Source organism: Phocoena sinus, chromosome 10 (genome assembly GCF_008692025.1).
Source record: "Phocoena sinus isolate mPhoSin1 chromosome 10, mPhoSin1.pri, whole genome shotgun sequence".
Classification (NCBI taxonomy): Eukaryota; Metazoa; Chordata; class Mammalia; order Artiodactyla; family Phocoenidae; genus Phocoena; species Phocoena sinus.
The window spans coordinates 10,067,273-10,322,078 of record NC_045772.1 but is presented as its reverse complement, the minus strand read 5'-3'; the positions used below and the strand labels follow the sequence as shown (position 1 = coordinate 10,322,078).

Sequence of the window (254,806 nt, the reverse complement as noted above, 5' to 3'; positions counted from 1 at the left end):
ATGACCCACCTCTCTGGTCTGCCACACCCATACCCTCTCCTTCCCAGCTTCTGGAAGATGTCCTTCCCCTTCTGTGTGGGGCCACTGCTCCTCAGAGGCCTTCACTAGGATGGGTGCTGGGATGATGGTGGGCAGGGGAGCAGGGCTTCTGGGTTCAAGGCGTGACATTAAATCAGGACTGGAGCTCCCCTTTCTCTGCCCTAGGTTCTGATGGGTCCTGTTCTCTTCACTCTGCTTACTCAATCAATCATGCTGGTTCCTCCCTTTCTCGGGGTTGGCGGGTGGGGGGAACAGATGACAGGGAGAGGGTGTATACTGACACCAACAGGGATAGAAGGGAAAACGGGCTTCCTGAATATTCCAGCCTTGACCTCCCTTCTGCTGCCAGCTCCCCTTCCACGAAGAGGAGGAGCTTGCCTGACCTCTGCAAGAGGCAGTGACCCTGGGTGTGGGTGCCCCCTGGACAGGGTGGGAGTGATGAGCGGGAGGGGTGTTTGCTGCTCTGGAGAAGGGTTAATTTGGGGGAGCAGTGGACTTCGCACCCCCTTCCACCCTCCTCCAAGCCTGTGGAATCCTTTAATCAAGTTGGGTGCTGAAATTTCAGCTCTGAAATGCCGCCTTTGTGCTGGCATCCAGGCGGCCGCCCCAGAGTGCGGGGGTCACTTTCTTGGCCCCGTTTCTCTAAATGGTCTCTTTGTTCCTGCTGGGCCGCTCAGTATCAGATGTGATTAAAGGGAGATGGGGCTTGGGTGGAGGAGGAGAGAAGTGGCTGGGAGAGGGAGGGGGTTAACCCTTCGGGGATAGGGTGTAGAGGAGTTGGAGAAAGGGGTGTTTTTCCTCCCATTTCCCCCTTCCCATTCTGCTGCTCTTTCATGGAGTCAGCCCCTTCCTGCTCAGCTGGCCAGGCCACGGCATAGTCTCCTCAGCCCTCTCCCGATACACCTGCCCCTTCTCTGTTTACATGTGGAGCCACTACTGAGGCCTGAGCTCATCCAGAAGTTCAGGTCTAAGGCATGAGCACAAGCTAGGTCTCCCGACTTCTGTCGGGTTATTTGTTCTTTTGGGCCATTTCCCCTTCTCCCGTATCCCCAGTGACTTTCCAGTGAGCCTCACGAGGTCCTGGAGGTGGTGATTTCATCTTCTTGATGTAGCCCCTCCCACCTGCCCTGCCAGCTCCGTGTCCACAATCCCACTGAGCACAGGAGAAGACTGGAAATACTGAACAGACCAGAAATGGACTAATGTCCTGCTTGTCAGTAGAGGGAAAGGGTGTGTTGTCAGAATTACGAGCACATAAGGTTGGTACTGATTGATCCCTAACAAAATTCTAGAATAGGCTATTGCATATTTGAAAACACTTGGATAATAAAAGGATCCTGGAGCTAGCATAGGGTTTCTAAGAATATCACCAAGTGAACCAAATTTTCTGTTTTCAATGGTTACTGGTCTGGTAGGTTGGAAGAATGCCACAGATACAGTGAACCTTGATTTTAACAAGGCATCAGGCAGTCGTTCTGTGCAGCTATGATGGAGAAGCGTGTACTTCAAGGTGATAAAATTAGATTCAGAATTGATTGGACAGTCTTTTCCCTAAGAGTATAGTTAACAGAATGGATGGAGAGGTTTTTAGTGGTGTACACAGGGCATGTCCCTCTTCATCCCAACCTTTTTTCATTAGTGACCTGAATGAGGATATTCAAGTTTCAGACATAAAGCTCAGGAAAACTGTAAGTTGGGTTCGGAATTCTGAAGGATTTAATATAGGTGGGGAAACGGTCAGATGCAACAAGATGAAATCTGTTAAAGATCAATATAAAACCCTGCATTTATCTACAACATCAACAAAACACTAGAAAACCACTTGTATACAGGTGGTCTGACTTGGCCGCAGGTTTTAGCTACAAGAGCAGGGGTTTGTAGTTACCACTCCGCTTCCTGGGAGCCAGCGGTTTTGGCGAAGTGGCCTGAAGCGCTTGCGTGACATAGCTTCCAGATGGCAGTCTGGCCACTCGGGAGGACTGGGCTAGTTCTTGGTGCCCCCTACCCCGCCCAAGGTCCTGACTAGGAGGTGAGGGGCTGGAGCCCACAGACAGAAGAAATAGATACAAGATCTGGGGATGCTGGCCTGGAGCCGTGAAAGCATCATCGCTTTAGATTACAAGCGGAAGTAGGGCAGGTGGAAGAGATGGTTAAGGGCGCAAGCTTTGGAGTCAGCTGGCTTCAAAATCTGCACCAGCACTTCTCAGCACCCACCTCGCAAAGTGTCAGGTCCCCATCTGGGAAATGGGGATAACGATTGGACCCACTCCCTCATAGGCCTGAAGGATATAAAGCACTTGGCCAGGGAGCGCCCAGTACATGGTAGCTATTACTGTTACTATGAGCTGAGTGTAAGGAAGGACTTCCAGCCATTGGAGGTGTCTATCAATGGAGCACGGGGAAGAGGGGAAGAGATTTCCCTGTCCCTGTGGTGGAGGAGCTCCTGGCGCCAGAGTGCAGGTTGGAATTCCGTTGAGGAAAGAGCTTTTGGGGAGGAAACCCTGAAGGATTAGATGGCACGTCTGCCATCCTGGTTTACACTTAGACACAGGCAGCTGCTACGAGGACTCGGCTAGATCCTGGTGTTGGACAAGTTGTGTGTGTGCGTGCGTGCGTGCGTGTGCGTGCGTGTGTGTGTGCGTGCGCGCGCCTGTGTGTGTTATTGGGGGAGGTGGCAAGTGGAGGGTACAGTGAGAGAAGGCCCATCCACCCATCCTAAAGGACCAGGCCTGCTGACTGCAGACAGCAAGACATGAGGCCTGATCTACCTTTCAAATACTTGTTCCTTGAATTCTTTGCAAGGCCCCCTCTCTGCTGGGCGAGAAAGGGCTGCTTGGAAGGCGCTCTCGCTGAGTTCCAGCTGGGTCAGCAAGTGGCCCACCTGCAGTGTGGGCACAGCTGGGCTGGGGGCAGAGCTCCCATCTGAGGCCTCAGTTCTGAGCACACACTGACCCCACTGTGATGCCAGTTGTCCTAAGCTGCTGCACTGGGAGAGAGGAGACCTTTGGATTGTCTGTTCTTTGCATTCTACCCCTAGCTACTTTCAGAAAGTGTTTGAAAAAGCACAGGTACAGGGATAAGAGACCAAGAGACAGGCCAGGTCAGGCCCACCAAGCAGGTAACCGGAACCTTTAATTTTATTATGTAGAATGCTTAATGCAGAGTTAATAGGGGCTAGAGTACCTAGCAGAGGGGAAGGGGGAGAGGGAGCTACTGAGATAAATAAGAGGGGGGCAGTAATGAGTTACATGTGGATTGGGGGGCTGCAGAACAGGAAAATAGGGGCAGAACAGAGCTACATACTTTATTCAAATACCACTGGGAGGCAAAGGGCAAAAGGCCAGGGCAGAATGTACATGTCAGGAGCTTAGTGTCTTCAGCCTGCTGCCAGCAACCTGGGTGCTGGGCCCTGGGTCTCCCCCTGGAGCTGAGGGTTTGGGCCTGAGCAGCCTTTAACTCCGGAAAGCCCAAGGAGTTGGGGCTGACAGAGCAGGGGCCACAGAGCCTGGTGAGGGGAGAGGGAGTTGGCGGGGAGCCGGGAGGAAGGCTCTGTGAATTGTCTCCGAATCCTGGGGTCCCTGCCTCCTCATCTCCTGGGATGTACCTCAAGAGCTGGGAGCTTGTAGTGGAGCAGGACCTGGGTCCTCTCTCTCCGTTAGACAAAGAATGAGGTTACTGGCATGAAATTGGATCTGGGGGCCTCTGTGCCAATCCCTTCCTGTGTTCAGGAGGGGAGGGGGCACTGAAGGGTTGAGGAGACCTCCCTCTGAGCTCCCCCCCCACCCCCTCTCCCTCGAGGCTATTCAGAACTGTCCTCAGCCCCTGAGGGGCGGACGGAGCCTGCTGCAGGCACTGACGCAGGTCTCTGGCTGGCCTTGCTCTTAGGCACATGGCGCAGGTGACACGGGTTATGTCAGTCCCCTTATTGCCCACGAAAGAGGAAACATGGGCACAGGAGTGGCAAGGCCTCCAATTCCCATCTGACCCTGGATGCTTCCCCTCCTCCCAGAGGAGGGTGAGCGGGGCCTGCTCAGATCCTGGGATCGAGGGTCATTCCTGGGGGGAAGGTGCAGCCCCTCGTTTTTCAGTCTGGGGCAACAAGCAACCTCCTTCTCCTCTGCCCAGCCGAGTAGCCCAGGGCTGTGCCTGGGCTGGAGTCTGGATAGGACGGGGTGGGGTCATCAAAGGCAGTGGGCCAGACAGAAGGCCTTCCCTCAGCTGTCAGCCTCTGCAGCTGCCTCCACAGCCGCCACCGGGCCTGAGATGGGCGAGGAACAGGGCGCGAGGGCTGGGGGAAGGGGCAGGGCGAGGGTGGTGGTGACGGGGCCTTCTTTAAGGCCGGGACAGCGTCGTATATACTGGCTGCTCCCAGTGTGTGGGGCTGTGGGACTGGGGCCCTGAGGGGCTGGGGTCAGAGATGGCCGTGTAGAGGGGCCGCTGTGAGGGCCCCATGTAGGAGAAGGCCGAGTAGAGGCCAGAGGTCTGACCTGAATGGCCATAATAGGGTCCTGAGGGCTGATGGTCAGAGTAGTCAAACTGGGGGCGGGAGATGGAGGGGAAGGCAGAGCCATAGTGGGGCAGACTGAGGGAGGTGTAGGCGATCTGCGAGGTGGACGGCTGGTCAGTGTAGTGCGGGGGCCCCTGGGGCCCCGCGGTCTCCGTCTTCACCTGGGCTTTGGCATCCACACCAGGTGGCGAGACCGTGGGCAGAGCCACACCTGGAGGCTTGGAGATCCAGGCAGAGTGTCCACTGGCCACAGCCAGGGCGCTGCCCAGCCCGTAGCCAGCTGCCGAGTAGCTGCCCACGTGGCCCGGGTGCCCGTTGGGCGGCAGGTACTGGTCCAACTCAGCCACATCAAAGGTCTCCATGTTGGACATTACCTCGTGGCTGATCTCACCGATGTCCACGTTGCCGAAGTCGATGTGAGGCTTCCCGCCCTCCCCCATGGAGCGCCCATCCCGCTTGGGGTCTGCCTTGCCCGACTGCAGCTCTGTCTTTGGGGTGGTCGGAGGGGTGGGCGGGCCATGGCTCTGGCCTGCGGGGGAGGGAGACAGAGAGAAAGGAAGCAGGAACCGAGGTCAGAGGCTGCTGGATTCTGATGGTTCACTTTCAGACAAGATGCCTCCAGGGGCTGAGGACTGATCACTGCACGACCCTGCAAGTTTTACATGCTTGGGCAGCCCGAGGTGGCATGTAATGATCTTGGGTTGATCTCCAGTTATTTATGAAGTTCCCCAATCTTAGGAATGAGTCCTGTCTCCTACCAAAATAGGACTCCCACGTCACCCACCTCCTGGAGAGGCCTGCTTCATTTTGCAAAGCCCTTCCCATTGGAAAGTTCTTCCTCACACCAGCTGAAGTCGGCTTCCCTCCCTGCTCCCATTGTTCCTTAACTGTTGAGCCCGATGGGGTCTGGCCTGTGGGTCTGGGCTCGCCTGTTCTCTCTTAAGCACACAGCCTCTGCTGGCCGCTCCCTCTGCTGACCTCTGCCGCCCTCATCGCTTTTGCTGGCTCGCCTGGGCCTCCTCCAGCCCTGGGCCCTGAACAGCGATGTGCCACCTCCAACCCCCTCCTTCCTCCCAAGGCCACCTCAAGTGCCCCTTATTCAAGGAAACCTTCCCTGTGATCCAGTGCCCCCGACCATGCTCTCAGCTCCCATCACACACCGCGCTGTCCCATTGTTCCTCCAGCTTTCTCCCTGCCTGTTCAGGAGAGCAATGAGATAAGTGACCTGCTCTACCCCGTTCCTTTGTCTGTCCATTTGCTCATTCACACATTCATTCAGCAAACACTTAGGGGGCACTGCTAAGTGCCAGGCACTGTGCCAGGCGTAGGGGATACAAATGTAAATCAAATGGGTCCTTGTCTGCACAAGCTCCTAGTCTTGGGGGAGATCCAGGGACCCACACATGGCTAGAGGGCAGCATCCGAAGTGCTGTGATGAGGGGATGTGTGAAGGGCTCAGGGGATCAGCGCAGGAAGCTGCTCACCCTGCCCTGGGGACGTGGGGAAGGTCTCACTGAGGAGGAGTAGCTGAGCTGTTGAAGGGGAAGAGGAAGCCCAGGCCCACAGTAATATAGTGAACTGGTTGTTCTGTACAAGGTCCAGGGTCTTCCGGTGTGTCCCTGAATCTCCGAAGGAGTGTGAGGGCGGAATGGCTGGATTGAGGATCCCATCGGAGAGAGAACATGTTCATGGTCTCGGAAACCAGACGCTCCTTGAGGGCAGGCCTGTGCCTTCATCAGACCAGAGGCAATGCTGAGTCCTGTGCTGGCCAGAGTGTCTAGACTTTGAGTTTGAATCGCGGCTCTGTCACTTACTGTGTGACCCTGGGCAGACCCCCTATCTTCTCATCAGTTTCCTTATTAGTAAAACAAAGGTGATACCAAGCAGCTCAGACATGGCCTCCTTCTGGAAGCTTTCCTTGACCAGAGTCTGGTGGGTAGCTGGGTATCTTTGGAGACCGACTGGGTGGACAGGTCGATGCCTCCTCCCTAGAGGTCATGCCCCCTCATGGGCTTTGTGTGCATTCGTTTCACCCTGTGCTAATTCAGTTGTTTTCATCCCTCTAGAGTGGGCTCCTGAGGCCAGGGACCGTGGCTTCTCGTTTGTATGCCTGGTGTCTGCTTCCAGGTCTGGCACAAAGGGGTACTCGGAGCGTGTCTTCTGAAGGCAGAGCTCTGCTCACTGAGACTTACCAACGTGCCTGACCCCAAGCACGGTGTTCTGTATGCTACGGACACAAGTGAGGCAGCTGTGGTGCCGGCAGAGGCCCCGGAGCCAGACCACCTGGGCTTAGACCTCAGCTGTATGGCAAGTTACCCTCAGTTTTCTGTAGAGTTTTCTCTCTGTAAAACGAGAGTAATTTGCCAGAGCTGAGGTCTCACCTCAGGCAGTGTGACTGCCTCATCACAGTTTAGAGTGATTGGATGTGTGCCTGGCACACGGTAGGTACTCAGTTAATGGTAGCTGTTATTATCATTCATGAGAAGGAAACAGGATAGATACCCTGTGTCTGGCTCATCCGTGGCGTGTGCTCAATGTCACATGCCGTGTCTCCCCCACCAGACTGGGAGGCGGGAAAGAGGCAGTGATCTCCCCTTCATCTGCTCTCCCATTTCTCAAAATCGTCCTGTCCCACTTTTCTTTGGTGTAACTCCCCCACTGGCCTCCATGGCCTCCTTAACTGGTCTCTTCACCCCAAAGCAGTGCCCCTTCTATCAGTCCTGGTCAGAGCCCTCTTGCCCAGCCGCCTTGCCTGACACCTGAGTCCTCACCGAGCTCCCTCTGGGCCCCTGCACCCTAGCTGGGCAACCACCCAGCCCGGCCAGCCCTTCCCAGAGCCTCGGGTCTCAAGCCAGCCAGCCTTTGCCTCTCCCCACCGCCCAGCCTCCCCCAACCCAAGCTCCCAGCTCCGTGCTCACCCGAGGGGTGCTCAGGGTTTCCATCTGACATCGGGGAGCCCTCGCCCGGGTGCCGGTGGTCCAGGTGGGCGCTCTTGTAGTGGGCCTGGATGGCAGCAGCACTGCCCTGCTCGGCCTCCCCGCCTGGGCACTCTGACTCTCCCTGGGCCGCCTTCCCGTTCTTCCGCCTCCGCGGCTGGTACTTGTAATCTGGGTGATCCTTCTTGTGCTGCATCCGGAGCCGCTCGGCCTCCTCAATGAAGGGGCGCTTGTCACTCTCATTCAGCAGCCTGGGGTGGGGTGTTTGGGGGAGGCAGCAGAGGGGGGAGACATCATGAGTGTCTGCCCTGGAAGAAATGAGGCCCCGGGACGGGGAGCCCAGCGGGCAGGGGGCTGTGCCATTTGATTTATGGACTGGAGGATGTGAGCCCAAGGCACCACAGCCTCAGAGGGCAGTGATCTCTGCCCCAAATCTCTCGGGGGCTGGAGTCTGAGAGAGGAATCAGCCTGCTGCTCCTGGCAGCCCCTGAGCATGGAGTTAGAATAGAGCTTACAAGAGGCATAGAGCTTCCTTCAGTTCAAGGAAGAGAAAATGTTTCCCATCATCAAAGCTGTCTGCAAGTGGAGCTGGCTGCCTCGTTAGGGGGTGAGCTCCCTGGGACTGGAGGTGTGCAAACAGAAGCAGCATGGTGAGGGGGAAGAGCCCAGTGTCTGCTACTTACTAGCTGTGTGACCGTGGGCAAGTCACTTCTCTGAGCCTTAGTTTCTTCACCTATAAAACGGGGATGATAATACCTACTTCACCAGGTGTGGGATTGGCCAAGATAATGGCTGTGAAGTGCTGTGCACCAGACCTGGGGATGGGGGACTGGCACCTTGAGTAACAGGTGCAATTCTAATGCTGCTTGTGGGGTGGGTGGACAGGAGGACCTGGCGTGGAACCCCTCAACTCTAGAATCTGGATTTTTGTGAATCCCAGTGTGGTGGGGCCTAGGGGGCAGGATGTGAGTGTCCCTTACTATGTAGGAGCCACTGCCTCCTGGGGGGAGATCAGATCTCCTTGTCCAGGGGGGGTGACAGAGGGTAAAGGAAGTTAGACTCTCTTCTGAGACCCTGGACAGGGGCAGACAGACCTCGTCCCCAGTCCAAGCCCAGCCAATGGAAGGTAGCCCCTGAAGACAGTACCCCTGCCCACTTCAAGCAGGGGTACTCCAGCCTCAGGCCAGGGCTGGGGCAGGGGGAGTTCAGGGCTTGGCTGCTCAGGGTGAGGAGGGCAGGATGGGGTACCTCAAAGAGGGGCTCAGGGGAAAGAACACACACTCAGACTCCGAGACATAAGGCACTCTGTGGGAGCAGCTCTGTCCTTTGGCCCAAAGGGCCTCTCTCTCCAGCTGCCCACCCCCCCGCCACAGTGGGCGCCCTCTTCACCCAGTCAGCAGAAGGCTGAGCCCTCCCTGCCCAGGATGGGAGGGGGTGGTCACACCAGGCACCTCCTAGCGGGCAGTGGCATTCCTCTGCGGCTTAGCCTCCCCTGGCTGCCCTCCCCCTCGGCCACCCGGCCCAGCCCTAGTGCAACTCTCACTTTCCAAGGGTCCCTCTAGCTGAGTGATGGGATGGAGACCCCAGACCAAGGCCTCAGGGGTGAGGGAGTGGGATGCAGCCTTTTTCACCCCAGCTGTGCTCACCCCGCAACCCCAGCCAGCCTAGGGGAGTAGGTGGGGCAGGCCCAATGGTGTGTGTGTGGTGAGGGGAGAAGCTGCGTGTGAGGGCGCCTCAGCCAGCTGTGGCCCCGGCACAGAGGCTCCCAGGATGTCTGGGGACACTGCACTCCCTCTTCCACCCCAAACCTTCCCTGTGCCCTCTGTCCAGCTGGCAACCGGATGTGAATCAGCAAGAAAATGGCAGGGGGCACGGAGCCAGGGCACAGGCCAGAAGAGAGGGAAGATTCCAACACTGCATCCCATTGGCACCTCCCATGCTAGTTCCCAGCAGTACCCTGACCTCGATAGAAATCTAGCCCGGGGGCGGGGTGGGGGGATGGCCAGCTTTAGCCCAATGCTAACCTCACCCCCAAACCACCCAGCCGCACCCAGACCTTCAATCTCGGCTCTTTTCAGGCTCTCTCCTGACCCCAAACCCGCCCTGCCCCACCACGTAAACCCAATCCCAAACTTAATCTTGACTCCAGCGCCAGCCCTCAGTCACCACAGCTCTAACTACAAACCTCATACTCATCTGTACTTCACTTCATCTCTGGGTCTCCAAGGTCTGGAATAGGGATGGGGAGGGGGTAGGCTGGTTCCCCACCCAAACTGGAACCCCATCTGGGGGGCTTCCACGGTGGGGCACTGGCTGCCACTTCACCTGCTCCTGTCAGGGAAGGGACCTGGGAGTCGGGAGAGGCTCCAGCCTGCTGTAATTATTCTCTCCAGGCGGGCCAACCTGTATACCCCCAGCACCACGTGAACAACATCTAACAGTCCTTTCCCAGGCGGGCACCGAAGGTGAGCGTGACTGTCGGCGCTCCCCCAGCCATTTAGGAGCCAGGACCTGGACGCTGGTGTGTCTGACCCCAACCCCCTTCCAGCACCCCACACAGTCTGTATGCATGTCTTTCTCTTCTCAGGTGTAGGGCCCCTGATTTCCAGTTCTGCCCAGATAACCATACCCCTTCCTGACAGCCTGGGAGTCATGAGCCTGGGCCGGGGGTGGGGGGGAAATCCAGGAGGAGCCCCTGGAGAGACTGGCCAGCCCAGTGCATATACAGATGTTTCCTGGGGCCCCCACCCAGGCTCTAGGTAGCCCGCCCCCTGTTGGCGTAGCCTTTGATCCTTGCCATTGTCTGGGGTTGGGTCCTGAGTAAGCAGTGCCTGCTTTCCTGATTGCCCCACCCCAGGTTGGCCCCTGGGGGGCACCCTGGGCCCCTGTGCGCACAGCTTGAGTGGCGGCCAGGAACAAGTCCTTCTGAGGTAGCCCATGCCTGGGCTAAGGGAACGGGGACAGACAGGGACGATGGAGGGTCCAATTTTAAATCCTTGGCAATGGCGTGGGGGAGAAGCAGGGTGTCCATCCTTGCTTTGATGCCCTCACTGTGGTCTGCTCGTGGTCCCAGGGCCTGTTTTGTCTGCCTGTCTCCCTCCTGGTTGTCCGTCTCTCACTTGCTGTTCTCTGTCCCATGGCACCAAGGGTACTGGCCTGGCTGAGCCCTGCCACAGTGTGGATGGACCTTGGGCAGAGGAGCTAGCTTTGACCTCTGCTCCTGGGCAGGGTTAGACCCTCTGAGTCCATGCAGCAGGTTGGCCACTGAGCCCAGCGCCTGCTGGGGTGAGCAGAGCGCTGAGAGCGGGACGGGAAGGAGCACCAAGGCCTTTAGCAGACACATGGCCAAGGACGGGGCCAGGGGGCTGGATGGGAATTCCTCTAGGTCTCTTGGGGGCCCTCCCGCGCCTTCCACCACCTTAAGCCTTTGGCCTTCTAGGCCAGTCTGCACTGTGCTGGGGCCGGCAGGGGGAGGGCAGCGGCAGGAGGGTGGCAGGCCCCTCTGACAAAGCCCAAACTTTCTGTAGCTCAGAGGCTCCTCGCTCCTGCTCTTCTCTGCCCTCACCCTCCCCACCTCCTGACCGTGTCTTAGAGTGGAGGCGTGACCCACTTCTGTCACCAAGGATGGTGTGTGGGAAGACCACTGGACGAAGAGCCAGGAGACCTCGGTTCTGGCCCTGGCTCTGCCCCAAGCTGTTACGTGGCCTTGGTGGTCCCTTTGCCTCTCTGGGCCTATCTCTTGGGCAGTCCAGTGGGGAATCAGGTAACCTCTGCAGATACACATCTTCTGGAGCCCTTGCTCTCGATCTGAGCTGCCCAGGACTCCTTGGGGGGCGGGGTTGCCCCGGTCAACAACATATTCCCAAGGGGCCAGCCTAAGCCCCAGACCTGAGGTGAGGCCGCCTTCCTCCTCGAGGGCTGTTTTTCCCAGAGGTTTGGGCTGCTTCCAGAGAACCTGGGACTCTGAGGGACCCTGGGTAGGCAAGGGACCAACGTTTCCTCCTGGCCAGGGCTCTCAGGTCTAGGGCTGGAGGGGTAGGAGGTTACTGCTGGGTGGGGCCCTGGAAAAGAAGATGGCGCCTGGACTGGGAGAGGGAGGGAGGGGAAGAGACGGGCCTGGCAGCTCTGGGGCCGGGTGGGAGGGGGAGGCTTCTTTCCATGTGTCCCCTTCCCTGGGGGAAGAAGAAGCCCCCGGCCTGAAGGAAGGGTGGCCAGAAGGGCACAGAGAAGGCAGCTGAGGCAGGACAAGATCCTGCAGTGGCCGAGTTGTCCTCAGCAGTTCTCCATCCCTCACCCTTTCAAAGACCAGGATCTGAATTCCTTGTCTGCACCCCCCCACCCCACCCCATCTCACTCCCCCAGCCCTCCACCTGGCTGCCTCAGTTTCCCTGCCTCTCCAGCCCGGCCTTCAGTTCCTTCCCAAGCGTTTCCCCCGAATCCCCCTGACCGGCGGCAATGGCACCCTTGAGTGGCTTGCCTGTGGAAGGGGTTAGTGGAGCCCTGTGGTGTGGAGCCCTCCACCAGCCTTCCCTCCCTTCCGCCTTCACTCTCGCCCCAAGAAACCCAAGCCCGAGCGCCTGCCACCGACAGAATTCCAACCGCGAGGGGGCGCCTTCCAGCCCGCTGCCCCGGCTGGGGAGCCGGGCCTAGGCCGCTGGAGATCCGAGCGAGCGCAACCACAAAGGGGTACTGGGGGAAGGGCGGGTCCGATGCACCCAGCTGGCCTTCCAGTCCCCCCATCAAGGCGGTGGCTGCCCCAGGAGAAAGGCTCAGGCAGTGCCCGTCTAGCCCGAATCCACCCGCAGGTAGGGGGCCCGCGGGAGCTCCCCGGAGGCGGGTCGGGGTCGCTCACCTCCAGAGCTTGCCCAGCGTCTTGCTGAGCTCGGCGTTGTGCAGGTGCGGGTACTGGTCCGCCAGCTTCCTGCGCGCTGCCTGCGCCCACACCATGAAGGCGTTCATGGGCCGCTTGACGTGCGGTTTGCTCTTGCTGGCGCCGTTGACGCGCACGGGCATGGGCACCAGCGTCCAGTCGTAGCCGCTGAGCACCTGGCTGACGGCCTCGCGGATGCACACGGGGAACTTGTCATCGTCCGCCTCGCCGTCCTGCTGCTCCTTCTTGACCTTGCCCAGCTCGCCGGGCCCCGGGCTGGCTCGCAGGCCCGATCCGCCGCCTCCACCGCCGCCGTCGGGCCCCAGAGAGGGCGCGCTCCCCGGGGACAGGCAGCGCGGCTCCTCGGAGCCCACGGGGCTCAGCTCCACCTCGGACAGGTCCTGCTCCTCCGCCATGTCGCCCCCGGCCGCCGCCGCCTCGGCCGCCTCCCCGGGGCCCGCCGCCGGGGTCCTCGCAAAGAGTCCAACGCCCACCTGGACGGGAAGGCGGGTGCGATGGGAGGAGTGCGCGCAGCCCCGACGGCGTCGCGGCGCGGGACGCGATGCAGGCACGGCCCCGAGGTGGCGTCTGCCCGGCTCCCCCTAAACCCACCACAGACCCTGGGCCCCGCGCACATGCTAGACCCTGGCTCGGCCTCCTAGCTCCCGCCTCCGTGTCTTCCCGCCACCTGGTCCCAACCGTCTCTTGGTGTGGGTGGGTTTGGGTTTTTTTTTTTTAAAACCTCCTCTTGGGTGGAGGTTTGTTGATGGAAAGGAAGAAAAACGGACTCTTTATTCTGCTCTAATCCTGGCTCCTGGAATTTCCCACCTTTTCTCTCACCTTTCCTTCTTCCCTTCCGCCTGCCCCGACGGTGCCTGGAGGAGCTGGGTGGGGGGCAGATGCGGGTGTCAGCCTCTCGCCACCCCACGCCCCACCGCAGGGTCCCAGGCCTGGGCCCCGGAAGGGAGGAGCGGGCTGCGCACTCACCTCGGACCTCTCCTCCAGTCTGGGGCTCGTCCTTAGGAAGTGGAAAACCGTGTCCCAAGGTGTGCGGTCCAGCTCGGGGCTGGGTGGGGGACGCTGGTGGGCTGGGAGGGAGGGGCTGGGGGCCCTGAGCTTCAGGCCACGGCCTTGTCAGGACGGAGCCTGAATCCTCACCACCAACCACCCTGGCCGGACAGCCTGAGACTGACTGAGCGCTGAGCTGCTGCCGAGGGCTGGGGAAGGAAGGAGGGGGAGAGGGGGAGGGGGAGGGGAGGGAGGGAAGGGCAGAAGGTGGAGCCTCCAGCGCTTTCCTTCATCCCCAACACTCAGGGCTCCTCCGCCAGGCCCCCCCCACCCATGCCCGCTCCCTGCGCTGCTGCCCCAGGCCCATCCTGGGAGGTGTAGGAGTGGGGTGGTCAGGCCAGGAAAGCCAATGGATGCAGGTGGGCAGGGTCACAACCTGTAGCTTGAAGGAAAATTGGGCTCCACTGGGACCCCCCACCTCTGCCTCAGGTGGAGGGATGGGCAGTTGGCAGAGGATTGGGGAGGAATGAGGAGAAGGCAGGTGAAGCCTCTGTCACATGTGGGGCGCTGGCCTGTGTCGCTTCACTTAAGACCTCTCGTTGAGTGCCAGCCTGTCTCACCCCACCTCCTGCCCGCACCCGGGCTGCCCTCTCTTTCTCACCTTAAACAGAAAGAGAGGAAGATTGCAGGTCCATACCTGGTGAGGCGGGGAGAAGCTGCGCACCCCTGCCCAGTGCCGATGCCCCAGCTTGACCCCTGGTCCCCTCTCACCGGACACCCAGCACCGCAAGGGCTGGGCTGGCTCAAGGTAGAGGGACAGGACTTACGTGCAGGAGGCTGGGTGTGAGCTGGGCTGGGGTCCCTCTCCAAGTAGGTCTGAAAGGCTTCTGGGGCCCCACTTCCTGGCACCCAACTCCCTCCACCCTGGTAGGGTGAGTCTCAATCCTGGTTATCATGATTTCCGCCCCCCCCCCCCCGAGAAAGAGTGGGGAGTTGCCCTGCCTCTCTCTTCCTCCTCTCTGCTCACTGCTCCCCTCAGCCCCCTCCCCAGCAGGGTGACCCCTCCATTTTTCTGTCCTGCTCATCATCTAAGGCTTCCCCAGGCCTCTCCTCCACAGATCGCAGCCCCTCTCTCTTCTCAAAAGGTGGGTGTTGAGGCAGAGGTGAGGGTGTGTGTGGAGGACAGATGGAGCCTGGGCCGCACTGGCGACCATGGATGGCTCTGAGCTCCTCAGCAGCTGGGCGAGGCCCCAGGCCCACCCCAAGGGAGTCCTGTCTGGAGTGGGGCTGGGAAGGGGGCCTAGGCAAGGCCTCATGCTTGGGAAAGGCCAAGGGGGTGGAGGGGTGGGTAGTGGGACACAATGAGGTAGTCACACGAGGCGAAGGCATGTTGGGGGTGGGAGGAGCGGACACTGGAACACACACACACACACACGCTCGCACACACACAACCAGCCAGACAATCGGGCCAGTGTGTCTGGGCCCTCCGAGCCCAGTGAATTAGGAGTTTGATAAGGGTTTTCTCTTTCTGTCGCTCGCCGGCCTTGGACAATCTCCCCCCAGTTTTCCTCGACGCCACCCCCGGCGCTGCCAACCCTCCTCCCCCCCCCCGTCCCCCCCCCCCCCCCCCCCCCCCGCCTCCCTTCTCTTCCCTGTGCCCAGACTCTTGTTCGGGGCCTTGAAACAGTGAGCTGTCTTTGTTCGAAATACAGGTGAACGGCAATCATGTGATTAACACACACACACATAAAAAGCTTTTTAACAGCGCCCGCCTGGCCTCAGAACCGCCCAGAGAGGAGCCGCCCTGGATGGACAGAGGGACAGAGGGACAAGCCTCCAGCCGGTCGTGTCTGGCTACCCTCAGCAGTCTCCGACACTCGCTGCTGCCCGCCCGCTGCCCGCCTGCGTGGCATCTCTCGATCCCGGTGGGTCCCCGCTCATCCTTCCACCCCTCGGTTCCTCCTCTCGAGGAGGTGTGGTGCCTGTGGCGTCTGTGACTTGGCCTGAGACCCCCTGGGGCAGGGAGGGGTGGCTGTGGAGGGTAGGAAGCCAGGTGTGGGGTCCCACAGCTCCCCTTTCGACTCCCCGCCTCCTCCCCTACCCTCCTTGGCCCAGCTGTGCCAGGATGGGGGTGGGGGTGGCAGTGGGTGCTCTGGGTCTGCAGAAAAGCCACACTGGACAGAAGGGGCCCCTCTCTTCCCTTCCCTCTGTCTCTCTCTCTCTCTGTCCCTCTCTTCCTGTTTCCACAGTGCTATGTGGGCTCTCTGCTGAGAGGTGCTGGATGAGGCAGGTGGGCCTGCAGGGGGGCAGGCTGTGCGTGGGTGGGGTACCCCGTGCTGTGAACACACTGCCCACCATGCGGGCAACTCTGATCCCCTCCATCTGTTGCAGGCCCCTGGGGCCCAGCTTTCTCCAGCAGGGGAGGGTGAAGGATCCATATGCATCACCAGGGATGCATCACTCCCTGCTCTCCAGGGAGTTTGGAGAGGGGGAGGGCTCCTAGATGAGGACACCGGTGCCTCTGCCCTTAACAGAACAAGCTTCTGGCCGGCGCCCGCTTCTGCTCCCTTCCCTGCTCGGGGTGGGAGGGGTCCTCTTCCCCCTCATTCCTGACCCTTCCCCAAGGATGCTGGTGACCCCCTTGCCACACCCCGAATCCCACCTGCCCATTCCGGGTGAGGTGTGATGCCTGGTGCACCGTCTGGCCTGTGCTCTCTCCCCAGCAGGGAGGGCCCAACGTGAGAGTATGATGGCGAGGTTCAGGCTTCCTTCCCTGGGCAGAGGCCTTTCAGGAGCAGCAGGGCTTTCCTGCGATCCAACCTGGGCTCTGTGAAGCTGGTCCCAGATTTACTCCTCAGATGGGCCCCTGAGAGGAGGAGAGCAAATGAAATTCTGTCAGTCAAACGTAAAGCCCAAAGCCCGCTGATGCCCCTGCCTGGCGGAGCTGCTTCGGTTCGCTGTGACCCTTAACCCCTTAGCTCCCCGAGTCCCCCTCTTGGGGCACTGGTCCTGCTTTGTGGAAGGCCCACCCTTGGCTTCCCGTCCGGGTTCCCAGTGGCTCATCTGTCCCCTGGGGTGATGACCATCTTGCCTGGCCTGCCTCTCAGAACACCCCGAGGTGAGATGGCGAAATCTCCTGTTCAGCCGAGCCAGGGCTGAGCAGGGAAGGCACTTTCCCACCTCTAGGCACTGTGGGGGTGAGACCTGCGTGGGCCAGGCTGTCCTCTCACTCGTTCCTCAGGCCTGGGCCCAGCTCCCCGTTTCTGACCCGCTCCCAGCAATCGCCTTGAGTACCGCTTCTAAGTCTCGCTCCACGTTAGGGTCACTGTGGAGTCTTAAAGAAACATTGAAGCCTGGATCCCCTGCAGACTGGCTAATTCTGAATTTCTGGGCATGGGGTCCAGACATGTTTCCTTTTTGAAGCTCTCTGGGAGGCCTTGCTTTCCCTCACTGGGGTCTCTGGAACCCCAAGGCGGCGGTGACCCTCTGCAGGACCCAAAATCTCCAGGGAGAGGGGAGAGTGCTGGGCTCCGGACCCCGGAGCTGGAGACCAGAACTGCAGTGACCCTGGGGTGTGCAGGGAATTGTGGGGTGTGGCATGGGAGGGGCTGTGCATTGGAAAGGGGGAGGGCTGAGGGGCACAGGTCAGGGTCAAGGGTACAATACTGACTGAGACAAAAGCTTAGTCTGGGTGACTGTACGGTCGGGGGGTCGTGGGCGCTCCCCCACCTCTGGACAGGTGTGTTCTTCTGGGTTCGGGTGCAGTGGGAGGAGCATTGGTCTTGGAGTCAGGAAATCCTGCCACTAGTATCCATATGGCCTTGGGTGGATTATGCTGTTAACCTCTCAGGACTTGGTTTTTGCATGTATAAAATGTTGATGATTTTATATATCACCGTATCCCAAGTGGATGGGAGAATTAAATAAGAATACACAGGGAATTCCCTGGTGGTCCAGTGGTTAGGACTCGGCCCTTTCACTGCTGGGGCCTGGCTTTGATCCCTGTTTGGGGAACTAAGATCCCACCCCATGCAGGGAGGCGAAATTAAAAAAAAAAGAAAAGAACACACACACATACACATTTGGTGTGGAGTAAGTGCTCCACAGTTAGTTAGAAAAAGTAGTTTGGGGACTGAGAGGTGGGGAATGCTGACGTCAGTTCAAGTGCACAGGTGTTCACAGAGCAGCCACTGTGGGTTAGCCTCAGGAGTTTGTAATCTGCCTGTTGAATCCCAGCATCAGACCAGGGCGGTGTGTGATAACCTCCTCACGGGTAGGCCTCTCCTGCTGTGCCCCTCAACAGCGAAGGCCCGCACTTCCACAGCCCCTCTGTGGGCCGGCCCAGCTCCGGGCCCCTCTGTCCCTGGAGTCTCAACAACTCTCTCAGTAGGTGCTGTCATTATTCTCCTTCTAGGAAGGAAACTGAGGCACAGAGACGTTCAGTGATGAGCCCGGGCTCACCCAGCTAATGATGGGAGGGCGCGGCCTGGTGCCCGCAGTTTCCCTCGTAGCCCAGCCTCTGATCATATGCTGCTCTACTACTGCCTCTGGACCCCAGGCACGGCCCCCCACCGCCCCCCAGGCCTCTGCACTTGCTCTGCGTTTCCCCTCCCCGTCGTCACTGCTTGCAGCCCAGCTCAGAGGCCCTCTCTTCAGGGACGCACTCCTGGACACGCCCTGGTTGGAATTCTTTTCCTGTATTGCTTTCCCGTGGAGGAGAGGATGATGGCTTCATAGCTGCCTCACCTCCTCACTGCGCAGCCAGCTGGGCATCCAGACCCGTCTCCCCTTCCTCCTGGGAGCTCCCCGAGGGCAGGGCCACGCCTTCCTCTTGGTCTTGGCCTCTCGAGGCCCCAGCACAACCTCAGGGAGTCTTCCCTGAGTGGAGTTGCCATCAGAGTTCCAAGGGGAGAAAGATCAGGAAGGCTGGGGTGGGCAGGAGTGGCTTCCTGGAGGTGGAGGGCCTGAGTGCTGGTGGCAGCGGGGGGGGGGGGGGGGGGGGGGAGAAGCGGGGAGGACAGCATTCCAGGCCTGTCCCGACAAGCGCTCTCTCCCGTCCCTGTTTCTGGTCCAAGCTGAGGGTTGAGGACCTGCGCCAGGAAGGCAGCTCCTGGGGCCTGCGTCTTCCTTCCCTCCCAACCGCACCCACTCCGGGAACAAGGAAGCCAGGGCCAGTGCCCAGCGCTGCCTCAGGGCAGTTGGCCTCTGCCCTCTTCTTAGAAGCCCTGAGCGGAGACTGCCCGCTCCTGTCATCTGAACCCAGCTGCCGGAAAGCCCTTCCTGGTGTCTTCCCAGACCTCTCACGCTGCAGTGAACTTTTGTGAATGTACCCTCTGTGCAGGGCACTGAGCCAGGAGCTGGGGTAGGGAGGTGCTGGAGGCCAGACCTCGCTTTGAGGAGCTCAGACTTTGATGAGAGAGACCTGCGTGGAAACCCAGAACCCTGGCACAGCCAAGGTCCTCCGTGGCCAAACGGGGGTGAGGGAGGTCAAGTCCCAGCCGGGCTGTGGGGGGTCCTGTGTTGCCTCCGTCGCCTTCTTCCCTCTCTAGGCCTCAGTTTCCCAATCTATAAAATGAGAGGCAGGCTAGGTTATCTCCGAGGGCATTTCCAGATTCAATAGCCTGTGAATTTTATTTCAAAACAAGAGGCCAACGCCTGACCCAGTGTTTCCAAGGTGCTGCCTCAGGGCCCTCGGTGTTCCTTAGACATTGATCAGCATCTCTTGAAGAGACAGTTTTGTGGTCTAGTAAGTTTGGGAAATACTGCTTTCCACTTTTTCTTTTTAAAGATGAAGGCCTTTGAGGGTGTTAAAAGTTCTAAGTGCTGCGGATAAGAAATGGATCTTTGTTTGTTTGTTTAATTTATTTATTTTTGGCTGCGTCGGGTCTTCGTTGCTGCATGCGGGTTTTCTCTAGTTGTGGCGAGCGGGGGCTACTCTTCGTGGCGGTGCGCGGGCTTCTCATCGTGGTGGCTTCTCTTGTGGCCCACGGACTCAGTTGCTCCACGGCATGTGGGATCTTCCCAGACCAGGGCTCGAACCCGTGTCCCCTGCATCGGCAGGCGGATCCTTAACCACTGTGCCACCAGCGAAGCCCCAAGAAATGGATCTTTGTTTAAAATACCCCAGCTCCTCTTCCTCCTTATCCTTCTCCTAACGCCTTTCCTCTGACTCTGGTCCTTTTCTCTCCTCCTTCCTTTCTCCTAAGAGTCAAGAAGAAGGTGGGGTGCTCCCGTGAGGAGCCTGGGTGTCCCGTTGGGCATGGTCCTCAATTCCTCACTCCCCTCAGTGCCAGCACAGAGCTCCACCACCCCCACGCCCCCTTTACCCCCGCCCTTGACCGAAACTGCAGCCACGTCTCCTCTCCCCACCACCCTGTGTGGCCCGAACCCCGCAGGCCAAGCCCTGCCCACAGGACGCCTTGCCCGTTGGTCGAGGCACGGAGCCTCCCCTGTGTCCTGACTCCGTCACCTTTCCAGCAGGACATTGTGCCTGCGGGGCTGTGGGTCTGTGAGCTGTCTTTCTCACCTTCCTCCACGGTGCCTGGCGCACAGAAGGTGCAGATGAACGAATGACCTGCAGGTCGATGAACAGGCAGCGAGGTGCGGTGCCCCTCGAGTCAGGCAGCTCAGGCTTTGAATCCTGGCAGCCCCGCTCCCTAGCTGTGTGTCCTTGGCAAATGCCTTAATGCCTCTGAATCTCAGTTTCCTTCCAAGTCAGGGTGGGGATTAAAGCAGATCATGTGTGTAAACACTTAGGACAGTGCCTGGCACGTTATGGGGCTCAGTAAATGGCAGCTCGGGGATCTGCCTCAAAGGGTGGCTGTCGGTTGACCTTGGGTTTGATAGAAGTCACTGCTTCTGGTCCCGTCCAAGCGCCGTTATTAGATGTTCTCCCATCGGCAGGTTCGTCATCCCACTGAACAAAAGCAGAGAGGGGAGTGATTGGCTGAGGTCACGTGACTGTTTGGTCTTGGAACCTGACCTCTCTGCCAGGACTTTTTGCCCCAGGTTTCCTGAAGACCCACCCTCTGCCGTCTGTGAGGTAATAAAGAGAGGCGAGCGCTCAGCTTGTGTTCAGGGAGCTTGCGGACGAGCCGGGAGTTGGTTCGCTCGTTCGGACTTTCCCACACACCTATTAGGCAGACTTGAGTGAGGATGAAGAGACTGGAGACGGTGGAGGGAAGAAAGGATGGGTGAGGAGGGCTGAGGGTGGCCTTCATCAGATGGGACTCCTGGTGTTGTCCCTGGAGGGGGCTGCTGTTCTGAGCAACAACTGGGTAGCTTGTGGGGAGGGGCTTATCCAGCTTTGCCAGCTTAGGAGGTGACTGGAAAAACCCGAGTCTTCCCATTCTGGATTCCCTGTCCTTTCTGTCCTCCAGGGCATTGCCCAGGACCAGGCTGTGGATGCCAGATGCCAGGGGACTGGGCTGGGTGTACATGAAACCAAGGATGCCCATTTGAGGTTGGTGCCGTGAGTGCGTCCCTGCTCTCGCAAGGTTACCTCCGTTCCCTGAAAGTGAAAATGGGTGATCCAGTGGGATTTCCGTGTTTGTGTGAGCTTGGAGGACAGCCTCCCCACAGTGAGATGACTTTATCCTTTGTCGATGTCACTTTATAATGAAGAAGGGAGCTGAGTGATGATAAGCCTGAGACCCAGAGCCAGAGAGACCAGGGTTCAAATCCAGTCCTTGCCCCACTAACCAGCAGTGGGCTCGCGCCAGTCCTGTAATCGCGCCAGTCCCGCCTCAATTTGCTCATCTGTAAAATGAGGATAACACTGCCTGCCTCACGGGAATGCAAAGGTGAAAGTAACGAGGAAGGGCAGGTGCTTTAGCACAGTGCCTGGGACAAAAGGCAGGCCTTCTGGTCATTGCCTTCTCTACTCATCTCAGCTGCTGCCTGATGCCCAGCATTTTCCAGGTCGTGTCAGGTAAAATAATGCCGTGGATATAATGCACCCAGGAAAATCTCTTCCTTTTCTAGGGGCGAGAGTTGTACTTACTGCAATAAGAGCACAGGACTCGGCACAGCCCTGGGGGTGCTCTGATTCAAGCAGAAAGTGTAATATATCCTTGAGGCTGCCGGGCACGGGGATTTTGTATCCAGGTGGCAGGTTGAGAAGTCAGAGTTTGAAGATCTCCTGTTTGGGGCTACAACCCTGAGCGGAAGTCTCCGTGCCTCAGCTTTGGCAGGTGCAGCGGGAGGAGCTGCTTCCGACTCTGCCAAGGTCTCCGCTCTTGCTGTGTGACGTTGGGCAAGTCATCCACCCTCTCTGGGGCCTCTCATTCCTTCATCTGTACAATGCAGGAGTTGGCCTCTGAGATATCTGGGGGTGCTTTCAGATTTACTGTCAGGGGTTTCGGGGTTCTATAGGAAAGCGCTCGTATCTGGTTTTGTCTCCCTGAGGCAGCTGCTAAGGTCTGGGCATGTGAACATGTAACAGGTGCTCAGTGAGTGCTAGTTGAATCTCATAGGGAGAGAACTCACTGACAGCCCCGCCCCACGTCTCCTCTCCCCAGAGAGCCTGTCCACTGGCCTGCGTCCCGGCATCCTGTTAGCCGTTTGCGGGCAGGACCCTCAGTTCGCTCTCCACGGTCAGCTATTCACCCATTTGTTCTAATGCACCTAGATGCCACAGACACACATGCGTGTAGGGGAATAACACCTCAGATTGCAGATGGATCGAATAAATGTTTCCTTCTCATGGCTCCTAGGGTCAAAATCCCAAATCTTTAGCCTGGTCTGGCATGACCTGGCCCCACTCTCAACCGCAGACTCCAGCCAGAGTGGCCACCCTCCACCCCCCTAAACTCAGGCCTCTGAGCCCCCATGGATGCTCTCCCTCCGCTGAATGCGCTTCCACCATCACCTCGTTGGCTTCTCCTTTGGGCTCAGCCTAAAGGTCTGCAGAGCCACCTCCCCAGTCCTCCAGCGTCAGTTATCCTTTCTGACAGCCCCCTGGTGAGTCAAAACCCATCATCTCTTCACTCTGTGTCCTCACCCCCACCCCCACCAGTGTAGACAATGAGACTGGGCAGAGCTTCACGGGCCATCGAGGCCAGCCCCTCACTGCTCAGATGGGGAAACTGAGGCCCAGTAGGGCGAGAGCACGGCACTCACTGCAACTTATGTTCATATATTTATTGTGAGCTTAGTTCTTCTTCTTCTTCTTCTTTTTTTTGGTCTGTGCCATGGCTTATGGGATTTCAGTTCCCTGGCCAGGGATCAAACCTGGACCCTCGGCAGTGAGAGCGCACAGTCCTAACCACTGGACCTCCAGGGAATTCCCGAGATGATTTATTCATTGTCTCTCTTCCCACAAGGATGTCAGCTTCATGAACCCCTGGTGATCAGCTGAGCGCCTGGCACACCAGAGGTGCCCAGTAAATGAATGAATGAATGAGTGAACAAACATAGCCTCATGGGGAGGCTGGGTGGGGGGAGGACTGGAGAGGTGATGAGAGGGGAGAGGCTGCGGGTCAGAGGAGGAGACTTGCCCAGGGTCTCTCATGTGATGGAGGCAAGTGTCTTGATTCCCAGGCCAGTGTTCTTCCTCCTTCTGGAACGCGGGGCGCCTGGAGGGCCAGGCTGGGTTTCGTGGGACATCTAAAGCCCCCGAGGACGTAGGGAAGGGGAGGAGGGGATGGGGCATCTGAGCCAGTTTCCCAGCCTGCTCCACCCCTTCCCCCAGCAGGCAGGAAGGACAGGGCAAGTCTGTCAGCTTCAGACACCATCGCTCCGGGGGACCCAGCCCTGAGCCCAAGGAGGCTGAGGGAAAGAGCAGAGGGTGTGTGTGTGTGGGGGGGGGCTGGGGGGCAGGAAGCACGCGGGTCTTCTCCCCCTCCCTCCTGCCCCACCCTCCACCCCCATCTCTGGCTAGAGCTGGCAGCCCCAGGCCTTGGCACTAGGGGGACGGGGGCAGGGAAATGGGGGATAGAAATCCAATTCTGGCCCAATGCCTTCCTCTCGCCTATTTGATTTCTGGGTCTGAGGATGGCGACTGCCCTGGCTACCCCTGGAGAGTTGGATCCAGAGCCTTGAGGCTAGAGGGACAGAGGGAAAGGGAGAGGGCACTGCCCGCTTCAGCCCTTCCTGTGTGCCTGGCACTGTGCGGACCACCCTGTGACCCCGGGCTGGGACCGGGGAGGCCCCGCTGTGAGGCCCGGCTCTGCAGGGAGCTGTGCTGTGACCTTGGGGTGGGGCACAGCCCCTCTCTGGCCACCAGCATCCTCCTCATCTGTCAGTGTGGTCCAAACCTGGCGTCGCTGCAAGCTCACTGGAGAGGCTGTAAATACTGATTCCTAGGTCTTCTTCCAAGTCGTAGATTGGGGTGGGATTTCCTTTTGAAAGTTCCGCTGTGATTATGCTGCAGCTGGTGGGGGAACTGCTGGAAGAGATGGTCTCTAAGGCCCCCATCCTCAGCCTCAAATCTCTAGCCTCTCGGGCAGGCCGCGCCTCTGGACTTCCGTGGTGCCCTCCTGCCTGCTGTGTCCTGAGAGGCTCAGCTCAGGCCCTCCAAAGCGAATGGCCGAGTCCTCCTGTGTGGCGCTGGAGCACGGTAGGTGTGCAGGCTGCAGGGGCCCGTGGGGGCTGTGTGGACCTGCTGGAAACGCAGAGGAGCCTGGGAGGGGCCTGAGCAGCGCAGCCAGGGCTGCCCCCACTGCGTCCGCCCCTCCTCTTCCTCCTGACCTTCGCTTTCTCCCTTTTCCTCTTCTGTCACCGCCTCTCGTCCACGGCCTGGTTTTTCTCTCTGCTTTGACTTCCTTCTCTCCCGCCATCACTTCCACTTTTCTTCTTTATGTCCGCAGCCCGCCCTCTCTGGGAAGCTCCGTCATTTTGAACCTGCTGTTGGTGGTTCTGTCTTGGCATCCTTCCCTTTCCGGCCCTCTCTGCGCCTGGCTGGAGTTGTCTCTGTCCTCATGCTCTCTATCCAGCCTCGGTCTGCTCTCAGAATCTCATCTTTCTGTCTGTCTCTACCTCTCTGTTTCTCTCTATATCTCTGGCTCACCCCCCTACCGTCCCTCACCTGCCCTATCGCGCTGTCTACCGGGAAGCCTGGGGAGGCTGCCAGGGAGTGGAGGGCCCTGGGAAAATGAGAAAGGTGGGGAGAGGCGACTTAGAGAGACCGAGATTTGTGGAATGAACGCGGCAGAGCAGCTCTTGGGGCCGAGGGTGCTGGGCTTCCTGCCCCGACCTTCAGGGTCCTCCCCGCCTGGCTCCAGCCCACCTCTCCAGCTTGTTTCACCCCAGGCCACCTTGCCCGGTCCACTGCCATGCCCTGGTCCCCCTGTTGCTCCCTCGGGCCTGTGCCGGCACCTTGTCTCCCTCTTTCTATTTCCAGCATCACCGCCGCTGCCTCTGAGGCCTTCCCTCCGCCCCACCCCTACCCCCTGCCCCGTGCTCCCACAGCACTGAGTCTGGGTTGGGGACAGGCAGGAGATGAGGCCAGAGGATGAGTTCAAGCCTCCCTGGGACGGTCCTCGTTGAGTCAGACCCAAGGATCTGTACCTTATTCTGGGGCAAGAGGCAAAGGTTGCAGATATTGGTGGCAGAGCAGGTCTTTGGGTTCCCTTTGTGCGCGAGTTTTCCCGCGCCCAGAGAGCCAAGATGATTTGCTCAAGGTCGCACAGCAGGCCTGCAGGACTTGGACAGCAGCAGGGGAGGGTGGAACGTGGAAACGGAGGGGGTATGGGGAAGGAGACAGTGTCTCAGTCCAGAAGCCAGGGACCTGGGGACAGGGCTGTGCTACAGACTTGCGGAGGGACGGGGGCCGTGCTCTCGCCCTTCTGGGCCTCAGTTTCCCCATCTGAGCAGTGAGGGGCTGGCCTCGATGGCCCGTGAAGCTCTGCCCAGTCTCACTGTGTAAACTGGTAGGGGTGGGGGTGAGGACAGGGAGTGAAGAGATGGTGGGTTTTGACTCACCAGGCCAGTTCCTCCCTGTCCTCCAGGCTCAGAGGATCAAAAGAGGCCACGGGCACCTCTTGTCTCTCCTCAGTGACCTGCTCGGACAGGTGGTGTCGGGCCTCTGGTCCTGTTAACCCCCTCGGGGCCAGGGCGGGGCCAGGGCAGGGCCGAGGGTCCAAGCCTCCCAGCTGCCCCTTGAAGGAGCGTCTCAGGGGGCCAGAGACATCAGGCTGGCCCGGGGGGAGGCTGTAGATCCTGGGCCTCCCACACTTTGGGGGAGAGGCCTTCTGGCCACCAGGGTCTGGCAAGAGCCTCAGGTGAGGGGCTGGGGTCAGGCTACCCCGGGAAGGTTAGGGTGGCCCTGCTCTCCCATCGTGGGGACTTCATTCCAGGAGCTTGGGCTGGAGGGGCCCCTGTTTCTCCTAGATGCCCTCTCTGCACCTCATCCCCTGCTGGCCCCATGGCCCCGGGTGTGGGGACATGCAGAGGAGCGGCCAAGAGAAGGGTTAAGTCAGGAACTCTTGGGATGGCTTTGGCCACGGCTATTCCTCCGGGAGAGGAGAACAAGGGGCCCATTCTCTGTGTGGGAATTAATAGCAAAGAGTCATCTGGGGTGTCATTCAAGCCCTGATCGGCTCCCAGAGGAATGCAAGAGAGAGAGAGAGAGTAAAAGAGTTGGGGTGGGGGTGGGGGGAGGGGCCTGAGGCAGAGATGTCAGAGGAAGGGCATCAGGGTCCGCTGGGAACAGGAGCCCGCCCTGGCGGGTGGGTCCATGGCCCTAAGATGGGAGTCTGGCTTTTCGTCACACATGTGCCCCTGCCCCACTCGGGATGGAGACCCCCTCCCGTCATTCCCTCACCAAGGGTCTCCTCCTTCTGTCTTCCCTCTTTCCCAGAATGGCTGCGCCCTCCATCCCCACGTGACTGTCTTCCCTGAGGCCTGGAACTCTGCCTGGGCTATGGGCCTGTCAGGGCGGGCCATCGGGTTTGCTCTCCTGGGCGCCCCCCGTCTGAGTCCGTGTTTGCCTAAGGGTCCCTGGTGTTCCCTCTGGAAACATGGACTGCCAGCCTGGGCTCCTGATGTGTACCCTCTGTCCCAGGGTCCAGTGTCCTGGCTCCAGGTCCAGCTCAGACACATTCCTGTCTGGTGACAGCAGGCACCTTCAGCTGTGTGCTTGTGGTAGGCACTGGGACACTGCAGCCACCACGAGGCCTCAGCCTCCCCTCTCTGTGTCAGCCTCGGCTGTAGCCCGTGGGTGAGGTCCTGCAGGCCTCCGAGGCATCTTGAATGTCACGGCCTAAGGAAGGGCCTTGGAGAAGCTCCAGGTCAAACTCCTGTTTTTGCAGACCTGCAGGCTGAGGCCCAGGAAGACACTGCCTGCCCCCGGGTCATTTGTCTCTCAGCCCAGTGCCCTGACTCCACCCCACTGAGGGCGTCCCAGGCCACTGGGCAGAGGTTGGGGGCTTTAGGGCGATGGGAGCAGGGCTCCTGCTTCCTGCCTGTGTGACAGGAGTGGAGCTCGTTAGTTTCTTGAGCCCGCGGGGGGTGGGGGGTTCTCTTCTGTAAATGAGGTCATGTAACACTCAACTGGCAGCTTTGTTGTGAGGTAAGAGAAGGTAACAGGTGTACAGTGCCTGACACAGACATAGGCTGCTGAGCGCTGCTGCGATTTGTATTGTGATTATCGTTATTATTGGAGGTCTGGGCAGCGTCCACTGCCCTTGGACTGAAAGGCACACCTGCGCACCATTTGCCTGAATCCACTCCAGGCAGGCTGTGTCCTCTTGGGCGAATCGTAGGAATCCCATGGTCGCTGCTCCTGGGCTGTGGTTTTCGTGGGGGTGAGATTCCCAGCCCCCAAACCTCCTGGTGCCAGCATCATTTTCACACCTGGTGACTCATCCTGCTGGTCCTTCTAGAACTTGGTGCCTCTCCCCTGATAGCCTGGTGCAGGGAAAGAGTGTGCAGCCATTCTGGGAGCTCTGGAAAGCTCTAGGCCTCCATTTTCTCCGCTGTAACAGGGCCAGCCTCCTCACCATGGTAGACTCTGGGCATGTTGAAGCTGAAGGGATTTAGAGGTTGTCCAGTCGGATCCCCTTATGGTAGAGATGGGGAACGGAGGTCCAGAAAAAAGAGGGGCTTTTCTGAGGTATTGAGAGATGAGAAGAGCTTGCAAGCCCCTCTGCACTTGGCTGGAGTCTAGACTCCTGGGTCCTGGTCCAAACTCTGCCTCGAGCAGCCAAGTGGGCCTGGAAAATTCCATACCCCCAGCTGGGATGGAGAGAGGGTCAACTGAAAGAAAGGAGAGGGAGCCTTTGGCAAACTGTAAAGTGCTTGTTATCTGGGGGGTTAGCAGGAGGACCACTTTGGGACCCCGCTGGCCTAGAGGCCCTGGGAGGAGGACAGCAGTTGGCCAGGCCTGTCCCCGTGCTCTTCTACAAACCCTGTTTAGGGGTCTAGGTCCAGAGACTGCTGGACTGAGGCCCCTCCCAGAGGGACAGACTCAACTTGGGTGAGAGGTGGGGGCAGCCCAGGAGTTCCCTGCCCAGCCTGGGAGGTGGGCCCCGTGTTGGAAGGTGACATTCCCCGACATCCTCAAAGTGAAGAGCAGGCTGATGAGGTCCCACGGTCTCACTGCTCTGGGCTCAGTCCCTGCCCTTGAGGAGCTCACAGCCTGGTGACCTTGGCACTCGTTATGTTAGCTCTAGTTCTCAGCCTAGCGCTTGGGACGTGGTACTAGGGAAACGTTTATGGGATTGAATGGGGTGATGGTTGAGACAACCCCGCTGCTGGCAAGATGAAGTGTACAGATGGAGGCAAGGTCCGTGTCTTGCCTGGAAGCAGAGCAATGGACGTGGAGTAAGTGAGGAGTGATGGCTGGGCCCTGCGGCCGGTGAGGGCGGGGTGGCGACGGAGGGCAGGGTGGTGACGGAGGTCGAGGACAGGGAGTCAGGCAGTCCTGAGTTTATGTCCTCACTCTGTGACCTCCTACTTGCAAGCTAGTTCCCTGCTCTGAGGCTCAGTTTCTTTATCTGTCAAATAGGGATAATAGGATCTATTTCAAGGTGTTGTCCTGAGACTCAGCAAAGGTAAAACATGCATGTTCTCAAGTGCTTGCACGCTGGGCACTCACACAGTGTGACGTGAACAGAGGTCTTTGGAGAGAACGGATATAAATTACAGAAACATTTTATAGAGACACAGTTGACAGATACAGAAATAAATACAAGTTGCATTGTCTTAGATTCATAGAGACGAAAGATAGATTTTTAGGGGAATTCACGAATTTACTCATTCTGTGGACAGTGCCTGAGTGCCTGCTCCATGCTGCCTGTCTGCTGGCCACCAGGGATACAGAGGGGAATCAGGCACTGCCCCTTGATCTTGAGGTTCATGGTCCTGAGGAGGAGATGGTAGATAAACACCTAATTCATTGTACCCAGTAGTGGTCAGCCTTGGGGGGGTGACAATACCAGGGGGTATCTTCTTAACTTTTGGCAGGGAAGGCTTTTTATTGACCCCCCAAAAGTTTGAGAACTAAGGAAAAAATCACTAGCTTCAAAATATGTGAAGAAAATGGCAAAATAGAAATTAATCAAAATTTCAAATGAAGAATCACAAAAGTCCTTTAAAACTTGTTTAAAGCTAAATGATTGTATTTGTTGGCTTGGCCAAAAAGTTCATTTGGGCCTTTCCGTAACTAACATACAGAAAAATCGGAATGAACTTTTTGGCCAACCCAATAGTATGTGATGTGAATACATTTTAATGTATTTGGTATGATGTAGGATCAGTTTGGTACCCTCTTATGAGATGATTCTACACACCAGGGACTGAGGGTGCTTAGCAAAGGGAGCTGTGCCTGTGGCAATCAAGGAAGGCTTCTCAGTGGAGGTGATATTTGGGGGCAAACCTTAGAGAGAAGGGGTTGAACAGAGGGAAAAGCAGCCTGATGGCAATTGAAGTAGAAGCAGCCTGGTGGCGACTGAAGCAAAGGCACAGAGAAAGGGAAGCACAGGGAGAATTTGGGAGAAGAGCAAGGTGTTTTGGACTTGGGGTATGGAGAACAGGGGAGGGTCCAGAGTGACACTAGAAAGGTTGGCAGGGGACTTTATCTTGAGGACAGTGGGGAGTCATGGAGAAATTTTAAGAAGGAGAGGGGGTGGTGACACAGTCAGACTTGTTCACTCTCAGAGCATCATGGAAGATGCATGCTGCGGGGGAGGAGAGGGAGGTGCTGGAAGAGACTGGAGGCAGGGAGGCCAGTTGAGAGGCTGAGGTGTTAATCCCAGTGAAAGATGATGAGGACCTGTGCTGGAACAGGGCCAAGATGGAGAGAGAAGGGGAGGAGAGATTTAAGAACTAATCAGGCAGTGGCTGGAGTGAAAGATGCTGCTGGAAACAGGTGGTAATACCAACACCTGCTATTCCCCGAGTGCTCTCTGTGGGCCTGGCGCTTTCGTGATGTATCTCCTGGCTGAATCCTCATAACAGGAGACAGGCTTCACTTAACAGAAATCTGCATCGTGTGATCCTTCAACTAACCGTAGTCCTAGGTGCCCTGCGTTTAAAAAAATGTTGGGGAATTCCCTGGCGGTCCACTGGTTGGGACTCTGTGCTTTCATTGCTGAGGAAGAGGGTTCAATCCCTGGTTGGGGAACTAAGATGCCGCAAGCTGCATGGATGGCCAAAAAAAAAAGTCAAAAAAACATGTAACTGAGATATAGACAAATTAGAAAATATAGAGAGACAAAAAGAAGAAAGTAAAACTCGCTCTTAATCCCATTGTTCAGAGAGTGGTAGCAGTTTGATGTAAATGTTTCCACACTTTTATCCCTGTGTGTGTGCGGCTATGTGTACATCTGAATGTGTCTGTGTGAGCAGTTCAACGCACAGTAGATGAGCTTGTCTCTAGGTGGAGGACATAGTAGATGTTTGGGGTTTATCTGTGTACATGTGTGTATCTGAGAGTTTGGATTTACATCAGCTTCACGGGCAGCAAGCTGTTCTGGTCCTTATTTATTTTTTAAAATAAATTTATTTATTTATTTTTGGCCGTGTTGGTTCTTTGCCGCTGCGCGGGCTTTCTCTAGTTGCCGCGAGCGGGGGCTACTCTTCGTTGGGGCACGCGGCTTCTCATTGCGGTGGCTTCTCGTTGTGGAGCGTGGGCTCTCGGTGCACGGGCTTCAGTAGTTGTGGCACATGGGCGCACGCTCAGTAGTTGTGGTGCAAGGGCTTAGCTGCTCCGCGGCATGTGGGATCTTCCCGGATCGAACCCGTGTCCCCTGCGTTGGCAGGCGGATTCTTAGCCGCTACGTCACTAGGGAAATCCCATGGGTTCTTACTTATTTTTGCTCACTGGATCTGTCAGGGGCTGAGAGAAGCTGGCTGAAGTCCCCTATTCTTAGCATGCTTCAGTTTCTCCTTGAATCTTCTCCAGTTTTCACTTTATCGATGTTGACGCTATGTTATTTGGTGCATAAATATTTATATTTTTATATCCTTATTATGTTCAGCTTTAGCTTTATAAATTTCACTTTCTCATCATTGTTAATGCTTTTTAACCTAAATTTAACCTCATCAGATCATAAGGTTGGGTCATCGGTGTTTTCTTGGTATGCCCTCACCATCAGCAAACAAATACACACTGTAGATATGTAAACGTTTGAACTCCAGAGGCCAACAGAACTGAGTTAGAATCCTGATTCTGAGATTCACTGGGTGTGTGGCTGGGGGTGAGTCCCTTAATATTTTGAATCTTCATTTTCAACGAAAGAGACTAATAACCACTTCACAGCGTTATTGTGACTAGAGGAGAAAAGTCTTGCATTAAAAATAAAAGGTTGTTGGGACTTCCCTCGTGGTCCAGTAGTAAAGAATCCACCTTCCAACGCGGGGGACGCGGGTTCGATCCTTGGTCGGGGAACTAAGATCCCACATGCCGCGGGGCACCGAAGTCCACGCACCACAACTCCTGAGCTCTCGAGCCTCAACTAGAGAGAGAAAACCCACACGCCACAACTAGAAAGAAGCCCGCGTGTCACAACTAGAGGGAAACCCCGAGCACCGCAACGAAGGGACCGCGTGCTGCAACTAAGACCCGATGCAGCGAAAAAAATAAGGAAAAATAAATAAATAAAAAAAGAAAAGATTGTTACGAGTGGGCACCCGCTGTCTGCAGGGCCTTGTGCTGTGGGGAATTCGAGGATTTCTGAGTAGCCGCTCACAGTGTTCCTGGGGTGAGAGCACTTTCCTATTGCAGAACTGAAAACAGTGCCAGGTGGGGCACCCGATTTCTGCGCAAGTGGCTGGGAGAAGGGCTGCTGGAGCTTGGAGGATGGAGACAAGAAACCCAAAAGTCTTTGGGGAAGGCTCGAAAAATCTGGAAGGAACTTGGATTTTACTAGTAACAAGAGCTCCATTTTTCTGTGAATAAAACCAAGAGGTCCAGTGAGGGTCAGGGAAGAGCCTGAGGTCACCAGTGGTGAGCTGAGCTTGGGAACTTGAACCTGACCCCTGACCTGAGGTCCAGCACACAGTGCCGGGCACCCTGGGAGCCTGCGGGGAGCAGTAAGACAGCAGTGACTGTGTCTTTGGCCGGCCCCCACCCCTTCCGCACTGGGTCTTCTGACAGCACCTGCCCCAGACTGCAGGGTAGGGGCACCTCCTGAGAAGGCGGCAGGCGGAGGGAAGCAGGTAGACCTATGCTCGGGGACATAGCAGACCCTGAGGGGTGGCAGGGTGGCTGCCGGGCAGGAGGGGGCACCCAGCTGCAGGGACCGGGGTCTTAACCTGTGAGGATGAGCCAGAAAAAAGAAGGCCCTGGGCTCAGAGGAGGTGGGGAGAGGGGCAGGAGCCGTGGTAGCTTCCTCCTTCTTGGTGGAGAAGCCGAAGCATCTCGGAGGCGGGGGGTCAAGCTGGGCTCAAACTGTGGAGCAGCCGCCGTGCCTCCAAGCCCCGCTTCCACAACTACTAGACGAGGGTGGCAGCGATGCCTCCCGGGGGTTCTGGTGGGGGGCAAACGACAGAGCTGGGGCCATGGGGCCTCTGGTTCTCGAGAAGGTGGGCCTGGGGCACTCTGCTCCTTACAGGTGCCGTGCACACGCAGCAGGCCCCGTAAATACTTGCCGAATAATGAATGGTGAACACATGAATGCCCGAGTGAGGGAGAGAGGGAACTAAAACTAGTTGTAGCCGAGGCTGATTTCTGTCCTGAGAACATTGTGAATTACAGTATTGTCTGCTCCCTGCGACCCGCTGGCAGGATCAGGCCCCACTCAGAGTGTGGTCTGCGTGTTACCACATTCCCCCTTGTCTCTCTCTCTCTAACTCCCTGCCGCCCCCCACCCCCCCGCTTTTGTTTTGGCCAGGCCACGCAGCATGTGGGATCTCAGATTCCCAATCAGGGATTGAACCTGTACCCTGTGCAGTGGAAGTGCGGAGTCTTAATCACTGCACCACCAGGGAGGTCCCCCCTGCCCCCTTTTTAATGAAGCCATTTGTATTTTATGGACCAAGGCAGAGAGAACACCAAGAGGAAACCAGGAAGGTTCTCGTTGTTGTTGTTATAAGATCTGGTTCAACCTCTGGAATTGGGGTAGGGGCGGGGCCTGGATTCCAGCGGTTGGGAGGAGTCGGGGTGTAGCTGTCAGGTGTGACCAGAAGCTGAGACCTGGCGACCCAGTCCCTGGGGAGGAGATGGCAGAGCACACTGGTTAAGAACAAGGCTCTGGAGTAACCCTGGGCACGCGCAACCTCCCTGTGCGTCAGTTTCCCCATCTGTAAAGTGGGGAGAATTACAGTACCCCTTCTGGAGCTCACTGTGATCTATGAAAAGCACTTAGAACACTTGGAATACAATACACATCCCTTTAACAAACATTTATGGAACACCTACTAGGGGCCCTCAGGCTACATCAGTTAACAATCACAAAAATACAAACTCCAGTTGAGGGAAACAAACAAAACCCCAAATAAGTTAATCGTATATGATGTAATAAGGGGGGAGGTCAAGCAGGGAAAGCAGTGTCAGGAGTGGAGGGAAGGGTGGCTCACAGCTTTAATCGGGGTGATTAAGGTAGGCCTCACTGAGTAAAGACCTGAGGTTTTTGGGGTAATTGGGCATAGGGGTGTCTGGAAAGAACATTCCAGATGGAGGGAGCAGTCAGGACACAGGCCCTAAGGTGGGAGTGTGTCTGGGGTGTTGGAGGGACAAGAGCAGTGAGTGAGGGCGCCTGAGAACTGCCTGAGGGGCCGGGCAGGAGCCGGGAGACCAGTGAGGAAGCAGATGAGGTAATTCAGAGGATAGGTGGTGGCAGCAATGACCAGGGTGGCGCCAGCGTGGCTGTGAGTGGTAGGCAGATTCCTGGCTGTGTTTGTTTCTCCTTTTTAAAAATTACTATTTTGCGGGCTCCCCTGGTGGTGCAGTGGTTAAGAATCCGCCTGCCAATGCAGGGGACACGGGTTCGAGCCGTAGTCCGGGAAGATCCCACATGCTGCGGAGCAACTAAGCCCGTGCACCACAACTACTGAGCCCACGTGCCACAACTGCTGAAGCCCGCGCGCCTAGAGCCCATGCTCCGCAACAAGAGAAGTCACCGCAATGAGAAGCCCGCCCACCGCAATGAAGAGTAGCCCCCGCTCTCTGCAACTAGAGAAAGCCTGTGCGCAGCAACGAAGACCCAACGCAGCCAAAAATGAATACATAAATAAAATAAGTTTATAAAAAATTTTTTTTGAGGTCTAGTTGACATACAATAAACTGCACATATTTAAAATGTGCACTTTGATGAGTTTTGACACATCTGCACACACGTGTGAAACATCACCACAGTCAAGAAAATAACATATCCATCACCTCCTAAACTTTCTTCCTGCCCTTGGTCATCCCTCCCTCCACCCCCACCCCCTCCCCAGGCAACCATGATCTGCTTCATTTGCTGTAGATTTATTCACATTTTCTAGAGTTATATCTAAATGGAATTATACAGTGTGTACTCTTTTTTTTTGGCTTGGCTTCTTTCACTCAGCATAATTGTTTTGAGTTTATCCATGTCATTGTGTGTATCAACAGTTTATCCTTTTTATTACTGAAGAATATGCCATTGTATGGATAGACCACAATTTGTTTATCCGTTCACCTGTTGATGGACATTTGGGTTGTTTCCAAATTTTGTCTACTACAAATAAAGCTGCTGTGAACTTCCATGTGAAGTCGGTGTGTACATATGATTTCATTTCTAGAAGGTAAATACCTAGGAGTGGAATGTCTGGGTTGTATGCAAGGTGTATATTTAACTTTTTAAGAAACTATCAGGGCTTCCCTGGTGGCGCAGCGGTTGAGAATCTGCCTGCCGATGCAGGGGACACGGGTTCGAGCCCTGGTCTGGGAAGATCCCACATGCCGCGGAGCAAGTAGGCCCGTGAGCCACAACTACTGAGCCTGCGCGTCTGGAGCCTGTGTTCTGCAACAAGAGAGGCTGTGATAGTGAGAGGCCCGCGCGCCGCGATGAAGAGTGGCCCCCGCTTGCCGCAACTGGAGAAAGCCCTCGCACAGAAACGAAGACCCAACACAGCCAAAAATAAATAAATAAAGAATTCTTAAAAAAAAAAAAGAAACTATCAAGCTGTTTTCCAAGGTAGTTGTACCATTTTACATTCCCACCAGCAGTGTATGAGAGTTTGACTTCCTCCACAGACTTGGTATGCTCAGCCTTTTTAATTTTAGGCCATCTAATAAATGTGTAGTGATTTTAATTTGCGTTTCCCTAATGACGAATCACCCTGAGCATCTTTTCATGTACTTATTTGCCATCTGTATATCTTGTTTGGTGACGTGTCCCTTCAAATCTTTTGCCCATTTTTAAAATGAGGTTGTTTATTTACTTATTATTGTGTTTTGAGCGTTCTTCATTATTCTGATCAGAGTTTTTTGTTAGGTGTACAACTTGCAAATATTTTTCTCCCAGTTTTTGGCTTGTCTTTTCATTATTTTAATGGTGCCTTTAGAAGAGCAAAATTTTTAAATTTTGAAGAAGTCCAATTTATAAATTTTTTCTTTTACGGGTTGTGCATTTAATGTTGTATCTAGGAAATCTTTGCCTGACCAGGGTCCCCAGGATTTTCTCCTATATTTTCTTCTAGAAGTTTTATAGTGATCTGTTTGGAGGTGATGAGATGTTGTTTTTTATGTTTTTTGTTTTTTGCACATTGTGTGAGATAAGTGTCAAGATTTTTGTTTTTGTTTTTTTTGTTTTGCCTTTTGTTTTTTGGGGTTTTTTTGCAAGTGGCTATTCAATTGTTTGAGTACTATTTGTGGAAAAGACTCTCCTTTCCTTGATGACTTGTCTTTTGCACTTTTGTTGAAAATCAGTTGACCATATGTGTGGGCCTATTATTGAGCTCTCTGTTTTTTTCCATTCATCTATATGTCTTTCTTTATGCTAATACCACACTCTTGATTATTGTAGCCTTATAATAAGTCCTGAGATCAGGCAGTATAATTCCTCTGATTTTGTTCTTTTTCAAATTGTTTCCACTATTCTAGATCCTTTGCATTTCCATATAAATTTTAGAATCAGCTTGTTAATTTCTCCAAAATAGCTTGCTGGGATTTTTATTAGGATTCAATTAATCTGATAGAGCAATTTGGGGGGACAATTGATAACAATCTTGAGTCTTTTAATCCATGAACATGTTATATCTCTCTATTTATGTCTTCTTTAATTTCTTTTTTTTTAAAATAAATTTATTTATTTATTTTTATTGTTGGCTGCATTGGGTCATCGTTGCTGCATGCAGGCTTTCTCTAGCTGCGGCGAGCAGGGGCTACTCTCCGATGCGGTGCGTGGGCTTCTCATTGCAGTGGCTTCTCATTGCAGTGACTTCTCTTGTTGTGGAGCATGGGCTCTAGGCGCGGGGTCTTCAGTAGCTGTGGCACGCGGGCTCAGTAGTTGTGGCTCGTGGGCTCTAGAGTGCAGGCTCAGTAGCTGTGGCTCATGGGCTTTGTTGCTTCGCAGCACGTGGGATCTTCCTGGTCCAGGGATCGAACCCGTGTCCCCTGCACTGGCAGGCGGATTCTTAACCACTGCGCCACCAGGGAAGTCCTTCTTTAATTTCTGTCAACAGTGTCTTACAGGTTTCACCTTTTGTCCAGTTTATCCCTAAGTATTTTTATGCTATATTAAGTGATAAGGTTAAAACATTTTTTAGTTTGAAATAATTTTAGACTTATAGAAGAGTTGTAAAGACAGTACAAAGAGTCCTTGTATATCCTTCATCCAGCTTCCTCTAATGCCCTTTTTTGTTCCAGGATCCAAGCCAGGATCCTACATTGCATTTAGTTGTCATGTCTCCTTAGTCTCCTCCCATCTGTGACAGTTCCTCAGGAGTCTTTCCTTGTGTTTCATGACCTCAACATTTTTGAAAAGTGCTGGTCAGGCATTTTGTAGAATGTCCCTCAATTTGGGTTTTTCTGATATTTTCTCATTATTAATCTGAGGGTATGAATTTTGGGGAAAACCACTGCATAGGGGATGTCTCCTTCTCATCACATCATATTAAGGGCTACATGACATGGATAGGCCTTATTAATGGTGATGTCAACTTTGACCATTTGGTTAAGGTTGTGGTTGCCAGGTTCCTCCACTGTAAAGATACTATTTTTCCTATTCGTACTCTATCTGTTAGAAGTGAGTCACTAAGTCCAGCTCACAGACAAGGAGAGGGAAATTGAGCTCCTCTTCCAGCACCACAGGGTTTATTCTAGGCTTCCCCATTGCTTATTTGTAATTTCTTTCTCTAACAGTGAGAAATACGGCTCTCATTATCTGTAGCATACTTACCTATTTGTTCAAACTTAGTGTACATATAAAATTGCCTCAGAATTGCCAACCCAGGCCTTGTGAAAAACTAATTTATCAACGTATAGTATTTGTATACAGTTCCTTTTGTTTCTTGCTTTACAGTATCTAGGAAAAATACCATTGTACAAAGTTACTTAGGTCAGGTCTTTTCTTCTCTAGCCTCTTAAGTCTTATTATATCATACATTTTTTTTAATGGAGTACTCATTTTCTTTCTAGAAACTTTTAAAATTATTTATTTAGCCTGTGCTGGGTATTAGTTGTGGCATGTGGGATCTTCGTTGCGGCATTTGGGCTTCTTAGTTGTGGCACGCGGACTCTTAGTTGCGGCACGCATGCGGGATCTAGTTCCCTGACCAGGGATCGAACCCAGGCCCCCTGCATTGGGAGTGTGGAGTCTTACCCATTGGACCACCAGGGAAGTCCCATGCATTTGTAATATGAATTTATCCCTAAGTATTTCACATTTTATGGTTTTATTTTAAATGATATGTAAAAAATTTTAATTTCTGCTTTCCCAGTATATAAAAATATAATTGTTCTTTTGTATATTGATGTTGTATTTTGCAACCTTGTTAAACCCACTCATTTTTTTATAGTAGTTTTTTTTTGTAGATTATTTAGGATTTTCTCTATAGATGATTATGTTGCTTGTGAATAAAGGTAGTAATCCTTCTTCCTTTCCACTCTGTATGGCTTTTATTTCATTTTCTTGCTTTATTGCACTGGCTAGCACTTCTAGTACAATGTAGAACAGAAGTGAGATTGGGCATTCTGGATATATTTTGAAGATAAAGCTAAGGTGATTTCCTAAAGGATTGATATTTAGTGATTATTATGAACACTGGCTTTCTTCTGCTGGAGGAATAGTCAGTGCCCACAGAAGGAGCCTGAGGCCCCAGCAGGAGTAGTAGGGATGGTTTGTGGGGGGGCAGGAATGGTCAGGGCGTTGTCAGGAGGTCCCTGCTTAGCAGAGGTGAGAGGTGGGTGAACAGGAGACTTTCTTATGCATCTTACTTCTTCCAGTTTGGGCTTAAATGTGAAGGGACTAAGAGGGTTCCATGTGATTTTTTTTTTTTTTTTTGAGGGAAGACGGGCTGAAGTTCATTGTGGGATTAGCTCCCAAATAGGTCGTTTAGTACTCCTCCGTCCCATAATCCCAGATTCCTAATTTGAGTGTCCATCCCAAAGCAGTTAAGTAGGCAGGATTCCTGGATTTGGAGTATGGAAACTTGGGTTGGAATCCTGGCTCTGTAAATGCCAGCTGTGGTCCAAGGGGAGTCCCAGCCTAAGTTGCCCCATCTATGGGACCATGTTATGAGGCTCAGGGTGGCTGTGAGCACCACAACCATCACCACCACCAACAGTAATAAAAATGGTCACAGCTATTGAAACTTACTGCTTTGCGCCAGGCTGTTTCCTAAGTACCTTATTTGGATTAGTTCATCTTCCCAAGTACGCTGCGAGATGGGTATCTTACTTATCCCCAAGTTGCTAACGAAAAAGCTGTGGTAAAGTGGTGGAGGAGGGTGTCTGATTCCCGAGCCCCGCTGGGAACTGCCTGTCGTGCTGGTGCTGCCTCCTCAGCTCAAGCATCACCTCCTCCTGGAACTCTCCCTTGACTGTCCTCCTTACTACCTGCCATGCACCAGCAGTCTCAGGCCCACTTCCCTGGGCTCCTACACACTCATCACCTGTGCTTCCCCAAATTAGGGACTATGTCTGGCTTATCCTCACATCTCAGCACCCACTAAGACATCAGAGAATGAATCTTTTGCCCTGAATGCACTACTCAGGCAGGAGCCCAGGTCGCCATCTTGTAGACCCACTTGTGGCTCTGGTCACAGCCTTGGGGGGTCACTAAGAAGAAGGCCTCCACCAATGAGGCCGTGACTCCAGACGAAGCCCCTGGCCTGAAGGCATCTTGGAGTCTGCTCCTCCTCCCTTTGCGCCAGCCAACTCCAGGATGCTCCAGGAAGTACTGTGCATGACACCCGCCCCCACTCACCACCTCCCAGAGAAGGGACCATTGTGTCCGAAGGGTTAACGAGGGATGGGAGGAAGGGGCCCTTTAGCCATGATGCCCTCTGACCTTTCATAAATCAGAGGGGCTAGGGGACGAGGGGGCTGCTTGGCAGGACTTGGTGGGGTGGGGGCTTAGAAGCAGCTGCGCGCGACGTTGACATTGTTCCCACCATTCTAAGTGCAACAAATCCCTCTATTGTGTTCCTGGTTTATCTGGTTCCTCTTGTTTATTAGCAGGGCTCCTTTGGCAGTGGTTCCAGCCCTGGGCGGGTGGAAAGAGTGCTGGCACGCACCGTGGGGGGAGGGGGCCGGGAGGGGGCCCTCGTCAATGCCCGCATTGTTCCCGCGCTTTTTGTTTCTACTGTAATGACATGTTGGAAGAGAGAGAGGAGGGAAAAAAAGACGTGAGTTGGGGAGGGAAGAGGAGGGCAGATGAGAAAGAGGGAGCAAGGGCCCTGGTGTGGATTGATGTCTGGGCTTGGGCGGATGTGCCGGCAGCTGGGCGGCCGGTGGATGGAGCCAGGCCGGGGTGCCTGGGGGGCGGTGGCGCAAGGGGCCATGCAGCCCCCCATGCCAGCCTCTGCCGCCTGGCACCAGGTCCCCCCACCATCCTCCAATCCTCCTGGGGCAGCTGTGGGGCCATGTGAGTGGGAGAGGTGCCAGGGTCTGGGGTCCACATCCTGATGTGCCCCTGCCTCGCTGTGCCACCCAAGGCAGGCCACTGAGCCTCTCTGGGTCTTGGTGTCCAAGGTCTACAAAATGAGGATGATGGGGGAGAAAGACTGCTCTGGCATTTTGAAAATGGTGGCACGTCCTCCCAGTCCTGGGTGTGTACTTCTGAGCCTGCGGCGGAGTGGGGACTCACACTGGGGCAGAGAGCCTGGCACTGCCCAAGAGTGACAGTGCCTGATGCCAGCTTGGCAAGGTGGGCCTCATCTCCCATCTACGCCTGGTCCAGACAATGTAGAGGGCTGGTGAGAGGAGCCTGAGCAGGGGAGGGTAGAGCTCTGGTTCCACCTGGTTGGGCTGGGTCTCTCCCTCCTCAGATGGTAGGACTCTGGGCCTTCCAGGTGTGGCCACCTGGGCTGTATCTAGGGGCCTGCTGGGTTGGGAGGAAGAGTTCAGAGCATCTGAATGAGGCATGAAGCCTCCTTGACATCTCGGGGCTGGAGGGGCTCTCCGCTTCCCGCAGGCCTCTCCATAGCACCGGCCAACAAGTCGCCCACCTCTGCTGGCACACCTCCCGCGACATGGAGCTCAGGCCTCTGCACGTGGCTCGCTCTGTCCTTGCCCAGCCCAGAATTTGGGGAAGTTCTTTCTGAAACGTGTCTCCCTATAGCTTCTGCCTTATGGTTCCAGTTCTATTCATTGGAACCGCAGGGAACAAGTTAAGCCTCCCTGAGAATCGATTTCCTTGCCTGTAAAATGAGAAGGATCGTCCCTGCCCTCCTGCCACGTGGCAAAGGCTGTCATGTGGCTCTTGTGGAAAGTTCTCCAGATTTTCCTGGGCTTCATCTAGGGTTTCCTGTCCTTGGGAAAGGAAGGTGGGGCCGTTGCTTCTGTGAATAAAGGCAGAGTTTTCTGAGAGGACTAGCTCAGGGTGAGGCCCCAGGCTTTGGTCAGGATCCGGGCTAGGCTGTAGTCAGGATTAGTACTCGGTTTGGGGCCAGGGTCAGGGCTCGGGCTGCAGCTGGGGCGAGTTCATTCTGGGAGAGGGTAAGGGCTCCGTCTGGGGTCAAGGTCAGGATTCAAGCTTGACCCAGGATAAGGGTTCATTCTGGGGTCAAGACCAGGATCATTATGGTTTGGAACAGGGCTCAGTTTATAGATAGTGTCTGAGATAGTTTATCCTGGAGCTAGAGTAACGACTCAGTCTGGGGTCGGGGCTCAGGCTGTGAAGAGGGGAAGTGTTCGTTTTTGGTGCCAGGATGAGGATCCAATCTGTGGCCAAGAAGGCTTTACTAGCGTCCATTTGGGGTTTAGAGTCAGGCCTCTGGTTGTGGTCAGGGTCAGGGTCAGGGTCAGGCCTCAGGCGCAGGCTGGGATCGAGGCTCAGACTATCACCCTGGTTTGATGGACAATCTCTAACTGGAGTCAAGGTTCCGTCTGTGGCTATGGGTCAGGACTCAGTCGGAGGCTGTGTTTTTTACTATTAGGTGACATTGTTTGGGGCTGAACTCTTGAATATGCTTTTTTTTTTTTTTTTTTGCATCTCGCTTTCTAATGGCTCAGCTCACCAAGGCTTTTCATGGCAGACGCCAGTCTCCAGAAGCCATCACCAGAGCTGGCAGCACCAGGGTGTGCCAGGAGAGCACACAGCACAAGGGTTGCCAGTGAGGCAACATCTCTCCATGCGGCCCATGGGAGAAGACCAGAGTGCGATTTATATATGTGAGCAGGGGAGGCTGGGGGTCAGATACAGGTCAGGGTCAAGATGGCCTGGGCAGGTGAAATCCTCTCCAGACTCTCCAGAGGTGTGAGAACCAGGCCACTGCCCTCAGGATTTCCAACAGATTCTTGGGGGTGGTTTGGGGTTGGGAAACATGGCTGATGTGGAGAAGAGTGGCCAGGGTGGGACGGGGTGGAAGAGGGTGGAACAGGAGAGAAAGAGCAATTTCAGGGGCATCTGGCCCTTCTTTCTGTGCAGACGTGCCTTGCATGGTGAATCGTGAATGTGTGTGTAGACATGTGTGCAGGTATGTGGGCTGGGAGTGTGTTGATGGGGAAATACTTGTGCCTGTGGGCTTGTGTGTATGGATGTGCCTATGTCTGGGAGTGTGATGGTAACAGCATGCATGTGTTTGGGGGGGCTCGTGTATGGCTGTGGGTGGTGTCATCATGGGGGTAGGGTGACACTGTCCTCCACCCTCTACATTCCCTCCATCCCCAAGCTGCTGGTGCCCCTTCTTCAGCCCTCAGCCTCTGCATCCCCCGAGGGTCCTGGCCATCCCACATGACTGGCATCTGAGCCCTTGACAACCCATCAGCTGAGAGCCCATGACCCACTGTCTGGTAGCAGGAAGCACTCCAGGAGCAGTCCTCTCTGGAACAGTCCATGACCTTGCCAAGAACATCCTCAGGAGGCGATGGGGGAGTGAGACTCTCAGGTTATGGGTCCTGGTTATGACCCTGTGGACCACACACCTCCCAGATCACCCAAGCACAACCTAAATTCACAGGAACCTGTCAAGGGAAATAGACCAGCCCAAGGCAAACAGAGGGAGTCCTATGGGAGGACAAGGGTGGGCACAGAGTGGGGGCACCAGCTGAGGCCAGGCCACCGTCAGGGAGGAAGGTGGCATCCCTTCATCACGTGGGTGTGGCAGCTCACTGCAGCGGGATCTTCAGTGCCTTTTGAGAAGGTCAGGCGGGATCTGAAGGTCTGCTGCTTGTCCCCCCCTCCATTGCCACTGTTTTCTTGGTTCTTTTTTGCCATCACCGTCCAGTAGCTGAATAGGTGGAAGATGGCCCCTGGACGTTTCTATGCCCTCGTCCTCTTGTGTTCTCCGTCTCCTTTTTCTTAGCCCCCCTTCCCCCAGATCTCTGGGGTTTCTTTCTCATCCAAAGGTCAGCTGCACATTCACTTACCTCAGGGTCATTATAGGGTGTCATTGTCTGAAGGGACTTGAGTGCCACATCCACAAGTGCGGGCCCCGAGTAAGAGGGCTGCTCTGTGTATGTCACTCCTGCCCCTTCACTCAACCACTCACTGAGGCCTATCGTGTACCAGGCCCCCGGCCAAGCATCCAGGGCACAGAGGAGGATCCTCGGGGAGCCCACTGCCACCTTGGGGGACAACAGCCAGCAAGGGAGGGCTGGGCTAGGGGACTGCCCAGCTGGGGAAAGGCGTCCTTGAACCTTATTCAGGTGTGCAGATAAGGAGGAAAGGCCAGGCAGGGTGTGTGTGTTGTCGGGGAGTGGCCCAGAGCTTGCTGATAAAGAGGGAGCTTGGCCTCGGGGCTGCTTTGCCGAGCTCCTCCTCATGGTTCGTGGGGAGGAACTCCAGAAGAAATAGTATAGTTCAAGGGTTAGACCCAGGCGATGCTTTCTAGCCTTGTAACCTTGGAGAAGCTAATGAACCTTTTTTTCTTTTCTTTTTTTAAAAGATTTATTTATTACTTATTTTATTTATTTTTGGCTGTGTCGGGTCTTAGCTGTGGCACGTGGGATCTTTCGTTGCAGCGTGCGGGCTTCTCTCTAGTTGTGGCGTTCGGGTTTTCTCTCTCAAGTTGTGGCGCGCGGGCTCTGTAGTTTGCAGCACGTGGGCTCTAGCTGAGAGAGCGCGGGCTTAGTTGCCCTGCAACATGTGAGATCTTAGTTCTCTGACTAGGGATCGAACCCTTGTCACCTGCCTTGTAAGGCAGATTCTTTACCACTGGACCACCGGAGAAGTCCCGCTAATGAAACTTTCTGAGCCTCAGTTTCATTATCTATAAAAGGGCATAATGGCATCTGTCTCCTGTGAGAAGTGTGAAAATGACAGTCTCACCTCTTCCATCCTTTAAATGGGGCCACAGACTTCACTACTCTAACGGTCCAAGCAGCTGTCTCTGACTTTTTTTTTTCTCCACGCCGCACCGCACGGCATGCAGGATCTGAGTTCCCAGAGCAGGGATGGAACATGTGCCCCCTGCAGTGGAAGTGCAGAGACTTAACCACTGGACCGCCAGGGAAGTCCCTGTCTCAGACTTTTTTGATTGTGTGTCCTTCTCAGTAAAAATGTGGGGGGCACAATGTCCCAAATGTGTACAAATAGTCCTCACTATCAGAATCTGTCTGGCTCCTGAGTTTGAATGGCAAGAATCCAATGCCAAGTTTGATTACTGAGGCCATTATTGAAATACGTTTGGTTCCTGAGTTTGGGGTATGAAAGATATCACAGAATCCATTAGAACAGAATCTATTCAGTTCCTAAGTCAGATCTCAAGGTGCACCTGTTTGTTTATTTATTTACAGATTATATACGTGTACTCTATATTAAACATATGCAAAGTAGAAGTTTCCAAAAAATGAGTCAAAAATTTTTTTAAATTAATTAATTTATTTTTGGCTGCATTGGGTCTTCGTTGCTGCATGCAGGCTGTCTCTAGTTGCGGTGAGCGGGGGCTACTCTTGGTTGTAGTGTGAGGGCTTCTCACTGCGATGGCTTCTCTTGTTGCGCAGAACGGGCTGTAGGTGCGCGGGCTTCAGTAGTTGTGGCTCGTGGGCTCTAGAGCGCAGGCTCAGTAGTTGTGACACACGGGCTTAGTTGCTCCGCGGCATGTGGGATCTTCCCGGACCAGGGCTCGAACCTGTGTCCCCTTCATTGGCAGGTGGATTCTTAACCACTGCGCCACCAGGGAAGCCCAAGAGAGTCAAAATTTAAATGGAAAGAAATGCTAATATTTTCTTTCTGCACCCCACTGGGTCATTTTGTGTTTCCCCTGGGGTGTCTTACCCTTCTTGGAAGATTTCTAGGCTGAAATGAGGGGTTTTGAGGGGTAAGGACGCATCCAGAGTGGTTATCCCAGAGGGTCTGAGGGAACCTAGTCATAGGAGCCGTTGGTTACCAACACACTTCACTGTGCCTCTGTACCACCCCCACCCTGTGCTGGGCCTGAGGTGTCAAGGAGGAGACACAACATCTGCCTGAAGGGGGTCGGTGATGTCTGTTCATCTTTTTCTATTGCTCTTAACAGGTTACACAGAAAGGAAACTGTTTCTCTTTTTTAAAACTTTATTTATTTTTTAATTGAAGTATAGTTGATTTACAGTGTTGTGTTAGTTTCAGATGTACAGCACAGTGATTCCGTTATATATATACACACACACACACATAAATACTTTTTCAGATTCTTTTCGCGTACAGGTTATTACAAAATATTGAATACAGTTCCCTGTGCTATACAGCAGGTTCTTGTTGTTTATTTTACATATAGCAGTGTGTATATGTTAACCCCAAACTCCTAATTTATCCCTCCCTCCCACCTTTCCCTTTCGGTAACCATAAATTTGTTTTCTGTGTCTGTGAGTCTGTTTCTGTTTTGTAAATAAGTTCATTTGTATCATTTTTTTTAGATTCCACATGTAAGTGATATCATACGATATTTGTCTTTCTCTGTCTGACTTACTTCACTTAGTATGATAACCTCTAGGTCCATCCATTGTCTCTCTATATATATACCACATCTTCTTTATCCATTCATCTGTCAGTGGGCATTTAGGTTGCTTCCATGTCTTGGCTATTGTAAATAGTGCTGCAATGAACACTGGGGTGCATGCGTCTTTTCAAATTATGGTTTTCTCTGGATATATGCCCAAGAGTGGGATTGCAAGATCATATGGTAACTCTATTTTTAGTTTTTTCAGGCACCTCCATACCGTCCTCCATAGTGGCTGCGCCAATTTACATTCCCACCAACAGCGTAGGAGGGCTCCCTTTAAGAAAATGGTTTCTTAAACTCTAAAAAGAACTTCCTTGAAAAACTGTCTGTGCCTGGTGCCTTTTTTTTCCCCCAGTGGTAAACTACACATGACATAAAGTTTACCATGTTAACGATTCTTAACTGTACAATTCGATGCCATTAAGTACATTTACAACGTTGCACAACCGTCACCACCATCCACCTCCAGTACTTTTTCATCTTCCAAACAGAAACTCTACCCATTAGACAGTAACTTCCCATTCTCCCCCCACCCCACAGCCCTTGATAACTACTGTTCTGTTTTCTATCTCTATGAGTTTAACTACTCTACGTATCTTATAGGAGTGGAAGCTAACACTATTTTTCCTTTTGCATCTGACTTCTTTCACTTAGCATCACGTCTTCAAGGTTCACCACGTTGTAGCATGTGTCAGAATTTCCTTCCTTTTTAAGACTGAATGATATTCCGTTGTATGTATAGGCCACATTTTGTTTATCCATTCATCTGTCAGTGGACACTTGGGTTGTTTTCATCTTTTGGCTATTGTCGATAATGATGCTATGAACACAGGGGTACAAAGACCTGTTCGAATCCCTGCTTTCAATTCCTGGTGCCTTTGACAGAGAGGATTCTTTGACAAGTTTTCCCGTGGTTCTGGGTCCAGTGATCACAGTTCTGTAAATTACAGCATGCCGTGGGGCTGGTCACAGTTGTATGTGGGAGCACAAGACGTTATGAGGGCGCAGGAAGGCAGACGAAGGGACAAGTGGGGGGTACGGGCACTTGGTGGCTGACTCAGGATTCCCCAGGCCGACGGTGTGGGGAGGGCGAAGCTCGGAGGGTGGCTGGAAGGTGGTGCATCTACGCAGGGCACGTGAATCCACCTGGCTGAAGAGTGGGGAGAGCGGGGCAGGGACCAGGCCATGGAGGGTGTAGTCGACCCTTCGAAGAACCCAGGTTTCTCCTGGACGGAAGAGAAAGCTAGGAAGATTCTTGGATAAGCTTGGGAGGGGGACCTAGGTAAGACTGTTCCACCCCAAGGTCAGGCTCAGCTGCATGTGCCTCCCTGAACCAGGGGAGGCCGGGTGGAGGGGAGGCCTCTGCCCCACAGTAGGTTTCTCCCTTCTTGGTGTCTCCCGGCCTCTTGCCCACCCAAGGGGCCTGGTCTCCTTTCTGGTCTCTCCACCCGCCCTGAGAACACATTCTCCGGCTGCTTGACCTCTTCACGCATTTGACATTTCAGTCTTACCTCAGTCCCCTTCCCCAACAAGCATCCTGGATGTGATTCTGTCTCTGCAGACACGTGTGCACGCACACTCACTGTGCCCTTGCACACAGCACCACGCACACACGTGTGTGCACACACGACACCCCTCACTCCTACACGCACACGTGCACACACACACACTCACACATATGCGTGCACACGTGACCGCAACACTCACACACACACAGTCTCCCCTCCCCCACTTCCTCCCATCTCTCTCGTTTCCAGACTTCTGGGGAGGTGAGGGGGCAGCTACCATTTACTGAGAAACCACGGGGTGTCGGTCACTGGGTTTGGCTCTTCCCATGTCTCCTCACGACGGTCTTCCTGGGTTGTTACCATCCCCGCGTCGTACAGGTGCACGAACACCTGGGGAGCTGACGGTCCCCCAGGAGCTGCCGGATCCGAACTCTGCAGACCCCCGCGGCACTTTTCACGGCCAGCTCAGGGCTTTTCCCTGTCATAGACTCACCTCGTCAAGTTGACCCCAGGGTCAGAGCCATGTTCTCTCCTCTTGTGTCTCCTACATGGGCTGGAACTCTGAAGATGCTCAATAAATTCTCTTAGGACTTCTCTGGTGGCGCAGTGGTTAAGAATCCGCCTTGCCACTGCAGGGGACGCGGGTTCGAGCCGTGGTCCGGGAAGATCCCACATGCCGCAGAGCAACGAAGGCCGTGCACCACAACTACTGAAGCCTGCGCTCTAGAGCCCGCACGCCACAACTACTGAAGCCTGCGCGCCTAGAGCCCATGCTCCGCAACAAGAGAAGCCACTGCAGCGAGAAGCCCACGCACTGCAACTAAGAGTAGCCCCCGCTCGCCGCAACTAGAGAAAGCCCACATGAAGCAACGAAGACCCAACGTGGCCAAAAACAAACAAACAAACAAATTCTCTTAAATCAATGATTCTGAATTCTGACATCAAGGGGTGGTCTCAGGAGCCTCAGTTGTGTCCTTGTGCTGTCCCCACTGTCTGGAATGTCCCCCCATCCCGCTCTCAGACTCCCTTTCAGGGCCCGGCCCTGGGGCCATCATCGGGAGACGCCCCTCCATATCCTTGTCCTCCATGTTTGCGGCGTTCAGTTTGGGCCTCACCTCCCCACGGGACTCTTTCATGCTAGTGGTTTGTTTATTCATCTGTCTCCCCCATGGGACAAGGAGCTCCCTGGGGACAGAGCTGTCTCTGATTCACCTTTGGGAGCCCAGGTGCTCCTGTGGGCCACACAGAGCAGGCTCCTCGGGAACATGCCTCAAGCGGGAGAACAATGCAGGGTCCCGAACCTTCTCCGAACATGCATTTGGTTCAGGTCCAGACGAAGGGGGGCTCTCCTGCCTGCTCTTGGGAAGGCTTTGGTGGAGGCCTCCCTACAGGTGCCACTGCCTGAATCCCCCATCGCCCCAGGCATGCTGCCTTCAGATGCACCAGGTTGGGGAGGAGGCGGGCGTGGTGGGTGCCCTCGGCCATCCTCCTGGGCACTGAAGCCCCGAGTGGGCAGCTTACGAACAGAGCCGCCCAGTTTCTTCCTCTCTCCTTCACGCCTAGGGCAGCCGGCTTGGTTCACCTTGGGGACCTGGGTCCCCTTCCCTGGGTCCCTTTCCCTTCCAGCATGGACAAGGCAGTGGGTACAGATGCAAGAGTCCAAGGGACTTGGGATCAGCCCTTTCTCTGCCACCAGCCACCTCTCTGGGCCTCAGTTTCCCTCTCTGTACCACTGGAGGGGGGTTCCCTGACCCTCGGGCCCTCCCCAGCTGTGCCCTTCTTCGACTGTGAGATTCTGAGAGCAGAGGCGGGAAGGAGCAATGGCCCCTCTCTCCCCACCACCTCTCCCTGTCCCTCAGGGTCACCCCAAAGACGCCCCCTCCCCCGGCTCCCTGGAACTTCCCTGCAGCTGCAGGCCTGGTGAGACAATTGGGTGTTTTAGAGAAATACATTTTTGGGCTAATTTGCCATGCATAAGTGTTTCTCTTACCCTTTAAAGGCGGAGAACAAAGAGGCCTTTCTGCACCCGGACAGGCTGCTGGGGAGGGGACCGCAGCTGTACCGGGCCGAGACCCTCCTCCCTCCCTCATCACTGCGAGCGCCCCGCCATGCCGCCCACCGCCCCCCAGGAGAGACAGCCTGGACTTTCCCAGCCTCCCCCAGCCCCCTGCCCCCACTGCCTCTGAGGCCTCTCTGGCCCTGCCCCTCCCCCGCCCCCACCCTCCCACCAGCTGCCCCAGGCCAGAGGGAAAGTGTGCGCGGGTGGGAGGATAGATGGGGAGGGGGCACGCGGGGAGAGAGCAGCTTTCCACGTGGCTTGCTGGGGTGGTGATGGCCTGGCGGGGTGTGTGTCAGAGTTCCTGCGGCTTATGCCCTATGGTTACAGGGTGCGAGATGGTGTCCGTCATCGGGTGAATCGCCAGCGTGTAGGGGGACACGGCAGTCACTGCCTTTGTTCAGTCGTTCATTCGTTGGTTCATTCATTCAGCTAATCACTATTGAGTCCCCCCCACGGGCAGGTCTCGGGTGCGCCTGTCCCAGAGGGATAGAGAGGCCCCGACGATCACAATGAAGTGCACTAACTTCACATGCTGCCTGGAGGAGGTGACACCTGTGGGAGGGGGCTTCGTGATCGAAGGTGCAGAGGCATGAAAATAGGTGTGTCGTCCTGCATGGGGACGGGGCCCTTGTGCACAAGGGGGTCAGGAGCAGCCTCCTGTGCCGGGGTGATGGTCCTAGAGCCGGGGGATTCTGCAGCACGCCCTCCCTCACCAGAGCTCACCACCGGCACCTTTGCTTAGGCTGTTCCTCCGCCTGGAACCCCTTCCTCTCACTCCCCTCTGTTCTGAGGCCACACCTCTCCTCCTGGCCCCTGACCCTCCGCCATCAGGGCCGGCCCCTCAGCTGTCCTGGTCTGTCTCCCCGGCACACCCAGAGACAGCCTGAGAGCTGCCCTTTCCCTGTCCGCACCCTCCCCCATCTTCAGAAGCTCACGGAGGGCATGGCCTCGGGTGTCTTCCCAGCACCCAGCACAGGGGCCGTGCTCAGGAATGGAGCAAGGAGGGCTGGGCGGCCCTCTTCTGTACTTCTATCAGCAGCGCTGTTTCCTGAGCACTTACTGCGCACCAGACACCAGATGCAGGCACATCTGTCAATTCACTCAGCTGTGACAACTACATAAGGTAGGCGCTGTGACCTGCCACTGCTCTACAGATGGGGAAACTGAGATACGGAGAGGTTAGGATTTTGCTAAAGGTCGTCCTACTCCCAAGACAGGAGGCATCAGAGTCTGGGCTGTAGACCCTTACATCAGCATCGCCCAAGGGCCACCGCTCCCTGGAGCCTTCTGGGATGGACTGGCCCACACTGGGTTCTCCTTCCCACATCCTGTGGTTTGCTCTGTTCGCTTCATCCCTGGGCCCTGACTCTGCCCCGTGTGCCTGTGAGAGACTGTGAGACGCTGCGTTGAGCTGCAGGGTGTCGCCCCACGAGAGCCGTGAGGGGCTTGGTGACTTAGACAAAGAGGCAGGGCCAGGGTGGGAGGCTTGGCTGCACAACGCTGCCTTAGGGGCAGGGATAGCCTTTGGTCCTTGGATTTCAGAACCAACAAGGGATTCAGAGCCCCTTCTAACAATCCCATCCGGTTCCCTCATGCTCAACGTGCCCAATGGCACAAGTGACACCTCTCTGTGCTCCAAACGCCGGCTCAGGTTGACTGCTCTGTCGCTTCAGGATGCTCTGAGTGTGTGCGCACGCGCACTCTCGGGAGGTGAGGAGAGGGCAGAGAGCGAGAGGGACACTGGCTCCACAGCCACCTGAGTCCTCTGTGCGGGCTGGGGAGGAAGGGGCTGGCATCTACCCCGCCCCACCAACACATGCACTCCCGGATGCACGCACCCTATGGAGGTCGGAGCAAAACAGGCAGAGAGCGGGACGTGGCTGTGGACCCCCGGGGGCTCCAGGGGAGGCCTGGTTGTGAGGGGCAGGCGGCTCCGGGCCTGTCTGAACAGGGGCGCTGAAACTAGCCACAGGCCTCGCAAGTCCTGGCAGCTCCATCACGGCCCGCTGACTGGCGCTCATGGATGCTGACTGCATGCCTGGCCTGTGGGCAGGGCCCGGGGTGGGTGCGCAAGGCCCCTGCCCTTTCGGAGAAACCCCTGGTCCGCAGGAAAAGAGCACCCGGGAGGATGGAGTCCAGGGGCCTGAGCCCGAGCCGTGTGTCGGCTGCAGGGTGTTTGCGGGGAGAGGCGAAGGCGGCAGAGGAAGGGGTGTCACCCACTGGGGAACTAGGGAAGGAAACTAGAAGGTGAGAGGCTGATGGGCGGGAGGGGGATATATTCACAGACCCTTAGAACGTGAGAGGTGGGTCCTTGGAGATTACCTCGTTCATACAGGGGGGAAACTGAGGCCCAGGGAGAAGAGGGACTGGCCCAAGACAGCGACGGACCCAATTCAACAAGCAGTTCCTAAGCCTGTGGGGCACCAGGCTGAGAGCTCAGCCTTAAATAAGGGCCTGTCATGCCTCAGTTGGCCGTGGTTCGGTGGAACGTTGGACACACGGACAGATAAGCACTGCCCAGAGCCATGAGCGTGACCATCAAAGAACGTACAAGGCAGATGGGTGAGGGGGTGATGGAAGACTATGATCTGGGCAAGACCTCTTGGCAGAGGTAACATACGAGTTGGGCTTTGAAGGATGAAGAGGAGTTCAAAAGGCTGAACAGGGAATGAAGGGATTCGTTTCCAGGTAACCTGGGTGGTTTAAGTTGATTCTTGCTTTTGCCACCCCTGAGGGCAGCAACCAGTCTGTCCTCCATTAACACCCCATTCCACTGGAGACCACAAGCAGGCTGGGGGTGGCAGGAGGGTATTGGTGTGTTTCTGCCCTGAGGCAGGGGAATGGATTCAGCGTTTCCCAGAGCCCCAGGCTCTGACAGAGTAAGGAGGACTTCAAGAGGCAGAGATGAGGGAAGGGCATTCCAGAAGAAGGGAACAACATAAGCAAATGCCTCTTCAGCGAGGATCATCTGTTTCTCTGTAGCCGGAGCACAGGGGCCAGGAAGGGAGCCGTCCAAGATGCAACATGAAAGATCGGCTGATGCTGGGACTGGACTGCCCTGTGGCAGGAAGGAGATCCCACGAGATTTAGCACAAGAGCGACTCCCCCAAGAGCCCAAGACTGGGCTGAGAGGACCCAGAAGCCTCCAGGGAAGCCAGGAGGTGGGACTCCTGGACGGTGGTGTGCTGGTAAGTGCTTAACAACCAGCTCGGTCAGGGAGGGGGTGGCCATAGAGGGATGAATTGCCAGTGTTCACACTGTGAAAACTCCCACCGGGGCCAACTTCAAGCTTCCAAGGTGACATCAACAGGCTTGGAAAATTCCAGAAGGTTTAGCAATTGGCTCTCACGAGCGGGTAGGGGCCGACACCAGCACACTACTGTATCGTGAGCTTTAAGCTGTAGCTCCGGCGCTCAGCCCTGCTTCTCTCCTGGTTCACTCCCGAGGTGACCATCAATGGGAGCCCAAGGATGGAGAGGTACAGAAAGGGACCACTCCGTGGCTTGTCCGCCACAGTCTGAGACCCCAGGCCCTGTGGGTCTGAGCCTTAGCTCATCTGCTCACATGCTGGGTGACTCAGGCCAACCCCTCCCTCCTCTGTGCTGACTCGCTTTTGCAGGATCACTCCTGGGATGAGAAGATGGCACAGTGGGGAAGAGGGGATGGGGCAGGATTGGGCTGTGAAGGCCATGGGAGCAGGGGCAACGGTTCCCTGGGGATGAGGGACAGGCCCACCCCCAACCCCTCTAGCCCCAGCTCATTTGCCCGACAAATCCATCAGATCACCGGCAGGGGGCGGCACAGGTGAGCTCCTGTGAAGTGAGGGGCTTGGGAAGCGGGGTGGGGAGCAGGGTCGGAGGCCCTGGGCGAGAGGTATGTAGGTGGGCTTACAGAATAACACCTCAAACCCTGACAATGGAAGGGTGGGCTTCCGGGCCTTGATACATGTTGGTGCCTCTGCCTGATGCCGCCCCGTCCCTTTCTGTCACTTGGAAAACCACTCACCCATCAGGCCTCAGCTCCAGAACACCTCTACCAAGAAGCAGAGCTTAAGAGCACGAGTCTGGGCATCATCAGACCTGTGAGGCCCTGGACCATCTGCTTAGTTTTCTCAACCTCACCTGTAAAATGGGGACAACGAGGCTAGTAGCTTGTAGGATGGTTGCAAGGGTTACATGAGATGCACACGGCACAGGGGCCCCACTTCTGATAACCGTGATATTATTATTCCTTGTTACTCCCCCTTCCCCCATGCCCTCTGCATCCCCACATTGCCTCGTGGATACCCCTTCGATCAGGTTGCAATTATGGCCATGTCTGTCTCTTCCGGGGGACACCGGACCCCTGAAGGTGGGGACTGGGTCTGATTTGCCTCCGGGACTAATCCTGGCCAGGTCCCCGGCCTCGGCCGTGACATCGACCCATGCAGTGTCCCGGCCAAGTGGCTGCTCCTCCCGGAGCCTCCGTTTCCTCACCTGTGACCTGGATGATCTCTGAGGCTGCTTCCAGCCCCAAATGCTGTGAGTCTATGTCCCAAGCCCAAGTCACCACCCTGCCCCCAAACCAGCCCCCACCCCGCTTCCCCGCCCCATCAATGGCTCCACTGTTCTCCAGCGACCCCGGCGTGAAACTTCAGAGTCATTTTCGACTCATCCGCCCCTTCATCCCCCCGCAGCTAATCATCAGCCACGACAGTTTTTCCTTCAAAACGCTGCTCACATCCGTTGTCCCTCCCTGGTAGTCTAGTCCCCTCCGTCTGAAGTCTGGATGATTTCGTCCGCTTTCTAACTGGCCAGTGTCCCCTCACCTTCCATCACACCCAGCAGAGCTCTGGAAATGCCACAAGTGCGCTCCTAGGAACGCACCCCTGTGAGCCAGCATGGGATTAGCTGCCCTGACTGTCAGCGAGGGCCCGGGGGAGGCTGGGGTCTCGGTCTTGGGGGTAGAGGGAGCCCCGTGTGGAGTCTGGGGGTGCACATAGTAAACGCCGACCCTTCCCCGTCATGTCCCGAGTGGGTCACCTCCCGAGACAGCCCTCCTGGCGTGCACACGCATGTCCACGCACACGTCTCAGTCACACCTGTTGACTCTGCTCTTTGTTACGCGTGGTGCCGAGCGTGGGCAGGGGCTCCGGGATGGTTAAGACACGGGCTTCGCAGAGGAGGGACCGTTCAGCGGGGTCTTGGAGGACGAGGCGTAGTTCGGCTGAGCAACGATGTTTCCGGTGGGGCAGGCAGCCGCTCCATGGTGTGGGTAGAGGGGCTGGGAGGCATTCGGTGTGGCCAGTGCTGAGAGGGACCGGGTGGGCCAGGGACGGGCTCCCCGCTGCCCAGGGGTGAGCAACGGCAGGGACCCCTTATCGCCATCTGTAATTCATGTCCCCTGAGCGGAGCTGACTCCCCCAGACACGGAGGCAACTCCTCTGTAAAAAATTCAAAGTGACAGTCTGTGGGCCTGACACTTTGCAGTTTACACAATGCTGTCCTTCCCTAGGCCCTTGTCTTTCTTTCCTGTGAGGTGGGACTGGACAGGGCTTGTTGCTTGCATTTTACAGATGAGGAAGCTGAGGCCCACAGAGGGGTAGGAGCTTGTCCAGGGTGACCAGCTGGTCTTGGGCAGAGTCAGGCCTGGAAGCTCCCTGGTCCTGGATCCCAGAGTCTAGAGGTCACCGGCAAGGGAGGGGGCTCAAGCCTGGTGCCCCAGGTCCTCCTGGGGAGGGGCAGCCTCTGTGGGACTAGATGGGCCGATAGGTCCAGCTGCTGGGAGCCCTGGACCGAGGATCGTGCCCACTGGGTCTCGCCGGGGCAAACCATGCTGGTCTGGCTCAGCCTCTGCCACGGAGCCCCCTTCTGGGGTGCGCTGGGGGCAGGGGTCTGGCCCGAGGAAGCGGGAGGGACTGGGTGGCGGATTTGTGTTTCCACTTGATTTCCTCAGTTGTTTTCCAAGACCGGTGGCAGGATCCCCAGGGGCGGGGTGGAGGCGGGGAGGCCACCGGAAGGCACCACGGCCCTGCTGCCCGCCCCCCACATGACTCCCCCGACTGACGACAGTGCGTGGAAGCGCCTCGAGGCTTCCGTCCTGGCGAGGGTGTGACATGGGCCAGGGCACTGGGCCCGCGCTTGGTGACTTCCCGCGTGACCCGCAGTGTCTCCAGTGCTCTTTCCACTGGGCCCAAACTTTAGACTGTGAGTGCCTGCGACAGCCACCCGACCCCGCTTGCAGCACCACCCCATAGCTGGGCACCCAGGACCCCAGTTCTCCCAGTTCCCCTCCGACCTCTCCAGCTGCCCCTCTCAGCTCCATGGCCAGTTCCCCCTCCTCCAGCTGCCTTGCCACAGGCCATCGGTCCCCGACTGCCCCAGCCAGGCCACCCTGGGCTCACGTCCCCACTGGTTGTCTTTCCTGCCTTCCGGGGCTGCCCTCGCTCCGCTCCGGTCCCTGGCCTCAGGCCTGGCCTCTCCCCTTTCACTTCCCGCTGCGTCCTGGGCCTATTTGCACCTTCTCAGACTGGTGGCGAGGAGTGGGGTCAGCTGCTCCTGGCCTCAGGATCCGCTCCGCCACCTCCTGGCTGAGTGGCAACAGTTGAATTGCAGCCCTTCTCTGTGCTTCAGTGCTGGATCTAAGGAGATAGAGGTGCTTGGCACAGGGCGGGGTGAGGGAGGTAACGCAAGAGTTCAAAGGAGCCAGGCTTCTCCCAGCGTTAGAATCCCAGCTCTGACACCAGCTGTGCACCCCTCAACAATGATGATGACAGCTCCCTGAGCCTCAGTTTCCTCCTCTGTAAAATGGGTATAATAATAGTTCCTTCCCATTGGGACGGAATGAACTACTCCCACAGGCGGGATTCTCGACCTGGCTAGGGAAGGCTTCCTAGAGGGAGTTGTGCCATACAGCTCTGAACAGTGGGTCAGAATCAGCCAGAGACAAGGGGGGTGGGTGCTCCACAGGGAGGGCAGGGCTTGAGCAGAGGCTGGAGATGGAAACCGGGAGCTTTAAGCCCGAGGCTGGAAGGGGTGGAGGTGAGACTCGGAACTCTGGCCTAGGATGGGCTGGGGCTACCCAGGATCCCACTCCAGCCTCCCCACCCCACCTTGCCAGCCAGGGCACAGCCCTCACCTTTCCTGCTCTCCCAGCTGGTTCCCTGCTCCATGCCTTTATTATGCTGGTCCTTCCATAAGCCCTCCGGTGCCTCCTGGCCTATGCAAACCCTACCCATCCCCCATGATACTTACAACTACAACTTGCTTCCTCCAGGAAGCCTCTGGGCCCCCTGCCATGGCCATGCCCCTCTCCCTCCCCCACTCCCTCTCTCTCCTGCTCCTGTTTTCTCTCACTCCTCTGCAGCCCTGCCTGTTGCACAAATCCACCGTGTTGACCATCCTGTAAGTGGTGCACAGGTCTGGAACCCAGCAGGACCCCGTGACCATTAACCACCATCAACAGTGCCTCCCTGCCAGCTTTACACCCACCCGTGCGTGCACAGCTCTCACCTCATCTGATCCTCACCACCACCCTCTGCGGCCAGAAAGGATGAGGTCCATTTGACAAATGAGGATGCAGAGGCTTGAGAGGCCTGGGCTGCCTACAGCAAGTCAGTGGGGGCAGACAGGATCACAGGGGTCTCTCTCTCACCTGTCCCACGGTGTCTACCACGGCTGGGGTGCTTTCTGTTCAGTTGGAACCCCCAAATCTGTCCTGTTTTGTCCCTCTGGGCCTCACAGCCTCCCTCTCCTACCCGCTGGCCCCTCTGTTGTCTGAAGCCCCCTCGCACTGTCACTACTTTCTGTGGCAACTGCCCCGCCCCCCTCACAGCTCCAGCCCCACCACACAGCTCCAGCCCCCGCTCATGGCTGCGGCTCTGGCACTTGACAGGGCTGAGCTGGGCCACAGTGGCATCGAACACGCAGAGGTGCAGGGCAGGGCCTAGCATTAGGGGTCGGGAGGCACTGCCCCTTCAGCTGGCGACCACGTGCCATCTCTCACCTCTTAGAGCCTATTTCCACCCCCTGAGGATTGATCTGTACCCACACGTGGGTACAGATGTGGTGTTAAAGATGAGGAATCTGAGGCTCTGGGAGGCCAGGGACCTGCCCGAGGTGGAAGGCAGGGTGCTGAGCTCCTGCTTTTCTGGGCTGTTTGCTGATGTCACAACACAGTGGGGCTGGGGGGAGGGGGCTCCCGAGAGCCCTTTGTGAAGCTCGAAAAACTGCCCGAAGAAGAGGCTTTGTTCTTCGACCAGGGGTCTACAGGCAAGGATCGCGCTCCAGCGGGTCCCCTTCGGACGCCTGGGACCCCACCATCTGTGAGATGCCCCCCACCCCGGAGCGGGGGGAAGCCTTGCTCTCTTTAGGGCCCTGCCTGGCCCAAGGACCATGTGACCCGTTCTTAGCACCTAGAAAGTGCTGGGCCAACACTTACTCAGAGAATGGTTGCACCTGTGATGGGAGGGTGGGAAGCCGGGGAGGAGGAGTGCGAGAGGGGAGCACGCAGGGTTAGGGGCTGTGGCAAAAGTCCTGCTGGGTCTCCAGCTCTCGCCCTTGACCTCTGCCGTCTATCTCGCACACGGCAGCCAGAGAGTCCTTGTTGAAATGGAACTCAGACGACAAGAGCCCTGCTCCAAGCTCCTGTGGGCCCTTCACACCTGGGCCCCTCCAGCCTTCCCGGTGATCTGACCCCCCGGCTCACTCTGCTCCAGCCACTCTGGTCTCCTAGCTCTTCTGAGACTCACCAGCACAGTCCCTCTCAGGGCCTTTGCATGCGCTCTACCAACTGACTGGAATATTCTCTGCCCAGATGTTCCTCCTCTCTCCATTCAGATCTTTGTCGAATGGCACACCCTTGCAGGGGCCTTCCCTGACCACCATTTCTAATGTAACCCCTCCTGTCACTCTCTCCCTTTGCCCTGCTTTGTCATCGTCGAGCTTGTAGCCACCTGCCATTAGCCTGTTTACTTGTTCCTCAGCTGCCCCCTGAGGGCAGGGCGGTCTGTTTGGTCCACTGCTGAGCCCCAGAGCCGGGTCAGCGCTGGGCACAGGGCTCCACGTGTATTTGTGGAGGAAGGAAGGAAGGAAGGATCTCTTTCTCCTGCTTATTCATGGGGTGCCTCCCACACGTGGCCCAGTGTCAGGTGCTTTTAGAACGACGGGCATCAGCAGAAGGGACCACTGCTCACCTCCGCCAGGCTGGCCGCGAGGTACACGTGACGAGCCCAGAGCACAGTGGCTTCTTCCGGTACCCTGTGCCTCATAACAGATGCGGTCTCTAGAGGCCTGAGAACCCAGGCTCGTGGGTCGAGGTGGGAAGGGGAGAAAGCTGGATGGGGCTGAAAGAGATTTAATTAAAGTTTGGAAAAAACTTACAGCAAAACTCTGCAAAGACGGAAGGGACTTCCTCAGGAGGAAATACACCGCCTGTCAGCAGAGGGAGGCTGGTGGAGGCTGGGCAGCCCTGGAGCCGGGACCAGCCCTAGGACCTGCGGCCGTGCTGCCAGGACTCGGAGTGGAGGGGTGCCCTCGGGGTGGCCCTGAGGCTGGAAGCAGGCAGGGGTCACACGTCTGGCCAGGCCCAGGCAGCGGAAGCCACGGCTCCAGTCCCCCGTCTAAAAGTAGCTCGGCCCTGGGCCAAGCGGCCATCTTGGGGCTCTGGGCCCTCCGACCGCAGACCAGGCCTGGGAGACAGGAAATTGCGGGCTCTGGGCCGGAAAGGCCCCCCAGTGGGCCCTCGCTCCCTCCCGCCTCCCAAAGTGGCCTCGGGCTCCTGCGCCCCGCGCCCATGGGGTTAACTCTCTCCCTGTCTCTCTCTGCTCCAAGTTGTTTTCCAAGCGAGGCAGAGAATGGTTCTCTTGTTACCAACATGGCTTCTGGGCATTGGGTAATGTGCGCCTCTTCTCCCGGCTGTTCCACAAAGGGACCTTTTGTTCCCCTCCCTGCCCCTCTCTCTGGCTCTTCCCCGGCCCCCCACACACCCACCCGCTCCGACTCCCTCCTGCCCGCGCCTCCCGCCCTGCACGGCACCCCCGGGCCGCCAGGAGTGACCGTGGCCTGGCCGTGGCGCCCTCCGTCCCCTGGCGCCCCGCGAGCGGGCGCAGGGCCTGGTGGCCGAGGCGACCGCCTTGCGGGCGGCCAGGTGGCTTCTGGGAGGCCACGGGGGGCAGAGTACGGGGTGCCTGGGGCACCATGTGAGTTCTTGTGGTGCACCTCCTGTCCCAGGGAGGGGACCCTCCGCCCCCCACCCCAGGCCTCTTCCCTGCCTCAAGACAAGCTGCCCCTCCCATCCACCATCCCACTCCAACAGCACAGCAGCCTCGGGGTGGGAGTGACGACCCATCTTCCCCCCAAGGTGGAGGCTGAGGCTCGGAGCGGGAGTGTCCTAACCAGGTGCTGAAGTGGGACCCAGCCGCGTGCCCCTCCCCGCAAAACCTCGCTGAGAGAGAGCCCTCAGGATGCACCCCGTCCCACGGGAAACACCGGGATGGGGCTGAGGCTCCAGCGAAAACCTAAAACCAAGTTTTCTGGAATTTTTTTGAAGATGAAACAGAATGTGTCCAAGATGGGAGTGTCAGGAAGCCAGTCGGTACTGAAGTACCTGCTCTCAGGGAAGACGGTCTCTGTCTGCTGTCCCCTCCCTTTCCTCTCCTGACGGCCCTGCAAGGCAGGTGGGGATGGGCTGACGACGCATTTTTTCAGATGAGGAAACTGAGGCACAGAGAGGCTGCCCAGCCAGGACTTGGGGCTCACCCAGGTGACTCCTGCCCTGGTCATCTCTCTCCAACACTGCCGCCCACCCACCCCTTGAGAGGTCTGGGGCCTTGGGGAGGGGACTTAGGCAGATCCCAGCAACGCTGGTTCCCTTGTCTGGAATCGCAGGAGCCAGAGGCCCGAGGAGGTTGTGCTCAGATTCTCCAAATATTCACCAATTCCTCCATCTCATGCTGTCCCTGAATTTACAGTACTGTGAAACAGTCACTGTGACGTGAAGCAGAGCGAAGTGACCGCTCGGGGAGCACCCGCACGGTGCTAGCGGTGTGCAGTCACCTGTAACCTCCGTGCTGGGCTGGGGCCTTCGGTCCATGGCAAGAAGAGGTAAAATCGGTTGACATGATGATGGATGGGATGGGGCGGGGGAGCAAGGGGGCCAGAGGGAGAAGGAAGCCCCTAGTCCTGCCCTCAAGGAGCCACAGTCCAGGAGGAGTGACATATCAGTAAAGAGCCAGCATGTTGCAAGACAGGCAGCCTGGGAGCTCATCACCAGGCTGGGAGGTGGGGGAAGGAGGGCTTCCTGGAGGAGGTGACTGTGCATGGAGCCTCAAAAGATGAGTGAAGGTTCACCAGGCAAAGAAATTGAGAGAGAAGGTGGGGACGGAGCTGGTGTCGGGGGTGAGGCTGGGAAGACAGCGAGCGGTATGTGTTGGTGTGGGGAGGCCCCACTAGGCCCGTGTGCTGGAGCAGAGTGGGAGCAGGGAAGGTGGGAGAGCTGGGCAGAGGGAAAGAGCCGTGTGGGATGCAGAGGGCAGGGAAGAAGGGCTCCTGAAGACTGCACTGGATCCTGAGGGCAGTGGGGTGGTCACTGAAGGATTTTAAAGGGGTCGGATTTGTGTTCTAGAAAGATCTTATGGGCTGGATCTATGCCAGTCTGGTTTATGACTGTTTTCCCAGCACCCAGATCAGTAACGGGCACACAGTAGGGGCTCAATAAATGTTTTCAATCAATACATGAAAGACAACAGTGTACCCTGAGGCTGTGGTTGACTCCAGCACTGGGACCTTGGGCCCTCAGTTTCCTTACTTGTAGAACGAGGGTAACAACACCTGACTCCTGGGAGGTGAAAGGAAGTAGCACGTGCAAGGCCTCCCTCGGTGTCCTGCACGTGGTCAGCCCACCACGACCCGAGCAGCATGTGCTGTGGGCAAGACACAGGCAGGGACCCGGGTCAGGAGCAGTGGAGTCACCCAGCTGAGAGAATAATATTAACAATAGTGTTTATTAAGGGCTTAAGTTCTGGGACTCCCTTGGCGGTCCAGTGGTTAAGATTCTGCGCTTCCATTGCAGGGGGCGTGGGTTCGATCCCTGGTCGATGAACTAAGATCCTACGTGCTGTGTGGTGTGGCCAAAAAAAAAAAAGAAAAAAAAAAAAGGGCTTAAGTTCTTCACACATTTTATTCATATAATCTTCAAGACAAGTGAATGGAGAAGGCAGTATTTTATAGGTCATCCCAATTTTATCGTCCAGGAAACTGAGGATCAGACAGGTGAGGTGACTGGCCCGAGGCCCTGAGGCCAGTGAGTGGTGGACAGAACTGCACTGGACACCAGAGCCCAGCTTGTGACCACTAAGCTGGTGATGGAGACAGGTCAGGGCAGCCGCCAGGGCAGGGAGAGGTGGGGGGACAGAGTCAGACTGATGGACCAGATGGTGGGGGCAGGCCTGGGAGAGGGAGGTATCAAGGATGCCCCTAGGTTCTGGCCTGGATGACCAGGTGGAAGGTCATTCCATTTCCTGAGTGAGGGACACAGCAGGATAGGCAGGCTTGGGGAGGAAGGACATGCTGAGTCTGAGGGACTGTTAGGGTGTCTGGGTGGGGATGCCCGGGAGGTCTGGAGTCTAGGCGGGGTGGTCTGGATGAGGGTGAAATGAGCTCATAGGGCAAGTGGAAGGCATGTGGGTGGGTGGAGGAGCCCCAGCCCTGGAGGTGATGTCGACAGCAGATGTTACACAACGTTGACTCTGGGCCAGACATGATCCTAAGCCCTGGTATTATTTAAATTCTCCCAACAAATCCTGTGAGGGAACACCATTACCATCCCCATTTTATAGATGGGGAAACTGAGGCAAGAGACATTCCGTTTGGAATGTCAGAATAGGTACATCTGTAGAGACAGAGAGTAGAGTGGTGGTTCCGTAGGGCTGGGGAGTTAAGGGAGTTAAGGGATGATGTCTAAAGGGCACAGGGTTTATTTTGGGGGGTGATGAAAATGTCCTAAAATGATTGTGGTGATGGCTGTACAACTCTATAAATATACTAAAAAAACATTGAATTGTGTACTTCAGATGCGTGAATTACATGTCAATAAAGCCAGGGGAGAGAGAGAGGCGCCCAGCCAGTAGAGGGAAGCAGGGCTTGGAGGGGCAGGGGAGCCTCAGGAGTGGGAAGGAGGGCGGTTTGGGTGAGAAGCTGGGGGAGGATGCTGTCTGCAGCATCAGCTGCTCCCGACTGGTCCAGGGTGTGAAACCTGGATGTTCCTTGGGGTTTGTCAGTCCAGGTTCCCTGGTGACCTGGTCCACACTGGTTGGGGACCCGGCCCTGTGGGTGGACGGGCCCTTCTGGCAGTGGAGGTCGCAAGAGGAGTGCGTCATCCTTTGGGACCTGGACATCCTTGCCCTGGATGGAGATTTCTCCACCTCAGGAAGCAGTAAACCCCCAACCAGCGATTTTTGGAGGCTTGCTGCACCTGACTTTGGGTGGAGGCTGGGGAGGAATGAGGGTAGGAAAATGCTTCAGTTGCTCTTCCTGAAAGAGCGAGACCCCCAGTCAACAGCTCACCCAGAAGTTTTGCACCTCAGCTTCTCCCACAAGAGGGCCCCGGAGTCTGCTGGGAGTCCAGGAGGACGGGAGGGTGTGAAGGGAAGGCTGGGGTATGGCGGTCCCCCTTCCTCCCAGCACTGATGCTGGTCACCGCCAGGAGCACATCCCGGCCTCCCGACTGAGAATGGCTGCGACCGACCCATGGTCCCAGCCAAGGATGGGGATGCGTGGAGAGGCTCGAGGGGCCCCCTGGGCGTGAGCCAGGCGTGGGGCATGTGAAGAGCAGGAGATGAGGCAGCTCTGGGCAGCTCCCCAGGCCTTCTGTGGCCACAGCCGCCATGCCCCTTCTGTTCAGGGCTCATTCAGCACCCCTGCACCCCCGCCCCATGCCTCAGGACTTGTCTCCGTGATGCAGGAGGCTGGCAGGGAGACTGGGCTAGGCCTGCGCTCAGGACCTCCATGGGGCCAGGATCCCGTGAGGGGGGCGGAGCATGCGTAATTCTCTCAGGAGGCTGAGGCTCAGAGGGTCTTGCTGGAGTCCCTACACCCCCATCAGGCACTTCTCCCTGGGGAGCCCCTCACGGCCCCACTCAGAGCCCATTTCTTCTCCTTTATTTCTATTTTTATTTTTTGTGGTACGCGGGCCTCTCACTGCTGTGGCCTCTCCCGTTGAGGAGCACAGGCTCCCGACGCGCAGGCTCAGCGGCCATGGCTCACGGGCCCAGCCGCTCCACGGCATGTGGGATCTTCCCGGACCGGGGCACGAACCCGCGTCCCCTGCATCGGCAGGCGGACTCTTAACCACTGCGCCACCAGGGAAGCCCCTCTACTTTTTGATGCAGTTGTGGTGCTTCGATTTCCTAGATCAGAGCAGAAAAGAAGAAGATCATTAGAAAGGTGCATGGAGCGGGGGAGGGAGGGTCCAGAAAGAGGGAAATAGTTGCTAAAACTCAAAACATTTGCCGAGAGGGTCTGTCTTATATTTAATTATTCTTATCATAAAACAAACGCAAACCACAGTTGCTGACTTGGCTTTAACAACATTTGTAGCGCACTCTAAGGGAGGACCCAGAGCCACTGTATAACCACAGGCCACCTGTGGGCACTGCCAGGCGGCTGGTCACAGGACCCATGGATGCTGTCCTGGCTGTCACTGCTGAATGCCTTGATACAAGTGGAGGCTGCATTTGTAGGACATTTTGTTAAAGCAAGCTAGGTATAAATAAAGACTTATGCCCACAGATGTCTACTGCAACTCACAGAATAGTGGAAAACTGGCCACTGCCTCAGTGTTCAGCACTGGGGGCTTGGGGCTTGGTGAAACGAATCACAGCACCTTCCTATGACAGAATGTGATGAAGTCACTAAAAATGATGCTTATGAAAGATTGTAATAACATAGGAAACGCTTTTGGTATAAAACCAGGATACAAAATGGTATTTGCATATATATTACATCAATAAAAAGAGAAAAGGAAAAACTAACTGCTGTGAGCTCGACTTCATTTCACAACATATAAGGAAAAAACAGACAGAAAACACAAAAACGCTCACCTTATTTATTTCTGGGTGGTGGGATTTAGAGTGATTTTTAAATTTTTAGTACTTTGTCTTTTATTGTATTTCCAAATTTCTACAGTAAACACTTTCAAGTTATTTGAAATAAAGGCAAAGAGTGTATCCTGTATTTAAGAAAGAGTCTCATTTCTCTGGAAAATCTTTTTATGTGGATGTGAAAGATCTTGGACTGTATTTAATACTCTGTATTTTTCAGCTTGAAGTAAGGAGCTTGAATCAGTTTAGGAATGCATTTGACTACAAGTAACAGAGAGCGGGTTGGTTTTTCCCCATAACAGGAGGTCCCTGTTAAGCCAGGCAAGGCTGATGTGTTCAGCAATGCCGCTGTGGAAGCAGATCTCCTGTTTTCCACGCAGGAACCATCTCTTTCAAGCTTCTGTCCCCCATGCCATTTCTCAATATTCTGGAACTAAGAACAGCTTATGCACACGCTGCCCCACCCCAGCCCAGTGACATTAGGGTGTTAGAGAACCTCAGGTGGACCAGGCAGCCCAGGTCAGGGTATGCCTGTGGGAGGCTGCTCCTGAGGAAGTGACCTGTCCAAGGTCACGCTGCTGCTCAGTGAGCTGAATGGCCAAAGGATGGATGGTCACATGGAGTCCGGATTAGAACATGGCTCTCCCCCAAACTGCCAAGTCGAACCATTTGACGTGGCACATGAGGACCTAGAAAACCAGGCCCTGCGGACCTACTTACTCAGCACTGAACTGCTGTGGCTCACAGACACCTCACCGGTTTTACTCTGAGCCTTTGCTTATACTGTTCCTTCTGCCTGGAATGCCTTTCCCTGCTGCCCCCACCCTCTTTGGTCTAACTTCTACTCACCCTTTGAAAATCAGCCCCAGCATCATTTCCTCCTGGAAGGCTTCCTGACCACCTGGCTGGGCTAGTGGCACTTTCCTGGCACTCATAGTACACTGTGCTTGCTGCTTCTACCACACTTGGTTATACTTTTCTGTTCACGTGCTGACTCCCCTCCCCACCAGCCTCTAGCCCCTTGAGGGAGGACTGTGTCTGATTCATCTCAGCATCGGCCTGGCCCCAGTCTGGGCACATTTGAGCAGGAAGTCATAGGACTGGCTCTCCCTCTGCTCCTGCAGGAGCCTTGACAAGTCATAGCCCTGTTTCCCTGCCCCAAATGTGGGGGAGTTGGGCTTCACCGGGTCCCTTCTGAGACCCAGTCATCCTTAAGAAGGCAGGGCTGTTGGTGGTGCCCGAGATCCAGTGGGGCAAGGGGCCCTCCGTCAGGATGGACGTCCCCTGTGGCCACCTGCCCTGCTTAATGGTAGGGATGGGTTGGGGTGGAGGGCTGCATTCTGGGCCTCAGCAGACCAGACTCCACCAAAGAGGCTGGCCCTGTGTCCCCGCATCAGGGAGGGCGGCCCCCAGCACTTATCAAAGGCCAGCAGGGCCCCCTCCCTTGGAGGATGACTGGGAGGGGGAGGGGATCTCCCTGGGGCTGCTAAGGCTGGGCCACTGCCACTGACAAGCCGGCCATCCGTCAGCCTACAGCACAATGCGGCCATTAACCCCTGCCCCCTGCCCCTTTTTAGCCACTTCCTCTGGAGGGCTTTCCCCCTCCCCACGGAGAAGGGAGGGGAGGATTTCTGTTAAGCCTCCCTCTTCAATGAGGGGCCCAGGAGCTATGGTCCCTTGGCTGGTTTGGGGAGTCGCAGCTCTGTGTCCCTCCCAAAGCTCAAGGTCCCAGGTTTCCAGCTCCACCTTCTGCAGCCACCTTGGGGGTCAGGTGGTGCCTCCCCCCTCTGCCACCCACGGGAGTACCCTCGAGCCAAAGTAGTGTATATGAGGAGGGACAGAGAGGGACCCTGAGAGAGAGACAGGGATAGGGATGGAGAGTTTCTGCGAGACACACTTTAGACTCAGGGATGGCTCCTTTCCATTTACACAGAACATTCAAAGGGCCATTACAGACAAGTCCCGCTTGTGAAATTCAATGCGAGAACCCTAAGTAAGATATTAGCAAAACAAATCTGCAATGAATAAAAGGGATATATACCTCATAACAGAATTTTGTTTATCCTAGAAAGGGAACCGTGACTTTACATTCGAAAGTCTATAATGCCATTCATCACGTTAATAAATTAAGGGAGAAAACTCACATGATCATCTAGGCACTGGCAATAAATCTCAACATCTACTTCTGATAAAAATGTTTTAGCAAACTTGGGATCGAAAGGAATTCCTTCAACTGATAAAGATTACCTACAGAAACCAGCACAAACATAGTTCTTAAAGGGCCAACAGATACATTCCTTAAATCAGGGACAAGTTTGCCCTCATCCATGCATCTATTCAACATTGTACCTGAGGCTCTATCTGGGGCAGTAAGACATGAAAAAAAATAAACAATAACAACAAAGTATAAGGATTGGAAAAGAAAAAGTAAAACTGGCATTATTTGCAGGTGATACGATTGACTACATAGAGAATCCAAAATGATCTACAGGCAAATTATTAGAACTACGAAGGAAATGTCACAGAGCTAGAGATAGGATCTTCCTACATCAAACCAATAGCAAAAACCCAATTGCAGGGACTTCCCTGGCGGTCCAGTGGGTAAGACTCCGCGCTCCCAATGCAGGGGGCCGAGTTCAAACCCAGGTCGGGGAACTAGATCCCACACGCCACAACTAAACATGTCGCAGCAAAGATCCCACGTGCCACAACTAAGACCTGGCACAGCCAAAATAAATACATTAATTAATTTTTAATTAATTAATTTTTTAAAAATTGCAGCTACAACATGTGGATGGATGAACCCTGAAAACACGACGCTACGTGAAAGAAGCCAGACACAAAAGGCCACATATTATGATTCCATTGCTATGAAACACCTAGAATAGGCACATCCATAGCAACGGAAAGTAGCTTAATAGTTGCCAGGGGCAGGGGAGAGGGGGGAGATGGGGAGTGACCGCTAACGGATATGTTTCTTTTTTGGGGTGATGAAAACATTCTGAAATTAGATAGAGGTGGCGGTTGTACAACCTTGTGAATATGAACTGAATTGTACATTTGGTGAATTTTCTAGTGTGTAAATCATATCAATAAAAAGTAATTGCATTTATAAACAACAGAGCAAACAAAATATGATTTTAAAAAGTCCTCCACTTACGATAATAACGGAAATTAAATATAAGAAAATATTTACAGAGAAAAGCATAAAATATTACTGACGTATAGCCACGCTGGAAAATAGTTTGGTAGTTTCTTAAAAAAGAAAATATCTTCTAACCATATGACCCACTTCTGGGCATTTATTATAGAGAAACAAAAGCTCATATCCACAATGACATATGTACATGATTGTACACGGCAGCTTTATTGGTAATAGTTAAAAATTGGAAGCAAACTAAATGCCTTTCAGTGAGTGAATGATTAAACAAACTGGTACCTCCAGACCACAGAATACTACTTGGCAATGAAAAAGAATTAACAATCAACACATGTGAGGATCTGGACGGAGCTCAAGGGAATTACGCTGAGTGAAAGGAACTATCTCGAAAGGTTGCATGCTGTGGGGTGACGTTCTCAAAACAACACTGTAGAGATGGAGCACAGATTAGCGACTGGAGGAGTTTGGGGGGGAAGGGGGGGATGGGTGTTGCTATAAATGAGTAGCACGAGGGGTCTTGTGGGACAGAGTTCTGTATCTTGATTTTGGTGGTGATTATATGAATTCACGCAGTTGATGAAATTGCATACGGACCTACACACACACACACACACACACACACACACACACACACACACAGAGGAATGCATGGAAAATTAGCGAAATCTGAACAAGGTCTGTGGATGGTACCAATGTCAATTTCCTGGTTTGGGTAAAGTGCCATGGTTATGTAAGATGTCACCATTGGGGGAAACTGTACTATTTTTGCAACTTCCTGTCAATCTATAATTCTTTGAAAACAAAAAGTAAGACAAAAAAATTACTGGCAGACATTAATGAAGACCTCAAAGATTGGCTGGAAAAAAAATAAATGCTGGGATGGGAGTGGGCAGGATTATGGCTGAAGATACAGTGGCTGAGAGGTTTAATTGGTAAGGCTTGGTGCTGGGTAAAAAGAGCTCCGTTATTCTTTTTTTGGTCTAATCTTGTGCATTTGAAATTTTCCTTAATAAGAAGTAAAATAAAGAAACTAAAAGAAACGCAGAGAGACAGCCACTAACTTGCATAAGGAGATTCAATATCTTAAGGATACCAGCTCTTCCCAAATTAATGTCTAGATTCAGTTCAGTCCTGATCAAACAGCAACAGGGTTTTGGTAGTGCTTGTCAAGCTGATTCTAAAAGCAGTAAGAAAGGGCAGAGCACTAAGAATAGCTGAGAGGGGCTTCCCTGGTGGCGCAGTGGTTGAGAGTCCACCTGCCGATGCAAAGGATGCGGGTTCGTGCCCCGGTCCGGGAAGATCCCACATGCCGCGGAGCGGCTGCGCCCGTGAGCCATGGCCGCTGAGCCTGCGCGTCCGGAGCCTGCGCTCCGCAACGGGAGAGGCCACAACAGTGAGAGGCCCGTGTACTGCAAAAAAAAAAAAAAAAAAAAAAAAAAAAAAAAAAAGAATAGCTGAGATACTCCTGAAGAATGAGGTAGGGGCACTTGCCGACTAGCCAGGCTTATTATAAAGCTCTAGTAATTTGGCCAGTGTGGTATTTATTGGAGGAAGATGGACAGCTAGACCGATGGGACAGAACAGAGAGCCTGACACAGACCTGACACGTATGGATCCTGAGGGCGGGGTGGGGGGCAGGTCAGAGGGGAAAGAAGGAGAAGACACAGTCACAGCTGTGTCACATGCCATCCCCACACCTTCCTGTGGGGCTGGCTTTGCTCTTAGCATCCCAAGATGCCATTTCACACTTGGTGGAACTCAAAGAGGGCCAGGGATGCCCAAGGTCTTCTGGCTCTGGTCCCAGTCTCTTTCCAAAGTGGGGTCCTACCAGACCTCCCAGCCCCGTGTCTGAATCATGGGCCCCCGTGCTGAACTTGATGATTCATATAATCTCTGGGGGGGTTCCTGGAACTACGTAGGTATTAACTTCCCACTTGAGACTGAGAATCCCTGACCTAGAGAAAGAGAAAGAGAGAGAATGACGGAGAGAGGGAGAGACAGAGAAGGGGAGAGGGGGAAGAGAAAGAGTGAGAGAGCAAAAGTCCGTCCCTCAGCAGCCAGCACGGCTGCGCTGGCAGGGGCGGGGACAATCAGGCACTGTCCGCCTCCCTCTGCCCCCCGGGCTCCCACTGGCTTTCATCACTGACCTAACCCGGGGGGCAGAGCACTAGGCGGGGGCGAGAGGGGAAGGTCAGGGGTCAGCCCATTACATGCCAAGCAGAACTAGGAATAGAGCTGCTTTGGGGGTGGCTGGGGAAACTCGGGGCCCCACGGGAGCCCACATCCCACCTCTGGCCAGAGGCAGCCGATTGGAGGAGGCAGGTCGAGAAGAAAGGTGAGAGCTGCCCATGGAGTGAGGGCCGTGGCTCCCTCAAAGCTAGGAACGGGCCTCTGGAAGGATACAATCTAACCCCCTGCCCACCCACTGCCGCCCTAGTGGGAGAGGTTTCCTTGTCCCTAGGGGGATCAGGTCCCCACCAGCCCAGGGCTCCCTTCTGCCTCCCCAGCCCAGCTTCCCAGTCGGGCCACCCCTGCAGTCTGATTCCCCACCTCGCTTCAGACTCCAGGAGGGGGAGGCGATGCCCCCGCCTCCACGACAGGCGTCTCTGGCTCCCTCAAGCTGCCGCTAGTGGCCTGTGCACTCCAGCCAACGCACAGATCTGACTGTTCTATCCCTCCTCTGCTAGTCTCCTGTGGCACCTCAGTGCCAGGCTGATAGGGTCTGGGGTTCTGATTCTGAAATTGGAGACCTCCTCTACCTCTGACCACTGCCTGGTCTCTGGGATCCTAGTGACGCAGTTTTTCATTCATTCATTCATCCATCAGGTATGCATTGAATGTACTACTTGCCAGGCGCCATGCTAAGTGTTGGCGATAGAGGTGTGACTGAAACAGGCCAGGCTCCTGCCCTCAGGGAGCTTGCAATTTGGAGAGAAAGACAAGAAGCCAGTTAACAAGCAAGCAAATGCATAACCCAAACTGTGCTCCACGTCAGGTGGGAGATGAATGGATGTTCTGAAAGAGACTAGCCAAGGGCTGTGTTTTAGCTGGTGCTCATCGAGGGCTTCCTGGAGAAAGCGACAAGGGAACGCGGAAGTAGAGATGAGGATGAAGTGAGGGAGTAGCATACCCGGGGGAAGAATGTTCCAGGCAGAGGAAGCTACAAGAGTAAAGGCCCTCAGGTGGAAACATTCCAGCATGTTCCACGAACAGCAAGCCGCCAGAGGCCCTGAACAGAATGTGAACAGGGAGAAGCAGCCAGGCCCAGATTTCTAGCTAAGGACCTGAACTTTATTCTGCCTGTGATGGAAAGACATTAGTGGGGTTTGGGCAGAGGGTGTCATGGTCTGACTTAAATTTAAAATCAGCACTCAGGCTCTTAAGATACCCATTTTACCCATGGAGACTAAGGCTCAGAGAGGTCAAGGGACATTTCCGGGGTCACACAGCTGCCATGGAGCCAGTGCTCTGTCCAGCCCATCCACCAGCTCCCACAAGTCCAGTTACACCCTTTCCCATTGGGCTCCCCTTTTATTTTGGGGTCTTGCCCAGTGCTCTGAAGTGGGGAATGTTACCTGGGTCAATGCCTGCCACTCCCACTCATGTGACATCTGGCAGGGCAGGACCTTGCTTTTCTTGCCCCCTGATGTGGAAATGGCCAATACGTGTTAGCTTCTAGTATTACTGCTATTATCTTTTTGCTTTAAAAACCCATGCTCTGGGCTTCCCTGGTGGCGCAGTGGTTAAGAATCCGCCTGCCAATGCAGGGCACAGGGTTCAAGCCCTGGTCTGGGAAGTTCCCACATGCCGTGGAGCAGCGAAGCCCGTGTGCCACAACTACTGAGCCTGTGCTCTAGAGCCCTCGAGCCACAACTACAGAAGCCCGCGTGCCTAGAGCCCGTGCTCCGCAACGAAGAGTTGTCCCCGCTTGCCGCAACTAGAGAAAGCACGCATGCAGCAAGAAAGACCCAACGCAGCCAAAAATAAATAAATGAAATAAATAAAGAAATTAAAAAAATAAAAAAACAACCCATGCTCTAAATCTCTATGCTGATGTTGAATTGAACTGAATTCCACCCACCTGTCAAGTAACCCCTGGTTACTTGACCTTTACAAGGGCCCATGAGGCCAGGGGTGAGTCAGTAAGGAGTCAGGCCTTGTTCTGGGGCCATGGCAGCACTGAGGGGTGCGCACATCAGGCACAGCTCAGCACCCATTGCCCACAGACTCCAAAGACTCCCCAGCCAGCCCTGAGATAGGCGGGGCAGTGATAGTGACAGGAATGGTGGGGGGGTGGGGGGGGGACTCCGGTGCCCCAGGAAGTTTTTCTCCCAATGGCCACTGGGTGGCAGCACTTCCCCAGGAATATGGGATTGTGGGCGGGGTGGGGGGGGCAAGCTTTTCCTGATTGAATCTGAGGCTCAGAACCCAAAGGTTAGAATCTTGGAGGAGACCTAGGCCCAGAGAGGACTTGCCTGGGGTCACACAGCTTTCAGTGGCCGGGCCAGGCCAGGGGTCACCCTCCTGCCTGGATGGACTCTGGAGCAGCAGGAGGGGGAGGGGTAGTTCTCCCTGTGCTCTGGCCAGGACTTGGTAGCCTGATCATGTCTGTCACTGGCCCCACTGTCTGTCTCCCCTGCCACACTGTGATTCTCTGAAGACAGGGGACTGTGCCTTGTACCCACTGTCGCCTGCACCAGCTATGTCCTCTGCCTGGGTCACCCTGCCCCTCTTCTTGACCCGGATCCCACCAGCACCTCCTTCAAGACTCAGCTAAGATGTCAGTTCCTCCAGGAACCCTTCCCTGGCCTTTGTCCTGGGCAGAAGCCCCTCCTATGGGCCCACAAAACATCCTGGGCTCCTCCTAGGTGGTGAGGCCCCCAGGGCAGGGATCGTTGGTGTAGCTGAACAGGCCCACCCTGAGGATGCACAGATGCTGTACATTCTGAGCCTGTGACACAGTGGTCCTCAGACTGCAGGAGACATTGAAGCCACCCACGGAGCTTTGTGAAAATGCAGCCTCCAAGATTCCCCCTTTCCCCGGAGACTCTGATCCAATAGGTCTGAGACAGAGCCCAGGAGCCTACACGTGAGCTACTTCCCAGGCGGATCTGAAGCAGGGGCCCGAGCGTCCTAAGGTCCTCGAAGTGTGCCATCAGCCCTGCCCTCTGAAGTAGTTGGGCAAAATGATTATAATGAGGAATGACAATAAAAACCTCTGATGTCATCAAAAAGTCTACAAATAACAAATGCTGGAGAGGGTGTGGAGTAAAGGGAACTCTCCTGCACTTTTGGTGGGAATGTAAGTTGGTGCAGCCACTATGGAGAACAGTATGGAGGTTCCTCAGAAAACTAAAAATAGAATTACCATATGATCCAGCAATCCCACTCCTGGGCATATATCCAGACAAAACTATAATCCAAAAAGATACATGTACCCCTATGTTCATAGCAGTACTACTTCTGCCTGCGAGAGGTGGATTAGAGCTGGGCCTGGGAGATGGGGAGAACAAGGAAGAAAAGAGGAGGCTGGGCATCTTGCCCTCACCTGGGGAGAGGGACTGGAGTGGGCTGGGTGGGGGGTGGTCAGGAGGCTTGAGGGACATCTGTGTCATGTGAATTGTTTACAAAGCACTCATACCTGTTTCTCCTTTTTATCTTGATCTTTGGGAGAGTCATTTTCCCCAGTCTACAGATATCTGAAGCTCAGAGTCAGGTAGTGACTTGCCCAAGATCCCCTAGCTACAAGATGGCAGCATCTGGGCTTGATCTAGGGCTACTGTGAGGTGGAAGAACCACAGTCCATGTTAAATTATCTGGGTTTGGAGACTGCTGATTTTTTAGAGTCGAAATTCTGGCCTGCAAACAGGGCTTGGAGGTCCCAGCCCTAGCTCTGCCGCTGACCACGTGGGAGACAAGGGGAAGTGCCCCTCTGAGTCTCAGTTTCCTTACCTGCACAATGTGGCTGACAATACTTGTTCTTCTCTCACGGGGTCGAGGTGAACTTTGAAATCCTGTGAAAGTGATCCGAACAGTGGAGCAGTCGGTACATGGGAAAGTCGTCGCTGTTGTGGCGTTCTGCACAACTGCTGAAACTCAGATAGTTCCCTGAGGATGGGGTGGGGTGCAGCTCCCATCAGGCCATGGGATATGTGGATAATCATCCGTCTGCATTTCTCCTTCCTCTGCTGCCCCTGGGAGGAAGCTGGACAGGCCTGGGCCCATGCTGCCTGGATGAGGCAGATGCCAGCGCTGGGTCTCTGGGAGTACCAACCCGCTCCGGGGAACTTACTTTACACAATACCAGTGGCAGCAGAGGTTGTTGGGGAGATGAGATTTGGACCCTTCGGCTGGGAAGCACTGATGGCGTTCCCTGAGCCTCAAGTACACAGGGGCTGTTACTCTCAAGGGGACCCCAGGGGAGCTGCTCAAGACTAAGGAAGGAGCGGGGGTGTGAGGAGTCTTTCACTAAATATCACGGAAAGCCTCAGCCTCAGTGCTCTTAGTTTGCATTTGGAGAAAGGAGGCTCGTAAAGGAAAGGGAAGGGAATCCAATCTGTCAATAGCAGAGCCGCTGACCACAGGTGTGCAGGTGTTAAGACGGGCACTGAACTAGGTGGCAGGAGTCTCAGGGTCGAGATCTGGATCTTATATTAACTGTGAGTGGCTCTGGACTCTCTTCCCCTCTCTGGCGCTTAGTTTCCTGGCCTGCAAAACTCCTATTAGGCTGGCATCTCGAAGTATCCTTCCAGCTCGGACACTGTCATTCTAGTAGAGGAGTGACGGCACCCTAGGACGGGGTGCTGAAAATGTGAAAGGGAAAGTGTCGGGGTTTGTAGTCCACTGAACTTCTCTGGAGGTCTCCCCGCCTAAGGATGCTTCCGTTGCCACGGCAACCAGCCAGGCAGCTTCGTCTCCCGGCGTCCCGCTGAGGAAGCTGGGAAGAACCCTGACCTTACCAAGATGGCGGCGGCCACAGGGCAAGGGGCGGGGTTGAGCGCCGTCGGCCTGTCCGGACGTTTCCTCTCTTTCCGCTTTTTCATGCTAAAGGGGACCTTCCGTCAATACTTGTTCTCCTTCCTCGTTCTGGGAACCCCGGGAGGCAGGGAGGGAAGGGTTGCCTGTAGGGACCCAGGCAAATACCCAGTGCGGGAAGACGGGACTTCCGCGTTCCCCCGGAAGTGACGCGACAGTCGCGGCCGCCGACAGGTGGAACGGCAGGTGGGTTCAGGTGCCAGCCTGGCCCGGACCCGGCTGTGGTACTGACGCTTCCGGTGAGCGACAGAGGCCAGCTCCCAAGGGCCTGGAGACCCGTGGGGCGGGCTCTGGAATCTGAGGCCCCGCCCTGGCCTGGAGTCCCCCCGGTACCTAGTAAGAATCACCTACCCACCCCCCACCCCGGGGACTACCCCAATCGTCCGGAGGGGAGTGGGAGGGCCCGGCTCTCCCAGATCGCCGGGGTTGGGGTTGGGGTTGGCATTTAGGCACTGGTTCCCTAAGCTCTAAGCTCTTTTCTTTCCCGGATCCAGTTCCCCATTCCCCTGCGGAGCTGGGCAGTTAGCCAGCCCACTGAAACTCTCGGAACCATGTTTGCAGACTTGGATTATGACGTCGAGGAGGATAAACTGTGAGTATGTTGTTACCCCAAGTCCCACTAGTGCAGGAGCCCCAGGTCTCTCAGGTGCCTGGACTTACCAGTTCCACAGACCCTGGCTTGTCAGCAGATTAGATCTCGTACTGTAGCAGAAATGAATCCTGCCCTTCCAGGAGCTCACCATCTGTAGGGGGCTGTGGACACATTGATGGATAAATACAGTTCAGGGCCATAAGGGTGCTAATGGAGAGTGACCTGGCTACGAGGAGAACCGAGGAGGCCAAGCAGTGCCTTTTCTAGGGTGTTCAGGGAAGGCTTCCTAGAGGAGGTGACAGTTGAGCCACATTTTGAAGGATGAACAGGAATATCATAAACATACTTTCCTCCCCAGCGTAGATGATCAGTGGGGCAGAGTTTCAAAAATTAAGTTAGTTTCCTTAATAGAATATATACTCCCGCAGAGCAAGGAGTGGGTCCAATGCCTTTCTGTGTCCTCAGCACTTAGTATGGTGCTCAGCATCAATAGGTTGTTAGCAAATGTTTATCAAGTGAATAAGAGAATAAATGAGAATATTTACCACAAAGCATAAATAAGTGCTAATGTATAGTGAAAACTGAGAGGTAATTGAGTACAGCAATTGACAGATGGGTGATGGATAGCTTAACAGGAGAAGGCTTCCTGGAGGAGGTGGCTGTTATGTTCCATATGTGCCTGAGAAGGTGACAAGGATAGAGTCTGACTCAAATCTTAGAGAGAGAATGAAGGAAAGGGAAGGGGGACCTATTTTTACGGAGTGCCTGCTCTGAGCTGGGGTGGTGTTAAGTGCCTTCCATGTACTTTCTTCCAAGAACTTTGATAAAGTGGCCATTTTTTATCCATACCATTTTATGGATGAGGAAACTGAGATGCAGAGTGGGTGACTTACTTACCCAAGTCCCACAGCTGATAAATGGCTGAATTGGGATTTGATCCCCCATCAGCATGGCTCTAAGAGCTCTGTGACGTTCCAGCACAAAATGCTATCTTTTTGGCCAAGTGAGAAAGAGAAAAGGCTGTGCAGCACTTGGAGGCTCTTGGGGGTTTTAGAAGGCCTGTCTGTCCCCATCCCCTCCAGTCATCCTTTCTCCAGGGGACTCAGCTGCACATGCTTCTCTCTCCAGCGGAATCCCTACTGTACCTGGGAAGGTGACCTTGCAGAAGGATGCTCAGAACCTGATTGGGATCAGCATTGGAGGAGGAGCCCAGTACTGTCCCTGCCTGTATATTGTCCAGGTATTGAGTACTTTGGAGGTGGAAGGGAGGTGCTGGAGGGGGCGAGCCACCTCCCTACTTGGGCGTGACAAAGGTTCATTTCTCCCCTCTGCACAGCCGACTCCTCGTTCTCTTCAGAGGGGCTTCCCCGAACACCCACTGTCAGTAGGTCCGCCCTTGTTTTCCTCTATCATTTCAGTCTGTTCTTTTCCTTCTCAGCACTTATCACCATCTGTACTCATGGATTTGCTCATTAGTTCTGTATCTAACTTCTTTTCCAGACTCTTTGCACTATGAGGTCAGGATCCCAGTTTGCTTTTTCACTGCAGTCAGCACCTTGTACAATGCCTGGCAAATAGCGGACCTTCAATAAAAATGTCATCGGTGAATCAATAAAATCATCAGCCTTTGGTACTAACACAAGTGAAGCATAATGGAAAGACTAAGACTATGAAATAACAATGGCCTGAGTCCAAGTGCAAGCTTCCCTGCTTATTAACTAGTTACTTAAGCTCCCTGGGCCTCAGTTTCCTCACCTGGAAAATGGGGATATAAAATGTGTAGATCTGGGCATCTTTGGGTTGTTGTGAAGATTAAACAAAATGACATCACGCAACGTCCGGCCCTTAAGCAGCACTCCCTCGATAGCAGCTGCGATTATTTTTACGACAGTTCACTCTCCCAGATGCTCTGCCAGCGATACTGAACAATTCTGTGGTCCTTATAAGAAGGGCTGCCCTGGTGATGTTCTGTCAGCTGTGACGCAGGAATGGGGACAGGCCTCGTTTATTATGTGGCTGGTCAGAGTCAGTGATCTTTCTGTAGCCTTGGAAGGAAGCTTGCCCCCCTCAGACATAAACTTGACCTGGATTCCAGCTATGTTTTAACCTTCTCAGCTATGTAGCCATTGGTGGCAGATGGGAAACTGCAGTTTCTCTGAGGATCTTGCGAAAGAGTCACTTCTAAGGCCTAGAAGATGGAGATTCCCTGCATCTGGTCTTGCCTGCTTAGGGTGTGGCCTCTACAAGCGCTTTGCCCTCCTCTGGCCCAGGAGGTGTTAGGGAGGCCTCCCCCAGGCCTGGCCTCCTTGCCATCTCCCCCTCACCACCTGTGGGGGGCCAGGTTTGTTCTTTTTTTTTTTTTTTAAATTATTTATTTATTTTGGCTGCACTGGATCTTAGTTGCGGCATGCGGAACCTAGTACCCCCGACCAGGGATTGAACCCAGGCCCCCTGCCTTGGGAGCACGGAGTCTTACCCACTGGACCACCAGGGAAGTCCCAGGTTTGTTCTTAATATGAACTGTGATTATAAAATAATAGAATTGATTTTTCTCAAAAGTCAATTTTATTTTTAATCAAAGGCTGTCTGACTTGCTTTGAACAAGTCAAGAGTACTAAAAGGCTAGTGTCAAATAAGCAATCCCCTCTGCTCGAGCCTTCTCACCGCCCTTCCCCCACCCCAATCCCAGAAGCAACACCGCTTCCCACCCTTTTAGCTGTTGATTCAGGTATGAGGTCCCATTTTCCTCAGTAAGATGCTTAGCCTGTTAGTTTTTGTTCTATGTCAGCTTCTCTCAGTCTAGGAGCTAAAAATTTAGCTTTCTTCCAAGACCTATCTATCTATCTTCCCAACATAGATATCGTGTCAATTTTGGTTAAATCAGTATCAGTACAACAGATATTATCTTCGGGAAATATTTTCTGAGGGCCTGGCCAGGCTCTTTCGTAGCCACTAGAGATAAGAAAGCAAGAAAACAGAGACCCCGCCCTCAGAGAGCTCGGAGCATAGTAACTGCTGTTTTTTTGTCTTTCTTTTTAAATGGTATCGTGTTTGCATATGACCTCTGCACGTCCTCCCGTATAGTTTATTATTATTTTTAAAATTTATTTATTTACTTATTTATTTTTGGCTCTGTTCGGTCTTCGCTGCTGCACACGGGCTTTCTCTAGTTGCGGCGAGCGGGGGCTACTCTTCCTTGTGGTGCACGGGCCTCTCACTGCGGTGGTTTCTCTTGTTGCGGAGCACGGGCTCTAGGCGCGCCAGCTTCAGCAGTTGTGGCACGTGGGCTCAGTAGTTGTGGCACACGGGCTTAGTTGCTCTGAAGCATGTGGGATCTTCCCAGACCAGGGCTCGAACCCGTGTGCCCTGCATTGGCAGGGGGATTCTTAACCGCTGCGCCACGAGGGAAGCCCTCGTGTGGTTTTATAGGTGAGCAGACCCAGGCTCCTGGCCCAGGTCCCTAGCCGGCTAAGTGGTAGAGGCCAAGTTAGAAAGCAGATCTGACAGGCTCCAAAGCATCCATGTGCTCTCCTGCTGTACCAGATGGCACTGCCTGAAGACTCTAGAAATGCTGGTCCCTGCCCGCCCCCCCGCCCCCCCCCACCTTAATCCCTGCAGCTGCTTTGGGGGGCCCAGAGGCTTCATTGCAGATTGTCTGCCAAAACCCACAACGGTCTGGGAAATGTCCGCTGCTGAAGCTCCAGCAGGATGTGGGCAGGGAGGCCAGTGGCCGGCGCTGGGGTGGTGGCGTTCCGTGTCCTCCGTGTTCCCTAGAGAAGGGGTCATGGAGGGTTGTGTCGGTGGGGAGGGAGCCTGGAGTTGAGTCTGTCCCCCTACTTTCTGCCTTGCCTTCCACCCACCTATGGATGTTTCCAGAGGTCTGTTTCCTGGCCTGCCGGCAGTTTCCAGCAAAGACTAGTTCTCTTTCATCAACCCCCTCTGCAGGCCCTTGGATCCCCGCTGTTCCATCTTCCAGAAATGGCTGTATATCTTTTATTGTCGTGATCTCCTTTACCATTCTTTTTCAAATAATTATGATGTTTTTATTGTGATTCTGGAAGGTAGCAGAAAGAAACGTTTGTCTTAATTATTTCATTTTTTTCTTATAATATTAACGTATATGAAACATCATGAAATATTCTTTCTACGTGCTTTGCATAGAAAACTTGGAAACTAAAGATAAGGTACAGGGGAGACAGCTAATAATTTTGGCGTCTCTCCTGGCGGTTTTTGCCTGGTGTGACTTTTGTATTCTTGGGTCCGTCTCCGCATACACTTGTGTAGCCTGCTCGCCCCTCGCCCCGAGCGTCCCCCATACATCTGTCCTTTAACAGACACATTCAGCCAGTGAGTGCAGACCCTGTGTTAGGGGTCATCTTGGGAGAAGGGGCTCACATGCGTGGCGGGGCCCTTGCTCCTTGGAGACAGAGATGAAGTGCAGGGACTGATAAGTGGTGCCTTGGGGCTCTGAGTCAGCTCAGTGCAGTGTTGTTGGAAAAAAATCTCAAGAAATGGCTTGGGAGGAGCAAACACTCCTGTGGTCGTGTAAGGTTTTGTGTATTTGATACCAGAAGAGGAAAGTCTCATCAGTCGCATTTACCTCCAGTTCCCCCTTCCCCTCCCCCAAGAATGTGGGTCACTCGTTTCTGGCTGTTAGGGTGCTGTCTCCCCTTGCCCTTCTCCAGCACCACTTAAGGGATAGAGGGCAGAGACCAGGACGGAGCTGGGTGCTGGTTGGGGTGGAGGGAATGACTGTCCCCCACCAGGTTTCTTCCCAGTTTTCCTTTTCTCCCCCACCCTCCCCCCCTTATGCACCCACAGGTGTTTGACAACACCCCAGCCGCGCTGGACGGCACCGTGGCAGCTGGCGATGAGATCACCGGGGTCAATGGCAGGTCAATCAAAGGAAAAACTAAGGTGGAGGTGGCCAAGATGATTCAGGAGGTGAAGGTAAGGGCTGCTACGGGACCTCCAGCCTGCCAGAGGGCCTGGAAGGGGGGACTGGCCCTTTCACAGCTCCCTCCTCGGTGCATCAGGGTCTGGGTCACATCCCGGCTCCGTGTTCATTCAGTAGATACTATTTATGATCCAGGACTTGTGCTGGGCCTTGGTGAGAGAGTGGGCACCAGGACTGAAAGGTCCCCGTCCTCGAGCTCCAAGGGGAGCTGTCAGACAGAACCACTCCTCAGGGCGGGCCAGTGCGTCCCCAGTCAGGGCTGGAGCCGAAGCTGGAAGTCTGAGGTGAAGCTACCTGGGTCAGTAGACATCCAGTAAATGTCCACTGGGCCATGCTGGGCCCAGGAAGTTGTAAGAGGGAAAGAGGGACCCCTCCGTACTACCCCCGTCCCTGTAAGAACTTTCAGTCCCCTGGGCCCTGGGGCAGCTCCTGGTCCAGCAGATGGTCTCCTGTTCTGCACTCTGCCTGTTCCCGGCTTCCCCCTCCCTGCCCCCGCTGCTCCAGGCCAAGGCCTTTCCCGCAGGGCCCCTCCCTCCCTGAATGGCAGGGAGCATTCTGGCCAGTCCTGGAAGCATGCAGCCCTTTTGCCATTTCCTAGGGATTTTTGCTGCTAGTAGCTCTTGGGAAACCAAGACAGTGAAGGAGGTGCAAGGCCACAGGATGACCTAAGAGTCTGAGAGTCGAGCGTCCCAGCTGTGTGATGAGCTCCCTCACCCCGTCCATCCAAACCTCTCCTCACCTCCCATCCGTCCTCCGTGTCCTCTGTACCGTGTTTCATCCTGGCACAGAAGTGGGGTGCATGTGCCCCCTCTGGATCCCCTCCCTCATCCCCCCATCCCTACTCAGCAGAACCCTCCTCGTCCTCCCAGGCCTGTGTCGCGCCAGCCCCTCACGTTGCCCACGAGAACAGGTGCTTTCGGTGTGTGAGCACAGCCTTGCCATTGCGCAGGGACTCCCCAGCTCCCACGTCTGGGTGCCACGCAGAGATACGGCCCCTACTTTACTGGTGCCCAGAGTGGGGGGGAGGATTTGCTCGTGGTCGCACAGCTGGACCAGAGCCCAGGTCTGACTGCCGCCGCGGCGCTCCTTCCTTTCCCCACAGCTGCTCTCCACGCGCCGTGCTGCAGCCCGAGAGCCTTTTGCATCTACCCCGATTCACTGCTTGGGGTCCTTAGGAGGCAATCTTGAAATCCTGTTTTGCATTTGAATGGATTCTGTCCCAAGTTCAGAGGTCTTAGGATTTGGAGAACGAGAGAGAGTGACCTGGGTGGCCTCACGTGGTCAGGGGAGGCTTCTCGGGAGGAGCGCCACCTCTCTTCCAGTCACTAGACTGCAATTCATGTAATTTCCCGGAATTGCACTGGCCTCCCTTGCTGGCCTCAGGCCCTTGGGGGCTGGGGCTGCCCCTGCACCTGCTTCCTCCATCCCAGCACCAGGCACAGAGAGTGTGCTGGGACAGTTTGTGGAGCGAGTGGAGGGAGGATGGGGATGGTTTAGAGCGCGGGAGAAGATCCTCTGTGTGTCAGGACAAATGATGTCGCAGAGCTTTGGAGTGTGGCCGTGGCATGGGGGTGGCGGGGGCACAGGACATCAGAGATCGCCAGGCTGCGAGCTCAGTGTCAACAGGGACCTGGTCTGCCCCTGTCCCTGCTGATTCTCCAGGGCCTGGCGGGTGGTGAGAGAAGGAGGGACCTTTTTCCAGGGCTCAGGATTTTTTCATGACCACAAACTCCAGTGAAAACAGGCCTCTCCCGGGAAGGGGCTTGGGGTCCGGGGGACTCCGTCACCACTCTGCTCGTCCTGCTTTTCCAGGGGGAGGTGACTCTCCACTACAACAAGCTACAGGCGGACCCCAAGCAGGGCATGTCCCTGGACATCGGTAAGCCGAGCTGCGGCGGTGGCGTCCAGGGGCCCCATAAGGCCCCGTGCTGCCTCCTTACGGCCATGCATCAGTACTCACATGGATGTGGTCTCTGACTCTTCTGACCGAGCCGATCCAAAGGGCCTGGGAGGACCCAGGGGTGCTCCCCCTGCAGCTGGTCCCAGGAACCTGTCCCTGGTTTCTCCCTGCCCTGTGTTTTACCCACCTTCCCCCAGCCACCTCCTCTAGGACCTTGCTGCCCTAGGGTTGTCCTTTGTAGTGCAGCCCTCCAGCTCACCAGGCCCAGTCCCTCACCCTTCTGAAAGGGAGGGCAGCCCAGCCCTGGCCTGGTACCTCATGCCCACCTGCATACCCCTCCTCAGCCCTGGCCCCTTCTACACACCTGCTCCCAGAAAGGCTCAGGGTCTGAACTGGACCTCAGCTTTGGGACAGAAGCCAGCCCTTCTGCCCATAGCATGCCGTGGGACATGTCGCCTCCTGCTAGGGGGTCTGGGCCTTGGTTCTGTGGAAGCTGCAAGGCTCAAGAGCTGGACAGAAGCTTCAGGGTCCTCTGGGCCAGACACTTCATTCCAGATCAAGGCCCGAGATCCAGAGAGATGCTGTGTCCCCTGGGTGAAGGCACACCCAGATCTCCTGGCTCCGGGATCCAGCACCCTTTTCCTACACCCTTGGGCCACAGCCTCCTCCTGGTTTTTAAGGAAAGAGGCTAAGGGCCGATCAAGTCTGTCCTGGAGGTTCTTCCTCTAAAACCCTCTGGTCCCATCCTAGTCCCCTTCCAGGGACCGAGTATGTGACCACATGTGCAGCAACCGAGTCTGGAGCCTGATGCCAGTTGTCACTGATGGTGCCTCTGCTCCCGGAAGTGGAGGAGAGACGGAGGAGAGGTTCTCCGCGGTCGGCCTGTCAGCTGGTATCAAGCCTGGGCAGCTCTGGGCTCTCAGTGGTAGCCAGTAGCCACTTTGAGTGCCAGGCCCTTGGTTAAGCGCTTTACATATTTACCCTTCCAGGCTCCCAGCGCCTCCCTCAGGTAGAGAGTGAACAGGGCGGGGGCCCAGAACCCCTCACTGGGACCCTCCCTACTTCACAGTCACCCACACGCCAAACCCCGGTTCAGCCCCTTCTGCCCCTAGTGTCGCTCTGAGTCGCGATGGGGCGGGGATGGCCTGGGGGCCCAGACTCTACCTCACTGAGTCCCTTTCTCACCTGGTCCCAGTGTTGAAGAAGGTGAAGCATCGGCTGGTTGAGAACATGAGTTCGGGGACCGCAGATGCTCTGGGCCTGAGCCGGGCCATCCTGTGCAATGGTAAGTCCCCTCCTTCCACCCCCTGACCGTCGGTCCCGGGGACTCAGGCCCAGGCCTCAGGGGCAGGGGCACCATGGCTGCCCACCAGGCTGCATCCTTGGAGGCCTCTCCCGCTCCCAGAGCATTCACAGTAGTCAGCGTAGGCATCTTACAGCCAGTGTCTTCCATTCCCCAGCAAGGATTCACAGGCCCAGGTCACAGATGAGACAAATTCATGGTGGGGAGGTGCCTCCCTCCAGCTCCCCAAGCTGGTGCCTTCGGCACTGCCCCCAGCTGCTCTCACGCAGCCAAGGCCTCCCCCCCACCGCCCCACGCCAGCCCATTTCCACCCTGTGCCCTCTTGTCACCCCAGCATGCACTGCGCTGCTCCCACACTGCCCGCTCTGCCCCGCCTCTCTCCAGGAGGTGGCGCTGCTGCCCGCATCCCAGGGCTGGAGGTGGCTGCCCGCCTAGGGCTGGGGGAAAACCGCGTACACGCACATTCATGCCCACGCATGTGCGCGCGCGCACACACACACACACACACACACACACACACACACGCTCTCTCCCCAGGGGGCCAGTGAAGCACTCGGTCCTGCTCCTGCTGTCACCAGCCTGAGTTTATAAATAGCAGCAGCTCTGCTGTGTACGTGTGGGGACAGATATAAATACCTACGTACATTGTAGGCTCAGCTGGGCACACTGGGCTTTATTGGCTGGGATGCAGGGGAGGGGGGGTCTGAGCTTGTTCCAAATGGGGTACAAAAGTGGCGGCTGCTATTTCCAGTTTCTTGGTGTCTATAAATCCCTGTTACTGTAGTTACCATGCGTTGGGATGAAATTAGAACTGGTTGTTGTGTTTTTCCCCCCAGACCTTGCAATTTCCCCAGCCTTAAATAGGGTTTCTAAAATTGAAGCTGTCATGATGTCCCATGACCTAGCTAAAAACAACAGCATGGCGCTTACGTGGCTCCTTCCCTGCCAGGCTGGCCAGGGGCCAAGGCTCTGGGGAGCCAGGGCCTAGAGGCCAGCCCAGTGGCCGAAGCCTCCTGAAGACCTCCGAGGCGCTCCCTTCCAGCCCCCAGAGCCCGGGCCTTCCTCCCTGACAGCCCAACACACAGCCGCCTTCTCTGCCCAGAGAAAGGCCCAGGCCCGGCTTCTGCTACTCCCCTTCTCTCCTGCCACTCTGAAAACCCTGGCCCAGGTCAGCACAGGAGCCTGGGGGGCAGAGGGCACCCCAGCCTGCATAGCCCTCGCTGTGTGCCTTTAGGCAAGTTGCTTTACCTCTCTGTCCCTCGATTTTCTCTATAAGATGAGCAAAGTAGTCTCTGCCTCCAAGGCTCATGTGGAAGAAGGACTGAGCTGCGGGGAGGGCACTCAGTAAGGCCAGGCCCCGTCTAGGAGGTGCCGGGCAAGGAAGCCACCGACGTGGGCCCTGCCCTGCATTTGCTGCTAGTGCCCCCGGTGGGGAGTTGGGGGTGGACCTCAGCCCTGTGGGAGTGGAGGACGTTGCCACTCGCTGCTGGTGGGAGTCCCACCCACCCCGATCTGGAATGCGGCCCCCTCCCTGGCAATCCACTTGCTCTCGTTTTGAGCCCTTGAGGTGAGGCAACTGCCCCTGCCCCTCAGCTTACAGCCCTTACTGTCCCTGCCCGTCGTGGCCTGGCCACTGTCGCTGCTGGACTATAAGCCTTGAGGGCACAACTCAGATTTCATTCACCACAGTCATTCCTGGGCCTAACGGGGTCCGGCGCACAGCGGGTGCTCAGTAAACTACCTGTGAAGCCAGCGAAGATGATCACCAGGGCCCGCTCCCGTGCAAGGTCCTCCTCAAAGCCCTCGCTGAGTTTCTCTCCCCTCCCCGATTGCTCTCGCCTCTGAGCCGGCCGGTGGTGGGGGGGCTGCCTTGGAGCCTACCTTAGAGTTGTTGTCGAGGCGGCCCGTCTCTGCTGCTTGTCTCTGACTGCCTTGCTCCTCGGCCATCAGCAGGGAGTTGTTACGAGTCCCAGGGCCTTGACTGCCAGCCATGGGCCTGCCTCCTGCCGGCCGTGGGGAGCCACCCGCGGGCTTGGCCTTGGGAACGGCCCAACTGGTTTTCACTCCTGATTTCCGGAAGTACCGGCATCCTCTTCACCTTTCTGCCCCTTCGCTGTGTCCCAGCCTGCTGGGGTGGCGCTTATCTCAGGAGCATCCTGAGGGCTGCCCTGCCTACCTCCACTTGTCTGGGTGTGCCAGGCTCTCTGCAAAACACCAGTGAGCCCAGCTGACCCTGAGGTGCCAAGTCCCCTCCCTGGGACCACGTCCTGTGCTGCTCCTCTGGGGGCGACCTTGCCCCTCCCAAGCCTGGCTCAGGTGACCTGTGGGTCTCTCCCCTGACCCTGTGGCTCTCTGATCCCCACAGATGGGCTTGTCAAGAGGCTTGAGGAGCTGGAGCGGACCGCCGAGCTGTATAAAGGTGGGCAGGCGCACCCTCTGGCTGGCAGCCCCATGGTGGGTGGGGTATCCCAGTCTGGAAAGTGCCTGGCACTGGCTCTGCCCTGGGGTGGAGCTCTGGAGCCCTGCTCTAAAGATGATGGCAGTGGGGGCAGAGTGCGAGCCTATGCAATTCTAGGACCGTGGCCATTAAATATACTTAAGGAAAAAAAATCTTAAGACATACTTCTTTTTTTTAAAATAAATTTATTTTTGGCTTTGTGGGGTCTTCGTTGCTGCTCGCAGGCTTTCTCTAGTTGCAGCGAGCGGGGGCTACTCTTTGTTGCGGTGCGCGGGCTTGTCACCGTGGCTTCTCTTGTTGTGGAGCACAGGCTTTAGGCTTGCGGGCTTCAGTAGTTGTAGCACACGGGCTCAGTAGTTGTGGCTCGCGGGCTCTAGAGCACAGGCTCAGTAGTTGTGGCACACGGGCTCAGTTGCTCGGTGGCTTGTGGGATCTTCCCAGACCAGGGCTTGAACCCGTGTACCCTGCATTGGCAGGCAGATTCTTAACCACTGCGCCACCAGGGAAGCCCAAGACATACTTTTTCTGATTGTAAAAATAATACATGCCCATAAAAATCAAATAATGGCACATGTAAACCTAGCGAGAAGAGTCTGAAACCCAGGAATAGTGAGGGCCTCGGGGTGGGGTGGGCGTTTGGAGGCCGTGTCCTCGGCCATTGTGGTCCCCACCATGTGCCCCCAGCCCCCTCGGTTGGGTCTCTCCCACAGGGATGACAGAACACACCAAGAACCTCCTACGGGCCTTTTATGAGCTGTCGCAGACGCACCGGGGTAAGGATGCCCCACACCTGCTGCGTGACCCTGGAAAAACCCTTGTTACCCTCTGGGCTCAGCGCCTCCCCTACATCCATACAGGGAGGGTGCGGCCAAGCTCCTCCCTGGGGCCCTTCTCGTGCCCACGCTCAGGCAGACACCGCAGCATCTGACCTCGGGCCAGGTTTGGGCTGGGCACTGTCTAGATGCTGGGGTGTAGCAATAATGGGGCCAGCGGGGAGCAGTAGACCAGCTAGTCTTTTTTTTTTTTGGCCGCACCACACGGCTTGTGGGATCTTAGTTCCCCGGCCAGGGATTGAACCTGGGCCCCCTGCAGTGGAAGCGCAGAGTCCCAGCCACTGGACCGCTAGGGAAGTCCCCTAGACCAGCTTGTCTTCTGTGGGGCACAGTTACTCCTCCGGGCCCTGTCCCGTCTATCTGTACTGCCGCTTACTATGTGCGAGGCCCTTCCTTATTCGTGATCTCGTTTCCTACAAGTTTGTTATTAGTTGGGCAGGGCAGCTACAGTTAACCCCGTTTTGCAGTTGGGAAAACAAAGCCCAGATAGAAAAAGTGGTCACGCAGCTCCTTAGGGGCAGAGTTGACCTAAGGCCCAGATTCCCAGACTAGTACTCTGCCCCCAGACAACTTCACCTCCTTCAACCTTGACCTAGCCTTCTCCATGGTCTGGTCGCTGTGGGGAATGAGGGCCAGCTCCCTTGGATGTAGACCCGGCTTCCTCAAGGTGTAGACTCAGGTGTCTACACCAGAGTCTACATTCCCTGGGGATGTAGGTCCAACTCTCTTAGGGGTATAGATTCACCTTTCTTGAGGTGTAGACCCATCTCCCTTGGGACATAGACCTCGGGCAGACCTCGGCCTCCAGCCTGCCACACCCCCCGCCTTGCTTCTCCCCAACAAATCCCTGGCTTCTCCGTTAAGGGGTCAAGTAGGGGCAGCCTTCAGGACAAACTTGTCACGCAGCCTTTGGGGACGTGTTCTCCGTGATTGGGGTGCGGGAGCCCCAGCCAGCTGCGAGCGAGGCTTTCGTGAAGTTCGCCGACGCCCACCGCAGCATTGAGAAGTTTGGCATCCGGCTGCTGAAGACCATCAAGCCGGTAGGTCCCGTGGAGCGTGTGTGTGTCAGCACGTGATGGGGGAGGGGGCGGTGTGGCGAGCGGAAGGGGTCCTGGTCTGGACTTGGAGCACCGGGGGGCCGGCTCTGGCTTGGTGTCCTACACAGCTGACCATGCGTGAGGCACTCCTCCTCCGCGGCCTCAGCATCGACCTCCAGGCTCTTTTCTGGCCCTGGCTCCTCCGGAGTTACAGCTTGCCCGTGACCTGGTCTGTCTTCTCGTCCTTGAAACGGACAAGGCTGTCCAGGAGCCTTTGGCTCTGACATCTGAGTCCACTAGAAGCATTGACACATCAGTGCCATTCCTTGCCACCCTGGCCAGCCTGACCCCTCTGCCCATGGGGGCTTAAGCGTCCGCCCCATCCTCCCCTTCCAGATGCTGACGGACCTGAACACGTACCTCAACAAAGCCATCCCAGACACTCGCCTCACCATCAAGAAGTACCTGGACGTGAAGTTTGAGTACCTGGTAAGTGGTCTCCAGCTTCTGCTGGGGTGTGGGCCTGGCCTGCTGGGGTCAGAGCCCACCTGAAGATTTGCCTCTCCTCGGTCAGCTACACGGTGGTTAGCAGGGCAGGGCCAGAGTCTCGGTCACATCTGATTGAGGAGGTGGGACCAGGGGCCTAGGAGGTGCTGGGGAATCAGGCAGCAGCCTAGGCCCTGCTTCAGCTGTCCAGAGGGGCCCCTGGGAGCCTGGGGTGGGTAGAGCCCTCACTCTGGAGCACTCTGACCCCATGGGAATCCTTTTGGTCACTTTTAACAATGGATTAGACTAGGTCAGTGGTTATAAAGTGGGTACCAAGGGATGTTAATGAGTTTTATGTTCAAATAATAATTCTGTGGTGAAAGGAGATGAGGAGAAATACTCCATCAAAGAGGCGAAGGTCCTTTGCTTGAGGACTTGTCAGAGCTTTTGGTAGACCCATACGTACCATGGGTCTTCAGGGGCCTTCCCAAGCTCTTTGGACCATGGAGCCTTTTTTCCCAGAGCATCTCTTGGGACTTGAGTGTGGTAAATGCTGGGCTGTCTCTCAGGCCCTTTCCACCCTCCTAGATGAGTGCCCTGGCTGTCCTGAGCCTCCTGAGCGAAGGCCGGTCTGACTGAGGGGCCAGCCTCTGCCTGACACGTCTCAGCTCATCCCAGCTGGGGGTGCACAGGGCCCACGAGGCCTGGCACACCAGCTCCTCTGGGTGGCTGAGGGGTACAGCGTGGCATGGGAGGAAGGGGACGTCAGGGTGGGCACCCAGGTGGTGCAGCCCCTCCGACAACCTGGCTTCACCTGTCCCACAGTCGTACTGCTTGAAGGTGAAGGAGATGGATGACGAGGAATACAGCTGCATTGTGAGTGCCACGGGGTGAGGGAGCGTGGCTGTGGTATTGGAAAGGCTCGGGGTGCACAAATCTTCCCCTGCCTACCTCACAGAGCCCCAAGAACGGGCTGGGTCTGCCAGGGATAGCAGGTGGGCCAGGCCAACCCAGGAGAGGCCTGGGGGTTTGGCCAGGCTCTTGTTTCTGGAGGTTTGGGGTGATTCCCCCACCCCTGGCCCCTCTGGGCCTTGGAGTGCTGGCCAGCTTGCTGTGGGACACTCCCAGTGCCTGCTCCCAGACCAGCTGTCCCCCAGACTTTGTGGGGCTCTTGCAGGGAAAAACTGACTTTCCTCACTCCTGAGAGGTGGTGTTTTACTTCTTTTAAATTTTTTTTTATAGATTTTTAAAATTTTTAAATTTTTTTTTATGTATTAATTTTTGGCCACGTTGGGTCTTCGTTGTTACGCGTGGGCTTTCTCTAGCTGCAGCGAGCGAGGCTACTCTTCACTGCTTCTCATGACAGTGGTTTCTCTTGTTGCAGAGCACGGGCTCTAGGCGCATGGGCTTCAGTAGTTGTGGCTCGCGGGCTCAGTAGTTGTGGCTCGTGGGCTCTAGAGCGCAGGCTCAGTAGTTGTGGCTCACGGGCTTAGTTGCTCCACGGCATGTGGGATCCTCCTGGACCAGGGCTCAAACCCGTGTCCCTTGCATTGGCCAGTGGATTCTTAACCACTGCGCCTTCAGGGAAGCCCGTTTTTAATATTTTTGGTATCAGGGTCCATCTAGGACTAAATATTCATTTATTTAATATGGCAAGGGTTTGGGTTTTAGGTTGTTTTTTTCCACAAAGCTATCACTAAGCGCTTCTAGCAGTCCTGGCGCCTCAGAAATGGTAGCTTTGAAGAGTGCCGTGCTGTGCAGGGGTGTGAACCCGAGGGTCGGCTCTGCAGCCTCCCTGCACCCACCCCCCTCTGCCCCAGAGCAGGCTCCCCACCCCGCCCAGGGTCCCTGATGTGCTTCCCCTGCCCCAGGCTCTAGGGGAGCCCCTGTACCGCGTGAGCACAGGCAACTACGAGTACCGCCTGATCCTGCGCTGTCGCCAGGAGGCCCGCGCTCGCTTCTCCCAGATGCGCAAGGACGTGCTGGAGAAGATGGAGCTGCTGGACCAGAAACATGGTGAGGGCTGTGGGCTGTGGGCAGGCGCCCGGCCCGCGGGCCACACCCTGCCTCGGGCAACCCCTACACCATCCTCTCCCCATTTCACAGCTGGGAAAACTGTGGCCCAGAGAGGTATAGTACTTACCTGAGCTCCCAGGGCCAGCGCATGGCAGAGCTCTGAGTCAGACCCAAGATGGGAGCTTCCTGGAGCCTGGCCTGGGTGGGACTGGCCGTGCCCCATGGGCTCCTTGGGGTGTAGTCCACCATCCCACCACCCTGGCAGGCCTCCTCCACTGCCTGACTGGGAGCTGGGAGGCGGCCTGGCTTCTGTGCAGGGCTGGGCAGCCCTGGCCTTGCCCCGTCCCGGGGCACGAGGGGTCAGTGAGGTGCATGATGGGATGCCCAGGAGGGCAGGGAGGGTCTTCTCCACGCGCAGGCAGCCCCGGCCCACTGGCGCCCGTCTGCCCGCCCTCCTGCCCCAGTCCAGGACATCGTGTTCCAGCTGCAACGCTTCGTGTCCACCATGTCCAAGTACTACAACGACTGCTACTCAGTGCTGCGTGACGCCGACGTCTTCCCCATCGAGGTGGACCTGGCCCACACCACGCTGGCCTACGGCTTCAGCCAGGATGAGTTCACTGACGGCGAGGACGAGGGGGAGGAAGACGAGGAGGACACGGCAGCCGGGGAGCCATCCAGGGATGCGCGAGGGGCTGCCGGGCCCCTGGACAAGGGCGGAAGCTGGTGTGACTCCTGAGTGCCCCCTTGGGTGCGGATCTGGGGGGTAGGGCGAGTGGGAGGACAGCAGCATGGGAGTGGGGGCAGGGCTGCCGCACAACAGGGTGGCGCATGAAGGCCTGCTGGCTTGGGGCGCCTGCCTCCCTGCTCCTCTGTCCCAGCACAGCGAACCCTGGCGCCCGCCCAGGAAAGGCACCGGGCCGTGGCCTGGGACCTGGACACTGGCCCCTCCACCTTCCCTCCCCACCTCCCCAGCCAGCTGGAGAGCTTGGTCTCTGGACCTGCCTTAGGAAGGAGAAAGAGGGCAGAAAGGAAGAGGGGCTGGAGGTGGCGGGGAGTCCAGGAGCCGTTCCTTGTGGGCACCTCCACTGGTCCCCCGGAGACCTGCCGGGAGGGGGCGCGGGTGGACCGCCGAGCTTGGGACCAGGGTTTCACGTGCACCCTCACCTTGCCCTAGGCTGGCCCCACCCCAGTCCACACTCACCTCGGCGGCCTTGATTTGTTTTATTCCCTCGCTCAGCCACTTCCCTGGGGAGGGGCTGGGCGCTGGGCCTGTACTGAATAAACACAAACCCAGATGGAGCTGGGCTCTTTGCAGTGGCCTCAGACCCCTCTCTCCCCTCGACGTCCCCCTCTTCTGCCCCCTGATCACCAAGGCAGGGCAACAAGGTTTACTGACATTCCCTTTATAGCACTGACTCCTCACAGCAGTTCTGTGGATTAGCACTACTGTCCCCATTTACAGATGGGAAACTGAGGCTCAGAAGAGGCTTGCCCAGGGCCACATGGTGTACAGGGACAGAGTGGGATCTGGACTCGGATCCATCAAATTCAGAAGACTCCACTTTTCCCCATGCCTCCCAGGCTTTCTGTTCTGTGGAGCCTCTTACATCCTCCCTTGTCTTTGATCCTTCAGTGCTTCTGGCCATGAACTCAACCTTTATCTGGGGAAGGGCAGGGCAGATACTGGGTCAGGAGGACCCAAGGCCCCAAACTGGGGAGAGTGTTAAGGGTGCCCCAGCCATTCCAGGTCGCCTGTTCTGCCAGGGCCAAGGGGAGAAGCCCAGTGGGCGGTACCACGCTAGTATCCCAGGTGTCCGGCTTCACCTGGACAGTCCCAGTGCACACCTGTGGTCCTAGTGTAACTATTAATAGCGGCCCTTTTCACTCTCAAAGTGTCCCTGTTTGGACAATGAAATACGTGCTCGTCCTGAGAATGGGAGGGGTGCAAGAGGGTGTGAGAGGTGGGCAGGGTCCACAATGGCCGGGGCGGGGGGTCCCGGGCAGTGACCTGAATGGGATCCTCAGGCAGGACTGGGAGTGTGGAGAGAGGGATGGGCTGTCACCACGTAGATCCCCTAGAACTGTCAGACTATACCACCTCCCTGAAGGGGCAGCCAGTGTGGAGGCCAAGGGCACAGACTGCATCCGACAGCCTAGGTTCCAGTCATAGCTTCTGTGACCCTGAGCTACCTCCTCAGTTCCTGTGCCTCAGTTTCCCTATCTGAGTGTGGCTAATGAGGGTACCTACCTTCTTGGGTCCTGACTGAGGATTAGATGAGTTAACATTTGTGAAGGGCTTAGCACGGTGCCTGGCACAGTCAGTGCTCTGTGAGGATTTGTTAAAATAAGATGTAGTCACTGTTGTAGTGGCTCAGGGGAAAGCACAGACACGGTGTAAGTTGGCCGGGCATCTGCAGGGGCTCCCCACACCTTCCTGGGGCATGGATGGAAAATGAGACTAGTGGGGAGGGGGTCACCAGTGGAATGGGCTCCCCTGAGGAGTACGGATGAATGGAGTCAGGGCCTGCGGTGGGAAGGCTGCTTCCTCCACTGGGCCCCAGGTCACCAAGCTGGTGATTTGGAGGGAGGGAGGCAAGGAAAGGGGTGTCTAGTTTGTGGGAAGAGAATGAATACTTAAACAGATCCCTAAACCTTCCTAGCCAGGGTGAGACCTGGAGCTCCCTGCACTTGACTCAAAGTGCCATTGAGGAGCTATCCCTGGGACTCCACTGGCGGGCGGGGGAGCAGATGCCAGGGTCCGCAGTGGCGTCCGTAGGGACACGTGTCCAGAGCAAGGGTCCCAGGACACCCGAGTTTATCCCCTAGAGAGAGGAGACCCAGAGCCGGGCTGGAAGAGGGTCCCTCTTAGGAAGGTGAGGGGGCAGGGCAGGTGCCGTTTCCCCCTCCGCCACCCCCCTGCTGTCCACAGGATGGAGTCAAAGAGTCAGGCACTCTCCACCTCCAGTGTGCGAGAGGAGCCCGGGGCTCAGGGCCAGGATCCAGCCCCAGCCCGCCACTCGGACCTGCGCTCTTTCTCTGCTCCGGGCTGCTCCAGCGGGAGGTGCTGCCAGCGAGGGCTTCAGTGTACAGCTCTGAGCAGCGGGGCTGGAGCGGGACACTTTCCCCTGCTGTCCTCCATCTCTGCCACTTCCTCCCCAACACCCACGGCAGGGGATGGGGGGTGGGGAGGCGGTTGGAGGGCCCCAGGGGGAGCCTCTCAGACTCCCTGCTAACCCATCCCCAGGTAGCAGCCAGAGGCGCAGGAACAGAAGCTCTTTCAGCTCAGCTTTATGGACTTAAGATTGACACAGGCCCACGCCCTGCCGTGCACAGCAGCTTCACTGGCGGGGCCAGGGCCAGTGGGCAGAAGAGGGAGGCAGCTCCCTGCACGGACCCTGGCGGTGACCACCGGAGCAGCCTCCCGTGTGCCAGGCCCTGTGGGGGCAGCCGGGGCTCTGAGAGGGGAAGCCCCATTCCTGAAGCCCCTGGCCACCCCACCTAGTGCCCCCGCGCTACACAGACTCGGAGTCTAGCCCCGGCTCTGCCTCCATCTCGGGTTCCGAGGGCCCAGTCCCTGGGCTCGGCACCGCCAGGGCTTGGAGGCCACCGGGCTCCTCGGCGCTGGTAGGCAGGGGCTCAGAGTCCACTTCGGCCTCAGCATCCTCCGTGTCGCTGGCCCCGCCCTTGGTGCCTGGGCTGGGCGTGGCGTCCTGAGAGCGGCGCAGGCAACACTTGGTGGCGACAGCCATGAAGACCCCGGCCAGGGCCACCTCAGAGCCTGCCAGGTAGAAGATGATCTCGTAGTTCTTCAGTGCGTCCACCAGGCGGCCTGCGGGGAGGGCGGATGGGGAGGTGAGGGTCTGCGGGGGAGCCCACCCTTCACACCCACACCGTCAGATAAGGGCAGTGCTCTTGGTGGGGCTCACGGGTAACACACACACACACACACACACACACACGCCCCAGTCTTTGTTCCCATTTTACAGATGCAAAAATCCATGCGGGTTCTGCCATTTGAGATCTTAAAACCGTCACTTCACCTCCCTGGACCTCAATTTCTCAAGTGATATGGGGCCTTTGGTGAGGCAGCACTTAGTTTACAAGGGACCGCCTGTCCTCGGGATTCCAGCCCAACATGTACCCTGGAACTTGCCCAGCTGGGGATATTTGACCCGGGAGTGGGGAGAGCACTGGGCTTAGCCCTGCTCTCCTGGGGGCCCCTAACTCTTGTCCTTTCCACTTAACCTCCTTGGTCTTCAGGAGCCTGGCTCAGCTCTCCCCGCAACCCCCAGGCCTCCCCCCTCCCAGGAGGCCCCGTGTACCCAGGACTGAGCTACCATTAGCATGGGGGCTGGGGCAGGGCTTGTAGAACTCGTTTCCCTCTGTGTATTTCCAGGTTTGCTATCACAAGCACATGTCACTTTCATACTCGGCAAAATCTTTTACTTGCAAATCTTTCCCCGAAAGTGTGGCTCCTCAGTGGGCTCCCCCCTCTCTCGGAGGCATCCTTGTGGCTGTCCACAACAGGCTGTGACCTCTCAATCTGTATCTCTGAGGCCTTGGGGAGGTTCCCTGGAGTCCTCCAAGCCAGCTGCCCGCCTGAGCCCCTCTGAGCAGTACCCCAAACTTGCCTTCCTGACCCCTGCCCAGCCAGCCAGTCCCGCCCCTTCCACACACAGCCCTGTGGTGTCCCTCACCTTCTTCTCACCCCACGTGCCTTCTCTGCCTATCAGATCCACCCCAGGGTCACCCAAGAAAATGGAAGATGGGTCCCTGAGCCTCTGGCTGGTTTTATAGCTTTTGGTGGTTGGGTTTGGGGGCTGCTCACACAGGGGTTCAGGTTCAGTGCAATTCCCACTGCACTGAAGTGGAAATTCAAGGTCAGGTGAGGTGACAAAGCTTGATGACGGCACTCAGCTAGCCCAGCCCTGGAAGAATGGGCAGCTCACCTCATCTCGGGTGCAGCCTGGGCCCTAGCAAAGGCAGCCCCCATCATTGCTCCATCCTACAGCCTGACCTCAGCTCTCTCCTGCTCACAGGCAGGCTTCCTGCTGTTTCAGGGATAACCTGACAACCCAGCAAGACCCTAATGTCCCCCACCCCCACCTTTCTGATCCTAGCTCCTGCCTTACTTGTATAGGAACAGTGTCCCCAAATACTCCCTGTGCCCTCTCCTGGGGGGTCCTGCCCTGCCCCGCGAGACTGCCTTTATGCCAGCCCCTGCAGGAAGCCTTCCCCTACCACCTTGTCATGAGGATTTTCTATGATGTGTAGAGCACCCATCAGGCGGTGTGCACGGTGGAAGCCTCCTGTGCCCGCCTCTCTGTGAGCGTAATGAGCCCTCCCACTCTGCTCCTGGTTCCCCAAGGACTCTCCCTACTCCAGTCACCCTTAGAGGCTGGGGACACTAAAGCACTCAGATACAGTGTTTCAAAGGTATGGGCATTGAGCACTGGGCAGGGCCCCACTCTGATTCTGGGACTGCAACCTGTACTGGGCCTCTGGTGGTACCGCCTGGAGGGGAGGGAGGCTAACTGGCCATGGTAATGGGAGTCTACCCCACCGGGCTCTCTCTCCCCCCTCCCCACCCACCATGGGTCCCTTCCCCTCTCTCATCCCTGGACGTTCCATCTGGGATAGGGAGGGGGCTTCCTTTGGGCTTAGGGGCACTAGGCCGCGTCACCCTCTCCTCCTGTGGCGCGCACCGGCAGAGGGCGGTCCGATGAGCACAGCCACAGCCTCGAGGAGTAGCACCAGGCCCAGCGCACTGGGGAATCGGGCCGCACCCACAGCCGCCATGAGCACCTCGAACTGCAGGGCGCCCACCATGCCGTAGGAGAGGCCGAAGGCGACGCAGAAGGCGACAAGGGCGCCGTAGGCGCGCGCGCGCGCGCTGCTCAGGTCCGTGAGCCCGTTGGCCATCAGGGCCAGGCTGAAGAGGTAGGCGACATGCGGCCGCAGGCGCACCAGGCCGGCCAGGGCGCCGCACGCCGGCCGCGCCACGATGTCTACGAAGCCCACGATGGAGAGCAGGAAGGCAGCCTCGGAGTCAGGCACGCCCGCGTCCTTGGCGTAGTTCACCAACAGGATGGCGGGCACGAAGAGCCCGAGCGCCATCAGGAACTTGGTGACGGCGTACACCGCGAAGGCGCGGTCGGCGCACACGGTCACGTCCAACAGGCGCCGGCGGGTCCGGCCACCAGAGGGCGCCTCGCGCAAGCGCAGTCCCGCGCTGTCCGCCTCCGCCTCCCCGGGAGCGTCGCCCGCGCTCTTACTGCGCGGCCGCGGCCCGGGTGGCGGCCGCATGACGGCGCCGCACGCGCAGCAATGCAGCAGGAGGCCGCCGAGCAGCAGGAAGCCGCCGCGCCAGCCGAAGTGCTCGAGCAGCTGCTGGCCGAGCGGCGACAGCGCCGACAGGAACACGGGGCTGCCGGCCGCCGCCAGCCCGTTGGCCAGAGGCCGCCGCCGCTCGAAATACAACCCCAGCATGATGAGCGACGGCTGGAAGTTGAGGGCCAGGCCCAGGCCTGCGGGCGAGGCGGTGCTGTGGCGGGCTCCCCGAGGGTGCCCCCACCCCAGGCCCCGGCGGGAGGGAGGGGCGGGGTCCCGACAGGGTGTGCAGACCCCGGGGTGGGGGGTGGGAACGGGGCCGAAGGATGAGGACCGCCCCTCGTGGGGAAACTGAGGACAAGAGGTCTTGCAGCAAGGGCTGCTGACCCCCACCTGCACCCCGACCCCCACGAGGAGGAGAGCAGTGGGCGCCCTCACCTGTGAGCACCCCAGCTGTCAGGTATAGCTCCAGGAGGCGCGTGGCAAAGGATGCTAGGACCATGCCGGCCGAGGCCAACAGTCCACCCACCAGCATCACCGGGCGACAGCCAAAGCGGGTCACGAGGATGCTGGACACCGGGCCTGTGGGCAGGGCAGGATCACCAATCAGGCTGGACCCCTCTGTGGCAGACACTCCAGGCTTTGTACCTCCCAGCCTTGAAAGACGGCTTGAAGGAATGAGGTCACCCCCGGTTCAGAGAGGGCAGTGTTGTGGCCAAGGTCACTAGCTTGGCTGGGACAGACCAAAGAGAGCCATATGGGGGGATGCAGGGGAGGAGCCTCTATACTGGTCCCCAGCCCTCCTGAGAACATAAAGCAGAAGGGGCGGACCCCATTCGCTTTATTACTTTCACAGCTGGAATCACAGCTTGAGCCGCCTTCCTCCCCAGGCTTCCCCCATCCCTCTCCTCCACCCCTCCACGCTGCCTGGCCAGGATATCTCCAGCATCTCCCCCACTCCACAGGTGGTTAGAGCTTTGGGACTGGGAATCTTAATTAGATCTTAGTTTTCCCACCTGTAACATAGGCGGGTGTGGGTCTTTTGACAGAAATGGAGGGGCCGGCCCTTCCAGCTGGCCAAGCTTGACAGGTCAGCCACCTGGGTGCGGGCTCCACCTCTGGCCGCTGCCACCCTCCTGCCCTCTGCTCCCCTCTCCGGTGCTAATGTTTCCACAGGAAGGACGGGGTTTCCATGCCCACCCCGAGGGGCCTGGGGGAAGATGCTCAAGGGGTCGGGTGTCTCCTGGTCCCTGATCCCTATTCTCAATCCTGGGCCTGGGGGAGGGGGGAGGGATCCGCGAGGGGGCGCTGACCTGTCCCGTAGAGCATGGCGAGCATGATGGAGGATACCCAGGCCGTGTCGCTGTAGCCCGCGCCGAAGTCGCGCATAAGCGCGCGGAAGAAGACGCTCACGGCCTTGGGGAAGCCATAGGCGAAACCGGTGACCACGAAGCAGGCGCCCAGCACGGCCCAGCCCCAGCCGCCGTCTGGGGGGCCAGGGCCCCGCCGGGGGCCTCTAGTGCCCATCGTCACCGCCTCTGCTGGAGAAGAGGGGACAAGAGGAAGCAGCGAGGGTCTGTAGCCCAGACAAGAAAGGGGGATGGAGACCCCGGTGTGGGGAAACTGAGGCACAGGGCTACCCACGGGAGCCCTGCTCGGGGAATGGAGCCAGGAGGGGAAACCGAGGTAGGACCTCACCCCGAATCTCCCCTCCTCCAAGGGGCGTGAAGGATGAGGGGTGGGTAATAGAGTCGTTCCCACCTGAGTCTTAACTTCAGGAAGACTCCCTCTGGAGAATACTCCTTGCCCCTCAGGACCTAGTAGTGTCAGGAGAGGGGGTTCGGATGAGTGGGAAAGCCGACAGCCAGTGTGTGACGGGAGGCATGTGTGGGCACCGGCAATGTCCCCAGGGTGTACATGTGAGGGTCTCAGGGCAACGGAACAAACAAGGTGTGGGGTGGAGGGGGAGACAAGTGCCAGTGGCAAAATGGGTGGAGTTCATTTTCCTCCTTGGCCTTGGGGTATGTACCTGATTTTTCTCAGTGATCAGGAATGTCTATTGTCATTTAGAAAATTATGAAAGGAAAACCAAAACATGTTGTAACAATGTTAGCCTCGTCCCAGAAGCCAAGGGAGCTGAGTTCCAATTCATCCCAGCTTAGCCATGGATTTGCTCCGTGACTTGGGCAGCTCCCCTCCCCTTGCTGAGCCTCAGTTTTCCCACCTGTAAGGTGGGTGACTGATCACCCCAGACCAGCTGGGGACCTTGGTGTGGGGAGGGTCAGATCTCTGGCTCCACTGGACAGATGCAGACCTTTGAGGGGGCACTGGGAGAGAGACCCTCTGCCCTCCAAACCCTTAGCAGCCCCCAACACCTCCACATTTCCAGAGCTCCACCCAGGGGTTCACACAGCACCCCTATTGCCCCCATAACAGACCAGGAGAGGGGCCTCACAGGTAGGCTAGACCAGCCCACAGCTGGAGCCTCCCTCCTCCTGCAACCCCTCTGCGCTGGGGTCTCCCGCCTGGCCTTGGGCAATGCCAAGGGCCCCGTGGGACTCTGCCCCTGCCCCACCAGGACCAAGTTCTGGCTTGGTCACCACAGCTGCAGCCACCTGAGGACCAGGACAAGAGGTGGTCCCTGACAGCCATCGCTGCACACTTACCTGAGCCGTCCCGTGGGTTTGGGTGTCCAGCCTCGCATCTCCTGAGGCCTGCAGGGAGGGGCCGCCCCACTGGCTCCCCTGTGAAAGCCTAGCCCGATGGGGGCCGCAGCTGAAGACTCCCAGGCTTCCCGCAGATCAGCCGCTCAACAGCTCGCTCCCCCAAGCCTCGGGCTTAGTGTTCCCCACCCCCATCCCCTCTAAGAGGCTTTCCACTGGGAGGGGAGAAGGGCCAGGCAGCCACCACAGCACAGGGCCAGGCTGGGCTGCGTGGTGGGGCTCCCCGTCCCAGGCCCATCCAGGGAGAGCTAGAGATGGGGGGGCCCCTTCACCGCCTGGAGCTTCGGGCAGAGAACACAGAGAGCCCTGCCCTGGGGGGTCCGAGTGGTACAAAGGGCACAGCCCTGCCCTAGAGAGACCCCACCAGCCCTAATCACCTCAATTCCTCGCCCACCCTCTGCCCCCAGGCCACATTCCAGGAGGGGCCTCCATGGCTTTCCCCTGGATAAGGCTAATCCCAGCCAGAGCCTGGGACTGAGGGGGGTGGGGATGGGCCAGAACAAAGGGTGCTGTGTCCCAGGGCACCGGAGGGTGACTTGCTGATGGTCCCAGGCCTCAGCCACTGCCATCCGTCCGGCTCTAGGGAACCCACAGCAGAAATGAGCCTGGGCCAGAGATGGGGGGATACAGCTTGCAGGAGTTAGGCCAGACCTAAAGACTTAACTTAAAATGAGGGATGTGAGGGGCTGGGAGTGAGTGAGGCCTCCCAGGGTACTGCCAGTGACATTTAGAACCTTCTGGACTCCCTTCTCCAGTGAGAGGTCTCCATCCCCACCCTGTCCCACCCTGTACCCCAAGTCAGACTCCACCAGTCCCGCTGCCGTGTCTCACTTGCTTTATTTCTCACCGTTTACAAAAGTTAAACAGGGGAGGTGTGTGGAGCAGGGGAGGCGGGTGTGCAAGGGGCTCCTCCCCAGTGGGACAGAGAAGGGGGAAAGAGGTTGGGGGGCATGAGGCAGGCCCCCAGGGAGAGTCCGGGGCCCCTGGAGGGGAAGAAATGGTTCTGTCCCCCACTTCCGGCTGCTTTATTTTGAAGTCCGCAGACCCCAGGCCGGTGCCTTTGGAACTGCTCAGGCTGGGGCGTGGTCTGGGGAAGGGCAGCTGCCCCGGTACCAGGGCCCCGGCTCCTTGGATCCACTGCTGCTGCTTCTGCTGCTGCCAGCTCTGGGCAGCCCCCAGGCAGGTGTCGGGGGGACGACCTCAGACCCCTGGTGGAGGAAGGCACCTCAGTGGATGAGGGGCGCTGAGCGGTCATTGGTGACAGTGGGACGCAGCTTTACGGTGGCAAAGGGGTTTGTGCCCCTGTTGGGGGAGAGGAGGGGGTAAGAGGGGCCCAGGTCCCCAGCTGGCTGTGGATCCAGGGAAGGCAGCTGGGCATCTGAGCCAGGTGTCCCCCCTACCTCCTGTCCCCGTCGGTTCACCTCCACTCACGCCCACATTTGTCTCCCCTCCACAGCCCTCTGCTGAGCCCGGCCCCCTCTGACCCTCACTCAAGGACTCACCGAGGGAAGAGCTCTGGGGGTTGCTGCTCCCAGGACATGAGTTTCTGCAGTGAGCGGGGAGGGAGGGCCAGGTTTGGGGGGGAAAGAGCAAGAGAGCCCCTGCCCCACCCCCCACTCCCCAATCCAGCAGGGCAGAGGACTGGACCAGAGGCCCCTGCAGCACCAGGCTTCTGGGAAATGAGGTCCAGCCTTCCGAAACCCAAAATGCTGTGAGTTTCAGACTTGAGGAGCCTCTGGGCCAAAGTGCCATCTCCCAGGGCTAACACCGCCCCCAGGGGAGGCCTTTTCCAGTGCTCCCAGCAGGAGCCCAGGGCTCCCATCCACTAGAGGAATGCATTCCCCCCACCCTCCACCCCAGACTCAGAAGCCCATCCCAGCCCTCCCGGCACAGATGGGCAGACTGAGGCTGGAGAGAGCCAATGGCAGGGCAGGGAGGGTTACCTGGTCTCCAGTCTTCCTGCCCACCGGACCACCCCAGGGTTGAGGGCAGACTGGGGGAGGGGGCTCACCTTGATGTCACTGGCCACCCCCATGCTGCCCATGCTACTTCGGCGGCTGCCAGGCAAGGGTGTAGATGCGGGGCTGGGGGTGCGGCTCGGGACCCGGCTCGGGGTTCGGGAGCGGGACTGGCCATCCCAGTAGTCTGAGGATGCTGTGGAGTTGCCTGGCCGGTCCAGGAGGTCATCAAGGCTGTGGCTGCCCCGGAGTGGGTAGGACCTGAGCCCAGAGAAAGGAGGGACGGGAAGGGGGTCAGGGGTCAGGCCCTGCTGCAACCCCCCACCCCCACCCCATCTGCTGGGCTCCTGAGCATCCTACATCCTCCTCCCTTGCCCCTGGGTGAAAGGAGACTTGGCTTGAAGGCAGTCCTGAGAGGAGGCAGAGGGATGGACACATGACCTTCACACGTAGAGAGATGGGGGTGCCCTTTCTCCAGGAGCTGAAGGAGGTTGGGCTAACTCCGGACTGCAGCTCAGAGATGCCCTTCCTGGTGGCTGGGGCCACCCCCCACTGGAGTCCCCGCCCCTGCCCCATCTCTGACCACAGCGGTACCTGGAAGGCAGCTCATTCATAGGGCTCATGGGGTTCATGGACGTCACTGGGTTCAAGGGGTTCGTGGGATTCATGGAGGTCACGGGGTTCAAGGCATTCATGGGATTCATGGGCAGCTCCTCCAGAGGCTTCACATAGGCCTCGGGGAACCAGCCGCTCCTGTGGGGTGGAAGCAAAAAGCCCGACAATGGTGGTCAAAATACCGTTTCTAAGAGGAGCAGATGATTACTGGGCACTGCTGTGTGCCAGGCCTGGCTCTAAGAGTAACTCATTTCATCCTCTGAAGGAGGCCTTTCCTGACATTCAAATTCACTCATCCAGCCTCATGTCCCACCAGGGGCTGGGGCGCCTTAGAGAGGAGGAACTGGAGATCCGGGAAGGAAAGCATTGTATCCACAGACATGATTACAAGGGTGAGGCAAAGGGGACCGGTTGGGGGGACCAAAGGCAGCTGTAGGAGCCCAGAGGATGGGGAACCAGAGCCGGGGGTGCCTGGCTACCAGCCCTCCACCATAGGCCCTCTGGTCCCGGTGACCCCAGCCCCCCTGCTCTTGGAGTCTTTGTCTGGCTGGAGGCTCATTACTGCATCTTCAGAGCAGCCAGGGCTGAGGCAGAGGCACTGTGATCCATGTTCCTTAGCCTTTTCGGACTCCACGGAACCCATTAGACCCTTGCAGAACATCTGGGAAAGTGTCCTCCAAACAGCCACCTTAGGTCCCCAAACCCGATCAATAACATTCTCACCTATAGGTAACTGGAAGCTACTTCAAGTCAAACTGACAGAGTAAAACCGTTTCAGAACGTTTTACTTCTGTCTTCACCATAAAGTGCCTACTGATGAAACTTGCCATTGTCTTCCCTAACCTGAGTCACAGAAAGAATAACGATGTCCGAGGAACGCGGTTTGAGAGCTCAGATCTGGGTGGTTTTATAATCAGGTCCCCAGGAGGTTTGCTACACAGCTGTTTTGGGGACTTTCAGGGAGGCACCCCGCTCTGCCCTCTGATGCGGGTCTGCAAAGCAGGTGTTTTTTCCACTACTCGTGTTCTTAGTCGCGTCTCTACCCACCGGCTCCTCTTTCCATTCCTGATCCATGCGGTCACCTGCCATCCACCCATCTATCTACACGTCATCCCATCCATGCGTCACCCATCCATGATCCACGTGGGCAACCACTCAAGGACCACCAATCCACTAACCCAACCATCAGCACTTGCCCACCTGCCCGCCTCTCTATCAACCCACCCACACACCTCTCCAGTCACCCATTAATCGATACATGCACCCCACATCCGTGCATCCTCCCATGCCCCCTTCCATCTACCTATCTGCTCACAGGAGCACGCATCCACCTGCTCACCCCATTACGCCCTCATCCATCCTCCACCTGTCCGTCTACTAATCACATGACCGTCTCGGCAAGCGCCCTCACGTGCACTTGCTGACTTCCCTGTCGACGCTCCATTCATTCGTCCCCTCTTCTTGTCCTCGTTCATTCCTCTCTCCTTAGCGTGAGTGGGCGTGGGCACCACACAGTCTCTTGCCCATAAAGCCCTGTGGGGGACATTGCCCGGCTCCAGTAAGCTCCCACCTTCCCCTTTTTCTTTGGCAGAAAGAGTGATCCCTGCTTTCCTCCAGGCTTACCGCGACTGCAGTGTACTCCCTAGCCTCCCCCTTCTACTCATGGTGTCAAAAGCAGCCCGTTTATGTTCTTTAAGGATTTCCACTGCGCCTGACTGCAAGGAGGTGAGCACACTCAGCTTGCAAGGTCCCAGCACCGGCCCTGCGCCTGGCCCCCCTCTCTGTCCATTCCCTCCGTCAGAGCTTGGTGGACTCCCTCAGGGTGGAAGGCAAGCTGCCCCCTCTCTTAGTGTAAAGCGCAAAGTAGGTGCTCAAGCAATAGGGTTTCTGTATTGTTCCCACTTGTGAGAGAACCTTCCCATTCCCCATCCTCTACCACCCTCTCAAGGGCCACCACCCTGAACTTGATAAAGAGACTCTTCCTACCCTCGTTGAATGGATGAGGAAACGGGTGTGGGACGAGGAGGGGATGGGGGATGGGGGATGGGGGATGGGGGATGGGTTGTTCGAAGGCCCAGGGACAGCCTCCATCCTGGAAGACTCAGTTGCAGCTGAAGTCCAGGCTTTCCGGTCCTCCTTCCAACCCACCCTGCGCCCCGAGGCTCCTACTCACGTGGATGAGCCCTCCAGCTTGCCATAGAGCCAGCCATTCTGGGCCTCCGGTACCAGCACCTCCACAACGTCTCCGGCCGAGAAACGCAGCAGCGTGTGGTTGGCGCCCTCCGAATGGGAGACCAGGGCGCGGACTCGCCGGGCGCCGCCGCCGCCCCTGCAGCCCGGGCGCTCGCCGAAAGAGTTGGAGCGCGAGCGCTCAGTGCTGATGCTGTAGAGCGAGGCTGCCGAGGGGCAGGAGAGCGCCGCGGCACGTGGGTGGGAAGTTCTCCCTGGCGTCTACCCTCGATCCCTCCTGCTGCAGCGCAATCTCGGTTCCTCTTCCCGGCCCCGGGTCCCCAACCTGGGTACCTGGCCCTCCCTCTGCGCTTCGGGCGCCGGGGGTACTCACAGGCGGACGGCGTCCGGGGCAGGGACCGGCGGTCTGGCTCCAGCTGGGACGCGTATCTCGCCTCAGTGGGCTCGGGGCCGTGGGAGCCGGAGCCGTGCCGGCTGCGTGGGGAGCCGAACTCTCCCAGAGGCCTCTGGGGCTGCGAGGGGAGACGGGCAGGGGAGGGTGGGGCGGGGAGGGGCGGGGCCGCGGCGCCCTAGTCCAGCCCCCACCCCCAGTCCCAGGCGTCGGCGGCGTAGGGGTTCTCTGGCCTGCGGCCGAGCAACCACGGGGGCGCCGAGGTCGCGCCGGGGTGGAAGGGCCGGCCGAGGGGCGCTTCGAAGGACGGGACCCTCGGGGGAAGGAGGCTCCAGGCGGAGGGCCTCAGGCCCCAGGGCCCCGCGGAGGGTGCCGGGGGCGGCGGGGCGCTGAACGGCGGCGGCGGGGGCGCCCAGGGCCTCACCATGTCCAGGCGGGTGGGCGTCAGGCGGCCCGAGGGGTAGGGCGGCCCCAGCAAGGAGCCCAGCAGGCCCGGGGAGTGGGCGCGCGACGGACTGCGGCTGGCCTCTGACTGCTCCTTCCACAGCAGCACGCGGTTCTGGAGCATCCCCCGGGCCTGGCCGGGTGGGGACACGGGGGTCAGCGAGATCCAAGCAGACCCCAGAATCCCGGGGACTCAAAACTGGCATCCTAGACCCGGGAACTCGGGCCCTGCAAGCTGAGGATGACCGGACTTTCCAGCTGGAAGGAACCAAAGATCGCTGTGGTCACTTTGGGTTCACCCACTGGCCAGCCCTCCCGGTCTTTTGTCAAAGGCCCCTCACTTTTCCTGGAGGAGTTTCCCCTGACCCATCTCTCAGTCTTGGGCTTTGACGGGGGCTCTCCCACTGTCTGATGCAGGGGTAAGGGTGCAGTCCAGGCTTGGCTACAGAGATGGAGTCAGGTATGTGCACCTACCCAAAAACTGTTACCAAAGAACCCAGTCCCAGAACTTACCCTGGAACCATCTGGAAAAATATATTCTCTCACCTCACGGGGTTTGCTAAATGGATAGAGCGAAGCTGGCATAGGCACTTCAACTAAGCAACAGACAGTGGCAGATTTCTGATGACATCTTGTGTGCTCCTGGATCCAACTGTACCTGAAACCCTTGAACTTCCCAGTGACTAAAATAATAAACACCTTTTCTGTTTAAGCCAGTTTGAGTAGTTTTCTAAAAGAAGACATCCAAATAGTTTTTCCAGTCTATCCGTTTAGTTTACGTAAGCATCCCTTTTCTAGTATCCCCAATACACGGGCATCTAACTCTGCCTGAATACCTTCAAGGACAGGAAACTCAGCCGCTGACCACATAGTCCATAATAACTTAGGGTGGGAAGGTTTTAAACGTTAGACCTGCTGTGTGTATTAATCATGTTTTTAATTTTCTGTACTTTATGATGCTTTGACATCGTGGGGCCTTGTCAATCTGAAAAGACTGCACCTCACAGGGCCAGATAATTCCTAGAGATAGTAAACAGTTTGCTTGGAGCACACCTTTCATATGCAAACCAACCAGCCCAAAACCCATATCCCCAATCACCTCCTTCTAATTCACACACCAAACCAAAGTTTCCCCTGCCCTAAATCACCCAAGCCAGGTACCAGACAATTAGAATAACCCCTATAGCCCAGAGCCCACTGAAATTATTCAAACCGTCCAATCCTAAACTTACTTAAACTTGCTTACCCTTCTTTGCCCAACCCTTCCCATGGAAACCATAACAAAGGTTCTGGGCCATGCTTTCCCCTGGCTCCTTCTGCCTCTTGACCAACCCCCAGTACTACTCCCACGTGGCCCTGCGCAGTGTGTCATGACCCTTTCTCTTGGGAAGTGTGATATGTAATAAAACTTCTTTCAGTGGCATTGACCTCTCTGTGTTGTCGCTCAGGTCATCCTAGGTACAATCAAAACACTCTGCTCTCCAGTTATCAGTGTCTCTCCATTTTCTACTCCAATACTCGCTCCCTCAAGGCCAAGTTCAGGACTGTCACCTTAGGAATAATAAAAGCTTCCCTTTGCTGAGCATTTACTCTGTACCAGGCCCAGTGTTAAAGACTTTACCTCCATTATCCTATTCGATTCTCCCAGCAGCCCTGCGAGGTAGGTGCCATTATTATCTCCATTTCATAGAAGATGCTGAGGGTCAGAGCAGTTAATGACTGGCTCGAGGTCTCTCATCCAGTAAGCAATGGAGTGGCCTGTACTCGTCTGTCTTGAGGAAGCTTCCTGTGACTACATTTCCATGATTTTTCCCTTCAGTCTGGCCCAGCTGCTGAAAATTTGATCTCAGGCAGCAAAACAGAAAGCCTCAGTGCCTCAAGTCACAGGAGCAGCTAGTTAGTTCAGTTGGTGGCTAGGTGGCTGCCCCCTCTGTTGCCTTGCATAGGTTAATTAGCAAAACAGCACAAGACAAAACTCCAAAGGCCTTTGTGCGCTTGTTTCAGAGGCAGTAAGCAAAGTGAGACCATTAAGTTTTGCTTATCGTATTTAAAAAAGGGTTTTTGTCCAATTTGAAAGTGCCTGCCAGGGTGCTAGGGGGTTCTCGGAGTAATGGCCTCAGCACTGAGTCTTGGCCTGGACGGCACTCAACTTCACTGGCTCCCCTCAGCCCTGCCTTTAGGCAGTTTAGCCAGTGGTTGGGAAGAAACATAGAGGAGACCAGGGGAGAATGTTAAAAATATTTACAGAGTGGAAAAGCCATTCTGGGACTTCCCTGGTGGCTCAGTGGTTAAAAAACCTGCCTACTAATGCAGGGGACACAGGTTTGATCCCTGGTCTGGGTAGATCCCACGTGCCGTGGAGCAACTAAGCCTGTGCACCACAACTACTGAGCCTGCACTCTAGAGCCTGTGAGCCACAACTACTGAGCCTGCGTGCCGCAACTACTGAAGCCTGTGCGCCTAGCGCCCGTGCTCTGCAACAAGAGAAGCCACCGCAATGAGAAGCCCGCGCACCGCAACGAAGAGTAGCCCCTGCTCGGCGCAACTAGAGAAAGCCTGCATGCAGCAATGAAGACCCAACGCAGTCAAAAATTTTTAAATTAAATTAATCATGTAAGAAAAATATTAAAAAAAGAAAAGCCATTCTAAGTATGATACAAACCCCCTAAACTATAAAAGACTGATAAATTTGACTAAATAAAAATAAGTTTTTTACCACGGCAAAATTCACAATAAGCAAAATCAAATGATAAAGAACAAACTGGGAAAATAATTTGCAACTCATCACTATGAAAGGGCTAATTTCAGTAACATATAAAGAGCTCCTACAAATTCATAAGAAAAATGGAGGAAAAGATACTGACCTGTCACAGTAAAGAAAATCAAATGGCTCTGAAACATGAAGAGATGTCAGTCTCACTTATAAGACAAGCGTAACAAGTGTAAAACTACACTGAGATACCATTTTTATCTTTTTGATTACCAAAAATCAAAAACTTTGCCCGCATACTGTTGTCAAGGAAACAGGGAATCTCTGCCATCGCTGGTGGAAGTGTAAATTGGTACAGCCAATGCTTATATCCCTGGACTCACCAATCCCATTTCTAGGCATTTATCCTAGAGGTATACTTACACAACTGCGATAAACCCAGAGAAGCTGACGGTGAGGTAGAAAGGCGTGTTATTGACTAGACTTGGACTAAGCAAGGACCGATTATTGGAGGCAGATGAGAAAGACACCTTACTGTGCTCAGGCACTTAAGAGTTCTTTAAATCTTGTGCACTCGGCGTACAGATATACTTAACAGGTAAATATTTATGCTTCACTGTCTTAGGAGTTAGATCGTGTATGTCCTAAAGCCCAGCTGGGTCAGACAACATGCTACCTATTCCCCCGTACCTAGGGGAAGTCTGGTTCATTCAATCCACAGCTCCCTCCTGAGGGGGCGATCACTCAGCAGGAGGCAGCCAACGGAGGAGTCAGCTCTCCTCTTAACGTTGGGGGCTAACTGTTCAAGACACAGGCGGAAAGGAGTTTCCTTCCAAAGAAGATGTACACACGGCCAGTGAGTACAGGAAAAGATACTCAGCCACCAGGGAAATGCAAATCAAAACCATAATGAGATACCACTCCACACTCACTAGGATGGCTAGAATCAAAAAGACAGACAGTCACAAGTATTGGCAAGGATGTGGAGAAATTGGAAACCTCATAAACTGGTAGTGGGAATGTAAAATGGTGAAGGAGTGTGGAAGTTCCTCAAACAGTTAAACATAGAGTTACCATACAATCCAGCAATTCCACTCCTATATACCCATGAGAAATGAAAACACACGTCCACGGAAAAACTTTTACGTGGATACCCATAGCAGCACCATTCATAATAGCCAAACGGTAGAAACAAGCCAGGTGTCCATCAATTGATGAATGGGTAAGTAAATGTGGCACATTCTGATGATGGAATCCTATTTGGCGATAAAAAGGAATGGTGTACAGATACATGCTCCAACACTGATGAACTTGGAAAACATGACGTTCAGGGAAAGAAACCAGTCACAAAGGACCACATATTGTATGATTCCCTTCATATGAAATTACCAGAAGAGGCAAATCTATAGAGACAGAAAGTAGATTAGTGACGGCGTAGAGCAAGGGGGAACGGGAGGATCAAGGAATGACCGCGAAGGAGTACTGATTTTTTTTTTTTTTTAGCAGTAATGAAATGTTCTAAAGTTGACTTGAGGCAATGGATGTACAACTCTGTGAATATACTACACCACTTTAAAAAAAATATTTATTTATTTTGGCTGTGCCGGGTCTTACTTGCAGCATGTGGGATCTTTTAGTTGCAGCATGTGGGATCTTTTAGTTGCAGCATGTGGGATCTGGTTCCCTGACCAGGAATTGAACACGGGCCCCCTGCATTGGGAGCGTGGAGTCTTACCCACCGGACCACCACGGAAGTTCCTATACTACACCGTTGAATTGCACACTTTAAATGGGTGAATTTCATGGTGTGTGAATTATATCTCAGTATAACTGCTTAAAGGAAGAAGCAGCAGCTCCTCCCTGAAGGATCACTAGGTGGGGGTGGGGTAGGGTGGGAGAAGGCCGAGCCCTGAGCCCGGGGCTGGGTGCGGCGGTGAGAGTGGGAGAATGTCAGCCGGGGCTGGGATCAGTCACTGGATCTGGCCACGTCTCCCACCTCTGCTCTGCACCAGAGGGTCCCTGGGATCAGAAACAGAGACTCAGGGAGGACCTGGCAAGGTAAGGACCCCGAGGTGGGGAGGCGGGAGGCGGCTGCCGGCTGTTGGGGGCAGCTGACGGCAAGCACTCGGGTCTCCTGAATGGGAGCCTTTGTTTTCGTCTTTGGAGGGGAGAGAGCAGGGGCAGGAGGACCTAATCCCGCTGGGCTCCTGCATAGGCCAGGCTCCACCATCGCACCAACCTTCCGCAGGGGTGATTATTTCCCTCCTTTTCCAGATAAGGAAATGAGACTCAGAAATGAAATCACTTGCCAGAATTTGCAGCCAGGGCACAGTATTTGGGAAACTGAACAAGAATACAAAGAAATGGATATAGAAACTAAACAAGACTACAAAGAAATAGAAAGTAATGGAAAGAGCAATGAGGCTGGGGGAGGGGCAGCGGAGCCCATGTTTGTGGCATCAGGAAAGAGAGGCTGGCTGGCTGGGTGGGTCTCTCTCAGATACCAAATAGAACCAGAGCCTGATATGTCATCTGGGCTCAAAGACTCTGTGTTCAATAAATGAATGAATGAACAAATGACATTGGAAAAATGCAAGGATTTTTAGGGAATGATGGAAGGATGGTTTCCCAACAGCCCTGGCCCCTCCCCTCCTGCAGATTCCATCATCCCCCTCCCCAGAGGGGTCAACAGCTGAGCCAGGCCAGGGAGGTGGGCAAGTCCACATGCAAGAAGGGTGATTGGGAGGCTTTGGCCCCTGTTGGACTTTCACAGAAGGCAGGACAGAACTTTGACCACCAGTGGGCTCGGGGCCTGAGGATCTGCAAGTGAGAGGCCAGGCAACAGGGCTCAGGGGCCCAAGCAGTGCAGTCACAGAGATACTTGGGTAGGGCAACATCAAGTGTCCCTCCTGAGTGTGCGCTGAGAGGGGCTGCTGGCTTTCCTGAGTTCCAGCCATCCATAGGCTTGGGCAGCTGCTAGCCCCTAAGGTCCTTCTTTGTAATTTAGAAACAGATGTTCTGTCTGGATGGACACAGCCTGGTGGCTACACATTTGGTGAGAGAATGGCCTCTTTTTTTTTTTAATTTTCTTGATAATTTTTTTTTTTTTTTGCGGTACACGGGCCTCTCACTGTTGTGGCCTCTCCCGTTGCGGAGCACAGGCTCTGGACGCACAGGCTCAGCGGCCACGGCTCACGGGCCCAGCCGCTCCGCGGCATGTGGGATCTTCCCGGACCGGGGCACGAACCCGTGTGCCCTGCATCGGCAGGCAGGCTCTCAACCACTGCGCCACCAGGGAAGCCCTTCTTGATAAATTTTTAAAAATTGAAGTATAGTTAATTTACAATGTTGTGTTAGCAAAGTGATTCACACACACACATATACCTTCTTTTTCAGATTCTTTTCCATTATAGGTTATTACAAGATATTGAGTATAGTTCCCTGTGCTATATATTAGGTCCTTGTTGTTTACCTTTTTTATATATAGCAGTGTGCATATGTTAATCCCAAACTCCTAATTTAACTCTCCCCCCACCCTCCGCTATCGCCTTTGGTAACTATAAGTTTGTTTCTATGTCTGTGAGTTTATTTCTGTTTTGTAAATAAGTTCATTTGTATCATTTTTTAGATTCCACATATATGATATGACATATATCATATATCATATGATATATATATGTGGAATCAAAAAATGATACAAACGAACATATGATATTTGTCTTTGACTTATTTCACTTAATATAATAATCTCTAGGTCCATCCATGTTGCTGCAAATGGCATTATTTCATTTTTTATGTCTGAGTAATATTCCAGTGTGTGTGTGTGTGTGTGTGTGTGTGTGTGTGTGTGTGTGTGTGTGTGTATATATATATATATATATATATATATATCACATCTTCTTTAGAGGATGGCTTCTTTAGAGGATGGCAAAGGTAATGATGCTCCTTTCTTCAGGCAAACACGGTCTGCACCAGTATGTTCAGCTTGGAGAGCAGAGCATAGCTCTACTCTCAGCCAGGCTTCCTTGTGCAGTACACAACCTGTACAACCTTCCCTAGAAGCCCTGTCTGCTGTGGTTCTCCACATGAGAGGCTGAGTGACAGCTGATGCTTGCAAAAGGAAGACCTGGGGCAGAGTGGGGTCCCACTGGGTAGAGATTGCTCCATTCTCCTGCCCCCCCCCCCACATTTGCCAGCACCACTGCCTGAGCCCTCGCAGTTCAACTCAACCCAGAGTGGGAACAGGACCATGAGGAGGCAAAGGAGAGAAACAAGGCACTTAGTGGAGGACCCAGTGGTCAGCAAGGAGAACACAGCAAACCACCCTGGCAGCTGAGAGGAGGGAGTGACAAGCTTAACAAGGACTTGATAAGGGTACTTACTGCAAAACAAAGACCTTCTTACCCAGACAAAGCATGATGTTAAGATTTAAAATTGAACAGATGAACAGTCCGGGGTGGGATAGGGAGGGAGGGAGGGAGACGCAAGAGGGAGGAGATACGGGAACATATGTATATATATAGCTGATTCACTTTGTTATAAAGCAGAACCTAACACACCATTGTAAAGCAATTATACTCCAATAAAGATGTTAAAAAAAAAAGAGAGAGAGAGGACAGTCCTGTTGAGAACAGAATCAGACGCTTGCAGATCAAGGAGGAGAAACATCTCAAAATACTGAGCAAGAAGAAATGAAATAGACATGGTGGGGGAGAAGATGGTCATAGATGTGGAGGCTCAAATGACTGGAGTTCCAGCAAGAGAAAAGGTAATGATGGCAGAGAGATGATAATTAAAGAAACAGAAGAGGAAATAGCTCCCCAGACCTGAAGAAAGACTTGAGCCTGCAGGCTGAAGGGCCACCGACAGGCGCTCATCTAGGTGGTACCGGGACAAGTCCCTGAGTCGCAAGGACACAAAGAAAATCTCGAAACATCCATAGAGAAAGAGCCTGTTACTTAAAAGGGAAAGCAGACAGACCAGCACTTGACTTACCATCTACAACACCGAGCACTAGAAAACAGGGGCAAATCATCTTGGACCATGAGAAAAAAAAGGCTGCAGCTCCTTCAACCAGCCAATATGCCCTCACCCGCAGGGTAAAAGTGAGACGTTTGCAGAGATGCAAGGATTCCGACAGTGTATATGCAGAAAACACTCCTGCAAGTTCTCCAGCCATGCCAATTAATCAAAACAGAAACCTCAAGACAGTGGAAGGTGAAAAGGATTGAAAACAGTGGTAAGCATTGTATCTGATCCTATGTGCGGTGAAATGTTAGTGGACGATGGTGGTGCACTGGCCGTGGTAATACATGTATCTAAGTACGGATCCTTGAAATAGAAGGGCCATGGTGCAAAGAAGTGACTAGTGAGGGTCTGGAACTAAAAGTCCTGAAGTTTCTTGGCAAAACCAAGAGGTGGTGGTTTGGAAGGATGAGAAGAGGAGTACAGACTTTACAAGCCTCATCTTAGAGCATCAGGGAGGGCAGGAAAATCCTTCTCAAGGTCTCCCCTTATGGGGTGAGGGAAGCAAAGGACCAAGTAGTGTGTGTGTGGGGGGGTGGGCATTATTTTTTGAAAAACATAATAGACAAATATATATGATGATGAGGGTCACAGAGTGAGGTCACCATGAGCAGAGATGAAAAGAACAATAGGCTTTCCAAAATAATAAACGGGAGAAGGATGTGGAATTAAATAAATTAAATGACTCTCAGCTAAAATTGGGGTAGGGGCAGGCCTGTAGGGGGAGCTCACATACCCTGCCACGTAGCCTCAATTATTCCAAGAAGGAAGAGAAGCAAGCCCACATCTCCCACAGGAAGTTGGTGCCTACTTTGTTATCCAGCAGCAGAAGAAAACTTCTCCCCCAACCCCCACCCCTGTGACAGCCCAGCCAATCAGACTGTAGCAGCCCAACCAATGAGAAACCTCCATACTTTGGACTCCCAGCTTCCTCCAATGGACTCTTTGGTTATTACAGCCCCTCCCAACTCCTCTCGTTTCCCCATAAAACAAGCTGTCAGTCCCTGTTCTCTGGATTTGCGCGTGGTCTGCCATACTTCAGGTAACTTGAGTTGCAGTTCCTCTGACTGTTCCTGAATAAGCTTGCTTTTGCTGGTGGAATAACTGGCTATTATATTGTTAAAGTTGACAGAGGAATGTATATTTTATCAAACTGATGAGAACAAGAATGGGAGAAAAAGAGGAAACGACAAAGTAAATACAGTTAACTCAAGTTATCCAGAAAGAATAGGGCAGGTATATCAGTTGTTCGGTTAAACGGGAATGAACTGAATTCTCCTAGTGGAAGACATAGACTGTCAGACTGGTCAAAAGTGGAATTAAAAGTATCAGACTGGATTATGAGATATATACATAAATGGCAATATTTACAGAGAAGGTGTAATAGTCAAGTCATAAACCCCACAGCACTAAACAACATGGCAGCTAAATGCAGAAAGCAAAATCCACTAGAAATACAATAGTCCAGCAGATCAGACAAAGCAAGACCATAGAAGATTTAAATACCATGAGAAAATTCATAGACAGTAATTGAGTAAACCTACGAGTTAATGATTTTGTGAATAGTGAGAGTACGTAAACAGGAATGAAAAAAAAAAATAAATAAATGCAGGAATCAGTGAATGTGAGAATTTTAAAAAATCATGACAATAAATGAATGAATATGTGATGATACGGATAAAGAAATAGATGGAGAGAGTAAATAAGTAAAATAAATATCTCCAGGGTGGAAGGAAAGAAGGGAATGGGGAGGAAGGGAGGGGAATTCCCACGCACAGCCAGCTCACAGAGAGCACAGCCCCCAGAAGGCTTCGTTTAGCTGTCCCCCAGCCCCAGCTCACCCGGCCAAAAAACTGCAGGAAGGTGTTGGAAAGCAGAAGGTGCTTCTCAGCCAGGAAGCGGTAGCGCCGCTTCTCTTCCAGCTCAGCTGCCCGCTGACTCTCAGACACGAAGGCCTGCATCTGTGCATGCAGCCGGTTCACGCTCTCCTGGGGGGAAAGGGGATTCTGGCTGGAGGCAGGGGGTGTGTCCCTCATCCCACTCCCACGAGTGCCAGCTGTCTGAAGCCTCTCTCTCCTTCCTGAACCAGCCACCTCCTCTCGGAAGCCGCCCCTGAGCACCCAGCCTGCCCTCGCTTCTGGGCCTGCCCTCTCATGTGTATCCTCATCCTCACGAGCCTGGGTTCTGCCTGCCCTCTGGCCCGGGCACTTCTCCCAGGTAGGACTGGTGTCGGAGCCATCCTTCTGGCACAGGGCCAAGCACAGAAGTGAGAGAGTTGGTTTAATGAAAATGCAAATTAATTGATTAATAACCCCCTACTTGGGAGCGAAGATTTCAAAGAGGAGAGATATGAGCTTATTAAAGGAGCCAGAAGAGGAGGCAGGAAAGGAGATAGAGGTCTTGGAGGCAGAGGCCAAGGATGGGGCCCTGAGCTCGGGAGGAGGGGCTGGCCTTAGCCAGGGGGCAGGAGGGAGGGGGAGGGGGGCGGGGCTGCTGGTGGATTCTGAGGGCCTCAGGTTTTCTCAACGAAGTAGGAGAAGCAAGGAGGCCAGGGGAGTGTGGGGAGGGCCAGGCAGCGACAGGACAAGGAGCGGCGCTGAGGGTGTCCCTGAGACAGTGATGCCCACCCGCCAGGGGCTGGCTGACCTCTCCAGCTATGCTTGCCACACAGGGTGGGGCAGGACACGCTCCTGGAGTTGGGCCGGTGCTGGGTGGGAGAGCTCCAGCGGGTGTTGGGGGTCCCCTCGGAGCCCCGTGTCGCCCCCAGCCCCTGCACCTTCATCTCTCGTGCATTCTTGTCCCTCTTGCGCTCCATACGCCACAGCTGGGACATGCACTTCTCCAGGTTGGCGGCTCGGTGGCGGTACTCCATCTCGTAGTGCTGGCGGCTGTCCTTGGATGGGGTGGAGAGAGGAGGGAGACCCCCGTGTCAAAGAGCTCAAGGCACCTGGCTTATGGGCCAGAGTACTGGACAGGGGCAGGGACTCAGCTGGGAACATGTATAACCTGGGGCCAGTCAATGCCCAGCACTGGCCTCAGTGTGCCCATCCCTCAAAAGGGGAGAGACGGTCCTGCTGGTGATGGGCTGTGGGGCCAGGATGCGTGGCCAGACTCACTTTGATGAACTGCATGTCCAGCTTGGTGTTCTTCTCCATGTGCTGCAGCAGGTCTCCGTGGAATGTCTGCACCTGTGTGGAGTGCAGGGTGGGGGTGATCAGGGCGGCCCTATCATCCCCAGGCCCCAGAGTTCCTTGCACTGCTCACTCCAATACATTGCCCACTGCATTCCTAACACACCAGGCACCTCGCCAATCATCAGAGAGATGGGTAAAACAAGAGCACCTATTTGGATGGAGGATTAAATGGTTAAACATACAAAACATTTAGTGCAGTCCCTGGCTTGAAACACATCCTCCATAAATGTGTCGACATCTTCCGGTTCTTAGTCTCAGTCTGTGCCTTGATTATGCCTGGAATTTCCTACCAGTCTTCAAATACCAGCTTCGCTGCCCCCTCTGCTGGGAGGCCCCCCTGACTCCTCAGGCAGAATTCATCGCTCTCTCATTTTGTTTCTGGCATGTGTACAACTTGTTTGTTCATTGTTCGCTCCTCCAGCCATAAGATGGAATTTCTTGCCGGGCCCCTGGTCATAGCCTGTTTGTACGGGCAGCATGAACCAGGTCTGTCCCATCTCTGTGTCCCCAGCACTGTGGGCTGGGCCTGGCCCAGCAAAAGAGCTCACAACTGTTGAGGGCTTCACTGGGGTGGCAGGTTCCCGTGACAGGTGAGAAGGAGGTGGCTGACCACTTGGGTGGCCAGGAGGACCAGGAAGGCTATTGGGCTCAGGCTCAGAAAAGCTTCGTTCTAGCCGTTTTGGTTCTGCCTCCAATTTGCCCTGTAACTTTGGATGAGTTGCTGCCCCTCCCTGGGCCTCAGTTTCCCCATCTTTAATGGGAAAGTTTTGCCCAGATGGTCCCTAAGGTCCAGCCCTAGAACCCAATGAGCTTGATTCTGTGGGCCTTGGTGGCCAGCTGGCATGCTCCCCTGTGTCCCCCATCAGTGCTCCCTGGGTCACTCCCTGTTGTTAAGACATCAGACCTAAATCCTTCCATCTGTACTCTTTGCAAAGAGGAGCATCTCCCATCCTGCTGCCGCCTCTGGGGACACTTCCAACTCTGCTCAGCCTTCTCTGTGTGCCTGGCCTTTCCCCTCAGGAGTCCCTGCTCAAGAACCCTCGGTGGGGGATTTCCCTGGCGGTCCAGTCGTTAAGACTTCGCCTTCCAATGCAGGGCGTTGCAGGTTCGGTCCCTGGTCGGGGAGCTAAGATCCCACATGCCTCGCGGCCAAAAAACCAAAGCATAAAACAGAAGCAATATTGTAACAAATTCAATAAAGACTTTAAAAACAAAAAAAAGAACCCTGGGTGGATCCTGGCTCCTGCCACAGGGGTCCCCAAGCTGTGCTCTGGGAGCTCTGTCCCTCAGGAAAAGGAATGCTGGTCGTCGGGAAAGACCAGTAAATTATAAAAGTTCTCAGTTTTTCTTCCACAGTTCTTTCTGAAACCTTGCTAACTGCTGGTCTATAAGGGAGCTTGGGTGTGGCCCCCTCAGGACGAGCCGGGCCTTAAACCCCTGAGTGTGGCTGCCAGTGTGTGTTTTGGGGGGTGGCACGGGATCAGTGTTACAAGCCTCTGAGTCCCCATTTCTGCCCCATGGGGGCCCTTTTCTGCTGGATCCAGGCAGTAAGGAAGTGACCCTTCCTGACCGATACCTGCGGGACCTCCCGGTTCAAGGTTCTGCTCCAACACAGGACATATGTTCCTAAAAACTGCCACATCCTGCCAAATCGCCCAATTAAACAACAGGGCTTATGGAAGATGCAAGATTGGGACTGATGCTCAAAACCCAGGCAACGTGGCAACCAGAGCACTAATAGAGACGGTGAATGGTACCTGGAGAGATGAACTGGAACCACGCCTGAGGCCGCGGAAAATATTAAAAATGCACAAAACCGATAGAATGGACGCACTGGCAACACCTGAATTACTGCAGAGCTGGCTTGTTGAGGTGATTCAGGAGGAGGTGGGGCTGTCATGATGGTGGAAATGGGAGGCTGCGACACCCACCCCAGCTGAGAGCCCCGGGAGGCTGGGAGTGCTTGTCCTCCCCAGGGAGGCCTGGGTGCAGCAGCTCTTTTAAAATGTTCTTAAAATACAGCCTGGGGCTTCCCTGGTGGTGCAGTGGTTGAGAGTCCGCCTGCCGATGCAGGGGACACGGGTTTGTGCCCCGGTCCGGGAAGATCCCACATGCCGCGGAGCGGCTGGGCCCGTGAGCCATGGCCGCTGAGCCTGCGCGTCCGGAGCCTGTACTCCGCAATGGGAGAGGCCACAACAGTGAGAGGCCCGCGTACCGCAAAAAAAAAAAAAAAAAAAAAAAAAAATACAGCCTGAAGGGCTATTGCTGTCAGTGCAGCAGACAAGCTGGGGGCTTTACCCTTCTTCCTAAATCCTAACTTTCCCCTCCCTTTGCCTAGGAAACCTCACTTATGAACAAGCCACTTCCACGTCATAGGGTACGGCTCCTGCCTCTAGTCGCATAGGGACTATGTCACGCCACGGAAACATGCATTAGAGCAGGACAGGTGGATTGTAATTCTTCTCATTACCAGGGCTTGGCTGTGATCGCCAACAGCATAGAAAACACAGACCCAGGATGCCCCAATCAGACGGGGCCCAGGCATCAGTGGGTTAATGGAAAGTCATTGTCAAGCTCCCAAAGAAATTGATCTAATAAGATGTTGATACTTGAAGAGAACTTTGAACTCCCGCTGTGGGGGAACCACAGGACTGCCTATAACTAGCCGGTGGCTTCTGAAACAACGAAGTCACCAAATCCAGGGCAGGCTGAGGAATTCCCAGCAAGTCAGAACAGAGGCTGCCGTGCCCTGCTCCCCTCCCCCTGGGACACGCTCCATTAGCGGGGTCCTGTGAGCCCCTCAGTACAGAAGCTGAGAGCAGACCCCCTGCTGAGAACATGCACTGCAAGTTCTATGTATCGAGTTATTCCAGTAAATTGAGAAATCCTTTTGCTTTTGATTCAAGAAAATCCCTTTGGAAGAATTGTCTCTCTGGGCTGACCCCAGCTCCTTTCTTCCCATTTGCTCTTGAACACCCTCCATCAGGCTCCTGCCCCACCACGCCAGAAAGAGTGTTGTTCTCAAAATCACCGAGACGGCACCTCGCTAAGCCCCATGATCAATTCTCAGGACTCACCCAACTTGCCCCTTCATCACCATTGGACACAGTTGGCCACTCGCTCCTCCTGAGACAAGTTCCTCCCTCAGCTTCCAGCCCACCACCCTCTCCTTGTTTTCTTCACACGCCCCAGCTGCCTCTTCTCTGTGTCCCTCATCTCCCTGGTCCCCGAAGGTTGAGTTGCCCCGGGGGCTCAGCCATGGGCCTCTTCCCTTCTCTATCTACACCACTCCCTTGGTGAGCTCATGCAGTCCACTGGCTGATGCCTCCCAGATGTATGTCCCAGCCCAGATCCTTCCCCAAACTCCAGTCTCATCCATATGACAATACGGGCTCCATTCAGCCAAGAGGAAGAGACAAATATTGAAGATAGGCTATGAAGGTCTAACACACAGATAATAAGAGTCCCTGAAGAAGAAACGCAGAGAAAGAGAACAAAAAAATAAAGTCTAAAAATTGTAACTCCAGACAAGTTTCCTGAAATTAAAAAAAGAGAAAGATTTCAAACTACATATTGAAAGAGGATACCACATAACTAAGAATATTGTCCCAGACTGACCAATATCAAGAAATAGTCTGGAAAAGTTACCAGATTTAAGAAAAAGAAAAATATTGGGCATCTAAGGCAAAAAAAGCAAGTGATTTACAATGGAAGAAATAGATTATCAGACTTTTCAACAGCAACATTCAAGATGAAAGAAAAAGAAAGAAAAGAGAGAAAGAAAGAAAGAAAGAAAGAAAGAGAAAGAAGGAAGGAAGGAAGGGAGGGAGGAAGGAATGAAATTTGAGCCAAGAATTTTATATCCAGCGAATCTGACTTTCAAGTATAAGGAGAACAAGCTGTTATCTTGGTGTCAGAACTCAGAGAACATTGTTCACACGAGCCCTTCCTGTGGGGACAATCAGAACAAGGCCAAAACGACGAGCAAGACATGGACACGTGGTTTGAGGTGAACATTAAATATGTAGTTACTTGTAAACAAAGATCAATGAAGGTGAAAGGGGAGCAAGCAAGGCGCAGCACCTCTGGGTCCTGACAGTGTAGACAAAGCGCAGCTGCAGATACTCCGTTTTTCACACACTGAAGATTTGTGGCAACTTTACGTCGAGCAAGTCTATCGGTGCCATTTTTCCAGCAGCATTTGCTTACTTTGTGTCTGTGTCACATTTTAGTAATTCTCGCAGTAGCTCAGACTTTTATTATTGTCATAATCTGTTACGGTGGTCTGTGATCAGTGATCTTTGATGTTACTATCGCAAAACATTACGACTTGCAGAAGGCTTACATGATGGTTAGCATTTTTTGGCAATAAAGTACTTTTAAATTAAGGTATGAACATTGTTTTTTGACATAATGTTATTGTACACTTAATAGACTACAGTATAGTGTAGACATAACTTATATCCACTGGGAAACCAAAAAATTTGTGTGACTCTCTTTATTGTGATATTTGCTTTTTTGCAATGGTCTGGAACAGAACCCACAATATCTCCAAAGCATGCCTGTATTTTGAAAGTGGGGAGATGCTGGGGAGAGCAAACGTTAAACAGATTTTAACAGTTCTCAGAAATCATATTGGTGGTGGTAGAATTACTATCATTATTCAGAGACTGTTGTGTATATGTAACATGAGATAAAACAAACGGTAACTATGGGATCTTCTTATTCTTTCATTCTCTGTATCCTTAAGAATCAGGACTTTTTTTTTTTTTTTTTTGGGCTGCGCGGCACGGCTAGCAGGATCTTAGTTCCCTTACCAGGGATTGAACCCGCACCCATGGCAGCGAAAGCATGGAGTCCTAACCATTGGACCACCAGGGAATTCCCAAGAATTAGGATTCTTGATGTGGAACAAAAGAGATACTGGTGGAATAGGGAAGAGGTTAAGTAAAAATCTAGTGCTGAATCTGAATTGGAAGTATCAGTATGAATTTATGAAGTGTTCTATATATATATTGTCACGTATGTATGTGTATATATATGTTTGTACAAATGTATGTATGTATCTATGTGTGTATGTATCTACGTATATATGTATGTATCTAGGCATATATCTATGTATTTAGGCATATGTAGCATATCTATTATATGCACATGTGTATGTATGTATGTATGTATAGCACTGGCCACTGAAAAAGCCTAGGAGCAACGATCAACCCAATGGACACCCCTAGTGCCCAGATTATGGTCTTGAAATACCACTTTCCACTAAAAGCAAAGAATAAAAACAGGGCTTCATGGGGAGATGGCTGATTGTATGTGTAGAGCAGCAAAGTACCAGATGAGGGCAGAACATCTTGTCAGGCTGGATGGCAAGGAGACTGTCCGAACCATGAGAGTTACGCCAAAGAACTTGTGCGCCAGACTGAAGAGGCTTCTGCTGGTCAAAGCGGGGACATTTTCAACTTCAGTGAAATAATGATGGCAAAGGAGTAAAACACAACAAATATGTTTAGATCTATGAGACTGACTAGATACTAAAAAATATGATACTAAAAAATATTATAGTGATGGTACTAGTAAAAAAAATAAAGCTAACCGGTCACCTTCAGAGGATGGCAGGGAGAAAATTCATGATCTTGGAAGCTGACAAGGCGGGAATAAGCCTTTATCCTGTCTTTCCCATAAGAAGCGTGCCACTGGGTAAAAAATAGCACATAAGAAGAAACGTCTCTTTAGAGAAATATTCCAGTTCATAAGTGAAAGAGCAGAATAACAGCATCTCGTAACTCCCATGTATGAGTGGGTGCGGACACACAGCCTCCATTGCTGTTATCGTCACAAGGCGGCAGGAGCCACAAGCCTCCTGATGGAAGAAGCCAGCACCCACTCTAGTCTTGCCAAACGGATGGAACCCGAGTCTGATCAAGCTTCTGGGTCCAGAGGACAGAGGAACAAGCTGAGCTGCATGAGGATGTTTGGAAAACCAACAGGTCAAAAGGTCCCAGGCCCTTCAACAGATAAATGGTAAGGAAAAGAAAGGGATGGAGGGGGGGCCAGTAGATTAAAAGAGACTCAAAGACATATTTAAAAAGAGAGCGAGCAAGACAAATGCTAGCATCCAGGGACATACAACTGGGTGATCAATTACGAAGAAACACAAGGCAGTGTCGGACCAGTGGTCCCTTTTGGAGGAAGAGGGGGTCTGTGATTTGATGGGGGCATGTAGAAGGGCTCCAGGAAAGGCTGGCAAAGTTCCTGACCCGGGTGGGAGTTTCAGAGGTGGTTTGCCTTGTAATGATTCATTAAGCTCGAATTTGTTCAGTGACACTTTCTACGCCTGTATTTTAGTTTACAATAAAAAAGCTTTGGTTTTTGAAAACCAAACTTGAGTCAGATCCTGTCATTCCTTTGCTCAATACACTCAGAGGCATGGCCGGAGTTCCGACAATGCCCTCAAGGCCCGGCCCCTTTAGCGGCTGGTCATCTCCACACTGGCCTTCGCTGCCTCCACTCCGGCCACGTGGGCCTCCTCAAGCCTTCCCATGTGCCGATCCCTCTGCCCAGGACACTCTTTTTGCAGGTGTCTCCCACTCACTCCCCACCTCCATCAGGCCTCTTCTCAATGTCACCTTTCTAGTGCCTTTCATCTCGAGCACATCTGTTAAAAATTGCATCCCTCCAATACTTCCTACCCCCCTTCCCTGGTCTATTTTTCTCCATAGCTTATTTTGCATCTAACACATCACATCTGTACTCACTTACTTGTCCTGGGTTTTGTCTGGTTCCCCCTTGGGCAGAGCAGGGGGCTGTATCCCCAGTACCCATAGCAGTACCTGGCACAGGGCAGTAAATAGTTGTCGAATGAATGAGCCCAAGGGGGAGGTGGCCTCTGGTGTGTTCGGCCCAGTATGGCTCTGGCCAAGGGCCCTGCCCTGTTGTCACAGCCAAGACACTGGTACCCAAAGAGGGCAGCTCTCCTTACAGAGCAGGCCTGGGTGACACTCGTCTGCGTCCAGCCCAGGTGTGCCACAGGTGACATGGAGAGCCATCAGACACAAGGACAGGAAGTTGCAGGCTGCCAGCGTGACCCATGCTCTGTAACTCCCCGCCCAAGCCCCAGGAGGTGGCACGGGCTTAGTGCTAAGCCTCAAAGTGCCTAGGAGAGGAACCCAGGGTCCTGGTTTTATCGAGTGTAGTGGATGCACGTTTTCTGCTGGTGAATTTGTTCCCCATTTCAACATGGTTACCAAACTGATGAGTATTTTATGGTGTCCCCAAAGAGTATCCAGACCTCCAGTGGTTTCCCACACACACGTTTGAGAACCGCGCACTTCCACGATTAGTTGAAATTTCCTTCCGAACTTTCCAAGGTTCCTCGCAGCCAGCCCCGCCCACCTTTCCCTCTCTGCCTGCCTCCCATCCCCAGCTCTCTTCTGCCTGATGTCATGCTCTGCACATGCTCAGCCCACGGCAACCTCTGGAAGGTCCTCTCCCTCTGGCCCAGCCCCACTCCCTTTTCAAAGCTTATTCTTTCCTTCCCAGTCAGTGAAGCCCTGCTTGGTGCCAGGTCCCTGTCCCAGGCCCTGGAGTTACAGAGAAGACCGTGTCCCAGCCCTGGCACAGCTTCCAGCCTTGGCAGGGATAGAGATGGGGGCAAATTCTGCTTCTAATGATCATCGCTAAGGTACATAGAAGGCTACAGGTGCCAAGGTCAATAGTTTATACTTATTAATACAATTAATGCTCACAAGAATCCTGCAAGGCAGTTATTATGATTATCTCCATTTCACAGACAGATACACTGAGCCATAGAGGTTAAGTAGCTTGTCCAAGGTCACAAAGCCAGTAACTGGTGGAGCTGGGCTTTGAACCCAGGTGCTCTGGCTGCAGAGCTGGTTTTCTTCACCACTACTTGCTAAGAATGGATAGAAGCATCTGTTGAAGTCCAGAGGGAGGAGAGACTGAACTTGCCCAGGAGTCAGGGGAGGCTTCCTGGAGGAGGGGGTGACTGTGCTGGCCACCAGGGGTGGGGGTGGGTGGGTCCTAGGCTGAGAGAACAGCGTGACAGCAGCCCATGGTGGGGACGCCAGGCGTGTCTGCAGAGGGCAGCTCTTCCGGCTGGCTGGGCTGTGACTGGGGGTGCCAGGGAGGCTGCTGGCTCAGCAGGACCTGGAACCCCTTACCGAGGGGCTGGGTTTAGTTCTGCAGGTGGCAGGGCCGTAGAAGGGTTTTCTCCTAGGTGTGTAAGGTCAGATCACTGGCTGCTCCCTGGGGAGGCAGGTAGGGGCAGGGCCTGATGCACGTGGGGGACGGTTCTTTCGCTTCCTGGCTCCTCCACTCACTCTGGAATCTTGGGCGAGTGGCTAGATCCCTGAGACTCAGTTTCCTCCTCTGTCAAATGGGGATAGAAATGGCACCTGCCTCCCAGGTTGCTGGAGCTTGAACAAGATGTGCAGGTAAATGTGCCCAGCAGAGCTGGGCCCTGGCAGGTGCCCAGAAGGGCAGCCGCAGTTGTCATGTCACTAAAGTCCTCTCTGAGGAAGGGTGTGGAGGCCCTCGTCCCCCATAGAACGCAGCCCACTCTCCCAAGTGACCCCTCCAGGCTGTGGGGTCTGGGACTCACCACCACCTCCAGGTCAGAGTTCAAGTGCCGCTGGGTGTCGGACATCTGCACCAAGATCTCACCTGGAGGCACGGAGAGCAGCAGCTTCAGTGCGGGGACCTACCCTGCCCACCCTCTTCCCACCAGCAGCTGTCAGAAGGGCCTGCCCAAGGCTGGATTTGGGGATCAATTTCCAGGGGTTCCCCATACGACTCAGGACCTCTGGCAGCACCTGTCCTAGCCGTGGCAAAGTCCTGCAGGGAGGGGAGCGGAGGGTCCCTGGCTCCAGACAAGAGTCTGGGCTCTGGGCCTTGGGCTGCAAGACCTCTGTCTTTGGGGGGAACTTCCTGGAAGGGCCAGACTGTAAAAGGAACCCTCTCTGGGACCTGAGAATGGGGGGCAAGGCCGGTCCTGGGCCTGAGGGGAGGCACCAGGGAGGCAGGCAGAGGGGGGCCCAGAGCCTGGAACACAGGAGGAGGCCGGGCGGGGGGAGGGGGGCTAGGAGGAGTGTCCCCCAGGCCTAAGAAGATGGGTGGGGGAGATGGAGGGGAAGAGGCGTGCCTCACCCAGAATCTGCGAGGTGGAGCTCTGCAGGGCCTGCTCCCCGATCTTCTGGATGGCGTTGAAGTACACTTCTGCCGCCTCAGACAGAGCTGCGTGGAGAGAGGGACGCGTCCAGCCCCAGACGCCTCCTCCATGTGCCCCTCCCCACTTCTGGAGGCCTCTCCTTCGGGCAGGAGAGAGTGTGGAGGCGATGCCTCGGGCTCTGGTGTAGGTGTGTGTGAGAGGGACGGGGTGCCCTGGGCGGCGTGTGTGGAGAGGGGGCATCGGCCAGAGGAGGGGCGTGGAGGAGGGGGGGTGAAAAAGCGGGGGATGGGCTCTCCCTGCGGGGCAGGGCGCAGGGCAGCTGCCCCCAGCACAGGGCCTCGGCCTGTGTCTGTCTGGGAGGGGGCGGGGTGCAGGCATCTGTGTGTGCCCAGGAGGGCGTGGGCGGGTGTGTTGTGAGGCATCTAGTGGGGCTGGGGGTGGCATGGGCTGAGGTCACTGCTGTGAGGGGAGGGATCGGGTGACACTCAGCTCTGGGTGTGTCCCTGGCTTGTCCATCCGGCAGGTGGCTCACAACCCTCTGCTGATTAGCTCTGGGGGTGGGGCAGCGGCTGGGAAATGGGGGAGTTGGGAGCTGTTTGCACAGGCGCTGAGCGAGTGGTGAGGTCTGGCTGTAGGTGGCTGGAAGGGGGGCAGGTCAGGGTGCCAGGCTGGGGGTGCAGAGGTGGCCTGGGTATGGCAGTGGGCTCAGTGGCAGCATCAGGGTGACAGAGAAGTGTGTGTCGTTGGGGTTTTGAGAGCCTGCAGGGCCTGGCACTCACCGTGGAAGGCCCGGAGGTAGTTGTTCCCCAGGTACACCAGGTTCTCCAGGGCGGGGTTGAACTGCTCCATGATGCTCTGGAGTCCAAGGGTGGTGGGAGGGTAGAGATGGGGAGAGGAAGACAGAATGATGGGCCTCAGGATCAGGGCACCCCCAACGCCAGTGAGAAGCCTGACTCAGGGGAGCCCGCCTAGAAACCTGGAGTCACCCAGAATTCTGGCTCTCGGCTGCAAGGACCTCAGAGGCCAGGATCCAGACCGGGGTCCCCTTGGCCGGCTCCAGATCACCACCTGCCCAGCAGGAACTTGTGCCTGGAAGGTTCTCCTCCCACTGGCTGAAGCCTGTGGTCTGTCACAGCGCCCAGCTGGGCGTGGCTCAACGCTGCCTTGAGCTCAGCCACCTCAGGGGCAAGGGCAGACCTTGCCCTGCTCAAAGAAGAGCCCCTGGGGAGCAAGGCTGTGGCCGAGTCCCTTGGGCCGCCGCAGGCCATGGCCAGCTGGAGAGCACCCTGTGTAGAGGACTTAGACTTGGGTCTTGATTCAAATCTCAGCAGCCCCTCTTCTTCCCTTGGTGACTTTGAACTAGCTGCTTAGCCCCTCTGGCCTCAGTTTTCTTATCTATCAAATGGGGTGATTATTTTCTACCTCAAAGATAGGGTGTTGTGAGGTTTACATGTTGAAAGGGTCCTGCACACAGTAGGTGCTCAGTAAATGTCTATGGAGACCGCAGCAACCCCCCTGGAGTCGAGTAGGAAGTTTGAGTGAGGGGCTCAGAAACCAGAGAGAGACAGACAGGGAGACACAGAGAGAAAGAGACAAAGAGAGACTCCCCTACCCTGGGGCGGCCAGGTGGCTCTTCGGGCGGGCCCCCTGCTCCCAGCTAAGGCCACCCTGGGCGCTGTCCTGGCTCACCCAGTGTTGGGGAGTCTGTCTCAGCAGTCCTGTCACTCACTGGCTGAACCCGTGCTCTGGGAGCCTCAGGTTGGGGCTGGAGTGGCCGACTGCCCCCAGGGACCCCCACCCCCATGCCCACTGCTCAGCCCAGCCTGGTTCTAGGCCTTCTTTCCTGGAACAAGCTGCTGCTATGCTCACTCTCTGTCCTCCAGAGCTGGCCGACCTTCAAGCCCTGGGAGCGGGGGCGGCAGCCGGGGCCTGGGCCACGCACACACTCACCTTGTAGATGGCCATGGTGGACCTGTAGAACTGGTCCATCTCGGGGGCCATGGAGTGGGCGCACCCGGGCGCTGAGTAGAAGGCTGGTGGCACTAGCAGGCCTGGGAGCACCGGGGGTCGGTACCCTCCAACGCCCACTGCTCAGCGGGCTGTGAAGGAGGCTGCAGAGCGGGACCCAGAGATGGAGGGCTGGCCAAGGAGGAGGTGGCAGCTTAATTATTCACCAGCCAGGGATGTCAGAATGCGATCTGGGGCGTAACCAGACCCGGTGGGGAAGGCATTCTGTGACGCGGGCGGGTTCGTGTGACCTGCGCTTCAATTATTTACCCCTCTGAGCCGCGGACCGGTGGGCACGCGTGGATGGCCACTCTCCTGGGTCACCCCCGCTTCAAGGAAGAGCCTTTCCCAGGCCAGCAGGGACCCCTAGCTCTGGGGGACCCCTGCCCTCCCACCTGCCTACACTGGACAGTGCCCACCCTATTGGGCTCGAGCTGTGCAGTGACCACCCCCAGACCCTCCCTGCAGGCGGAAGTCACCCACGGCTCGTCACTGTTCTCAGGCCCCCTCTCTACCCTGAGCCCCTCAGACCTGCAGCCCAGGAGCTGAGGCTCCTACGCCCGCTGCCGCCCGCCCAGAGACGGGACAGCACAAACCCTGGAGTCGCACAGACCTGCGGGCACGCTTTGGCCCTGGTCACTTGCTGTGTGACGGTGCCCGAGCCCCCTGCCCTCTCTGGGTCTCATCCCCTCCTCTGGCAAGTGGGGCTCTCCCTCACCCTCCACCGTGGGGCAGGCGGGCCTGGCGGCCGCCTCTGCACACCCTCAGGCTCTGATTTGGGGAGGCCTAAAGAGGAGAGGTGTCCCTGGCCCGCGGAGCCTGGGAACCAGAGCTTCCATCCGTCTGCGTGGGCACAGGCAGGTGACAGCCAAGGCTGAAGGTCAAGGCTGAGGGGGGCTGGCGGGGGTGGGGCACTCACACCACAGTGCACACAACACAGGCAAACCAGAACTGAACCATTTATTTCACAGCTCGGGGCAGTCCCTGGAGCCCCTCCCCAGTCATAAACCACTTTCTGTTGGGAAGAATAACTTAAGTCACAGGAGTGGCCTTTGAGAGCTGAGGACAGCTCGTGGGTAGGCGGCTGGGGTGCGCGAAGGGGCAAAGTCGAACGGGACACCCCACTCCTAGGTTTTCCCTCCCGATGGGGTGGTGATGGCCCGCGTCTCTGGCTCCACCCCCAGCGGAGAGGGCAGAGGGTAGAAGGGGTCTCTGCAGCTCCAGGGGCCCGGGAAGAACCTGGGGCCCTCTGGGAGGCCTTAGTGTTTGAGCCACCTTGGGGGTCAGGGAGCAGCCTGAGTGAGGCCTGAGGCTTCCTAAGCTGGAAGGACACAAAGAGCCAGCAGGCGGGGACAGAGCGGGAGAGAGGCCTGAGGACCAGCCTTACGCAGGAAGCCCCGTGCCCCGCTAGGCCGGGGCTGTGGACACAGAGCTGCCTGGGCCTGGCTCTGCCCCGCCTCCCAGCTGGGCCTGGGGACAGCTGGGGGCCCGGCGGCCTCACGGGGAGAGCAGGAGCTGGATGAGCTCCTGGAACTGCTCCCGGTGCTCGTAGATGTAGACCTCAGTCTCCCAGAGGGCGTTGACCAGCACCGTGTCATTGACCTCGTCCAGCATGATGTCTGTCCCCAGCTGGGGACTCAGTCTGTCCGGATCAAGGAGGAGTGGTCACCCCCAGGACACTCGGCCTGGGTAGGGGACAAGCGCTAGGACTGGGGCGGACTCGGGACACACAGCACCTCCTTGGGGAAAGGGAAAGTCCAGGCTGGGGGCTGGGGCCAGCAGAGCCCTCACCTGAAGTACTGGATGCCAACCATCTCGCACCAGGCCCGGGCCCGGTCCACGGCCCGCCCGTCCGGATCTGTGCACTGGTGAGAAGCAACCTCTGTGAGCGTCCAGCGCACACCACACACACAGCCCCTGCCTGGGGTCCCCAGGTTCCAGGTTGGCTTAGCCCCCTATCAGCAGAGCGACTTAAGGCAAATCCCCCTTTCTGGGCTGCAGTGACTGTCCCAGCTATGCAGAGGGGCACGGTCTGGCTTTGACAGGTGGGTCGGCAGCGTTCAGGGTCAGTGAGCATGGAGGGGCTGAGTGGACAGGCCTCCACCTCCCTGCCCCCTTAGCTTTTGTCCATCTGACATTCTGGGCTTCCACACGGGCTGTGTTTGAAGGAAGAAATCCACAGCTAAAAAATGCTTGAAAATCCCACTGGAGGTGGTCACCGAAGGTCCCTGCCAGCACTGAGACACTATAGGGGAAGGGGAACGCCCCTGCCCCGAGCTGGCTGAGGAGGGTCAACAGAGCCCTGCCATCTCCATGACACCCAGGGTCCCACGGGAAGCCTCATCCTGGGGCTGAGATCCCAAGGGAAGTGGGCCTGGGGAGGGGCCCATACTCACACATTCCACCACCATCTTGCCCAGTTCCTTGGCCCCAAAAACAGTCTTGGCCAGTTCCCAGGGGCTGCTGGGACGGAAGACGTCCACACAGGTCACAGGCACCTGCGGGGACCTCCCTGTCCCCAAGGAGACGACAACGGAGAGTTTCTTCACCTTGTTGCCCTGACCCTGTTGGGACAGGACAGGTGAGAGGAGGCCTGCCCCACAGATGGGGGGCACCCAGGGGTAAGAGAGAGGCTCCCTGGGGGCTTGTGAAGAGGAGCACAGGCCTCCTGTGGCAGAAGCACAGCCTGCGCCGCCTCTCTTTTGCTTCGGAACAAGTTCTCCCGCCAGTCTTCTGGGCGACCTTGGCAACCCACCTACCCAGGCACCCCATGCACTCAGACGAGTGATGTTTGAGCACCCTTCCCCATCCCACAGTCTCTCGCTGATTCCTTCTTCCTCCAGGAAGCCTGCCCTTCCACATGTGGCCCCTAGAGAGCGCTCACCTCCCTGCCGCCTGCGGTTTCATCAGGGGCTCGGTGATGACCGCAGTGACAACTACAGCCAACAAGGATGCGGCACGCTCAAGGTCAGGCACTGTTCTAAACACTTCACAGATAAGAGGCCACGGAAGCCTCACGACAGTGCCCAGGCAGGTACTATCAACAGCCCTAGGCAGTGGTTGAGGTGAAGCACGGGCAGAGACAGGCCCCAGACCCAGAGGCCCCCCCACCACACTGCTTCTCCTGAGTGGGCCTTGCCCACCTCTGCACGAAGCTCCTCGGGCTGAGGGCCGCTTCTCTTCCTCACGATCACTGACTCTGCGCTGCCCCATCCCCAAAGGCCTCAGCATGGGCTCCCCTCCTCTGTGAGCCCTTTCTGAGCCCTCATGTCTCTCAGCAGGGGTGATGGTCCTGGGCCCCACCACAGTTCTCTGTCACAGCACCTAAAACACTCGGATGGATGTGTCCTTGTTTATGGACTGTCTCCCCTAAATGTGAGCTCCCCAAGCGTGTGTCCAGGCCGGGCAGCGTGGCTAGGCCTGTAAACCAGCACATACTGGTATGCATGCTGTCCTCCCCACACACAGCAGATGCTGTTAATTGATCATAACACCCTTCACCACCTAGTCCGGATTGGGCCTCAGAATCCCTCTTAGCACAGTGCTTTGGGCAGACACCACCAATCAGGCAGGTTCAAGTGTGACATAAAATTGCTGTTAAGTGCACAAATGAATGAATGCATGAAGAAAAGCCATTTGCTCTCCCAGGAGTCAGCCCAGAGTACAGTCAAGACCACTGTGGGCGGTCAGTTCCAGCCCCTCCAACCCGCGGTGGCTCTCACCTTGCGGATCAAGTCCTGGTTATACTCATGGATCTCCGTCATGGCGTCCAGCGTGGGGTTGTTGGCCAGCAGCCCGCCATCCAGGAAGCGCCCGCTGGGCCGGAAGTAGGTGGGGGCTGCCCCACTGCTCCGGGCTGCCCGCCACACCAGCTGCTCTGCGGGTGGGGGAGGAGGGGGCCCAGTGGCACAAGAGATGTGCGTTTCAGATCTAAGGGTGTGTGTGTGTATGTGTGCACATGGCACTGTGGGAAGAGGGTGAGGCTGGGGACTCTTCAGAAGCAGGACCGACAGGCCATGCTGTCTGGCCCCGCCATCCTGGTGGAAGGCAGGGTGCAGCCTGCCCGAGGCCTGATGGCTCCCTGGCTCTGCCGACCCTCAGCTGATACCCTTGGGAGGGACGACCAGGGCAGTGGGTGGGATGGTGGTGGGCTGGGGGTGCCTGACAGCAAGCTTGCGACTCCCACCCACCAACCTGCAGCCTCTCGGGCCAATCACTTCCCACAGATGTACCAAACATGGTTTTAACCTGAGGGTTGAGTTGGAGGCTTTAGGTTAACGTTCTGGCCAACACGAGGCTCCCGTACACACTCTGGGGCCTCATAATTCCGGAAGAGGTGGAGTTCAGCCGGCTGCCGGTCGGACAGTGTCCCTGTCAGCATCACCCTGGAGAGAAACAAGGAGCAGGACACTGAAGCCACTGACCCATCCGCCCTTGACAATCCACCTTTGGGGATTTTTGTCCAAACCACCGACGCACTAATTCTTAAACTCAGCATTCCTACTTCTGGGAACCCATCCTAAGACACCCCCACATGTGCGGGGAGATAGGCACACACTAGGCTATTCATGGCATTAAATCAAACGACTGGAAACAACTAAGCGTCCACCAGTGGGACGGTTCATGCTCCGCGGCTCCCCTGCGCGGTGGGGTCTGCGTCGCAGGAGAACGGCTGAGGTATTGCTTCAGGCACTGATGGATGGTGAGCGCCGAGATTTATATGTAAGTGGAAAAAGCAAGGTTCAGGACAGTGTGTATAATATGCCACCGTTTATTTAAAAACAAACCCCCAAAGACCCTATGTACCTATTTGCTTGGTCAGAGGGTAACTCTGGAAGGACCCATGTGCAGAACCTGGCAACAGTGAGCTGCCTCTGGGACAGGGGACTGCTTGGGGGCTGCAGCTCCAGGACAGGAGCCGGGGGAGACTTTTCAGCATGTCATCTCTGATACCTAATCAGTGTTCTACCATGTGAGTCTACAACCTATTAAAGAAGACTCCTAACTGTCTCAAGAGACTCAGACATCCTTAAATACTGAGGGGAGTGTAGACTGACACAGCCCCCTTGGAAACTAATATGTATTCAGACCCTTACAAATGTCCTGGCTCTTTTTAAAAAAATTTATTTTCTTTTTTTATTTTTGGCTGTGTTGGGTCTTTGCTGCTGCATGAGGGCTTTCTCTATTTGCCGCGAGTGGGGGCTGCTCTTCGTTGAGGTGCGCAGGCTTCTCATTGCGGTGGCTTCTCTTGTTCCGGAGCATGGGCTCTAGGCACGCGCGGGCTTCAGTAGTTGTGGCACGCGGGTTCAGTAGTTGTGGCTCGTGGGCTCTAGAGCACAGGCTCAGTAGTTGTGGCGCACAGTCCCAGCCGCTCTGCGGCACGTGCGATCTTCCTGGACCAGGGCTCGAACCCGTGTCCCCTGCACTGGCAGGCAGATTCCTAACCACTACGCTACCAGGGAAGACCTGTCCTGGCTCTTTGATCTGGGAATTCCGTTTCGGAAAGTCCAGCCTAAGGGAATAATCTTGGTTACAATGAAAGCTTTTTGTTTAAGGCTGTTCATGCAGTGTAATTTATTACAGTGAGAAGTGAATGCTCTACATGGAAATAATAGGAGGGAGCGCCTAAACAATGGAATGTTTTGCAGCCATTTCAAATTACACTAGCAAGGAGTTGAGACTAACACAGAAAGGTGTTTGTTACAATGAAAAATATAAAGAAAAGGGAACAAAAACTACGCATGGGAAAAAAAGATTAGTTTTCCACCTCTAAGAATCTTGTGGAAAGGTTATTTGAACATACCTCCCAATGAACAAAAAAACTAAATGCTGGAAAAAAATTTTTTTTGATCTTCAAAGCACAGAAGGGGCTTCCCTAGTGGCACAGTGGTTGAGAGTCTGCCTGCCGATGCAGGGGACGCGGGTTCGTGCCCAGGTCCGGGAAGATCCCACATGCCGCGGAGCGGCTGGGCCCGTGAGCCATGGCCGCTGAGCCTGCGCGTCCGGAGCCTGTGCTCCGCAACGGGAGAGGCCACAGCAGTGAGAGGCCCGCGTACCGCCAAAAAAAATTTTTAAAAAGCACAGAAGATTGGGTGATTGGGATTGACATGTATACACTGATGTGTATAAAATTGATGACTAATAAGAATGTGCTGTATAAAAAAATAAATTAAATAAAATTCAAAAAAAAAGAGCACAGAAGATCTGATAAGATAGAAAGGAAAGATGAGGGTAAACTCTGAGGATAAGCAAGAACTCACAGAGGTAAATGGAGCACAGACACATCTCTGACCTGAAGGCAGACACCAAACTATCAATTTGAACTTCCATGCTGATGGCCTCATGGGGCCAGAGGGACAGAAGTCAAAGCCCAAGGTTCACTGAAGGTTAGGGATCTAATGGGAGACCCTCCCCACATTAGGTTGTAATCCCAAAGGGCTACCCTCTTGGATAAGGGTAAACCAGAAATAAACCTGCCCCTTTCCCATGCCTGGAGGCTGTGAGTAAAGTTGGCTGGCATTAAACAAAGAAAGGAGGAAAAAAAAAAGTCCCTGCAAATGTATAACCACAAACTAACCCTCCTGCAGATCTGTAGTCTAAATTCTCATCACCTGGGGGGAAGTTCCAAAACCTTCATGCCAAGGATTTAGTTACAGTGACCCTAGATGCTACTGTACATGGGTACCTGGAAGATACAACATAAGACACTCTGGAGAAGATATCCTCATTCTAGGCTTCACAGAATCTGCACATATTTCTCAACACTAAGGAATACCACACAGTTCCAAAAAAGGTGGGGAGGGGGACGTCAAGAAATAAAACACCATGAATAAAAATAAGCATAAACAACACAAACAGCAAAACATATCTACATAGACAGCAGTTATTTGAATCCTCAAACAAAGACTGTAAAACAGCTATGCTTGGGACTTCCCTGGTGGCACAGTGGTTAAGAATCTGCCTGCCAATGCAGGGGACACGGGTTTGAGCCCTGGTCCAGGAAGATCCCACATGCTGTGGAGGAACTAAGCCCATGCACCACAACTACTGAGCCTGCGCTCTAGAGCCTGCGAACCACAGCTACTGAGCCCGCGTGCCACAACTACTGAAGCCTGTTTGCCTAGAGCCCATGATCCACAACAAGAGAAGCCACCGCAATGAGAAGTCCATGCACTGCAATGAAGAGTAGCCCCTGCTCGCAGCAACTAGAGAACGCCCACATGCAGCAATGAAGACCCAACGCAGCCAAAAATAAAATAAAATTATAAAAAAAAACAAACCAGCTATGCTTACAATGTTGAAAGACATCAAACACAAGCTTGATAATATTTTCAGGGAATAGAAAACTATAAGTAATGACCTAGAAGATCTGAAGAAAAAACAAAGAGTACTTCCAGAAATTTAAATAAATAAATAAATAAAAATTCAATGAATAGGTTAAATGGAAAATCAGATAAAGTTAAAGAGAGAATTAGTGAATTGGAAAATAGGTAAGAAGAAATTATCCAGAATGCAACGCAGAGAGATAAAATGAAAGAATATACAGGAGAAGTTAAAAGATATGAAAGACAGAAAAGCTCTAACATTTTCAACTGGAGTTCCAGAAGGAGAGGCAAGAGAAAATTAGGCAGAGGCAAGGTTGAACCGATAATGACTCAGGCTTCCAGAACTGAAGAAAGACATGAGTCCAAAGATTTAAGAAGGCCAACAAATCCCATGCAGGATAAATTAGAAGGAATTCATAACTAGATATATCTTAGTGCAGCTGTAGAGCACCAAAAACAAATAAACCCACACATAAATAAAAGCAGCCAGAGGAAAAAAGACTACTTACTTTCAAAGGAGTAAGAGTTAAATTGAAATTGACTGCAAGTGTAACAATGGAAGCCAAAAGGTATAGAATGATAGCTTTCTTGTTCTACAAGAAAATCACCAGCCTAGAATTCTATACTCAACAAGAATGAGAGAGAAATAAAAGAATGTTCAACTGATAAGGGTGAAATACAACTAGTTCCAAATGATGAGAGTGAAATAAACCTATTTTCAAACAACTCTGCTAGTGGAGAATTCACTACCAGCAGACCATCTCTATGGGAAAGGCAAAAGAAGGTACTTTAGGCAGGAGGAAGGTGGTCACAGGAAAGACTGTAAAGCAAAGAAATGATACACACGTATACATACACACACACATATGCATACTCATACACATACACACATACATGAGCTGGAGCCAGCTCATACTGGCTCGTGAGAACCTATTGCTAAATCTCACGAGCTGGTTGTTAAACTGTTGGTAGCTTGAAATCAGCCATGGTGGGGGTATTTACGCCATGGGAATTGGCAAACACTAAAAACCAGGGTTTTATCCCCCTAGAGATCTGGTTTCCCAGCTCACCACTAGATAAATATAAATAAACATCAACTTCAAAAAACAATATCTTGTGAGGTTTTAAAAAAACAAGATAGATTTAAAATTCAGAAAAGTAATTATTGGGTTGGCCAAAAAGTTCGTTTGGGTTTTCCCATAAGATGGCACGGACCTAGAGACTGTCATACAAGTGAAGTAACTCAGAAAGAGGAAAACAAATAACGTATATTAACGCATATATGTGGAATCTAGAAAAATGATACAGAAGAACTGGTTTGCAAAGCAGAATATAGATACAGATGTAGAGAACAAATGTATGTACACCAAGGGGGGAAAGTGGGGGGTGGGTGGTGGTGGTGGGAGGAACTGGGAGATTGGGATTGACATGTATATACTGATATGTATAAAATGGATAACTAATAAGAACCTGCAGTATAAAAAATAAATAAAATAAAATTCAAAAAAAAAAGAGAATGATTTGTGCCATCCAAATTCTTCTGCAATTTTCTTTAAAAAAAAATCCTTGATTATCTGAGGGGGGATAATGGTACCAATTAAATTTAGACTTCTATAATATGCACTAAAAAAAAAGACAACAGAAATGAGTGCATAAATTTCAAACTATTAGGTTGGGGGTGGAATGTAATGATTAAAACTATTCAGTAAATCCAAAAGAAGGCAAGAAACACGGAACAAAATAGGATAGCATATGTCATCCCCCAAATATGAGTAATTATGTAAGTATAAACGGACCAGCCACATAAACTATTAGATTAACGATATGAGGGCTCTGATAGCCAAACCAATCAGCTGAAACAGACCTAACTAATTAAATAACCTAAATAAATATATTACTATGCAATAAAAATCTATAAATACACTAAATGCACAGATCAGATAAAGAACAAGTCCAACTATAGGCTATTTACAAGAGAGACATGTAAAACATAGGGATCAAGAAGGCTGAATTAAAGCACGAGCACAGACACACCACATGCAGATATAACCAACGAAAGCTAGGATAACTATATTAATATCAGACAAAGTCAAGGCAAAAAGTATTCTGAGAGGGCTTCCCTGGTGGCGCAGTGGTTGGGAGTCCGCCTGCCGATGCAGGGGACAAGGGTTCGTGCCCCGGTCCGGGAAGATCCCACATGCCGTGGGGCGGCTGGGCTCGTGAGCCATGGCCGCTGAGCCTGCGCGTCCGGAGCCTGTGCTCCACAATGGGAGAGGCCACAACAGTGAGAGGCCCGTGTACAGCAAAAAAAAAAAAAGAATAAAAATAACAGGTGTGTAAGACTGCTATAGATAAAATTATAAAACTGTACTGACAAACTTTCAACAAATGGAATGTTTTGCTATGTTCCCTAATTGGAAGACTTGGTGTTTTAAGATGTCAATTCTCCCCTAAATAAGCTCACAAAAAACTCCTATATATATAATAGATAAACAACAAGGTCCTACTGTATAGCACAAGGAACTATATCCAATATCCTATAATAAACCATAATGGAAAAGAATATGAAAAAGAATACGTGTGTGTGTGTATAACTGAATCACTTTGCTGTACACCAGAAACACAATATTGTAAATCAAGTATACTTCAATAAGAAAAAAATAAAGCATACAGATTCAATATAATCACAATCAAAATCCCAACAGGATTTGCTTTTCTGTAGAATCTGACAGTCTGATTCTACAATTTCTATGGAAGCGCAAATAGCAACAAGTAACCCACATCTCATACGGCACTTCTACGTGCTAGGTGCTTTTTACGTGCTTTATAAACACAACTTTTTTACTTCTCATGTAAGCCCCAGGAAGCAGGCAGTATATTGTTCCCATTTTCGAGAAAAGGAAACTTCAGGGTACATGCTCTTAGCTACTTCTCTAAAGGGCCTCCAACAATAGTCCTGAAGAAGGACAAGGTGGGGAGCCCTGCTATAAACTTGCTATAAACACTGCAGAATAAGGGCTCCGTGGTCAAAAACAGACCCAAGAAGGACCCTGGACCCACTGCAGAGGAAGCAAGGCCTGTGATGTGGAGGGAAAGACAGACTTTTCACAGATGAGGCTGGGGAAACTGGTTATTCGTGGGGAAAACAGGAAATTGGATTTCTCCTGATACAAAAATCAACTCCAGGTTGATAAAAGACCTAAACGTGATAGGTAGATCGAGGGAGCTTCCCGACCTGAGACCCAGGAAAGCAGCTCCATGCCTCCAGTTAAGGAAGGGTTATTGAATGGATATAAAAAGCACAAATCATAATAAGGAAAACATTTCTAAATTCTGCTGCATTAAGAACATCTGCTCGGGCTTCCCTGGTGGCGCAGTGGTTGAGAGTCTGCCTGCCGATGCGGGGAACGCGGGTTCGTGCCCCGGTCCGGGAAGATCCCACATGCCGCGGAGCGGCTGCGCCCGTGAGCCATGGCCACTGGGCCTGCGTGACCGGAGCCTGTGCTCCGCAACGGGAGAGGCCACAGCAGTGAGAGGCCCGTGTACCGGAAAAAAAAACAAAAAACAAAAAACTGCTCATCAACAAAACACCGTAAGGAGAGTGAAAAGACAAGCCTAGAGTGGGAGAAGAGATCCATCAAAGGACTAGTTTTCAAAATATAAAAAAGAGAATTAAGAAGCCTCATAACCCCCAACACACAACCCAATTTTGCCCAAAACGGGTAAAACACTTGAATAGGAACTTTATAAAAGAGGAAATCCAGATGGTCTCTAAACATATGAAAAGGTGTTCAACCCCACTAGTAATAAGGAAGATGAAAATTCCAATCAACAGAGGCAGTATCTTTCACCCCAGATTTATAGACAAAAACGTTATAAAGCTAAATTGGTTTGCCAATAACCAATGTTAGCAAGAATGCAGAGTGCCAGGAACTCTCAAACATGGCTAATGGGAGTGGAAATAGAAACCACCACTTTGGAAAACAGCTGGGCAGAATCTAAGGGTTGAGGCCAAGCAGACTTGGCAGCTCTACTCCTAGGCATGTGCCCCATGGGGTCTTCTGATAAGTCCCACGATGTCCACTGCAGACTCAAGAGGCCCAAACGGAACAACCCAAGTGCCCGTTGAAGGTATCTGGAGAAATAAACCGTGGGGGCATAATCATATGAGCCGTGAGAATGAATGAAGCACAGCTTCACCCAACAGTAGGGACCATGCTGACAAATGCGGCATTGACAGAAGGAAGGATAACACACAAAAGGATTCCGTCCAAGCCCAGAGACAGGCAGGACCGGAACCGTGCTCAGGGCTGCATTCAGGTGCCGAAACTAGACAGAAAGTCCAGGAAATCCGGGTCACAGGAGAATGGTTACCTCCGTGGGAGGTGGAGGGGAAGCAGGAGCTATGATGGGGGCTGGCACACACTCAAGGGGCTTTTGGACTTGGCTGGTGGTCATATGTGGGTGTCTTTTAGAATTATTCATGGAACTGTTTAATGTCCTTTTCTAAATGTATGTTCTATTTCACCATAGAAAAGAAAAAAAATGTCTAGGATAAAATATACAAAAAATGTTTTTCAAAACATTAACTTTTGGTTAATAAATCATGGATATTTTCCTCCTCTTTTTACTTTCCAAAACTTCCAGATTTTCTTAAAAGACTATGTGTTGTTATTAAATGGAAAAAAAAAAAAAAAGCTTTACTATGAAAAGAAATCCTCCCAACTCTCCAGGGCTCGCTCACACCTCACTTCCTCCAGGAAGCCCTCCCTGACCACCTTGTTCTCAGTCCTTTCTCCCCCTTGCTTCCACGGATAGTCAGTTGCTGAACACTTTTCAGGGGTCTGCTCTGGGGCAGGCACTGTGCTAGACGCTGGGGCAACGGAAAAACAAGGCAGTCACATTCCTGCTTCACGGAGCTCACAGTCTGGCAGGCGAGCCAGGCGTTAGGCAGACAGTAATGTAATTCCAGGATGGGAAATAAATACTACAAAGAAGCGAGGTGCTGAAGGTTCTTCTGGGACCTCTTAATAAGCACATGCTGCCTTGCGTGGCTGCCATTTTTTTAGGTCATTTATCTCCTAACCAGATCGTAAGCCTTCCCACCTGATGGTTGCATCACCCCATCACACACACACACAGGCAGTGCCGGGGGCAGAGCTGTGCTCAGCAAGTGTGTGTGTGAGGGACGAGAACCGACCCCCTTTGAGCCAGGGATGTGCTGTTTGGGTGGAACAACATCAGACATGGGTCGAGGGTGTTCTGTACCTGTGTTCCCCAGCCGACCCCCGCCCCCACCGCCCCGCATTCAGCTTTAATCAGACCAGGGCAGGGAGCCCTCTGCTCCCAGGAAGAGCTGACGGGGTGCATGGCTGGGGCCAAAGCCGCTGTGCTCCCGAAAAGGAGGAGAAGGAGGCTTACTTGGGTTTCTTGACATCCGTCATCTTGGTGTGCTCTCCAAACTCCCGCTTCAGGAACTCCTCCAGGGGCCCTGACTCGTAGGGCCGAGAGCCCTGGAACACCTCATCCTTCATGCGAAAGTACACACCACGCATGTAGGCCATGGACTTGCCTAGGAACAAGGGGGTCGGAGGTGGGGAGAGATGCGAGGGCTGCCCTGACAGGGGGCCTGAGCACAGGAACCAGCGGGGTGCGGGGGGCTGATTTACCAAAGCACCAACCAAGCCGGGGCTCCTGGGACCATCTCGCAACTTCCCCCACAGGCAGAAACCCCCTTCAGCAGCCCCAAGGCTCGGCACTTAATCTTGTACTCGTAATTTGTATGTTTTCTTTAAAGAAGGGGTCCTGAACGTGTAAAAGCTTATAAATCTAGATCCACCCCATTTGCCGTGGAGTAGAAAGACCAGCCCTGTCCCGCGAGAACAGACAGCTTCCAAGGGGCAGGTTGCACCTCACAGTACAGAGAAGCTGCCCAGCACGCCTCAGCCGGCCCAGGGGTGTGCAAGCGGGGGGCTGCGGAGGGGAGGGCTTCTGCCCACAGGAGAGGTTGAACTAGGCGTCTTCTCAGATCCCTTCCATAGCCCCCAGGTGCCTGAAGGACCCTGCATAGGGGATAAATGTCCCCTGAAGAAGGAAGTGACCCTTTCTGGAGGAGAAACTAGAACCTCCGCCCACTCTGCTCCACACCCAGATCTCATGCCCAGCCGGGCGGAAGCCAGCCCTGAGCTGGCCCTTCTCTCAGGGGAGACCAGAGAGGGGACACAGGGCCCCAGAGGCCAGGGGACAGAAGTCCCAGCAGCTTTGCCGACATAATCCTCCTCCTCCCAGGGCCCCACGGGACGCTGCTCTAGGTCACCTCCTGGGCTGGCTGTGCCCCATGTCCCTCCCACGCACACCCTGGGCTGCCGGGCCATGGCCTCCTCACACTGGGAACACCCGGTTGCCTATGCCTCCCCCATGGGACCCGGGGCTCCTTGAGGTGGGGCGTGCACCTGACTCAGCCCTGCACGCCTAGCACCCAGCACAGGCCTGGCCCGAAGGCCTTGATGTCCTGGAGGGGGAAGGTCCTCTCCTGGTGCCTTCAGATCTGCAGGACGAGTTGGAGAGCATGGAACCCAACCCAGGCAGGGATCCCCAGTCGGGGATGCTGAGACAATTCCCGCCGGGCGGTAGCTCGTTCAGAGAGGACCCCCCACATGCAGCATCACGCAGCCCAGACAGCTCCATAAAGGAGACACTGCTCGAGCCGAGACAAGGCCTACCCGGAAGTCTGTCCAGTAAGCAAAATGCCCCGTCACCTCTGGGAAGCTGTAGTGACAGCAAACTGCGTGGGTTGTGTGTGTCGCTGGGGAGTGCTGGGATGGGCGTCCTTGGGACTCCTAGCCCCAGCAAGCCCTCCAGTGGGCCGTGTGACTTTGGGTCACCTCTCCCCCCAGGGCCTCCATTACCCTGTGTGGGTAAAATGAAGTGTGCAGACTAGGGCCCTGGCATTCGTGACCCCACCGAGTCACATTCCTCATTCCTGAGGCCACCAACTCCACCCACCCTCAGAATGCTTTTCCTCATTTCCAGCAGCTCTGAGGCCCTTCTGTGTCTGCCTTGCAGGGGCATGGCAACCGGTATAAAAATGCTCCCAACGCTGAGAGTGAAACCAGTTCTGTCCTCTGTGGCTGGGTGGGCATCACCCTAGCCCACCCCCCAGCCCTTCCTCCTTCCAGCCTCGGACCCCAACACCCCAGCCCCCCCCCGAAGGGCCTATGGGCCCTCCCCTCCCCCATGACGTTCTCCGCAAAGCTCGGAGAACAAACTCAGCCCCATTTGAGGGCAGGTCTCAGCCCCAACCCGTCCTGCCTCAGCACCCCAGGGGCTGCCCTCACTGTGCAGGATGGCCAGGGCCAGGATGCCCCCCGTGCTGGTCCCCGCCACCCAGTCAAAGAGGTCCTTGGTGGCGATGCCCGAGGCCTTCTCAATGGCAATGAGGAGCTGGATGATGACGAGGCCTTTCACGCCCCCTCCGTCCAGGCACAGCAGGTGGTCGCGGCTGTGGTGGGGACAGCAGTGGGAGAGAAGAGGGTCCCATTACAGCCGGCACTTTGCATGCCGTGTCCCTGAGCACCTGCCCCGTGGTAGCCGCTTGAGCACGTGGAGACCAAGCCCTGCAGAGCTCGTGTGCTACCGGGGCTTTGGGGAGGCCGTAGCGAAGTCAGTACAGGAATAAACACAGTACTTCAGGAGGCGAAAGGTGCAACAGAGAGACAGACACAGGAAGGTGAGGGCAGCAGGGGGCGGGGAAGACTTCCCTGGCCATGTGCCACCTCGGCAGACGCCTGGGTCTGTCTCCCACACTTTGAACAGGGGCTCCCCAAGGCCACTTGGTTTTGGTCAGATCCAGATCCCCAGTACCAGACCTGACCCGAAGCAGGTGCCTGATGAAAGTCTGTTTGAATTAAACAAGGCTGGGGGAAGGGCTGCTCTCCTGCGGCCGCAAGGAATGGGCGTCCAAGAAGGTCAGGCCCCTCCAGCCAGGTGGGAGCAGCACGGAGGAAGGACCGTCTGTGCGTCAAGAGCCATAAGGAGCTTCCACCAGCATGAACTCACTTAAATGCTCCAAACCCCTTCCAGGTGGATACTCCCTGTCACCCTGTGCATATCTGTGAGGACACGAAGCTCAGAGTCACACAGGTGGATCTGGACCGGGGTCTGGGGACTTCCGCGTCACACACTCTCCAACACATCCTGACCTGTCTCCCTACGGCCTGCCACGCCCAGCCCCTGCCCCGGGGAAGAAGGCCTCTATCGTCTGTGCTCAGACCTGGAACCTTCCTTCCGGTCTCCTCCTCTTCTTTCTATCCCAGCTTAAATGTCACCACTGAGAGAAGCCTGCCCGATGCCATCAGGACGCTCCCGCTCAGCCCGCCCCTGCCCCACCCACTTCTGTGGTGCAGAGCCCTTCTCGCTTCCATCCGCAATTGCTTTTGGTCACTTGTTTGCTGCCTTTCTTCCCCCCTTGAGGGCAAGGCCCGGCTCTGCGGGCGGGAGGCGTCCCACGGACACACAGCTGGTAGATGGAGGAGCCTGCGCCGCCCGCCTGCGGGGTCCCTCGTCTTTTCCTGGACAAGCTGCCCAGCCCTGCAGCAAGCCCAGAGCGTGTCAGAGGAGGCGGTGCTGTCGCCGGAGGCCTGCGGGGCCCCTGGCCAGGGAGGCTGGAGCAAAGAGGCAAGAGACCTTTCTGAAGATGTGGGGCTGGCAATGGAGGGAGCAGGGCTGAGCTGTGTGGCTTAGAGACCTGCGTGGGGAGGTCCTCACACACCTGCGTGGGGAGGTCCTCACAGGGGTATCCCGACTCTTGTCTCAGCCCCACCTCTAGGGAGGGCGCTCAGGCTTGTGCAGACTCCCCAGTCCTGCTGGAGAATCTGCTGCCTCCTTCCTCTTACCGGCGGGGACCTGTCAGTCCTCCCTCTGGTACCCTGCTTGGCCCCTGCGCAGGTGTGTGTGTGGGAGGGGGGGCGCAGTGGGAGGGAAGGGGGAGACGGCCAATAGGGCAGGTGCACCCTCAGGGCACATGGCACAGGGTGGCCGAGGAAACGAGTGGGCTACAGCAAGGGGAAGCCGAGCCTTCTGACGAGGAGAGGCCCAGCCACCGATGTGGCTGCCTGGTCCTGGGAGCTGCTTCTGGGAGAAGAGCTTTCCCCGCAGGGGAGGGCACTAGGGGTGCAGCCAGGAGAGAGCCTGCAGGAGCAGAAAGGGCATGGACTCGGAAGCCCTGGGCTGAGTCTGCTCAAGTCACTTAACCTCAGGTTCTGCATTTGCAAAACAAGGTTACTAATGCCTCCCTAGGAAGGCTGTTCGGAGCACAGGAAAGTAAAAAACAGAGAACAAATAAACCACCTCCAGCATCACAGGGAAGGGTGGAGAGAGCACAGCTGACAGGAAGCACGTTTGTCCTGGTAACTCGCCAAGCTGGTGGGCACTGATTCTGACAACCACTGTCACCAGGGACTGTCCTCAGGGACAGGGCTTGGGTTTCTTCCCTTTGTGCCCATCACCCCAGCCTGCCTCCTAGAATGGGCCTGGGTATACGGCAGATACTTGGGGAACCAACCCACCCACTAGCTCTTGGAGGGAGGCAGGGTCAGCATCAAGGCAGCTGAGGGCTCTCTCCAGAGGAGAGCTGGGCCACCTCCCCCGACAATCCATGACAGGGTCGGAGAGAGAAGGGACAGGGCCGCAGCCAGCTCCACTGTGTGGCCCGGAGTCGGCACAGTGATTGACGGAGAAGCAGGCCCAGCCTCCCTAAAGACTCAGTCTCTTTGCTGTGAACTACAGAGAGTGCGAGCTACCCTGCAGAGCCAGATACAGACGAGAAAAAGTCCCACACCTGCTGCATGGCACCCAGCAGAGGGCCTGCCCATGAGCCTGCCCCCGACACTTACATCCGCTTCTCGTCCCTCGTGGAGCTCAGGATGAACGCCGGCTTCCGGGCCCGGGAGATGTGCATGAGGTCCTGCAGTTCTGTGAGGCACAGGGCAGGGGGGGCTGGGGCCAGGCACGTGCCGCTCCCCGCCCCCCCATGGGTCCTGAGGGCAAATCTGGAGCTGTGCCCTTACCCCACTGTCCCTAGCAGGAGCATCCGCTTCCCACCCCCTGGAAGGGCTCTTCATCCCAGGATACAGCAGGGCCAGAGGCCACAGGCCCCTCAGGGAGCGATGGGCTGGAATGCAGAGGGGAGCCCGCTGCTCTGGGAATGGCAGCCCACCCTGCCCGGCCAGCTCCCGATTTTCCTGTCTTCCTCGCAAAGGAACCCTGCGTGTGCAGTTGACAAAGCATTTCTTCCTGCACAGGAGCCGGTGCTGCTGACAGCCGCCGTCACAGAATCACTGCCCCGATTTACAGATGAGACTCAGAGAGGTTATACAGCTCAGCCAAGGTCATTTAGCCAAAAGGGCAGAGTTAGGACATTCCTCGGGGTTTAACTCCATGAAGGAATGGAGATATCCTGACCATCTTCCAGATGCCTCTTGCCCTGATCCCAGGTCTGGAAACTTCCCCAGCGGCCTCAGATCGGATGCACCCACCCATAGCATCCATGTTTTCCCCTGTGCCCAAGGCCCATCCCACGCCCACCAAATGGATTAGCTGCCCTCCTGACAAGCAGCCCGGCCCCAGGTCGCCCGGCCCAGCAGTGCCACGTCATCCCGATTCTGACGGGCCCTTCCCACAGCTGTGCATGGAGTCTAGAAGCAGCAAAGCAGGACGGCAGGCTGGCAGGCAGTGTGTCTCCCCCTCACCAGGGCAAGTGGCCAGAGTGGACAAGGTAAGTGGGAGACTGACCAGGAGAGGCGTGGACAGAGCACCAGGGAGAGGGACGTGCAGCTGAGAGAAAGGAGCAGCGGGGACTAGAGCTGCAGCGAACTTGGGGCACAGCGGGCTCTGCGGCCCCTCTAGGCCCAGGGCATTACCCATCTGACGCCGCGCCCCAGGCCCACCATCCAGCCTGGCTTAGGTGGCTGATTGCCTGTAAAATTGAGAGATAACGATGGGGGGCAGGTCCTGGGTGGGGAGGGGCAGGGGGAGGAGAGAGGCGGAGCCAGAAGGACTAACTGTGGCTGCCAGCTCTGCCCGTCCTGAGCTCCAGGGTTGGCCGGGGTATCCTGGCTGAAGACGCTGGTGTCTGATTCGCCAAGAGTTAAAAAAAAAAAGCACCAGCTTGCCAAGGATCGGTCTCTGACTGCCCTGTTCAGGGAAGCCCGCTCCCAAACGATCCAGGGCCCTGGGTGGGCCAGCCCACAGAAGCCCAGAGAAGGTCTCCGCCTCCTCAGGGGCTGTCTCCACGGACACCAAGGATGCATGGGGCAGATCCTGGTTGCCTGGCCAGTAGGTCACCAATGGGGCCGGAAGAGGAGCACACAGAGATCTGACAGAGATTCAGCAGCGTGGCCGAAATGCTCCTGGTCATAGCCAGAGGGCCGAGGGCTCTGAGCCACCACCAGCACTCCTCACTGCCCACCCGAGCTCCCAGGGCACAGAGAGGCCAAGGAAGTACCCACCTCATGGGTGTCCAGGGCACCCTCTGGGGGAAATGGACCGCGGGCCATTAGCCAGGGACCCCAGCAGCCTCTGGGCGCTATGGGTTGCTGGCTGCACCCGAGGCTGACAAATGCTGCCCACCCTCCTTTGCTTCCTTCAACAACTTCTCCCATGGGGCCCCGTTTCTTTCCCACAGGGACTGCTCTGACCCAAGGGCCTGGGAGCCAGGTAGAGAGGAGGGGAGCTGCCTACCTAGGTTGTTGAAGCTGATCGGTGGGGGCTGAGATCTTCCCAGGGAGAAGGAGTGCGTTGCTACGGAGCACTGCTCCGCTGAGACTCCCTGGACGGGTGGGGAGCGGTAGTCGGCCCCCACGGTTCTCAGCAGAGTTAGGAGCGCCTTCCTGGTGACGACTTGTCATGTTTGGGGACGGGGAGATTGCACAGGGTCAGAAACTGTCGATGTGCAAGTGGGAGGTCCCTCCCTTCCACACATGGTCCCCTCTCCCAGGCCATCTGGGTATGTGGGGGGTCGGGGGTGCCCCAGAGCCCTGATCCCACCCTGACAGGGCGTGCTGACTCTAGTCTGTTATATCCAAAGCAGCTGCCCGGGGCTGGGGCGGGTCCTGGGAGTCGGACTTGGAACATGGAAGGAGGAGGTCGGTGTTGCCTGGCCCGAGTGTTTGAGGAACCCCCGCTTTCCCTTCTACACCAGAGTCAAGGAAGCAGGACTCCCACCTCCATGTTCGGCAATTCTTGAGGCTTTCAGAGCTCAGCAGGAACGAACCGGCCAGTGGGCATTTACTCCCATCTAACGGATGGGATAACTGAAAACGCACAGGCACACACGCTTGCTAGCAAACGCTATCAGGTACACACCCGCAGCAACCTCCACAGTTCCCCGGAACCTTCCAGAGGGCGCCAGCCTTCTGGTGAGGAGGATCTGCTCTTTCCAGCCCTGAAGCCAAGGCTCACTGAGCCAGCGCGCAGCACATGCACGGTGCCTGTGTGCACGAGGAGTGCACACGTGCCATGTAGCACATGCATCGGCTAGTGGCTGCTCTTGCAAGTGGCTCCGTCAGTGAGTTCCCCAAGAGTGGGGACGAGGGCTGCTGCTGCTGCCTACCCCGCCCCCCACCCCCCAGAGTCCTGGCACCCTGAGGCAGGATGGTGGCCGCACAGAAGAGGACACTGCCTTGGCAAGCCTCCTGGGGCCCCCATCTAGTGGTCAGGGGCCCTGTTCTTGGGAAAAGGAAACTTCCCTTCTGGGCCTCCCACTGCTCCTAGCCACTCTGTGCAGGGAGCAACTGGGGGCGGGTATGGACAGGACGTGGGCAGCTGATGGCTGGGACGTCCCTGCTCCCCAGTCCCTGCACCCCACACCCACCCCTGCCCAACTCTGGTCCCAGAGTACAGAGCACATACGTTTGCTATTCTTGGAGGCCATGAACGCAGGAGTTTCTCCAAAGTCATTCGGAATGTCCACCTCTGCCCCAAACACAATGAGGGCCTTGATCATCTCCATGTTGTCTTTCTGTTGGTGATGGAGTGAGGGGGAAATATGCAACAGCTCAGGGAAATGAAGACAGAAAGGACCCCAGCCTCTTCCCCTCCAATCCATCAACTTGGCGGACCTCTCACCAGCATGGGGAGAGACACTGGAACCCTTCTGACCCCGACCCGCAGTCAATCCCATGTTGCACAGTCTACAGTGGAAGGCCACTGCCCTGACAAACAGGCTTACAAGTATCCCCAGGTGAGAATTAAAAAACCCAGCCCCGTCAGCTCCTTCTCTAAAGAAGCAAAACATCTATGACCCCCGACCCAGGAGCCGTGGGGCCACTGAAGGGTCAGCTGCTGGTCGCTCACAGGACCAGCAGGAGAGGGTAAGTGAGGAAAGGCCCCCATCGAGTCCAGGGCCCCGGTTCTGAGGGGGAAACCGAGCACACATCCTCCCTGACGGCAGCCCTCTCCCCAGAGAATGCGCAGTGAACGTCTGGAGGCTGGGCAGCGGGGCCGGGCTGGGCGTGTTTTCCCAGTACAAATCAATAGACTGGCTGCCAGGAGACCTGAGTGCTGGGCTTATCACCTCCCTCTCTCGGGGCCTGATTTCCTTGCCTAGAGAATGAAGAGGTGTGTCTAGAAAGCCGTTTTCCAAACTGCTGTTCATGTACCATTAGGATGTATATGGGCACAGGTAAACGTGTGTTTTAACCATTAGTTATGTATTTCTTCTTTGGTTACCTTTTATTTGTGGCACTGGTTTACCACCTATGGTGGTAATATCACAGTTCCTTCAAAATAAAATTGAAGCTTAAAAGCAAGCCAAATTAAAGCAATGATTAAGTACAAAATTGTAAAAGTGGCTCGTGAATCCGCCAAAAACTGCACACATGGTTAGGCAGGTGACTGGAGTATGGAAGCAATGGCCTATGTCAGCAGTTCTCAAAGTAAGCACTGTGGACCCCTATGAACACGGAGACCCCTTGGAGGGTTCAAGAGGTTAGAACCATATTCATGAAAACATCAAGGTGTCGTCTGCATTTGCACTGTGTTAACTTTTGCACCGATGGTGTAAAAACGACTGTGGATAAAACTGCTGGTGCCTTAGCATGAAGGCACCAAGGCAGTGGCCCCAAACTAACAGTCATCACGCTTTTCTCCCCTGCCACGCACTCATTGTAAAAAGCAAACTCATTCATTAAACAGCCAGCTTCACTTAAGAAGGCCCTTGATGAAGCCGTAAGAAATGTTAATCTCATTAAGTTTCGACACTGGTGTATTCGTTGTCATAAAATACACAGTATGCACAAGGCATGTCTGTGGCCTAACCACGTATGATGGTTGTCTCGGGAAAAGCACTGCATGACTGTGTCAGCTGCAAGCAGAAGGAGCTGCTTTCTTTGCAGGAGAAACTGTTTTTAGTCGAGAAACAACTGGCAGACAAACTACAGTTGTTCAGCATTGGGTATCTAGGAGGTATTTTCTCAAAAATGAATGCGGTGAGCCTATCACTTCAAGAAAAACAGCTAGCAGTATTTTGTGCCAGTGATAGAACTCAAGCTTTCAAACAATAACTGGAATTCTGTGGGCTTCCGTGGTGGCGCAGTGGTTGAGAGTCCGCCTGCCGATGCAGGGGACACGGGTTCGTGCCCTGGTCTGGGAAGATCCCACATGCCACGGAGCGGCTGGGCCCGTAAGCCATGGCCGCTGGGCCTGCGCGTCCGGAGCCTGTGCTCCGCGACGGGAGAGGCCACAACAGTGAGAGGCCTGCGCACCGAAAAAAAAAAAAAGAACTGGAATTCTAGAACACTGCTCTGTGTCATGATGGGCTTGACAGCTTCCCCGAACTTAAAGGCTTTTCTGATGAAATTGTGGTGATATTTACAACTGTGGGGTTTTGAGACTGTATAACAAAATGGGTCAACATCTGGTAGCTAGGCATACTCAGCAAACCAATGTCTTCCAAGAATGACACGAAGTCGTGCAGGGGTAAAGATCCAGGCAAAGTGCAAAAGATGCCAATGGTTTTCACAGTAACAGAGTGAAAAGTCCGAGGAGATGATTTCAGAGTGTCCACTGCAACCAACTTGTCAGAAACTACCCCTTGTCAGTTTTGGTGCAATACGAAAGAATATCCAGGGGGAATTCCCTGGCGGTCCGGTGGTTAGGACTCCACGCTTTCACTGCCAGGGCCCGGGTTCAATCCCTGGTTGGGGAACTAAGATCTCGAGAGCCACGCAGCGTGGCCAAAAAAAAAAAAAAAAAAAGAAAAGAAAAAGAAAAAAGAAAGAAAGAATACCCACAATTATCTGCAAAGGCACAACTACATATCTTTTCCAACTATGTACATATCTATGTGAGGCCAGAGTTTCTTCATATTTTTAACATATGCAACAACATACTGAATAAATGTAGCAGAAGACAGGAAAATCCGTGCCTTCTCTGAAGCCAGGCATTAAAAAGATTCACAAAAATGTAAAACGATGCCAACTCTTTTCAATTATTTTTTGTTTTGGAAAGTAAAGTTGATCTTCCATAAAAATGTTACTTATGTTAGCATGGGCTTGGTAAATTATTGTTTTTTTTAAATGAATTAATAAGTACCTTGAAAATCCCTCACTTCTAATTTCTAATATGGTAAATATGGATAGATAACATTCAAATAAACAGCCTTTGAGATTCTCAATAATTTTGAAAAGCATAAAAGGATCAAACAGACCAAAAAGTTTAAGAACTGTTCAACTACATAATTCAAAGGGCCCATTCGGTGCTAAAAATGTCCACAGTTTTATTTATAGTTTCAGTCTCTTGGGCAACATCCCCTCTACAATTATGACCTTTGGTATAAAACAGGATGTCTTTTACTTTGTCCTAAATCTCCTTCTTTTAGAGTTCCAGGGGAATCTCCTATTCTATCACTCCGAGACATGTTGAATAGAATTATGGGTACATATGGTTTGCTACAGTTATACACACACACACACACGTCTGTAACAAATAACACTCCCTCCCCTGCATTTAGTATGTCCATGATGTAGTTGTCTAACCAGACTGTAGGGGCTTTAAGGGCAGGAACTGTGCTCTCTAATGAACCAGCAAAGGTGACCAGCAGCTACCATGGGCCACCAAGATGTGTAAGCAGGCCCAGCCTTCCAGGAGCTTGGCGTCTACCAGGGAGATAAGGGCAACATGCAGATGAATAGTTTTCCCTGATGACGCAGGGAAGGAGAACGAACGTCTCGGGGATGCTTACTCCACGCCAGGTCTTACATGTGCTACTTAGACATCCCTCATGGAGTTACCGGGTGTCTATTACTGAATCCACTCAACCACTCTGTCAGGTGGGTACCAACACCTCCATTCTCCAGATGGAAGTCAAGGCTGGCAGAGGTGATGTGAGTTGCCCAAGGCCACGGTCAGTAGCCAGAGCTGTATTTTCCCCTCTCACAGCATCCAGATGTCACATGGGGGCACGGGAATGAGAGGTCCTGGAGCGCAGAGGAAGGGGCTCTTATTCTGGGCTCAGAGCGGGGCATGCCCCAGCCCTGCTGGTCACCTGCACCCCTGCCGAGCAGGCAGTAAGCCCGGGGCTCACCGACATGGCCAAGTGCAGCGGCGTGTTGCCGTGCTCGCCGCGGGCTTCGGCGTTGGCCCCGTGGGTCAGCAGCACCATGACGCAGTCGAAGCGGTTGCGCATGACGGCCACGTGCAGGGCTGTGTTCCCCACAGAGCTGGTGCTGTTCACGTCGCAGCCCCGTTTCAGCAGCAGGCGGGCCATCTGCGGAGACAGGGTTCCGGCCCGAGTCAGCAGGGTGCTGAGAGCAGCTGCAGCCTGTGGCACCTGGGGGCACCTGGGCAGGGCCACTTCCTTCAGGTCTCGGGCCTCTGGAAAGCTCCAGCAATGGGAGGAGCCAAGGTGGTAGGCCCCAGTTCTGGGGGTGGCCCCAGATCTTGCCTCCCACACCGGCCACACCCCAGGAACTAGGGGACAAAAAGCTGAAGCTGTGGTGACTTTTTCAAAGGGCTTCAGGGTCCTTTCCTGGAGCTCACAGGACCCCATCCCTCCCTGCAAAGGTTCCTCTGGGCCCTGCCCCAGAAATGCCCCACTCCCTGCCACCCTGCCCGGGACCCTGCAAAGGTATGACCCCATCTGGGCCTTGGCAACACACACCCTTGCTCACCCAACAGCCCCGGAGAGCCTGGACTTTGGACCCTGACAGACCTGAGCCCAAAGCTCAGCCCCACTTCATCCCCATTGTCTGAGCTTGGAAGGGTCACTGTACCCCTATGCACCTCAGTTTCCTCTGCTGCGAAAATGGGAATGCAAGTTCCCACGTCACAGAGTGTGCTGACCAGGAACAAGAAAACATACAGGAGGGCCCGACTTGGTGTCTAGCTCCTGGTGTGAAGGTATCCACAGTGGTCGTCAGTCTCTTCCCTCCTGGCCTGTCACATTTACGAGTATCCCATCATCTTTGAGGGCATCCAGTGCACTGATAGCTGTGCTTCCTGGAGATAAGTGATCAGAGACCTCCATCCTCCCAGGGGCTCAGAGCTTAGCTCAGGGAGAGGCCTCAGAGGAGATGCCGGCCAGGCTCTCTATAGACAAAACTAGAGCCACCATCATCACCATCGGCATCACCACCATCCGTCACCTTCTATTTGCGATGAGGTGCTTGACAATTTATGAGGAATTTTCTCGCGCACTGCTTTGCTGACTTCACGATACCTCCACAGGCAGGCCACAGATCCCCAGTTCACACATGAGGAAACCGCAGCGGGGACACTCACCTGCAATGCCAGGACACCATCCCTCCTTGGGCTTATCTCCTGGGCCCCCAAGTACCTCCTGCAGAGACCTCTCAGGAACCTCCTTCCTATAGGTAGCTAAGGAACAAAGGGCTCTGGGACCCTCCCCCTGCCCGGCTCACCCTCAGACCTGCCTACCTCTGCGGTCTTGGCCCAGTGGAGGGGGCTGGCTCCGTAGCGAGGGTCTTTGCTGTGGATCTGGGTGCTGTCCATGCTGACAATCATCTCAGCACACCTGGGGAGAGAGAAGCCACGTGGGAGTGAGGAAGGCCGGCGGGGGCAGCCTGACACTGGAAGAGGCCACGAATCAAGGCTTCATCTACTGGTGAGGGAGAGCTCCTGCAAATACAGTTGCAACAAAACCAAGCAGCATGCATACGGTGATACGGCAACAGTATCCTGAGCCCCTCAAGTCACATCTCAAGCCCCCTCCTCCAGGAAGCCTTCCTTGCTGACTTCGGTCAGCAATGATCACGCTCACTGGTGCTGGCTGCAGCGTCAGACAGGCTTGAGGTTAAGCCCCAGCTTCCCACTGGTGACCTCTGGAAAGTGGCTGGGCCTGTCTGTAACATGGGTGCCTGTGACTAGCACACGGCCACCCTTTATCCTCCCCTGCTTCCCAAACGACTGGTGTTGCAAGTAGCGACTGCGTCCCGTAGGAGGCAGTAGGCAGGGTGGTTACAAGTGCAGTTGCTTTCCACTCCTAGATCGACAACCAAAAGAACTGAAAGCAGGGGCTCAAGAAGATACTTGTATGCCAGTGTTTACTGCAGCATTACCCACAATAGCCAAAAGACGGAAACAGCCTAAGTCTCCACGGACATACGAACGGATAAGCAGAGCGTGGTATATAAAATGGAGTAATTCCGCCCTAAAAGGGAAGGACCTTTTGATACAGGCTACGACACACACGAACCTTGAAGACATCATGCTAAGTCAAAGTGGGGTCCTGGGCCCAACCCAGCTCTCTGTGAAGCTCGGCTGAGCCAATACCAACAGCAGAGGGGCCCCCAGATTGGGGCTGGGATGGAACCAGTCCCAGTAACCCTAACACTTGTGATTCTTGGAGTATGAATGCGCGGGCTGCCACGTGGCGACAGAGAGATGTGCCCCCTTGGAGCCCTGAGAGGAGCGTGGCTGTGTGCGGGGCGCACCCGAGGTATGAGACGACTCGCGTTGTCTCATCTGCAACGATCCACACGGGAGGCCTGGGGTGTGGTTGCAGGTGTCTGAGGAGGGAGCAACCTGGGCCACATCGGGATCTTGGAAGTAACCTGGACCTAGAAGGTGACTGAAGCCAGTAGGGTGGCTGGAGCCAAGCTGGAGCAGGGCCACCGTGCCAGCCCTTGGGTATGGGAGAGCATCGCTCATCACGTGTGTCCATTCAGGTTGCAACCTGCAACTCAGTAACTGGGGGTGACTGGGGGTGGGAGTGCTGGGATTGTCTCCAACCATTTGGTCAAATCTTCCCAAAAGTTCTAGTTCATCTTGGCTGTACGAGGAAGAATCAAGGAAAGGAGGGTTTGTCCAAGCTTGCACCAGACCTTCAAGGGGACATCAATGCCCTCCAGGGGCCGAAAGGTGGGTGCAGACCCCAGAGGAAGGAAAACCCTGAGGGAGGGGGAGCGTGCCTGCCCCCAACCCGAGGGCAGCCCCTCTGAGCTCATTCCTTGCTGCCCGTCTACCACATGGCTCTGGAAAGTACTGGGCGACTTCTGTATCCCCTGTTCCGGGCTTTCTCTCAACCACCTCTGTAAGGCACAGTGCCTGGGACTGAGGGACCACCTGACTCATTCACTCACTCATTCATTCTAGCTACTGTACCTGCTGGGCAGTATTTTGGGATAGTCATCTCTTTTATCCCTCCTACATACACACACGCACGCACGCACGTGGAGAAGAATTATCCTGAGACCAGGTTTCCCAGGGCTGGGGAGAAAGGAAGAAATGAGTGGTCTAGAGCTCCCCAGGACATGGGCCTGGCACCTGAGTCCCGGCAGTGCCACCCCCCAGGAAGGAGGGATGCATCAGGCGGATGGGGCCCTGGGCCACCTTGCTAAGCATTCCTAGGTTTCGAGTTGGGCAAAGAAGCTGCACCAGCACAGCAGCCGTGAAGGGGCTGCTCAGATCAGATGTGGTGGCAAGTTTAAGATTGTTTATCTCCAGTTTGGTAGAGGGAGGCTCACGGTCAGCAATTAAGGTGCACGACTGAGCAACTTTCAAAGTTCTGCTCTCTGCACAGCAGAGCTCGTGGGCCGAGACTGACACCCCCACACGTTCATCAAACACTTTCTTTGTACCAGGGCAGCCCTTGGCACCAGGATCTGACACGCACCTAATGAGCCTGTGGAGGCCACCGCTCGCCTGGGCAGGGGGACTGGCCACGCAGACGGGAGGCCCCTCGGATCACGTGGGGCAGGGCAGGGTCTTACCCCTTCCGGGAGAACTTCATGGCCACGTGGATGGGGTAGCCGCCGGGCCCCACGACGTCGCAGCGAGCGCTGCACAGCAACAGCACACGGACCATCTCCTGCTTCCCCAGCTGGCAGGCCAGGTGCAGCGGGGTCAGCCCTCGGTTATTCACCTGGTTCACGCCCGCCGATGCGTTCTCCCCTAGGAGCTGACAGCAAGACCTCGCGGTGGGCAGGCGCCAAACACAGCGCGGCCCCTGGCCTGTCCCTCTGCTAACATCCACCGCTGTGGCCGTCCCTCTCTGGGGCCTCAGGGGAAGGGAAGCTGGACTCCACGAGAACACTGACAAGAACTTCAAGAGAAGCCACCAAGAAAGGAGGCTTTGGGGAGAGAAAGAAGCTGACTGTGCCAGTATTGGCTGGGGCGCTGGTCTGGCATGACCGTGGCGTGTATGAAAAATTTCCCAATCAGGAAATGTGAAAGAGGTTGTACCTAGGATGGGCACTGGGGGTCTGGGTGGGAATGAGACTTGCTTTCCATTGCATACCCTTCTGTCCTGCCTGAATTTTTCAGCTACGTGTAGGTATTATTTTTTCATTAAACAAAACACCAGTATTAATAAAACGGCCATGAGGATTTTAGTTCCTCGACTGTGGTTGCAAGCCGTTCCCCTGAGGTTAATTATGACCCCTGTGCACCCCTGTGACCGGCTGGGTCTGTGGACAGGCTAGGGACACAGCAGGTGCTGGCTGAGGTGCTGGCATCCAGGCCCGATTCAAGGGCCAGCCCCACCGCTCACAGCTCCGTGGCACCCCTCCCCGGGCACAAAACTTCGCTGAACCTCAGTCTCTTTGGCGAAGAGAAGAAGCTAACGGCCCCCACCCACAGAGGTTATCTTGAGAATTAACTAGAACACATAAAACACTGAGTACAGGGTCAGGCACGGGACCAGCGGTAAAGGACAGCTATTGATAAGAGTGTGTACCCGCCCTCCGAATCGAGGCAGGTTGTACGTGGTGCTGTGCTGAGCACACAGTGGGGTCTCAGTAAGGGCAGAGTTCAACAGTGGGGATAGAATTCCCTTCCCTGACAGCACTAATCATAAGACAGGAATCCATATTTTCTGGAATAATGTGGTCCCATTCTGATGCCAAGGCACAGAGAAGGATATAACCTTTACAAGAATCTTCTAATTCTAGGCAATAAAATACTGCCCAGTATTCTGTCTTTTCTATCTGATATATAAGGTAGCCTTTTCATCATTTGATCTACTTGCCTACAATCTTTATTTTTTATTTTTCTGCCCAGCTAATCAAAAATTTAACGGAAGGAGTGCCTTTGGTGCAAATGCCTACAGGAGCCAGATGGAGTTTTGTTTGTTTTGAGTTACTGTAAAAAGTTAAGCTCAGGTCCTGCTGGACGATGGGCGCCTCCAGGCAGGGGCTGAAATCCACCCGGCCCAGGGGCCCAGCCTACGGTGAGTGCTCAGGAGAAGCTGAATTAAACTGACTGACGGGACTAGACCTTGAGCTCGGTTTGCTGGGTTGGAGGACTTTCCCAGGGTTGTAGGAGCAAAGTGGCCGAGGATGTGTCTCCTTGACAAGCTTGGGGAGGCAAGTGCCAGGTGGGGCTACACCCTCCACGAAGGGGCTCAGGCCTCAAGGATCAAGGTGGGGACAGTGAGAGGCCCGGAGGGACACCTGAGCCCAGAGGCCCAAAGACAGCTGCGGCCGTGGTAAGGAGCGGCCAGAATCAGTCGCCCTGTCTCCACCCCTGCTCACCTGCAGCACTTGGGAATTGTCACTCTGGACAGCGTAATGGAAGGCGGTCTCTCCGTTGTTGTCGGTGACGTCCATCTGGGCGTGGCAGTACTGCACCAGCTCCACCAGGATCTCCCAGTCGCCCTTGCGGCAGGCCAGGTGCAGGGGAGTGCAACCCTCCTCATTCTCCCTGTTGTTGGCGCAGCTGCAGGGGAGGGCCGGGGAGGTGAGGGGTGTGGCACGAGGTGGGCGGGGCACTGAGAAAGCCAAGTGCAGATGCAGGGGAGGTGGGGGAGGAGCCCAAGAGCATTCGTGCCCTGCTCAAGCTGGCTGGTTCAAACTCAGGGCTGAGTCACAATTTACCTGTAACTGATGTGACCTGTATCAGTTTTTAGTTCAGTTTGCACACCTGTATGAGGGATGTGCCCTAGGGCCACACCAGCCTTAAGTGGGCAGTGGGGTGGCATAGAAAGAATCGCAGAAGGCAAAAATCTCACCAACCTCGGGCAATTCACTTAACTTTTCTAGGGTCTACAAAAAAATAAAAATAATACCTGCCACGCCTGCCCTAGGAAATCGATAGAACTATTGTGAGATCAAACACCATTACGTCCAAGATCATGCCGGTAAACTGTAAAAGGCAGTGAAGATTTTTGAGCTTTGGGCCCGGGAGCTGAACCAAGCTGTCTGAAGCAGAGAACTGGAGGTGTGGCTACCTCAGGGCAGGATGGTGAGCTCGAGTCCTCTGGCTGGCACGGGGCCCTCCCCAGGGGCCTGTTGGCCGAACAGACATACGAGACTAAGTGTTCCAGCTTCCAGAAGGGCAACCAGGCCTTTGGAAGGAGACACCAAGGATCTGAAGCCCCTTCAGCCCTCTGCAGCTGAGTGACCTTGCACAAGTCACATAACCTCTCACTGGGATGACACTACTTCATGGGCATGTTGAGAGGATTCAAGTTCATGGTGGGTATAAAACAGCTACCAGGGGCCTGGCACCTGGCACCCCAGAAATGTTACATTGTTCCTTCTGACTTTAGTCAGCATTCCCCTGCTCTAACCCAGAGGCAATGCTGCCCCTTTTGAAGTCAAACGTTCTGGGCAACCTTTGAGTTTATGGAGGGGAACTGAGGCTGGACTGAGACTCCCCATCCACACCCAGTATCCCCAGGGTCCTGCCCTCCTGCCCCACCTGGCCAAGCCCCCCGCCCACCTGATGATGCGGCTGTGACGGAAGCACTCTCGGATCCCCAACTCCACCGCCAGGTGGGCCACCGACCAGCTGGGGTGGTTGCGGATGAGGTCGGTCAGCTGCTGCAGGACCTCAACGTGCAGGATGTGGTTGGAGCTCTCGTAGAAGGGCGGCAACTGGGAAGAATACTGCTGGAAGTTCACCAGGGCATCGGCCTCTGTCTCCAGCTGGAAGAGCCTGAGGAGCCAGGGCAGAGGAGGAAGACACAGAAGTGAGCTGGGAGGAACCCTTGGCCTGTGCCCTTGATGGAATCTGAAGACTTGTGTCCCTGCAAACAGGTGCCTGCCTGCTTGCTGCTGTGGACTGACCTGCTCCAGCTGGACTCCCTTCGCCCACCACACACACACACCCCTAAATGGAGTTGGGGCTTTCTTTTTATTTGAAAAGATTTCCTTTCCTTTCTTTCTTTTTCAAAAAATATCATCACGTATATTTCCACAAGCATTGTTGCAAATCCATGGTCCAGCATGAAAGCAAAACTCCCCAGGCACATGAAGAGATAAGAAAACAAGAAAGATGGGACTTCCTTGGTGGTCCAATGGTTAAGAATCCGCCTTCCAATGCAGGGGACGCAGGTTCGATCACTGGTCGAGGAACTAAGATCCCACATGCCGCAGGGCAACTAAGCCCACGTACCGCAACTACTGAGCCTGCATGCCACAACTAGACAGCTTGTGCGCTGGAACTACTGAGCCCCCGCACTCTGGAGACTGCACACCACAACTAGAGAGGAGCCAGCGTGCCACAACTAGAGAGAAGCCCGCACACCACAACGAAGAGCCCATGCGCCGTGACAGAAGATCACACATGCCGCAACTAAGGCCCAGTGCAGCCATAAATAAATAAATATTTTAAAAAAAGAAAGTATGAAAGAAAACCAACAGAGACAATATACAAGAGAAAAAGACCTATAACTGGGGGGTCTACAAATACTGAAGTTACCTGACACAGACTTTAAAATAACTATGACAATATTAGGATAAAATAGAAGATTTACAATTTTGGCAAAACACTTTAAACTATATAAAAAAAAGAACCAAGTGGATACTGCAGAATTTAAAGATACAATTGCCAAAATTAAGAGCTCAGTGGTTAGGTATAATAGCAGATTGGACAACGCTGAATAGAAAATTGTGAAAAGGAAGATAGGTAAGAAAAAAGTAAACAGAATAAAGCATGGAGAGACAAAAGCTTGGAAAATACAGGAAACTAGATAAAAGACATAGAATATATAATGTAAAGATCTAACATACATATAAGTGGAGACACAAAAACAGAATAGAAAAAGAATTGTACAGAAGCCATATTTGAAGAGTTAATGACTATGAACTTTCCAAAATTGATGGAAAACATTATTCCATTAATTTAAAATATTCTATAAATCCTCCTCTACCCCCTCCCACCAAATCCACAGTTACATTCCTCCCACTGAGCCACTGAGTAGTGGGAATTTATGTGTCTTTACCCTTTAACCTGGCTTTGTAACTGCTTTACCAAGAATATGGCAGAAGTGATGCCGTCCTAGTTTCTAGAGCAAGGATTTAAGAGACTGGAAGCCTCTACCTCTTTTTTCTTGGGACCCGGCCATCATACCACAGGGAAGCTGAAGCATCATGGAGATGACTCTTGGACCCTTAACCCTGGATAAACTCCCAGCCAACAGCCAGTACCAATTTGCCAGTTATGAGTCATCTTAAGAGTGGATCGTGCAGTCAAGCCACCCCAGCTAATACTATGTAGAATCAAACTGAGCCTTTCCCACTAAGCTCTGCTCAAATGGCAGATTTGTGGGCTAAATAATTGATACTGTTTTAACCCACTAAACTTTGGGAGAGTTTGTTGCATAGCAATAACTGAAGATGACACATGTTGGTCAACATATTGTAACGTAGCAATAACTGACACATGTGCCATGTAGCAACTGCTGAAAACAAAACGCAAAGAGAAAACATTAAAAATAGCAAAGAGAGGGCTTCCCTGGTGGCGCAGTGGTTGGGAGTCCGCCTGCCGATGCAGGGGACACGGGTTCGTGCCCCGGTCCGGGAAGATCCCACATGCTGCGGAGCGGCTGGGCCCGTGAGCCATGGCCGCTGAGCCTGCGCGTCCGGAGCCTGTGCTCCGCAGCGGGAGAGGCCACTGCAGTGAGAGGCCCGCGTACCACACACAAAAAAAAAAGCGAAGAGAAAAAATGTTTTCAGAGGGCAACCATCAGACTCAACAATGAAACTCAACAATGGAAGCCAGAGATAATGAGATGACATCCTTAAAGAGCTAAAAGAAAATAAATGCCATGGAGAATTCTACACCCAGAAAAAAAAAAAAAAACTTCAAGTATGACGGTGAAATTAAAATATTTCACTAGTCAAACAAACAAATGCACCAGAGAGACAGACTGACTGACTGTGACATTAGCAGACCCAAATAAAAGGAAATACAAAAGGATTTTCTTCTGGTAGAAGAAAGTTGATCCTAGATGGATGGTCAAAGATGCAGGAAAAAAATTAAGCACCATGAAAATGGTAAATATGTGAGTGAATCTAAATAAATATTGACAGTATAATGCCTTGTTGGGTTTAAAATAAAAATATTAATAAAAAACAATACATGGCATAGAAGTCTGGAGTGGGATAAATGCAGTTAAAGGGTTCTAAGACCCTTGTATTGTTCTGGAAGAGGCCAAAGTACCAATTATACTTCAGTAAGGCCAAGGATGTGTGTTACAATCTCTAGGGTTCTATCAAGAACTGTGAAGGGTACCATACGACCCAGCAATCCCACTACTGGGCATATACCCTGAGAAAACCATAATTCAAAAAGAGTCATGTACCAAAATGTTCATTGCAGGTCTATTTACAATAGCCAGGACATGGAAGCAACCTAAGTGTCCATCAACAGATGAATGGATAAAGAAGATGTGGCACATATATACAATGGTATATTACTCAGCCATAAAAAGAAATGAAATTGAGTTATTTGTAGTGAGGTGGATGGACCTAGAGTCTGTCATACAAAGTGAAGTAAGTCAGAAAGAGAAAAACAAATACCGTATGCTAACACATATATATGGAATCTAAGGAAAAAAAAAAAGGTCATGAAGAACCTAGGGGTAAGACAGGAATAAAGACACAGAACTACTAGAGAATGGACTTGAGGATATGGGGAGGGGGAAGGGTAAGCTGTGACAAAGTGAGAGAGTGGCATGGGCATATATACACTACCAAACGTAAAATAGATAGCTAGTGGGAAGCAGCCGCATAGCACAGGGAGATCAGCTCGGTGCTTTGTGACCACCTAGAGGGGTGGGAGAGGGAGGGTGGGAGGGAGGGAGACGCAAGAGGGAAGAGATATGGGAACATATGTATATGTATAGCTGATTCACTTTGTTATAAAGCAGAAACTAACACACCATTGTAAAGCAATTATACTCCAATAGAGATGTTAAATAAATAAATAAATAGAAGAACTGTGAAGGGTTTCAGATTTTACCCTACTTGCAAACTAACATGTTAGCCTGACACAGTTTCATGGATGCTGGCAGAAGACACAGGTTCCTGGATGAAGGACAAAGGACAATTTATTACTCACAGCAGAAGCATTTGTGCCAGGGTATCAGCATTTGCGCCTATTCCCTGGGATCCATTTCCCAGAGGGTGACATGAAGAGGGTCAGGTGACACCTGCTCATGTTGCATTAGAAGACAGAAACCCTGAGTGTAGGGAACTTGAATCTGTTATAATCATCAGTGAGAAAATCTGTCTAATCTTTGCTCTGGAGGAAAATATTATCTTTATTATATAGAAGAGTAAGCAAACCTACCCTTTGCTCGAGAGAAAGACTCTACCTCTATCTTCCAAGGCTGTTCACAATACAAACATGCTTGTAAAGACAGAACGAAACAAAACTAGTCAGAGCCTCTGCTTGTAAGATGTACAGAAACACAAGAGACCCAAGGAGAACTACCTCCCAAAAGCTATCATTAAAAGATAATAATAGAGTATAAATTTCCAAGCTAATAGAGATGGAAAAATAGAATAATAAGAAAACATTTAATCATAAATTGCAAAAGCATTATGCCAAGGGAAAAAACTCTGATTCATAAGACTACATGCTGTATGATTAAAAGATAAAACTATAGGGATAGAAAGTAGATCAGTGTTGGGGCTTCCTCGGTGGCAAAGTGGTTGGGAATCCGCCTGCCAATGCAGGAGACACGGGTTCAAGCCCTGGTGCGGGAAGATTCCACATGCCGTGGAGCAACTAAGCCCATGCGCCACGACTACCGAGCCTGTGCTCTGGAGCCCGTGAGCCACAATTACTGAGGCCCACGTGCCTAGAGCCTGTGCTCCACGAGAAGAGAAGCCACCGCAGTGAGAAACCCACGCAGCGCAACTAAGAGTAGCCCCCATTCACCACAACTAGAGAAGGCCTGTGCGCAGCAATGAAGACACAACACAGCCAAAAATAAAAATAAATAAAATAAATAAATTTATTAAAAAAAAAAAAGTAGATCAGTGTTTGCTAAGGGCTGTGGTGGGTGCAGAGGCATTACTACAAAGGAGCACGGAGGAAATTTGGGGAATAACAAAAAAGGTGTGCATCTGTATTGTGGTGATGGTTACATGAGTGTGTACCTTTATCAAAATCCACTGAATGATACACTTAAAATTGGTAAATTTTATTTTTTGTAAATTGCATCTCAATAAAGCTAAAACAAAACAAAACAAAAACCAAAAAATAAAAAGAAGACAAGAAAGAAAGGAATAAAGAAAAGAAAACAGGTGGAAGAATAACAAAAAAAAAGCAAACAGTAAGACAGTAGATTTAAACCCAAATATATCAGAATTACATGAAGTATAAATAGACTAAATGTTCCAAATAAATATAAGAAATAACAGACTGGGGGCTTCCCTGGTGGCGCAGTGGTTGAGAGTCCGCCTGCCGATGCAGGGGACACGGGTTTGTGTCCCAGTCCGGGAAGATCCCACATGCCGCGGAGCGGCTGGGCCCGTGAGCCATGGCCGCTGAGCCTGCGCGTCCGGAGCCTGTGCTCCACAACGGGGGAGGCCACAACAGTGAGACGCCAGCGAACCCCAAAAAAAAAAAAAAGAAATAACAGACTGGATAACAGGGAAAAGAAAAGACAACTACATATTCTTTACAAGATTAAAATTATAAGGAAATATATAAATACTAACCAAGAGAAACCTGGTGAAGCTATATTAATATTAGAAAAAGTAAAGCTTAAGGTAAAAAGCATTGCTGGACACAAAGAGGGACAATTTGTAATGATAACAGTTTCAATTCACTAGGAAAATATGATAATTATGTATCTAATAATAAAGCTCCAAAACAAAGTCAAACTTGACAGAATTAAGAGAACTAGACAAATCCACAGTCATACTGATAGATTTTAACATATTCTACTAGTTTCTTACACAAAAAGCAGACCAAAAAAAAAAAAAAATCCCTATTGGATATAGAACAATTAATAAACTTGACCTAACAGACATATATAAAGCATTATTCCCATCAAGTACAGAATACACATGCTTCTGAAACACACACACAAAATTATAAATATCGGACCCATGCTGGGCCATAAAGCAAATCGAAACAAATATCAAAGACCTGAGAATATTTAGACTATGTTCTCCAACCACGATGCAATTAAGCTAGAAATCGATAACAAAAAGATAACGAAAAATTTCCCATATGTTTACAAATTCACCAAGATACATACAAATTATCTACGGTTCAAACAGGAAGTCATGGTAAAATTTAGGAACTTTCTTGACTCGATGACAGTGCAAACATTACATATCAAATTTGTGAGATGAACTTCCACTTCTGGCTATGACAGAGGAGTTCGTACCAGACTAGCCTTCCTGGTGAAAACAAATATAAAGGCAGGATTAAATTCAAACAAATACCTGAAGGTTCTGGAGAGAACCAAATGCAGGCAAGGCGTAGCGGGCCAGGAGTTTAGAGAAAAGGGAAGCACACTGAGGTATGCCCCACATTTTTACTCAGGGAACTGAGGTAAGCCCCACGTTCTCATTCAGTTTAAAAAGAAAGAATAAAGGTAAAATATAGTCATTTTTAGAGATAGAAAAACAGAGAATTCACTGTCAGCAGACTTGCACTAAGAGACTCAAGCAGAAAGAAAACGATCTCAGATGGAAGCAACATAAGGCAGGAAAGAATAAAGAACACCGGAAAAGGTATTATGTGGGCAAGTCTCAATTGACTGTGTTTTGGGTTTTTTTTTTTTTTTTTGGCCGCGCCACACAGCTTGTGGGATCTTAGTTCCCTGACCAGGGATTGAACCTGGGCCCTCAGCAGTGAAAGCTTGGAGTCCTATCCAGTGGACGGCCAGGGAATTCCCTGAATTGACTGTTTCTAAGAACAATAAAAATGTTTGGGGGTATATAGATAGAAATATTTACATATATATTTAATTAAAATGAAAATACATCACAAAAAGTTAATGAGATGCATAAATGGAACTGAAATATTCAAAGGTCTCTGCATTGTCAGGGAAGTGTCCAAGTACCAATTTAAGGTGGACTGTGGGACTTCCTTGGTGGTCCAGGGCTAAGACTCTGTGTTCCCAGTGCAGCGGGGCTGGGTTCCATCCCTGGTCAGGGAACTAGATCCCACATGCTGCAACGAAGAGTTCACATGCCACAGCTAAAGATCCCTCGTGCCGCAACTAAAAAAAAAAAAGATCCCACACGTGGCAACGAAGATCCCACATGCTGCAACCAAGACCCAAAGCAGCCAAATAAATAAATAAAATAAAAATATTTTTTAAAAAGGTAGACTGTAATAAGTCAAGGATGCATTTTGCAATTTTTAACTACTTAAACATTAATAAAACAGCTAATGATCAGGGGAAATGGCATTAGTATACATACAGCAGCATTTGGCTTAAACACAGTCAAAAGTTGGTTCTTTGAAAAGACTTTAAAAAATCAATAAACCCCTAACAAAACTCAATGAGAAATACAGAAAACCCGAAGTACCATCTTTTCAGATTCTTCAGATGTTAAAAAGAATAAAAGAGGACATTATGAACAACTTTATGTCAATGAATTTGACATTTCCTGAAAACACAACATACCAAAACTGACACAAGAAGAAGGAGAAAATCTGGTAGTCTGGTATCTATTAAAGAATTGAATACATATTGAAAAGCTTCACACAAAGGAAACTTCAGGCTCAGATGGCTTCACCCATGAATTCTTCCAGACATTTAAGAAAGTAGTAATATCAATCTTAAACAATTTTCAGAAAATAGGAGAAGGATTACTTCTCAACTTTTTTTATGCAGCCAGTTAAAGCTGACACCAAAACCTGATAAGAATGTTTTTTAAAAAGAAAATTACAGGATAATATCTCTCATAAACATAGTGCTGAAAATCCTAAACAAATATTCGATTTGATCTAGCAATATACAAAAGGGATGCTACATCATGACAAGGAGAGATTTATTCCCAGAATATATGGCTGCATTAATGTTTCAAAACCAACCGATCACCCAATCAATGTACAATTCACCACACTGACAAAATAAAGGAGAAACTAATGAGCTAATAAATGCAAATCTCAATTGTTTCAGTATGAGCATTTGATAATATACAACACCCATTCATGAATTTTTAAAAAAGGAAGCTCTTAGAAAACCGAGAATAAAAAGGAATATCCTTAATGCAACAGACGGTATCTGCAAAAAACTTAGAACAAACATCACGCTTAATGGTATGATGTTGAAGCTTTCCCTTTTGAGACAGGAATGAGATAAGGATGCTTGCTTCACCGCTTTACTCATCATTCTTACCAGTGCAGTACGGCAAGAAAAATAAATAATAAGTATAAGGATTGGAAAGGAAGAAGCAAAAACCGTCATTATGTTCATGATGGTATGATTATGTTCTCAGAAAACCCAAAAAGTCCTACAGATAAATTATTAGAACTAATAAATGAGTTTAGCAAGGTTGCTGAACACAAGATGAATGTATAAAAGATCAACTGCCTGGCTATACACAACAACAAACAGGTAGAAAATTAAACTTTAATAAATATCATTTATTAGAACATCAAAACATGCCAAACACTAGGAATAAATCTAACAAAATATGTCCAAGACGAATGTGCAGAAAACTACAAAGAATTATTGAGAGAAATTAAAGAAAACCTAAATAAGTGGGAGGGTATTTCAGGTTTTATAGTCTGGAAGACTAGACAGTATTAAGTTGTCAATTCTTTTTTTTTTTGCGGTACGCGGGCCTCTCACTGTTGTGGCCTCTCCCGTTGCGGAGCACAGGCTCTGGACGTGCAGGCTCAGCGGCCATGGCTCACAGGCCCAGCCGCTCCGCGGCATGTGGGATCCTCCCGGACCGGGGCACGAACCCACGTCCCCAGCATCGGCAGGCGGACTCTCAACCACTGTGCCATCAAGCTGTCAATTCTTACTGAACTGATCTATAGAGTCAGTGCAACACCAATCTTAAATCTCAAGAGCAGAAGCTTTGTTTCTTTTCTTTGCTTGTTTGTTTTGTGGGTGGAACTTCTTTGTCCCATAAAAATGCAAAGAGTTGAGAATAGCCAAGATAATCTTGAAGAAGAAGGAAGTGAGAACTTGTTCTACCAGATATCAAGATTTATTATGGTGTTACAAGACAGCATTGTATTGGTGCAAGAAAAGAAAAATAGAACAGTGACTAGAAACGAATTCATTCCTACAGGGAGGGACGCCTAGATTTATGTCCAATGGCATTCTAGAGCAGTGGAAAAGAACAGTTTGTGATAAAAGGTCCTGGGAAAACTGAATCTCCAGCCGAAAAACAATAAAAAGAAACTTGAGTCCTATTTCACACCATACATTAAAAAAACATATATATTCCAGGTAGATTATCAACCTAGTTGTAAAAGCAAAACAATAAAGCTCCTAGAAGATAATATAGAAAAATATCCGACTTCCCTGGTGGCACAGTGGTTAAGAATCCACCTCCTAATGCAGGGGACACGGGTTCGAGCCCTGGTCCGGGAAGATCCCACATGCCGCATGCAACTAAGCCTGTGCGCCACAACTACTGAGCCCGTGCCCTAGAGCCCGTGCTCCACAACAAGAGAAGCCACCGCAACGAGAAGCCTGTGCACCGCAAGGAAGAGTAGCCCCCGCTTGCTGCAGCTAGAGAAAGCCCGTGCGCAGCAACAAAGACCCAACACAGCCAAATAAATAAATAAGTGAGTAAATAAAAAGATACATGCACCCCAATGTTCATGGCAACATTATTTACAATTGCTAAGATATGGAAGCAACCTAAGCGTCCATCAACAGATGAATGGATGAAGAAGATGTGGTACATTCCATACAATGGAATACTGACTCAGACCCAGGCCCTGTCCTTCCAGAGCTCTGTGGTCTGGTGGGGGAGACAGATGTGCAAACAGACATGTGGCAATCCGTGGCAAGAGGGGCGGACAAAGGTACAGACACTGCTGAGGGAGAACAGAGGGGTGAGCACAGGCTCACAGAGCAGGGACACATGAGTCGCAGGCCAAGGAGTGCGGGAAGAGCATTCTTAGCAGATGGAAAAACAAAGGCAAAGAAAACATGTAAAGAGTGAAGGTCTGTCCAGGCAACATGAGTCTGACACAAGCCCATGTACCCCACATTGACCCCACTGAATGCCGGGTCCTGATCCACCTTTTCTGGCTACTGCCTGAGCCCCTGGAGGGCAGAGACCTGCCACTGGTGGAGATGGGCTGTGGGCTGGATAAACAGTGAACGGGCAAACCTTAGGGTGTGTGTCCAGGCAAAGTCCCAGCACAGAGGGCCTCAACAGTCAGTCGCCTTTCGAGAAGTAAAGATCACGTGTCACACACGCTTTGATGATTCCTCCCAGGATTCCTGGGAAGTGCAGCCCTGCTTCTGCTGAGATACCAGCGAGGGGCTGGCGGGGTTCATCAAACAGCATATGTCACAAATCAATGTCAGCAGTAAATGATTAACTCGTACCAGGAAGAGAAGTATGGACCTTATCACAATGTACACGGCGGTGCTACAAGTGACCACCACGGGGCTCACCCCAGAAGAGCCAGGCGCCTGGACCATATGTCAGGCTGGGGGCCCAGGATGGGCCCAGCTCATCACACTGCAAAGCGGCCCACCTGAAGGAAAAGGAAGTGGTGGGCTCTGGAACCAGGATGTCTGTACCCCAGCTCTGCTATGAGTGGCTTTGTGACCTCAGGCAAGTTACTTAACTTCTTTGAGCTTCGTTTCCTCCTCTGTAAGAAGAGGTCAATAATAGCCCGACCTCTGGGGACTGTGGTGAGGACAGAGGGAGCTAACAGTTAGACCAGCGCCTCACATGCACTAATATAACGCGATACTATCATTGCGGCCGTCTGTATCAGCCAGCGTCCAACTCTCCACCCACAGGGGTGTTGTGAGACTCCCAGGCCTTAGGGAATAAAACCTAAGGATTCAGAAGACCCTGATCCCCTCCCCCAGCCTGAAGCTCTGCAGTTACAGAACAGGAGCACCTCTACCTGGAGGCTGGAAGCAGGACCCTCACACCTCCGTCCAACACACTTAAGTACTTTGGGGACAAAGCCCTCCAGGCAAGTAAAGGAGGAGACTTAAAAGACAGAACCTCGGCCCCCTGAAGAGGAAGTCCAGTACACCAAGCCTTCTCTCCACAAAGCGCAGGGTGTTCGGAGCAGTGGGGAACCCCCCACGACGACTACCCACAGTGAAAAGCCCAGGGCTCTGGCACAGTGCCCCCATCCCCCCAACAGCCCTCACTCCCAGCGACTCCCAGGCCTTGGCACCACCATTTCTGCAGCTCTTCAGAACCTCTGCTCCAGCCTCCCACCCTCCATCCTCCATCTGCGCCTCCCAGCTCACTCCCTGGACGACAGGACAGCCAGATGGGTGAACAAATGAAGCAAGACCATCAGCCGTAGCCCAACTCAGCCCCGTTCTGCCAAGCTCCCTGGACCCTGCATGTGGGGTCCTTGGTCACTCCTCTCCCCTTTTCCCAACCGGCCCTGCAGCTGCTCAGCTTCCTCAGCCCTGTCCTGGGTTCCTACACGTTCCTCTAGCCCACGGAGGGGGGACCAGCATGCCCTGAGAAGAGCAGCTGTCCACCCCTTCCAGGCTCCCCTGAACAAACCTCGGCCAACCAGCCCCTACAGGGACAGTCGTGCCTTAAGGACCCAGGGCTACAGGTGATCCCTGGGCCTTCCCCGATTTGACCTTCTCGGCTTCCCCATCCTTCCTCCCTTCCTCCATCTGTATGGGTCAAGCCTCGAGGGAGGCAACAGTCCTCCAGCCCCAGCCCCTGCTGCCGGGACCCTGATGGTCCGGAAGGTGTCGAGTCCAGGAAGCCCCTCCCTCTGTTTTAAAAGCAGCCCCACCCCCAACAGACCCCTCAGATGTCAACCTGAAGAAGCTGCTCTCGGCCAAGGGACCTCCAGGCTGAGACCTGGGAGGAGTCAAAGGAGAGAAGTGTGTGTGGGGCAACGGACCATCACCCACCGGAATCCACTCTGGGGGTTCCTGGGGTTGACCAGGATGCAGTCCCACGTGCGACTGGGAGCGTTCTGGAACAGACACAGCTGCTTTTCTTCCCGGACCCGGCCGCTCGAGCTGTAGTCCGCCACGGCCACCGCCTTCACCCGGAATGGGTTGGAGAACAAGTTGGTGACGCTGCTGAGGGTGCTGACCAGGCGGCCAAAGAACTGCATCCTCCGTGGGGCCGGCGGGGAGGCCCCGCCACCTTCCCCCTCAGTCTGGAAGAAAACGGGGTCTCTGGTCAGCCGGGCTCGGTCTCCCATGCCCACCTCACCTCGCACGGCGGTTTCCTGCACGGGCACCCAGGTGGCTCCCCACCAGCGCTGTTCCCCGGATTCTGGGCCTGGAGGGACCTGGAAAGGAGGGGAAAGAGAGAGAAGCAGCACTGAGTGGGAGGGAAGAAGGGTTGATGAGAAGTTCCAGGGCTGCCGCTGTGCACAGGTGACCAGCAGTGTCCTGCCCGCTGACGCAGTTTCCTCATCCGCAGTGCGGGGCTGCTGTGATCAAAGATGGCGGACATGAACGCAGGTGATGGGCGACCCTGCCCTGTGCAAACGGGGTGTCCTCACTCTGTAAAGTATGGAGTTGACTTTTGGGAACTCAAAGAGCTTAGCACTGGTCATTTGAATTACACAAACAAAACCAGTGTCCCCTCTCTACTGGATGCCACAAAGGGACCAGGGTCATCTCACACTCCATCGGGGGCATTTGTCTAAAACCTTTGGTGCCTGCTACCACGGGCTTCCCAAAGAGCTCTGTGAGAACACAAGAGCAAGCTCCTCGGAAATGAACACGAACGTAAAGACTTAGAAACACTGCCATAGGTTTGGGTGGAAATTTTGTTTCCTACCCACAGGGTCACAGTTTCTGCTATGGAAACTGTCCCCAGTTTGGGTAACAGAATCAGATGCCTTGTTATTTCCTGGGTTCCCAGAAAGCACACTACCTTCCTCAGGCAGGGCCACCAAAGCTGCATGACAACTGGCTGGAGGCCACCCCTGCCTCTGTGCCAGGATGTCACCTGCCAAAAGAGCAGGTCAGCTGCAGGCCAGAGCGTGCGAGTGTGGGCACCGCGGGAGAGCGTGGACATGCGAATGGATACTAGTCATACCCTGGCCTATGGGTGGAGGGAGGAGCGACGTTAGGGATGAAAGGAAAAGCAAGAGGCCTACAAAGGATCATCTAAAAAGGCAGCAAGGGTCAACAATAATCATCCCATCAGGAGACGCTTACTAAGCACTTACCAGGTAGTAGGCCCTGAGCTAAGCACGGCACGTAATTGTCTCATTTAATTCTCACAAATTGTATGAGGCAGATGGCCAAAGCACACCATGCAGCTTGGGAGCAAAACTGCATTCAAGGGCTTCCCTGGTGGCGCAGTGGTTGAGAGTCTGCCTGCCGATGCAGGCGACAAGGGTTCGTGCCCCGGTCCGGGAAGATCCCACATGCTGCGGAGCGGCTGAGCCCGTGAGACATGGCCGCTGAGCCTGCGTGTCTGGAGCCTGTGCTCCGCAACGGGAGAAGCCACAACAGTGAGAGGCCCACATACCGCAAAAAAAACAAAAAAACTGCATTCAAATCCCAGCCTCACCACTGACCAGCTGTGTGACCTTGGGCAAGTTACTTAACCTCTCTGAGTCAGTTTCCTCAACTGTAACATGGGGATCACAACAGTGCCTAATAACAGTACCTGGCAGATAGTAACTTTCAACAAACATTAGCCCTCTTTAGTTCCATCACCCCCTTTTACAGATAAGGAAACTGAGGCTTAGAGACCATGATTGAAGAGCTTTGAAAACGCTGTGAAGCTTTGTAATGTCTTTCCTTTTTTGATGTGGTGTGAGCAGACTGTGAGAGTCAGTTTCTCCTTTAAAACGAGGACAACGCTCGCCTCTCATGTGCGGTGAGGATTAAATGAGAACGTTCATGAGGATGCTTAGACCTATGTCAAGGTCCTTCTTTCTTCCACACTTGGGAGCTGAAAGGACAGAGGAGCTGGGTACCTGCACCTTTCCCCACAGCCAGGGCAGAGGGGCTGGGATCCCAAGAGAAGGCATGGGACTTGGTATCCGGAAAAGAATTCCCCCAAAACAGAACACACGGCATGCACGGCAATATGCTTTATAACAATTTCTGTTTTGACACAGAAATGGAAGCAGCTTCAACACCCAGCATTAGGGGAATTGTAAGTTACGACACGTTACCCCCAAGACACCGTGTGCTCACTAAAGGCCGCTACTGAGAAGGCGGTAACAACTCAGGGAAAGCACGTGGCGTCGTTACAGGCTCGGTGGCAATAAGTCCATGATGCTCCCTGTGCTGTTCTGGGCTGCAAGCTCGGCCTGCAAAGCCACTGCAAAAAAAAAAAAAAAAAACCTGATAGAAAACATGCCAAAATACTAAGGGTAGATGAGAGTATTAGGTTTATGGGCAATTTTTTTTTCTTTCCCCTATTTTCCAAACGGTATAGAAAATTATTATATTTTTTAAATTTTTTTTTTATTTTTTGCGGTGCACAGGCCTCTCACTGTTGTGGCCTCTTCCGTTGCGGAGCACAGGCTCCGGACGCGCAGGCCCAGCGGCCATGGCTCACGGGCCCAGCCGCTCCGCGGCATGTGGGATCTTCCTGGACCGGGGCACGAACCCGTGTCCCCTGCGTCGGCAGGCAGACTCTCAACCACTGCGCCACCAGGGAAGACCAAGCCCTATTATATTTTTTAAAGAAAGTGGGAGTGGGCTTCCCTGGTGGCGCAGTGGTTAAGAATCCGCCAGCCAACGCAGGGGACACGGGTTTGAGCCCTGGTCTGGGAAGATCCCACATGCCGTGGAGCAACTAAGCCCGTGCACCACAACTACTGAGCCTGTGCTCTAGAGCCCACGAGCCACAACTACTGAAACCCGAGCGCCTAGAGCCCGTGCTCCGCAGCAAAGAGAAGTCACCGCAATGAGAAGCCCGCGCACAGCAAGGAAGAGCATCTCCCGCTCGCTACAACTAGAGAAAGCTGCACACAGCAATGAAGACCCAACACAGCCAAAAATAAAAATAAATTAAAAAAAAGAAAAAAAGAAAGTGGGAGTGTAGGCTGAGCCTCTGGGGCCTGCATGTGGGGAGTCGGGGGGCGTGGGCGGGTCAGGCCTTGCTTAGAAAAGCAGCACAGAGGCTTCCCAGAGGGCAGGCCGCAGCACCGAGAGAGGCGCTCACAGGGAGCTGGGGAGTCAGGAGCAACCAGCGCCCACGGCCCACCTGGGTTAAGGAGGAGAGTCACCGTGAGGGTCCAGCTGGATGGAAGGCAGATGCCCTGCCCCAGAGGAGAACCTCCCTCCTCAGGGTCCCCAGGGCCGGTGGCGAGGGTGCCCCCCACGCACACCGACAGCAGCCTGGCCCCAGAAAGGACAGGCCTGGCCTTCCTCCAGCCTTCCAGGGTAGGCGTGAGGATGAAATGACACAGTGGAGGGAAAGTGGGACGCTGGCCACTTTGGGCACACAAACAGTGGCCACTGTCATCACGAGGTGGAAGAAAGGAAATGAAAACCCTGGGCCACATCCTGGACCGATTGTAACAGGCTGGCCTCGTTTCTGTCCCCTTCCTCCTGTCCCCGCCACCTCTGACCCTGGAGCCCAGGTTCTTTCCGGCATAGCTGCAGGGATGGGCGCTGGGCTGGGGAGCAGCTGCCACTCAGAGCGTGGAGGGTCCCTGCGCACACGACCCCACCTGCACCCCTCCCCCCACCCCCTACCCATCCCCGTCCCCTGCCTGGACTGTCCTCCCTGCCGTCTTCACCTGCCCCAGAGCCTGCTTTCAAGAAAGGGCTGTCAGACAGATAAATACACCCCTTCTCATCCTTCAGGACTCAGTTTACGTGCCACCTCCTTCAAGAATCACACCCTGCGCCTCCCCTCCTCCCAGCCCCAGGCGCACGTGTGCTTTCCTCCTTGCCCCACCCCGCCCAGTGCACGCCCACTGACCACTTAGCCTGGGATGGTGATGCTGTATCTGCTGGCTGGGGGGAGGGGGGCCCATCCCCCCTTTATGGGTTTATCCAAGCACCTGGCATGCTGTTCCCGTCTCACAGTGGGCATAACGTAAATGTTTGGTGAATGAATGAGAACAAATGAATGAACCAACTGGAGGTCCCAGGGGGCCAGCACTGCAGGGGTGCTGGAGGCACCCCTCCCTCCTCTCTTCACCCTGTGCGGTGGTAACACACCACATGTCCCATTCCTCAGCCACTCTGACCACAACAGAAATGCCCAGGAGCTCACCCCAGCACAGGGCAACCTTTATGGGGCAACTGCTGGGCTTTGATCTGGAAAATTCGGTGCTTGAAGCTCAGCTCATTCATACTCCAGACAGGGAAACTCGTCAAGCTCACTGCTGGACCAGAGGGGCAGGGTGGCTGCTCAGGAGGTGCGTGCCAGGACAGCCGGGCCAGGTGGCTGACCTCACGGGACGGGCCACATGGGGATTCTGGAAGCACACACAGAACTGCTTGAGTTGGAAATCAGGCTTTGTGAGCCCCAGCTGCTTATGACAGGATGTCCCATGATTGGAACGACCGGCACAGGACAGCCTCCGGTGCAGCCGACGTCACCCCCGTGCCCTGCCCTGGCAGGACGGGCTGAGAACACAGGGTCAGATCAGAGCACTCCGCCTCCCCTGACCCCCGTGGACTTCCTTCCTGCAGTGCTTGCCATCTGCACCTCCCAGCCCACGAGCGCATCACTGCATGCTGGCCCACGGCACATCCTCTCATAAGGCCACCTCGCTTTATGGCTGGCAGGGGGTTTTCACGGCTGTTAGCTGCCTCAAAGCTCACAAATGCCCATGAGACAGGGACAGTGCGATCGCTTTCCCTGTTTGGCATACGGGGCTACAAGGCCCAGAGAGAGGAAATGGGAGGTGTTGCCTGGCGACTGGACTCACGCCTTCTTCCTCGGACTCCTGACAGCACTAGCAGAGAGCCTGCATGGAGCACGCAGGCGCTCAATTAGTGCACGAGGAAAGACAGGATGAATGTAGGCATCAGGTGAAATGTCATTTCTACCTCTCATCCGAGCATCTGGGCCTCCAAGGCTGCCTCCAAACAAAACATCCCTCCAAGTGTTCACCCTGACCCCAGCTCTTCCCAGACTCTTCCCTAAGCCATCGAGGAATGGGGCAGGGCTGGGTCCTGTCACCTCGCACCCAACAACACTGCCCCATTCATTGAGCACCCACTGAGCACCAGATGCCTCACCAAGTCTGGGGGTAATGATCAGATTTATTCCTCAAAACACTCGTAAGAGAAGGCATACTTCTTCCCATGTTACACACACAGGACTGAGGCACAGGAGGTGATGTAACTTGCCAGGATCTGAACCCAATTAGTTGGAATCCAGAGTCCCAGCTCGTAATCCTCAAGCGGCCTTCAGGAGAAATCCCGAACGGAATGTGGCTGAGTGAGGCTTGATGTGCAGACCCCTGTGTGCCAAAAGCCAAGGCTCTCGTGGAACGGTGCACTGCCATTCATATGGGCCAGAGCAAAATGGCCTTTCCGAAAGGGGAAAGGTGTCTCTTTCACCCACTTTGTTTAGCTGGACCACAGCTGGAAGCAAACTGCCCAGAACTGCTGCTGGAGTTCCCCAGCACGGGAGACCCCGATGACTTTAGGACGTTTTGGGGCTGGTGGCATGATACAGGGTGACCATTTTACGATTCACTCTAGAAATATTTATCAAGGACCAATTCTGTGGCAGGCACTGTTACAACTGCTGAGAACACACTAGTGAACAAAACAGATAAAATCCCTGCCCTCCTAGAACTTCTATTTTAGAGGGGGCTATAACAAAGAAGATAAATAAGCAAAATAAAGACATAGTTTCAGAATGCTGATTAGATACCAAGGAGAAAAATAAATGAAAGAAGGGAGACAGGAAGTGTCCATGTGGAGATTAAAATTTCAGATAGGGTGAACAAGTCCTCACCAAGAACTTGACCTTAAATAAAGACTTAAAAGAAATGAGGGCAAAAGTCATACGGGTATGTAAGTGGAGAGTTTTCCAAGCAGAGGGAGGAGCATGTGCAAAGGCCCTGGGGCTGGACCATGCCTGGTGAGTTCCAGGAACAGCAAGGAAGCCAGTAAGGTCAGAGAGGTAACAGGGAGCCAGGCAGGTACACTGAGAGGAGAAGCTATTACAGGGCTTGGAGCAAAGGAGTGATATTAACTCTGGCTGGATGCAGGGTGTAGAGAAGCATCAAGGATATCTCACAGGTCTTCCCTGGTGGCGCAGTGGTTAAGAATCCACCTGCCAATGCAGGGGACACGGGTTCGAGCCCTGGTCCGGGAAGATTCCACATGCCGCGGAGCAACTGAGCCCATGCGCCACAACTACTGAAGCCTGCGCGCCTAGAGTCCATGCTCTGCAACAAGAGAAGCCATTGCGATGAGTAGCCCCTGCTCGCCACAACTAGAGAAAGCCCGCACGCAGCAACGAAGACCCAACGCAGCCATAACTAACTAAATAAATGTATTTAAAAAAAAAAAGAAGGATAATCTCACAGCTTGAGCCAGAGCAACCAAAAGAAGAATACTGCCATTTCCTAAAGATGGGCAAGTGCGTGTGAGGGACAGATTTTGGTAGAGGGTGAGGGAAGGGATGAAGGGGATGGATACAGGTGCTCAAGTCTAAGTACTTTAAGTTTGAAATTCCTAAGTTTGAGATGTTGAGGGAGCAAATATGTGTGTGTCTATCATTCAGCGGAAATGTCTGGACCAGACTGGAGATATAAATTTGGAAGTTGGAGTCAGAGTAGAGATGGTACTTAAAGCTATGTCACTGGATGAGATCACCAAAAAAAATGAGGATGGACAAAAAAAGAGAAGAGGCATTTAAGGCATGGACCTATTAAAATGCTCTCCCAGGAGCCACATTCTATAAAGTGAAGCTTGTAACACAAGACCTCCCCTTCACTACAGCCCCTACCTCTTTCCACACACACCCAGTACACACGTGCAGACACACACACACACACACACACACACACACACACACACTGCATTTAAATTTCTCCTTCCTTTATCTCTCGGTGATGTCATTCTGCTGAGTGAGAAGGAAATTCCCTTTTGAGGATACTGTCATTTAATAAGAAAGTAACCCACAGAAGGGAAAAAGTGCCCTGGGCACTTAGACAACGGTAGTGACCCTTACAGAGCAGAGCAATCCCACCACAGGCTCTGGTGTTATAAAGTACTCTCTTCAGATTCTAGCTCCAACCACATCAGTTGGTGTGAACTCAGGCAACTCAATTGCCCTCTCTTCCTTATTGATTTAAATGGGAGTAACATTGGCGATGAAAGTAGCCTAGAACATAGCAAACGGTCCACTAATATTTGTGAAATAAATGAATAAACGGTAAGAATAACATACGAAAGAGCCTGACTCATAGCAGATGGTCAATAAATTTGCCAAATGCTAAATGCAAGACTGTCTTTCCCTCCTTGACTTTTCATTCTGTCCCTTTCCCTTTTCTGCCAATGACACAATAGCAAACCCATGCATTTGTACAGGGCCATGCTGGTTACAAAGCTTTGCCTTCTACATTTTCTCAAATTTTGAACCTCATGGCAGCCTGAGGAGGGCAGGAAATACAATCCCCCTGTCACAGATGAGGAAACTGAGACTCAGACAGGAAATGGCCTACAAACTCCAGGAAATTTTTAAGGCAGAGACAATAACAAAAACACTGCATTCAGCCCAAGGGTGGAGCATCTGTGGTGCCAAACCAAACTTGCCTGACATCCTGTTGGGTGGGTAAGAGGGCAGGTGAAGGGAAAGACTCAGAAGTTTAGGGGAAGGGAAGGTATTTGAGGTCGTGTGAGTAGTCCATACAAAACATGTGCACAGGTCCCTGAGCCCTGTGCCCTCCCTGTCCCACAACCACCGGCCTGGCTGTTCCAGTCACATGGTCACAAGGGTCACACACTTCCTGTCGCCAGCTTCCAGGTCACCGGTGGGAGCAGGAGGTGGACACAGGACTGGGGGATTAGGAGACTCTAGGGTGACTAGGCTATGAGAGAGGAGGGAGCATGGGTGGCGTAGGCACAGATGAAATCTGGAGGCACCTGGGAGACAATAAGCAGAGAGAAGCAGGGAGTTAGAAATGGGGAAGAGTGATGGAGAACAGGGAAGACAGCTGGAGGGACACAGAAGGCAGAGATGCAGTGGGGGATCGGGTGGGAACACACAGAGGCGGAAAAATCGGGAGCACTTAGAAAGGCACAGAAAGAAGGCTGGGAACAATGACTGGGAACCAGACTGAAAGCTGGGGGCACTAAGAGGCACTGAGAGCTGGGGGACGACGGGAAGGGGTTGACTCAGAAAGTGAGGCACGGGATAGAGGAGAGACGCACAGGGAAGAAAGAGGGGGAACCCAGGGTCGGAGCTGGGGTCCCTGAGGGAACACAAGTTAGAGATGAGACAAGAGCGGTCACAGGATGGGAGCTGGGAACGCTTGGGGATCAAAGGGTGGAAGCTGGGGGCATTTAGGGGTCAAAAAAGGGTTAATGGAGGACATGCCTCGGAATCGGGGAACAAGAGGGAAGCCTGCGGGACGGTGGGGGTGAAGCCCAAGGAGTCTGGGGCACGGAGAAGGTTTGGGAAAGGTGCCCCCGGCCCCGCCTTCCCCGCGCCGTCACTCACCTCGGCTAACTCAGCACTTCTACTTCCTTCTACTTCCGCAAACAGACGCGCCCCGGGCCACGTGACAACCCGGCCACGGCTCTCCGCCAGTCGCCGAAGTCTGTGCTCCGCGAGAGGAAGGCGGGGGCGGGGCTCCGCCATCTTCTATAACTGCCCAATGGAAGGGGCTCCCATGGCCGAGGGAGGCCGGGCTTTGGGCTGAACCAATCCTCGGCGGCGGGGCGCGGCCACGTCTGTGCGGGGCGGAAGGTTCGCGTTACCGCTCCTTGGCAGACATGTTAATGGGGGGCAGGGGGTCTCACCGTTCTCCGCCCTCAGCCCACTAAAACGGTCAGAGGCCTGAAGTCTGAACCTGACTTTTACGACGGCTCGTAAAGACAAAAACAAAACCAACAAAGATCTGTTAGGGCATAACAAGCAGGAACCTGCTTTGATTTTGCCGGGTACCTCCAAGATAAGGTTGCCAGATTTAGCAAATAAAAATACGGGATTAAATTTCGATTTCAGCTGAACAATGATTTTTTAGTATAAGCAAAAAATACTTAGTTATGGTAAAAAAAAAAATTATTCCTTGGTTTCTGGCAGCCCTTCCCCAAGCCGATCTCAGGAAATATTGCAGCACTTTTAGTAGAAACTTGGGCAAATGACTTGGTCTCTGTGAACTCCTCATCTGAGAGCGAGCACAGTAATACCTCACGGGGTTGTTATGATGACTAGAGATAAATTAGTCCCCCTGCCTGCACATAGCGGGATTTCAATAAATGACAGCTGTGGGACTTCCCCGGTGGTTGGTCCAGTGTAAGACTCAGCGCTCCCTATGCAGGGGGCCTGGGTTGCATCCCTGATCAGGGATCTAGATCTCACATGCCACAACTAAGAGTTCTCATGCTGCAACTAAAGATCCCGCGTGCAGCAACAAAGACTGGAGACAGCCAAATAAATCAATAAAAATATGAAAAAATAAATGACAGTTGTTATCATTAGGAATGCTGAGAATGCATTAAATAGAAGGGAGGAGGCTGGGTTTTAGTCACAAATCTGCTTCTGCCTGAACAGATCATGTCCCCTGTCCAGCCTGCCAGGCTTGGTTAGACACATTTTCTTCCCCCTAATTATTCCCCAGCCCTAGATCTAGATAAATTGTCCAAACTGCTCTCTGTTGGCATGGGAAGGGTAGTTTCTGTTTGTTATTCCTGTGAATAGAAGAATATTTCTGCCTGTCTGTCCCAAGATATTAGTGCCCAGACTGGGGGCAGCCAATGTAACTGGGGCAAGATTTAGTTAAGAATCTAGACAAGTTAAGAAAACTAACCACAGTAAGTACTATTTGTACAGAGCTTTGCCAGTTACAAAGTAACTTGACTTCACATCCATCATCTGGGGATTGTAGTTACTCTCGCTCATATTTTACGGGTGAAGAAACTGTTCCTTTAAACTAAGATTAAAATTTTGTTCGGAGTTTCAGCTTTGAGTTGAGAGAATAGGAAGAAGACTCAGAATTCTCAGTGAAATGTATCTTGCCCTCTGCACCCCCAAACAATTGAAGTTAGGGCAATGGTTGTCAGGGAGCTTGCAGAAGGTCGGGTATTCCACCCACTGCTGAGCAATCTGACCCGGGAAACCTCAGAGGTTCAACAGGTTGAGTCCCATTCTTCAGCAAATACTCTCCCGTATTCAAGGTGAGTCTACAAGGCAGGTTTGGCAACACAGACACACAACTGAACCTGAAATGCAGAAAAGGCCAAGGAAGAGAGATCAATCAGCTGGATCAACCTTTAGAAACACTAAAAGATCCATAGAGGACATTAATGAAATAGGGTAGAAAGAAAGTAATAAATAGAAGAAAATAATACAATAGATTCAAGGCCTGATGAAGTTGAGTGCCCCTCCCTTGGGTGTTTCTGGTGAAAACTATTAAATGAGTGGGTAAAGCAAGATGAAGAATCCGGAGTCGGTAGGAAGCACTGAATGAGCGAGCAGTGGAAAGGGAGGGGGCAAGTAAGCACCGAGAAGGTACTCCTTTCAGTTTCTGCTGGATTTTGCTTTGGAGCAATTCAAGCCAAAGAGCTTCTCTCGAGGGGCTGTGCTCCCTGCAGCTACAATCATCCCAGAGCCCAAAGTTGACCCAAGTCCCCTCCTCAAAGAGTTAGATGGAAATTAACGAACATGCTCACGGTGAATTTTACACTTTTACCTCGTTTGATCCTCGCAACGATCCTGAGAAGTCGTACTATTATCTCCACCTTATAGATGGAGAAACCAAGATTCTGTCGGGGGAAATGATTCACAGAGTCACATGTCAGTGAGAGGCAGAACCAGAATCAAGACCTGTCTTGACTTTTCTTCCTACACGGCAGGAGGACCTACTATGTGTCAGGCAGAGCTCTTGGTGCTGAGGAAACCACAGTAAAGAAAACAGACAAAATCCTTGCCCTCACAGTGTTCACAGTCTTGTCGGGAAAGACAGGCAATAATCAAGACAGAGAGGTCAGACATAGCGTGTGCTTTGCTAAAGCCTTTGGGTGAAGTGTCATGATATTACCATCTTACTTTCAAAAACCCTAGTGTGTTGAATCTGGGGTTGTGTATATGAGCGCCTTTGTATTCATCCTTCCATTTTCTGTGTGTTTGAACATTGTTATAATTAAAAAGTTGGGAAGGGCTTCCCTGGTGGCTCAGTGGTTGAGAGTCCGCCTGCCGATGCAGGGGACACGGGTTCGTGCCGCGGTCCGGGAAGATCCCACATGCCGCGGAGCAGCTAGGCCCGTGAGCCATGGCCACTGGGCCTGCACGTCCGGAGCCTGTGCTCTGTAGTCGGCAATGAGGCTGAAGGGAAATCAGGGCCTGTAGTACACTGTGGACAATTTTTAAACTTTAGCTTTCACTCTGAGGGAAATGGGGAGCCACGGGAAGTTTTTGAGCACAGGAGTGGCCTGTCAGACTTACATTTTAACAAACTGTGTCTGTTCTGTAGGAATAGACTGTAAGGGCAAGGCAGAGGCTTGGGAGACCAGTGAGGAGGCTCTGGCAGCCACCCAGGTGAGGTGAGAGACAATGGTGTGACCACCATCCCATTTAATCATCACAACTGTAGAATCATTACAATCGGGGTTTGTATTATGACAAAATGTGTAAGGTACAGAGGGCTTTGCGAGAAGGCATGGTTGAACTCTGTCTTCTGGGGAGATTTGTGAGATGACTCTTGAACAGGGGTGGGCAAACTATCCCACCTGCCACCTGTTCCTGGAAATAAAATTTTCTTGGAACACAGCACCATTCGTTTATGTATGAACATGCTTTCTACAGTGGCAGAGTTGAGTCATCATGACAGAAACTGTATGGCCCACAAAGCCTGAAATATTTCTATTTGGACCTTTACAGAAAAAAAAAAAAATTCACCAACCCTTGATCTTAAGTTGGGTTTCAAAGGTTGAATGGGAGTTTGCCAGCTGGATTAGGAAAGTAAGAAAGCCCGGTGGAAAGAGCCGTATGGGCAAAGGGCAACATCGTGAGATTGTGTGGATTGTCTGGGGAACGGCAACAGGTCAGGTGTTGCTGGAACCTGCTATGTGAGCAGGTGAATGGGCAGGTGAGCCCCAGAGGCAAGGCACGAAGGGTCACGAGTGCCAGGCTGAGGCTGAGGAACTTGCCCTGCGGGCGATGGGGGCCCCAGAATGGTTACAGTGACTAGAAAAAAAAATCATTCTGCTGCAGTGGAAGAGGTGACTGAAGGGCCCAGAGGCCACGAGGCAGCTGTGTAATGATTACAGTAACGAGGTGGCTCTGATTTGAGGAGTGGGCCATCGGGGCTTGTGCCTTCCTCAGGGAGGAAACGAGCACATGTGACCTTGAGCTGTGAGGCTGCAGCCACGTGTGCTCCCAGCCTAAGGGGGACAGCCAGTCCTGGCCAGCAAAGGCAGGATTTCCCCACTTGGGCGTCCCTCAGCCCAGCTCAGGGGCTCACAGGACAGACTGTGGGCTGAGGGGAGGCCGGTTCTCAGGGCCAGCGGGCCAGGGAAGCTTGGCCAAGAAGCTGGCCTGAGCCTGGGTTCTGAAGGACGGGGAGGGTTTGGAGAGGCTGCTGAGCAGACGGCATTTCAGACAAAGATGCAGGCCACGTGCTGGGGATCATGCAGGATATGGCTTCTCGGGACGAGGTCCAACGGGGGGTTCATGAGGGTCAGAGTGTGCAAAGCCTTCATACCTTTCTTCTTTCTCCTGGGCTTCTCATCCTCACTTAAGCTTCTTCAGTCAGCAATTATGATTTATTCCCCCCTGAGCCGTGCAGCATGCGGGATCTTCCCCGACCAGGGATTGAACCTGTGTCCCCTGCAGTGGAAGCGCGGAGTCTTAACCACTGTACCACCAGGGAAGTCCTCAGCCAGCAATTATGAAGTGCCTACTACAGTCTGTATGGCCTCACTCCTGGTGGTGTGGGGTCACACGAAAGATATCCATTCCTGGGCTTCCCTGGTGGCGCAGTGATTGAGAGTCCGCCTACCGATGCAGGGGACACAGGTTCGTGCTCCGGTCCAGGAAGATCCCACATGCCGCGGAGCGGCTGGGCCCGTGAGCCATGGTCGCTGAGCCTGTGCGTCCGGAGCCTGTGCTCCGCAACGGGAGAGGCCACAGCAGTGAGAGGCCCACGTACCGCAAAAAAAAAAAAAAAAAAAAAAGATACCCATTCCTGTCCTTAAAGTTCACAATTGAATACAAAGTTGCCTCAAATACCGAGATAATTGTTTGTTGTGAAAAAGCACTGGAATAAAGGCAAATACGGTCTTCCTGAAGAAATCACGAAATGACAGCAGATGATGTTCCAGGCTCTGTCAGGCAGGATAGGCTAGGGAATGCTGCAGTAACGAACAACCCCACAGTGTCGTTGGCTTAACAGGAGTTAACATCTTTGTTCACACTGTGTGTCTGATGTGGGAGGGTGGTGGGTGGGGCGTTCTGTTTATCAAAATCACTCGGGAACCCAGGCTGAGGGGGCCTCTGCTCTACACGGGGCTGGGGATGCGGTGAATCAGGCCCTGGGTCTTAAAGCCGCCGCTCAGAAGTGACACGTGAGTCTTCTGCTCACATTTCACTGGCCGAAGCGCATCACATGGCCATACCCAACCTCAAGGGAGCTGGGAAATGCAGTCCTACCAGGCGGCCAGAAGAAGAGGAACTAGGATAGTTGCAAATATCCCAAATAACTACACTGATTGACAAGGCAATGAGGTTCTGTTTTTGTTTGTGATGACAGAAACCTCCCTGCTTAATCAACTGTAAATCATATTCCCAGTCAGTCTTCAGCCTAAAGTTTTCTAAAATGTATATAAATTAATTTAATATGGCAATACCACCATAATTTTAGAGCTTTCTGGAAGAGAGGACTGAGTAAGAGGCACAGGGTTCTATGGGATTAAGAAGAAAGAGACCAGAATGGGTCAGCACTCTCTTGATGGTAAGCCTCAGAAACCCGACTCAAATTAGCACAGGCAAACAGGCAAAAAGACTGGAAAGTAACCAGAGAATCTCCCAGAATCCAAGAAAGCGGTGACCAGCCAAATGCTGGAGGAACCTCACGGTGAGCCTTAAACAGGCCCTCCACGGCCTCTGCCTTTCAGCGCATCCATCTCACTCTCTCCTCTGGCTTCTGCCCAGGAGTGAGGAACGTAGCCCCCGCACCACCTACAGCTCTCAGCACTGGAAATGGACTGAGCTTCTTCCCTTAGCTCCTGGAAACAACTCTCACTGAGTCAGCTTGGGCTGTGTGCCCACCCCCGAGCCCATCAGCTCTGGCAGCTCCCACTCTAGCTGGGCATGCACAGAATTATCAGGAGAAAAGAGGGTGCTGGGCACACAGCATCCTACAGAGACCCTTTCAGCCCTCAAGGAGGTGATTCCAAGGTAGAGAAGACCACCAGAGGCCAAGAGCAGAGAGGGGGTCTGAAGCCTTGGGTGATGACAGGGGCCAGGCACGGTGAGTGAGGTGGCGGGGAGAGGAGGTGAGGTCCCGAAGAAAGAACATGGGCAGAACCCACTGGGCAACCACGCACGTTTGAATTATCCTGGATGATCTACATTCTGTCCTGGTGGTCCTTGTTTATGTTCCAGGGGCTCCCGAAACTGCTGCAAATGACACATTTGTGAGCAGGCTGAATCGGATAGTCCCTGGGACGCAGTGGTCATCAGGGGGAATGGCAGGGACTCCCCGAGGATCCTGCCACTGGTGGTCAGGCAGGGCACAGCGGACAGCCAGCGAGTGGACACAGCCTCCACTATCAGGGCAGAAGGACCTTTTAGGAAATTAACCATACCCTCTCCCTCCCTCCCTCCCTCCCTCCCTCCCTCCCCTGCCCAGCCTGCCCCACTGCTCCAGCCTAGGACACCGCCCAGCCCCAGCGGAGCAAGGGCAACTCCTCCATTCATCCAGCAAATGGTTACTGTGCCACAACTGCTTGACGGCCGGGGCTAGGCACCGGGGACACAAAAATGAAAAGATGTAGTTCTAGTCCTTAAGGAACTTGTGGATTAAGAGGAGAAGGCAGCCACAAAAACACGGAACACGAACTCGGAGGGAAAAGTGCCATCGTGCAGGGGGCCGTCTCTACTGTGAGGGCAGGAGCCTGGGTCCGCCCCGGGGTTACTCGGGAAGCTCGCTGAGGAACGTGACCTGTGCGCTGGGTATTGAAGGACAAGCTGCACCTGGGGAGGGAGTTTCCGGTCGAGGGGTCTACAAGAGCCAAAGCGTGGCGGTATGGAAGAGCCCAGAGGGAGGGGTGAGAGCTGGGCAGTCAGAGGAGGCAGAGGCCAGACCTAGAAGGTCTGTGGAGAGAGTGTCAACTTTGTTGTGAAGGCAGTGGGGAGCCATGGAAGTTTCTGAGCCCAGGAGTGTCCGGGTCCAATTTAGGTTTTAGAAAGCTCTCTCTACTTTCCCCCTGGAGGCTGGATTAGAAGGTGCTGGAGGCAGGGAGACCAGGCAGGAGGCCGTTGCCACGTCCAGGAGGAGAGATGCTGTGATTTGAACTGAGACCATGGCTGAGCGAAGAGAGCGGAGCATGGAGGGAAGCTAGGGGGACCACGGGGACTTGGTGACGGGTTAGCTGTGGGATGGAGGGACGGGGGTGAGGCAAGGATGGTGGCCTGGTTTCTCTCTAGGGTGATTGATTGGAAGGTGGTGTCACCAACCCATCTGAGAAATGTGTGGGGAGCAGGGGTGCAGGCTGGGAGGGTGACGCTGAGTGGCGCTGTGACTGTGGTGGGCTGGACGTACCGGAAGCGGGGGTGGGGGGGTCGGGGGGGGTGGAGGGATGGGGGGAGGGCAGGGGGAAATCCACATCTACTGTGTAGCTGTTTAAGAAGATCTGGCCCCTGAGACGCAGAGGCGCACAGGTGAGAGACTAGGGAGTCATCAGCATCAGGTGCCGCCTGGACTCTCGAGGGTTAATAAGATTCCCCTGGGAGAAGAGGCTGCGGGCAAAGGCGGAAGCTCTGAGCATCACTGGTCACCGAGAGGTCAAGAGGAGCCGGAGACGGAGACTGAAAAAGGAGGAGAGAAACCCACGCCCTGGAACCCCAGGGGCCAGAGTGTATCAAAAGGAGGAGGGGAGGGAGCAACAAGGTCCAGGGCTGTCAAAGGACAAGACAGATTAGGACGGAACATGGACCCCGGATTTAGCAACAGAGAGGTCACGTGGACCTCAGCAAGAGTCCCTTCAGAGGACTGTGGGTACTGGAGCGAGGCTGGGAGGGGAGGGGGCAGGGAGGGCTCAGAGGCAGAGACGACTCGAGCGTCTGGCCATAAAAGGGAAGAAAAGGCAAAGGTTGGGTGGGTGGAGGAGTGAAATGTAGGGGAGTGGGTGTTACAGATGGCAGCCGCTTGGGGAAATTTCGGGGCTGAGAGGACAGGAGCCGGAGGGTGAGTCTGAGGGTCCAGGAAAGAAGAGAGGGAGGTAGCTTTGGGGCCGGAGGAGGAACAGCTTGTGCCGGGACTGAGAGGGAGGGGATGAACAGTGCAGGGAGCTGAGGCCGGGCCTCGCAGGTGGGGGCGAGGACGAGGCCAGCGAGAATGGGGTTTGGAGAAGGGAGGCGGTGATCAGGGACCCCGAGTGCCTGGCTGTGACGGGAGGATGACTTTGCAGTGGAGTCTTGTTGCTGTGGGTGTCGTGTTCACGGTGGTAGTTTCTCTCTGAAGCCCAGAGCAGCTGGCAGGGCAGAAGGGTAGCAGACAAACGAGGTGCCCAAGGTTACGGGTTTACAGGCTCGGGGCATGGAAAGGACTCAGACTGGGAGTGGCAGATTTCCAAGTACACTGAAGCTGTCAGGAGGAAAAAGTTTTTAGAGGGAAAATATGATGGAGGGGTGGGAGAAAAAAGGGCATCTGTACAGTTCTAAGTCTGAGGGCCCTGAAATGTCAGTTTGCAGAGTACAGAGAAATGTACCTGTACTTTTCAGTACCCTGAAATGTCAGTTTGCAGAGAAGAAACTCAACTGATGAGCAAAAGTAAGGGAATGTGTCCAAGCCCATTCATATTCAGAGAAATGTAAATTTAAACAAGACAATGTTATTTGCCTAGAAAATTAGCAGAACTTAAAAAAAAATGGTAACAGGGACCTCCCCGGTGGTCCAGTGGTTAAGACTCCGTGCTTCCATTGCAGGGGGCATGGGTTCGATCCCTGGTAGAGGAACTAAGATCCCACATGCCATGTGGCGTGGCCATGAGAAAAAAAAAAAAAAGGGAACACCCAAAGCTGGTGAAGTGGCAGCGAAACGCTCATATTCACACAGAGGTCGTGAGGGCCTTTATTCACTGGGGTGTCCTGAGCAAATGGCATTGCCTCTCCGAGCCTCAGTTTCCTTATCTGCACAGTGGGGACAAGAAAGACACTCATCTCACAGCGTTTTGTGTGATAAAAGGTTCACAAGGGAAGTGTCTCATAAACGGGACAACAGTAGTTACTGCGATTGTCTGGATTTGTTCAAACTCATTTTTCTCCCTGCTGGACCATCTCTAGCCCAGACCCAGGACCCTTGCAGACAGCAGCCCAGTGCAGGGACACCCTTTGCCAGCCCCTCCCTAGTTTGCCTTATGATTTAAAAGTAGGAAGGGAGAAGAGGGGGGGGAATTGCCACGTGACAGGGGACATCTCTCTCCAACAAAGCCCATGGTTATGCCTGGCCCTGGGCAGTGGGAGAGCATGGCCCTTGAGTCAGACCACCTGGGTTCAAGTCCTCCTCTGCTGGGGACTAGCTGTGTGATATTGGGCAAGTTTCCTCACCACTCAGAGTCTCAATTTCCTCACCTGCAACATCTAACTCCTAAGATGTGGGAAGAGGATTAAGGGCATGAGGCACACCCAGCAACAGGAGGGTACTCCCTGGACAGTTAGTGAACCCATAAATCAGTCAGAACCTCAGCTTGCCTTATTTATTTACTTTTTATTATATAGCATTCGATTTTTTTAAAACTTTACCTTCATAGAATACATTTTCACATTAGAGATTCCCACAGTGGGAAAAAAACAACTTACTACTTATAATTTTATATTTGTGGACAGATTATTTTAGGACCAGTAAAACAAACACATTTGAGGATTAAGTCTCAGTTTAGAATCTGTAACAATTTGAAACGTCTATAAAGGGACCTCTTCCCTCCGTGGAACTTCTCTATATTCAGAAACTCTCCAGGCTCTTCTTCCTAGTATTTAGAAATCAGTAATGTGAAATATCAACATTTCTAATTTTCAAATTTCCCCGGGACACAGAACCATTGGTAACTGGTATCAACTGAACAGAGAGGGGATGTTTGCAAAAACTAAACACTGCCTAATTTTCTGCCAAGCCTTTACTTACGAAATAACAGTCTTTCCCTTTCTCCACCATCCTAGGACAAACATAGATGCTTGATCGGGTATTGAGAGTAATAAAGCTGATTTCCCTCTAAGTGTTTGATAAATTAAAAGGCAAAAGCTCATATATAATGTTTAGTTATACTGTGAGTCTTGTGAGAAGCTGAGAGACACCCCATTAACTCCCCAGCATACAGAACTCAGTCTGACAGCTTTTTGGATGCAACTCCTCTCACATCTTTCCTCAAAGATTACATTCTAAAAATAACCAGGAGGGGACTTCCCTGGTGGTCCAGTGGTTAAGAATCCGCTTTCCAGTGCAGGGGATCCCACATGCCGTGGGGCAACTAAGCCCTTGCACCACAACTATTGATCCTGCACACCACAACTAGAGAGAAGCCCGCGCACCGCAAGGAAAGATCCCGCGTGCGCAGCTAAGACCCGACGCAGCCAAAAAATAAATTAATTAATTAAATATTTTAAAAATTAAAAAAATAACCAGGTGATTAGGAGAAGAGGTTTGTCTCACCAGTGGACTTATCTGTTATTGCCTTGTTATTGTGAGTTGAATGGCATGACGGAGCAAAGGCGAGCTGGTCTACAATCAATTCTCAAGGTATTACGTCTAAAGGGTCAGAGCTTCCACAGCACAGCCACAGCTTTGCAGGTGCCCACATCTTGATAGTTGAAATAACAAAGCCCACCCAGCAAAGGTGAAAGCCGAGGGCACCAAAAGGCCTGCCTTGACAGCTTTCTGCCATGCATCCCCTCGAACATACAGCTGGTCCAATGCCTCAGTGACTATGAAGAGTGAGGGCTGTCGCCAGGAAGTAGTGCATCGCAGAGCAAGGATTCAAATAAGCAGCTGGGGGACTTCCCTGGTGGTCCAGGGATAAGACTCTGCTCTCCCAATGCAGGGGGCCCAGGTTCGATCCCTGGTCCGGGAACTAGATCCCACATACATGCCGCAACTAAGAGTTCGCATGCCGCAACTAAGGAGCCCGCCTGCCACACCTAAGACCCAGTGCAACCAAATAAATAAATATTAAAAACAAACAAAACACAAATAAGCAGCTGGAAGTAGGCCCAGGAGCAAAACACTGACAATCCTCTCACCAATCCAGTGGAGAGATGCAGCCTTGGAAGCAGAACGGTGGTTGGGTGACAGGTGAATATGCTGTATTCCACACCATCCTGGGGTAGGTCGGTCCTAGAGAAATGCTGAGACCTGAGCCAGTCTGACCACTGGGATTTAGAGGAACAGAGCTCGTCCTCCTCCGGCACCACAGAGGACACTCAGCCTCCAGAGAGTCCCCATGTCGCTCCTGAAGGCTCAAGGTCATCCCCAGAACGTCAGCTTTAAAATGAGGATGATTGTTTCTGCACCACCGTTCCGCCTCACTGGGGAGGGCTATGGTAAGAAGGAAAAGTTGAATTTATAAAGATATTGAAATGTGATAAAAAGTACAGATAATTTTTGTTTCGGATGATTGTTTTGTTTAGCAGTGGGAGAAAAGATACACTATGGGAAAATATATACTGTGCAAACAGGTTTAGGCATTTAGCACTGTGCTTGGCTCAAAGGAAGCATCTCGTAAACGTAATAGGAATAAGTATAGTCAGAAGTAATAAGCTGTAAGAAGAAACTGATATGGGCCGTGCGGTGGGTGGAAGAACTGGGACAATATAAGGTGCCTGAAGGTGCCGAAAGGGATGCCTCTGATTATCACTCCCACCTAGTAGAGGGCCCTGCAGGAAATGTGGGACCCAGCCCAGCTGATGGAGCTGCCCTGCAGAGCGGGGCAGGGAAGGCCCCAGGGTCCAGGGACAGGCATTCATGGGGGCCTGGAAATCAAATCTCAGGGCAGGAAGGGCCTCCAGAGAACACTCAACAGGGGAACCTTGAAGCCAAACCTGGTCTCCTCTATAGCAGCCCAGCTTCTAGCTGTTTTAGGAGGAGGGACATTCTGCAGAGTCAACTTTCATGTGAAGAGAGTTTACTGTGGTTTGAGATTGTTTAAAAACCACTGCCCTAATTCTACACTCTCACTCTGCAGGTGGAAAACTGAAGCTCGGAGCAAGGAATGCCCCACTCTGGGGTCAGCCAGGGGTGCGATCTGAGCTGCAGATCCTGGCTTGGGTCAAGCCTGGTTACTGAGCCGCTACTATCGGGCAAGGTGCCTACTGTGCACCAGGGTCCCACAGGGACCTGCTTGGGCGCTGTTTGGTGTTTTGGACCCTCGAGCAGGTGAACAGGGACTAGCTGGGCCGGTTAGAGGTCTGCTGGACTGTGCTGGCAGAGGGTGGCTCTATCCCTAGAAACTGGCGACAAGGCCACTCCCTGTTGACAGGAGGTGGGGTCTCTGGGCAGGGTGAGGTCTTCACTGGCTTCGAGTCACTCACCTGGGGAAGACGCAGGTTCTCAGAGGGAGTGTCCTAGGGGACTCCAGAGGACTCATCTCTCTCTAACCCAATATTTATTCCACACGAGACACTGTGCCCCATGCTTCTAAGTGTGAGCCCATGAAATTGTTTCACAATCTATGAAGCAGGCGCTATTAGTAAACCCAGGTTACAAAGGAGGCACGGAGAGGTTAAGTCACTCAGCTCGTGGTGGGTGAGGCTGGGATTTGAGCCCACAGGCTAACTTGAGAGCCCCTACTTAATCTTTCTTTTTTTTTGGCCGGGCCGAGTGGCTTGCAGGATCTTAGTTCCCCCACCAGGGATTGAACTCAGGCCCTCAGTAGTGAAACCCTGGAGTCCTAACCACTGAATCGCCTGAGAGCCCCTACCTTAAACTAACAAACAGGGACTTCCCTGGGGGTCCAGTCGTTAGGACTCCACACTTCCCCTGCAGGTGGTACAGGTTCGATGGGGGAACTAAGATCCCGCATGCCGCGTGGCACGGCCAAAAAAGAACCAACCAAACAAAAACCTACTCCTTTATTAAACCAAAAATTGCAGGAATGATAGAGAATTTCTATATGCACTTCACCCAGATTCCCCAATTGTAAATATTTCATCACATTTTCTCAATAATCCGCTCTCTCTCAATCTCGTTTTGAACCATTTGAGAGTAAATTGCAGATAGATGCCCCTTACCTCTAAGCACTTCCGTGTGTGTTACCTAAAATCGAGGACATTCTCTACCATGACCATAGGACAATGATCAAAACCAGGAAATTAACATCGATACGATACTATTATCTAGGGTTCAGACCTTATTCAGATCTTACTAATTATCTTCATAACGTCCTTCACGACGAAAGAAAATTCTGGGTCCCACGTTGCGTTCGATCATCTCCTCTGGCTCCTTTAATCTGGAGCAGTTCCCCTTTCTTTATCTTTCATGATCCTGTCACTTTTTCTCAGCATAGAGTTCCAGTTATTTTATAGAACTTCTCTCAATTTAGGTTTGTCTGATGTTTCCTCATGGGGAGAGCGATCGTATGAATTTCTGGCAGGAACACCACAGAAGTGATGCTGTCTCCTTCTCCATGAATCGTTTAGGAGCTACACATGTCAATTTGTCCCATTCCTGGTGATATTAACTTTGGTCACTTAGTGAAGATGGTACCTGCCAGGTTTCTCACTCTATTTGTAATTAATAATTGTCCATGGAGAAATACTTTGGACCCATGTAATATCACGTTCCTCATCAAATTTTTGTGTCCACTGGTGATTCTTTGAGGAATCGATTATTACTTTGTGGTCTTAATTGTCATTTTCTAATTCTGTCCTTCTTTTTACTTGAAGGAGGAGTTTTCTCATTTATTTATTCATATCAGTTTGGATTCCTCTCTTATTCGGTAGGTTATAATCCATGGTTACTGTTACTTCTTTTGATGTTCAAATTGTTCCAGATTTGGCCATTAGGAACCCCCTTCAAGCCAGAGAGCTCCCACTTTTAAATATGACATTGCACCATGTCCCTTGACCTTGACCAGAAAGGGAGACACATCCGTGGGGAGCAGTCCCTGCTGGGTGGATACTGAAGCCCTGACCCCCTAATGCAGGCAGGCAGGGGATGGGAGAGGGTTTAGGCAGCCTGGTGTCCAGGGGTGTTGTGCAGACCCACTGGGGATTCATTCACTAGCTGAGCACCTACTATGACCTCAGCTTTTGAAAAGCTCATTGAAAATGGAGGGTAAAGAAAACAATCGCAATTGTGCAGTTTCTAAAACTGAGAACTTTTTACCCCGAGAGGTAACATGAGTGGCTCTCCTTGATATGTAAATATAAGGTAAGGGGAATTGTTTGAGTGCCAGACATAACTGCTGCAATATTTGGTCACTTGGGAAGCTAATGGGCCAATCTGCATATGAAACCCAAGGCTTTTGGGAGGTAAGGGATAGATGTCACAATCCCAGGTGGACAAAGGCCCACAGCCCAGAGGCAAGGAAGCATAGCAAGGGCTCTGAAATCAAAGTACACTACATCAAAGGAAGAGGGAGCCTTGCTGGTGACCAGGGCTCCACACAAAGACCTCCTAGTTGGGGAGGTCCTATGCCCTACTCAGTAAGATAAGGTAGGTGCTGTGTTGTCAGTTTCAAAAAAAAAAAAGACATGGCTCTTGGAGTGACAGCAGGCACTTCAGGCAATGGAAACACCATGAGCAAAGAAAAGAAGGAACTGGGACACTCTCCCGTTTTGCCCCCAAAGCCGCCTCTTTTGGGTGGAGCTCCAGGCCCTGAATACATCCCCACATTTATGCTGGGCCCCACCCAGTTGGACAGAGCCCCAAACGTCTGGATCAGGAATTAGTTAGGTCTGGATTCAAACTCAAGTTTTTATACTTCCTGGCTGGGTGACTTTGGAAAGTCACTTTACCTCTCTGAGCCTTCACTCATTTATTTCTTCAACGTGCGTTTATTGAAGGCTTACTATGTACAGAGCACTGCTCTAGGTACAGGACGTGAAGTGGTCAGCAAGATAGACAAGGTTCTACCTTCATGAAATTTACATTCTGGTTGAAGACTGACACTGAATAATAAGCAAATACATAAGCAAGATAATACCCTATGGGAATATTAAAGTAGTATAAAAACGAATTTCAGAGGTGGGGGCTCCTTTAGCCAGGGCTGTCAGGAAAGACGTCTCTGAGGCAGGGACATCTGAGCTCACCTGAAAGATGAGAAAGAGCCAGGCAGTGAACAGAAGAGGAAACAGCAAGTGTGGCAGGAATGCCGCAGTGCCGCAGACCTGTGGCAGGAATGAGCTTGGTGTGTTTGAGGAACAGTAAGAAGGGCAGTGTGGCTGAAGAGTAGTGGTGAGGGGAGAGAGACGGGAGGTGAGGCTGCAGCGCTGGGTAGAGGCCAGATGGCTTAGGGTCCTGTATGCCAAAGAGAGGAGTACAGTTTATATTCTAAATGCAAAGGGAAACCTTTGAGGGCGTTAAGCCAGAGGGTGGGAGACTGTGAAACAATCTGATCTTTGTTTCGAGAAGAACATTGGTGTGCAAAGAAAGCCTTTAGGGGCAAAGTGAAGAAGTTATCAGGAGCCCTCCGCCATTGTCCAGGTGAGTTGATGGTCCCTGGATCAGGTGGTAGGACTGGGGGTGGCCAGAAGCGGTCAGATGCAGGGTAGTGTTGGAGGTGGAGCCAGCCTGACTCTTGAAGTGAAGAGGAAGGAGAAAGGGATGCAGCAAGGCTCCTAGGTCTGGGCTTGAACAGCTGATGTGGGAGAGACTGGAGGTGTGGGTTGCTGAGGTAGGGTTAATGCTCAGGAGTTGGATTTTGGCCGTGCAGGGTATGCAGGCCCCATCTGGTACCCACGTGGAGGCGTTGAGTGGGCAGTTGGATACAGTCTGAAACTCAGAGAAGCTGTTCGCTCTGGAAATACAAATTTGGAGCTCCTGAGCCTATAGATGGCATTTAAAACCACGAGACTAGATGAGATCATCAAGGCAGAGGGTGTAGGTCGAAAGGAGGCCCAGAACTGTCGACTGTAAAATGAGACAAATGACACCTTCATCCGAGCGGCTGTAGTGAGGTGTCAAGTGAACGCCCCTAGCAGCACTCTAACTGGGATTGAAAATTCTGGGGGCGGGGCTTGGCTGTGGGCGGGGTCTTCCGGGGGCGGAGTTGGCCGGGGGCGGGGCTGAGGAGCTGGGAGCGCGCTGCGGGGCCGGGGGGGGCGGGGCGGCCGGGGAGGTGACGTCACCGCATGACTGAGTTTTTATGAATGAAAGGAATCCTATGAGTGAGTAATTCCGGGAAGCTCGCCTTACAACTCCGCGCGGCCCCCTGCGCTTCCCGCCCCACAACAAAACTCGGCGCGTCGCTCCCGGGAGCTGGGCTCGGAGCGACCCGCGGTCGGGACCTGAGGGGAGACTGACCAGGGCGCGGGCCGGGACAGCAGCTCGGAAGGCAGCGGGACCCGCGAGTGCCAGGGACGCCAGGCGAAGCAGGCCGAGAGGCGGGTGAGTGTCGCTGGTCCTGGACCGGGACGGGCGCGCGGGACCCGGAGGCGGCAGGGTCTCCGCACCCCGGGAACGTGCCTGGGGCAAGGGCGCCGGGGCTCACTCAGTCGGTGCTCCCGTGGATCCCTCGCTGGGACGACTGGCTTGAGGAGTTGGTGGGGGGGGAAGGGCAGAGGTCCGGCGGGGCCGAGACGCGGCCGAAGCAAGCTTGGCGGGGTGCGGGGGTTATGGGCCCCATTTGGGGGGCGCAGGCCGAGAGGCGGCGAAGCCAGGCAGGAAGGGACAGCGCGGGCTGGCGAGCGTCAGCGTCCGCCCAGGCGGGGCCGGGAGCGGTGTGTGAAAGTACGTGACTCGGTGAGAACAGTCCCTGGACCGGTGCCCGCGGGCCGTGCGTGCGCGGTTTGTTTAGGTCCGAGGGCGGCCGTGCGTGTGTGTTCCCTGGCCACCTTCCTGGGTATGCCGTCAGGTGCGTGCTTGCGCCGTGTACCTTGGGGAGTGTGCGTGTGTGTGTGAGTGTGTGTGTGTGTGTGTGTGTGTGTGTGTGTGTCCGCGTGCTCCCAGGAGGATAAGGACCCTGGCGCCTGTGTACCAGCGGAGCGTACCTCGGAGAGAGAGTGACCACAGGAATAAACACGGAATAGGGACGCAGCTAGAGAAGCGCCCCAGTCCATAGTCACAAGGGGTCCGGGAATTCTCTCCCGGGTTGTCTCCTCTCCACCAGCCGGCGGCGTTCAGGCCCTTGCTCTCCCCGGAGTTTCCCAGGACCGCAGCCATGTGACCCGCGGTGTTTGTCCCCCGCCCAGAGCCGGCGCCTTCAGCCACAGGGTGGGGCGAAATATCAAAGATCCCACCGGGCTCGTCTGGGCGACGAGGTGAGGGGGCCACCCCTGGCCCCAGCACCCTAGTGGGTCTGGCAACAAAGTAGGCTGGGGTCCAGGTCCTTGTCCCAAGGTTTTCTGGCTAGCTGGGGGAAGAGAGACTCTCCCCTCAGGACTCTCCTTCATCCCCAGGGTTGCCCAACCCTTCAGTCTCAGGAGAAACAGGAAGAGCCAGAAAAACCCACGGCAAAAGTCGGAGGTAGGAAGGGATACCACGCTTCCTCTGGGTGGTCTGGGTTCTAGAGGTTGTACCTGCTGGGTCAGGGAGGGTGAGAACCCAAGGTTGGGGTGGAGCTGGTTTCTGCACTCCTGGTGGTTTCAGTTCACAGGTGGGACTAGTCAGACAGACCTATGGATGACTGGATCTGAGGAGATAGTTGAGGGCCTGGGCCAGGCATGGAAAATAAGCAGTGGGACTGCTGGTCTTGGTGCATGAGGGGGTAATGCGTGAGGGGTGGGGCCCTCAACCTCACCCCGCCCCCTCCCCATCAGCCCCCTGCTGAGGGAGGCTGAGGGGTGGGCTGGGGGTTAGGGATTCCTTGGTCCTATTCTGCCCTCCCTGTCCTCCCACCCACAAAGCTACAGAATCATGGGGGTTGGGAGGAGGGCATTGAGCTTGATTAGATTACCTTTTTTTAAAAAAATTAATTTACTTTATTTATTTATTTTTGGCTGCATTGGGTCTTCGTTGCTGCATGTGGGCTTTCTCTAGTTGCAGCGAGGGGGGGCTGCTCTTCGTTGCCGTGCATGGGCTTCTCATTGCAGTGGCTTCTCTTGTTGCAGAGCACAGGCTCAAGGCACATGGGCTCAGTAGTTGTGGCTCCCAGGCTCTAGAGCGCAGGCTCAGTAGTTGTGGTGCACGGGCTTAGTTGCTCCGCGGCATGTAGGATCTTCCCGGACCAGGGATCAAACCTGTGTCCCCTGCATCGGCAGGCGGATTCTTAACCACTGAGCCACCAGGGAAGTCCGATCAGATAAACTTTTAACTTTGAATCTTTGAGCAGCTACCACAGCTGGGAACTTCCATGTCCCCATCTGCAACAGGAACTAGGTAACATCCAAGGTGGTAGGATGGGAGTAGAATGGGGGAGGTATGGCAGCCTGCACACACAGACTAATTTCCAGGGGAACTGTGGGAGAGAAAGCAGAGCTGACCACCCCGGGCTGAGGCCAAGGGTGTCCAGAAGTATGTGGGGTCCAAGTAAGGGAGGCGGCCGCCAGGAGCACAGGAATCAAGCAGGCCCATCCTCAAAGCTGGGCAAGAAACATCCCTGCATAGGGCTAGGGACCAGGGGGTTGGGGGGCAAGAGGGAATGGCTGGTTGACTCAGTCATAGATGGAAAGCTAGTACTGAGAGGTTTAACCTCCCATGGAACCACCCCTGGGCCTTCAGTAGGGTCCAGGACCCAATGTCGGCTCCCTTGGCCTCTATGCCTCCCTCAGTCCTAACACTTTTAGCCTGCATTGCCATGGAGCCCATCAAGGCCTAGATGCTGGGGATAACATGGTGAACAAATCAGATCCAAAGCCTGCCCTCTGGGAGCTTACAGTCAAGGAAGGGAGATGAAGTTGAAGGAAGAGCCACTAACCTAAATGTAAAACCACAGCTGAGATGGGTGGTATGAGGGAGAAGTCACTGTGGTTAGAAAGTATATAACAGAGCTCTGATTTAGCCAGGGCAATCAAGGAAGGCTTCCCTGAGGAGGTGACCAGTCAGCCAGGTTGTCAGTTCAAGTGATGATCATCTATGAATGCCTTGAGGGCAGGGGCTTTGATTCAACTTTGGGTCTGAGGAAGCCCAGCACTGATCCTGGCACCTACAGGGTAGGTGCTTCTTGGGTGTTTGCTGATTGAATGAATGAATGAGCACTGGGTCAGTATTCTGGTAGAACTCCACAACACCTAGAGAAAAAGCCCTGGGAACCCCAGGGAAGCAAGAAGCCTGGGCATGGGCTGTAGGATTCTTGAAGCAGTTTTTCCAAAGCGAGCAGATACTTCAGGGTCCAGGTGACATCCTCCCCCCACCCCCCTCCACACACACCCCGTGTGACCCTCTAGGAAAAGTGCAGAGATGGTAGAGTTTACTGGGTGCTCATTCATTTATTGTCAGCCTGAGGATCCTGGAAGAGAGTGGGGAGAGAACATAGTGGAGGCCCAAAGGGCTGGAAGGGAGGCTGGCGTCCTAGGGTTTTGAAATGGGCCGAACATGATCAGGTTTATAGGCTTGTGTCAGTAATGCTCCCTCTGACAGCTCTTGGGGGAGGATAGATGGTGGGGTCAGAGGTGGAGGCAGGCACAACTAGAGGCCAGTGAGGAGGTGGCTTTGGTCATGGTTCAGCTGAAAGAGGAAGTGGTCCCTGGCTATGCAAGTGGAGCAGAGGGAGGGTTGAGGCTGATAGTCTCTGAGTTTGTGTTCTCATGCCCCTGCCCCCAAGAAGCCTTCCCTGATTTACTTTCCCTTCCTCCAGGGTCTCTACTCTGCTAGTGGTCTTGGAGCTCCATTCTGGGCCAGAAGCTGACACTCTAAACTCTGAGACTGTCAGTGCTAGGAGGTACCTTAGGCTTGGTGGTTTTGCGTGTTGGGCCCAGAGAGAGGGAGTGGCGTACCTAAAGTCACACAGCAGGTGTGAGCAGGTGGTAGAACCTGAGCTGGACCCCCAGGCTCCCACTTCCCAGATGGGTTCTCCCAGCTTTGCTCCCCTTCCAGCAGGGAGGAGGCTCCACCAGTGCTGGCTGCCAAGGCCCAGGAAAACACATTTTTTCCCTCTGTCCTCACAGAGGAAGCAAAATGGCTCAGCAGTCAGCGAATAGCCCATGCCAGCGGGTGGGCCGTCTACTAGGGGGCCGGGGATGTGGCTGCTGACTGGGCAGGGCAGCTGTCAATCCCCCAAGAGAAAGTTCATTCTCCAGGCCTCCAAGGGAATGTTAGGAACCTGCAGACCCCAGAGGTCAGCTCTGCGGGCCTCAAGAAGAAAAAGGGAAGAAGCAGGGCTGGGGGCGTGGGGGAAGTGCGGTGACTGGCAACGAAGAAAGAGCCCTGAGCTGGGGGTCGGGACTCCTGGGTTCCAGCCCACCACTGCCACCAAACAGCTGCCCTGTTGCTTCAGTTACAGAACAAGGAGGTTGGAACAGCTGCTGTCTCAGGTCCCAGGTCTACCGGACTGGCCGAGGCAGCCTGGTGGAGGACCCTGGCCCCTTGGCTGACAGCCCAGCAGCCCCTGGCCTGAAGTTGGAGGCTGAAAGCCTGAGGTTATCAGAAAGGTCCCCCTTCTTGTGACTTTCCCTCTGTGGTTGCCTGACTTTGCTGAGCTAGGACATTCCTGCGCAAACATAGGTGCCTCAGCTGACATCCAGCATGTGCTTGAGGCTGCTGAGGGGAGGTCAGGGGGAGGAAGATGAAAGGAGGGAAGAACAGGTTCAGAGCTTCCCTAGGGCCCCAAAGTACTTAGAATCACAGCCAGCAGAGGGGGTGGGGCCTTCAGCCATTAGATAGAAGAGGGCATGGCCAACAGTTTCCTCTTGGGCCTAATCTGGAGGGCTGCGTTGACGAGGATTCTGAGGTTGTGTCCAACCTCAGTGGGAAAAAGTGCTGTGATTGATTACTGATGTCTGTGTTAGGAGTGGAGGGAGGGGTGATGGTGAGATAAACCAACCGTCTGCCACTGCTGATCTTGTCTAAGCCTCTTGTATTTTACACGCTAATACTATGATGATTGTCCCCACTTTATAAGTGAGGAAGCCAAGGTCCAGAGAGGAAAAATGACTTATCTGAGGGGACATGCCTCCCAAGTTCTGCATCAGCCATAGCACCCTGTGCTCAGCACCCAGCAGGCTCTTAGTTAACCTATGTCAGGAGAGGCTTCCCCTCTCCCATTAGGCTCTCCGCGTAGCCCAGACTGCCTGGGTGTCACCTAACACCCCAGCTCCCTGAACAACCGGCCAGGGGGCCTGGATATCTGTATGTCATTTGCATATCCCTAACAGACCCAATACAAATCCTAGCACATCAGAGCTGGGCAGCCTCGTAGACTGGCAAGTCCTCCGCTTCACAGGGTTGGGGAAACAGGGCCCAGAGAGGGTGCCCTGTAAGGGCCACACTGGGAGGAGACACGTGGCTCAATGTGGCCTCAGTCCCAGGATCCACCCCCTGTTAGCTGTGTGACCCTGGACTACTCTATTGACATTTCTGGCCTCACAGGGTTGTTGGGAGAACTGGGGTGATGATGGTGTGAAAGGGATCAGGATTCAGTCCTGGGGCCTTTACAGGTGTTCAGAATTCCTCCTGATTTGGGGGGAGGCAGCCATTCACAGGCTGTGTGACTTCAGGCAAGAGATGCCCCTCTCTTGTCTCCACCTCCCCCTGGGTGAAGTGAGGAGTCAGGGGCCAGACGGTCTCTCAGGACCTTTCCTGTGTGGCTCTGGCCAGCCGGAGCTGCCAAATCAAAGCGAGGTCCCAGGAACTGCTACAGGCCCAACCCCTCCTGGACAGACTCGGCAATTCTAATAACCACCCAGGTGCTCACTGACCTCTCTGGTTTGTACCACTTAGTTCCACCAAAACCCTGCGAGGCAGGTATTGTTTGCATCCTACAGATGGGAGAGTGGAGAGCCAGAGAGGTGGAGTGGCTTGCCCACAGTCACACAGCCTGGGGAAAAGAGAGATGGGACTCAAACCCAGGCTTTACCCTTAATCCCATGTTCCTCTCCCGTACCCCACCTGGGAGCCAGTCATGAGGATAGAATCCCTTCTGCTCCCTTCCCATCCTCCTGGTGTCTGTGTACCATCCCTGCCATGCAGAAGCCAGGAGGCAGATGGAAAGCAGGAAGAATCGGAGGTAGGGCCAAGAGGTTTGTCTCTCGATGGTATTCAGCGGGGCTTGGGCTTGGCGTTCGGTTCAGACTCTGACAAGCTGGGTGACGGACGGTGTCATAGACCCATCCATGCTTCACCGGTGCCTGCTCCCTGCCAGCCCCTGTGCTGGCAGCCTCAGCACCCAAAGCTGCCTGGGCCTGGTTCTTGCCTGTGGAGCTCCCTGTCTGGTAGGGAGTCAAGGAAACAGACCATTACAACGTAGGGGAGAACTGCTGGGGTGGGTGGTGTTGAACAAGTCCTAGGAGCCTGGGAGGGCTTCCTGGAGGAAGAGATGTCTACGTCCAGGGCAGAAGGCTGAATAGTAGGGTCTGCCAGATAAAGTGGGGGTGGGGGGAGAAGTGTCACAAGGTTTGGGGCGGCCCAAAGGCAAGAAAGCATAGGGTGAGAGGAAGTGTAAGTAATTCTGGGACTTCCCTAGTGGCACAGTGGTTAAGACTCCGTGCTCCCAATGCAAGGGGCCCAGGTTCGATCCCTAGTCATGGAACTAGATCCCACATGCATGCCACAGCTAAGGAGCCCACGTGCCGCAACTAAGGAGCTTGCCTGCCGCAACTAAGCCCCAGCACAACCAAATGAATAAATTAAATAACTAAATATTAAAAAAAAAAAAAGAAGAAATTCCTTGTGGCTGGAGTGCCGAATGGAGGCGGGCAGTAGTGGGAAATGAGTCTGGGGTGCCTGTGGGTTAGTAAATGGGGTTATGTGATATGGCACAAGGAGTGGTTTAGCTGGATAGTTAGACCTTTTTGAACAGGTGGCACTGAGCAAAGACCTAAATGATGAAGAGTCTGGAAGAGAACAGTAAAGAGAACAGCAAAGGCCCTGAGGCTGGAATGAACCACTCAGTGAGGCCACTGTGGCTGGACCACTGGGGCAGAGGAAAGTGGTATGAGATGAGTTGTAAGACAGCAGGGGCCTTGAATGCCAAGGTAGTGTGTTTGGGTTTTATTCCAAGTGGGAAAAAAAACTGACCTTGGCCTCCTGTCTCCCCTAGGTCTCAGCCCAGAGGGCACCTTCTGCAAACATGTCTGTGGATCCCTTATCCAGCAAAGCCCTGAAGGTGAGAAGGCAGCCCTTATTGTCTCTGGTCCTCCCCTCCCTCCCTGCCCCCGCTGAGCTCCCATCCCAACTTCCCCTCTGGAATCCCCAAGAGTGGCTCAGCACTCATGAAGCCACTGAAAGGGCCCCGGGCTGGGAAACCAAGAGGGCAGGGCTCTGGCCACAGGCTGTGTGCCCCGAGGCAGGTCACTTCCCTCTCTGGACCTGCTTCCCCGTGGAACAACGTTCCCTGGGCTGTAGGACTTCAAAGTGCTTTCCTGGGTTTCTCTGGCTGAGTCCAGGCCCGGTCGCTGGGTTAGAATCTGGGCTGAGCTCTGGGGTGGCTCCTTTTGTGTTCAGATCCCGGTTTGGCCCGGTTTCCCCTTTCGGGATTACTGCTCCCCTTCCGAGTCTTGGAGCAAGTCCAGCCACCACCTCAGTGCCCCTGGCGGTGAAGGGGGAATACCAGCGGTGGAGGGGGAGCCGTCCCCAGCACCTGCTGCGCGCCAGGTCCAGAGCTCTGGGCCCGCAGGTCGCACTGTGACCCTGGGCCTCAGTTTCCCCATACACCCGACCTGCTGCCCGCAGATCAAGCGCGAGCTGAGCGAGAACACGCCGCACCTGTCCGACGAGGCGCTGATGGGGCTGTCGGTGCGCGAGCTGAACCGGCACCTGCGCGGGCTCTCAGCCGAGGAGGTGACGCGGCTCAAGCAGCGGCGCCGCACACTCAAGAACCGCGGCTACGCAGCCAGCTGCCGCGTGAAGCGCGTGTGCCAGAAAGAGGAGCTGCAGAAGCAGAAGTCGGAGCTGGAGCGCGAGGTGGACAAGCTGGCGCGCGAGAACGCCGCCATGCGCTTGGAGCTCGACGCGCTGCGCGGCAAGTGCGAGGCGCTGCAGGGCTTCGCCCGCTCCGTGGCCGCCGCCCGCGGGCCCGCCGCGCTGGTGGCTCCGGCCAGCGTCATCACCATCGTCAAGTCAGCCCCGAGCCCCGGCCCCGCCCCCGGTCCGGGCCCCGCCCCCGGCCCCGCCGCCTGCTCCTAGTGGCCGCCGAGCCCCGCTCGCTCCGCCCACGCCCATTCTCCAAACCACAGGCCCCTCTGACCCCAGCTGCCTTCCCTAAGTGCCTAAGCGCAGTCTCTGTCTCCAAGTGCCATATCTCTGCAGCCACCAGCCCCCGTGGTGAACACACACGTTCCCCTCCCCAGAGCCTGTCTTCTCCTGCGGCCCCTGAAACTGGGACCTAATGGCCCTGGGGAGGGGCAACGGTGATGAGATAGGAGGTAGGTGGGGTCGGGGTCTGGGGTTTCCTCTGGTAGAAAATTTCAGACTTCTTAGTTTGGGAGGAGGGGATACAGAGCGGATGAGAGAAGGGCCATCGAGGGGAAGACGGCCACCCCTCATTTTGTAACAGCTCAGCTTGTGCCATCAGCCCCTCCCCACCCGCCAGGGATACAGGACTAGGCTTGGCCCGGTATGGGTCTTGTGGGGCTGTCTAGCTGGGAAGCTGATGCTCCCGCCTCCGCCTTGCACCCGGATGCCTGGCCTTCCAAAGCTGGAAGACTCATTAGAAATCACCTAGTGAAGCCCACTTAACAGATGAGAAAACAGGCCTCTATCGGACGTGCCCAAGGCCACATATGCTTAGTGGTTGAGCTGGAACCCTGTCTTCCCACGCTGCCCTGAGATTCCAGCCATGGTTGTCAGGGGGACAGCGGCCAGGGCCTGAACAGGTGGTGAAAGGGCCTCCGTGGCCTGGGAGATGGCTCTCTGTGAGTCAGGTGAAGAGAAGTAGAGGGAGAGAGAAGGTGATGCAGATGGAAGAGAGGGAAGGAGCTGGCCAGGCTCAACCCTGGGCTCTCCCTGCAGCCAGGGAGCTGGCCAGCCAAAGAGAAAGGGGACCAAGGAGGTGACCACTGTGGCGGTGGGGAGATGAGAAGACAGATCCTATGGTTCTGCAGCCTGGGATAGGGGTCCCTAAAGGGAAGGGTCCCACCTGTCCACCCTGTGGGATGGGGGCTGACCACTGCCATTGATCGCCATTCTCTTGGGAAGCCCGGCTCGAGCCTTCCCCCGCCTGCCCGCCCCCAACTATACAGCTGCTCCTCCCTGCTGTTTATTTATTGCACGAATCTAAGTTATTCTCCCCAGCCAGAGCCCAGCGCCCACTGCCCGGGAAAAGTGGTGTGTGGCCCTGAGCTGGACTTTATATTTTATATCTGCAAATAAATCACATTTTATCTTATACTTAGGAGAAGCCGGATGGCAAAAACAACCAAAAAATGTTTTTTAAAAATAATTGCCCGGCCCCCGGAATTTATTTATTTTTCTGACTTACAGTAAGCGAATTATCCGCCTTCTGTATTTTGTAGACTTTCTGAATAAAGTCAAGTTCTCTTTTTCCACAGTTTAGAAGTGTATGTCCTGGTCTATGTTTTTTTTTTGGGGGGGGTTCTGAATGAGGGGCCCAAGAGGGGGTTCTGCTTTCAACCCCAGACAGGCCCCTCTGCTGGGTGGGAAGTTTAGCCCCAATTTGCAGAGGAAGGAATTGTGCCCCATCACTAGCTCTCGCACCCAGGCTTGGTGCAGGGGCAGGTTAGGTGGAGGTGGAACCAGGCAGGGTGGTGCCCAAACATCTGTCCTTCCATCTGGTTGCCTGGGGCCAAGGAGCTTCCCTGGGGAAGGCAGAGCCAGGAGGATAATGATATGGGGGGTTAAATTCCCTGGGCATCCCTTCAGCAAATAAACAGCCCCACCCAGGGAGGAAAATTCCCCGATTGGAGAGTAATCTTTCCAGCCTTTCACACTGAGGTCAGATTTTCTACAGCCAAGTAAAAAACATTCTCCTCGTGTTCCAAAAGGCACTGAGAAGCAGGGAGAGAAGTAGCCTCCTCAACCCCCGACTGCGGGCCTGAAGCACAACCGTGTGTCTCATCCTAGGCCCCAAACTCCCTGTAATTCAACCCAATCTGCTAGCCCGATGGGGTGTTCTGCGGCCTGTGGGTCAGGGAGATCGAGGTGTGTTTTTCTTTAGCCGTATGACCTTTGATGACTTATTTCACTTCTTGCAGCCTCGGTTTACCCATGTGTACAACCAAGGTACTCTAAGGGTGTAGGTGTGACAAGCACTGGGAACCTGAGGGGCTGCAGGCTTTAACACGCAGAGTGAAAGTTTACCCAGCGCACCTGAGAGCGGTGAGGAGGATTTCTGCGCGGCTGGGTACGGAGGGATGGCGGGGCTGGGAGAAGGCTGCTCCTTTGGAAACTGCAGGATCTGAGAGCTGGGGAAGGGCCAAACCACATGGTTTGGGTTGGTCCACAGGCCTTTCTCCCCTCACAGGTTGGGGCCCAGGATCCTGATCCAGAGACGCTGAGCTCAGGCCGGCAGAAAGGGCAGCAGGAAGCTGTCAGGGGGACGAGTGGAGGTTGGCTGGGCTGGGAATTGCCCCCACCCACGCTGCATTCCTGAGTGCCCCCGTCAGCCAGGCCAGGCCCCAGGAAGGCACGCGGCGGTGGTAGGAAGGTGCCAGGTGTCTGGCGCATGTCCACTGCCCCACAGGCCCTGCTCCAGGCCTCCTTACCCCTGGGGGAAGGCGCCTTGGGTCCCAGGGTGGAGGGTGGGCCCAGGGAGGCAGGAAGATAGCCTGGGAGGCGTGAGGACCCTGGGAAATCTCTTCCAACCCTGGGAGACACCTGCAGGAATGGGGCTGCCAGAGTATGGGCTCCCCCGATCTGGTTGACCAAACTGGGTACAAGCTATCAACCCACTGTGCACGCCAGCCCTGTGGGGTGTTGAGGAGGGTGGACCCCTAGTGACCAAGGCTGCCACCGTGTCCCACTGGCCAGGGGAAGGGGAGACACTTTGTCCAACAGGGGCCTGGACCCCAACTTCAGTCTCTGGCAATGGGAATCGCCCCATCACCTACACCTACACCCGGAAGGAAGGGGGTTTCCTAGGACACCCTTGTCCACAACCACTAAACTCACCCCCAAACACATACGAGGGAGCCGAAGAAGAGGAAGGAAAAAGCCTTACCCACAGGCAGAGATTTCAATACAATCTATATTATCTCATATATATATTTCTTTCTCACTGTATTTGCTCACTTCTGTCACGCATTTAAAATGTCACAGAGACCAAAATAGAGTGGCTTTCTGGTGGAACTCATGGCAGTCACACACGAGATACAAAACTAGGGGACTCTGTCTTCTCATACATCATACAATTAATTTTTCAAGTATTTTTTATGTACAAAGAGCTACTCTATTGGGGAAAAAAATTAACAAAAAAATAAAAAATAAAAAGACAAGGCAGATTACACATCCTAGGAAGGAGGGGTGGAGTGGTCAGCACGTGTTCCCAGCCCCCAGCCCCCCAGGGGCTGCTAGCTCCCTGCCACGGAGCCCTGCATCCACCATGCCAGCGGGCAGGTAGCAGGGTAGGCAAAGACCAGTGGGGCAGGGAGTCAGCAGCACACTTTGGCCTGGAAGGAGAATCAGAGAAACAGATTCATGAAAGCAGATGGTGGGGGTGGATAGAGGTCCTCCTGGGACGGGTTGCCTCCTGCGTAGCCTGCCACCACTGGCCAGGCCCACCAGGGGCCTGAGAGCTGGTCTCCGGCACCAGACATGCAGGCCTCAGTGCCTGCCACCTGCAGAGCTGGCTTGGTCACTGAAGGAGGCCGGGGGACACTACTGTGATGGAACCCCCCTCCCGACCTCGGCACAGTTCAGTCCAAGAGTGGCCAGAAGGAGAGATGCCACAGCGAAGTTCTGCGCCCACAGGGCAAGGCCCTTCTCCCCCGCTCTGCCCCGTCCTCCAGGCTGTTGCAGCCCAAACCCATGTGCTCTCCGGGTTTCAAGTGACAGAACGCTCTGCCTGTATGAATGTGCATTGTGTCCCATCACAAGGCTCTTCTGAAGACAGCGGCCAGTGTAAGGCCGGCCTGCCTGGGGGCCACACGGGAGGCTCCATGATATGGGCGTGGAGGTGGGGGAGGGGGAGGGGACTGGTGGTCCTGGCCACCCGAGGCCTGTCCAAGGGCGCTTGGCCCAGCACTGCAGGATCCTCTGAGCGCCAGCAGCTTAACAGGGGGCCCCCAGGGAGTGTCTGGGACAGGCTGAGGGCCTAGTGAGGGGGAGCTTTCATATGTGACTAAGGCACAGAAGAGATGGGCCTTGGGGCCAGATGAGGCAGGACACCAGGCCCTGTTTGGATACGGGGCCAGAGAGGAGTCTCCCATCTCCTGGCTCCCCGCCACATGCCCCATCCCTCCCTCCTCCCTCCCAGAGTCCTCTGGAGGCTGGAAGCTGGTCTGAAATGTGGAGACCAGACCCTCCCCAGGAAACAGGAGGGAGCAGCCCCAGGGAGAGAGACGAGGATCCAGCAGAGGTGCTGACTGCTCAGCCTGGGAAGGAGGGGTGGGAACCCCTGACCCTTTGAGTAGCTGGGAAGCAAGGGCTCTACCCAAAATGCTCTCAAGAGGAAAGACCGCAAGTGGGAGGGCAGTGTGGGCGGCCGGCTGTCTTCAGCAGGCCAGGAGGAAGGGGCATGAGGCAGGCGGAAGGTGCAGCCACAGAGAGATCACTCAGGAGCCCAGATGCACCTGAGCACCCTTCTGAGGTGGGACCCATGGCTCTCGGTGTCTGGCTCTGAGCCCTGCAGCATGCCAGTCAGGCCTGGGTCAGGAGGAAGGTCCACAGAGAGCATCCGTTCCCTCCTCCCTCCTCCCGCCCAGGGTGAGGCTAATCTAGCATCAGACAGGGGGACAGGGGAGGGAGCAGGCGGGAGGGAGAGCCCGGGTCAGAGTAGTGCACGGTGTTTGGGGGAGGGGCTGTACGTCTTGTGGGGGAGGGGCTGAGAAGGCTGCGGCCGCTGGTCCACAACACAAGTGTCTGGGCCTGGGCACGGCTGGTCCCAACATGCTGCCGCCAAAGGATGAGCTGCAGGGGCGTGGGAGTCGCTCCCACTGTCCGGTGCCCGTCGTCCAGGCAGTAGAGCCTTGGCCTTGTATAAACATTCCTGAAGGCTCCTGGGTGAGCCTGGGCCATCCTCTGGGCAGACAGCATCTGGCTGTTCCTCTTGAAGCGATATGTGTTTCTGGTCCAATAAATTAAAGGCAGCCTGCCTCCCAGCCTGGATGTGAGGCTGGAGCAGGGGCACACCCTGCCCTGGGCCAAGGTCCCAGTCCTTCCCCGCCAGCAGCCGCACCTAGAACTCGTCATCAGAGCTGAGCAGGAGGGTCTTCTCGTTGTCCCGGGCACCAGTGAGGCTGTGGGAGCGCGAGAGGCCGTGGGCACCCCCGCGCCAGGTGGGCCCGGGCTCCAGGGTGGACTGCTGCGTGTACTGCTGGTAGGCGGGCGAGAAGTTGTGGATGGCATCCTGCACGATGTCGTGCGGGTTCATGGTCTCCTTGAGGCTGCTGGAGATGCTCTTCATGGGGGCGCAGCGGCCTGCAGGGCGGGAGGTGGGGGTGAGGGGTCCGGGCAGCGGGAGGCAAGGCAGCCTGGGCCCCTGCCCCTGGTCCCGGGACCGAACCCCCTGCCCCAAGGCTGTGTCATCTAACCAACCCCTCCTGGGACAGAGAATGGGGTCCCGGACATGAGAAGGGACAAGCAAAGAAATGGCTCCTTTGGCGGGGTGCAGAGTGGAGCGCACCCCCGGGGAGAAGGTAAGCAGCCACTCGGGAAAGTCTGGCAGGCGGGAAGGGAGCTGGGGTGGAGACTGGCGTGCTGCAGGCGTGAGCCCGAGCACCCTGGGGAGGCCAAGACAAGCTCCGCGCCAACTGGAGACAGGGAGTGGAGGGGAGGGGCCCAGGCTCCACGGCACTGGCCCAGGCCCCTCTCGCCTGTGGGGTGCTCCCCTTCACTCTGGGGAGTGGACCAGGGACCCGCTCCGTCAGGACAGGCCGACAGGGGCCTGGACCCACAACGGAGCAGACATCTTGGCTCTGACAGGGCAGGGGCCACCTGCCTTGAGGTGCTTCCTCGTAATTCCCTAACAAATCATCCCCAAGGTTCTGTGGGGGCAGAAATGGCCCAGGCCCCCAAACCGAGATGGAAGGGGTGAGCCCGACTCTGGTCCCAGGTCTTGAGACTCAAACTTGCATGCTCTTTTCCCCTTCACGCTCTCTGCCACGGAACAGAACTAACTCCCCAATTCCCCACTAACAGGCACCGTGCCCCCAGACAGTGCAGGGCATGTTCCAGGACAATGGGAGACCAGGACGGAAAGAGGAAAGCTCTACGGAGGGCAGCCCTTGGAGGTGAGTGCTCTGGGCTCTGCCGCCCAGGGGTGCCTGGCGGGGAGGAGGCGGGGACACAGCGAAGGAGCTTGGGAGACACACATGCTGGTGACAGGGACCAGGATTGACGTGCAGGACAGCCGTGCAGACTGAGAGCAGAACCTACCGTAAGGGCCGTATGTCGGCACTGCCCGCGGCCAAATCCGGGGCAAAAGCGGGGCAGGGGGAGGGGGAGAGGAGCCAGAGAAACAGAAAAGACAAGAGACAGCTGAGTGAACGCCTCGTGCCCACCACCGAGGCCGGCACCGCACCACGCACCCTGCCCGCCCCGCCCCGGGCCCTGCCGGCACCCAGGCAGCCCACTGCCCGCTGGGGGCCTGGGGGGCGTGTCCACCTAGGAGACTCCTCCTTCGAGGCTCACGCTTTCTTCTGGTGGGGGACAAAGAGTGGACCCCCAGAACGCTGGTCGGAGTTCCACCTCCGCACTGAAGTAGGGACCGCCCACCCCACTTCTCCTCAGGCTTAGCTAGAACTGCTGAGCCTGTGTCGCCTGCTTTACAAACCTCACAACACTCCACAGACGGGACACGGAGGAGGGGGCAGGTGACGTGTACTGACCGCACCACGGCTTTGCACCCAACCCTGACGGGCTGAGAGGGGCCGGGCGCCGCGGTTAGTGGGTGGACAACCGGCCTGGGACCAGCACAGCGGTGGACAGGGGCTCTCAGCACCTTGGCTGGGCTGGGCTGGGCTGGCATCCCCGCTACAGCTGGATGCCTGACAACGCTGTTTCTGGCTGGAGCTGGATGTGTCTGTGGGCGGTGGACGGGAAGACAGCCCAGGCAACCGCGGAGAGCCCCTGCAGGGCCACTAGTGCAGAAGCGCCAGCTTGAACCATGTTAAACCTCAAGGGTATAGAAAGGGTTCTTGGCCACAGCCTCAGACTCCTGGCATAAGGGTGACGTTCCCAAGGGCAGAGGGTGTCAGGACCAGGTCGAAGGGACATCGCCCTCAACACTGGGAGGGTGTCAGCCAGATCCTTCCAACTGGGGGCCTGGTGGGAAGCAGGTGGGATGCCGGCCGGCAGCGGTGAGCCCTGGCCAGTACAGCGCCCAGCACTAAGTGTAGAACGCAAACCGGAAAAAGTACCTAGAGTGCCCAGGCAGCAAGTGTCAGGTGCCCGAGTCGCGAGGCCTGGAGGGTGATTCAGTCCACATGCTTCCAGCAGCCTCGGGTATTTTAAGGCCTCTTCCCAACCAGGGAAAGAACAAGGCAGGTAGGGCGAGAGGTGGGGGGCCCGAGGAGCCCTGCACAGGCCAGGCCAGGACAGTGCTTCTACACTCCTCTCAGCACGCCGCTCCCGGGGCCCGAGGTGGGCACAGGTGGTGGGCCTGGGCAAGTGGGTCCCGCTTTCAGCCCCACAGGCAGGGAGCTGGCAGCAGCCAAACCCCGGGGTGGATGTGTCAGACCAGGAGGCTTCCTCCTCCCCAGGCCCCGCCCCCCCACGGGGTGAGTCAGTTCAGGCATCCTCCGCCCCCACGAGCATCCCCTCTCTGCCCAGCAGCAGCCAGAGGTAGCCCCCAGCCCCTGCTTCTCCAGTCAGCAAGTTAGAATCACCTGGGGATCTGTCAGCACATCCTGCCAGGCCCAAACCCAGGCCAATTATGCAGAAGCTCCGAGGGTGGGGCCTGGACAGCATGGACTTCTAAGACTCTCCAGGGCATCTTAATATACAACCGGGGTTGCCAGCTGCTGTTCTAACAAAGTGAAGATTAGCAGGTGTAAAAAGAAAGCTGTTAAAAGCTATTACCATCTGAGTCTGTTTCTTAGAAGGGATCAGGTTAAAAAAAAAAAAAAGCTTTAGAGACAAGGGAATTACAGGACAAAACGGATAACAGTGTTCGATGTCAGGAACCCTTAGGAACTTGCTTATTCTAGGGTCTCTGTCCTGACCTTCCCATGGGGATATTGTGCTATATCATCTCCATACTCCAGATCTGCTGCAAGAGACAGGTGGGTGTAGCTTCCAGGACCAGTCCCTGACCCTGACACCTTGTGACAGGGGACAGGGGAGCCTGGACCTCTGTGGCCCCTTTCCTATACCTGGGATCCCTGACCTGACCCATCAACACCTGAAGGACCCTGGGAGGCAGGAGGGGCCCTGGGGCGGGGCCGGGAAGCACCCTTCCTACTGGGGGGGGGGGTCGACTCCAGGACCCTGGCTCATACCTTGTGCGTCCAGCCTCTTGTCAGCGTAGACCTTGTAGGTGAAGGCGTGCCGCAGGGCCAGAGCTGCAAAGAACATCTCCACGCAGATGATGAAGTCCTGGTAGCCAGCAGCCACGGTGCCCTCACCCACCGACACGCGGGCCGAGTGGATCTTGGGGATGGCCCCGCACTTCTCCAGGATGGCCAGGAGCATGCCTGGAAGGGGGGGTGTGGAAGGGGAGGCATGGGCGTCTGGTCCCAGACTGGATGCCCTTCCCCATCTCCCTTCTTCCTTATAGCCCCCCTCAAATGCCACACTCCCCAGGGAGGTTGGAAGCAGGGTCCACGGTTACCCCTGTTGGGCAGGGATGCAGACACAAGCCAAGGCCTCAGGGAAACCACACTCCCCAGGTCCTGGCTGGACACCACCTGGACTGGATCCCCCTGTCCAGGAAGCAGTCCCGCCCACGGTCATGGCTCCTGTGAAAGAGCCCTGAGGGCCCAGACATCACATCCCACAGGTGCTCAGTGGACAGAGGTCCCTTTGAGCTCCAGGCCAGGATCGCCTAGGGACAGCCCCATGGCCTGGGCCCTCGGGGCACTGGGGACGGTGGGCAGGAGGAAGAGGACAAGGCTTAGGGGACAGAGGGGCACAGGCCAGCCTCACAGGCACTGGGAAGAGGCTCACCTTGCCAGAAGGAGAGAAAGATGACAGACTTGACCATGAAGAACTTGAGGACGGGGCTGTAAGGGCTAAGCAGCTCCCGAGTGGCAAAGTAGAAGAGGAAGAGGGCGTACAGGGCCAGGCTGACGGAGATGTTGTAGATGATGGTCACGTAGAGGTAGCCACTGGTGACGCTGTGGGAACGGGGAGCATTCTCTGGCTTGAACTGACCCTTGTGCAGGACAAGGGGCCTCCTTCCCCGCTTTGCCCTGCCCACATGCCACTCTGCACAGCTCTCAGCAATGCTCCCCGAGCCATCAAAGGGAGGGGACGGGTGATCAAAGCGGTCCAAACACTGCGGGGAGTGCAAGGGTGAGCACCTGCAGGACAGGCCAGCCCTGCCACCTGCAGCTCCGGTGCCCACGCTCCTGGTGGAGGACTCTAGGTGTCCTCGGGGGCGGGGCCTCAGACTGATGGTCGGAGGGACACGAAGCTCAGCTTTGCTCTTTGTGCTTGAGCCAAGTGACGTCCCCTGTGAGCCTCTGTTTGCTCACCGGCCCTTGGGGGCTGTCGTGTAGGATACAGGGAGTGTGTCTGACGTGCGTGCAAGCTCAGGGCCACGTGGGCCACGTGGTCACTTTCACTAACCCCCCGCAGTCTTGTGTGTGCGTCAGTTCACACAGGAGAGGAGACTCGAGATGGGCCCCTCAGGGCTCTGGCCCTCTCGCCCCCTGCCCTGGGATAGTCACTGTCCCTTCTTGCTCTCCCCGGCCCCCACCCGGCACCGCTCTGCAGCCTGAAGGTGACAGATGCTGAGTGCTCACTCTGGTGCCAGAGGCGGGGCCAAGTGCGATGGCACCACTGCCAGGCTCCGTCCTCACAATTCAGGGGTGCAGCAGGAGGGAGGAAGGCCGGGGTCAGGCTTGGCCTCCGCTCAGAGGATGGACACGGGGGTGGGGCAATCTGAGGCCAGGGCATGAGCCTCGGGGCAGGGCCGCCCACTCCTCCCCACCCGCGCCGTGGGGGGACCCACTGCTTACTCAAAGTCACCGTCTCGGTACTTGCCGAAGGCCTGGAGGACCACGGTGCTGACAGCCATGAGCGGCTTCACCACGCAGAACTGCAGGGTGGCCTGTTGCAGAGAGAAGGTCAAGAGTCAAGGATAAGCACAGAAACCACGGAAGCAGCAGCTCCTCTGGCCAGCTGAGCCTGGGCTGGATGCCAGGGGATGGGGGCGGCCCAACCTCTCGCCCCTGGGGGAACTGCTGTCAGGAGGGGAAGGCAGAATACACGAGACAGTAACAGGGCGATGCAGCTGCGTGAGAAGACAGGAGGGTGTGAAGGAAGAATGGCAGAGACGCAGGAGACAGAGATTCCACCAGAGGAGGGGCCACCGTGAATGTGCCAGGGACGGGGGAACGGGCAGAGGGAGCAGCTCGTGCCAGGGGCACGAGCTCGGCCCAGGGGCAGAGAGCGGACAAGTGCAAGGGGTTAAGTGCTGGTGAGGGGCGGCAGCAGGGAGGTGGCCCCAGAGAGCAGAGGCAGGTGAGGGTCTCCTTGTCCGCCCCGGGTCTGGCTCCCTGCCCCATGCTCTAGGCCTGGGTCCAGGGTTTCTGTCAAGCTGGGGTCTTACTGGGGACGGAGATGACCCCACAGGAGCACAAAATAGGAAGCAGCCTGAAGCCCAAGGTCCGGAGTCCCGGCAGGCGTCTGAATTCTGGCCTTTTGCCAACTACCGCTGCGGAAGCCCGAGTGGACGGTCACCCAGCCTCCGAGTGGTTGCTCACGGTAGATGGCTGTAACCAGCCCCGTGTTGCACGGCCGCTGTGCGGGGACTGGAGAACAAGACCGCACGGGGTGTCCTTGGAGGTCTCCCACTTCTGAGCACTCAGCAGAGGCCTCTGCCATGGAAAGAATCCCTCAGCCAGGTTTCCACAAGTCCCTACAGAGGCGCCAGTAAACGCCAGAGGTACCCTCGGTGCCCATAAAATCACTAGAAGCACGATTCCCTTGAAACCAAGTAAGTCTAAGCCACAAGGCCCCTTCCGTGGAGATGGGAGTCATTCAACAAGGCTAAGCTAGTGTGACTCCAAATGGGACAAGGACCCCGGAACAGAGAAAGTAACCTGTGGAACCCCCAGTTTCTGTCCCGAAAGAGGCTCGAGTGCAGTTTGCAGGGGAGCCTGGGGCGGCCTGAGCCGTGTGGCTGCCAGGAGGAGAGGCGCGTGTGACGGGGGCTAGAGGGGCGATGCTGCTGTCGGCAAACCCCGCAAAACTCCCCTGCCCCCCACCCCCTAGAGGAAGCGGGACCAGCACGCTTTGGGGAAAGGGAGGGTCAGCAGCGTGTCCCAAGCGAGCCTGCCGATAGGCCGGTGCTGCCCCGGGTCAGCTCACTTGGGGCCCACGACAGCCCCGTGACTTATAAGTACTGTCGGCATCCTCAGGGTACAGATGAGGAAACTGAGGCACAGAGAAGCTGAAGTGGCAGAAGAGGCAAACTCTCCAGGAGACTCAGACCCGGGCGCCGGCACTGCTGGCAAAGCTGCGGGGTCCTCTCTCACGTGGGAAAGGGGGGAGGAGGCTTCTTCAGTTCTTTCCTTTTACTACCTGACCCTGCCACTTCCAGGAACAGCAGTGGAACATCACAGCCCACAGGGCTGGGGAATAATGTGCAACAAGGCAACCCAGCTAGTGATCTGGGGTCAAAACTTCATACACAACATCACCATCAAAGAAGGCGGTGAGTCACAGCTGGGCCAGCGCTGGTAAACAATGGCTCTGACAGGCCCCACCCTGAACCCAGGACAGTCTGAACTCCTTCCCTGCAGGTCCTGTGGGGAGGTTTTGAATTTAGAAACACCCTAGGGAAAGAGGATCTGGAAACAGAACTGCAGACTGGGCCGTCCAGGCAGTGCTTTGTGGGTGCGTCTGCACTGCGGGCACGGCCCCGCCCAAAAGGCAGCAGAAAGGCCAGTCCTCCCGCAGGTCACGGTGATGGGCCGTGGGTTTCATTTCCCCTCGTGACGACGCTGCATGATGCTGGACGGGCTGACAGGCCCCGTGGAGCCCCAGAGGAGACTAAATCGAGGTCACGCCAGCTGGGCGTGGTGCCTGACTGCCTCCCGGGCAAGGGACAGCGGGCTCTGAGCCAGGGCTGTGTTAAGGGCTTTCCCTCACCTGTTCCTCAAACCATCCCTTGAGGTAAGTATCATTACACTCATCTCACAGAAGAGGAAACCAAGGCTCAGAGAGGTTTCGTACTTTATCCAAAGTCACACAGTCACGGGAGAGGCTGGAATTCAAACCCAGATGGTCAGACACCCAGAGCCGTGCACCTAGGCACACCACCACACTGCCTCCACCCAGGCCACTCGAGGCCACTGGGGCGGCAGCTCTGGAAACTGGAAGCTGATAGACTGCCTGACAAGTGGGAAATGGGGGAAGGGACCAGAGGCTGCTCAGGCCTGTTCTGTCACGTTCTTTAGTGCAGAAACCCTCCTGGCCTCTAGCCGCAGCTAATCCGAAGTTTCTGAACTGAGATTCTAGAATCGCCATGCACTTCCTCAGACACTCACACGTCACAACTTGGTCAAAGTGAGCAGGAGTCTGGGACCACTTCCTGCCCAGGGCTGCATCGGGCACTCCTGGGAGACCTGTTGCTTCCCCTCTGAGCACACCCCACCCATGCAGGTGCATCCCTAACTGCTCAGGGAGTGGGTGCTGGGGCTTGGGGTGCCTCACAGGAAATGGGAACCCTGCAGGTGGGCCCTATGCCCGTCTTTGTCCCTATGTCAACCAGGGGCAGCACGGCCCCTGCAGCTGCTACTCCAGGGCACAGACCCAGGCTCCTGGTGCCTGGCCTGCGACTCTTGACCAGGGCAGCTGCTGGGGGTACCCACCTGCTTGCAGAACCGCAGAAATCCGATGGAGTAAGTCTTTCCCCAGAGGCAGCACGTGCCATACATACAGCTGGACCTGGAAGAGACAAGCAGAGAAGGGGTTGGTGAGCAAAGAGCCAGACTCAGGAAGGCAGGGCTGGGGGAGGCCGCCCTCACCCTCCTGCAGATCCAGACAAGCTGGGGTAGGGCAGGGTAGGGTGAGGATGGGGCTTGGATCCTGGGCAGTCTTTGAGCACAAGGCCAAGCACAGGGAGAGAAGCAGGAGAGTGTTTGCATATGCAGTAGGGTATATGCAGGAGCCGGGAGACACTGACCTTGGGATAACAAACCAACTTAAAAGGCACTGAATGTAAAAACTACAAGAGGGAGAAACAGGCAAACAGGAAAGGACGGGAAGAGAGAGAAGGAGAAAGAGCCAGACAGGCCCTCCCAAGAGTTCCAATGAATGGCCTCACTCAGGAAGTGTGGGAGAGGCAGAGGTCAAGGTCACGGGCAGAGATGGTCTGTGTGACCGGCTGACGCCAGGAGAGCTCGGAGAACGTCAGGCCCGGGAAACAGGGTGGTGTGGGGGGGGTCTGGGGGGACTTCATACTCACTCGATGGGCTTCCCTCTGATCTCTGACATGATGGAACTTTCCCCCCCAAGGTATTCATAGCACAGGCTCAGGAAATTATAGATGACCAAGGCTGTGAAAACAATGTCCAGAGAGAAACCACTCAAATCAACAGGATGGATAAACAGATGGTGGAGTTCTAAACAGCAACGAAAGTGAAAGAACCACAGTCACAGGCGGCAACGGGGAGGGAACCTCAGGGACGCAAGAATCCGCAGTGAATATTCCATTTGTAATCAAAGTCAGTCACGGCTAAATCATGCTGCTCAGGGAGGCGCACACACACTGCTGGTCACACCACAAAGAAAGGCAAGAAAGTCATTAGCACCAAACGCAGGGCCGTGTGGGAAGCTGTGGGAGGGGAGCTCAGGACGGGGTGCCGGGGGCTTGAGGAGCTGGCAGTGTGCGTGGTCTGGGTTTCGGCTTTACAGTTAGTTATTACTAGCTTTATGCACTTTTCTGTTTGTGTGTCACAGATCACAATTTTATGACAAAGCAACAGTAAAACTTTCTCCAGAGGGATCTCAGGAGAAATTCTCAGCAAGAATGAGAGAGAACCCCTTACGCATTCAGCAGCGTGCAGCGGCATCTCAGCACAGCGTGACAAGCTGTAACAAAACCTATGAGAGGTGCACAAAATACAGTGCAAATTTCTTAGGAAGTTGGGCCAGCTCCTCCTGAATCATGACACAGCTTGACATCACCCACAGAGGTCCAAAATTTACAACAGCAACCTAGGGCACAGTGGAAGCACGCTGTAAATGCTGCAAGCACAGCACTATGTTGTAATTGGTCTCCTGGTCAGAGGACTTCTGCGGGGTCAGCAAATGCAGGCTGCTGCCTGCAGGGTGCTAGAAGCACACAGAAGTGCCGGGAGCCAGGGAGACAGGGCGTGGAGGGGAGGACAAGGTGCACAGCGGAGGACGCCACGTTGGAGAGGATGCAGGAGGCAGATCAGGGACCTAGCGCAGGGGAACCGGAGACGTGTCCAGCGCAGGAGTGAGGCCAAGGGGAGGGTCAAGGCGGGGTCAGGGGATAATAAGATCAAGGGAGAGGCACCAGCAGCCCCGCAGCCAGCGGGCTCCTTCTTATCTGACCAGCCAACCCCGGTGCAGCAAAAGGGCCTTCAAGACCCCCTGGTGCAGCCCCCTGGCTCAGCTCAAGATCTCTCACCAGGTGGCTTGGTCCCTGCCCACCCGTCACACTTCCTTCCCAGCAACACTAGGCGCCCCCTTCCCCTCGGCAGGGTCTCGTGCCCTCTGTGTTTCTGCCCTTGCAGATCCTACGGCCTGGACGCCCTGCCCTCTGGCCTCCTGGTACCGTCAACCCATCAGACACCACCCACCATGAGAAGTCCCCGGCCACCACCATGGGGGCTCATGCATCCCCACCCACGGAACCTACCGGACGGACGCTGTGCCCCCGCCCCGCCCACCCCTGGACTGGGAGCCTGCTTCTCCCTCGAGCGTGGGCCCAGCCCTCGGCACATACTAACCACACCACAAACGCTTGACTGCCTGAAACTGGAACACGGGAAATCCTGGCCGTACGTTTGGAGGTAGAAGTTGGCCTTCAGCAACGTGGAAAGGAATATATTTGCGGGCTGTACGCCCCTCAGTTGCTCTAACCTAGTAAGGTTTCACGTCTGGGGCTGGGGAACAGGGGCCCAAGTGGCACCCTGCATAAACATGACCCATAGCATCTGTCACCTGTGCTGCAGCCGTCCCCCTAGAGACACACAGCAGAGGGTTTGCAGTGTAACTCTGCTGGGAGCCTCTCTGTGGCTCAGTTTCCTCGCCTGTTAAAATGGAGACAGAAAGAGCCCCTACGGAGTTAGGAGGTGGCAGGATTTCAGTGAGTATGCAAAGTGCTCAGAAGAGTGGCCAGCACTCAGTGTTGGCTGTCACGGCCACTATTGTTTATCTGTCCCCTGACGGGGCTGAGGGCCCTGTGAGCTGCCTGTCCGACACGGAAGCAGCTCAGGATGTTTGGTGGCTGCAGGAATCGCCACTGACTGGGCTCCAGATCACTCTCCACTGACAGAAACTTTGGGGTATCTGAAGGCCGGGGGGTGAGGGGGCGGGGGGCATCACGCCCAATCTGATGTCAGCCTGCTAGTAACCTTCATCCAAAACCATATAAGGCCAAGTAGGGTGGATGTGCCCATTCCGGTCTGGGTCCAGCTGTATTGTGGTTGATGGTATCTTCCAAAGGCAGCCACATCCCATGACAACGACACTCCTCTCAGAAGATGGGGTCTTCTTCCCTCTCTTTGCATCTGGGTGAACTGGGGTGACCACGGCGGAAGCGAAGCTTGGAGACACCTGATGCTGGGGTTAGAAAAGGCCTCTTTCTTCTGGCTCTTCCTCTCTTGAGACGCTTGCCCTTGGACCCAGCCACCATGCGGTGAGGAAGCCCATGCTGGCCCACGTGGAGAGTCCACGTGGAGAGGCTCATGTGGGGGAGGAAGTGAGGCCCCCAGCTGACATCAGCATCAACTGGACACGTAAGTAAACCAGACATCAGATGGCCCCTCCCCCAGCCTTCAGGTCTCCAGCTGAGGCCCAGGTACCACAGAGCAGGACCCAACTGTCCCCAGCGTGCCCTGTCCAAATTCCTGACGTGCAGTATCCATGAACACAACACATGGCTGTTTTACACTAGTCTGTTTGGGGGTAGTTATGTACACAGCTACAGTAAGTGGAATGTACATAAAACCCCTTCCAGAGTTCCCAGGACACGCCGTGATCTCCCACACCTCCCCTTGGTGGTACATCCCGATCTCTGCTAAACCCCAGAGGCAGACCCAGTTCAGATGCCACCTTGTCCTTGGCAGCCTCCCCTGTCCTGTCGCCATGCTCACATCACACCCCACAATCTCTCTGCTGATCTGTCTGATCCTTCCAGTACAAGAGGCAGCATAAAGCAGCCAGAAAGCCATGGATCCCGGAGCCAGACTGCCTGGGTGTGAATCATGGTTCCACCACTTAGGAGCTGTGTGGTCTCAGGCCAGTTTCTTAAGTGCTCTGTGCCTCGGTTTCCTCATCTCTAAGCCGGGGATAACAACAGCTTCTTCCTGGTGAGGCTGCTGTGAGGATGGGCCTTAGGGGTGGGAGTGTGATGCCTTATCTATAAGCCTGTGCTCACAATGAACAGTCCATAGTGTTACCCACTGTCTTCTGTAAACACCTTGCAGGCAGGAACTGAGGCCCACCCACAACAACTACCAAAGGGCCTGACACTTCCATACTCAATCAACACGGAAGGATGGACACAGGCCACAGCTCCAGGCGAGGCTCAGAGAGGCAGGGCAGGCGGGTATGGCCAACACTCAGTCTTGCGCTCAAGGAGCTCACCCTGTCACAGCCTGGGAAGCTGCACCTTCCCCAAGGGGATCAGACTTCCAGTCCCCAAAGACAAAACCCTCAGGCGAGGCCACAGGGGCCCAAGGTTCATCAGCCTCTCTGTCCAGAACCACCAAGCTAGGCTGTCCTGCAATCCACTCCTGGGAAGAGCTTGGTGCCTGAGCTCACATCCTTTCCTGTGTCACAGCACACGCAGCGCGCTCTGGATTACGTGCTCCACCTGTCTGTCCACGTGCAGCTCTGCATTCAACTGGTCAGGTCATCAAACTTCATCTGTCTCTCTCAGTTCAGGACTTTTGACCTTTTCACAGTGCTATGGGGCCAGACAGTCTGGCCAAATACCAGTTTGCTGACGGTGTCTGTTAAAGAGTCATTAGTGAGTCAATAATGCATCTCGGAGAAGGGAGACAAGACAGGATCTCCTCGAGATGACTCACCCAGCCCACACCAAGACCCACTGACCATCTGGACAAATCAATGCCCTTCCGAGCCATGCAAAATACCACCCACCCCACCCCAGCAGGCATGTTTAAACTGGACAACTCAACACACACCCCAGGAACAAACACAGAGATATGCTGGCTCTGGACGTCAGAAGAGCAAAAAAGATTATGAGTGGGGTTCTCGGCCAGCAGCACTGCCACCTGACCACGCTTCTGACCACAGCTCCAGTTCTGGTCCCCTGGAGAGGCCCCAGACACACAAGGGACCAAGGGGCCCACAGGGGGCATCCAGCATGAGGGAAGGGATGGGCTCCCGCCCACCCCACCCCGGCCTCTCTCTCTCTCGCCCTGGAAAATCAGGTACCTGGAACTTTCAGCTCCATTCTAGATACCAAATCTTAAAGGAACTAGAGACAAATGCACACAATCAGGGGCAAAGGACCAGAATGGAGATGAAAGGAGGATGGCACTGGAGACTTGAGGCCTGGAGAAAAGACATTAGGGATCACTTTCATGTAAGTGATGACCACCTTCGCCCAGAGGACCCACTCATCCCAGGGGCAGATCCTAGGACTTCAGCTTAGTATAAGAAACAATTTCTGGCAGGTAGTCTTCAGAGATGAAAGGTAGTGAGCTCCCTGCCAGTGGAAGCATGCGATCAGAGGCTAGGCAGCCTCTGAGCTGAGACATTAAAGGGGTTCCAAGCAGCTAGGATTTTACAGGTCCCTTCCGACGCTGAGATGCGAGGCTTTCTTTCCTCACTGGCAACTTCTCCCACCAAGAGCTGTCTGGACAGGAAGCCGCAGACCAAGAGGTTACTCTCCACCCAGCCTCCCATCCAGCATCCCCCCTGGCCTGACAACTGCAACCACACAGCCCTCAGGGGCCCGAGGGACTTCAAGAGAGGACCGCTAAGAAGCATACTCTGACTGTCCCTGCTAGCTGCAGGGGACTGTCCTCATGAGTCCCCCACTGCAAGTGACACTGGCTACAGGTCACTGACGATCCCCAGTTCACCTCCTCCACACACCTGCAGCCCCTAAAGCCGGCCTCAGGGCCTAGCTCTTTCCGCTGCACAGAAATACTTTGGTTATTTGGAAAGATATATTTCAGAGTAACTTGTGGATGAGCCCAGAAAACTTAATTTTGACCACTTTGGACAGAAACCTTCTCTGCTCAGTAAACAGGGGCAGCCAAACATTCCTTCCCGCTTTTTCTGTGACTGGTGATCACCACTGACAACGACGGATGCGGCGACGTGCCACAGCCAGGTGGGCGGGGTCCTCCCTAAGCACCTGTCCCCAGACACTGAGCTGCTCCAACGGCACTTTGCTCTTCCTTCCTCATAGCTTTTCTGTCCTTTGCCGTTCCTGCTCATTGATGCCTCTTGCCACCCGAAACACTGATTCTGGTCCCTCTTTCTATTGGTTTCTTCCGGATGTCTGCCTTTATTCTGATTGGTTGAGCTCTTCTGATTCCTGGCTCTCTCAGAGCCATGGCCAGCAAGGGCCACCACCAGCCCGTGAGTCCTCCTGGCAGCACACCGGCCTCTGGGTCTTCTGTGGTCCTCAGCTGTATTCATCCAGGCTGTGTGCTCCCTACCTGGGAAGACGTCTTACTTGGGCCAGATTCCAGGAAGCTAAGTTTTGTCCCAAATCTGAAACCGGGACAGATTTCAGAAAATGGGGCATCATTCTTTGCTTCTTTCACGCATGTAAAATCTCTTCCCTTAACAAGAGCTCACACTTTTGCAGGGGAGAGACCTGTCCTGTGTTCCTTCACCAAGCCTGGCACGGAGCAGTTCCTGGGCCTCAGAGACCCAGGGCTCAGTCCGGTCTCTGGCAATCACTCTCTGGGTAACTTGGGCAAGTTTCTTAGCCTACGTGAATTTTTTTTTCACATCTGTAAAACGGGGGTGATAATGTATACCCCACCAGGTAATTGAGAGGTGAGAATGAGCTAACAGTAATGAAAAATACATGGTGAACTGTGAAGTGCCACACGAACGTTATTAAAAAAACAGCACCGCACGAAACACCTGTGGAGGGCGTCTCCCCCGTCTGAGCTCTGGCCACCCACATGTCTGCCCACAGAGCTCCCCAGGCTGTCTCAGAGTCAACTTTAGGGGCTACCTCTCACCCCAAACACAATCAAACACTAAATGTAGGTAAGGGGGTTGGATTCTACCCCTCCACCATCTGCCTGCCCCCTACACCCTGGTGGCACATTCCTTAGGCTCTGTGAATTCCGGCCCTTACCAGGTAGTAGATGCAGAGCAGAGGCACCGTGGACAAGCATTCACTTCTCCCTGGAAAATGGAAACACTACCTCCAAATTCGCAGGGTTTACCTCCACTCTCCCCTGAAATGCCCCTGAAGTGAGAACGAACGGGGGGAAAGGTACAAACCTTCAAGGACAAGGACATGGCACCAGAGGCAGCAAACAAGGGATGTCGACCAAAGCTCTGGAAGATGCGGCATGGTCACTAACCCCAGGGACAGGAGGGAGCCAGTGAGAACCCCAGGAACCCGAAGACTGGGCGCACCACGCAGCTCTGATGGCTGTGGGTAGGGGTGCAAACAGAAACGCTGGCCTACAAGTGTCCACGTGGAGCTCTTGGCTTTTTACTTTCAAGACAGGTTGTGATGGTTCTGTCCTCACAGAACTTGGCCCAGCTGAGAACAGCAATGCGAAGACTTGCAGAAAATATAGAGAGGAAGTCTAAATACCAAGGGGAGATGTCCAAGGCCTTTCCCCGGCTGCACCTGTAGCTCAGCCCCTCAGCTCCTTCCTCCCAGGCAGGAGATGAGAACATTATTCTCTGGGGAAACAGGTCCAGAATCAAAGCCTTCATTTGGTGTCTGCCCCACGACCACACGAACATGGAAGAGGAAACGCCCCATGTCCTATCACCCAGCTGGGAGGAGGCCCAGCAGTTTTAAGCCCCATCCTTTTTTTATTTTTATTTTTTGCGGTACGCGGGCCTCTCACTGTTGTGGCCTCTCCCGTTGCGGAGCACAGGCTCCGGACGTGCAGGCTCAGCGGCCATGGCTCACGGGCCCAGCCGCTCCGCGGCATGTGGGATCTTCCTGGACCGGGGCACGAACCCGTGTCCCCTGCACTGGCAGGCGGACTCTCAACCACTGCGCCACGAGGGAAGCCCCCCATTCTTAAATATAAAAAATAGCCAAGGACATGAGACATTTGAGGAAAGCTTCTTACCCAAAGGTCAAAGAGCAAAGCAAACAAACAGATGGAAGGAACTCAGGAGACAGAGATAATGCAGGGAACAGAAGAAAACTGTAATTAGCATCCCCAGAAAAAGAAGAACCAATACCAAGAACAAGGCTAGGAAAAAGAGAGCAGGGACGAGCTCCTGACATTTTACAACATGATAAAGGAAATAAAACCTCAACAGAGGGACTTCCCTGGTGGCACAGTGGTTAAGAATCCACCTGCTAATGCAGAGGACATGGGTTCGATCCCTGGTCTGGGAAGATCCCCACATGCCGTGGAGCAACTAAGCCCGTGCACCACAACTACTGAGTCTGCACTCTAGAGCCTGCGAGCCGCAACTACCGAGCACGTGTGCCACAACTACTGAAGCCCATGTGCCTAGAACCTGTGCTCCGCAACAAGAGAAGCCACCGCAATGAGAAGCCCGCACATAGCAATGAAGAGCAGCCCCCTGCTTGCCACAACTAGAGAAAGCCTGCACGGAGCAATGAGGACCTAATGCAGCCAAAAAAGAGAGAGAGAGAGAGAGAAAAACTTCAACAGAAAAGCTCAAAGGTAAAGATTAAAAAACAAAACAAACAAACAAAAAAAAACACCTCCTGAAAAGCAGAACAAAAAAGAGATGGAAAATCCCAGGAAATTGTAAAGGAAATTTGAGGCTCAATCCAGAAGTGCAACATTCTGCTTAACAGGAATCCCAGAAAAAGGGCTAATAAAGTGGAGGGGAAGACATGATCAAAAAACATTCACGAAAACTTCCCAGAACCACAGGACGGGAGTTGCTTCCACACTGAACTGAAAGGGCCCATCAGGTGCCCGGCACAATGAATATCCCACCTCTTGTGAGGTTTCAGGACAATGGGGATAAAGGCAAGATCCTAAAAGCCAGCGGGTGGGGGGGTGGGGGGGAAGGTCACATACAATCATTAAGGATCAGAATCCAGCAGACTTTCCAAAAACAACACTGGAAACTAAGAGAATGTGAAAAACATGCCTTCAAAATTCAGAGGGAAAATTATTTCCAATTTAGAATCACATTCCCATTGAACACCAATCGAATAAACAATATAATAAAGATATTTGCAGATAATTTTCAGATTTCAAAAAACAAAACTCCAGGGGCTTCCCTGGTGGCGCAGTGGTTGAGAGTCCGCCTGCCGATGCAGGGGACACGGGTTCGAGCCCTGGTCCGGGAGGATCCCACATGGCACGGAGCAACTAAGCCCGTGCGCCACAACTACTGAGCCTGCACTCTAGAGCCCGTGCTCCGCAACAAGAGAAGCCACCGCAATGAGAAGCCCGTGCACCGCAAAGAAGAGTAGCCCCCGCTCACCACAACTAGAGAAAGCCCACTCGCAGCAACGAAGACCCAACGCAGCCAAATATAAATAAATAAAATAAATAAATTTTTTAAAAAAAGAATTCAAAGATTAAAAGATTCAAGAGGGCTTCCCTGGTGGCGCAGTGGTTGAGAGTCCGCCTGCCGACGCAGGGGACACGGGTTCGTGCCCCGGTCCGGGAAGATCCCACATGCCGCGGAGCGGCTGGGTCCGTGAGCCATGGCCGCTGAGCCTGCGCGTCCGGAGCCTGTGCTCCGCGACGGGAGAGGCCACAACAGTGAGAGGCCCGCGTACCGCAAAAAGAAAAAAAAAAAGGTCACATACAATCATTAAGGATCAGAATCCAGCAGACTTTCCAGAAACAACACTGGAAACTAAGAGAATGTGAAAATCATGTCTTCAAAATTCAGAGGGAAAATGATCTCCAATTTAGAATCACATTCCCACTGAACACCAATCGAATAAACAATATAATAAAGATATTTGCAGATAATTTTCAGATTTCAAAAAACAAAACTCCCATGCAACTTTTTTTCTCAGGGAGCTCCTAGAAGATGTGCGTGAACTAAAAAGAGAGCAGACGTCAAACGTGGAAAAGAGGGCATCCAGGGAGCAGGCGATTCAGGACAGGAGAGGCGACAGGATTCCCGGGATGACGGTGAAGCAAAGACCCAGGACAACAGCTGAGCAGAAGGAGGCCTCAAGGGCAAGCAGTGCAGACGGAGCAAGAAGGGCAGGGCTCCAGGAGCACCACCACCCGGAAACCCTAGAGCTAGGAGGCGAGCTGATGTGTCTGGCGTCACTGACAGGAGGGCTTCTTTTTTCACTTGACTGAAGCATTTGCGGAATAAAGTAATGATAGAGACACAGAAAACAGCAAACCAAAAAGCAAGACAAGTAGTAACCAGAGGAAAAATGAAGTCAAACGAGGAAACGTCGTCTTGGGACACTGTAAGGCTCAGCTCTGAACAACATTTACAGACGTGTAATGATGTACACGCTGAACACAGACTAAGAAAAATCATGATATGGTCACATTAAAAAGATGAAGGGGGCTTCCCTGGTGGCGCAGTGGTTGAGAGTCCGCCTGCCAATGCAGGGGACGCGGGTTCGTGCCCCGGTCCGGGAAGATCCCACATGCCGCGGAGCGGCTGGGCCCGTGAGCCATGGCCGCTGGGCCTGCACGTCCGGAGCCTGTGCTCCGCGGCGGGAGAGGCCACAGCATTGAGAGGCCCGCGTAATGCAAAAAAAAAAAAAGATGAAGGAAAGAAAACGTGTGTGTGTGTGTGTGTGTGTGTGTGTGTGTGTGTGTGTGTGTGTGTGTGTGTGTGTAGTTGGAGGTAACATACCTAAATCAGGACCTTCCACAGCAGGAAGTCACTATGTAACACTACATAAAATTGAAAAATCAAGAAACAACAGTATAATCATATTTTTAGGTTATTCTAGAAAAAGAAACCAGTTTAAAGTAGGATGACTTTGGGAGTGAGGAGGAGTTGGGGCAGTTCTGTGTTTCAAACATGTGCATGTATTACCTTAATAAAAGTAAAATTTTAGTTGTTTTAATTTTGTTAAAAAGAAAAGCAAATGTCTCTGCAATGCCCGGCAGAGAGTCTGGCTCTGACCTGGCCTGCAGGACGGGCTGGCTCCAGGCGTTGGGACACTGAGGAGGAATGGTGGGAGGAGGAATGAACGGGGAGGGGGCTTCTTTTTGAATCGTAAGGGACACACCCCATCACCAACTCTACAGGGGAAGCTCTTGCTGGCAGCCGCGGATAAGACCACAAAAGGGGAGGGTCCGAGACAGAGCAGAGGTGCTCGAGCTGGCCAGGCCAGGGCCAAGCCCACTGACTTAGACACTGCAAGCCGGTGAACCAGGGGGCAGCCTGAACTTCACAGCAGCTGCTGTGCTGTTTGTAAACTCCCTCGGAGAGGCCAAGCGGATAATAGCGTTGCTAGGAAATGTGCTTCGCAGGGCAGCAGCCTTCCCGGGAGGACCCTTACGTGGCTGGGAGGAAAGCTGGGACAGGCAGGGCCTGAACAAAAGGGCTTCTGGGGTGGGGGGAGCTACCAAGCATCTGCTCTGAGGCCTGGAGTGAGGATGGTGCGGAGGCCCCGGCGGTGCCCCCCCTTCTGCCATGCGCCCCAGACTTCAGGGCCCAGGAGAGAGAGGAGCCTATACTTGCCCCCATCACATAGGAGACACCCCCCACCTCCGCCCCCAGCAGGGATCAGCTCTTTGCTTCTCAAGAAACCAGTTGGCATTGGCTGCTCCTGAGCACCGTGCAAGGCTGGCAGCTGAACGGAAAAGGGTTCTCAGCCCCGCCTTCCCCATCCCCAGCCTTTACAGCTCCCCAGGTGCCCAAAGGTCTCCCTGGGGACTCCACTGCTTCCAGGAACACCAGGCGCTAGAGTGCCAGTTATGCCCTGAGCAGGTCCCCGCCTGGCCGCAGTGTTCTCACCTGACAGAGCCGGGCCAGCCTGGGGATTCAATGAGGCCCCATGTGGGCGAACGCAAGGCATGCAGCAGGTGTTCAATGAAGTCCCTTATTCATTCGAAAAATGCAGAAGGAGTGAGCACCCATCACGTGCCTGGCTCTGTCGCACAGGCTCTCCGCCCATTCCTGCTCTCATGGAGCTGACAGTCCACGAGGGAGACGGAGCAAACCGGGCTCGCAGGCTGTCTGAGCTTAACTGCAAACCGCGGTGAGGCTGAGAGGACTTGGACAGGGGGCTGGGAGCGGGAGCGACGGGGAGGCCTTTCCGAGGAGATGCTGGAGGCAAGATGAAGGAGGAGGCTCTGCAGCCACTGGGGAAACTGATGTGCCGGGTGGGCGGGAAAAGGGGTCAATGTGACCGCAGGGCTGGTGGGGCGCAGTCTGTGCCTGTCAGGTGCCTGCATTCCCTCGCCAAGTCCAAAGGCATTTCCTGTGCCCTGCGAGTCCTCAGGGATGCACAGGTTCAAAGTGGGACAAGAAGAGAGACTCTGGCTTCTCTGGGAATGAGCAGGCTGCACCCCAATATCCACGGAGCCCAGGACTGGGGCAAAGCCCTCTGGGGTCCGGGAAGCAAATAACCAGTCGTGGTCAGAGCTGCCGGGCCTCGGCATAAGGAATACCAGGTCTGGTCACTCTACCCGAAACCAACAGTGCAGGTACGGGGAGAAAACAGGAAAACGCAGGACCATGAGAGGAGGGTGGGCATCAGAGCAGGGATCTTGAATTCAAGGGCCCTCCTTCCCATCCCTGCTGGCCTGTTTGGGTACAGGCCAAAGCATCGCTGGCCTGTGACTTGTCTTGGGGCCTCTGGCCACCCCCTCCCCTTCACCCACCCACCACCTGGAGATTTTCTAAACTGCAGTTTCCAATCACATCGTATTTTTGTGTATCACCAGTAAAAAGAAAATCTAAGTTTCCCTCTATGTCCCACAAGGCTTTGTATGTCCCCATCCCTGCTCCCATGGCAATGCCCTCCAGCTGCTGGTCTCTCCTCTGGCTGTGGCCGGCCCCCTGCACAGCTCCCAGCACCTCCCAGCCCAGCATGCTGGGACTCCTCTCTGCCCACCCCAGGCCAGGGCCACTGGGAGAGAGCGTCCCTGTCTCCTTGTGCTGACAGTTTAGGTGGCACAGACGTCTGGAGAGCAGGCGGGTTGAGGGCGGGCTTGCCCAGGGCCCAGCAGAGGGCCTGGCCGGTGCTTGCAACTCGGTATAGGAGCGGGTGATGCTTTCACACCACACATGAGAACTGCCCCGAAAGGCAGCAAGTCACCTGTCCCAGTAGCACAGGCTCCTCCAGGGACAAAGCCCTCAGAATTAAGACACGTGGGGAGGGAGGTCCAGTCCTGCTACCACCTTACCACGGACCCCTGGATAAGCCCCTTACCCGTCTGTACCTGGGGCTTCTACCTACAAATGGACCACTTATTTGCTGCCCACTCCCCCATCAGAGATGCCGGCACTGAGAAATGGGACACAGGTGGAGGGTCCCTGCTCCCAGGTATCTGTGGAGGTGTTTGGGGGCCGCCTCAGCAGGTGAGACGCTGGCTACATGTGTGCTGGTACCTGGATGGAAACCGTGAAGGGGTTCAAGAAGTGACGGCTGGCCCCTCAGGGAGGAAGCTGGGACACCCAGACAAGGTGGGTGCACAGCCCCCGGCCCAGCTCTGCAACCCCCTCCCCTGGCCCTCCCGGCGCCGCTCGCGCTGTCCTCACCCTCGTAGCAGTCGCGCACGGTGCCAAAGTACACATAGTACTGGTCGTTGGTGAAGAAGAGGAGGCTGAGCCAGGAGTCGAAGGCGTAGATGGGCACGATGAAGAGGATGCGGACGATGTAGCGCTGCTCGTTGGGGCAGCTATAGCAGCGCAGGTGCATGTAGATCTGGGGGCAGAGGGGCCGGGTCAGTCAGGGCCCACGGCCCGCCTTGGCCCGCCTGCTCCACAGAAGGAGGAGACCAGCCCGTGTCTAGCTCTGTCCTCACTAGCGCTGGGACCAAGTTACTCAACCCTGAGCCTTGGCGTCCTCCTCTGTAAAGTGTGATGACACAAAACTTCCGTCGTGAGGCTGTGGGAGCATCAACCACAGGGCGCGTGAAGCTTGCAGGCTGCGTGTGGTGGCGCCGGGGCCACCACACAGACACCGGCCGCGAGGCCACGCCCAAGACCGTGCACAACAGCCAGGGATGTGCCGGCATCCACAGCTGTGACAAGCTCCCTGGGGACCCGTGTGCACGGCCAGGTTTGGGAACTGGGTGCCTGGTGCAGAGGAGGCTATTAACATGCGTGTGCGTGTCCCTCCGCCGCCTGGCCTTTCTAAACACCTGGCCCCTAGGGCATGGAGCTAACACACAGGCGTCCAGGTGGTCGCCCACCCCACCCCGTCCCTTAACTAACTTATGGTGTAGAGGGCGGGAGGGACGGGACCCTTGCTTTCACAGAAGGTGGGAGCACTTCCTGGCTGAATGGCTGCAGTGATGGCCTGTCTCATTTTCCCATCTGTTGAACAGGTGCAGTGCTGCCTGCCTTGCTGGGAAGTTGGGAGAATGCAATGTGGTTTTTAGAAAGCAGGAGAAAAAAAAAAAGCTGCATACAAGTGCCAAGAACTGCTCTAACCACGATGCACAGTCCCAGCAGCCAGAGTCTCTCGTCTCCGCTCCCATGACTTCATGCTTGGCCCAGCCGAGCCCTGGGCTTGGGAGGAAGAGAACAAAGTATTCCCCATCTGCTGTGAGCCAACCACCTTGGAAGCAGTCGAGTTCTAGAAGGGACGGGGAACACTGGGACCCGAACAGGCTCAGCCTCCCCTCTTCGCTTGGCAACCTTCAAACCTTCTTCCTGGGGCAGCCAAGGCACATCCCAGCCCATGGCAGCCTCCCCGGGGACAGCGAGCACAGGGGGACGCGAGACTTCACTTCTATCCCAGCTCCGCCACCAACCTGTACGTGACTAGGCTAGTTCCCCTCCCTCCTCCCTCTCTGGGTGTCAATTTTCTCATCTGCAAAGGGGTCACTGCCATCCTGTGCCCCTGAACAGTTCCCAGGCTCCCCTGCAGTTTAGGCTAGACACATGACCAGTTCTGGCCCTTGGAAGTGGGCCATTTCTGGTTGAGAAAGTTAAACACCCAGAGTGCTTTCTGCACACGCCCCTCCCCACAGTTGTCAGATGGATGATGTCTTAAAAGCTGCAAGATGCTGGAGCCACAGAACAGAAACTGACCTGCACTGGGCTGACTGAGCAGGAACCTGACTCCCCCGGGTGAAGCCCCTGAGATTTCGGGCTTATTTTTTACTGCAGTGTAGCCCGGCCTGGCCTAACTAATACTCTGTTGGACAACAAACCCTTCAGGACCTCCCTAGAGGGCTGGGGCTCACTGGCTCAGGGGCTCCTGCCCGGCCTGGGTACCTGGTGGCAGGTGATGAGCAGGGCCGTCCAAACGAAGAAGCCAGAGATGGCCTGAGCGGCGGTTGTCATCAGGAACACGGGCTGCTCCATAGCTGTGGGGCTGCCTTCGGGCATCACGGAGACACTGGGCGAGGCTGCTGCTGTTGTGGGCGACGCTGGATCTGGGGCCAGTGCGGCCCCCCTCACAGTCATGGTGCCCGGAAGCAGGGGGCTTCCTGAGAGAAACCCTCGGGGTAAGCGATGAGCTGGCCTAGAGAGAGGGAACCGCAACGTTAGCATCCTTCCAAGCATCAGTGGCGGTGTTGGAAAGAACCTTCCAGGTCTCTACTTCCACTTTCAAAATGTGACTAGACCCTGACCACGTCTCACTCCAGCCCCCAGCATGTCTCCCCTGGATTAATGGAACAGGCTCCTGACCAATCTCTCTGCTTCTGCCCTTGCCCACACCATCCCCACACGGCAGCCGTGTGAACCTTCTAAGATGTTAGCCAGATTGGGTCCCTCCTCTGCTCAAAACCCTCCAACAGCTCCCATCTCCGTTGCAGTATAAGCTGCTGTTCTTACAGAGCACATGAGCCCTCCGTGCTCTCTGATCTCATCACAGTTCCCATCTCGATCCTTCCCTCCAGCCATACTGGCCTCCTGCTGTTTCCTGGACACACCAAGCCTGCTCCTGCCACAGGGCCTTTGCACTGGCTGTCTCTGCCCAGCCACACAACTCGCTCCCGCACTTCCTTTAGGCCTCTGCCCTGACCACCTGCTCAAATGTGGCAAGCCCTCCCTCACCCCAGGCGCTCCTGACCACTTTGCTTTGCTCGATTTCTCTCCAGAGCACTCACTACCATCCAACTCCATCTGACAAACTGTACCTTACGCACATGTTCGTTAACCACCTCCTGCAGGAGACACAAGCTCCCTGAGGGCAGGGGCCCCACTCTGCTCACGGCCGCATCTCTGGCACTTGGAACAGGGTGGGCACACGGCAGGTGCTCAGTAATTACCTGCTGGCTCCGCCCATCTTTACACCTCCGGGTCTAGCAAGATCACTTTAGCACTGAGGCATCCCCTCTACGGGTATGTGTCTTTTCTTTGCCATTTCTCCCGTTTCCCTAATGGCTAACATCCACTCCTCACCAACCAGCTGTGCCGTTCTGGAGACTTTGCGGCCCTTCCCCACCAACAAACTGCTCACCTTTTAATTTAGTTCATGTATCACTCTTCCTAAAAGCCTGTCCTGTTCACCTTCCCCAGTCAGGTACTTCCACGCATTTCACCCGCCTCTGTTGTTCTACGTAACACGCAGTTCTGTCATTTGCTCACGTTTATGCTCCTAAGTCTGCCTACTCTTTGAGGCAAGACCACTTTTCCATCTTTAAACCCCCAGCACCGAGCTGAGCACCAAGGCCATTTGTAACATTTATTTTATTATCTATTGATTTTCACAACTTATTCCAAAAGGAATTTGAGGTACTTCAGAGAGAAGCAAAGAACAGAGTTGAGGAAGCTGGCCTAAAGGAAGATTCTGGGTGGGAGAGATGGGAGTGGGCGGGACACAGGATGGCACTCCAGGGTCCCAGGCAGTTACCCCAGGTGGGCTGTCATGTCAGCCCCGCACTTCCTGGTGGCAACAAGTTAATGGTTTCACGCTGGATGGTAACCCAGATATTACGGGAAGAGCTGCTGTTAGGGATCTCCTGGCAAGTTTACAAACAGGGACCAATGCTGGCCAGGGGCTAGAACCGCTCTCAAAGAGCAAAGCCATTCTGTCAGAACCACCCGGAACTGCTCTTGGGAGGGCTGGCCACTCCTGCGTCCGCGAGCTTCCGAGACCCACGGACCTGACGGAAGTGCCTTTCAGTGCTGCCACCTGTTGACAGGTTAGGCACGCCGTCCTGGGGCCACAGAGCCTCCTGGCAACAGAGGCCCTGGAAGACTAACCTGCAATGGGCCAGGGGACCAACCAACCACTGATGCAAACAGATGCCAAGGTGAGAGTTGAAAGAGTCCTGGCCGGGGCTCACGTCTCAGCTCCACCCCAACCAGCCGTGTGTCTGCACGGGCTCACTGGGCCCAGAGGGTCCCCACTGCCTGACCCAGAAAATGGCCAAACCCCCAAACCCAACCATCTCAGCCTGAACCCCGAGGTCAGCCCAGATGACCTCTCCCAGTGCCTTCCCAGTCTGAGCTGATATTCTCAGCCAAAACATTCTGACACCAACGGGAGGTTTCCCTGGGCCTTCCTGGGGTGCACCATGACCCCGCAATGAAGAAGAGGTTCTTTGCCCACCATCTCCCCACCCTTCTGCCTCCATCTGAGCCATGTCTGCTCTTAGCTGTAAGTTATTACCCCAGGAGAGCCCTCTATATTGCTATTTTCCTATAAAAATAAATGATCTCTAACACACCAACCAAGAGAAGAATCTAGATTAAAAACTCAAAACTGGAGACGTCATCTATATAAAGAAATTCAAAACTGGAGAAGGTGCCTATATAAAGACTGGTGGTGCTTTGAAAAAGAGACACAGTGACAAGTCTAAGAATAGCTCCTGTAAGTATGGTTGCAAAACTGAAAAGCAGTGCCAGAAATATTTCCAGAAAAAGAAGATTTGGGTTGTAAATCATCATCTTTGTCTGTCATCCCAAATTAAATGAACAAACACAAGGAAATGGGAGGGGGGGCTTCAGGAAGTACAAATACTCCCCAATCTTCTCCTTCTGAGCAAGGGCCGGGTGTGTCAAAGGCTGTTTTGTCCTCTACTAACGGCAGCGTTGAGAAGGCCCTGTACAGACTCCCCAGAGGGGAGACGGCTGAGCTCTGACCCCACCCTAACCCGCACCACAGGTAACCCTCCAGGGCATCTATGTAGCTTGTGGGAGCTGATGAAGGCTCCGCCCCGTTTCTTGCTGGGACTCTGCTTCCTCACACTCAAGTGCCCTCCTTATGTAGGTCATCTGGTTCCCAAGAAGTCCACTCAAGAGAGGGCAGGTGACTTGCCCCCAAATTAGATGCTGGACTTAAACCCAGGTCCTATAACACGTTTTAGGTGCCTACTGTCTACCAACCCGGGCCGTGGATGAGCTGCCCTCGGGCTCCAGAGCCCCCTTCCAGGACAGGGGTCACGGCCGTCTCACCAGGGCCCTGACTTCTTCTTGCAGGAAGGGGAGGGAGGTACTTCCCAGGAGGGGAAGCCACAACCTGAGCGAGCACTCTGGCGGCCCGACCCACGCTGGCCACATTTCGTACTGGGGGCCCTGTGATATACAAACCATTTACTTCGCTCTCGGGCGGCCCTCGCTGTTTGCAAACCATCTTCCCCAACATGATCTCATGCTTTCTCTCACAGCAATTCTGAAGTAAGTAACACTATCTACATCTTAGAGATGAGAAAAATGATGTGAAACTGGGTTTTACAGCTTCCCGGGGTAGCACCAAATGACTTGAGGGTTTTCATAATAACCCCTCAAAATACTTCAGACAATGCTCTGACTTACAGACGCAGGGTCCCCGGCACCCAGAGAGGCAGGTGAAGGCAGCTCCTGGAAGGCTGCCTCCCAGAGCTCACCCTGTTCCCAGCACCCCAGGCAGCTCACGGCACTAGACCCCGCAAACTTCACAGACTGTGGGTGCTGGTGGCAGAGGATGTACACTGGGGTCCCATCCTTTCACACTCGGGACGGGCACCTACCTGGAAAGGACCTCTGCCTGCCTGGGTCCCACAGGTGAGCAGGACACTGGCCCGGTGGAGCCCCGGACCTGGGAGAAGTGGGAGTTTGCTCCCGGGGGAAAAGCCTCCCCCACCCCCCCAGCTGCCTTTCTTCAACGCGGCACACACATGCCAGAGGGGGGGATACACGGATGCAGCTCAGAACCCCAGATGCTCTGGCAGGTCCCCTGTATTTTCTTAATCGACTGAACGTTAAAATTCTGCCAGGGTCAGGCAGAGAGCCTGAGGGGACACACTGGAGTCAACTTTCCAACAAACACAGCCGGAGGCCTCTGGGTGCTATGCTGGCCATGGAAGACCCGGCCTCGGCCTCAAGGACTCACGGCTCCTCTACACGCCTGCTCGATGCAACAGGGGTACCCAGAGGCCTTACTTACCCCACCGCACTGCACAAGGGTGAGTGCCGAGCACCCAGGGAGCCCCGAGGAAGCACCAACTGCCTTGGCCAAGGCTGGGGAGAGGGGTGGGGCAGGCTTTGAAGGGGCAGGGACTTTGGGGCAGAGTCTCTATGGAGCGAAACCGAGCTCCAGCTGTGAAGTCACCAAGCCGAGTTCCTGCCGGACTCCACCGCCTGCTGGCTTGACTTCATCTCTCAGAGCTTCAGCTGCTGCATCTATAATATTTGAGGGTAACGACGTCATTGTCGGGGGAGTGTTCCGCTTTACACAAGCCCATTAGTAAATGGAGACAGAATGCGACCAAAAAAATGACCATTTTGCAACTCCTAACACAAATAATGGGCAAAGATACAGATCATCAGTGGATGATGAAACCACTAAGTGAGAGGCTGATGGGCAACTTGATAAGGGATGGAACAGGCAGCACCCTCCAAACCCACAGTCAAGGTCAACATCACTAAAGAGGGGCAGCCAGAAGCCCCCTAGTGAGGTGCACAGGCAGCACACAGCACCACCTAGGAAGGACCTCACCCCAAAAGTGAACTGGAATCAAAACAAGTCGCTAGAACTAACCACCAGTATCCAGGAAATAGAGAGCAGCAAAACAGATGATACCACCAGGAAGTAGCAGCCAAAGCCAGACCATGGGACGGTCTATAGAACAAATGACCTGGTTTCTCCCAGGAATTAGGGGCTTATAAACAAAGGTGGCTGAGGGGCTGTTATAGAACAAAGCCAAGGAGACATTACAACTAAATGCAATGTCTACTAGACCTTGTTGGGTCCTGATGCGAACAAACCAATGATTAAAAGAAGACCTCTTTGAAATACACAGCACACAGGAATTCTTGACGATTTTGTTAGGTGCATGGTGGGTATGTAAAAATAAAAGTCCTTATCAATGGAGGAAGAATAATCTTTTTAATAAATAGTGCAGGAACAATTGGATATCCAGAAGCAAAAAAGAAAAAGAACCTTAACCTAAACCCTATACCATATACAAAAATTAATTCAAAACGCATCATGGATTTAAATGTAAAGTGTAAGACTACAGAACTTTTAGAAGACACAGGAGAAAAATCTTTGAAACCTAGGGCTAGGCCAAGTGTTCTTAGACTTGACACCAAAAGCATGACCCTGTAAAAGGAAAAATTGACTGGACTTCACTAAAAGTAACAACTTTCATGCTGTGGCTCTGTGAAGAGGATGAAAAGACAAGCCACACAGTGGAAGAAAATATCTTCCAGCCACATACCCAACACACCAGCACCTAGAATACAGAGTATAGGAAGAATGCTCAAAGCTCAACAGTAAAAAAAAAAAAAAAAAAAACCAAAAAAACCCCAAACAATCCAATCAGAAAATGCGCAAAAGACATGAACAGACATTTCACTCAAGAAGGATCGTGGCCAACACATAAATAGCTGTTCAACGTTAGCAATTAGGGAAATGCAAACTAAAACCACAATGAGATATCACTACCCACATATAAATACAAAATAGTGACATCAAATGCTGGTGAGGATGCAGAGAAACTGGCTCTCACATACGTTCCTGGTGGGAGTATAAAATGGCTGAGCGGCTCTGGAAGAGAGTTTAGCAGTTTCTTGTAAAACTAACATGCACCTACCATACAACCCAGTAATTACTTTTAGACACTTATCCTAGAGATATGATTGTACATTCACCCAAAAACGTATACACAAATGTTCACAGCAGCTGTGTTTGTAATCCTCAAAACATGGAAACAGTCCAAACGTCCTTCAACGGGTGAAAGGTTAAACTCTGCTCTATCCAGACCATGGAATACTACCCAGCAACAAAAAGGAACAAACTATTGACACAGGCAACAGTCCAAACAGATCTCAGGGCACTATGTTTAGTGAAAATAGCCAATCTCAAAAGATCACATACTGCCCGATTCCGTTTATATAACATTCTCAAGATGACACATCTATAAAGACGGAGAACAGATTAGTGGTTGGCGGAGGCAGCAAGGAAAGTGGGCGCACAGATACCCAGAGGATAACACAGGGAGTTCCCTCCAGGCGGTGAGATACTTTGTATCTTGATAGTGGTGGTGGCTACAGGGGTCTACAGGAGACAAAACTGCATAGAACTACACACACATAAGAACAGTGAAAACGGAATAAGGTCTCTCGTCTAGTTAACAGTACTGTACTGATGTCCATGTCCTGGTTTTGATACCGTCCTACAGTAATTTGAGATGTCACCATTGGGGGGAATAAAGGTACATGGGACTCTACATACTATTTTTGCCACTTCCTGTGAGCCTATAATTATTTCCAAATTTAAAAGTTTTTAAAGGGTTCTTATTAAGAAGAGCTGTACAATGAACTACTTAAGGGCAAAAAAGAACATGACATCTGGGCTTTTGCTCTTTGAAAAGGGGGAGAGGGACAGATGCAACAAGACTGCCAGATGTTGCTAACTGTTGCAGCTGAGTGACTGACGGGTAGAAATGCATTCTATCAATATTATGCACTCTACTTGTGTTAGAAATTTTCCATAATAAAAAGCTTTAGACTGTAGAACAGTAGAATTTTCCACCAAATTTGTAAAGAGATGGGCAGTCACTCAGGAAATTGTATCAGAGATTTACTGGTTATCTTGTAGAAATGCAATCAGAAAGATTTGTCAAACCTAACAACGGAGCTCAACACATCTTTTTTTTTTGTTTTTTTTTTGCAGTACGCGGGCCTCTCACTGCCGCGGCCTCTCCCGTTGCAGAGCACAGGCTCCGGACGCGCAGGCTCCGCGGCCATGGCTCACGGGCCCAGCCGCTCCGTGGCACGTGGGATCTTCCCGGACCGGGGCACGAACCCGTGTCCCCTGCATTGGCAGGCGGACTCTCAACCACTGCGCCACCAGGAAAGCCCAACACATCTTTCTTTTACCAAAAAAAAAAAAGTTCCAATTCCCCATTTTTTCCTATGACCACTGGTTATCAGAAAGATGCTTCCCAGGGATGTTTCAAAAACATCTTAAGGCATATTTAATATGTCCCTTCACAGGAAAGGCATGTTATCACAATGAATGAGAAAGGAACTGCTCTTCGAAAGAAACCTCAGTTAGGGCAGAGCTTTCTGGAAAAGTATATGTGAAAATGCTTCTCCTGTTGTAGGATTTTATCACCAAAAACAGTATGTCTGTAACTTACAAAAAACGCTCATATCTGAGCTCCTAAAAGCCTACGTAACAGAATTTTCTAATCTGTTTAAAAATTTCCAAAGCATTTGAGTGGGTTTTGGACTCATGTGTTAAGAACTTTAAAATACCTTCCATTTAGTTCACAAGAACATCTGATTGGCATCAGGGACGATGGAAATGTACTAGCCAAATTTCAACAAATCCTCTGCGTACACAGTGGATGGGATGGAAAAATGAGTAACCCGATTTAGAAAAAAAGCCAATGATGCATTTCCTCTGTGTGCAGCTACATGTCCTGGGCAGGGATCTTTTTCAGGGACGGTGGCCATTAAAACCAAGTATCTAAACAAACGGCTCTTTCCCAGAGCATCAGAGGACAGTTTCCAAAAATAAGTACATGAAGTCAAAAGGCTTTTGTACCACCAACAAAACTTTTTTTTTTTTAATTTTTAAAAATTATTACATCTTTAACTCATCCTTTGATTTCTGTTTTTGGAGGTTTTATGATTTACAAAGTATAACTAACGTAATACAAGTATAGAATAACTTCATCACTATCCATATATTGGGGGTGCATGCCCCCAAAGTTCTTCTACTGATAGGGATGTGTGGGTAGAGAAGGTCTAAAGAGTGGTGCTGTAAGCAGTGGGAAAAGCCAGACGATGACATGGCTCTTAACTTTCTCTGCAATGTCTCTGCCTCTGCCCTCCCGCCGCCCTCAGTCCCAGGCTGAATCAGACCAAAAGCCCAGTCAAGGCCCGGTCCTGCCTCTCTCTCCCAGTGGCCCACCTACTGGCAAGGTGGCTCCACACCCAGGCCCTCACTCACCCGACTCCCTTGCAGTCCTAGGCTTTGAGTCGGGGAAACTGAGCTGGAATCTTGGCGCCACCACCCTGCCGGGACTGGATGTCTCTGAATTTGTTTCCTGGGTGCATCGTGCTATAACCAGGGCCCTTGGGCCAAATGAGTTTAGGAATTCAGAGCTTTTCAGACTTTAGGAAGGATTACGGTGCTGTATGTGGTGCTCAGGCAGTAACACCCCCAGAGGGGTCTGGGCGGCACCCCGAAATCAAACACACAGTACTTCCACAGAGAAAGGTGAGATATTTTTAAAGACCCTAATTAGTCTCGCATCAATTCAGGTCAGATTTTTGCCACGAAATTAGCTTGCTGCAGACTTAGGAAGAACCTCTGGGATTTCGAGCGCTCTGGATTCCAGAAAGGTGGAGAAGGGACTTGGGCGTGGACCATCCTCCAGAGCTCCGGGGAGGTTGATGCTCAAGGAAGCAGGAATCCAGTGTGGTTTATTTTTTCACTTATTTTCAAACATGACCCCATCCCGCCTCCTGACCTGAAATCCTTTGAGAACATGTGAGGCTCTGAAGGTGGGATGCAGTCCTGACTCCTCTGCAGAGCCCAGGGTCCTGCCAGCTGGGTCCCAGCCTCCCTCCCTAAGTGCTGGCAATACCGGGTCCCTCCACACGTAGCTCTGGCCCCTGTGCCAACGCACCCTCCCCTCTGCCCTGGTCCTCGTGGCAGGTGACAACTTTCACTCACAGGTCATCCTCAACGTCACGGCCTCACCGAAGGCCGGCCCACTCACTCCCGCCCAGCCGCACCGTGCTTGCTCCGTGAGGTTTGTTCTGACAGTGTTCCCGTCTCCCCACACCTGAGTCATCGCTCTGTAGGCCTGGCACAGTGCCAGACACACAGCAGGGACCTGGAAGAGAAGAATCAATCAGACGACTGATGAATGTCCGGCATTAAGCCACATGCTGCACGCTGCCGGCTCTCCGTCACCTGGTCCCCTCCCCACCATCCAGAGCTCAGCTAAGGACCTGGACATTTGGCTGGAGGGAGGGATGGGCTGGGTGAGGGCAAAGGATGGAGGCTGAGTCACACCATCTCACACACATCTTCCATCGTGGAGAGCCACACCAATGAGGGCAAAGAACTTGTCCTACGTGCCTCCATCAGGACACAGCCCAGTCCACCTGGTGCGAGCAACAGGAAGGTGAGAACCTGCCAAGATAGACACATTTTTACCAGCTGGCGCAATCTAGCAATGTTCTGCCAGAATAAGGAAGCTCCTGATCAAACAGGGCTAGAAGTCTCCCGGCAGGAACACTGATCAAGGAACCTCTGAAGGGTGATCGCTCATCCCTGTCTTCTCCCCAACCAGCCTGCAAGCTTGTGGAGGTCAGAGGTCATGTCTTATGTGTAGCTCTGATCCCCGGCACCTACCTCAGAGCCTGGATATGGTTAGCACTCAACAGGCTTTGGCTGGATAAGGGGGCAACCGAATGAATGTTTGGGCTTTGCAGTTCCTTCCAACTCTAAAACTCCTTGACACCCTCCACCATCCTTGTACCAAGTCCCGGGAATGGCATGTTATCCTGCTCCCCCCTCACACCCCCAGATCTTTATTCCCACCTGCCTTTGTAGCTATCCCCTTCTACGGCCTATTACAGTTTGCACGTGGCATGTCTTCCCTGGTCTTTACCATGATTGTGATTAGATTTGTTCCCTTAACATCCTGTGAGTGGGGCTCCATGAGGGCAGGGACCAAGTACTGTGATGAAAAAGTACTTGCTGAATGACTGCTTTGGGGATATGTTGACAGACACTCGGCCAGGGGTGTACCCAGAGCAGGCCTGTGGCACTCTACAGTTGACAAAGCGCTCCTGACAGCTGTGTGGAGTAGGTCTTATTGCAGTCAGAACATCCTGGCAGGGGTATCAAGGTCCCCGGAGAGGGCCTTGGGGAGCACCAGGCTGCAAGGTTGGACAGAGTGCACCTTGTGGGTGCAGAAAGCCAGGCTTCAGGGGATCGAGGGAACAGGGTCGGGCAGACCCAGCTCCCAAGAAAAGGGAGGAGTGCCAGTTTATGAATGTCCTGTCCACCTCGTATTAGCTGCCAGAAGGGCACTTGAGAGCACAGGATCGAAGTACAGGGAAGTGAGGGGTCTCGAGTAAAATTCAACCAGGCCCTGGCGAGCCCTGATGAACCAAGCCACGCCTTAGCAAACAACTCAGAGTGATGCAAACGCTCACTTCCCCTAACACAAGCCCCACCCCGTCCTTCTCTGGGAAGGACGTCTCTGGCTGACTCCCTTTCTGAAGACACCCACCTCTTCCAGAAAAGCTACAGAGCTCTGTGTAGTCACTAGACTCAGACACCTGCCTTGGAATTTAGGTATTTCGGAGAATCTCACCATCTCACCCAGATCTTATTCGACCATTTCGCTTCATGCTTGGGAGACACCTTGCTGTTTCGTGTCTCCCACGGATTTCCTGCCTGGAAGGCTGAATAATGGCCTCCCGAAGATGTGCACATCCTAAACCCCTGAACCTGTGAATATTTTACCTTAAATGGCCAAAGGGACCTTGCAGGTGTGATTAAGTAAAGGATCTTGAGATAAAGAGATTATCCCAGATTATCTGAGTAGGCCAGATATTATCACAAGGGTTCTTACAGGAGCGGGAAAGAGAGGCTCTGAAGCTGGAGGAAGGGCCCTGAGAGCCAAAGAATGCATGTGGCCTCTAGAAGCTGGAAAAGGCAAGGAAACAGATTCTCCCCTTGAGCCTCCGGAAGGAACACGGCCCTGCCAGCGCCTTGGTTTTAGCCCCGTGAAATACATTTTAGACTTCTGGCCTCAAAACCAGAAGATAATAAGTTTGCATTTTAAGTCACTAAGTTTCCGGCAGTTTGTTACCAGCAGCAGTAGGAAACTAATACACCCAGTTTACAGATGAGGAAACAGAGGCCTGGAGGGCTAAAAAGTCCCCAGAATCCTGGTAAACGGCTCCTCACGCTGCCCGTGCCGTCCTGTCAGGGGCCCAGATATCCAAGGGCTGTTGAAGAGCCGTGGGCTCTGGAGTCAGACACCTGGACTTGACTTCCAGCTCCGTCACTTACTCGCTCTGCGTCTGCAGGCAAGTTATACAACCTCTCCCTGCTGCAGCTTCCTCAGCGGTACAATGGGCTGTAGCCACACTTAGCTCCGAGGGAGCTGTAGGGAAGAAACAAGTCACTATAAGGAAGCACTGCGAACAGGACCCGGCACCGAAACAAGTCACTATAAGGAAAGCACTGCGAACAGGGCCCGGCACCGAAACAAGTCACTATAAGGAAAGCACTGCGAACAGGGCCCGGCACCGTACGATGTTACCTGTGATGACTCACTCCCGTTTCAATCATTGCATCCTTCAGCCAGGCCAAGAGAGCACACTCCCAACGGCCTCTGAGACCCGGGCCAGTCCTGTCTCTGGTACTTGGCTCTTTTTTTAAATCTTCTGAGGTCATAGTTTCATTCATCACTTTCAGATCCAAAGCCTCTTGAGCTGCACCCATGAAGTGCTCGCTCGGGCAGTTGCTACACACCCACGGGCCAAGCTGGGCTGGCAACACGCTCGCACGCACATCTCCAGAATACGGAATACGAACGCAGCCTGGGAGGGGTTTCGGTTCTTTTATTTAAGATACACGGAGGAATCTCCACCTTCGCAGAGCTCACTAGGCAGCACTTGACCTGAACACGGTTAATCTGAACTGGCCACTGCTCACTTCAGTTGCCTGGGGATGACGGGCCCTCCGGTCTCTGGGGGCTGTTTGTTCTGTGGACTTCTGGGTGGCTATCTTTTGGGGGAGGCTGACCCACATTAGAGCAGGTCAGCAACCCACAGCCTGGCCCTTCTCCAGAGATTAGAGGGAAAGCGCAGCCATGGGCTGGGCGGTGCTGCCTGGTTAGCCTTTGGAAAAAGGATCACATGCCCTCACGAGGGGGCAGGGTCCCATCTCTCAGTTCCACGCCCCTTTGATCAACACGGACAAGCTGAGGCCACGCTAGTGGTTCCACATCTGTTCCTGTTCTCCTGGGGTCAAGTTCCCACGAATCTCTCAACAGGAAAGAAAAACCATCCAATCATGTATCTGTCCTTCACGTGGTGTTGGGGGCAGGGGGTAGGTGCAGAAAAAAAAGAGAACAACAAAGTAATCCAAAATCCTTCAGCAAACACTTACTTAATTCAGCCTTGTAATTAAGTCTTTTTTTTTTTTTTCAACACATACCAGGCCAAATTTTGATCTTTACGGTTTTCTCTCAAACTGAGAACGGATGGGCCAGTGCTCGGTCTCTCTAGCTAGACTCTGTGTCCCTCTAATGAGACCACCTTTTCATCCAGCTAAACCCCACCCAGCCCTAAGCAAACGGGTCCCCTTGGGATGTGGAACCCTCAACAGTCCCGCTAGCCCTTGGGTGCAGGCTGTCTAAACTGAGATCCCTGAACCTGCCCTGACCCCTGGGACCCCTCTGACAAGAAGCCCAGCTCCAAGGGCAGAAATAGAGACACAGACATAGAGAACAAACATATGGACACCAAGGTGGGAAGTGGCGGGGTGGTGGGGGTGGTGGGATGAATTGGGAGATTGGGACTGACATGTATACACTGATGCGTATAAAATGGATAACTAATAAGAACCTGCTGTATAAATAAATAAATAAATAAAATAAAACTTAAAAAAAGCAGCCCAGCTCCAGCCCGGTGAGAAATCCTAGCCTGAACTTCATCCATGCCAACGTGGATGGCATGTCAGCGTTCCACCCCAGGTGCACAGCCCACAGGAGTCCATGTGTGCCACACAGACAAGAACAAGAAACTTCACTGCAGGCCTGTTTATAACAGAAAAAGCCTGGACACAACCCAAATGCCTATCCTCAGAATGAATAGTGATAGCTGAACCTTGAACAACAATGGGTCAGGGGCGCCGACCCTCAAAAATCCACATATAACTTATAGTCAGCCCTTTGTATCCACGGTTCCACATCCTCGGATTCAACCAACCGTGGATCATGTAGCACAGTATGTATTTATTGAAAAAAAAGCCATGTATAAGTGGACCCACACAGTTCAAAGCCATGCTGTTCAAGGGTCAACTGTATATTTAAACAGTGTGAACTTCCGTGGCACAGTGAGCAAGGACTGCTCTACACAACCTGGGTGACTCTCACTACAGGTTTTCCCATATGAGACTCTATTTGCAAAAAGGTCAAAAACAGTCAGAAGTGATGAGGTGTGAACAGTGGTTACCTCAGAGGTTCATGACCTGGATGGAGGAGGCTCCAGGGAGCCCCCAGGGAGAGGCTGGGAATGTTCCACAGCTTGATCTGGACAGTGGTTTACACGGGTATTTACAGAGGTAAAAATCCATCACACTGTACATCTAGTTGTGTATTTTATTGGAGTAGGTTAATAAACATACACTTTCAAGCACCTTCTATGTGCTAAGTCCAAAGGGTATCTCCAGCAAGACTCTAACTGCTTAAGAACTTACAGTCCAGTGGGGAAGAAAATACACTCAAATAACAATATAAGATTGCCCGTGGCCAGTGGGGTAGTTAATAAGAGTGGGCCAAGGGATCAGTATTACTCATGAGTCAGGGGAAGTGGTAGAATAAGCTGATCAAATGCAGGCATTTTGGAGGCAGCCAGACCTGTGTCCAAATCTTATTTCTAACTGTGTGACCTGGACGAGATGTTCACTCTGCTTCATGCTACGGGGGAACCACAGTTGAACCACAGCACTTCATGGGTCCTTGTGAGGATGAGGGAAAGAATGTACACAAAGCACTGGGGCATAAGACTTGTTATTCCTGTTGCAGGGGGGGCCTGCCCTGTGCCAGGCACCACAGTTCACAGATGTGAAACGGGCCCCGCCCCCCATGGCTCCCGATCCCACCATGAAGAGAGCAGCCACCATTCACCCACTCGGCAAACATCTAACAAAACAGGGGCTGTGATGTGAACTTTGCCCTAAAGGAGCCCGCAGCCCAGTGGGGAATCAAGACACCTAGGACACAATATAAAAGGCTTAAGTGCCAATGGAGAGGAACAGATAAAGAAGCAGGGGAGGTCTGAGCTGGGCCTTGAGAGGCAGAGAGGATTTGGGCACGTGGAGACTGCTAGAGAGGGAAAGGCAAGCAGGCAGAGGGAACAGGATGAGCAAAGGCACGGAGGCGGGAAGGCGAGGAGGCACGTGGAGAAAAGAGCGACCAGTCAAGTGTGGCCCAACAACAGGGGACCCAGTAAACAGGGCCTGGGACAGGGTCTTTATTTATGTGTCAGTGGGGAAGCCCCTGAAGGTTTCAGGGGAAATAAGCATATCAGAGCAGGGATTTAAATGACAAGCCAGACAACAGGGAGGTGGTTACATTTCTCCAGGGCTGGGGCCACAGGTCAGATTTCCCGAGATACACCTGGTCCCCTTCCTGAGACCCAAGCTTGCATTCTTGATTAGCTGATGGTCAGGGGCCTGAATGAGGATGGCTGGTCCTTGAGGGGGTAGCCTTGACCTTCCTGCACTGGGCAAGAGGGTGAGGATACATTTCTTACGGTTCTTGTTTATTTAATTGTATTCAGTTTAACTTTTTGAAAAAGTCACATATTCACACGAATTGGCACTCAAAGCGTACAAAGGGTCTCCAGTGAACAGTCTCCCGGCACCAGCCACCATCCCAGAGGCACTGCAGTCACCAACTTCCTGTGAATCCCCAGAGACCCTGAGCACATACATAAGCAAATGCACTTTCTATTTCCCTTCACTTTCACGCAGATGGAAGCACACCAGACATACATCCTGTACCCGCTACCTTCACAGCAATCTATCTTGCTGACTGTTCTGTACCCGTGCATGGAGTCTCCATCTTATTTTTTATGGCTGCACAGCAGTCCATGGTTTGGATGGACCATAATTTGTCCCTGGCCCCTGCTGGTGGACTTTCAGGTTGCTTCCAACCTTTTGCTATTAAAAACGAGGCAGCCATGACTAACCTTGCACACGTGGTAACTCATCTGTAGGATAAATTCCTAGAAGTGCAACTGCTGGGTGAAAGCTTTCAAGGATCTGTAATTTTGAAAATGTTGCTAGAGAGGCAGGATACATCTTAATTGCTCATCCAAAAAATAAGCCTAATTATTGGGGAAAATACTGACAACATGTAGTTCCAAGGATGCCCAGATGAAGACACAGTAGACACAGAGAGAGCACTAGGTCGGAAGATGGCTCTGGACCCAAATCAGCCCCAACTCGCCCAGCGTCCTGGTCCATGGACTCGCATTTCCTCACCTGTGAGTGAAGGGCCAGACCCGCTCAGCCCCTCGGCCGTTCCCAGAACGGACAGGCTCTGGTGCCCTGGTCCCAGGACAGGGGCAAGTGTGGGAGATGACTGGAGTCACCACGACACCCGGCCCTAATTGGTCTCCCTGGGCAAAGGCGCCATGGGAACAGCAGGCAGGCCACGGAGCGTGCACCAGAAGCAGGTCTGGAGGGGACAGGTGGGAGTGCAGAGCCCGAGACGGCGGGGTGCTTCCAGTCTAGCTATCCTGAACGAGTGACAAGCACCTCTGGCCACTTCCCGTGCGTGAGCTGTAGGGACACCACAGCCATGCGAGACACACTCAGGCTCCACGACATTTACTGCTGTGTCCATCACGGACCTGTTACGTAACAGCCACGGCCACCTAAACCTCACTCATCAAACGGTGGCTGGCAGAGGATGGAGGAGGGCCTCTGGATACCTAGTGTCCTCCCTGTGAGTGAGGACAGCTGGGTAAACGCAGCGGGCAGGGCAGGGCTTCCTCCCACCCTCACGAGTCTGGCTCAACTACTGAGAACTGCAAATGGAAGAAGTGGTCTTCCGCCCCCAACCAAGCGGGAGATGCCTCTTGGCAAAGCAAAGCCAGCATTTGAGAGGCAGAACCCTCGCCGACCTTCCCGTTTCCCAGCCCGTGCTCTGCTCCAACAGACTGGACAGCCAGGAACGCCAGTAAATCGAATCATACTTAAATGCACCGAGGTTATATCGCCATTAACGTTTTTCTAACCACTGCCCAGGGCATCAAGCTTTCTTTGTAAAGCAAGTATGTACTGTTTTGCTAAATCTAGATTTTCACACACCCTATTTGTTTAAAACCTACTGACAAACATGTAGAGATGTGTTTCTCTTCCGGGAGGTGAGGCCTTGACGCCAACTGCTCTGGGAGAGCTCCCTCCCTCCACTCCTCTGCTCACCTGCCTGTACCTGTGCTCCAGGTGGTCCTGCTACCTGGAAAGCCCTCCCCTGCTTCTCCTCCTGCCCACCTCCACTGTCCATCAGAGCCCCCAGCTCAACTGCCCTTCCCCCAGGGAGCCCGGGCCCCCCCGCCCACCGGCAGGCAGAGCAGACTGCTGTCTCCTGGGGCCCCCACAGCTTCGACCGGATCCTCTATGAACGCTCTTTCCAAGTCTAAGCAGCAGTTCCACCTGCTGGCCTTCCCAGTGGGAATGCAGGCTCTCTGGGGGCCACGGCTGTGCTGAAGGGGTCACTCAGGGGAGCAAGGGCACACAGGATTCGAAATCAAAAACTTGGGTGCTTCCTTCCACAGGATCTTAGGCAAATTCACCCCTCTGAGCCTCAGTCTATCCGTCTGCAAAGTAGGCACAATAATTCCAAGCAGCCAGGACCATTGGGAGGATTAGATGGGATGATACATGTGAAAAGCAATTTGCAAACTGCAAAGCCCTACACCAATTCCAGTGAGGATTAGAAATATTAGTACTAATCACAGCAAGATCTTTTTTGACCCGCCTCCTAGAGTAATGAGAACAAAAACAAACAAATGGGACCTAATGAAACTTAAAAGCTTCTGCACACCAAAAGAAACCATAAACAAGATGAAAAGACAACCCTCAGAATGGGAGAAAATATTTGCAAACGAAGCAACTGACAAAGGATTAATCTCCAAAATATACAAACGGCTCATGCAGCTCAATACCAAAAAAAACCAAACAACCCAATCAAAAAATGGGCAAAAGACGTAGACATTTCTCTAAAGAAGACATACAGATGGCCAACAAACACATGAAAAAATGCTCAACATCACTAATTATTAGAGAAATGCAAATCAAAACTACAATGAAATATCATGTCACACCGGTCAGAATGGCCATCATCACAAAATCTACAAACAATAAATGCTGGAGAGAGTGTGGAGAAAAGGGAACCCTCATACATTGTTGGTGGGAATGTAAACTGATACAGCCTCTATGGAGAACAGTACAGAGGTTCCTTAAAAACCTAAAAATAGAACTAACATGTGACCCAGCAATCCCACTACTGGGCATATACCCAGAGAAAACCATAATTCAAAACGACATATGCACCCCAATGTTCACTGCAGCACTATTTACAATAGCCAGGACATGGAAGCAACCTAAATGTCCATCAACAGAGGAATGGATAAAGAAGATGTGGTACATATACAATGGAATCTTACTCAGCCATAAAAAGGAACAAAATTGGGTCATTTGTAGAGACATGGATGGACAGAGAGACTGTCATACAGAGTGAAGTAAGTCAGAAAGAGAAAAACAAATATCATGTATTAATGCATATACGTGGAATCTGAAAAAACTGGTACAGATAATCTTACTTACAAAGCAGAGGACTTCCCTGGTGGCACAGTGGTTAAGAATCCGTTTGCCAATGCAGGGAACACGGGTTCAACCCCTGGTTCGGGAAGATCCCACATGCCGCAGAGCAACTAAGCCTGTGCGCCACAACTACTGAGCCTGTGCTCTAGAGCCCATGCACCACAACTACTGAGCTCAGGCGCCTAGAGCCCGGGCTCCACAACAAGAGAAGCCACCGCAATGAGAAGCCCGCGTACTGCAAGGAAGAGTAGCCCCTGCTCACCGCAACTAGAGAAAGCCCATGTGCAGTAACAAAGACCCAACACAGCCAAAAATAAATAAATTTTTTAAAAAATAAATAAAAAGCAGAAATAGAGACACAGACGTAGAGAACAAATGTATGGATACCAAGGGGGAAGGGGTGGGGTGGAGTGGGATGAATTGGGAGATTAGGATTGATGTATATACACTATTGATACTATGTATAAAATAGATAACTAATGAGAACCTACTGTATAGCACAGGAAACTCTACTCAATGCTCTGTGGTGACCTAAATGGGAAGGAAATCCAACAAAGAGGGGATATATGTATACGTATGGCTGATTCACTTTGCTGTACAGTAGAAACTAACACAACATTGTAAAGCGACTATACTCCAATAAAAATTTTTAAAAACTAGATTAAAAACAAGAAAAAAAAAGAGTAACATTAGTACTAAATAGTATGTTAACGTTAATTAATATTAATTTCCTCACACACATCCGTTCACCAACACCTATCGTCGTGCCTGCAGGCACCCGAAATGACTGCTGATGGAATCCCAAGTTCTCTGTCCATTCCAGACAGAACAAAAACCACGGCTGCTAGAGATGGAGACGCGGCTGCTAGAGATGGAGACGCCTCTGCCAGGGGCTACAGCAGCAGCAGCTGTGGGGTTAGTTATTTTCCCCCTGGAGCTTTCCTGTAAGAGATAACCCAGAGGGCTTTGGGAAACAGCCCCACCCAGCAGAGTGGAGGTGTTCAGCTACCTGCCAACAGGACGGGGGCCTCCCTGGGTGCAGGCTGCCCACAGGGGTTGTAGCAGAAGAAAAATAAAGGCACCAAACTCCACACACTTCTCCCAGGGTGGGGAGGCTGTCTTATCTGAAAATCACTTTCAGGGCGGCAGATGTAGTAACTTCCAGAGGTCTCATGCCACCCGCTTCATTGAGGTGAGGGCTGGGGACAGCCATCCTGGGACCACCCATGGCCTGAAGCTACAGGGTCCTCAGATCGTGGCTCCTGAACAAGGATACTGAAGTCTTCAGGGGGTCACAAAACAGACTGCAGGTTGGAAAATAAGACACACACACACACATACACACACACACACACGCACCCCTTCTCTATCCATCTTCACTTGACAGTGAAGACCGGCTCTCCCTCCAAGACAGAAACCAGGCCCTCGCGGGGTGGATTTCAAGGTTTTCTAACCTGGGACCTCATCTGAGCCCTGCGGCAGCCAGGAGGTAGGCAGAGGAGGATGAATAACCCCACTGGAGGGCAAGTGACTGGCCCAAGGTCATCACCAGGTTCTCTGACTCTGTGCAGTGCCCCACCTGCTCCTCACATCATGGTGCATCCAGCAAAAAGGGTGGAGACCTCGTCTTTCCTACAGACCTTGAAATAAAGCACCAAGGGGCTCTGTTTTAGAACTTCTCTGATTCTTTCATTCTACGGCTAACTTTCATGTCATGGGTAAACGCTTGCAACTTGGTGTTATGTGAACAATGAGCTAATGCGGGATGATGCCTAGAAGGAAAATATGCCCACTCTTCAACAGTGATTATTTCTTGGTTATTAGAAATTTGGGGTGATTTCTATTCTTATCCTCCAATCTTTTCTGGGTTCCAAATTTACTATAATCAACAAGTACTATTTTCAAAAGCAGAGAACCCCATTGTTTTTCACAGGCTGAAACCTTCCATGAAATACTCATTTTGTTGCGTGTGACTTTTTAAAAACATGGTAGAACTGGAAGTGATTAGTAGGTTAGGAACAAAAGTTTTCTGGGTGGGATCTTCCCTCTCTGGTTTCCGCCCCAGAGGAGAAGGAAAAGGAGGTGACTGTGGGGCTTCCTGCCTCTCAGCCCAGGCCTGAGACCTCCAGACCATTGGACGGAGCCTGTCCTTGAACACACCCAAGGCTGTTTAATGTACCTGTCAGCTCCTGATATAACTCAGTTCTAATAAACAATCCTGTTCGGACCTATCACTTCTCAAGAATAATTCCAGCTTTATCCTGTGTGGCAATGATACTAACCCATCCAACTGTTGGTTTGTTAGTCAAAGCGATTTCAGCACCTACTCTGTGCAAGGCATCGTGCCAGACACTGAGCCACCATTAATCCAAGACTGGAAAAACAACCAACCAGACAGAGGCCCCATGTCATCCTTCTAAGTTCTGCCCAAGCACAGGGTTTCAGATGCACTAAAACAGCAGCAAACAGGAATGTGAACAAACGCAGCCTAATTCCAGCACCGCCCCTCCCAGGACTTTGACAAAGCAGGGGCCTAGCAGGAGTCCCTGAAGAGAACACTGGCAGCTCAGCTGCACTGCATTAAGGTACCTGCACCACATGCCACCTGGCAGAGGTAGACAAAATGGGCAGGAAACGGGAGACAATCCGAAACTGGGGGACCTTCCAAATCTTCTCTCCAGGGCCCCTCACACTTTACTTCTTCCCCTTCCTGTCCTCTCTGAGGCCAAGAAGATCACATTCAATTAACATTTACTGAGGGCCCACTACGTGCTGAGCCCCAATGCCAAACAATTTTGCAGACAAAGAACTCAGACCTTTGCTTTGCACATGCTGTTCCCTCTGCCTGGAACCTGCTTCCTTATACACAGTGACAGCGTAAACGTCACCTGGTCAGAGAAGTGCCTGCCCAGGCGGGAATGCCTCAGTGTTCCCTCAGAGCACCTATGACAACTGGAATGGCTCTCCCCAGCTGGACTCAGCTCCCTGCACTGGCATACAGGCGTGCAACACCTCTTTCTTGAATAAATTAAACAGCCTGTAAGGTAACAATAAAAGCCAGTGTTTACTGAGCACGTACCACGTACAGCCAAATGCTGTGCTGAGCTCCGTGCAGACATCAGAGGTCACAGCCGTATCACAGCTGCACTATTATTACTCCTCTTTCACAAATGAAGGAAGTTGCAGCATCTCCCGCTATTCCTTACGAATGGGAATCAGAACCTGGTAAGCAACTTGTCCAAGGCCACGGAGCTAACGAGAGAGCCGCAGCTCCCAATTCTTCCTCCAGAAGGCTCAGCTTACCTCCCTCTCTCCCCGGTGCCCAAAGGGGTGCTTCTTTCTCCTATGCTCCCAGTGACCATTTTTGTCCCCTTCCTGAATTCTCCGCCTCCTCTCCCCAGGCACTCAGTTCAGAAGGTTTCCTTGATTCCTCCCCTCACGTCCTACACCCATGGGCTCCCAGGGCCAAAGCTGTGCTTCAGCAGACATCCTGTGCGAAGACCCCTAGTCTTTCAGCCCTGGAGGGAGGGACACACTGGGGCACTCAGCTGGCCGCTCAACACCCAGCAAAGCAGCCGGGGAGGGCAGGCATCCCCTCAGTGAACCCACACATCCCCACCCCCCTTTGCCTGTATTTATAGCACTGATGAGCATGGGGGCCTGGAGGATGGAAGATGGGGGAAAAGGAGAGGCCCACCCTGTCCACAGCCACAGTGTGAGAGGTCAGCAAGGACCTGCCAGACCCGGGAGGGCCAGGAAGAACCCGGTTCCAGTTCAGGGGGCCACCCTACCGCCAGCCACGGAGGCCAGGGTAGAGCCACCATTACAGCACTGAGCTCCAGAGGCCTGTCCTGAGTCACACAGGGCTGTCGGGACCAGAAGCTGCTGGAAGAATAGAAGCGAAAGGCAGCAGGGACCGAAAAGGATGCCAGTGACCCGAGGGAAAGCAAAGGAGGGAAAGGCCCAGTCTCCTTGGAGTTACCTGCAGGAATGAAGGAAGAAGGAGACGCGGGCACACTGTCCCGGAACACGCGGCTGAGGCTGTCGCTTCCTTTTGGAAAACTTCAGGGCTCCCTGGTGACCACACCGGGGTCAAGCTCAAACTCCTTAGTGGGGCCTTCAAAGGTCTTCACGCCCTGGGCCCACCATAGCCATGTCTGGGCGTGGTTATTTCAGGCCTCCGCACCTCTGCGCAGGGGGGCTTCCTCTGCCTAGAATGCCCTCTCCCTCCACAGGCAGAGCACTCCCCGTCGTCCTTCAAGGTGCAGGAGGTTTCGCTTCTACGATGATGTCGCGCACACCCCAGGGTTAGTGGGGGAAGAGCGTGGGCTCCAAGGTCAGCTCCACGGCCCAGCGCGGCTTTACCCTCCTAGGCTGCCTCCTCTGCAAAACGTGAAGGTAACTGTTCCCACCTCACTGTGGTGGGAGGATGAAACTCAGTCGGTCATGGTGCACAGTAAGTGCTTAATGAACAGGCTGTTGTTCCTACTGTCCTCCGGCCCCACTAGGGCCCTCTGTTTCCACCACAAGCAGAGCTCTCTCTGTCGCATATCTGTTACACGGTGGACAGCCTCAGCCAACCACAGCCTCTTAAACGACACAACCCACGACTCAGCACAGTGCTGGGCACACAGTAGGTCTTCAGCAAGTGCTTAGTGCCTGTGAAGGTCCAGTGGTAGACCCCCCCGCCAGAGTTCTCCCAGGGCCCGGCAGCCGGCCTTCCACAACTCACACACCAAATCCCCAGTCTCAAGGCCCAGCAGAGTGAGAAGGGTATTCACAGTTACTTGGTTTCAAAACAATAAAGGACCGTACTCTGCCTTCCCACTCCAGGGAATTCACAGGGAGAAATGAGCACAGGAGGGACTGGAAATAGCATGGAGCTCCTCTTGGGGAAGAGAGCTCCGCCAGCCCGCCAGAAACCAGGAGCAAAACCTCAAAGGCAGAGGAAGAGAAAACAGCCTCCAGACAGAAGCCCGAACTCCACAGAACTCGGCCAACACCAGTGAACTAGGACAAGATCACCTGCACCCATTCTGCCCTGAAGCTCTTCTTCCCACCCACTTGGAGGCCTTTAGAAGGGGTTCCTGGGGTAACCCACTACCACATGGGAGCAACTTAAAACACATCCAGAATCCCAGAGGCTGCACAAAGGAGCCAGGTTGCCTGTGGCCAATTCTTGGGGGGGAATTGATGGTGACCTCTCCACACACACTGGCTATGGGGGCCTTGTGTCTGGATTGGGGTCACTGTCTATGTCCATCTCCCCAGCAGACTGGAAGCCCTTAGAGGCCAGGCACCAGGTCCCATTCATCTTTAGACCCCTGTGCCCCTAGCATAGTACCTGGCATGTAGTAGATGCTCAGTAAGTTACAAGGCAGCACACCTGGCAGCAAGAGAGGTCCTGGTTCATGGATGACTCCATCCAGGCCTGCCACATACATGGACAAGGAGTCATGTACTCCCTCTGGGTCTCAGTTTCCTCATTTGTAAAGAGGGATAACAAACATTTCTGTACACACACAGCCTCCGAGAGAATTAAGTGGGGAAATATACGTGGAAAGCACCAAAGCATCAGAGGAATGCTAGTCAGCCTTCCAGTTTCAGCTCAGCTCCCCTCGCCCCCTCCACTCCATGTTGGAACCTTTTCTGCTGGCCACGTTTCCCCTCCCCCAGCACTGAACCCACTCTGCATCCCCTCTATTGCTTTATATTTTTCACATCATTGTGACTACTTGATTCTAAGTTTGATTCCCCGACCGACCTGAGAGGTCCTGGATCCCAGGGGCATCATGTGTTTCTGTTCAAAGCCTAATAAAATGGGCACACAGACCTGACCGCTGGGGCCTTCCCACCCCACGGTCCCAGCTCTCATACACACGGCACCCTCCATCAAGATGTCCCGATGTGCAGAGCCCAGGGGGCCCACCAAGCACGCTGGAAAGGAAGGGAGATAGGAAGGGACGCTGCACACACAAGCTGGGCAGGAGTCACACCTCTGAGACCTGCGCCGCCTTTGCAGGTGCGTGAGCTTATTTGCCTGGCTGCCTCCACAGCACAAGGCCTCCAGGGCACAGATTGCTGCTTCTTTCCTTACATAAAGCACCCAGCAGTCAGATAAATAATACATGACCTTCTCCTCACACGCAGGTATCAGACGTGCAAACACCTGCTTTGCCCCACAGGGCCCTGGGTGTGGGTGTGTGCGTGTGTGGGTGTGTGATGTCTGGCCTTGCACAACCCCAGAGGGGATACGGGTTGGGAACAGATACTCACGCCCACCTCTCAACCCCATCTCCTTGCCTTGGCCTAGAGTCAACTAGCACTAGACCCAAGCAGTGTGCCCAGAGAAGAAATGTCTGGGATGGATGCACACACCCTAAACCAGTCTCTGTGTTCCTTTTCCAAGCACATATCCTTGGAGCCCCAGGTTCCTGCCGGTGCCCCTCCAAACTGCTGACCTGTATGCAACGCGTGTACACCTTCATGCACGCATCCCCAGAGGCCTCGCCAGGCTAGCCACCAGCCCAGATCACAGCTACCCGCACAGGGCAAGGCCGACTCCCCCACTCACTAGGCTGTGCCAGGCGCCAGCACACCCACCGGGCGCACACCATCCCACTTGCAAAGGGCCTGTCCATCCGCTTCCCCTCTCTCCCGGCCACCCCCACGGGCAGGTCCGATTACACTCCAGGCGCGGGCCCCGCCACGCTGGCGAGGAGGGGGCAGCGCACACCCACGGGCGGCCCGCGACCTCGCAAGGTGGGGAGAGAGCGCAGGGCGAGACGGGCGGGGCCGCAGACGCCCCCTCCCTCCCCGCCAGGCCGGCCACCTTCGTCCGCTCCCCGCCCGGGCACCCGCGGCCAAGGCGACCCGCGGGGCGCCCCCCGAGCGGGCCTCTCCAGAACGGGGCAGCCCCGCCGCCCCCGGAAGCCCTCGGCCGACCCCCTCGGGGCCTACAGCTCAGGGCCGGTGGGTAGGGTACCTCAGGAGCCCATGGCGGCGCGTGTGCGGGCAACGCGAGGAAGCCGGACTGTGAGAGCGAGGCAGGCTGACGGCACCGCAGCCCTAGTATCTCGCCGCCGGCGGCTCGTCCCGGGCCCAGCAGAGTGCCGCCGCGGCGCGCCTGCGCACCCAGCGCGCCGCCGGGGAGGGCGGGGCGGCGAGCGCGAGGCTGAGATCACCCTCCCGGCCTTAAAGGAGCCGCCGTCCCAAACCCCAGGTGGTGGGAGCGATCCCGGCTCTCTTCCAGCCGATCGTAAACCAGTCAAGAGTCGCCTCCCCAACCTCCATCCCACCCCGAACCCTGCCCACCAGTGAGCTTCTTGGGGTGCAGGGACAGAGTCTTGGGCTCCAAGCTCTGTGCCTGGCACTCGCTGGCTGTATGGAGCTTCACCTCTTTTCCTCCATTTGGGCCTGTTTGAAGATGAAACAATATCTAACGGCTATTTGTCGAGTGAAGGATGCATGTGGAATCGTGGAATGAATGCATACTGAGGTGCTGTGTGCAATAACGCGAAATGAAATTGCAAAACAGAGAAAGAGGTTTTTCTTCCCACTCCACCTAGCAGCGCTTCCTTCCTGCCCCACCGAGCTCTAGGTGGTCTAACCGGCAAAATTCTTCAGATATCATTCAAACCGCCTAGCCCATTTCTGTTTGCCAGGTTCACACCCAACTCAGTTTAACTAAAAAACATAAAATCCAATCAAGTTCCGGCTTTGGTGTGTTCAAGATCCCCAAATGTATTTCTATCCCCAGCCCAGGCTCCTCCCGTGAACT

At 54.1% G+C, this 254,806-nt stretch overlaps 7 protein-coding genes and 2 pseudogenes across 31 annotated transcripts; 3 read left to right on the top strand and 6 right to left on the bottom strand.

The window, feature by feature from the left end:
* Positions 1-4,371: 4,371 nt before the first annotated feature.
* On the bottom strand, positions 4,372-12,783 carry SOX10 (SRY-box transcription factor 10). Its single transcript, XM_032644843.1, has 3 exons — positions 12,335-12,783; positions 7,465-7,733; positions 4,372-5,075 (listed from the first exon to the last, which is right to left on the bottom strand). Exons 1-3 carry the CDS (start codon positions 12,766-12,768, stop codon positions 4,372-4,374), a joined length of 1,407 nt encoding a protein of 468 aa, XP_032500734.1. The 5' UTR covers positions 12,769-12,783.
* On the top strand, positions 12,767-16,269 carry LOC116761126 (annotated as a pseudogene).
* Positions 16,270-74,127: 57,858 nt separating this feature from the next.
* Positions 74,128-91,035, top strand: PICK1 (protein interacting with PRKCA 1). Of its 4 annotated transcripts, none has more exons than XM_032646150.1 (13): positions 74,130-74,319; positions 74,628-74,725; positions 75,854-75,965; positions 79,547-79,675; positions 81,495-81,561; positions 82,778-82,867; positions 85,251-85,304; positions 86,054-86,116; positions 87,083-87,216; positions 87,610-87,702; positions 88,525-88,575; positions 89,571-89,715; positions 90,180-91,032. In XM_032646150.1, the coding sequence occupies exons 2-13, from the start codon at positions 74,685-74,687 to the stop codon at positions 90,452-90,454; spliced, it is 1,254 nt and encodes a 417-aa protein (XP_032502041.1). In that variant the 5' UTR covers positions 74,130-74,319; positions 74,628-74,684; the 3' UTR covers positions 90,455-91,032. The 4 variants fall into 4 exon arrangements, with proteins under 4 accessions (XP_032502042.1, XP_032502041.1, XP_032502040.1 ...); XM_032646149.1 differs by having other exon boundaries at positions 74,130-74,372; XM_032646152.1 differs by lacking the exon at positions 74,130-74,319 and adding an exon at positions 74,410-74,469 and having other exon boundaries at positions 90,180-91,035.
* Positions 91,036-93,230: 2,195 nt separating this feature from the next.
* On the bottom strand, positions 93,231-97,575 carry SLC16A8 (solute carrier family 16 member 8). The gene is made up of 4 exons (XM_032647061.1): positions 97,362-97,575; positions 96,487-96,630; positions 95,424-96,245; positions 93,231-93,547 (listed from the first exon to the last, which is right to left on the bottom strand). Exons 1-4 carry the CDS (start codon positions 97,573-97,575, stop codon positions 93,231-93,233), a joined length of 1,497 nt encoding a protein of 498 aa, XP_032502952.1.
* Positions 97,576-99,589: 2,014 nt separating this feature from the next.
* Positions 99,590-126,621, bottom strand: BAIAP2L2 (BAR/IMD domain containing adaptor protein 2 like 2). 2 transcript variants are annotated; one of them, XM_032647058.1, is made up of 14 exons: positions 126,442-126,621; positions 125,271-125,346; positions 124,470-124,556; positions 123,925-123,986; positions 115,221-115,292; positions 114,881-114,997; positions 113,946-114,092; positions 104,350-104,502; positions 103,908-104,046; positions 103,518-103,740; positions 101,324-101,482; positions 100,783-100,990; positions 100,274-100,317; positions 99,590-99,979 (listed from the first exon to the last, which is right to left on the bottom strand). In XM_032647058.1, exons 1-14 carry the CDS (start codon positions 126,490-126,492, stop codon positions 99,631-99,633), a joined length of 1,887 nt encoding a protein of 628 aa, XP_032502949.1. In that variant the 5' UTR covers positions 126,493-126,621; the 3' UTR covers positions 99,590-99,630. The 2 variants fall into 2 exon arrangements, with proteins under 2 accessions (XP_032502949.1, XP_032502950.1); XM_032647059.1 differs by having other exon boundaries at positions 99,840-100,073.
* An 820-nt stretch (positions 126,622-127,441) lies between these two features.
* On the bottom strand, positions 127,442-177,346 carry PLA2G6 (phospholipase A2 group VI). Of its 9 annotated transcripts, none has more exons than XM_032645922.1 (17): positions 177,305-177,321; positions 170,829-170,977; positions 168,589-168,842; positions 157,002-157,217; positions 155,813-155,996; positions 154,052-154,239; positions 151,758-151,854; positions 150,406-150,588; positions 146,733-146,841; positions 143,717-143,795; positions 141,161-141,324; positions 139,245-139,395; positions 130,747-130,883; positions 130,221-130,375; positions 128,895-129,062; positions 128,290-128,363; positions 127,442-128,140 (listed from the first exon to the last, which is right to left on the bottom strand). In XM_032645922.1, the coding sequence occupies exons 3-17, from the start codon at positions 168,795-168,797 to the stop codon at positions 127,996-127,998; spliced, it is 2,259 nt and encodes a 752-aa protein (XP_032501813.1). In that variant the 5' UTR covers positions 168,798-168,842; positions 170,829-170,977; positions 177,305-177,321; the 3' UTR covers positions 127,442-127,995. The 9 variants fall into 9 exon arrangements, with proteins under 9 accessions (XP_032501813.1, XP_032501814.1, XP_032501812.1 ...); XM_032645923.1 differs by lacking the exon at positions 177,305-177,321 and adding an exon at positions 172,889-172,904; XM_032645921.1 differs by lacking the exon at positions 170,829-170,977 and having other exon boundaries at positions 177,305-177,346.
* A 7,797-nt stretch (positions 177,347-185,143) lies between these two features.
* MAFF (MAF bZIP transcription factor F) lies at positions 185,144-202,763 on the top strand. 8 transcript variants are annotated; one of them, XM_032646086.1, is made up of 7 exons: positions 188,076-188,560; positions 189,202-189,392; positions 190,901-190,953; positions 192,591-192,662; positions 193,335-193,565; positions 200,311-200,376; positions 200,943-202,763. In XM_032646086.1, the coding sequence occupies exons 6-7, from the start codon at positions 200,341-200,343 to the stop codon at positions 201,393-201,395; spliced, it is 489 nt and encodes a 162-aa protein (XP_032501977.1). In that variant the 5' UTR covers positions 188,076-188,560; positions 189,202-189,392; positions 190,901-190,953; positions 192,591-192,662; positions 193,335-193,565; positions 200,311-200,340; the 3' UTR covers positions 201,396-202,763. The 8 variants fall into 8 exon arrangements, with proteins under 8 accessions (XP_032501983.1, XP_032501979.1, XP_032501977.1 ...); XM_032646089.1 differs by adding an exon at positions 194,576-194,642 and having other exon boundaries at positions 189,202-192,662; XM_032646088.1 differs by lacking the exons at positions 188,076-188,560; positions 189,202-189,392; positions 190,901-190,953 and adding an exon at positions 185,173-185,213.
* On the bottom strand, positions 186,715-188,462 carry LOC116760511 (annotated as a pseudogene).
* Positions 202,764-204,396: 1,633 nt separating the features above from the next.
* Positions 204,397-254,150, bottom strand: TMEM184B (transmembrane protein 184B). 6 transcript variants are annotated; one of them, XM_032645133.1, is made up of 11 exons: positions 254,012-254,130; positions 238,114-238,276; positions 229,263-229,512; positions 227,577-227,742; positions 214,963-215,053; positions 214,367-214,442; positions 211,508-211,599; positions 210,492-210,661; positions 209,825-210,019; positions 207,762-207,782; positions 204,397-206,804 (listed from the first exon to the last, which is right to left on the bottom strand). In XM_032645133.1, the coding sequence occupies exons 3-11, from the start codon at positions 229,452-229,454 to the stop codon at positions 206,563-206,565; spliced, it is 1,245 nt and encodes a 414-aa protein (XP_032501024.1). In that variant the 5' UTR covers positions 229,455-229,512; positions 238,114-238,276; positions 254,012-254,130; the 3' UTR covers positions 204,397-206,562. The 6 variants fall into 6 exon arrangements, with proteins under 6 accessions (XP_032501024.1, XP_032501028.1, XP_032501027.1 ...); XM_032645137.1 differs by lacking the exons at positions 207,762-207,782; positions 238,114-238,276 and adding an exon at positions 228,452-228,551 and having other exon boundaries at positions 254,012-254,150; XM_032645136.1 differs by lacking the exon at positions 207,762-207,782 and having other exon boundaries at positions 254,012-254,137.
* Between the last annotated feature and the right edge of the window lie 656 nt (positions 254,151-254,806).

Coding starts and splice junctions, on each gene's coding strand:
- SOX10 (XM_032644843.1), bottom strand. CDS start 12,768: ATGGCGGAGGAGCAGGACCTGTCCGAGGTGGAGCTGAGCCCCGTGGGC. Junction 7,734..12,334: donor ACGCTGGGCAAGCTCTGGAG/GTGAGCGACCCC, acceptor ACCCCACCCCAG/GCTGCTGAATGAGAGTGACA. Junction 5,076..7,464: donor AAACCCTGAGCACCCCTCGG/GTGAGCACGGAG, acceptor CCTCCCCCGCAG/GCCAGAGCCATGGCCCGCCC.
- PICK1 (XM_032646152.1), top strand. CDS start 74,685: ATGTTTGCAGACTTGGATTATGACGTCGAGGAGGATAAACT. Junction 81,562..82,777: donor GGGCATGTCCCTGGACATCG/GTAAGCCGAGCT, acceptor ACCTGGTCCCAG/TGTTGAAGAAGGTGAAGCAT. Junction 88,576..89,570: donor ACGAGGAATACAGCTGCATT/GTGAGTGCCACG, acceptor CCCCTGCCCCAG/GCTCTAGGGGAGCCCCTGTA.
- SLC16A8 (XM_032647061.1), bottom strand. CDS start 97,575: ATGGGCACTAGAGGCCCCCGGCGGGGCCCTGGCCCCCCAGACGGCGGC. Junction 96,631..97,361: donor CGCCATGCTCTACGGGACAG/GTCAGCGCCCCC, acceptor CCCTGCCCACAG/GCCCGGTGTCCAGCATCCTC. Junction 96,246..96,486: donor GACAGCTGGGGTGCTCACAG/GTGAGGGCGCCC, acceptor CCTCGCCCGCAG/GCCTGGGCCTGGCCCTCAAC.
- BAIAP2L2 (XM_032647058.1), bottom strand. CDS start 126,492: ATGGCCCCCGAGATGGACCAGTTCTACAGGTCCACCATGGCCATCTAC. Junction 114,093..114,880: donor AGAATGCACGAGAGATGAAG/GTGCAGGGGCTG, acceptor CTTTCCCCCCAG/GAGAGCGTGAACCGGCTGCA. Junction 100,991..101,323: donor ATGAATGAGCTGCCTTCCAG/GTACCGCTGTGG, acceptor CTCTGGGCTCAG/GTCCTACCCACTCCGGGGCA.
- PLA2G6 (XM_032645928.1), bottom strand. CDS start 168,887: ATGGGAGACCGAGCCCGGCTGACCAGAGACCCCGTTTTCTTCCAGACT. Junction 157,218..168,588: donor AACCCCCAGAGTGGATTCCG/GTGGGTGATGGT, acceptor CTGGCTCCTCAG/GCTCTTCCAGCTGGAGACAG. Junction 141,325..143,716: donor ACGAGGGACGAGAAGCGGAT/GTAAGTGTCGGG, acceptor TCCCCACCACAG/CCGCGACCACCTGCTGTGCC.
- MAFF (XM_032646084.1), top strand. CDS start 199,174: ATGAGGATAGAATCCCTTCTGCTCCCTTCCCATCCTCCTGGTGTCTGT. Junction 199,279..200,310: donor GAAAGCAGGAAGAATCGGAG/GTAGGGCCAAGA, acceptor TGTCTCCCCTAG/GTCTCAGCCCAGAGGGCACC. Junction 200,377..200,942: donor TATCCAGCAAAGCCCTGAAG/GTGAGAAGGCAG, acceptor TGCTGCCCGCAG/ATCAAGCGCGAGCTGAGCGA.
- TMEM184B (XM_032645132.1), bottom strand. CDS start 229,454: ATGACTGTGAGGGGGGCCGCACTGGCCCCAGATCCAGCGTCGCCCACA. Junction 214,443..214,962: donor ATCAGAGGGAAGCCCATCGA/GTGAGTATGAAG, acceptor TGTCTCTTCCAG/GTCCAGCTGTATGTATGGCA. Junction 206,805..207,761: donor GCCGACATACGGCCCTTACG/GTAGGTTCTGCT, acceptor CCCGCCCTGCAG/GCCGCTGCGCCCCCATGAAG.